At 35.9% G+C, this 250,149-nt stretch overlaps 2 protein-coding genes across 2 annotated transcripts; both read left to right on the forward strand.

The window, feature by feature from the left end:
* The first annotated feature begins 15,035 nt into the window (after positions 1 to 15,035).
* LOC145684089 (succinate dehydrogenase [ubiquinone] flavoprotein subunit, mitochondrial-like) lies at positions 15,036 to 122,764 on the forward strand. Its single transcript, XM_081755974.1, has 14 exons — positions 15,036 to 15,169; positions 19,528 to 19,614; positions 24,452 to 24,669; positions 37,494 to 37,594; positions 40,116 to 40,209; positions 52,611 to 52,806; positions 54,740 to 54,878; positions 56,038 to 56,206; positions 60,942 to 61,137; positions 72,730 to 72,924; positions 107,426 to 107,617; positions 111,765 to 111,908; positions 115,128 to 115,241; positions 122,420 to 122,764. The coding sequence occupies exons 1-14, from the start codon at positions 15,110 to 15,112 to the stop codon at positions 122,504 to 122,506; spliced, it is 1,992 nt and encodes a 663-aa protein (XP_081612100.1). The 5' UTR covers positions 15,036 to 15,109; the 3' UTR covers positions 122,507 to 122,764.
* An 11,530-nt stretch (positions 122,765 to 134,294) lies between these two features.
* On the forward strand, positions 134,295 to 243,491 carry LOC145684090 (succinate dehydrogenase [ubiquinone] flavoprotein subunit, mitochondrial-like). Its single transcript, XM_081755975.1, has 14 exons — positions 134,295 to 134,457; positions 139,320 to 139,406; positions 154,038 to 154,255; positions 169,277 to 169,377; positions 174,207 to 174,300; positions 176,044 to 176,239; positions 180,712 to 180,850; positions 181,769 to 181,937; positions 188,444 to 188,639; positions 190,606 to 190,800; positions 192,192 to 192,383; positions 224,045 to 224,188; positions 232,999 to 233,112; positions 243,050 to 243,491. The coding sequence occupies exons 1-14, from the start codon at positions 134,398 to 134,400 to the stop codon at positions 243,134 to 243,136; spliced, it is 1,992 nt and encodes a 663-aa protein (XP_081612101.1). The 5' UTR covers positions 134,295 to 134,397; the 3' UTR covers positions 243,137 to 243,491.
* The last annotated feature ends 6,658 nt before the right edge of the window (positions 243,492 to 250,149 follow it).

A 250,149-nucleotide genomic window follows, 5' to 3' on the forward strand; every position in this document is an offset into this window, starting at 1 on the left:
TGCAATATCCCGATCATCTGTTTACGACCCATTCTTCTTTAATGGAAACACGGTTAACAGTCAGCAGTATCTCGCTATGTTACAAAACTGGTTGTTTCCAAGATTGCACGAAGACAACTTCATTTTTCAAGGCGGGGCACCCCCTCACTGGAGTCGCCAAGTGCGTGAATATCTGAATGAAACTACCGAACCGTTGGATTGGTCAAGGAGCTGGCGACTTAGCATGTCTCAGCTGGCCTCCACGGTCACCGGATTTGAGAACCCCGTGACTTCTTCCTGTGGGGATTTCGTTAAAGACAACGTTTATGTACCACCACTCCCACAGAACCTGGAAAAGTTGAAGAACCGGACCCGCACTGCCATAACATCAGTGACGCAGGACATGCTTGCCCGAGTATGGGAGGAATTTGAGTATCGATGTGACATTGTTCGTGTCGCTGATGGAGGACGTATGGAACATCTGTAGTTTAAACTTGAGAGGTTCGTAAATATGTGTGTAAAATTTCATATTCGTATGTCTTAAAGTTTAATAAATATATGCATTCGAAATACGTATATTCTTTTTGAAACAGGGTGTACGTATTTACCACAGCAAATGAATATTGTCGGGGTTACCTTCGAATGAGACATTCACTATTAGGCTAGTTTTAGACGGAAGCATTTATCGTAGCAGATGTGCTTCCAAAAATTTCATATAATATTCTATGGTATCAAAAGTATATGGTGCTTTTAAACGGTAGCATTTTGATAAGCATCTGTCGTGAAGCAGGAAACAAATCACTGGAGAAGAGCGCAATTATGGCTCCGAAATTAAGCGTGAGGTTGCTAAAGCTATAGTAATTGTAACTACAGTTCTCGTCGGTCATATTAAAAAACGAAAATCACAAACAAGTATGTGGGCAAACAGCATCCCTACTCCAACTCATTTTTCTTTACCACAATTCAATTTCCCACACAAAACAAAGAGCATGGATATTTGGCACAAAATTTTTCGCTTCTTTTTAACACACGACGGCGCTGCAATCGGACCAGAAATGCTGAGGAAAATGCTACGAAATACAGCAGGTTCTATTGATAAGAAATTCCATAGGATATGCCATGGCATGGGAAATGCTATGTCATTTGCTACTTTACACGGTAGGATAACGATGATACGATTTTTGCTACGATAAATGCTTCCGTCTAAAACTAGCCTTGCTCAGCAGTGAAATATATGTGTAAATTCGTGTAACAGCAATATACCAGTGCCTTGAGACAAAAATAAAGGTAGTATGTTCCAATGGACATGTGTGATTAAAAAGTTTTTAAAAAAATTGCTGTTCTTCTATGAATATAACTTTAAAATCTGAACCGAGATCAAAAATAAGACACGATTCGAGAACAAAATAAGTCCTATGACCTTGTTGCCAGGGTCGAGTGTGTAAATGGATTTTCCGATAAAATTAAAACACATTACATAAACATTCTCAAAGTGACTATTTTAACAAAAAAGAAAAACGTATTTTTCTTTTGGATCAATAACAAGTGTGCTTCAAAATATCTTTTAGACCAGTATAAAAGCTGGCAGTTTTGAATAGACATCACTCATTCAATCATCATCGCACTATCTTCGTTATTCAGTGATTAACCTTCTCTGGACGTCAAGACGCTAAGTTCAGTGGCGTGTTCCAGCCAGCAACCATGGGAGGACTAAATAGACTGTGAGTATGCTTGGTGCATAACTTAAGCTGTGTTAAAGAGAGCATTTAATCAAATGAATGCTCGAGAGAACTCAAGGACTGTCTCCTTGACGACCCGCTCGGGAGAGTAATACTCCCGGAAGTACGTTTTTTCGCGCGCTACTCTAGCCAGCTGTTTTACGCGCTATCCTAGCCAGTTGTTTTAAGTTGGTCACAAAATCTATATCATGGAGTGCAAGGGGAACAAAACGAGCCTTATATCATGGAGTACAAGGGCAACAAAACGAGCCCTGCGGGGCTTCTAACCCGTTCCTACTACTACTACTACTTATCTGCACAAAAGTAAGTAAATCACATTTTTGAGTATTATTTTAATTTAAAAAGTGTTATAAAAATGTAAAAAAAAACTGTAAAAAAATGTTTAAAAAACTGTAAAAAAAATGTAAAAAACTTTCCTCGGGCCGGGTTTGAACTCACGCCAAAAGAGATTTTCGTTACTAGCATAGAGCGCTACCCCACTCGGCCACGAGGACCAGCAACGACAATCGTTTGGATGGATTCTGCTATTTGAATGCGACGTGGCAAGACAGATAACGTCAACCAATCAGAACTGTGTTTTTCGTTCCTACTTCCGGGAGCATTACTCTCCTGAGCTAGTCCTGTCTCCTTGTGATATTAACTCCGTACCACTATATTACGCACATCCTGTTGCAATTCTGCATAATGTTGTTTGTCTTATATCGTTTATGTAAATTTGTAATGGTGTTGTTTAAATATATTCTTTTGGACATATTTTAATAAAATTACTCTCATATATGACATAACTCGTTTCTTATATTATAACACGCATCTTGCAAGTTATACATGAATTTAGCACCTGTAATAAAAATTCAATTTTACAAATATTTCATAAATCTCAAAAATACATGACATTTAAGCAACATCTTAGTAGAAAAAAAAGTCAAAATGTTAAAAAAAGTTAATTAAATGTAACCGCCTTCTCAATCGCTTCAATTTTTTTCTGCCCCGTTGCCGTGTCTTTTAACTGCATGGAATACCTGATGGTGCAACTCTGCTTCTCTGACTGTCACCAGAAACCTTGCCTTTGAATGATGCTTGGAACCTCTACTTCACCATATACGCGCCCGATTACTATAAACAGGATGACAATTTTCGATCTAATTTTGTACATCTATATGTATAATTTTTTTTAAATATTTGAACAGGTTTTCACATATTTGCATCATACTTTAGTTCTTTTTAAAATAGTATTCCTTATATATAGCTTTTCTTTAAGTGATAGTAACTTTGAAATGGTAGGAATACCGTTGCAAAAGTAAGATCTGGGGCCTCATTCCATGTATGCCTTTCCAAACTTTGCGTAGTGTAACCCAAAACTTGCAAAAAGTAATTATAACAGCTATGCCGATTATCGCAAACTAAAGCAATTTTTCTTTACGCTGATGCAAACCGTAACAGAATAAGGCTCCAAATCCAGGTTTCATTTTACTGAGCATCTTGTAGGTACGATATTACTTGCAGAAGAATAATTTGATAGTCACAATGAAGAGTTCCCCGACAATTATCTCAGTGAGATGGTTAATAAGTACCTATTCTTAGAAGAAAAGAAATTCAAAAGCGAACTTTAAGGTTGCTATTCGACACCCGGATTGAAAAGTTTCTGGGGCAGTGTAATTCTTGAATATTCGACTGGGGCTCTTAAAAAAATATTCGAATATTTGTTGTCCTAACTTAGAATTATTCGAACATTTTCTCTTCCTAATCGAATATCCGAATATTCGTTTTCAATATTTAAAGAATTATTAGAATAATTAATCGCGCTATTCGAACAATTGTTCGAATGTCATTATCCAAATAATTTAATTACAGTAACAAGCTATTACAATAAGTCACAATAAAACTTACAATAATAAGATTATTAACCGAAATGACATAATTACACTGCATTCATATAAATTACAATTTAAATATATAATTATAAGGTCAAAGGAAAATATTGTCCAGGGATTAAAATATATAAAACAATTCTTCTCAGAGTATAAACACCTCATCCAGTTCCTTTCCAGGAGGTAAAATGCTAAGGACCGACGAGACGTTACCACTTTGGATAGAAACAGATATGTGCTGTATTAGATAAGATGTGGAGACACAAGAAATGCGTCTTCCTACTCCTAATGAATTCAAGACTTCTTGCACCCCAAGCACCACTGGTTTCAATAGCGATTGGAGTGAAAACAAGACTTTCGAGAAGGTTGTTGTATTTTCTTTGCTTTTCAGCTTCTCTGCGATTAGCAACAGCTCCAGCGTTCATTAGTGACAGACGGAGACTTGAATGAGCGTATGTATCAGTGCATGTGAAGTCCCACAATAAACATTTACCTCTCATCCATGGAACCAGTGTCATCCCATCCGGTCGCTTTCCATCCGAACGACAGCAACCAGAAGGTTCCCATATTGAAGGAATTCCAGCTGTGTTAAGGGCTCGTAGTATTACATTGTTAAGGGAGGAGTGTCGGGCGAATCTACCAGCGCTCTTCATGCATGAAAGGCCATGCAGGCACGTTTGTTAACCTCATCTCCACAAGCTGGACAGCGATGAGGCTCACAAACAGGTAAATCTAAAGGTAAGGCAACAGCAATAGGAATAGTGTGACGTCAGATCCTTCTCGTTGCCATGGTGATCGCCATTTTATTTTCTAAACAACAAGTAGCCTAAATACCTAAAGAACCTATGTGCGAAATGAAAACAATGATGAAATATTTCGGAACTGCAAACATTAGAGTGAAAGAAATACTTATCTTTCTTTTTAAATATTTCTAATGAATGAAACTGAGAAAAAGAATGGAAAGGGTAATTAGAAAAGAAATATGTTGTGGATGACAAGCATTGAAACTGAAATCAGCGAGTTCATATGTTTTATGAAATTTTCCCTTTGATGTATATTTTGAGAATTTGTATGTTTTCAGGTTAAATTAAACCTTAAAGTGTACTCACCCCTGTTCATAATCAGATATTAACTTTAAATAATTCCGTAAAATTTCTGATTCAATAATATGAGTATGATATACTTTATTGCAAATTTGAACAGAATTATTGTTTGACACTTGTTTAAAATATATACTGACCCATTCATGATTTGATGTGTAATTATTGTAACTTTTCTAAATGCTTTAAAAAAGTTGATAGAGAATATAAGAAAAGATGTTACCTATATCCACTGATGGTCTGGATTGAATATTTCTAAAGGCTAGCCTTTTCTTTCTTTTGTAATATCTACTTAGAAATAATATTATGCACTCCCATTATAAACAGTAGACATTAGAAGTGTAAATGCCCCAATAGAATTAATATTATTCTAAAAGACTTTTTTTCTTTTTAAAAAATCATATATTTTTACAGCTTTCTCTGTGCCGACAGTTTCTCAATCTACACGTTAGGGAGTTTATATTGCGTATAATTGCTTCTTATGGTGAATTATATGATAATTGTGCCTGCATTAACTATTCGATTTCTACTTTATTACTTAGAGATGTGGAGCTTTTTGAAATAAGCTCTTTAGCTCCATTAGCTTCACGCGTTTGTATAGAAAAAAACATGGCGATCACCATGGTAACGGGAAGGAAATGACATCACTATTCCAGTCTATTCGAAAGCTTTAATTTGATAAATGAAGGCCTAAAGGCGGAGAAGGTATTGTCATCAACCATGTACCCGCTTCTGGAGATGTGGCAGCAAGGAGCCTGGCTTTATTAGTTAACTATTCAGATATTGAATCTTGTTCGAATATTTGAACAACGAATATTCGATGAGCCCATTATTCGAATATTTGAGTAATTAATATGTTGTTAATTTAACTGTATTAGGAACCTTCTTTTGGTTTCTATACGCATAAGATACTTTCCAAACGTACCTACTTACCAAAAGGTAGCTACCGGTAAACAGCAAAGAGAGAGAGAAATCACATTCATCTCCATTTCATGCACTTTGGGGTAGCTGGAATCATTAATTTTGATAAAATTGTCTTATTTCGTGTAAAAATGTTGGTTGGCAACTTTCAACAATATATCATTTGTCATTCTACACATAGGAAATTGTTAGCCATTGTTACTTCTTGTTGATGTGTTAGTCTATCTTCGAAACTTCTTAACACATTTCAACGAAATAAGGCTAAAATTTGAGAGCAGCGCCCTCTCTATGTTCCTGTCGCATAGAACAGTTTCTCAAAGTGTAGGTCGCGGGCCGTTTCTTTGGTAGGTCGCGAGAAGTTTTTCCTTTTAGTTGTGAAAATTTTATTTTGATGCAGAAACATATGTTGTAAAGTAAATACCACTCAGGAAGTGAAAATTGAAAGCGTTTGTTAATGAGGTGAAGAGTAAGTGGTTATTCAGAGCCCTGCCCTATTGTACAGTCAGTAGAGATGCTGGGTTAGGATGGAAAGAGAATGGGTGAGTGAAAATCTGTCACGGGGTAGGGCATTGTGTTGAGAATAGTGTGAACTCTGTGTTACCTTTATATGAAAAAAATTAGAATTATGATTTACAAAATTGAAATACCACCATTACGTAGAATGGCAATGTGTATTTGAATAAAAGTAGGTGGGCCACAAAGTACTTTTTAATATTTAATGTGGGTCTCGGTAACAACAAGTTTGAGAACCACTGGTATAGAGTGTCCGATTTCTTTGGCGAAAAGTGAGTCTTTACTAGGGGAGGCTTGTCTATAAGAGCTGCAGAACTACCAGCTATTTTAGTGGAATAAATGTATTGTCAATTGAGTTGAATTGTGTTTAATTTAATAAATAAAGATAATAACATGTACTGATGATATTAGTCTGTGTCTTGAAATTGTACTGCTGGATATGCTACATAGCATAGAATTACTGGAAACACCTTCTGAAGCTTAATGATATTGCAAGAGCTGTGCACGGATTGCCCTCTGTTTTAGCGTTGAGACCAAAATCTTCACCACCCGCACTGTATTACGTTTTCCTTGTTTGTTAGATGGGATTTACTAGAGCCACTGATTACCCTGATGACCCATTTCCTATATCTATTATATAAAAGAGAACGCACAAATCCTTTGTTAGCTCATCACGCTAATACGGCTGAACCAATTTCTTTCATTTTTGGGGGGTTATTAGGATTTGGACCCTAGATGGTTTTTATCATATCACTTTAATTTTTAATTACCAGTGTCTTGAGATAATTGACCATTCAAGTGTCCATAACGTACAAATCACTTTGTTAGTTCATCATAGGTATAAAAATAAACGTATTTATATGCAACCCGCATGACCGTGTCACTCGGCGGGTTAACATAAATGACAGGCGCTATAATGTTAACATTTACTGCAATCTTCTATGGTTTTTATCATATCACTTGAAAGCGAAAAAGTAAAAATTATCTAAGTAACAAAGTTTATTGCGTTCCGGGGTGACCGCAGCGAAGCGGGGCGGGTTAACATAAATGACAGGCGCTATAATGTTAACATTTACTGCAATTTGAAAGCGAAAAAGTAAAAATTATCTAAGTAACAAAGTTTATTGCGTTCCGGGGTGACCGCAGCGAAGCGGGGTGAACGCTGCTAGTAACTAATGAAAATTAATTTTTTTTCCCACAATGCAACGAAAGTGATTCTGCGACACTATCGGCTAGAGTTGTAACTAACTGCATCGTCTGTTACTGGCAGTAGCTAAGTGTATGATTGGCTAATTCTATCAGACTCAGGCGCCCTGAATGATTAGATTCGTTCTTGCTTTTAGTAGTTCGTAGTAAACAACTTCCTTGAGTGGTGGCGTCACAGTCTCCACAGTTTCAGCGAGAAGAACAGCTGAAACCTCTTATACTATATAATTACTCTATGAGTAGAGCTGTACTTCCAGCAGCTCAGAACGCAAGAATACTTCCGAAGAAGCCGAAAACACACGACGTGGTATACATGAGGCGCCTTTCTCTGATTTTTTATAAAGGTGTTCAGTGTAGTTGTGCGCTCTAAAAATATTAGTATTCCATGTTCGAGTTTGTACAAATTTTCTGAACAAACACAATTTGTGTGATAATTTTAAGGAAACCATAAAACGTTTGGAAATTCTTCTAACTACCCCAATGACAATAGCTGAAGCAGAACATTACCTCTCTAATTTAAAAATAAAACATTTTTGAGAAGCACAATATGCCAGGAAAGACTCAATGCTTTGGCTGACTTATCAATCGAACGTGATTTCATATCAACCATGCCGAACTTTGTTGACAGAGTAATAGGACATTTTGTACAGCAGAAGACATGTCGGATGGACTTTTTACAAACGATAAAATATCTGTAATTCAGTAGTATTAGTAAACTTTCTGACTGTAGATATTACGTGGATCCGAAATTTTTATGGTATCTGAAAACAGTATGTTTCTTAAGATATGGATAAGGTATTTCTAAAATTTGTTACACGCAACAGTGGCATATTTAGGGGGGAGCTATCGGGCTCAAGCTCCTCCGAAATTCATTAAAACTTGTAGGATTTTTCCTAAAGGAAAAAATAAGTGTTTATTCATATGCTGTGTATAGCTCCTCCCGAAACAAAATTCTAAATACGCCACTGACACGCAATAATCAAAACAATTGTGTTTTGGTTGCATGATACAATAAAGTTGTATATACAGGGTGTTTCAAAACAACACCGACAACGTTTGGGAGGTGATTCCTGACACCAAGATAAAACGAAAAGTATAGACTATCCTGGGTGTACAAATGCTTCCTTTCGGAGTTATAGGCTGCCGAAAACTCAGAAAAATAAACTTTAACCCTTTCCGGATCCTGGCATTTTGGGCTATTTTTTAGACTTTCAGTCAAGCAGCTACTGCATCGTCACTATTTATCCTAGGATCATGGTTCATACCTCATTCTCTTCAGAATAGAGCAGGCTTTCAAATGGTATCACTTCCATGCCCATACCATATACCAGGAGAGGGAAAATTGATGTCAAAGGGGAAATTTTGATGGGAATTTTTTTGTCCAACTTTGGGCCCCCCTGCCCCCCCCCTGTGTGAACGTAGAGACCTCCAAAAAATCTGATGAATAGTACTTGATAAACTAAATGTGTGTACCAAATTTCAAGTTTCTATCTTGAATAGTAAGGGCGGGAGAAATTTTATCAGGAATTCCCATCATGTCCAAAACGACCGCAAAACACCATGATCTCAGGGAAAAAAATTCCTGAGACATCCCTAATTACCCTAAGGTCATGTTTCGCCCATCATTCTCTTCAGAACAGAACTGCCTTTCAGACGGTATGACTCACGTGTCTCTATCATGTATGTAAAGGGGGAAAATTCCCAAAAAGGGATTTTTTGGTCTAAAAATCCCTTTTTTCAACATTTGCCCCTCTGGACCCCCCTGTTTTTACGCAGAAATCGGGGAAAACTTCTGGTAAATACTACTCGGTGGACTGAATGTTTGTGCAAAATTTCAATCTTCTACGTGAAAAAATAGGACCGCCGGAAAAAATTTCCCTACTTTGCCCCACTTTTACCCTATACAGAAGTATATTTGGATAAAAATTCACTGAGACGGCCCTAATTACCCTAGAATAATTATTCGACCATCGTTCTCTTCAGAATGGAACGGCCTTTCAGAGGGTATGACTCACGTGGTCCTATCATGTATGTGAGGCGGGAAAATGACGAAAAACGGGATTTTTGGGGTAAAAATATCCCTTTTTTAATCCTTTGCCCCTCTGGTTCCCTCCTGTTTTAACACTGACATCGGAACAAAAAATCTGGTAAATACTACTCGGTAGACTGAATGTTTGTGCAAAATTTCAATCTTCTACGTTCTAAAATAAGCCCGCCAAAAAATATATATACCGACAATGCCCCATTTTTCCCTATATAGAAGTATATTTTTTAAAAATTCCCTGAGACATCTCTAATTACCCTAGGATAATAATTCGACCGTCGTTCTCTTCAGAATGGAACGTCCTTTCAGACGGTATGATTCACGTGCTCCTGTCATGTATGTAAGGCGGGAAACTGACGAAAAACGGGATTTTTGGGGTAAAAAATCCCTTTTTTACCCCTTTGCCCCTCTGGTTCCCCCCCCCCCTGTTTTAGCACTGACATCGGAACAAAAAATCTGGTAAATACTACTCGGTGGACTGAATGTTTGTGCAAAATTTCAATCTTCTACGTAGAAAAGTAAGCCCGCCAAAAAATATTGAACATAGGCTTAGAAAATGAGAAAAGAAATTTTTGACTTATGACGTCATCACCTCCTACGTCTGGACGCAGGACGGTCTGAAACCTTATGTAATGTCTTCTACAATGTCTCTAGACTTGAAAAACAAAAAACAAACAAACAAAAAAAAAACGGACGAAAAAGCTCAAATAGAGAAATAACGCAATGTACCATGAAAAGTGCATATGGTACAAATTGTACCATAGGATCCCGAAGGGGTTAAAAGTCCATAACTCCAAAATTATGAGATCTACCGTAGTCGGGTAAAGACCACTTAGGAACTAGTATGTGCCCTATCCAAATATCCATGTTTCAGAATCGTGCTGTACTTCCGCAACGATTTTTATAGAGGTACTTCTTGAGTACTTCAAATTATATGCCCGTAGCCGAACTGCCTCTCCAAAAATTGTTGCGTGAGCACCTTAGGATTCTGAAACATGTATTTTTGGATGGTCCACATACTAGTTCCTAAGTGAAGTCTTGACCCGACTACGATAGTTTTGGAGCTATGGACCTTCAAATTTCATTTTTTTTTTTTTAAGTTTTCGGCAGCCTATAACTTCGAAAGAAAGCATTTATGCACTCAGGTTGGTCTATACTTTTTTCTTATGTTGGTGTCAGGAATCACCTCCCAAACGTTGTCGGTGTTGTTTTGAAACACCCTATATATATATATATATATATATATATATATATATATATATATATATATATATATATATATATATATATATATATATATAATATGTGTGTGTGTGTTAATTTCAATTATTATTGTCATTTATAACGATTAGAGTGCTAAAAAATATGTTGGCTAGTGTACATTTTATAATTAATTACTGCAAACGGGAAATTTAATATACAAAAAAAAAAAAAAAGAAAAAACTGTGCAGAACTACCTCAGATTATGGTATCGAGCCGCTACTGGTCTTTACATATCAGAATTAGTACTAATTCATTGTTTTTACGAACTATAACAGATTCGATTCATGATCTTTGACATTCACTTATCATATTGACCATTAATAACGTCAAGGACACAATAATATGGTCAAATTAATCGTCTTGAGTTTAGAAAAGGACATCCACTATCTAAAGCATATCCAAGAAACTGTTACCAAGAAACTGTCGGGAAAAAACGTACCGATTTTAACAGCTAATGGTGGACACACTACTGTATGGCCCACAACTGACACCGGAAGCAGAAATATCTGTAATTTTTAGAAATAGAAACAGAACTCACGTTAATTGATGGAAATGCTTCGGTCTTCTGAAATCCAAGTGATAACTTGTCTTCTACAGAAGTGATTTTCGATTCATCCTGTATATGTTTTTTTTTTTTTTTTTTAAAGACAGAACAAAACATGCTACTTTCATGCTCTACACATCATTATGGATAGAAAATGTACAGATTATCACAAAAAACGTAACATAATGAAATTAGTATCATTAGTTCTACGAGAACAACTTTAACCCTTATGGTACCAATGAGATCAGATGACCTTCAATTTCAACGTAAACTTTTCCTTTCTACCACTTTCTAACTATAAGACGGCCACCCAAAGGTAAAAGGAAATATCTACACTTTGCTTGTTTTGAGAAATACAGCAACAGCAAAATAAAATAAAAAAAAGCTGATTTTTCATAACGTGTGACGCCAAAAAGAAAACAAAGTCCTTAACAGTAACGTTAATTGTCAACAATTACCTTTTTTGCTGTTTTTCTCAAAACAAGCAAAATGTAGATATTTCCTTTTACCTTTGGGAGGCCGGAGACATCACCATTCGTAATGTACTGTACAAGGTAAGGTTAAATTATTGAAGCAAATAAATTCATTTGTCTTATTTTAATTCTTAAAAATGTATTCACTGGTGATCATTGTAATTCTCATTACACCGAACATACTTTGACAAAATTTTGTGGAAAAAATATAAACGGATATATTTTGTGCGTAAATAAACAAACGAGAGTAATGTAATAATACAATAGAATGAAAGGGAGTATTGAAAAATATATGCTAACTTAAAATGGGAAACAATAAAGGTGCTAAACGTAACTTAATTAAGATGGAACACTAGATGTTGTCGGTGCTATGCTAAACACTGCTTAAATAGTGTGGCGTTGCCAGGTAGTGTCGAGTGTTTACTGGTGCCAGATAATAAAGGAAATTATCATGGAATTCTGCTTGGATAATTACCGGAGAAATTAGTTTTCGACCCTTCCCACAATTAACAGTTAAGTTCCGCTTCTCGAACTGCAACGCTAGAATCCAGGAATTAAACGTACAAATTTGGCAACAACGCATTATGGCGTTCTGCGCAAGTTTCTTCTCAAAATCTATTTCCTTAAATGTAAAATATTATTTAAACAAAATGTGAAGCATAACACGAAAAACGGTGAAACAATATATCTATTTCGTAATAAGATTGTTACTTTAAAGTACTTTACACATTCAAATAAACATTTCATAAAATCGAGCACTTTTAGAAAGATCTAACATCAAGTGCCATCTTGTGTGCTCATTATAAAACGAATCCAATATTTTCTTTTATTTTGTTACGTTTTTCGATATAAGAAGACACAGCCATGTGAATCAGTGTCTTGTGTTGTAGCTGAAACATAACTGTATCATATAGTATAATATTTGTAATATGTAACGTTTCATTGCGCAGTACTTAAGAGAATGAGCTAAAATATGTACTGACTTTCGGGTGGTGATTCACCTTAAGAAGAAACCATAAGTTTATTGATATAGATCCAACATTCGTTGTCAAGAAGTAAATACAGATACAAAGAATAGTTTTTATATTATTATTATTATTATTATTATTATTATTATTATTATTATTATTATTATTATTATTATTATTATTATTATTATTATTATTATTATTATTATTATTCGCATAGATAATGTCTAAAAGGAAATGGCAGATTCTAAGCTGTAAGTTTTCTCTCCTCTTTATTTGAACAATAAATGAAAGACTAACACTCCGATTCAGTATTGTACAGCGATAGACAGAAAAGTCCAATTGCATATTTTCGCATCACACAATTCCTACCAGAAAGCTAATACCAAAACATAGTCGCCTTGCTCCAATGAAATTATCTTCTTTCTCAGCACCCTATAGCTATGAGTAAGGTCTTTTAGCGATCTAAAGTATTTACTTCAATGAAGTGTCACTATGTACAGTCTACCCCAAGCTCATCAGTATCTCAAATAAAGAAAATGATAACTCATCGATGCATGGGATCCGGAAAGCGTTTTCACGTTATCTAAAACTATAAAACAAATTACAGTCTCTAATTTCAGATCTGTTTTTGTCTTGTGGTGGAAGGATGAACAATTGTCAGTGTACGGTAAATGAGAAATCCGCGAAATGCTATGAGCTTTCGGCGCACAGAGACTAAATTTGGTTATGTACGGGTATTGAGTTGAGTTGATTTTGAATTTAGCATCCCTTTCAGCTGCGAGGCTATATGAGACAGGACTTACTGATTAACATAGAATCCGAACCACATGAACTCCCGTCGGGAATCGAACCCCTCTCTCCCACATCAAAGGCGCGTACGCTAACCACTTAGCCACGAAGGAGCTTAGGCACAGTTATTGTCTTCGGTCTGTGTGCTTATTACACATTATCAGCGTAAGTCATCAAAGTGGCCATTTTTCAAGTGTAAGATGGGAACATGTGAAACTATTGGTATATTATCTTATTGGACTTAGTGATTGTTATTTATTATGCTGCTTTCATCGGCAGGCGCGTGAGCACCACCTTGAATTGTAAGTGGTATCATGGATGAATCAGTGTATAGTGATCCTAATTGCAAAATTTCTCTCCTGATTTTATTCAAGCCTGTGGAAGTTATTCGAAACTTTACCTGGGCCGCGGTGGTAGAATGTTCACCTCTGATGCATGGAGTCCCTGATTCGATCCCAGCTTGCATCAAGTGAACTTTGTGGTGGAGAAATATCGTGTGCGTGGGTTTTCTCGAGATACTCCCGTTTCCTCCCACTTTCTTCATTCCACCATTTCATTCATTTCTCATAATCACCGTCTCCTTTAGCCTAAGCAGCATAACCGCGGGACGTAAAACTCAAAGATTTCATTTCATTTTTTCGATTTTTTGCCAATTTCTTGTAGTTCTGTTGCACCTATATCTAAAAGAGACAAATTTTATAGTCAACTATTTCACGCACATTTATCTGTACAATTCTAGATCTGTCGTTTTGTGAATCTTAATTATAATCATTATTTTAATTTCTTTTTTTTAAAAAAAGAAAAAGAAAATACCACTGAAAAAACTATCTTAAACAACTTCCCTCCATTAACTGATACTCCTAACAGAATAGCATCATTATCCATAGTGACTAATATTATTATGGCCCGAGAGTAACAAATATCAGAAAGGAATTTGGACATGCAGTTGCCGAGAAAATGCTGTGATTTCCATTCCCCACTAAACCCCATTATTCCCGTCTCTCCTAAAGCTGTTCTCGTCACAAATTCGACGACACTCATAAATTTTTGTTGGAAGTAACCAATACTACAAGACGCTTCGTCCATGTATTATTGAACTGGTGTTATTCTACACCCGAAGAAAAATCGCATAAATACTGTAATTCTTAAGTACTAACACCTATATTCTCAGAAAAAGAGTAATAAAACTAGATTGTTTTTATTAGAAAGAAAGAGTACAGATGATGTGTAAGATCAAAATCTTTAGGCTACATCAATACTTTCTCTGCAAACAAGTATAGGTATAATTAAAGAAAGTATATAAATGTATGTCGAATTATGAAGCTTTTTAGGGGGTCCGAACCTCGCTTGTGTGCGTCCGTGGCTTAGTCCTTAACTGAATTGTGTTTCTGAGATGAGTTTCCCACCAGACTTCAATGCGGACATTTTATTCGCACAAACCCATTAAGTAAAGTTTGCTAAGATAAGTAACATTAAACATAACGAATGAAATAACCATCAGTTGTCAATTTACTTCTAAAGTTGTTTTTAAAAAAAATCTGCTTACATCGTAGTTACAGAAGTGCGTTGGGCGAACAATGATTCTATAAATCGGGCAATAGTCTATCGAAACTTTTGGAAGAAAGTGAGGACGTTTTTGAAAACATACACAGCAATATATAACAAATTTCCTTGTTATTGTAAGAAAATATATCAGAAAATGGGATATCTGTTCATGATATCACGTATTATGGCGAGAAGCATGTACAATATGCGATTGGTAAGTATTATGTGTAGATAGTAGAATTATGTATATTTATGAATGCATAATCGAAACACATTTTTGGGTACAATCGCAACATATTTTCGAAGGACAGTTGGCTTTTGTATAGACCGCTCCCCCAGTTCTTTGTCACCGGAACTGGAAGAGTCACTACTACTACTACTACTACTACTACTACTACTACTGCTACTACTATTACTATTACTACTACTACTACTACTACTGCTACTACTAGTACTACTACTACTACTACTTATATCGAGAACAGAACCCAACCAACCCCTTCGGGGCTTCTAACCCATTCCTACTACTAGTACTACTAGTATTGCTACTAACTACCACCACTACTACTTCTACTACTACTACTACTACTACCACTACTACCGCTACTACTACTACCACCGCTACTACTACTTATACTAAAGCCTGCTTACCACAAGATTTACATCTTAAATCTTTATAACATGTGATTCCGATTCATTATGAACTAATATGAACCGTTAGAATCACTATGATTCGTTAAAAATCACTGGGGGGAGCGGGCTATACTCAATCCGGACAATTTCCTATTGTTTAGATGTTTTCACAATTTTTTCAGGTTCTGGTTAAGAATAGTCCATCATAAAAATCCTTTACTGTGGGCAAGGCGGTGATATCTTACCACTCTTACTCTTATTCAAATTTTGTCACTGGTTCCTTGCTGTTCCTAATTCACATGTACTTTTTATATTTTCTTACTGGAAGTCGTTGCAGTTCGACTCATATAGTATTGCCGAGCGAGTGTGAGCGAGTAAAGGCGGGTTAGAGATTCGCAGGGCACGTTGTTTTCTGTCTTTCGTTCTTGGGAGCTGTAACTGTAACTTCTTGGGAACTGTAACTGTAACTGCTGGAAACGGTTCAGATGAATCGGATCCTGTCACTGCCTTGCCCAAAGTAAAGACTTGCCAAAGGTACTTTTGCGGTTAAAATGAGTAAGTGCACATGAAAGAATATTGTCCAGGATAATAATTTCCACTGTGGGTACATTTCTGTACAAGGTAGGAAACCAGTATTACACGTTTACAAGTGTAGTCTTACTAGTAGCAAACCTTTACAAGGGCTGTATGGCAGGATTGGAGTTAATTGCTGTGTAGATGGCAGCCTTGAAATACAAAATTTACACAGAATTGAACAGAATTATAGGAAAAGTCAGTATGAGAACAACAAAGAAGATAATAAAGTTAATCAATGTTGGATGATTTATTAGGCAGAGAAACGAAGTTAAAGTCTGGATCATATGAGTTCGCGAGTTGATGTGATATTAGATTAAGTGTTTTTTAGACTCTCCTTAATTTAAACAAATTACGCATAAAGGCGATTTAACATATTTTGGAGGAGTAATTTTCGCTTACGGTATGAGAAAGAACATACCTAGAATATACTAGATAAGTTCCCCAGGTACATGTCAGGCATGTGCCTAGAGTCGGACATAGTTTGTCACTATCACTCAGGGAGCGAATTACCGGGAGGATGAGGGGGATTTTCTCCCTGATTCACATTTTGTTCCCCTCAAAGAAATAACAAGTATCCCCATCGGAGACTATCGCTTCCCCCCAAAAAAAACTATGTTTGGTATAACTCCAAATTTAACTGATTTTTGTCATGTCTTGTAGGTTTAAATCTACTAGTTGTGTTTCGAAATAAGGGATATAAACTACTCAGTTTTAGTCATTTCTAATTTCCCCACTATTTCACCGTTGTTTAGTTGAACTATATTATTACGACTACAGTTGTTACTTGCAACCGTATCCTCGTACCGTTCAGTTCTTTGTCGTTCGTGAATTTGAATGTACTAATTGCGCATAACAAAGTCACATTGGATTTATAAATGCTGTTAGCGGTTGGCTAACAAGAAGTAAACAAATAGGGCCTTATGCACAGTTATTTTGATGTTGATTAGCGTCACACTAAAGGCCTGACTACTGCAGGAAACATATGGTAGTCGAACTCTTTAGTATGGGACTAATCACGGTCAAAACGACTCTGCATAAGGCACGTAGCTTCTTCCACCACACTTGACGAAGGTCAGACATGTCATATTAATCCTCTACATTTGTATAGATTATCATATTGTTTTAATTTTTATTATATTTCATTTTCCAGTGTATTATGTGTTAACGCATGGTCCTCACTCCCTAGTGGTTTGGGTAAACGCAATTCAAGAGTTGCATTTAATTTGTGGTAATTGGCAGTAATTATAATGGTTATCAGCAATTTTTACGTTGCGTTTACACAAATTTTAGGGACACCGATATGGAATGTGACAGTATATTTCAATCATACCTCAGGCAATTCAGTGTGATATTTCTTTGCTTTTTTTTTTTTGGTGTGTGTGTGTATGTGTGTTTAAAGAATTCAGTGAATAGCTATTTCTAGAAAAGAGTTCTTCGTCAAGTGAAGAAGGGCTATGATTAACTAGCAGGTAAATAAGGGCTATGATTAATTCTAGGCCTACTACAGCATCACGCTCCACACTGGAAGTGGATGGCACATTTGACGTTGTGGGAGAGGGTAGCCCTGAACTTGACAAGTTGGTGAAAGTGGAATTAACATAAACGTTAAGGAGGAGGGTAGGCCTGGACTTGACAAGTTGGAACTAGAACTACTGGAATTAGAGCGACACTCTTCCCGAAGCATGTTCTGGAATTACATTGGTATTGAAAGGGAATATTGCACAGGCACGGAATCCAGCCGTTCCGTTTCTTACTGTCGCTGCTTTTGACCATGCTTGATTACTTACTTCTCTAAATTGCAAGCGTGTGGGTTTGTGATCAGAGTTTGCTTTGATTCAATGTGAACATGCTGCATAAAAGTGTATTTTGAGAAGTTAAGAAAATGCACGATCCAATGGTTGCAGATAATGGGTTGAGTGTCTTGGGAGACATACACTTATGTCATTGGCTGCAGCATAATCAAACATTTCAGTATTACTGGAATGGCTAGTGTGGTGTCTGTGTGATGAAACGCCCACGGGCCATTCACCCCGACACCAAGTAAGCAGATCACCTCGATGTCAAACACGATAGTTTCAGTTCATTAAACTCCCAACACTGCATGGCATGGCGGCAGACCATTATTGTATCAGAACAGCAGAACCCTACTTTGAGCCTCGCACATGCATTGGATTTCCCAATGCACCAATATAATCATTCTTTCTCCATAAATCAGAAACGTTCAAAAAACATTGCAAGTAAAAATTATCTATTTACCACATTTAAATTAGCCTATACGCCGTCAATTGTTTCACACAATGTAGTTTGGTGTCACCTTGGTCTTCCATAGAATTGGTCCTTCACACAATCGTATCACTGTTGCCACTTCATATCCCCTTCCTTGTTTTTTGGGGGAGTGCGCATTTTCCTGAGCACTTCACCCCCGCTTACTCAACATAAAAAATATTGTATTGCGTTGTCATTAATGAAACAAAAAAAGGCGCATAACATCTGACCTTTAGAGAAGGTGTTCAAAATGTCCACTCCAGGCAAACCCGAACACATCGTTTTACGTTGACGGCAATATCATAATAATGTCAAATCTATCAAATATAATGTTTCGTGGTTATAGTGCGTCCAGTAAGAGAACGTCTCTGACAGCTCACAGTGACATTGCCACTACTCGCGTGTCAAGGTTTTTTTCGGTGCAATTGTAGTGGCAATTTAATTACTGGTATAAGACAGAGTGATCGTGGTTGGTAACACTGGTATCAAAGTAGGGGCTGCAGTGTCCCACCGCATCTGGTATGAAACGTCAGAGACCATCTCTTGTTGGCCGTGCTATAATGTTTGCAATTCCAGGTGTTCTGCTTCAACATTTTCAGAGTTATTGGGTTGTTCCTGTACACAACTCCCTTCAGGTAGCTCCATAGAAAAAAGTCAGATGTAGTTAAGTCCGGATACCTCGGAGTCCATAACCCCTTTGAAAAATCCTACTGTTAATAAAAATCAATTAGGGTCACCTGTCATGTGTTGGATAACATGTTGCCTCATCCTGCCGATAATATCCCTGCGTATATTATATTGTCAAACCTTTCAACAAATTCCATGGAAATCATCACACCACATGAATGCATAAGGTGCACCGATGGATATCTACTGCTTTCTTGAGGCGTTGCCTATATTACCCGGGATGACTTTAAACCAGTAAATATAGTCCTATAAATCTCCAACCCTTGTTGATCATTTGGCACAAAGGGCATAAAAATGTAATGCCAGTTAGAAATTCTATAAAGAAATAAAGTCCCCTTAAAAATGTATAGCCGTATGTGATTGGTAAATATCAGAAAATAAACACTGTTTATTAGTTATTTTATATTTCAGCTCATGTCTCTAAAGAAGCATTTGTGTTTCATACAGAAGGCTCGTTACACATTTGAACACGCCGGAAGAGGATCGACAGTCACTCAGGTAAGTTTATTTATTGTTGTTACTTTTTAAGTTTACCAAAACTCTTTTACATATTTACTCTGACCGTCTGTCCATCCGTTCGGGAGACTAAATATCTCAAGAACTTTTTGGTGAATCATCATCATTTTTTCCCAGGATGTTAGGATTCGAATTCGATGATGGAACTGGTATCAAAACCGGAAGTGGAAGAAACAACCATTTTCGATTTTAACGTTAATCACTATAGAGCAAAATGTAATATACCTACATAGCAAGAAGCTGTTTCCTGCATTTGATTGAGCGCCCCAATCAGACATTTAATCTTAATCCCTAATTCTATACTGGGACCGCAACTGATAGAAATTCACTATAATTTACGGTTTCAATAATATTTGTAAAATTCTCTCAGTTTATGTAAGGTAGAGCAATTATCGTACACGGGAATCACCTTTTATTATGAAAGATCTTCTTAAATACAGAAATATATTACAATAAGTAGTTCATCTAGTAATTTTAGGTAAGAAAGTGGAAGGAACCCAATGACCAAGCGTCATAGGGCTTTGTAGGTGAGGTTTCTCTCTTTGACCGGGCGTTATGAGAGGGGATATTGCATTTTTTGATACCACATCATCAGAGATGTGATTGAAAGAATAATAAAAATTATTATGACTAATTGAAAAAATGTTATGTTAATTAAAATACGCGGTTAGAAAGTTGATGCACCCTGTTTCGTTAACCGAGCATTCGTTTTTTTTTTTTTTTTTTTTTTTGTTACATCCTAACTAGGTTTCCGGTTACAGGCTATGATTGGTAGTGGTAACTACGTGATCGGTTAGCGTACCCCTGTGAGTTATTACACTGTAACCTAGCAATATTAACCTGTAACACAAGGTTGCGATCACCTTCTCTCGTTACCCTTTTTTGCTTGGTTGCTGGAACACACGACTTTGTAGTTCATATATTGACAAACTAACTTAGTTACTGTCCACCTTTTTCCTGTTTACTAGTAACCTTTCTTTTTTTTTTGTGTGTGTGTGTGTATTGACTATAAAGGTAACGTAGAAAGTTCTGTCGCTTTTTAGCCACTACCTTCAAACATCGATATGCCACCTAAGACGTACCTGGAAAACCAAAAATAGTCCCCATCAGCATCGATAACATTCAGCCGACTTTCTGGAAGGTCATGGATTCCATCGCGATAGAACTTGGTGGGCTGTGAAGCGAAGAAGTTATCAAGTGCATTTGCACATCTACTAGGGTTTTCTACTGGCGTCCTCTAAGGTGATTGTCCAAGGAATGGAACAGGTGATAATTGGACAGTGCAATGTTCAGGGAATATGGCGGATGCAATAGTGTTTCCCATCCAAGGCTTATAATGGGTCCCGGGTCATCCTAGCCACGCGGGGCTTAACGTTCTCCTGTGACAGGAGGACCCCTTTGCGATTCCGAAGCGCTGGCTCCAGTTTTGAGTTTTTCTTAAACACGGCTAAACTGCTGACAGTGCACAGTTACATTGATGCTCTGACCAGCTGGTAGCAGTTCCCGATGCACGATGCTGCGAGCAGTCCACCAAACACACAGCAGGAACTTCTTCTGGTGCAATGCTGGTTTCAGCTAGTTTGTAACCGGTTCATGGGATGCTAACCAATGATGATGGCGCCTGCTGCTTCGTAAAGGACCCCTTTCTCATCATATGTCAACACCCTGTTCAGAAATGGTTCCTCCCTCAGATGAGACAGCTAAGAAACACAGGTGTCTGCTTTGCCTTCATGGTTGGGCAGGAGCGACTTTTCTTTGAAACTCGACTCGACTCGAAACAGACATCTTTGAGCTCGACTCGAGAACTCGGTTCGAAAAATTTCCTCCAACTCCTCCTCGACCTCAATTCGAGCCGAGTCGAGCCAAATCGAGCTGTAGTTCCACCTGTGTGTAGTTTCAAGTACTCTTTTTAAGTATCCTACGTAGTCAATATAATTATCAATGATACTACTACTACTACTACTACTACTACTACTACTATTACAACTACTACAAATTATTATTATTACAACACCGTATATAACCATCAAAGATAGGCAATTTTTATCTGAATACTAAAAGCTAGTTAACTGCCGATCTCGGTTGTCTAGAAGTCTTCGGGAGGCAAGGACATCATTTTCGCGAGATTCTGGGTTTAAGTTCCGGACAGTATTCGGTCTCGAGCCAAAATTTGTTAAAAACTATAGGCTGCCGGCCAAACGTGTTCAAAACTGAGCCGATGGACTCGTTTTAACGGAGCCGGCTCGAGCTGTTCGGTCAATTGAACCGAGCCAAGCCGGTTGTTATCACTGCCCGGGTTAAGCTTCTGCTTAGGCTCAAAAATTTGGCCGTGCAGGTCTCAGCCTTGATGGTAAGAACTACAGTATATACTTATATTGGTGCTCACGACATTTGAGGCTGTCATTATAAAAGTTTATTGTCGTCTCATTATCAAGACGATAAAGATGCGAGCAATGTTTCGTCTCGTGAGCAACACTAAAAGTATTCCACATTACAGTTTACATCTCTCATGGTTTTGCTTTCTAGTTTAATCAAGCCGTGATTTCCAAACGAGATAAAACGAGCTGAGCCATTTATCAAACTCGACTTGACTCGAAATTCGACCTCAAAACAGTGACTCGGCTCGGAACTCGACTCGAGAAAATTACCTTTAGCTCGACTCGTGCCCATCTATAGTTGCCTTCTGGCCCGGAGTCAAATCATGTGGAATCCATCAACCCAACTTGTAGAGCTTCCGAACTTGATATAGGTGCTGCCGAATGGTTTCTCCACTTACACTGAATTGTAGTTCCTCACATGTCTGGCCACTGTTCGCCTCAATTACTGCCTGAAGATCATTTTATACATTGTTGGGCTTCCGACACGTGATGCGTCTTCGAGTGTTTCGTCACCGTCCTTAAACTTGCTAAACCACCGCTGCACCATCCGCGTGGTCACGACACCCTCACGAAAGGCCTGGCATATCTTGCGCCCCACTGCAGCGGTGTTTGACCCCAGTTTGAACTCGTACAGCATACACGCCCTTATGACGCTCTGTGAAGGTCCCATGTTCACTCTGTCTTTACGCAAGTTTACAGTGTAACTGAACTGCCACAACCAGGTAGTATGTTGGATATACCGACACCAACAACTGACCTTCGCCTTATCTCCATTCGCATTCAACTTACGGTGTGAGGGCCAATTAAACAGACCTCCATAGAAAGCGATAGAACTTTCTTCGTTACTTTTATGTGTTCTAAAAGTTCTTGTAGGACATCGAAATTCAAATCACTTTCAGTTCTACTTTTATTGGTTCACAGTAACTTCTCTTTCTGACATCATTATATCACGATATATGGAAACATCGGCATGATCGAGATTGTGTTGACAGACGATAGTTAAGATGCTAAAACTAGTATATTATACTTAAACATAACGTTGGGGTGCCGGTAGGGTCGTATTTACGCATTGGCCATGACTCAGAACGGCAAGTTTCGGCTGGCAGCAAATTTTCTTGGGCCAGATCTTTTTAATATTCTAGTTCAGGAAATATCAGGATTTTTAAATGCAAGCACGTATGTATATAACACGGTATTTTAATATTTGTAAATATCGAAGTAACAAAAACGTATAATTAATATTTTGGTTATGAATTTATAATTATTATTTCTTTTTTCTTTTTTTCATTGTTGGCACCGTGACCGTGCGAGTAATTTCAAAACCTTTTCGTTGTTCATTACCTTCCAGAATTGTCCTCAGGTTTCAAAGTTTGTCAAAGGAAAATTACGATTGTTTGATTGTAGTGACTAACTTGTACTATCCTTCAGCTTGGCTGATTTCACCATCACCTTGGTGTCATGATCAGACACTGTCCCAAACTTTATACTCTATTCATTGATTGGGTGGCGATATTTTTATGATGGCCTGGAACGGCAAATTTTTTTTAAAAAAATGAAATGATCTTTCAGTTTTACGTCCCACGGTTATGCCGGTTAGGCTAAAAAAGACGGTGATGATGAGTAATGAATGAAATGGTGGAATGAAGAAAATAGGAGGAAACGGAAGAACGCCGAAGAAACCCACGCACATGGAGTTTGTCCACCACAAAATTCACTTGGCGTGGGCTGGGATCGAACCCGGGACCCCAAGCACCAGAGATGAACGCTCTACCACTGAGCCACCGCTGCTCCAACGGCAAAAATGTTAGTGAAATACTGCCCTGAATGTGGGTTAGATAGGAGGTAGAAACAAAACTTGTATTTTCTTTTTGAATTCTAAGTTATACAGTTAGGTTGGATTAAAAGTTTGTGACATTAATTCCAATTTTTTTTTTTCGACTAGCCTATAAAATCACTTTGAAAGTGTCCAGACTATCATTTCTTTTACTTATTTGAAAAATTGAAGAAACTTTTATACAAGGAAAAATAACGTACCATATAATGTAAAGCAGGCAGAAAAACGTAAAATTTAGCGTGGAAACGTAAGGTTTGAGGACTATGCAATCTAAGGTATTAGCCGTCACTGATAGTCTCTCCTGTTTAGGAATAGCAAAAACCTTTTTTTTTTTTAAAAAAAAAAAAAAACTTCAAACCAGGAAACCGACCGACATTTCCGTTTCGTCAAAAACCGCTTCGGCTTCTCACCAAAAACGTTTTTTTTATATATAGAAAACCGAACAGGTTTTGAAAAACCGGTTTTTGAAAGTTTCCGAAAACCGGTTTCGGTTTTCTTTATTTAAAAAAAAAAAACAATTTTGTGCCCATTACTAACACTGCTATGAACTGTTTTGCTGTAAGTAGGAGTGGGATTGGAATCACGTACACATTGACTATTTTTACAGCCTTTTCGGGGCTATCCACTTGTTGATCATAAGTATGACGCTGTTGTAGTGGGAGCTGGAGGAGCAGGCCTTCGAGCAGCCTTTGGACTCGTAAAAGAAGGATTCAAGACAGCTGTAGTGACAAAACTCTTTCCAACTCGTTCTCATACAATCGCTGCCCAAGGAGGCATAAATGCTGCATTGGCTAACATGGAAGAAGACCACTGGACATACCACATGTAAGTAATTAATAAACTTTGCAGGGAGAATATAAGTATATAAAATTTGTTTTGTCCTGATATATACTGTGTTTTGTGTAATTGTGTACACAAATTCTAAAGGAACAACCTTAAGAGTCTTCATCCCGGCGAAATTAAAATACCGCTAATTTCACAGTAATTATCTGATATCTTCAAATAGATAAAAGATAATTGAAATATGGAACAAGAGCGCCCTAGACAATATTATTTTGCATGAGGTACCGTTACCACAAGTCACCTAGTAGCTTTCCGTTTTCAGCCGTTTAGAAACGCGAAAATACATGACGATTTTCAAAATTGCTCGAAATCGAAAGCAGATAAGTGAGTCGTGATAACGGTTTCTCATGTAAAATAATATTGTCTAGGGCGCTCTTGTTCCACATTTCGATTATCTTTTATCTATTTGAAGATATCACATAATTACTGTAAAATTAGCGGTATTTTAATTTCACTGGGATGAAGACTCTTAAGTTTTACTTTAAACATTAAGGATACATGAATAACATTACTTTCCAACGACGATAGGAGAGAACAAAGTATGACAATCGTGAAAAAAAAAAAATCAAATTTGAGGTTTCAATACACTTATGTGTTTTATAACCTCAGTATACTGAAAAAAAAAATATTTTTCAGTGTCTGTTTACTCATTCGCTTCGATGCATATAATGTATGTCCCAAAATTCATTCAAGAAGGAATTTTGATAGTAAACACAGAATTATATTAAAAATAGTATTTTTTTTCATAAAGTATACAGTATAGGGTTATGTATGGAATAGCATGTCAGGTAAAAGGCCTCCATGGCTTAGCTGGCACATACGCACTCTTTTATTGAAATCTTCGATGGTATATATGGAATAATATATCGGGTAAATGGCCTTCGCATCTTTGCTGGCACATACACATTCTTTTGTTGAAATTTTTTCATGGCCAATATGCATAAATGTGGCTGAATTTCGTTGATTCACTACCCAATTTCCTCCTTCAAGCCGTGGGCTTTCTGGCATAGCCCTTAGACTTCAAAAAAGCCCGAAGGAAAAACTCCAAAGAAAAAAAAAACATAGTTGGCAAACCTTCATTCTTTTTAAAATACTGCTCAACAATTAAAACGCGTTGTTCTTTCGTGTAGCGCTTCAATTAATAAACCTTGATCCGTCAGCTGTTGCGCTTTTTTTTTTTTTCGTTGGCAACACCTTATTGCACAAATGGCGCAAAATTCAAACCTTTGCATTTGCCTGAGTCCATACCATTTAACGTTTGCTGTCCAAGTTCAGTATAAGAATTCTCCATGCCGAAGGTGTCCAAATTCAGATATTTGGCCCTGTCTCAGGAGTTCAAGCAGAATTTCATCGAGACTGATGGGAGTATTATTCGATGCAATGATTTGATTCAGGAATCACATTGGATGAAAAACATCAACGACATCGTATCCTGCAACACATTTCTAGTACAAAGCATCAAAAGAATAAGTCTCTTCAAACTAACAAATTCCGACAGCCGCTATTAAGAAACGCCTTCGAGCAGTGTTCTTCAAAGGTCCAAAATCTAAAGGAATTTAGCATTGATTTGTGTGCAGCTTTAACTCAAGCAGGAATTCCACTCAATAAGATGAACCATCCGGCCTTGAAAGGATTTCTTGAAAAGTAGTTCCCGATGAGAGTACTTTAAGAAAAAACTATCTTGAACCTGTTTATCAAAAAACCATACGAAGAATCAAGGAGAAAGTGTCGGATTTCGATGCTGGATCAAACTACAGATTCAATGGATCGATATATTTTGAGCATTCTGGTTTTTTCCCCTCGCAGGTGAAAAAGTTAAGCCCATGTTGTTCAAGATGTATGAGTTGCAGAAAGCCAATGCCAGTACAGTCATACAGTCATTCATGGACTTTTGTCGAAAGCTCTGGCCCAATGGTACCCAGTTCGAGAAAGTTGTCCTGATCATTACGGACCATACTCCGTATATGCTTTCAGCAGTTAACCAGTTGAAGACGTTGTTTCCCAAGTTAAAGCATGTAACCTGTTTGGTCCATGCCCTTCATAGGATTTGTGAATCTATTAGGAATGAATACGACATAGTGAGTCAGTTCATGCCTGAAGAAAATTCTCCTGAAAGCCCCGAGTCGCACCGTTGTCTACAGAGAAATCACAGACCTACCCCTCCCAAAATTCCCGCTCATTACTCGCTGGGGAACATGGATTGAGTGTGGTGTTTTGGTATGTGAGAATTTTGACAAGATCAAGGAGTTTGTGATTTCTTTGGATCCAACTGACGCAGATGCTATCTCCAAGACACAACAACTTCTGCTACCGGAGAAGATACAAGATTTACAGACAGAACTATTTAGTGTCCATGCTTACAAGTATATTCCAGTAACCATTAAACGTTCGGAAGAAGAAGGTCTCGAGAAGGAAAAACAGTGGAAAATATTTACAAACAGTTAGATGGTTTTGCCAGAGACAAGCTTGAAGCTAGTCTTCACAAGAATCCGGATGTTGTGGAGTTTGCTACATCTACAGAATTACCATTCCGAGTGAACACGAAGTTTGCCCCCCTTGTGTCTGTGGATGTGGAAAGAAGTTTTAGCATCTATAAAGACGTCGTATCTCCCGATAGGAACAAACTTACCCTTAAGAACATAGAGATGCATGATGTACAACAGCTTCATGTTCTTTTCTTCCTCTGATCAGTAATTAACAATGGTGTGGAAAAGCATGTGAATTTATTTCAATTATCTTAAGTAGGAGAAAGAGAACTGTTTGTCGTTCATTTTTAGGGCATCTTGCGTTTATTAATTGTGATGAAGCAATATTATGGATAGAGTTAAAATGTAAAGATATTTTTAATTTACACTATTGCTTTACAAATACGAACATGTTTTTACTTTTTTAAACTTTCAATTCTTAATAAATAATGAGTTATGGACTATAAAGAGAAAGAGTACCTTTTTGTCCCTTTTTAGTCTTATTTTTAGCACCTTTTTCCTCCCTTTTTGCCATGAAAATTGCACCTAAAAATCTTAACCCTGGTGATAAGGTTAACCCTTTCCGGATCCTGGCTTTTTGGGCTATTTTTTAGACTTTCAGTCAAGCAGCTACTGTATCGACACTATTTATCTTAGGATCATGGTTCATACCTCATTCTCTTCAGAATAGAGCTGGCTTTCAAATGGTACCACTTGCATCCTCATACCATATACCAGAAGCGGGAAAAAATGTAAAAGTGAAAGTTTCGGAGGGAATTTTTTTTTCGAACTTTGGCCCTCCCTGGATCCCCCCTTGTGTCAACGTAGCCATCTAAAAAAATCTGAGAAATAGTACTTGGTATACTGAATGTGTGTGCCAAATTGCAAGTTTCTATCTTGAATAGTAAGGAAGGGAGAAATTTTATTAAAATTTCCCACCATCCCCCAAATTACCACAAAACACTATGATCTCAGGGGAAAAAAATCCTGAAACATCCCTAATTACCCTAGGGCCATGTGTCGCCCATATTCTCTTCTGAATAGAACTGCCTTTCAGGCGGTACCATTCACATGTCTCCATCATGTATCTAAGGCGGGAAATTGCAGAAAAAGGGATTTTTGGTCTAAATTTCCCTTTTTTCAACTTTTAGCTCCTCTGGACCCCCCTGTTTTAACGCAGAAATCTGAAAGAAAGTCTGTTAAATACTACTAGGTAGGCTGAATGTTTGTGCACAATTTCAATCTTCTAGGTGCAAAAGTAAGCCCGCCAAAAAAAATATACTCACCATGTCCCATTTTTCCCTATATAGAAGTATATTTTTCAAAAAATCCCTGAGACGTCCCTAATTACCCTAGGACAATGATTCGACCGTCATTCTCTTCAGAATGGAACTGCCTTTCAGACGGTATGACTCACGTGTCCCCATCATGTACGTGAGGCGGGAAAATGACGAGAAACGGGATTTTGGTGGTAAAAATATCCCTTTTTTCACCCCTTTGCCCCTCTGGTTCCCCCCCTGTTTTAGCACTGACATCGGAACGAAAAATCTGGTAAATACTACTCGGTGGACTGAATGTTTGTGCAAAATTTCAATCTTCTACGTGGAAAAATAAGCCCACCCAAAAATATTGAACATAGGCTTAGAAAATGAGAAAATAAATTTTTGACATGTCATCACCTCCTATGTCTGGACGCAGTAAGGTCTGAAACGATACGTAATGTCTTCTACAAGGCCTCTGGACTTGGAAAACAAAAAAAAAAAAAAAAAAAAAAAAAAAAAAAAACGGACGAAAAGGCTCAAATAGAAGAGAAATAACGCAATGTACCATGAAAAACGCGTATGGTACAAAATTGTACCATAGGATCCCCAAAGGGTTAACTGAGCTATAATGAAGGAAGAGCCAACCACATTTGCTTTATTCATTTGCATTTTGCTTTTATTATTTTTAATTTTCCTTCACTTCTTTGACAAAAAAAAGAAAAGAAAAAAGAAAAAAAAGAAAAACGTACAAATGTACCAGCCAACAAAAGGGGCTAATTATGCTACTTTGAACACACACACACACAAGCTATTGCAATTGTATTGGTTTATTTCTAAAGAACAAAGAACAATTTAAGAGTTTATATTAGTCAATCAATCAGAGACAGAATTTCCCTGGATTTTCACGTTTTATCGAAAAATTCCCCTTTCCCTTTTTGCTAAATTTACCTACGAAATTTCCCTAGATTAGGGAAATTTCTCTCAAATTATGATCACTGGCGTTAATAGAAGACAACGTTGAGAGGCAAACAATGTGTAGTCGATGATTTTGCAGATACACTACTCGTGGGTTAATAACTAATCGCACACTGGCAACACTTGTTTTATTCCGTACCACCTACTTTGTTCCCTCCCCTTCTTTGCTCAACCTGTTCTCTCTGCACTGGCTCAGATCGTAAAACATCACTCCTACGTCATGCATTGCTCATCTGAGAATGACTGATGTATGGCTACAATATCATGGAATTCAACTACATCTTGCTTAAAGAGTGTCCCACGCCATTTCTATTCTAGTAAGTTGGCAGCACTGAATGTTACACCATTTTCATCTGTTGTCTTCGTGGTTAATAGTCACGGAACGCCGAATAGCGCATACGAGTTCCACAGAGTTTGCGAATAGTCTCATGTACGTGTTAGCACAACATTTGTAAAACGTTTTCACTACAGGCTGTTACGTTACGAAGCGCTCCATACTTACCTGTACAGAAAACAAATGACAATCATGCACTACTCGGCGCTCCGTGACTACTAACCACAAAGACAACAGATGCAATTCGTGTAACGTTCAGTGCTGCCAACTTACTACAACAGAAATGGCGGGCATTTCAAAATTTGCATTCTTTATGGGACATCGTGTAGAATAGAAAATTAGCGTTTAACAAAAACAAAATTGTCCAAACATGAAACATATGCCAATCAATAGATGTCATTGAACTGAACAAAATTATATCGATGAATGTTAATCCTTATGCGTAATTTTCGAAGAAATCGAGAATTTTTTTTTGGGAAATCTGAAAATCGATGCAGTAGAACAACTGTGCCACTTATTAAAATAAAACTGATATTGAAGTATCTCATCAAGGTCCTCATCACGACGCTAGCGAGAGGACAACGAGTTTGGTATTGTTTATGAGATATAGCCCCAAAAAATTATGATTAATCCTTAAACTTTAATTTTTATTTAAGTACAGTAAAACCTGCCTTCAACGGATCCTTTATTAAACGGAAAACTGTCTTAAAGGTAAATATTTCATGGTTCCATGGATTTTGGAGTAAAAGACATGTAAAAGTCCCTTCGTTAAGCGGAAACTGTGTTATGCGGACAACGGAAAGCAAAATAAACCTTTAACGGAAAATTCTGAGTTTCAGACTACATCGTTTAGAAAATTTTTAAACATCCTGTGAGAGGGTAAACATATACTGTCTGCGGTAAAGACTTCGTTCTTTTGTTAAATCTTTATGGGCAGTGTTGACCTTCGTCAATCACTACTCATATTCAGCTTCCACAATTTTTCACTAGTCCTACGTAGCATGTCAGCTGTCAGTCTTCTTTGTAGGCGTACTTCTGTTCCGCTTGTGTAGCAACTAGCGACAGCCAACAAAAATGAGAAGAAAACTGACAAAACAAAATTCTGGAAAAAAGGGATTGAGGTAAAGCAGAAGTTATATATCTCCATCACGTGTCGTGAAAACAAGGAGGAAAGAGTTCAGAGGACTTTCAAAATTCCAGAGAAAGCTTTTCTGTGTCCTGAAGTATACCGCAGCCAAGTAGTAGCAATGTATGCAAAAAATCCTGCTTGACTATTGGGAAAAATAAATGAAAGTGTGCACAGCATATTTTGTGTTTATTTTAAGTTTTTTTTGGGTATTAATCCGTAGAATGAAAAAGTACTGTAATTGAACAAGTTGCGTACATCAATATATTTTCTCATTATGTCCGTTATAAGCATATATATATATATATTTTTTAACGGAAATGTCTATCTCCATTAGTGTTGCCACGAGACGAGACGAGACGAGACTTCAGGCTGTCTCGTGTCGTCTCGTGCAAAGTATGTCTCGTCTCGTGTCTCGTCTCGTCTCGTTTGTCTCGTTTTGTCTCGTCTTGTCTCGTAAAAAATATAGCAGCATACCATGGGAACGGAAGTAAAATGTAGCAGGCTGCACCATGCTAATCAAGATACAACTAAGATACAAGTATTACCCAGAACACACAAGACAAAAAATGTCACGGTAGCTACACCGTGAAGCCTTCATCTCTGGTGTATGTGGTACTCGGTTCGATCTCGGTTAGTGCCATGTGAGCTTTGTGGTGGACAAACATTGAATGTGTGTGGGGACCGCGGTGGCTCAGTGGTAGAGCGTTCACCTCTGGTGCTTGGGGTCTCGGGTTCGATCAAGTAAACTTTGTGGTGGACAAACACCGTGTGCTTGAGTTTTCTCGGGGTTCTCCCGTTTCCTCCCACTTTCTTCATTCCACCATTTCATTCATTACTCATCATCACTGTCTCCTTTAGCCTAACCGGCATAACCATGGGACGTAAAACTCAAAGATTTCATTTCATTTGATTTCATTTTTCGAATGTGTGTGTTTTCTGGGAGTTGTCTAGTATCCTACCACTTTCTTCATTCCACTAATTTTCCGATCATCATTCATTCGACCAAATTTGCCTAATGTCTTAAAAATAAATTCAAATAAGTTCACAAGGCAAGGACAAATAGTTTATAAGATAATATATATATATATATATATATATATATATATATATATATATATATATATATATATATATATATATATATTTTTTTTACACACATTCTGAAACATTGAAATTTGTTTCACCAGTTTCAATACACGAATATACAGTAAATTGCTCATAGGTACGTCGAAGATGAAGACACTAATGTCAAATAATGTTTACATGACAAGCAAAGTTCGATGTAAAGGTGTCACCATCCCCGACACTATCATATACTATCAGCACACTTGCTTTATAGTGTCTTATAGTGTATATATATACAGGGTGGTCGTGCATGACTGTCGGAAAATTCGGGAGATGAATCTACAGGTAAAAACAAGCAAAAAATGTCATATGAACATTGGGTGAATGCGGCTTCGTTTGGACGCTTGAGGCGTCTGAAATGTCACATTCCGAGGCGCCAATTTGCAATATCTCAAGAACGGAGAGAAATACGAAGGTCGGGTCAAAACATATCACAGGAAACCCCATCCGAAGAATCCAATTATGCATAAGTAATGGCGAAACAGTGGCGGCGCTAGAGAGGGGCACAAAGAAAATGAATGAAACATGGAGAAAAGTGAACAATTTACACTGAAAAATTGTAGGAGGGGATGTTACTTGGAAAATGCAACAACAAATGTTAATGAACAAAATCAACAACGGCTAGTCTGTAGGGACATTATGGGAGGCGGATTGTAGGAATACAGAATCTTTGTAATGGTGAGAAATAGGAATGTCGGGTTAAAAGATATGAAAGGAAATCCCATCCGAAGAATCCAATTATGTATAAGTGATCACGAAACAGTGGCGGCGCCAGGGGGAGCACAAAGAAAGTGAATTAAACGCGGAGAAAAGTTGAAATTGGTGAAAACATAACTATTTGAAAGCAATCAGGAAACAAGAAATACAATTCTAGATGTACTGTATGATACATTTCCGATGACAGAGAGCGCATAGCTACAGTAGGTGGAACAAGGGGGCGTGCAGAGCGTCGCGTAGTAGAGTTAGTTATAGGAGTAGTGAAAGGGTGGGTAACGAGAGCGTTCTCATCGAAGATGCAGAGGACAGCGCACAGTTCATTCGTACTGAATGGGGCAGTGACAGTAACAGCACAAGCGTTTTATTGCTAAACTCCACAGGCAGGGCAGTGATTCATGTGTATGTGAATGTAGTTTACTTTGTGTCGTGTGAAACAGTGTCGATGTTGACAAGCGCGGGACGGACAAGTGCTATGTGTAATGTACCACAATGAATAAGGTAGTATACACTAACGCCAAAATGGCAGATATACATTTGATGTACGGCTTAGCGGAAGGTAATGCAGAAGAAGCACTATGTTATATGCGGAACGCTACCCAGATCGACAAATTCCAGCACCGGGGATGTTTATTCGTATTCATCAGCAATTGCAGGACACTGGGTCATTCTTTCCCAACACAGACATTCCGAGACGGCGACGCTTTCGAACACCTCCACTGCAAGAGAGGATACTCCGACATGTGACCCGGAACTCGAGTATTAGTACTCGACGAATAGCAAGGCAGGAACACGTTTCGCATCAAGTCGTGCTAAGCATCTTGCATAGTAATAATCTCAGACCATACCACGTACAACGAACGGATGCGTTATACAATGGTGACTATGAAACCCGACGACGTTTCTGTCGTTGGTTATACCGCCGCTGCCGTGTATCACCAGCCTTTCTAACACAGGTATTGTTCTCGGATGAGGCATTATTCACACGGGATGGCATCACAAATTTCCACAATGACCATCGATGGGCACTCAACAACCCGCATGCAATTGTAGAGACGAAGCATCAACAGCGTTTCCCATTGCATGTGTGGGCTGGTATTATTGGCGACAACGTTGTGGGACCACACTTCTTACCACAGCGATTCAACGCAATATCGTATCTCCAGTTTCTGACTCAGAACCTACCTATTCTGCTTGAAGATGTGCCACAGAGGACACGACAGTGTATAAGGTTTATGCATCATGACGCCCCTGCCCACTCATGTCTCACCATTCGTGCATATCTGAACAAAACATTTCCACGCAGGTGGATAGGTCGTGGTGGAAGACAAGCATGGCCCCCACGTTCGCCCGACCTGAATCCCCTAGATTTTTCCTGTGGGGTTACGTGAAGAGTGTCGTGTATACACGGCCCCTGCATGATGTTGAAGATCTTCGCCAGCGTGTATGTGCTGCATTTGCCACATTACGGCAAACGCCAGCGATATTGGCACAAGTCAGAGAATCCTTACGCCATCGTGTAACTGTCTGTCTCGAAGAACAAGGAGGACATATTGAACAGCTGCTATAGAATGGCATTATGTTGACCATGGTAAGTACAATACCTCTTGTTTTTACAGTACACTGGGTCTCATCTTCCATACGTGTTTTTTACGATCTGCACGTTTCATCACTGAGAGTGTTTAACAGTTTCTTTGCAGCTCCCATGCGCCGCCACTGTTCCGTAGTACGTGTGCATAATTGGATTCTTCGGATGGGATTTCCTTTGATATCTTTTCACCCGACATTTCTATTTCTCTCCGTTAAAATGAAACTGTATTCCTACAATCCGCCTCCCATAATGTCCCTACAGACTAGCCGTTGTTGCCTTTGTTCATTAACATTCGTTGCTGCATGTTTCATATATCATCCGCTCCTACAGTTTATCAGTGTAAATTGTTCACCGTTCTCCGCATTTCATTCACTCTCTTTATGCTTCCCCTGGCGCCGCCACTGTTTCGCCATCACTTATACATAATTGGATTCTTCGGATGGGATTTCCTTTGATATCTTTTGACCCGACATTCCTATTTCTCACCATTACAAAGATACTGTATTCCTACAATCCGCCTCCCATAACGTCCCTACAGACTAGCCGTTGTTGCCTTTGTTCATTAACATTTGTTGTTGCATGTTCTAAGTAACACCCTCTCCTACAATTTTTCAGTGTAAATTGTTCACTTTTCTCCATGTTTCATTCACTTTCTTTGTGCCCCCCTCTAGCGCCGCCACTGTTTCGCCATTACTTATGCATAATTGGATTCTTCGGATGGGGTTTCCTGTGATATGTTTTGACCCGACATTCGTATTTCTCTCCGTTCTTGAGATATTGCAAATTGCCGCCTCGGAATGTGACATTTCAGACGCCTCTAGCGTCCAAACGAAGCCGCATTCACCCAATGTTCATATGACATTTTTTGCTTGTTTTTACCTGTAGATTCATCTCCCGAATTTTCCGACAGTCATGCACGACCACCCTGTATATATATATATATATATATATATATATATATATATATATATATATATATATATATATATATTTAGAGAGAGAGAGAGAGAGATGGAAAGATATATAGATAAATAGAGAGATAGATATGTGTGTACACTTTGATTTCATATATTCCAGCCTTTAGGTTTCACAGTGTTAACCCATACCAATCCAAAAACTACTTTCCATTTTAGCATGTTTAGATTTGTTTCAATTATTTTTTTTTAAAAAAGCTCGAAACCAAATAATTTTATTGAGTAATGGAAAGTGTTTGATTGAAATTTTATATGTTACTGCACAGTAAGCTCTACTTAAAGTGCCATAGTAATGGGAGCTGAACGACACATCGGACGAAAGAATGCTTGGGGCCAGTCTTCACCTCCATGGTTCAAATCTGTTGCCATAACCGCGAGGTGTGTGCTACTATGTGGTGGTTGCCCCGTTTGTGTAACAAACTCATGACAGTACACCCAGATTAGCTAGTGGTCTAAAAAAAAGTTGATTTTTGGGTGGCCATTTTGGATTAAAGTTTCTTATATTGTCGTGATCTATTCGTAATCATACAACGTACATCTTCATACCAGGCCGAGCGTTCTCGGCGATAGACCATCGGCTTGAAGGCCCCGGGTTGAGTCCCGGAAGGGTCATATGTATGGATTTTAACAGCATTTGTTTTTTCGTATTGTGTCAGGGGGGGGGGGAGTCGTACGGGATAAAAGGATTTCAGTCTGAAAAAATTGGAGAGAATATCCTCCCCCAAGATACTTTCATGGGAGTAAGGAATTAGTAAAAATATAGGATATACATTTTATAGCAGGTTTAAAAATATGGTTTGGGTATCCTATTTCTTTTCTGTTAATTATGTTCTTCAATGTTCGAATTTTGATCATTCTCATGATATTTTCTGCTTGCAACGGAGTTTCATGAATAGTAAATGTTTCTGCAAGAAACCATTTCTGAAGATAATTCAGGTCCTAATGAATATTATTCACTAGGAAAGGGAAGTATTCCTCTCCTCTCAACATGGAAGCAGAGGGCAATTTCGCACTCTGGTCAGATCAAACATTTCCGCGTAACAAAACGAAGGTCCCCCTGTAAAAACTATTCACCTAAACTGTTATTATTAGTAGCATAAATTTGCTGAAAGCAAACAATTTGAAGGGTTCGTCGATAATATCTTTGCTTTCTTTGTCCTTCGCCCGGCTTCCAAACGAAGAGGTGAATTTTACAAATGGCTGCTGTATAATAAGCGAGCGACTGGTAAAATGGTAAAAGTGTGTTTTATTGTGTATGTGTGTGTGTGTGAGAGAGAGAGAGAGAGAGAGAGAAAGAGAGAGAGAAGGCAAAATTTTAGTTGAAAGATGACATACTTCAGTTGCCGTTTTCGGTTCATATAGGAAAAAGAATACCGCCACCAGAGAATAAAGACAAGTGTAGTCTGTTCTGTTCTCTTCCGCCATCTCAGCCAGAACTTTCAACTACAGCCTGTAATGAGTGTAGACCTTACCCAGTTTTCAAATTGAATAGATGGTGGTAGTTCGGTTTCTTGACCTTGTAAAAATCTTCCCTGTCTTTTTGTTTGTCATCATTCCAGCCAGAAATGAAAAATATGAGAATTCCTCAGTTTACAGCAAGGGGAATTGGGGACAAGACATTAAGTATGATATTCCTGGAAGCTCACGTATCACGATTGTTTCATTCAATAGACAGAGGACACTTTTCTATGAAGGCTTTTCAACATGTTTTCTCACAAAGTGGATTTTCCTTTTGCAATCTATATGACCACTGGCAATTTCAATCTTGGTCATTCCCGCCAGCGTTTTGATTTTCGAGACGGGACAAGTAGTCTGTCTCGTCTCGTGTCTCGTCTAAAAGGTTCTGTGTCTCGTCTCGTGGCAACACTAATCTCCATTAAGCGGAAACCTGCCTTTAACGGAAATTTTTGCGAGTCCCGCTCGATTCTGCTGAAGACAGATTTCACTGTATAATATTATCCAAAAATAAGACACATTGAAAAAACGGATGGATTGTCGTTACAATAGAATATATATATATATATATATATATATATATATATATATATATATATATATATATAGGTAAAGCAAAGAGTAGTTTGTCATAGTTTTTACTTTAGAAATAACAAACGTCTGTTTTCTAGAGAGCGTAAAATGCGGGTAAAATATTTGTGTACTCTTAATACCCTTTTCCCCTTTATTGTAGAAATAGCCTTCGTCTTCTTTTAAAACTCTTTTGGTTGTTTTGTATGCAGGTATGATACAGTGAAAGGTTCCGATTGGCTAGGAGACCAAAATGCTATTCATTATATGACAAGGGAAGCTCCAGATGCTGTAATTGAGCTGGAGAATTATGGTAAGACTCAAAGAAAAGATTAAAAACATTTGATTCAATAATTACAGAAAAGGAATAAAGAAACGTGATTCTTTTTTATAACTTTAATATTCTATCTATATGCTTGCCAAAATACTTCTCCCATTATGATTAGAGGAGAATAATAAACTCCACAGCTATTGTGCTGCCAAAATGTCTTGAGCCGTGGCAAAAATGCGAACTAAAGCTCACACCCTTACACACCCACGCGTTGAGCCAATAAGGGTTCAGCTGTTGCTAAGCGAAGACTAAGGATCAAGTCAATGTGGTATATCTTTACCAATTTACTGTGCGATTTGGAATCTCACCTGTTATGATTACCGTAAATCATTATTCGGCCTAAAATACCGGTAGAATAGGCTTATGTATCCACTGAAAAGTTTCATATGTAAACACGCATTAAATTGCAAATGGCGATGATGCTCTTTGATAGCATTCTTGTTAAGATGCATTATTGTATGTAGTACAGGTGTTTCATTCGATATATTAGTATATTTGGGCATTTCATTTACATTTCAGAAGAGTATTTCTTGGTTTTAACCAGATCAACTTTGTCAATGGAGTCAAAACTAGGACAATAAAAGTTTGATCTTCTACACCCCACGTCAACCTATTTAACATGCTTATTCCTAGATGTGTATGTGTATGTATGTTGCTATGCAAATTCAAGTTTGTTGTCAGTTTATTACATTTATATATCAGGTAGTAGGAAAGAAGTTAGACACGCGAAAAACAACATTCTAAGACGAATATATTTGACTTGATTAGGATATATTATTTCAAACAAATGCTCTTTTACGTACACGAAAGGAAAGGTACAAAGCTTGCTTATTATCCATCCATTTATATTTCTTCCTACTGTATATCTGTATCACTACAGAAAAGAAACGACTTTAGCACAAAACATTCATCTACCAGGCACGTAGCCAGGATTTCCTGAAGGGGGGGGGGGGATCCGTGACATGAAATACTGTGGTCACTACATGAGGGGCTCGACCATTCTAAAATATTTTACTGGAACATATATTGGTTGTTTTAGCCAGAATTTCGTAACGGGGGCTGGGGAAGGCGTGACATGAAATTCTGAAGGCCCAGGAGCTCGATCAATCTAAACTACATTACTATCAACATATATAGGTTTGTTAGGACAAGAAAATGAGGATATGTTGATAAGTATTGTAATAACAAACTATGAAGAAATCTCGAGTGAAAGAATAAAAAACAGTACTGAAAAAGATTTTACAATATTGAAGTTGTTCCTCTGTTCATTCAAATATAACAATTTTCCTTTCATTATGACCTCAACTATTACAAAAAGTACATATTCACTATTATAAAAAGTACATACTCAATAATGTCTTGTAAATTATTTTACAATATCTGTGTTTCTTTCTCTGTTGAATCAGATGTTAATAGAACTTTCTTTCCACATAAATTTTTGTTTTTATTATTCCGTAAACTACTGTCTGTTCCAAATGACAGGTTAAATGAGCAGTAGAAAATTGTTTTTGAAACAACATGTTTGACACTGCAAGGATGCGATGACGAAAAATTATGATAAAAAATGTCCACGCTGTTACACAACGGCGCTATGCTTTCGGAAGCTTGAAATCTCCCTGACTAGTAGCAGAAATTCTGAGAATTCCGTAACTTTTCAAGAAATTTCAAATTCCTCGACTCTTCCAGAATATCTAGCTCACCTCGCCACCATGTATTTCAAATAATACAAATCTCCTCATAAGAAAGAGTAACCAAAAGCTTCCTGTTTTTTTTTTATTTTTTAACGCTGATCTTCCTTTTTCTCATTTCATTTTGTTTCATCCTTCCTTATTTTTTTAAATTTCTGGACTCGAAGGGGGGTCCGGCCCCCCGGACCCTCCCCCTTGGCTACGTGCCTGCATCTACCAGTATATTTGTCAGCGAAATACCCTAAAACAACTAAGCTGACAACAGCTTTCAGCATAGAAGAGTCCACACTTGCATCGCTAGGTGTGAAGCAAATGATAGTTTCTTTTACATGCAAGCCCGAATATGTTTTGTACACAAACGTGAACCGACCACCACTCGCGGTATCTGAGAGACTCGCGTGTGCGTAATGCCCAAACTAGATTCGGGCTTCGTTTGTTTGTATTAATTAGTCCTTTCAGCTTAGGGTTGAAAGTGTTACAGTGAATTATTCCTTAGCTTTTGCTCAAATCAACAGTGTGCCTAAAGTCAAACTATATACCCCGTGTTATAACACAGCAAACTGTATCTACATCTTAAAGGCGTTAAATCTTCATTCCAAGCGGTTTGTGAAAAGTGTATATATAAATGTATTTCTTATAAAAACTCTCATGTACGACATTTATTGTTATTAATACTAAATTATATATATATATATATATATATATATATATATATATATATATATATATATATATATATATATATATGTATATATATATATATATATATATATATATATATATATATATATATATATATATATATATATTTAAAGGTTTGCCATTCAGCCGTACTCAAGATGGCAAAATATATCAGCGAGCTTTTGGAGGTCAGTCACTGAAGTTTGGGAAAGGTGGCCAGGCTCACAGGTAACTGACTAGATTGGTCCATTTAACAGGTAACTTTTCTTAGCAGTTTTATTTATTTTTTGTAAAACCAATAGGATTAAGTTGATACATGTTAGGTTAGGTTAATAAGAATAAGAATAATTTAAAATTCATACTTAGGGCCTAACGTTACTATATATTTTATCGATTTCTGTAATTCCATTAAAAAACATACAGAAGGTCAATTCACCTAAGATTGCCAGTTTGTGCGCTCACCTGCTCACAACAATCAATTCCTCCACCAACGATTGTGCTCGATGTGGTGGCCACGAGCCTGGACTATCGCCCTGCAACGCAATTTCCACTGAAGCAGTGCGCGTCAAAGGTGTGTGAGGAGAATTGTAGACAACACCGCTTGACAAGCTTTCCAGAGTCCCGCTATGGTGGTAGGATGCCTTCGCGCGAGGCCTTATTTCAGAAGGCCAAAGGCGCAGAAATCCATCGGCGACGCATCTGGTGACTTTACAAGTATGGACGAGAAGGTTATAACAGACATACCAGTCTCCGTGGCCATACGCCGATAATACGCGACAGAACTCGCTGATCGCAGTATGACTGGATGCTTTGTCCATGTGGATCCACACCTTCTGGATGTCCCTGCCATACAACTGTGGGATGTGCGTTGTATATATAGATTCCGTGATGTTGTTTGAAAGTACGCTGCAATCACCTTAGCCTTTGAATCCACACGATGCATTGGCAACTTTCCACGGATGCAGAAACCTGCCATTACCATGAAGCCTTTCGAATACTTCTCGCGGCATTCACGGACGAACTCGAACGACCCTTCGCATTATGTGGTGAATAAAAAGTGGTCCTGGCCTTACAGATGTCATCAAGATAAATCCAGGCTTCATCACAGTGACAACCCACCTGAGAGGTACCTGAGAGGTACTGTTCGTACAACTTTCTTGCGTTCGCGAATCTTTCTTGAATGTGCCATGGTGATAACTTATGCCCCATCGTCTTATGACGTTTTTTCAGTACCAAATTTTCGTTTATGATACGACACACTGCGCTCTGTGATATCCTATATGAGGTGGCAAGGTTGCTTTGGATGCGTGGGTTCTTCTCCCCAACCGATGCCCTGATGTTCCTCACAAGCGTGATGTCTTGGCTGGACATGCCTGTTTCCAATTCACTCTCACGACTTGATATTTAGGGCCGATGCTTTTACCGTGCTGGCTTACTCTTGCTACTGTACACCTGTTGATATTGTTGCACCTTGTCGCACACATTTTCACAATTACTGATATACTGAATTATGCATCGGAAAGTGCACATATGTACACTCATGTCCAAAATAATTGTCGCATATCTATAACTGTCTTCTTGTAAGAATATAACTTGATAATGATTTTGCAGGGTACTTTTAATGCTGATAGTATGTGTATAATCGAGACATGTATATTTGTGGTAAATTTCATAGGAAAAGAATTATAAATACGAAAATTAGAATGAGTAAAACAAAATGTTGCTAAATGGACAACAAAGTTTTATTTTTGTTTTGTTGTTCTTATCTACTGCTCTTTTGATATGAAATTTGCCACATACATGTCTTTGCCGATTATACACATAATAACATTGTAAGATCTACGGGGCGAATTCGTTATCAAATTATATTCCTACAACAACATATTTATAGACATGCGACAATAATTTTGGACATGGGTGTACCTTTCCCAATAAGGTGCAAATTCAGTAAGTACGCCAGAAATTTTTACTTGGGGGGGTGTTCAAAATAAAAGGGGGGGGGTGCTTTCAGAATAGTGATATACATTTTTAAACAAACTCAAAGAAAACAGTATATTTTGTTACGCAACTATTGCAATACTACTACTACTACTACTACTACTACTTATTATTATTATTATTATTATTATTATTATTATTATTATTATTATTATTATTCGCAGTGGTAGGTTCAATAAAGTAAGTTCACACATTTGAGTACTTATTATTATTATTAAACTAAGTAATAGAGTGAAACCTCTCAAAACCGACATCGGTGGAACCGATTATTTGTCCGTAAATGAGGGATATCCCTAAAACGAAGGGTTCTCTCTCAACACCACACCACACATATTTATGGCATGGAAGAATAAGAAAGTTTGTCCTCTTATGAAGGTGTCCACTGTTGAGGGATGGCCATTAAGAGAAGTTTAATTGTGTTAGGAATTAACCTCCACTATTTTACCCAGTAATTACATTTGAATTGATTACATACGAATTATTGTAATTATTTTGCAAAATTATGCTATTATTCAATTTATTCACCCCCAGCAAGTATTAGTGGGTGAATTTTTAAAAAAAATATTAATTTGGAAAAAAATCCCTCGTCCCATGCTGAAATCACATTCGTTTAGTAATTAATACTGTACATAGTTACAATTTCATTATTTTATTATTCTAACCCTGTTGTTAACGTTAATTGTTGTTGAAGGGTAAGGGGAAAAAACAAGTAGTGTCCATATGTGTCCTTTATCGGGTGCTTTGTCCTATCTGTTGGTGACTCTTGGTACTATTTGACTGTATATGCCATGCATGCTTAGGTGTCGAAATGTCCATGTAAAAAGGAGCAAAAGATTTGACTACCCTATTCTTCTTTACGCGGTTTAAAATATAAAAACGCCATTTTCTCGAAAATGCAGTTTTGTGACATTCCTCCTTTTTTCCCCTTACCCTTCATTTGATCTCTTAATCTCCGTTCCTGCCCCTTCCTGGCTACGTTATTCGCTTTGAATATCTTTCATAAGAAAATTATTCATTAATTTAATTGTTTTTCAGAAATCCAGTTTTGTAAATTTACAAATATTTTGTATCTTTCTGTTTTGTCTTTTTTAATGTACCCTAATTTTAATAATCCCAAGGCTCATAGGGGTCTGTTGTCTTGTAAATAGTTGAAAAGTGACCAAATATGGCCAAAAGTACTCGAAAAAGTGACCAAAATCTCATCATGCCCCTTTTTTCCTTTGTTAATTTCTCCATCACCTCTCTCTTTGTTTGTTGTTTTGTTTCATCTTTTCTTCTTTGCTTCTTCTTTTTGAGCTTCCTTCTTTCTTAGGTTTTCTAAGTATGCTTTGTATTTACGGTAAGCAGACTCAGCAGATGTAAAAAACTTCGGAGTAAGTGGAACAAGTTCTAGCCTATTTCCGAATTTCTTCATCACAGACATTATATTTAACTTAGCATTAAGAGTTCTCAAAAACGTGAAATATTCAAATTCATCACCTACTCTTAAGAAGAACATACAAGAAGCATAACACAAGACGAATATGATGAATCACACAAACACACACACACACACAACGTTGAACGGAGCGTTAGTTATTACGAGAGAAAACTAAAAGATTATTATGATAGAAGAAAGAATAGACACAGAAGGGTTCTCATCCCCACCTTGAGAGCTTAAGCATCCATCAACCGTCCACTGTGCTTTAGAAAGAATAAAAGCTGAAGTGAGAATAAAGCTGACTGTTTCACATGTGGCAGCAAGTACTGAAGCTTTCAGAAGAGTAATGAGTAACAAAATTCTGCCTTTTTCCATTCATTTTTATATTTTTCTTATAAAGCTGTCAATCCAAAACAAATCACACGAAAAAGTCACTTTACCTCTCAAAAAAGTAACTTTTAGTGACAAATTTAAAAAAAAAAGTAACTTTTAGTGACCAACTTGAAAAAAAAAAATTTTAGTTTAAAATCTGACTCGCTATGAGCCCTGTTCCGCTTAATGAATTTACACGAATAAAAATATACTTTACAAAAATTACGCTAGCGCCAAATGCATTCCCGCATAACACTAGACTCAGTCTAAAAAATATAGCCTATAATTCTTACTTCGATCGATCTCTTCATTTCTAAAAACGTTTTGACTACACCCTTCTAACGTCCGTCCCTTGACACACCACTTGCAGAGCAGGTTCGAAACCAACCACAGAGCTTTGGGAGGACATGAATATGTTAGGAGGGACCAAGTCATTAAAAATTCTCTTACAAATATCTAAATTGTGCATTTTGTATTGAGATCTGGAGGGGACATGAAAAGTTTAGAGAGGGCTAGGCCCTCCCTAGCTCCCCTCTGGTTGCTAGCCTGTTGCAGATTAACACTTACCAACTGAATCTGGTATAGACTTATTACTATATTGTCACATTTTTCTTTATTGAGGAGGAGGTAGGTTAATGACCGCTCAAGACGTTGCCAATTTCAGTCATCTGCATCTGTCCATCAATCTCTTTTCTCGGAAACGACCGCGGAGCACAGGAGGGTAGGTATGAGCGGGTCTGTTTTGTCAATTATTTCGATCGAAACACCACCCGAAACAATGGTCATGTGGTTCTCGAAGCCGTACATGAGGACGAAGTTGCTTCGCATTTTGAAGTGATATAAATAAGAATATTGCCTTCTTTCCTCAACGCTAAACCATTTTTTTTTTAACTTGATGTAATAAATAACCTATATGATACCGACTGATACAATTGGATTTGGGGAAGTATTCCTTTTCCATCCAGGGGTGTATGTAAAGAAATTTGGAGGGGTGTTAGGGGGGTGTTGGGGGGGTGTAGATTACTCCTTGGTGCAAATTAACAGATATATTTTTTCACCACAACAACTTCCACATCATTGTAAATGACTCACTACTGGACTCATCGGTTACTGACTTCTGGTTCCTTCTCCTACGCTGTTCTCGCCTTCAGCTCTGTAAAATTGGCCACTTTAGGTGAATTGACCTTCTGTATTCAACAAAATGCATTTTGCATTTTTATAAAAATATATACGTATAAGCTTTCAAAATTGTATGATTGATGAAAATTGGAAGCAGTTAGAAAGATAAGGTCAAATTATGATTCAACTCTAAACATTTGGCTCTTTATTTTAATATACTAAAAATAAGATAACATTTGGAAGCGTTGCATTAACATTTATACAAGTGCTGTGATGAACCAACTATGCAAATCGAACTAGTTTCTTCATTCGCATTCGTATGAGAGTCATTCAAACGTGACTTCAATTTTGAACTAGTTATGAAATTCAAAACTGTCATTCATGGTAGCGATGCGTGATGAAAATGGGAAGATTTCGTTCATTGATTTCCAGTGATATTTAATAGATGGCTTCGAATGTCGTCTTCCTACTTGCTTTCTGATCGCAGGTCTGCTTCTATACTGATCAAGGAGTCGTGAAGCTTGGGCTAGATTTACCAATTTCAGCACCTAATAGAATGAGAGGGTGTGCCTCGGTCGGTCGTCAACTCCCATCCAAATTTTGCTAATGTCGTCTTTTGTGCTGTACGGAGAACATATGAGGGTACAGTGTTGTTGTATTGCTACTAAGTTATTTTTTTTTTATCGTGTTTTATATTTTTGCTATTATTATTGATAATTCAAATAATTGCCAGTTCCATATTAGTTAGTTATAGTTCCTTAATTGCTGTTTTTTGTCACTAATTCGCCATGTCTTCTAAATTTGGCAACATTGTTGATGCACTTCTGCTTTTCACGTTGTTTTTTTTTTTTTTTTTTTTTTTTCAAATAGGATGTTCGGAAGCAAACTCCAGGAATTGTACCGAATTCTTCCGATGCATTACACGTGAGGCAAAGCGGTTTTATGATTGGTGTAGAGTCCAGACTTCACGAATCGTCACAGTGACTATAGATGACTATTAAATATATATATAAAAAATTTTACCTGTGCAATAGTTGATGATGGTTAATCTTTAGTTTCTTCTACGGAGCGCGAGAAATTACAGTAATGGCAACGCTTTGTATTCCAATCTATTTTACTTGGTTTCTGTATCTTCACGCTGTTTCCAGGCCCGTGCTGGATCACTAACGAGGGCGGTGGACAAGTCTACCAAAAGGGCGTCCATACAAACGTGAATATATTTATACTCTGACTCTCTCATTTGAATTCTCTGAAAACAACGCAATGTCCGTACCTCATCATGTCAAATGGGTTCTCAAGGTGACTTGTGACCTTGCTGACCATGACACTTGATTGACGCATTTTTCGTCGGCTTGCAAAATAGAATCATACCATACAGCTTTTTGTTTGTTATCACTTCGATTTACGTTTTTCCAGGCTCTTTCAGAATGTATATACCATTGCAATCCCATAAGGACAAAATCAAAATTTGACCTTTGACCCTATATCTCTTCAATCTTTAGCACAAGTGACATGCTTCTATGGCGAAACAAAACTTATGTCCTTCGTCTAAAGTTACACCAAACTGCATGGCTTTACCTCATACCACTTTTGCACAGTGAACAAATGAAATTGACACACGAATTAATCAACCCTCTCTCTCTCTCTCTCTCTCTCTCTCTCTCTCTCTATATATATATATATATATATATATATATATATATATATATATATTGTGTAACTTAATTAATATAGCCTACTAAACATCGGGAGACGATTCCTGACACCGGAGATACAACGAAAAGTATAGACCAACCTGGGTGTAGAAATGCCTCTGAGCTATGACAACCCGAAAATTTTCGAGAAAATGCAACAGCAGCCATACTCGAGAACAAAGTATCGGATCCAAATCGTGCAAAAGGGAATGTCCATTATTTTTAGTCGTAGATTCCATTAGTGTACAATCGGATGTAATGCAGTGCCGGTGCAAGGATGACTCCCAAAGGAACTGGAGCATTCCTTGGAGTATTTTATCAAAGGTATGTGTACACGAAACAGCTGTGAAGAATAACAGTTCACAGTCTGACATTGTCAACCGTTGACTGCATTGCAAAGATGACATTGCCGAAGCAAATTTTTCCGCGTGCGGTCAAACACACCTGAAATTTCGGAGGTGAATGCCACAGCTATATTAACTCAACAAGTTCTTCGGCTGTCGTTGCTAGTGTTGCATACAAAAGGCGTTTCCTAACGCCCCAAGTAAGAAATCAAGGGGCGTGAGGTAGGGTGAACGAGGTGGTCATAACACAGGTCAATCTCTCCCAATCCAACTATCTGGGAATATTTCATTTAAGGAGGTCTGTATGTACCTGTCAAAATGTGCAGGTGCCCTGTCGTGCTGGAATCACATATGCTGTCTTATGTTCAAGGGCACATGTTCTAACAATTTTGGGAGAACATTACGTAAATATAAATTATACGTACTCCCACACAGGCAAATCGGTAATAAATAAGGTCCTACCACAAAATTATCCACCATACTGCACCGCATGCTGACACTAAATCTCTCTGCTGATCGTTCACTAGAGTTGCATGTAGATTTTTACGCCCTACACATGGCTACTGCTAGTTTCAGGAAGATCTTTGATCATTCTCAGTACGCTGTGTTCAAACTCAACTGTCCACATGGTGCAATTTCCTCCGATTTCATGTAGGAAAAATTGAAGAAACCCTATCTCCCGAAGGCGTATAGGGAGGAGTGGAAAAATACAGGGAAAGTTACTCTCCTATGAGGGCGACGGTTACGATATAAACGCCTTGCCTCTGGGATATATCCCCTTATATTTCCATAAATGAGGTGTATATCTGCCAGCTCGTGGACAGGGTAATCTGCCATTGCGCAGGCACATACAGATTAACAAAATTAATTTTGCTTAAACACCAACGTCTACAGTTTTACACGACGTGAATACCTGGACACTACACTCTACCGTCGTACGCAACACTTCCTATCATGTTATACAGCAAATCCACACGTAACATCAGAGCATCAGACACTGCATATCACTCACAAGTTGCGTCAGTTGCGTCACAGCCACGCTAATTTATGCCATCCACATCAAAACTGCAATACAGCCTTCCGCGAGCCACATGCAAGTGGCATACAAGGGACGATAATTCCGTAAGTGATGCTACGACTAAGCAAAAGTGTCACATTCTCTTTCCTCCGTGTTGGTATTTCATCCACCTTTAAAGTACATAAAGAATGGAAAAAAAAATATTTTCCACCATTTGTTGCATCTGTTTTCTTCTAGAAACAATTTTCTTCTAAAAAAAATGTTCCACCAGTGACAAAATCAAAATATAAGTGGGCTACACAGTACGACACTATTTTGGTATATTCACAATAGTAATGTAGTTTTTCATAGGTCAGGATTAAGGGTGTTTTCCAACTCCGAGAGAGGGGAAAAGCCCCTCGAAAGTATCCCTGGAAGAAGATTTACCTAACGGATAAATTAAGTATATTGTTCCAGCGCATTTCTTTGTATCATTATGCAACGTGTACATCTCGTGTTTCATCCATTTTTGTTGCTTCTGTGCACAGAAGTATCATATTCCACGGAATTACATATTACGAGGAGGCAACCCTTTAATGCAGCTCACTTTGCCCAATATGTATCTGAAAAATCCCTTGTACAGTCGTTGATCACATATGATCTTTGCATTTTTGAATACTACATGTTATGTTTCTTTACATACCGCCTGACTGTTCTATGCACGATCTTTTTAAAGCTAATCTGGATCAAAGTTATTTTTTCCATCTTCACACACTCGTAACTCGGACAGAAAGCCGTTCATTTATCATCCGTTATCAATAGCCTAGAAGATATAACTGTGATACGTTAAAGAATTCTTTTCGTTTATATTATTCTCCCGAGAGTTTATTCTGTGCTGAGAAGAAATAGATCAATCACAGATGTGTATCTTTCTTTCTTTCGAATTCTAAGTGTTCTCATTTGAATGATGTACTGTTACTTTTGATTGCTGAAGTCTTGTACTTGATTGTTGTTCATTTCCCTCATTCAACGTTTGATAAAGTAGTCGAAGGAATACTCCAGTTTCTTTAGAAGGTACCCATGCGTCGCCACTGCACTATATCCGAAGAAGGTACACTAATGGGGTCTACGACTAAAAATAATGGACAATTTCTTTTACCCGACTTCGATCCGATGTTTTATTCTTGAGTTATGGCTGTTCTTCCATATTTCCGACAAATTTTCGTGTGATCAAGGCGCCAAAAGGAGGCATTTTTACACCCAGGTTGGTGTATACTTTTCTTAGGAGTCACCTCCTGAAGTTTATGTTAATTAAGTTACACTCTGTATATATATATATATATACGGGCTCCATTTTATGTATTAAAACCCAAAGTTTGTTTAATAACTTAAATAGCTAAACTGTGAAAACTTCTTTACTAGGGAAACCTTTTTTATAGTTCATGTAAGATTTTTTTTCAAACAAAATGAAGCTAAATATATAGGCTACTAATAAATCAATATACAGTGACTCACATTAATATTCGAACACCTGCATTTTGTTAAAAGTAAAAAGGATTATGAAATAAATGAGAGCCGTGTGAGTGAAAAAATTAGGTACTTAGATATTCATATGCTTACAGAAAGAAAATAAGTACAAATATGGTGTCTTGAACGAAAGAAGCAGAAAGAACTTACAGATACTGATAACACTGTGTATTTGCATCGTCACTTTAATATTCGGACACCTACTGTACTACATAGATGTTTTGTATGTGTTGTTTCTTGCTCACAAACGCTTCAGTAGTACTTAGTGGGAAACCCACGACGTTTCCTGACTTCCTGTAAACGGTTGGACATGCTTGCAACAAGTTTGTTGGTAGAATGGGGCGATATGTCATCCCATGCTGCGCGGAGAGCCCTTTTCAAATCGTCTCGTGACGTTACTTATACCCGTTTGACCTTATGCTGTAGCTCATCACAAATATGCTCTCTAGGGTTAAGGTCGAGACTCTGCAGTGGTGTTTCAAGCACTTTCGGACAATTATACAGCAACCATTCGCGCACTACATGCGCTTTATGCTTCGGGTCATTATCCTGGTAAAATTTAAACATCCCCATAATTCCTAATTTTTCAGCACTTAGGTGGAGATTTTGTCGGAGAATATTCAAATAAACCTCCTTTGTCATAATCCTTTCAACAAACACCAGTTTTCACACTCCCGATGCAAAAATATACCCCCATACCATCACACTTCCTCCTCCATGCTTTACGGTAGGTTGAAGATTTCCAGTATCTAACTCTGTATTTGGCTTCTGCCTCACAATGACCTTGGTATCGGACTTATGGAGATTGAATTTTGATCCTTCCGTGAATAACACGCCATTCCACCAAGTTTCGGGTATCTCAATATGAACTTTAGCGAACTTAACTCTTTTATCTTTGTTAATTTTACTAATAAAAGGCTTTTTTCTAGCTATTTTCCCATTAAACCCTTCACTTCACAACACTCACCGCACAGTTTCAGGATGCGCCATCTTCCTTGTGTCTTTATACAGCTCTACTGTTCATTTCGGCCCACTTATTCTGGAAATTGTCTTCACTTTCTGAATCAATTTGCTTATCTCTCCATCATTCTGTTTCACAGGTCGACCCATTTGAGGCGCTGACTCGATTCAATAATCCCTATTAAATCTTTGTAGAATGTCAAAACGGTGCTTTTGCAAATAGTTAGTAGATCTGCAAATTCCATGTACGATAGACCTTTCGCATGGTGAAAAATTACTAACTGCCGTTGCTTAAACGTTGTATTTTGTCCCTTCTGCCCCATTTTCCTTTTATGCTTTCTCTCGGTCACACTAATCACTCGTAAACTAAGCAGATACACATGTCCTGTCTCGGGACAACTTAAACTGCAATTAGAACTCTTCCGCTGTCTCGCTTACTATTGATAAACAAACGTCAGAACAACTGTCCGAATATTAAAGTTGCGTACAAAGTACGGTATATTGCAATTGCGTGCTCATAAAGTGGACTTAGTTTGCATAATTTAATTAATGATAGCATATTTGCTCGACTAAACCATTGCCTTTTTGCTTGTTTTCCGTTGGTTTCTTATTTGTTTTTTTCATGTACAGTAAGCAAATTATGTGGAATATCTATGGTGTCCGAATATTACTGTGAGTTACTGTAGTTATATTTTATAGCTATATTTACTTTCCTGCAGGACTTCATGGACTCCCTGTATTAAAAGGTTCTCTTCAGTCATAAAAACCGATGGAAATAATTACGTTTTAATTTGTGCAAACCACAATTTATATATCCATTATTATTATTAATAATAATGAAGAAATAACGTGGAATAGTTTTAGCTTTCTTATTTCTAATTCATTTCTACGCGAAAGACTGAAACTCTGCACGAGATAAAAATTCAGAACTACCTTTCGTTTATTTGTTTCTCTAGGTCAAGGATCTCTAACTACGGCCCGCGATCACCACCAATCCAGCCCGCCACAAGTTATTTTGATCAAATTGTAAAATTTACTATGTAAATCATACAAAATTTTAGTCATATGTTTTATATGACCAATTAAAGAAAGATAACAACTGACATACGTAATGGAATTGAACAGTTTAACTGTAATTAAAGATATCAGATTTATCCTAAAAACTTATAATAAGTGATACATAGGTAATGCACATAGTGAAATTAAACGTTATAATTATGATTAATGAGATTTATGTAGTAATTGTTTATTTCTTTCCACTGGTAATTGTTTATTAGTGGAAACTATTAGCAGTGACTTCAAATGCTTATCAGTTAACTTGGATCTTAATTTTTTTTAACAAAAGTTTTTTTTTTTTTTTTTTTAGTTCTTGTATCTCTAGCAAAAATTAAAATTTTGTCGCTCTCAGCTGAGGCAAGAAAGTTTACCTACAGGCCATTTGATACAACTCGTCTTTTCTGACAGTTGCTCTCCTTTGTTTTTTCCTTCCTGCATGTAATCGTAACAATCAGGCAAGAACTTGTTTCTATGGCAACAGCGTTCGGGCAATTATAGTGGCTCATTTCTCTCGCTCTGCAATGGTAAATATTCCACCCTTTCCGCATGTTGCCAATTTGAATATAAACGTATGCACATAGTTTTAGTCGAATGTCAACTTGAGTAGTAGACCTGTTGGTTATTGAGAGCATTCTTTTTAGTTCTCTTTTGTGTCATTTAATTTTATAAAACAGATTTACTTGCAGTGAATAATTTCGTGTTTCAATACCCGACGCTAAAGCTGGCAACACAGCATTGAGGCCACGTGCGCGGAGCAAGCTGTCAGAAAGGACAAGTATAGTATGAATTGCAGTATAGTGGACTAATTATTGTATTATACACAGCTTTCTAAGGCTGTATGAATGTCACTCTAACTTTTGTGGTGCGTTTCCCTGTTTTCCCACTACCAAGTAGGTAAGTTCTGATAAGATTTCCGGCTGTAGTATATTCTCTATTATCATTCATAGAAATTTGCTGAATATTAACGAAACAAATCTTCCAGCTACTGCCACTTAGACTGTACTTATTCCTTATTCTTTTTATGTACTTATTAGTAAAATAAACACATACTTATTAGTGAAATAAATACAAAATAAATGTAATGTATAAGTAAAATAAATTATTTATTCACTGACAACATAATTTTATTTTGTTTCTTGAAGATGCTGTGCTTGTGCTGACCGCACAGGTCACGCCTTATTGCACACTTTGTATGGCCAATCTTTACGCTATGACTGTCATTATTTCGTCGAATTTTTTGCACTTGATTTACTAATGGGGGACGAGTGTGATTGTCGTGGGGTGATTGCATATTGCATGGAGGATGGCACTCTGCACAGATTTAATGCCAAACACACAGTATGTATCATTATTCCTGATTTACTTTTAAGTATATGTTTTAAAGTTTACTGAAACTTGTATAACGGAATCCCATGATATTACGCTTTTTTCCTGTTGTGAACAAGTTTCCACCTAATACAGGTTACATAAAACTTCCATTTAACTTTTCATAACGTTAACTACGTAGAAAACCAATATACTATACTAATAAAATAAGGAGTATTGTTTATATTACTTAACTCTATTATACTACTATTTTATTATTCAACAAATTAACTCTACGCTTTGAAGTATTTGACCATGTTGTAAACTTCTGCTACTTGGAATAAATTTGGATTTAATTTAGAGATAATGGTTGCGGGTTCATAATATGTTTTACACCAAGACTCGGCTTTACTTTTTTTTTTTTTTTTTTTTTTTTTTTTTTTAAGGAAAGTGAAGTAAACAAGAACTTTATTAAAAGGTTTGAAGTTAATAGACTTATGACTTCTATCAAAATTTAATTCTGGCGTTCATATACTGTGAAAGATTTCATTTTACATTGTCTACTACTTTAACTAGAACTTCCCTTTCCAGTTGTAGTAATTTCCCATCCAAATCAATGGGCTGAAAGATAGATGGAGTAGATACTTAACATCATTAATGGAAGAAAACGAGACTTCATTTGATGGAGGGAACGTGAAATTTTCTCAGTTTCATACATTTCTAAGATGCATTTAACGGTAACTTACGAGGCTGACTACGAAAGTTTAGAGATACAGGCAGTCGAGGCATTGCAAGAATAAAATTGTATTTGCATGAGAAGCACTCCTTATTTGTGTGCGAACTCGCCTAGCCTAATGACGATTGTGCCATATAACGTGGTGAGCGATGTTGCAAAGTGGCCGGAGTGGCCACCATTTGCATGGCAGCCATGAAGTTGGAAAGAAGGAATTTGCATACCATGATTCTGCACGACCTTGAACGTGGTTTAAATGAATCCGAATCGCTGTAAAGATTAGCACGAACCTTTGGGGAGAGTACATTATTGCGTGCAACAGTTTTTCCTTGGTTTTTCAGAATTTAAACGGGCCCAGACCTCATTAGAAGACAGTCAACAGCAGTGACAGAGGAACACATTAACGCCGTGAAACAGATGATCAGGATCGATCCGCGAGTGATATATAGTGGCATCGAGTGTGTCCTTGGGATTAGTGTGCCGATTCAGCATAAACACTTGCGTGTAAGAAAGGTTTCATCTCGGTTCACAACTTGACTGAAAATCAAAAGCAGACAAGAGTGGAATGGTACCAAGACATGCTTCAGAAATTTTAAAGTGGGACTCTGGGAGGGTTTCAGACATTCTGACGGGTAATGAAACCTGGATTTAGCAATTTGGCCCGAAGTAAAGCGCCAGTCGTCCGTTTGGGTATTTGGGTATTGGTTTTCCAGCATTGAAAATGCTGTGAATGCCTTCAAAGAATAGTTAAGTGTAGTGCTTGAAGTCGAGTAGAACCAGGATTGGTTTAGGAGGATGAGACGTTGTGTAAAATGTCGGGGAGAATACTTTGAAAAGTTGTAATAGTTGAAATAAAGATATGTGTTCCCAAATCTGCATGTCTCAAAACTTTTCTAGTGACCCTCGAATTTATACTCTAATGAAATAGACACTTTTCTTTTAACACTTTGAACTCGTTGATGGTACTAATACCATGATTCGATGGTTATGGTAGTATTATCATAAATATTAAAATTGCCTGAGTGTCCAGTGACGTAATGAAACTATTTTTTCCTCGATAGAATTCGCCATTTTTATTGTCGAAAATTAGCTTCTGGAAAAATATGAACTATATGAATTTCGTTTCGAAATCGTACTGTTAAACTAAGGGCATTTAAATGGTGCCGTTTGCGAAGTGTTAATGTAGTAACGAAGTATTTATTGAAATCAGTATTATCAGTGGTTGTCCTGCAGGTTCTTGCAGCGGGAGGCATTGGCAGAGTTTATTTCTCCACCACATCTGCTCACTCTTGCACAGGCGATGGAACAGCTATGGCCACGAGAGCTGGAATTCCTCTGCAAGATCTTGAGTTTATTCAATTTCATCCTACAGGTAATACAAATTTGATATCCCTATACCAGTTATCTATCAAAGTGATCCTTTATAAAGATGATTTTGTTTTATAAAATACAACAAGTCCTTCACAAAGATAAGTTGAATTTAGACAAACAATAGGATTTAACAAACAAAAGTCACATTCAAATATGATCAGGTATATCGTCCCGTTAATACTAGATCTTTTGTCTTACTTGCTAAATTTGCACGTAATTTTCCTCTCAAATGGTTCTATAAAGTTCGAAAGAAAAATCCAATATAGCTGGCAATTCTGTATAACGAATAAATTTAGTAGACAAATGTGTTTTGTAGTGCTCCCTTTTTGAGTATTGCCAGCTATTAACCAGGCACGACTTGTCCATATAATCAATAAGCGATGTGCCTTTGTAATTACTAATACGAAAAATAGACAAAAAACGTTGAAAGTGAGCAGAAAGGTGAATACACGATAATTTAAGATCTTTAATTTTAACGAGTGTTTACTGTATTTTTAAGTGGGAAATGGATATTTTGCAGGAGTTATAAACAACGCCTCTGCAACGACTTAATCCCCACACTCAGTAGCAACACGTCACAGCGCTTGATATTTACATAGAATCATCTTTATGGGAGCAATTTGTAACGTAAAGATGCATTCTGTGCGCTCAATATCTAGTCTCAGTAATTTGCCTCATATACAGTGCCGTGCCGGGGGGGATGGTCCCGGGCGCCGAATTAAGGGGGCGCAAAATTCGAGAGGGAAATGCATGTGTAATAAAAAGAAAAAGAAAAAGTAATAAAAAGTGCTCAAAATCAAGGAAAAGCAGGGTGTATTTTTTTAAAAAAATTCACACGTTTCACGTCAATCATGATGGCGCTTCGCGGTTGGTCTGTCGACCTTACTCGGCCATATGTAGGGGCGCCGTCTTAAACTTTCGCCCCGGGCGCTGATTTTCCAGGGCACGGCACTGCTTATATAAAATAATAATAAACGCAAAATCATAACAAGTGAGAACCAAAGATACCAAATGACAATTGATTCTAGAAGAATTTCTGAAACCATTGAATCTACGAATTATTTTAGTCTGTTAAAGCTTCTCTTTTATATTATTTCTGATGTTTATATAGCTTTTATCGCTACTAATGTTTTTCTTTAAAAAGACATATATCACAATAGGAATCTACGGTGTGGGAGTGTTAATTACTGAAGGTAGTCGAGGAGAAGGTGGTTATCTTGTGAACAGCGAAGGAGAACGTTTTATGGAAAGATATGCACCAAATGCAAAGGACTTGGCTTCAAGGGATGTGGTAGCCCGAGCAATGGCTATGGAAATTAGGGAAGGAAGGTAACTTAATATTCTGAATCTAATACGTATATGATATGGAAAGAGCGATACTAGAATATCTGCTATATTCCGGCAACTATGAAGACTCCTTCAGAGAAGTAATACTCCCGGAGGTAGGAACTAAGTACACGGTTCTGATTGGTTGGCGTTATATGTATCTCGCCACGTAGCTTACATATAGCAGAAACCAACGTGGCCGAGCGAGCTAACGAAACGGGCTAGTAAGAGCAATCGCTTTCGACGTGGGTTCAAACCCAATCCAAGAAAAGTCTTTTTTATTTATTTTTTTTTTTAATTTTTCGTGCCACTTTTTAAATTAAAATAAGATGAAAATATTACTCAAAAAGTGATTTACTTACGTTACGCGTGCAGTTTTGCTATACGGATCCGTAGTAGTAGTGATAGTAATAGTAGTAGGAACGGGTTAAAAGCCCCGCATGGATCGTTTTGTTCCACCTCGACCCCCATGATATAAATTTAACCTCAGCTGCTTCCTTGTGACCAACTTAAAACAGCTGGATAGTGTAGCGCGCGAAAAAAATACTTTCGGGAGTATTACTCTCCCGAAAGGGTCGTCAACCATGGTATAAAGGGTGCTATACCAGAGACAGCTGGTGCAATATATAAACACGAGTTTATTTAAGTAAAATTATATATTTCAAAATGGTTTCAATGATAAGAAATCGTTCCACGAGCATTAAAACTCTCAGCTTCAAGTTTTGTTCGGTATAGTTATAGTAGTTCGAAATTCTTCCGCAAGTGGCAGAGCGACAAGTTGCAAGGTGGTTGGTTGCCTGTGGTGCAGATAAAACATGGGTCCTACAATTTCACGTTAGTCGGTTTGTTGTGAATGTTCAGCGTGAGTTTCGTACAAAATTTCCCAAAAGAATTCCATTCACAAGTGATATCAATAATTCAAGAAAACAGCACCTTACTGCGGGAATGCAAACCGTCGAAGGAAACACATTGACACGGGGAATAAGTGAATTGATGTATGCAGGGTAAAGAAGGCAGCTCACATTGAGTATTTGTGAGTTACTGTATTACAATTCTTACCAAGAAAAACTTTGACAGTGGTAAATGTCACAGTGTACTTCCGTGTAAAATTTTACGTAATTTCCAGTTAACAAGCAAACAAACAAACAAACAAAAGAATGATATGGAGTTAAAATCGATAAAATCATTTTGAAATATCCTAAAAGCGCGAACTACATCGATAAATATCTTCCTTGCATACATGGGTACCCGAAAGTGAGGGCAGGGTGGGGCTCGGAACCCCCTGGCTCACGAAAATGTATACGTAATATAACAAACCACGTATATTAAATACCAGTCGTGATATAGCAACCATGGAGATGTCCCCTTCCTAGAAAAATTTCTTCGGGCGCCCCTGCTTGTATAGACAGTTCTCTTGTATGGGTGGTGAGTATTGCATGCCTAGAGTGAAATTTAGGCTTACTCAGGCATGCTCAATAGGGTCACGCACTTTGAATTGATCTAACTGGAGTAGTGAAATGATGAGGTATTACAAGAAGTTAGCAATTCCTCCTGCGATCAAGTGAACGAAAATCATACTGATTGGTACGGCAACTTGAAAGCAACATTGTAGTCATTGTCAATGTGATTCCAACGGCAGGAATACTGTAATGTGAAAAGCAAATCTCGTCCTTGTTGTAAAAAATAAAAATTCTATGATTATCTTCAATTTGGTGAAGTGAGGAAACAATTTAAACGTACAATATACCACATATACTGAGTATTTATAACATTCAAAACTGTGTGAAAACTTCTATACTTTGGTCCTTTCTTTCTGACAAATTTTTTAACAGTCACGGTAAATCAGTCAGGCTTCGAATTTTAAAATCTAAAGCTAATCTGTTCGCGTGCTTATTTCAGAGCATTCAGTATGACTAAAACTACACAGTTACTTGTTCAAATTTTCTTGGTATTATACATTTACTCGCTCATATTTTAATTATTCCTGTGAAAGGGCCTATCCGGTTGCTATGATATGAACAGACTTTGGGGGAGATGGCTGAAATTCAGTTTAAATGTAGAAGAGACTGCGTAGATTCTATATTCCAAAAAAAGTCCTAGAATGGATGGAACATAGTTAAAAAGCATGAAACATTAACATTAATGTAAATGGAAAATCAATGAAAAACAAAAAATTCCTCCGCTTATCTCAAAAACCAAAACAGGAAGATTTAAGCTACTATTCAGCTTAAATACAGAAGAGGCTATGTAGATTCTATAATCGAAAAGCAAATTTTCATAAAATGGTGGAACATAGAAAGCACGAAACATTAACATTAATGTCAATGGAAAATCAATGAAAAACAAATAATTTCTCCACTTATCTCAAAAACCAAAAGAAGGAGATGGCTGAAATTTATTAAATAGAGAAGAGACTTTGTAGATTCTGTATTCCAAAAAAAAGTCCTAGAATGGATGGAACATAGTTAAAAACACGAAAAGTTAACATTAATGTCAATGGAAAATCAATGAAAAACAAATAATTCTTCCACTTATCTCAAAAAACAAAAAAAAACAAAAAAAGGGGGGAGATGTCTGAAATTCAGCTCAAATGCAGAACAGACTATGTAGATTCTATTTTCCAGAAGCAAATTGTCCTAAAATGGACAGAATATAGTAAAAATCACGAAACATGAACATTAATGTCAATGGAAAATCAATGAAAAATGAAGTCGTCTACATATCTCAAAAACTATAAGGAGATGGTTAATTGAAAGCTTATTGCAAAAACGTAATGAAAAGCTTAAAACTTATGTATAGTACAAGGTAAATATGGATAGAACATTGTCAAAAGTCAAGTTGTTTAAGTAATGATAAAGTATAATCGTATCATCAATAATAAGAATGCATCTTCTGCGAATTACCCACGGTGCCCCAAGCGGAGGTTACGTGCTTAAAATATCTCCTGGATTTGGTATCTCCAGACTTGATTTAGTACCCAATGTGACATCTGTCCTGATCACGTGACACAGTCTGTTCCTTATGGTAAACCGGATAGCACCTTTACGAACATCTTCTCAAGGTATCCAAGAACGCGTGGGACATAGTTGTATTGGGTCTACCACACGTTGTGTTACCTTTCGGTGTTTTATTAATGGTTGGAATCAGGCACAACATTCTTTTACCTAGATAATGGTGGTGATCCATAGCTTGTTTAGATAGGGTAAGCTCAATTTTTGACGCTTAACTCTTCTAGATTTTATAGGATTAAAATAATATGCATTTCAGGGAAATTATTTCATTTTTACCATCAACTAAGTACGGCTACTTTCTAATATAACACTCACATTTCACACACCAAGTATATACTCAAGACTATACCCATAAAACACGTGCTGGGGTTGGGGTATTCTTGTAAAACGCACAAGAGTGTTATTAATGCGATTTGGACTGACTTAAAATCCCACTTTTATTCAGAGTGAATTTAAGATATTTACACTGGGTAAAATTCGAAAGATTGTTCCAGTTCCAGATGTTCCGCCAGTCCGACCTAACGAAATACTGAAATTCTTAACGAAATGCAATAGAACTTTTTGAAGACGGTCTTTCAACTTTAGTCTCCTCCAACATAAATTTGACTCCTACACGGTAGCCACCATATACATAAAAGTCCAACTCTCCTTGTACATAAAACAGAGGAGCATCGTTTCATAGTGTAGTAAGATAAACTATGTTGAAATAGTAGAAAACTAAGTTCCTTTTCATTGCTAAGTTAATAATAAGTGGGCTTCCTGTGTGCATGTTGCCGGATTTGATTTCCCTCCATGCGTTTTGTTTAGGATTAAAACCTAAATAATAGTTCTCAGTTTGATCAGCCCTAATGCTGAAAAGGGGTATTAATGTATTATTATTATTATTATTATTATTATTATTATTATTATTATTATTATTATTATTATTATTATTATTATTATTATTAATGTAACATTTTATTTTTATCTTCTTGCGTACAGTGACATCCATGTGGATGTCATGAAAACATATCCTTTACTAATGGTCGTATTAATCATGAAGGTGATGAAATTTGTTAGTGGTTGCAAGGCAAGACTTAGTTCTACTATTTCTCCTTAGGTGGCAGCATCTTACTGACAGAAAAGACAAAAAAAAAGTGTGTTGTCTCAGTAGATGGGAGGCCTAAGGGAGCATGCAATTACAAGATAGATGTGTTTGTTTTGAAGATAAACAGTTAGCACCTTCGAGATCGCAAAAGGAAAATCTTCTTCTTTGATCTTCGTTCAATGTTGCCAACCGGAAGTAGCATAAAATCCCTTCAGAACATCAGAATTTCCCTTTTTCAGCCCACACATTCGACAATGCAAATAATTGTTTTTATCAGTAATGTGAATGCTCCCTTTACGCGCGCACAATAACTATTCGCTGTATAACGGTTTAGACAGTCTTTTAACAGTAAATGAAACTGATATTACAGCACCCACATAGGAAAATGACACCTGGAACGCAAGGGATTAAAGTTCATTTATTTCACAATCTTTGAAATTTTGCTGTATTTTCTGAATTTTAAATATCCATGACTTGTAAAACATATATTTATATTTGTTTACTTTATTGTTATTTTTTAGTTGGGAAAGTTAGTGTAAGAAACCCAGGTCATTAGTCTGTATCGTAACAAGGACAAATGGCCCTGATGCTCATCAATCAAATAAGCTTGAGTTCCTTTTAATATTTTTTTTTCTTGCAGAGGTGTTGGTCCTAGGAAGGACCATGTATACCTTCAGCTTCACCATTTACCACCGGAGACGTTACATATAAGACTTCCAGGAATAACAGAGTCAGCCATGATCTTCGCTAATGTAGACGTGACAAAGAAACCCATTCCTGTTATTCCAACTGTACACTATTCAATGGGTGGAGTGCCTGGTAATTATAAAGGGCAGGTAAGATTATTTAGATAAATTGCTAACACACATGTTTTTGGTACCAGAGAGTTTGGAATTCGAATATCCAGTAGGAGCACAAACTTCTGTTGACTTAGCGTTTTTGTGTTTTTCGATTAATCACTGTATACAAAAGAAGAAATCTTGACTGGCTGACTAAATGATCCACGGTTTGCTCCCCCTCCGCTCGGAAGTTGACTAACCACTTCCCCAGAGCTAAGATACTTCTTATTCTTGTGCAGGATACATCCTTTAGCAAATAGTGCCCAAGTGCAGTCCCCTTACATTTTGATATTGTTCTCCCGAACAAAACTTTCTGTAAGCAATCCTGGTTTCCAGTCTCAACTTCCGAAAACATTATTTAAAATTTCTGTATGTGCTGAATTTCTTCAAACGTGTCTTGACATGTTGTGATCGGCATGTATGTTTCCACTTTTTCTCCAGTGCAGTTGGGTTTTATTAAAGGTAAATCCATTCTATCTTTCAACTAGTATAATTTATGTCAAAAATAAGTGAACATTTAGACAATTCCGAGACGTTTAGTTGTTCAGTTTAATTATAATACAGTGTCTGCTATTACAAGCAATAATACAATTAATCAGCGTTCTTTCAACCTACTTCATTACCACTAAAATTAAAAACATCAAATAAACATCTCTTCAGCTATTGTTTAACGCACAATTGCTTAATTAACTTCTTACGTTTCCAACACCATTCTAAACATTTACACCATCTCTTCTATATATGGTTACTTCTTCGGAACCAGTTTGTTTTTCATCTTGGTGTAATTCTTATTTTCGTTCCCGGAAATGTGACTCCATTCCCCAACCTTCGTTGAGCTTTCTGATAATTCTGCACGTAGCACTAACGACTTCTTTATAATCCGAACTCGATGTTCGTCTGTCACCTTGGATCTGAATTCCTTCTTCAATTTGGTACTTCCTACCGTATTATTCCGTACCAATAATTCTATACAGTGCATAGTTCTTGATTTTGTTTTTCCGGCTATTGTGTGTTATCGTGGATTGCTTCCTGAATTCCTACCGTTGTTAATCTACATCCTTGTTCCTGGCATTTTAGCTTTTAAACGTTTATTCTGATACTGGAACACAAAGTGTCAAACATGACTATTTGGTTCCCTCTTGGTCTCCTGTTTTGGATGAACAGTCTATTCTCAGTCGAAGGTTCAAAAGTGCTGGGAGATTAAGTTCATCTAAAGAAATGGTAGCCTTTTGAATTGCGGTGATCTTTCCATATTACACTAACCAATTGCACCCAATGATAGCATTTTTCAAAGATTCATAAGTGTAGCTTTCCGCGATATGGTTTCCTTTTCGCTGTGACACCATGATCTTACCAAACATAGTTACAGTACTATTACACACTGGCATCGGCGAAATAGGCTCTATCGGGATGATGCTTAAATAGTTTGTACATAAGGTGGACAAAACCTAAGAGGGGACATCGATATTCTTCTCAAAGGTGAGATTGATTCCATTGCAGGTTATTAGTTCAGCTTTTTCCTTCCGGTTGTCAATATATGATGATGGTTCCCTCTCTATTAAACAATAATTAAAATAAAAAATTGCAATTTTCTCAAAAACGGCTACAACGATTTTGTTTATATTTCATAAATCAACTTTTCTATAAGCACCCCATGCTGCGACATAAGTCATTTCTCCGAGAAAAATCGTGAAGGTGAAATTTACATTTGGGGGTAAGTTATTTCAGACAATTTTGTTCATATTTCATGAATAAGCTGACAATACGGCATAACTCATTTGTACTGAAAAATCTATATGACTAGTTTATTTTTGGGGTCGAGTTTTTTTTTCAGTCGATTTTCTTAAGAACGTCCCAGGCGATTTTGTTCATATTTCATAAATAGCATAACTCATTTGCTCTGAAAAATCTGCGAGGGATAGTTTATTCTTGAAGGTGTTTTTTTCGGACGATTTTCTCAAAAACGACTCAGGCGATTTTGTTCATATTTCAGAAATAATTATTTTATTATTATTTCTATGCTGTTGCATAAATAACTTCATGAAAATATCCATAAGGGGTAGTTTGCTCTTGGAGTTAATTTTGTTGTTGATAACTTTGTAAAATACCCCTCATAAGATTTTGTTGTTATTTTAAAAGCAATTATTTTAATAGTAACTCTAACATATAGCATAAGACATTTCTTATTGAAAAATCTACATGGGGTAATTTACTTTTAGGAACAAGTTTACTTTTAGGAACAAGTTTTCTTTGGGTGAAATTTTACGAAAACACCTTATAATTTTGTTCGTATTTCACAAGAAAATGTTTCATCATTAGCTGCAACACAACATGATTTAGTTTAAGAAATTGGAGCGAAAAAGTTTAGAGCGGCAGCCCGTACATCTTATTGTTCTTATATTTATGGTTCTTATATTAAATATGTTCAACCTTTGAACTAGTATGCTTTATGCGTGGAGTCAAAAGTCCGTGAACATATATCGAATTCCGTGACGTTTAGTCATTCTGTTTAATTTTAGTTCAGTATCCACTATTATAATGTGGTCAAACATTTATATTTCTTCAGCTATTATCTTATGCACAATTGCCCAATTAACTTCTTACGTTCCAAAAAAACATTTCAAAGGAGTACAATATTTACAGTCATCTCAAGGTATATGAAAGAACAGGTAGCCTAAGTTCGCATTTGGCGTTCTAATTGGTTTTCTGTCCGTCACGTCATGTGGAGGGACTTGTGCCCATCTAGAAACAGTATAACAACTAGCATAATTCGTATGCAGTGGTTTACTTGTTCTCTTGAACAGTACATCGCGATACCCAAGAATGTTATAAAATAGAGAATCTACCCACATGTATCTTCATGCTATTAACTGAATGAAGCCAGAAAACAACCTAGCATTGACACGTCTGATTGGCTACTTTCGTTTCCGCCATACATGTTGGCTTAAAACATTGCGATCTCCATATGTAGACATGTAGTGTGTCTGTCGTTTATTTTTATTTCAAGTTTTTGCTTCAGATTGATATTATACAATGGTTACATGCCACACGTATGGGTGTACAAATGGGAGTGAGAAGAATTTACTCGGAATAACCTTTCACAGGTAAGAAAATCACCAATCATAGGATACGTATGGCTGTGACGTATGGCTTTACGATTTTGTGGTATGGGTATATCCTCTATTTTATAACATCCTTGGCGATACCTCCACTTGACGTCACCAACCGCAAAGTATCCTGGAAAAAATTAGAGTAGAAAGGCTGAATCGAAAGTTCCTTTCAGTCATCTCTTGGTGCTACAGTGAAGTTTCTTCCCTTCTTCTTCGATGGCTTGTGCTACTAATTAAATCCAGTTTTGATTGGATTCATTCGACTGATCTAAATTATCACTTTAACCTTCCACAGGTCTATTTGGAGTCTAGCACCAACTATGGGTCTACTTATTTCTAGCGGTCCTCTACACTAGAAATGCGTTTCACTGTCCTAGAAAAAATAACTTATTTCCGAACAAAACTACGCTAGAAACATTCTCTAACTCCATGATAGTCATTCCAGACTATTATTTTTCATGATATGCATCAGGGGCGGATCCAGGACCGACTTCTGGGGGGGGGGGCGGTGTTTTGTCATACTGTTGGTACTTTCAAGGGCTTCAAACTTTGGGATGGGTTTTATTTATATATATAAAGTAAGAAAGTTTCCTCTTCTGGGAGGGGCGATCGCCCCGATCGCCCCCCTCTGGATCCGCCCCTGATATGCATACAGAGTGTAACTCCTTTTTCTCCAGTGTCTATTTCAGCTTGATAGTGCTGTATTTGTACCATACGTAGGTATGCATGTATTTATGAGATAAAATTGCTAGATGCTCATGAGTTAATAGAATTCCGAAGACATTCATTTGCAGATACGTTGTCACGTACAGGCGTCCCATTAAAGAAATGGAACAGTAATGATTCTATTTCAAAGAATGAACTTTAAGATACATGAAGAGAAAGTCATATATGTGGAAAACATCAACAACATACTTCTATTGTCATTGTCATAATTCCATAACCTAGACGTCATATGCCCGCATACATATACGGATAGCATATACCATATATTAACTAATATGGGTGCCACTGTTTGAAAATTTACAGACTAAATGAGAGGTTGCATATGAAACAGGACTCTATGAGATATTAATTTTCCCGGGCAGACTATTTCTTCACACTGCAGTACAGCTGTATTTTATATTTACAAGCACAGGAGTTACTAGTGTGAAAACATTACAAGCGCTATAGGAATTCGTATCACTGCGAGAAACACATTAATGTATTTGTAAATACAGCATACAGCACTAATCTAACCTAACCTACTCTACTGAGCTGTAACGTAGCACACATTGGTGCATTGTTTTGCATGATAAGCGTTTTCATCGTACAACAGTCTGCATGTATGTTATCAATCTTTACGCTATTATTTGTGAATGTTCGAAGAATATAACATACAATATCAAGGTGACCAGACGTCCCGTTTTAGCCGGGACAGTCCCTTTTTTCCAACTGTTGTCCCGTTTTTTTCTGATTCTCGAACGGGACGCCTAAATGTCCCGTTTTTAAGTAAAAATGACCTAGGTGTCCCGTAATTATTATTCAATATATAAATCGTCAATGCAAATTCTACTCTCTTTCGTATCAACACTCGTTGCCAAGGTTCAGCCGTGTCTAGAACTTCTGAATTTTCAAATGGAAATTGAGTTTTCGTGATTCAAGTGCGAATTGAGTGGAAATTCTGAGTGTTCAACTAGTTAAAAGAATTGTTAGGTAGAACTTGCAATCGGGAACCATTATTTGTTGTGTGGTACACGTAAAGTTAGAAACGGTGTGTTATCACTCTTACTTGTGTATTTTGTAAATTGAGAACACTGCTGAATCCCAAAATGCAATCTGGAAGTCAGATATCCCCCCCCCCTCGTAGCCGATTCGTATGCGTCCCGTTTTCGCGAGTGAAAATTCTGGTCACCTTGTACAATATATTAACATATTATTTAAAGCAAGAAAGTAACATAAAATAATTTCAGAAATTGACACTACACTCTTAATCTGCACGATTACTATTATTATTAGAAGAATTATAATTTTTGAAGTATCATCTACGACAGTGATCACCAAACCGTCGATCGCGAGCTACTAGTAGCTCGAGGGGATATTTTCGATAGATCGCGTTAACGCTCCGGTTGGCTAACCTTGATTCGTCCACTGAGCTGACGCTAACGACAACAATTGCTTGTTTCTCCTGCGCAATTGCCATTGTCACCCTCATTTCATAGTTGATTGTGCACGTTATGTGATTCGTATGTAGGCCTATGTTAGACATTTGCTGATTTGGATACTTTGATTTCATATTTACTAGATCAGTGGTGTATTTACGATTTTGTTTCGGGAGGGGCTTTGCTAACTTTCGGGGGGGGGGGGCTTTGCCTGGAAATGTGAAAATTCTGCACGATATTTCATTTACTTTACTATACTAAGTAAGATTTCGGGGGGTTTAAGCCCGGAAGCCACCCCCCTAAATACGCCACTGCTAGAAATACAAGTTTATAGGCAATAAACAAATGTAAGATTAAAAAAAAAACAAGTTGGTAGTTCGTTTGGTTGGTAGTTCACGGTAGGATTTAAAAACGGCACGGTAGCTCAGAAGTTTCCTAAATTTGGTGACCACTGATCTATGATGTAAATAGGATCAGTCATCATTGCTATAGTATACCGTGATATGCGTTCTTCAAAGTTACTGCATTTATGTTTTGCTTAACGTTAACGAAGGGGAAAAGAACAATTTTATATGTAGTTGAAAAGAGGAGGGAGAAATTGGTTGTGATATTGGCTAAGAAGAAAATGTATCACGAAGGACATACTAGAGGGTATGTTGACACGAAAGAGAGGAAGGGGACAAAGGAGGTTACAGTTGATGGACGGTATCAACACAGAAAAATCGTACTTGAAGACGAAGAGGTTAGCCGATGACCGTGAAGCATGGAAGCTTCAAAGCTCCGGCAAGTGACCTTCTAATGATGGCAGAATACCTATAAATGATGATGATGAATAGTAATTACGCGTATTAAGTTACACTTTCTGTCGCTCGCAGACATATCAGTATAAGGAGAATTAGCATGTAGGCGTACGTAAAATTTATTAGTCATGGAAAGTAGTCTACAATATTTTCTTTTAATACCATTTTGTACATCAGAACATCACAAACAAATGTCAAAATTTGCAGTAAATAAAAATAAATAGTGGAAACCTATAGTCACGAGCATAATTACAGCATTATTACACAGACAATACGTGCCAGGTTTGTGTTATTTATTTCCGAATTTTCGTTGATAGCAAACTAGGAATTGACAATGTCCCCTACAACTATTTAAGGTAAAAAAAAAAAAAAAAAAAAAATCTTCCATAATAGGATCTGAGGGGAATGATTTAAAAATACAAGTTGCGTTTCCCCGCTGAATTGCTAAACTAAGTATCTGTATTAAAAATTGTTTACTTCGCGGATCTCCTGTTTCGCAACGAGCTGTGAACCAATTTCTTTCGATAGATTCCTTGCCTCTTTGCTGAAAACACCCATTGTTTCAACAGCAAAGGGAATGAAAATATGGTCCTCTTTTAAGCACGTATATTTTAAATGTTTTCGTCTTCACGCTATCTCTGCCGCATTTCCAGCTTCCTTAGATGTTGATACGATATGAGAAGCTGCAAAGGTGTCAACACAAGTGACATCCCATATTAGACATTGCCCTTTTTCCCAGGGGATTAACGTGGTGCCATCTGGTCTTTTCCCATCATTCCTTGATGAACCAGATGGTTCTAAAGTTGAGGGCACTTCTATACTGGCCAAAGCACGCTTTAGGATATCATTTAATTCAACGTGTCGGGACACTGCCTGCGCTTTTAGAACAGCTTAATGGATGCAAACACTTTTCATTGACCTACTCCCGACAAATCCATGTAAAATTTTTACACATGTTCATGCCAAGGCGTAGAGCAATACAAAGACGAAAAGAATTGTTATCCATGGGAATTTCAATATTCCTCGATGGAATTGATTGCAACCATGCACCAGATTCTTTTTCTTATAATGCCTTAAAGTGAGCTATATTAAATACATTATCCAAGACTAACTCTTGTTCAATAATTGATTTTAAGATTATTTTGTCCCAGCTTTTCTGCACTTCCAATGTGGATGGTGTATAATTTCCAAATAAGAACTTCCATACGTCAATTGCCTCTGTCAAGTGATGAATGACCACATCATCAACAGGAATGCTAAGAATGTTGGAGATGAGTGGTCTCACCCCATAGCAAGAGAAAACAAAAGCTGGAAGACTGAGGTCTGAGACTGCGGATGTTCAAACCTCCGACTTGAATTGGAAGAGTAGCTTATGTCCATTGTATTTGATTCATGGATATATTTACAATAGACTCTAATGCTTTTCTCAGGCAGGCATTCATTTGGAGAAGTAGAGATGGCATATACCATGTTGGAGTAGTTCGAAGAAAATATTGTAACTTTGGTATACCCATGCAGTTTTTTAGAAAGAAATATGCCAAGTGAGATCGTAAATTTTTTAAACGTTCAATAACATTTTTAAACTGATTTAGGTGCTCATTAAAAGCTATTTCGTTCTGTTTCATGCAGTGGAGCACCTAAAAGAAATAACTGGTTCGCATTAACTGTTCGAATACCAGGAAGGAGCTGTTGAAATTGTGATACAATAGTGGGATCCACTTGTCCAGATCTAAAAAACAGTTCACATTTAGAAGGATTAACTTCTAAACCAATGCGATTAGACTCCGCTAATAAAGTATTCACATCCTGAAAAATGGATTGTGGGGACCCACCCAAAGTACCATCATCCAGATAAAATAAGTTTAGTTCAGATGATAATTTGCGAACTAGAGGATGGATTGATAAGCTGAAAAGCATTGGGCCAGCGGGATCCCCTTGTTGACAACCGACCTGGGACAGTATTGTTTTCTCTCCAAAAAACAGCATTGTTGGACAAGCATAACTTTGCCAGAAAAAGGGATAGGCGGCAGGGAGCTGTTGCTTTATTTCACTTAGCATAATATCACGTTCCACTGTATTAAAGGCATTTTATAGTCTACTTTGAGAATGACGTGCTGTGAATTTTTATGGTTCTTGATAAAAGTTCGAGTTAAATGGATAATTGCTTCACACCCTCTTTTCGTTGCGAACCCTAATTGGTTGGGCTGGAAATAGGAAGAGCATTGCTGATAAACACTGGAGCATGCGAGCTTAGAAGCCAATCTTCTTAAGGTGCAACCTACAGCTATTGGACGAATTCCACTTTCTTTCTTACGGAGTGCACAGAGTGTGGCTCCAAAGAAATATTTTCGTATATCTTGAGGCACTCTTCCACACAAAATAAGATTAATTAACCTCGTTAGGTTTTCCAATAATATTTCAGCTACTTCCCCTGCCGATTTGGATAACAGATCCTTTAGATGTTGTGGAGATAAGCCATCAATGTCTGGAACTGAACCACTAGGAAAACTGTAGATAGCTCTCGAAACCATCTTAGCATCCACCGTTAAAACAGGGTCACTTACTAAAGGAGGATCTTGAAACGAAGGTTTCCTAGATGGCATGGGATGCTTGTTGGCGAGAAGCTTATAGGTCTCCTCGCACTGGGGCCAATTTGTCATCTGAGCTTAGCAATCGAATTGCACCTTTTGTGTCAAAATACGAAATTTTTCCAGCCACCCTTTTGGAAATCTCTGATTTTTCTTCTTTTTGAAGCGATTTGTTGGCGAAGAAGACAAGTTTAAATTTTCTTTCACGAAGTTTGTGAGAGATTTATTCTTTCTCTCAGTTGGTATATGGAGACAATAATAATAGAAACTTAATAATTTTTTCCAGGCAGAGGTGTCCTCTGCTTCACATATACTATGAATTTCTAGTTCAGCATGTTTACGAGTGTTGTGAATATTTAGTCCTTTTCTTGTTGGAAACGTTTTTAAACATGAAGGACAGGTATGCACACTGTTTCCCGATAACTGTAAATTAGTTTCAGATATATTAATATTTGCCATGACACGGCAAATCAACTTTTATAGTTATGTTTACAATATTCGTGTTCTCGTGGTTTGAATAACGACAAAATTAATTATTCATTTTAGTATACTACATTTTTATACATCTTCTAATTCTCGTAAAACATTTAACCTATTCTAAGCTCTGAGTCAAATAAAAGTAGAAATCACAGTGATAATTATTTAAAAATAAGTTTGGAATTTATTTTCCAAAATAGAACTTTGTCGCAAATTATTACCATACAACCTATTGATATAAATATAAAGAAATTAGCAATTTTAGAGGAAGAGAACTTGCACGGAAACTAAGTTTGTAGCGTCTAACTTCAAATTATACAAAATATAAAAATACACAGAATGATGGAAACATTAAATACATATCTGTTACATTAGTATCATAACTGATGAGAAATCTCACAAATAAGAGAAACAGAAATTACAAGAATCATCTTAGGTAATAGTGCAATTGAATAAAGCCGGAGCAAATAAGTCGGCCAATAAGAAATTACGTTTTCACAAAAGATTAGATAACATTAGTGAATATACATGATAATATAACTAGAAGTAAGAAATATAAAAGTAAAAAAAGACAAGAAACCAGGTACACTCATGTCCAAAATGATTGTCGTATATCTATAACTGTCTTCTTGTAAGAATATAATTTGATAATGATTTTGCAGGGTACTTTTAATACTGATACTATGTTTATAATCGGGAAATGTATATTTGTGGTAAATTTCATAGGAAAAGAATTATAAATACGAGAATTAAAATGGCTAAAAGAAAATGTTGCTAAATGGACAAGAAAGTTTTATTTTTGTTTTATTGTTCTTATTTACTGCTCTTTTGACATGAAATTTGCCACATACATGTCCTTGCCGGTTATACACATACTAACATTATAAGAAATACCGAGCGAATTCATTATCAAATTATATTCCTACAAAAACATATTTATAGACATGCTACAATAATTTTGGATATGAGTGTACATATAAATAAAGACAAGATATGATATGTCACGAAAAGAGATTCGTTACAAGAATTCATAAAAAATCTATATAACTTAGAAGATTATTACTGCTTATTGGTTTCAAAGTGTAATTATCATTACAATTTGTAGCGTGGTGTTTCATCAACAGATCTCGGTATTCGCATAACTGTAAAATGCGACGTATGACGCAGTAGTGAAACAAAATGCCGGTGAATGCTTATTATGCGAGGAACATAAGTCCATTTTAACCCCTTTCTGCATGATTTTTTTTGTTTTAGCGAAAAAAAAATCAGTATTGGAAATCCTCATATGGGAACTTGAAAAATGAATTAAAACTTGAATTTTAGATTTTTCGCTTAATTCCGACGAGAAATAAGCAAGTGACACACTTACAACTCACAAAGAACATGCCAAAATCTCTTATTCATACAAGTCAATATCTTACATAGCAGACAAAACAGTCATTTGATGCCTTTGATAAATCACAAAAAAGCTAAAGTGAAAAAAGGGTATGTGGCACGGCATGCGGTAAGGGGTTAAGGTGGCATTTAAAGTTTGAAAGTGTTGCTGAAGTCCAACGTCAGTAGGAGAGTGAATTTGAAAGAGAACTTCTTTCACGCTTGACAATGAAGAATATAAATATTCTTCTCACGGGCGTCATAGCTAGAACTAGAGGTGTGATTTTATTACCGGTTTTCTGAATGTGGTAAGTTTGAAACGCATGGTACAGTCACGAACATTAATAAATGGAGGTTGGAGCCATAAGAAATAATGGTTTCAGCCTCCATTTATTAATGTTCGTGACTGTACAATACTATTGTATTGTGCGAAAGAGAAGTCCAGAAGACCTCGTACAGCTACAAGTCCTACTTGGCTGTGGTTACAAAACCCATTTTAAGCACCTTCAGTAACTGTATAGCTGCAGGAAACTTGTATTGTGCTTTATTGCAACATAAATTTGTGATATATAATTAACATTAGCACTTTTCCCTCTGTATATCATTATATTACGTCACATTTTCATAGGAAACTCACTTTTGGATCAAAAGATCAAATATATTTCAATCAAAAATTTTCTTTTAGGCCTTAGTATATTATCTGGAGAACTACATATAGTGTAGCCAAATCCAAACTATCACTTAACTCAGTATGATGTCCTTATTCCGTAGAAAATAAGAAAACTCGATTTAGGGGCCGTTCAAAAATTTTATGGCCCCTGATCCAATTTTAGATCAAAAGATCCATTATATTTCAATGAAAATTTTTCTTGTAGGCCTTCTGGAGAACTACATATAGTATAGGCAAACCCAAACTATCACTCAACTCAGTATGATGTCCTTATTGCGTAGAGAATACGAAAACTCTATTTAGGAGCCGTTCGAAAATTTTGTGGCTCCTGATCCAAAACTAATTATTGACCAAGATCGCAATCTTTTGATCCATTTGTTTATCATTCCTAAAATTCTTGTTAATTTGAAAGTAATTATATTTTTCTAGGTAATTAGATACAGTGACTATGATGAAATAGTTCCTGGTTTGTATGTATGTGGAGAAAATGCCTGTCTCTCTGTCCATGGTGCTAACAGATTAGGTGCCAACTCTCTTCTCGACTTAGTGGTATTTGGTCGCGCTGTTGCCCATACTATAGCAGAATGTGACAGGCCAGGATCTACAGTTCCTGATCTTGCACCGGTAAGTGCGTTTATTTTTGGTGCTAAAACTTTAAAAAAAAAATACCATTCCTATCTATAGTTTTGATATGAGAGCTGTAGAATAGTTAGCAAGATCATCTACCAGATCTGAGAACTCGCCTTTGTAGACGTTCAGCCTCAGACTTAATGCAGACTTAATTGTAGAACGTAAACTAAAATGACTACTTAGATATATTCTTCTCATTGGCATTACAGGGGGGCGCGGTGGCTCAGTGGTAGAGCGTTCACCTCTGGTGCTTGGGGTCCCGGGTTCGATCCCAGCCCCCGCCAAGTGAACTTTGTGGTGGACAAACACCGTGCTCGTGGGTTTTCTCGGGGTTCTCCCGTTTCCTCCCACTTTCTTCATTCCACCATTTCACTCATCTCTCACCATCACCGTCTCCTTTAGCCTAACCGGCATAACCGTGGGACGTAAAACTTAAAGATTTCATTTCATTTTCATTTCATTGGCATTACAGGTGTGATTTTACCACAAATCGATTTTGGTGCTATTTGTCAATTTATTTTCATTGCAAATTTATGAAATGGCATTATCCTGAAGGGTGACATATTCGTTGCGCAACAGCTAAGGGTTACCAGGTGGCCCTATTTTTGATCCTCTGTGAATAAGTCGTGAGTCTCGCCTTAGCATGAGGGACGTCCCGTTTCATCTCCAAATGAGAAACATAAAGCATTCCTAATTTCATGGTTGCTTCATAAATGTACATAATTGTTTTCTCTGAATGCAATCCATAATATTACATTCTGCTACATAATGTGCTGTTCGTATATCATGTTATTCGAAGTCGAATATTCATGTTTTACGGACATTATGTTATGCGAAGTCCAATAATCAGGTTTACGGATCTGTAGTTAAGAAATGTATGGAGAGTTAGTTGTTCGGGGTGTCAAGAAGTTATAAAATGCTAATAAATTGTAACAATGTTACACATGTTAACTTTTCACTATTACGTGACTAATATTTGAAGACAACGAAAGATAACAGTTACAAGAATACCCCTTTATGATATGCCTACACATTCAAACACACACAAATTATACGTTATGTCTATTTGGAAACGTATACAAACCATACAAGTAGTTATCTCGAGGCAGGTCTGTAGCTAGAGGATGGTCAGGAAAGACTCAGTTCCCACCGCAACCACCTTAAGCCCCACTGAAACTTTCAGTTGATTGTTGATATTTATGAACAGTGGCGTATATAGGGGGGCTTAAGCCGCCACGAAATTTTATTTACTATATTAAAGTAAGTAAAATATCTTGCAGAATTTTCACAAGATATAAAGTTACCAAAGGAATAAAGGGATAAAGTTAGCAAAGTCCCCCCGAATCAAAATCGTAAATACGCCACTGGAATAAATGTAAGAGTAACTCAAGTTAGCCCCTCCCTAAATGTTTCAGCCGCCCTATTTGAGTGTTCTAGCAACAGGCCTGCCTCGAGAAACTGAACTAGTTACGGCGTTAATTGTAATCTTTAGTGATTAGTGTAGAAATCCCATATCGAGCTTGGTGACGTCTACATTGATTCTGCTTACAACAAATATAAAGGACATGTTAGTTGTAACAGTCGTCTGGTAACCTTTATCTGCTACGTCAATTATGTATCAATCTTTACGACAACAAGATGAGATAAATTAGCAACCATTTATGTGTATATTACTTTGCGGCGCTATCCGTTTTCGAGATACAGCGCCGCAAGGTAATAGAGGTTAACTTCGTGAAGTTAGCTACCCACTCGTCGCGAATAATCATGAAAACTGCACCAATCGGTTCGGAATTGTTAGGAGAATTTAGGAGTGAAATTCCGAAGTTTAAAAGTTAACGGTTTTCGAGATATAGGGCTACAAAAGAATGAGGGCTTAGGTCCTTCGCAGACTACACTTTGTGACGCGAAGACGCGCGACAGGGTGTGTCGTCGCGTCGCTGATACTCGACACACACCCGCAAGGCGACAGACCCTAGATCATACTTCACGTATCGCCGGAATGTGACACTTTTTTAGCCAGAACAAGGGGATAATGCACGTTATATACAGTAGTTTGTATGCAATTTTTAAATGGACGTAATACTAAACAATCTGTTATATTCTTTAACGACAAAGTGCAAGCACATCTATGAGGAGTACTGTATGTATGTAGCCTGGAGTTAGCTGTCCCCCTTGAGCCGCAGACTAAATCCAGGACCTATATTGCTAAATCCACCACTGACTACATAAGGTATTACCTTCATGCCTCGCGGAGTCTCCTCATAAATTTCATTATGGAGTGCCACGAGGCATCAGCGTTATGCATCAAGTACTTATAAAATATTATTTTTCTTATTTTCGTACAACATACATATTAAACACACAGAATATATAAAAAATAACGAAATATTATGAAACTACATATTGGCCTGTGGGATTGCAGTTTGTGAATGTGTAAAATATATTTGGAAATACCTGGTCATTTGTGCTATCTTAGTAAAGTGAAGCGATAAACAATATAGTTTTAAGAGTCAATTTCCACCTAACAGTTCATTGGTTTGGTATCGAATTTTGGAAAATGAAAGAAAGAACAAAATGGCAACATTCAGTGTACTTACCGATACCGATTGTAATGTAAATTCAACTCATCAATGTATATTAAAAACTTTTAAAATCAAAAATAAAAGAAACAAAAAGGCTGAGGTTCCGTAAACGCACTTTCAAGGAAGTGAAATCTAAAAATGAAAGTGAAAATGTCAAAATACAAAAACAAAATAAGGGACTTACAGGGATTTATTTGTAGCCAGGGAAGCCTGGGAATTTCCCCCCTTCTAAGTTTTGGTTTCCCTGTCTCTAGATTTAATTCTATCTTCTCAGCCTGGGAAGATATTTTCCACCTTTCTTAGGCTATACAATCGATTTTAAAGTACAATAATTCAACTCCATATTTTAGTAACAATTCTTTACTTTTTTAGTATGTTTATTGTTACGAGCTATGCTGGTCATGTTTATAGAATTGTTTCCCGAAGAAAAATCTTGCAGCTGATACCACTGATTATCATACTTCATAATAATAATAATAATAATAATAATAATAAGAAGAAGAAGAAGAAGAAGAAGAAGAATAAACATTTTTAGTTATTAGTGAGCAGTCACTACAGTTGAGAATTGGTAGTTTCTTCGTTGACAAGCACCTTAAAAAGAACATAAAGAAATGAAATTAGACTATATTTTAATAAAGGAAAAGCTTCTGACGATTAAAAGGCAAGTAATTCCGGTACACAAAGTAAGAAAGTAAGAGGCTTTTGTGTTAATTGTGAATGAAATCGTGTTGAAAAGACAACTGTGATATTTAGAACTGCCTTATGTTATTGCGCAAAATCGTCTGTCGTTTACCGTGCATTTTATTAAATAGTAAGAAATAAATGGAATGAACCTCGAGCAAGTTCTCTACTCTAATGTTACGTGTTCAAATATTATTGATTTTGTAGCTACAGAAATGAACGAAAAATGACCCAGTATCTTGCGAATTCCGATCAACCCTTCGCGCTAATGATGGACGAATCCTCCACTGTATCTCATAAATCTGTTCTCATGGTGTATATCCGTACTGTAGTTAATCAGGTGCGTAGCAATATATTTTTAGGTTTATTTAAGATATAGTTAACAATAGGTAGAGAGGTTTGTGATTCCATAGTTAAAATATGTGAAAGTATGAATCTTTCCAAAAGGTTTTGCTACAAGCCAATTGGCGAGAATAATTGTCTGCAAGAATGTTAAACGGCGACAAAGAAGTAATGCAAATCTCAAAAATAAAATAAAATAAAAAAATAAAAGAATTAAAATTTTCCTCTGATGATTCAGCCAGTGGCGGCTAATGTTAGTGTTGCAGCGTTGTGCAACGACCAAAGTATATCAAGAAAAAAATATTATTAGCAATAGTAGTAAGAACAGAAAAAATATTTTCTAATACTCCCATATATACTTTAAATTACATATTTTTTTAATTCTCTAACTACCCGTTTCGTTAATCCCTTTTAAAAAGCGAAAAATAATCCGTCACAGAGTCTCTCATTTATATTGTGTTGCAGCGAGCATGCAACGACCAGATTCCTTCAGCGCGGGAATTGGAGCAAATGTTAAGTCTCCTAGTAGAATAGTGTCCTTTTCTCACGAACATTGGAGAAAAGTGCAGATTTCTCACGAGAATTGGTATAATTTCGCCTTATTTCTTACGAAAATTGATACAAATTTCCCTTATTTTCACCAGAATTGGAGAAAAGTGCAAATTTCTCACGAAAACTGGTACAAATTTCATTCATTCTCACAACAATTGGTCAACAGTGCAAAATTCTCACGAAAAATGGTACAAATTTCCTTCATTCTCATAACAATTGGTCAACAGTGCAAATTTCTCACGAAAATGGATGCAAATTTCCTCTTGAGTGTTTTATCATATATTTTAATACAATTTTATATTAATTTATACAATTTATCTTGATTACTTAATGTTTTTTCCCCCAAGTCTTTAAGAAACTTGTTTCTTCCTTGGTTATTCCTCCTTCAAATGCTGAAAATACCTAAAGGAACTTTAGAACATGTCCACACAAGTCTTTTTTGTTAATCTTGAACGCAGTTGGTCTTGGTATTCAAGAAACTAATTCTAAAGAAAGAAGGCATCTATAATAAAAGAATGGGATGTCGTAAGCTGACGTAAGTAAAGGAGAAAAGCAGAAAACAAAAGGATAAAAAAGTAGTTGTTATCGAAGAATGTCCACATACCATTGGGGCAGGGGGTCCATTGTTCATTGGATAGCCGACAAACACCATTGTAATCGTAGCAGATGCTTCTTTTGGAGGTGTCTCGTAATTCCATCATTGTGTCAATTAAGGAAGTAAGAAAATTGTCAATTTAATGTGACATATGGATGTTGCACAATACTTGAACCGTAGGAGGTGAGAAAGACATGTTAAATAAGTTAGTTTCATGTATTTAGAAACATGGGAAACTCTGGATAAAGCATAGCTATATGTTAGGTAAGAATGGTGTAGGAGGGAGGGAGCCCTTTGACGGAATAACGAACGTAACATAGACACCTGCTTGTATGTGTGTGTTCCAGGGTTTTTGGAGGTGGAGGGAGCGAACTGTGTTCTGGACATTGCTTAATGGGAGAGTGTGACTTCTACTGCATGGAAACTGAAAAATATGTGAAAAAAGAAAGAAATAGGAATCATTATTCTAACGACAGAGAATTTAAGAATGAGATAGGTACGTGTCACTTTTTAAAAGTTAATGTATTGCTTCCCCATACGGAGAGACCACACATAAGATGGAGGGGTGAAGTGTGTTTTTTGTTTTGTGAGCAAAGGATCACTTTAAACGGGTGTTTGACTTCTTACGCATTTTGTTAAGACCTTGCCACATACGTAGAGGGGAAAAAAAAGAGTGAGCGTTGCTACCTGAGTTTCAAAGAGGAAAAAAAGAGTGAATGAATGTGTACGCAAGACAACTTTCCCTTTTGTGCTTTTGGAAGAAGTGTTGAAGGAAGATTTCTGTAGGTATTTCCGCATAAATGATTTTATCCTTTTAAAAAACTAGAGTAATGAATTAATTATTTATGAATATTAATGAGATGATAATGAATATTAATGAGATGCTAAAGAAAAGGATTACAAAGAATGGATTTTACTGTTTTTCGTATATTTAGAGGCATTTTGCGGATATATGTAATATACAGCACTGCGTATTGTACATAAATGTATGAGATAATGTGGAAGGAAATGCGCGCAACTCTAAGAAACATATTTTATGTAATGATATTGTATTTTCAGTAGCTGATATGGGATTTTAGCATAGAATATCATCTTTTGGATACTGCATGGGTCTAATGGGGTACGAAGCTTAGACGAATGACAAATTGCATGTATTTGTGATTAGTTTGTAAGTGGGTACATGTATGTGTAGGTGATATGGGATTTTAGCATAGAATATCATCTTTTGGATACTGCATGGGTCTAATGGGGTACGAAGCTTAGACGAATGACAAATTGCATGTATTTGTGATTAGTTTGTAAGTAGGGTACATCTATGTGTAGGTGATATGTGATTTTAGCATAGAATATTATGTTTTGGATACTGTAAGGGTCTAATGGTGTACGAAGCTTAAACAAATGACAAATTGCATGTATATATGATTAGTTTGTAAGTGGGTAGATGTATGTATGTATGTATATTGGTTTGATATCGGACATGAATATATGTATCATATTGTAGACATATTATCTTTCGTTTGCATGTAAGTGTTTTAAGCATGTGTTGTTGGTTGCGTAGCTTTAGGGGCTATAGTAGGATGGATGCAAACACCTAAAGTGTTTCTATTCTATTAATATTGGATTGTAGCCTTATTTTATCGTATTGTAGAGCTGTATATGTTGTTGTGGTGATACGCTATGTGAATGCAAACACATGAACTGATTGTATTATATTAATATTGGATTATATTGTAGGTTTATATTGTGATTGCATATGTATATAGATTACCTTGAATACCATGTTAGAATGTATATATTGTGATTTTTACATATGTAGATGCTTGCCAAAGATGTTCTAGGGGGTATTTGAAGCACAAAGGATATCACTGTGTTATAACCCATTTACATATAGATATCTTTTCACTACAGTATTCTAATGTCTTATATTGATACCTTTACTGACTTCTAAGATGCTTGTTCATCGTATAGTAGACATTATGACAACAATATGGTTTCGAACTTACGATCATTTATTGTAAGAACATAAAATACGTATAAATAACCTTATATGAAGCATACGTATTCTTCCTTTATCTTATATAGAATAAAAATACTTCGTATTATATGAATATTTGTTTGGAAAAATAAAACATATTATTATAAATTGTAACGCTTTATTGTATTTATATACTCTACAATATTCTATTTTGCAATATTGGCATATTGATATACATATATAGATATATTTAAATAAGATATTTACTATACTTAGAATATTCTTAATAACTTATTGACATATTTACATTATATATACGTACAAGTACCAACAGATAGCAAAACTTATGGACATATTTGAAGATATTATGACCATGTTATGACATTATAGTACCTTTAGACAGTGTACTATTTACATATACAGAGAATACCAATCATTTCACGCACTTAATACTTTGATAACCATATGGCAATGTTCTATAGTCAGTAATACTGTTATGATTTAATCGTCGTCTTTTATTTTGAACTTTCTGATGTGTTTTAGTTTCAGACTTGGATACAATGACAAACCCAGGCTTACGAACAATTCTTCCTGGATTGTGTAACTGTTTTTTGTCAGCTTTATCTTGAACTAGTTGATAAAAATGATCAAAGTTAATTTCTTGTCGTGTACGATGATTTAAAGTAATTCCTCTAATTTTAAATACATAATCTACTTTCCCTGTTTGAACTTCTTTCATCCTATAGGCATAATTTTTTGGCCCTAAGCCTATAAAGGCATCAATTTCCCACCCATCAGGAACTTCATTAGTTAACTCACCTAAATAGGAACCCAAAGAAAGTGGAGGCTTTTCATTACGTTGTTGCACAAACATAATACTATCAGTGTCGCAGTACAATACACGCTCAGGATCTATAACTGTTAGTAACTCATAAAGTTTTAGACGTGCCCAAGAGGTGATGAAGGCTGCAAGGACAACATTGGAAAATTTCCATGGCTTGTTTTTGTTTTCAATGTTTTTATATGATACAATGAGATGCCGCTCTCCAATAGGCAATACAGTTTGTACCTCATATTGTGGTGCCCATAGATAACTTAAAAAATTTTCTGGTGTATCTACAATTACAGATTGAGATAAATCTGTTCTTTGTCCCCATTTCCCATACAAGGAATTGAGAAATATTTTGGAAATATATCTTAGACCTGGATTTGATTCAATGTTATTTTCCGTTAACTGAATGCATTCATGTTCATAATAGTCTGCAATATATTTTTCTTGATCTTGTTTAGTTTTGCACCAGCTAGGAAATCCTGAAGACTCCTGCTTCATTTTTAAGAAGGAATTGACATAATCTTTAAACAGATTATTTTCTGATCCGGATAATTTGAATTCCCAAATTTCGATAATTTGTAGAATTTTGTATCCGAGATCTAAAGCCACATGAAGTTCAGGAGTACAGTATGTACCAGTAAGGACACGCTCGGCATCATTATGGATGCAATTGTTGTCACTTTGTTCCATACACGTACGGCATAACCCAAACAAAAGGCGATCATTACATGTATATGGTAAAATTGGAAAATATAAGTCTTTGGGAGGCAAGATACTATATTTCACTAATCCATGAATACGTTGCACTTGTGGAAAGTCCGGCCCCTTGTATATTATAGGTTTTCCTATAGGCAATGGCTTACGTGCCATTACCCAGGGGTAAAGACTGGTAACATCATAATATGACACAAACTCTTCGCTGGTACATTCGTACAAGGCATTAAAACATTCTGTACGCCCACCATGAAAACTATCTTTAGGTACCAGATGATCAACAAGATCATGACACTGTGTTTGAATAAACTGTTGTAATTTCTTATCATTTTTTACCATGTGGTCCCATTCACATTCCCACATTTGAATGACATTAAGATTTAATTTTTTAAGAAATGCTATTTTTGTGGTGGTGTTTTCATACCGATCTTGTAGCGATGTACCTTGTTTAGAGGATGAATCTAGGGACACGTGTCGTAGTGTAGGATAGCAGTTTAAACACCCGTGATAGTAACATCCATGAAATTCGTAAACTGTATTTGTTTTACTTTCAAATCCATCAACCTTATACCTTCCAAATCGTTTTTCTAAACCATTTCCAGAATGAAGAATTTTATTACCAGTAGTACGTTCTAAGTATCGTAGCCAGTACATTGCCTTCAGACTTTGACGATCACGATGGTCAAACCCATAAGGTGGAATAATTGGAATAATTTCTTTGGGTAAATATAAGGTACGATATGTTAGTATTGCCAAACTAGCAATAGTTGACGCGACGATAAAACATTGAATACCATTTGTTTTGTCTTCAATTAAGTTTGAAAATTTAATGACAGCCTCTGCTAAAATTTTAACATCATTCCGACAATATTCAATCATTTCCTTTTGGAGATTATACTCCTCATTACTTGCAACACGTTCTTTGTGCCATATGATAAGTTGTTCTCGATCTTCACTGTTTCTTGAATCAGGATCAAAATATTTTAGATCAGGAATTTTGCCTATATAATTTTGGTTTTCTAATGTATTAAACAAGTACGGGAAATCTCCCTTTCGTAAATTTGCAGAAAGACCTAACGTCTTAGGTAATTTAGATAATTTAACTCCCATATACAGATATGTGTCACGGAAGTAAATCTTTTGTCCTAAACGCATTTCAATAATTTTTTGCCCTGACATTATTACTTCAGGTGTAAAATGATGGTTTATGATCAAAGTTTTAGCACAGAATTGCATATCATAATTACTGCCATTATGGGAAAGCACAATGATTTTTTTAAACATTGGTCGAGTTATTAATACATGATTAACAAATTCTTCAATGTTGTTGAAATCAAACGAACGGAACCCATTTTTATCACCGCATACAAAACATGTATCATCAAGGTTCATGTCCTTACACTTGTAACAAGCATGAATACAATTTACAAAATTTACATGATGTTCTTGTTCTCCCTGTTCATTTTTAGGAAGTAACATTGTTTCTACATCAAAGATAATGTACAAAAAGGTATCTACATGTTGCATCATAGCCGTTTGAACAAAACAAATATGGTCATCGCTTACATATGTGTAACATGTTTTACAATAACGTTCACCACATTCATGTTCAGACTTGCGTGAACGCATGTCAATTATAGTACCACAAAGGACACAAATTTTCTTTGTTTCGCATAAACTTTTTCCGCAAACATTTATCGCTTTATGATTAGCAAAACATTCTTCTGAAGAAAAGTCTATGACAATCAAAGCATTCAACTTTAATATTATTATCATTATTAGAAACATTATGATACTTTTCGCACATTGGACATTTGAAGTTACACTTATGATTTTGTGTATGATGATAACCTTTCAAACAATACTGACAATATTTCCGTTTGTTTAATAGTGTTGTAATGTTGGTAATTAATTCGTAGTGTCCTTCACTGTACAAAATCAAAATTTTCTTTGATGCATGTATTCCAGGATAAATTACATTATAGTTTCGAGTTAATCCGTTCTTTTCGTAAACAACAATTTGATAATGAGGCGCTAGCTTATTTTGAAACTTTTTTACATCATTAATAGTACATCCATCATGGATTTCAATGTCAACTTTAGCACTGACACACAAATCCTTTGCTTGTTTCATCAATCGTTCAGAATGATTTTTCAATTCATATACGTAGTTATAACGATGATCAGCCCTACCCATTCCAAGAATAATACTCTTGGGAAGACAATACACATCCTTTTCTACAGGAATAGTACATTGTTCCAGGTGTGTTACAAGATCAACAAATTTTGATGAACCCCTTGTTCGTCCCCTACCTTTACGTGAATCAACAATATGAATTTTGAAATTTACTTTATCACCTAATAAATAATTTTCATTACTATTTAAAACATTTTCAATTTTACGAAATAGAATGTCAGAGCTTAAATCCGACTTTTGACGCCACGAAATGTATATTGGTTTATTAATGGTAGAAGCAGAACTTTCTATTGTTATACCAACATACATATCATCATCGGCATCATTTAAAACGTGATCCTTTACAAATTTAAATAACAACTGAATATATTTTTCAGGATCATCTATTCCGCTAGTTTGCATACGTTCAATTGTAACTTCCTTTCCTGTAAGTCCAAAATAACTATATTGTTTGATTCTACTATTAACAATACGAAAATATTCATTTGTTTTACCACACCCATACATGGTAGGCTGTGATACAGTATTAGTATTAGAACTTGGAAAGTTTATAAAATTTTCCATGAAAACGCTAAAATCATTTGTAGTTAAACTATTAGCTTTTCCTTCAGACACAAGTTCCATAAACTTTTCACGTGCTAAGTTCTTTATATTATCTTGACGAAAGAAGCCTACATGATATAAATCAATAATATCTTTTGCAGACTTACATTTTTTCAAAACAACATGAGGATCACAACCAAAATGCATAAACAACGCCTGCAATAACTTGGAATAAGCTTCATTGCTTACCCTTGCACCCGTAGCATGACATTGTGTTATCACTTCCCATGTAAATAAAACTTCGTTTGGATTTTCATATCCACGTGCTTGTTGTGCTGACAACATGGTACAGATGGCAGACTGTCCTTCCATTGTATGATTAACACACTAAATATGTAATTGCAATTTGAATTATTTTGTCTTATACAGTAAATATTTTATACAATGATGTACACAGAACTTTGATATTTGTTTTCACAGTTTTAAATGTCAAGGTTCGTAAGTAGCCTTTTATGATATGATTTACAATATGTTGACCAAAGATACACTTTTTTAAGAATTTTTACACTTACCAGTAAATATAATAATAAAACTTTCCCGAACTTGTTTCAGTTCACAACAAATTTAGTTGTAAGTTTACCGACACTACACTTGAAAGCTTGTCGGGAATTGCACTAACACTTGCCGTTAACTACAATCATAAAACTTCCCGTAACTTTTTTCAGTTTAGTATCGATGCACTACCACTTGTCACTCACTAACTATATTTTTAGTTCACCGAAGATATATTTTTAAGTTTATCGGTTAATCCTTTAGCACTTTCCGATAATTGTAATTTACAAAGCGCCGTAATAAAATTGATTTAGACTAATTACAGCACTCAAAGTACAAACAGGAAGTGTGTTTACTTTTTATTGATTGCTTATTATCAACACTAATAAATGGAAATTCCAAGAACTCCACACGAAGATTTCCGAAGATTGCCGAAGGTTCCCGAAGTTTCCCGAAGTTTTCCGAATATTGCCGAACCTAACCGAAGATGAACATAAGAGTTTATCCACAATTTCTGTACATGTTGGTTAATGTACCACACGAATGGTTCCGAAAATTGCCGAACTTAACCGAAGATGTACACGTTTAGTAAATGTAAATTGCAAAAGACTTGTAACTTTAAGATATATTTCAAAGTTTATTATTATTAGATGTAACTTTATAACAAAATTGGTATTTAAAATAAATGATTTAACAACAAAGAGTATACCAATGATTGGCTTTACTTTAACAGTAGTAATTCTATAGTGCGCGGCGCGGCTTGCTGCGCTGGATTTATACTTTCAAAATTTAATCTCGTACCCAAACGCATTTCGTTTTGTAATCTCGTACCCAAAGGCATTTGGTTTGTAATCTCGTACGCAGGTGCTTTAACATATTTTAAATTAATAATACAGATATTACACAATATGATGTAATTTGTAAATGCACTATTAAAGTTTGCAACACTTGAAATAATTATAACTACTTGTTTGTATGCTTTTCCATTGTGTTATCGGTCTAAAAATTCCTTTGTTAGTAATGCTAGGAATTTCTTTTGTTTGCTTTGCTACAGGTGTTTAAACTGGTTTAAACTAGTTTATTGTTTTTTGTTATACAATTATTGAGTTCTGCAGGAACTTTGTTGTTAATTTTTTTTATTTGTTTGCTTCATTAGAAGCTCAGAGGAATTACATTTCGAAAATATTAAAATTATCAAAACATAAACTTGAACATAAGAAAGTTATTTTTAACACATCACAAGACGATTAAACTTAAAATTTATTACATGAAACTTTTTGATTGTTAAATGGACAAGTAAAATTTAAGTCAGTGTTGCAATTGAATACACAAACTAAAAGTAAAAGAACAAGTTACCAAAAGTAAAGTGTAGAAACATAACTTAAAACACAATGTTGCAATCTAAATTGCAAAAGAAAATTAAAAATACAACTTACAAACAAAATGTACAAACCGAAAATAAAAAGTGCAGAAACAAAATTTTAAAAAACAATGTTGCAATCTAACATACAAAACGGAAAATAAAAAAAATATATAAAAGCAAAACTTAAAACACAATGTTGCAATTAAAAATGCAAAGCTAAAAAATACAGAACCAAAACTTAAAACAGTGTTGCAATCAAAAATACAAGAGCAAAAGTTTAAAATACAATGTTGCAATCCAAATTGCAAAGAAAAAAATTAAAAGTACAAGTTTAAAAATTGAAACATTCAAAGCTAAAAATACAGAATCAAAATACAATGTTGCAATCCAAATTGCAAAAGAATATTAAAAGTACAACTTTAAAACACAATGATACATTTTCAAATTCAAAACAAAATAAAAATTACAAGTGAAGAATTAAAAAATGCAAACTGAAAACTAAAAATGCAGAATCAAAATACAATGTTACAATCTAAAATACAAAAGGAAATTAAAAGTACAACATTAAAACACAATGTTACATTACAAATTCAAAACAAAATAAAAATTACAAGTTAAGAAATAAAAATGCAAACTGAAAACTAAAAATGCAAAAGCAAAAAATTTTAAAGAACACAATGTTGCTATCCAAAATACAAAAGGAAATTAAAAGTACAACATTAAAACACAATGTTACATTACATTACAAAATCCAAAACAACATTAAATTTACAAGTTAAGAAATAGAATTAGAAACTAAAATAAAAAAATACCAAAAGAAAATTCAAAACAATGTTGCAATCCAAATTGCAAAGAAAAATAAAAAATACAAACATGAGACATACAAACATTACCTAGTAGTATACGGATCTGTACTTTTACCGTCATTATTTTAATGACATGAGTTTGCAACACATTTTGGGGAAATAAGGTCCGTATACTACTAGGTAATGTTTGTATGTCTCATGTTTGTATTTTTTATTTTTCTTTGCAATTTGGATTGCAACATTGTTTTGAATTTTCTTTTGGTATTTTTTTATTTTAGTTTCTAATTCTATTTCTTAACTTGTAAATTTAATGTTGTTTTGGATTTTGTAATGTAATGTAACATTGTGTTTTAATGTTGTACTTTTAATTTCCTTTTGTATTTTGGATAGCAACATTGTGTTCTTTAAAATTTTTTGCTTTTGCATTTTTAGTTTTCAGTTTGCATTTTTATTTCTTAACTTGTAATTTTTATTTTGTTTTGAATTTGTAATGTAACATTGTGTTTTAATGTTGTACTTTTAATTTCCTTTTGTATTTTAGATTGTAACATTGTATTTTGATTCTGCATTTTTAGTTTTCAGTTTGCATTTTTTAATTCTTCACTTGTAATTTTTATTTTGTTTTGAATTTGAAAATGTATCATTGTGTTTTAAAGTTGTACTTTTAATATTCTTTTGCAATTTGGATTGCAACATTGTATTTTGATTCTGTATTTTTAGCTTTGAATGTTTCAATTTTTAAACTTGTACTTTTAATTTTTTTCTTTGCAATTTGGATTGCAACATTGTATTTTAAACTTTTGCTCTTGTATTTTTGATTGCAACACTGTTTTAAGTTTTGGTTCTGTATTTTTTAGCTTTGCATTTTTAATTGCAACATTGTGTTTTAAGTTTTGCTTTTATATATTTTTTTTATTTTCCGTTTTGTATGTTAGATTGCAACATTGTTTTTTAAAATTTTGTTTCTGCACTTTTTATTTTCGGTTTGTACATTTTGTTTGTAAGTTGTATTTTTAATTTTCTTTTGCAATTTAGATTGCAACATTGTGTTTTAAGTTATGTTTCTACACTTTACTTTTGGTAACTTGTTCTTTTACTTTTAGTTTGTGTATTCAATTGCAACACTGACTTAAATTTTACTTGTCCATTTAACAATCAAAAAATTTCATGTAATAAATTTTAAGTTTAATCGTCTTGTGATGTGTTAAAAATAACTTTCTTATGTTCAAGTTTATGTTTTGATAATTTTAATATTTTCGAAATGTAATTCCTCTGAGCTTCTAATGAAGCAAACAAATAAAAAAAATTAACAACAAAGTTCCTGCAGAACTCAATAATTGTATAACAAAAAACAATAAACTAGTTTAAACCAGTTTAAACACCTGTAGCAAAGCAAACAAAAGAAATTCCTAGCATTACTAACAAAGGAATTTTTAGACCGATAACACAATGGAAAAGCATACAAACAAGTAGTTATAATTATTTCAAGTGTTGCAAACTTTAATAGTGCATTTACAAATTACATCATATTGTGTAATATCTGTATTATTAATTTAAAATATGTTAAAGCACCTGCGTACGAGATTACAAACCAAATGCCTTTGGGTACGAGATTACAAAACGAAATGCGTTTGGGTACGAGATTAAATTTTGAAAGTATAAATCCAGCGCAGCAAGCCGCGCCGCGCACTATAGAATTACTACTGTTAAAGTAAAGCCAATCATTGGTATACTCTTTGTTGTTAAATCATTTATTTTAAATACCAATTTTGTTATAAAGTTACATCTAATAATAATAAACTTTGAAATATATCTTAAAGTTACAAGTCTTTTGCAATTTACATTTACTAAACGTGTACATCTTCGGTTAAGTTCGGCAATTTTCGGAACCATTCGTGTGGTACATTAACCAACATGTACAGAAATTGTGGATAAACTCTTATGTTCATCTTCGGTTAGGTTCGGCAATATTCGGAAAACTTCGGGAAACTTCGGGAACCTTCGGCAATCTTCGGAAATCTTCGTGTGGAGTTCTTGGAATTTCCATTTATTAGTGTTGATAATAAGCAATCAATAAAAAGTAAACACACTTCCTGTTTGTACTTTGAGTGCTGTAATTAGTCTAAATCAATTTTATTACGGCGCTTTGTAAATTACAATTATCGGAAAGTGCTAAAGGATTAACCGATAAACTTAAAAATATATCTTCGGTGAACTAAAAATATAGTTAGTGAGTGACAAGTGGTAGTGCATCGATACTAAACTGAAAAAAGTTACGGGAAGTTTTATGATTGTAGTTAACGGCAAGTGTTAGTGCAATTCCCGACAAGCTTTCAAGTGTAGTGTCGGTAAACTTACAACTAAATTTGTTGTGAACTGAAACAAGTTCGGGAAAGTTTTATTATTATATTTACTGGTAAGTGTAAAAATTCTTAAAAAAGTGTATCTTTGGTCAACATATTGTAAATCATATCATAAAAGGCTACTTACGAACCTTGACATTTAAAACTGTGAAAACAAATATCAAAGTTCTGTGTACATCATTGTATAAAATATTTACTGTATAAGACAAAATAATTCAAATTGCAATTACATATTTAGTGTGTTAATCATACAATGGAAGGACAGTCTGCCATCTGTACCATGTTGTCAGCACAACAAGCACGTGGATATGAAAATCCAAACGAAGTTTTATTTACATGGGAAGTGATAACACAATGTCATGCTACGGGTGCAAGGGTAAGCAATGAAGCTTATTCCAAGTTATTGCAGGCGTTGTTTATGCATTTTGGTTGTGATCCTCATGTTGTTTTGAAAAAATGTAAGTCTGCAAAAGATATTATTGATTTATATCATGTAGGCTTCTTTCGTCAAGATAATATAAAGAATTTAGCACGTGAAAAGTTTATGGAACTTGTGTCTGAAGGAAAAGCTAATAGTTTAACTACAAATGATTTTAGCGTTTTCATGGAAAATTTTATAAACTTTCCAAGTTCTAATACTAATACTGTATCACAGCCTACCATGTATGGGTGTGGTAAAACAAATGAATATTTTCGTATTGTTAATAGTAGAATCAAACAATATAGTTATTTTGGACTTAGGAAAGGAAGTTACAATTGAACGTATGCAAACTAGCGGAATAGATGATCCTGAAAAATATATTCAGTTGTTATTTAAATTTGTAAAGGATCACGTTTTAAATGATGCCGATGATGATATGTATGTTGGTATAACAATAGAAAGTTCTGCTTCTACCATTAATAAACCAATATACATTTCGTGGCGTCAAAAGTCGGATTTAAGCTCTGACATTCTATTTCGTAAAATTGAAAATGTTTTAAATAGTAATGAAAATTATTTATTAGATGATAAAGTAAATTTCAAAATTCATATTGTTGATTCACGTAAAGGTAGGGGACGAACAAGGGGTTCATCAAAATTTGTTGATCTTGTAACACACCTGGAACAATGTACTATTCCTGTAGAAAAGGATGTGTATTGTCTTCCCAAGAGTATTATTCTTGGAATGGGTAGGGCTGATCATCGTTATAACTACGTATATGAATTGAAAAATCATTCTGAACGATTGATGAAACAAGCAAAGGATTTGTGTGTCAGTGCTAAAGTTGACATTGAAATCCATGATGGATGTACTATTAATGATGTAAAAAAGTTTCAAAATAAGCTAGCGCCTCATTATCAAATTGTTGTTTACGAAAAGAACGGATTAACTCGAAACTATAATGTAATTTATCCTGGAATACATGCATCAAAGAAAATTTTGATTTTGTACAGTGAAGGACACTACGAATTAATTACCAACATTACAACACTATTAAACAAACGGAAATATTGTCAGTATTGTTTGAAAGGTTATCATCATACACAAAATCATAAGTGTAACTTCAAATGTCCAATGTGCGAAAAGTATCATAATGTTTCTAATAATGATAATAATATTAAAGTTGAATGCTTTGATTGTCATAGACTTTTCTTCAGAAGAATGTTTTGCTAATCATAAAGCGACAAATGTTTGCGGAAAAAGTTTATGCGAAACAAAGAAAATTTGTGTCCTTTGTGGTACTATAATTGACATGCGTTCACGCAAGTCTGAACATGAATGTGGTGAACGTTATTGTAAAACATGTTACACATATGTAAGCGATGACCATATTTGTTTTGTTCAAACGGCTATGATGCAACATGTAGATACCTTTTTGTACATTATCTTTGATGTAGAAACAATGTTACTTCCTAAAAATGAACAGGGAGAACAAGAACATCATGTAAATTTTGTAAATTGTATTCATGCTTGTTACAAGTGTAAGGACATGAACCTTGATGATACATGTTTTGTATGCGGTGATAAAAATGGGTTCCGTTCGTTTGATTTCAACAACATTGAAGAATTTGTTAATCATGTATTAATAACTCGACCAATGTTTAAAAAAATCATTGTGCTTTCCCATAATGGCAGTAATTATGATATGCAATTCTGTGCTAAAACTTTGATCATAAACCATCATTTTACACCTGAAGTAATAATGTCAGGGCAAAAAATTATTGAAATGCGTTTAGGACAAAAGATTTACTTCCGTGACACATATCTGTATATGGGAGTTAAATTATCTAAATTACCTAAGACGTTAGGTCTTTCTGCAAATTTACGAAAGGGAGATTTCCCGTACTTGTTTAATACATTAGAAAACCAAAATTATATAGGCAAAATTCCTGATCTAAAATATTTTGATCCTGATTCAAGAAACAGTGAAGATCGAGAACAACTTATCATATGGCACAAAGAACGTGTTGCAAGTAATGAGGAGTATAATCTCCAAAAGGAAATGATTGAATATTGTCGGAATGATGTTAAAATTTTAGCAGAGGCTGTCATTAAATTTTCAAACTTAATTGAAGACAAAACAAATGGTATTCAATGTTTTATCGTCGCGTCAACTATTGCTAGTTTGGCAATACTAACATATCGTACCTTATATTTACCCAAAGAAATTATTCCAATTATTCCACCTTATGGGTTTGACCATCGTGATCGTCAAAGTCTGAAGGCAATGTACTGGCTACGATACTTAGAACGTACTACTGGTAATAAAATTCTTCATTCTGGAAATGGTTTAGAAAAACGATTTGGAAGGTATAAGGTTGATGGATTTGAAAGTAAAACAAATACAGTTTACGAATTTCATGGATGTTACTATCACGGGTGTTTAAACTGCTATCCTACACTACGACACGTGTCCCTAGATTCATCCTCTAAACAAGGTACATCGCTACAAGATCGGTATGAAAACACCACCACAAAAATAGCATTTCTTAAAAAATTAAATCTTAATGTCATTCAAATGTGGGAATGTGAATGGGACCACATGGTAAAAAATGATAAGAAATTACAACAGTTTATTCAAACACAGTGTCATGATCTTGTTGATCATCTGGTACCTAAAGATAGTTTTCATGGTGGGCGTACAGAATGTTTTAATGCCTTGTACGAATGTACCAGCGAAGAGTTTGTGTCATATTATGATGTTACCAGTCTTTACCCCTGGGTAATGGCACGTAAGCCATTGCCTATAGGAAAACCTATAATATACAAGGGGCCGGACTTTCCACAAGTGCAACGTATTCATGGATTAGTGAAATGTAGTATCTTGCCTCCCAAAGACTTATATTTTCCAATTTTACCATATACATGTAATGATCGCCTTTTGTTTGGGTTATGCCGTACGTGTATGGAACAAAGTGACAACAATTGCATCCATAATGATGCCGAGCGTGTCCTTACTGGTACATACTGTACTCCTGAACTTCATGTGGCTTTAGATCTCGGATACAAAATTCTACAAATTATCGAAATTTGGGAATTCAAATTATCCGGATCAGAAAATAATCTGTTTAAAGATTATGTCAATTCCTTCTTAAAAATGAAGCAGGAGTCTTCAGGATTTCCTAGCTGGTGCAAAACTAAACAAGATCAAGAAAAATATATTGCAGACTATTATGAACATGAATGCATTCAGTTAACGGAAAATAACATTGAATCAAATCCAGGTCTAAGATATATTTCCAAAATATTTCTCAATTCCTTGTATGGGAAATGGGGACAAAGAACAGATTTATCTCAATCTGTAATTGTAGATACACCAGAAAAATTTTTAAGTTATCTATGGGCACCACAATATGAGGTACAAACTGTATTGCCTATTGGAGAGCGGCATCTCATTGTATCATATAAAAACATTGAAAACAAAAACAAGCCATGGAAATTTTCCAATGTTGTCCTTGCAGCCTTCATCACCTCTTGGGCACGTCTAAAACTTTATGAGTTACTAACAGTTATAGATCCTGAGCGTGTATTGTACTGCGACACTGATAGTATTATGTTTGTGCAACAACGTAATGAAAAGCCTCCACTTTCTTTGGGTTCCTATTTAGGTGAGTTAACTAATGAAGTTCCTGATGGGTGGGAAATTGATGCCTTTATAGGCTTAGGGCCAAAAAATTATGCCTATAGGATGAAAGAAGTTCAAACAGGGAAAGTAGATTATGTATTTAAAATTAGAGGAATTACTTTAAATCATCGTACACGACAAGAAATTAACTTTGATCATTTTTATCAACTAGTTCAAGATAAAGCTGACAAAAAACAGTTACACAATCCAGGAAGAATTGTTCGTAAGCCTGGGTTTGTCATTGTATCCAAGTCTGAAACTAAAACACATCAGAAAGTTCAAAATAAAAGACGACGATTAAATCATAACAGTATTACTGACTATAGAACATTGCCATATGGTTATCAAAGTATTAAGTGCGTGAAATGATTGGTATTCTCTGTATATGTAAATAGTACACTGTCTAAAGGTACTATAATGTCATAACATGGTCATAATATCTTCAAATATGTCCATAAGTTTTGCTATCTGTTGGTACTTGTACGTATATATAATGTAAATATGTCAATAAGTTATTAAGAATATTCTAAGTATAGTAAATATCTTATTTAAATATATCTATATATGTATATCAATATGCCAATATTGCAAAATAGAATATTGTAGAGTATATAAATACAATAAAGCGTTACAATTTATAATAATATGTTTTATTTTTCCAAACAAATATTCATATAATACGAAGTATTTTTATTCTATATAAGATAAAGGAAGAATACGTATGCTTCATATAAGGTTATTTATACGTATTTTATGTTCTTACAATAAATGATCGTAAGTTCGAAACCATATTGTTGTCATAATGTCTACTATACGATGAACAAGCATCTTAGAAGTCAGTAAAGGTATCAATATAAGACATTAGAATACTGTAGTGAAAAGATATCTATATGTAAATGGGTTATAACACAGTGATATCCTTTGTGCTTCAAATACCCCCTAGAACATCTTTGGCAAGCATCTACATATGTAAAAATCACAATATATACATTCTAACATGGTATTCAAGGTAATCTATATACATATGCAATCACAATATAAACCTACAATATAATCCAATATTAATATAATACAATCAGTTCATGTGTTTGCATTCACATAGCGTATCACCACAACAACATATACAGCTCTACAATACGATAAAATAAGGCTACAATCCAATATTAATAGAATAGAAACACTTTAGGTGTTTGCATCCATCCTACTATAGCCCCTAAAGCTACGCAACCAACAACACATGCTTAAAACACTTACATGCAAACGAAAGATAATATGTCTACAATATGATACATATATTCATGTCCGATATCAAACCAATATACATACATACATACATCTACCCACTTACAAACTAATCATATATACATGCAATTTGTCATTTGTTTAAGCTTCGTACACCATTAGACCCTTACAGTATCCAAAACATAATATTCTATGCTAAAATCACATATCACCTACACATAGATGTACCCTACTTACAAACTAATCACAAATACATGCAATTTGTCATTCGTCTAAGCTTCGTACCCCATTAGACCCATGCAGTATCCAAAAGATGATATTCTATGCTAAAATCCCATATCACCTACACATACATGTACCCACTTACAAACTAATCACAAATACATGCAATTTGTCATTCGTCTAAGCTTCGTACCCCATTAGACCCATGCAGTATCCAAAAGATGATATTCTATGCTAAAATCCCATATCAGCTACTGAAAATACAATATCATTACATAAAATATGTTTCTTAGAGTTGCGCGCATTTCCTTCCACATTATCTCATACATTTATGTACAATACGCAGTGCTGTATATTACATATATCCGCAAAATGCCTCTAAATATACGAAAAACAGTAAAATCCATTCTTTGTAATCCTTTTCTTTAGCATCTCATTAATATTCATTATCATCTCATTAATATTCATAAATAATTAATTCATTACTCTAGTTTTTTAAAAGGATAAAATCATTTATGCGGAAATACCTACAGAAATCTTCCTTCAACACTTCTTCCAAAAGCACAAAAGGGAAAGTTGTCTTGCGTACACATTCATTCACTCTTTTTTTCCTCTTTGAAACTCAGGTAGCAACGCTCACTCTTTTTTTCCCCCTCTACGTATGTGGCAAGGTCTTAACAAAATGCGTAAGAAGTCAAACACCCGTTTAAAGTGATCCTTTGCTCACAAAACAAAAAACACACTTCACCCCTCCATCTTATGTGTGGTCTTTCCGTATGGGGAAGCAATACATTAACTTTTAAAAAGTGACACGTACCTATCTCATTCTTAAATTCTCTGTCGTTAGAATAATGATTCCTATTTCTTTCTTTTTTCACATATTTTTCAGTTTCCATGCAGTAGAAGTCACAGTCCCCCCAATTAAGCAATGTCCAGAACACAGTTCGCTCCCTCCACCTCCAAAAACCCTGGAACACACACATACAAGCAGGTGTCTATGTTACGTTCGTTATTCCGTCAAAGGGCTCCCTCCCTCCTACACCATTCTTACCTAACATATAGCTATGCTTTATCCAGAGTTTCCCATGTTTCTAAATACATGAAACTAACTTATTTAACATGTCTTTCTCACCTCCTACGGTTCAAGTATTGTGCAACATCCATATGTCACATTAAATTGACAATTTTCTTACTTCCTTAATTGACACAATGATGGAATTACGAGACACCTCCAAAAGAAGCATCTGCTACGATTACAATGGTGTTTGTCGGCTATCCAATGAACAATGGACCCCCTGCCCCAATGGTATGTGGACATTCTTCGATAACAACTACTTTTTTATCCTTTTGTTTTCTGCTTTTCTCCTTTACTTACGTCAGCTTACGACATCCCATTCTTTTATTATAGGTGCCTTCTTTCTTTAGAATTAGTTTCTTGAATACCAAGACCAACTGCGTTCAAGATTAACAAAAAAGACTTGTGTGGACATGTTCTAAAGTTCCTTTAGGTATTTTCAGCATTTGAAGGAGGAATAACCAAGGAAGAAACAAGTTTCTTAAAGACTTGGGGGAAAAAACATTAAGTAATCAAGATAAATTGTATAAATTAATATAAAATTGTATTAAAATATATGATAAAACACTCAAGAGGAAATTTGCATCCATTTTCGTGAGAAATTTGCACTGTTGACCAATTGTTATGAGAATGAAGGAAATTTGTACCATTTTTCGTGAGAATTTTGCACTGTTGACCAATTGTTGTGAGAATGAATGAAATTTGTACCAGTTTTCGTGAGAAATTTGCACTTTTCTCCAATTCTGGTGAAAATAAGGGAAATTTGTATCAATTTTCGTAAGAAATAAGGCGAAATTATACCAATTCTCGTGAGAAATCTGCACTTTTCTCCAATGTTCGTGAGAAAAGGACACTATTCTATTTCTCCTTTCCCCTATCTCAGAAATTAAAGGGACTGGTCGTTGCAGTGCTTCTGCAACACAACACGGTTTCCAGTGAATGAGAAGGTTCTTCGCGCTAAATAAGCTTTCTGAATTTTATTTCACTAGCAATTAACAAATGGAATTTGTTTTTATGCATTCATATTTTTATATTACGGTACTTATACTGAAGCAAATCAATATAATGACAATTAATAAAAGTGATAGCAGAATTACAAAATAAAAAAGAAAATATATAGTCTATATTAGTAGAGCAGAAATCAAATGAAAGTAGATCCGCATTTACAAGTTAATTCGTAGCTTATATAGATAATGAAAATTTCTTCTACAGTAATTTGTGAACCGAATATTAATAAGTCAATATGCAGAATCCCCCCCCTGTGGATAGTATTTTAGTATATACATATTTCTTTTATAAAATAGCTATAGGCCTATTTTATACTCTTGATAGAACTGTATGGTGGGGAACGCCACATTGAATTTGGGACTAGTTAGCAATGCTCAGAGGCGTAGCCACGAGGGGGGTCCACCGGGTCCGGACCTCCCCAAAATTTCGAAACTCGACTAGCATTTGGAGACTTTCTTAACGAACTATACTTGTTTAACAGAGAAATGATTGATGTAAGCTAAGTATTTTATTTTACGCCTCATCATGAACTCTTTCTTTTCTTATAGAAATAATCGTTCTATCATTTTTTCTAAAAATATAGGTGACAGTAATTAAGAATTACTTATCTTTTCGGGTACAGTAAAAGACAGGTTCGTTATTACGTAGACGTATTGGACCTTCCTCAAATACTTTGGACCCCTCCCAGCTAACATGTTGTTCCTATATCTGGCGGGTTTCAAGGTTGCTTTCCAGAACGTTGATAAACATTGTTTTGCCTCATGTGGAAGTATATTGTGTTCATCGTGCATTGCGTAACAACCAAGACGGATGATTTGGAATGTAGTTATTTTTTTCTTTCACGCACAAGTGTGTGTGTGTGTGTGTGTGTGTGTGTGTTGATATATGAATAGGGTTGCCAACTCTGTAAAATAAAAAAAAACACTTCCTCAAAATTCTCTGTGATTTAGGTCTCAGCGTGAAGTATCTCTGTTCGGACCTATCCATGGAAAGGAAATGTACTATCATGAACGAAAGTGCATCAACACATATATTCTGTATGTCCTTAGAACATTCACTAATAAGCTTAATAGATACATTGTGCTATAAATGCGAAACTGAAATTGATCAATCGGCATTGATCAGTTTATTGTATTTACCAGTAAGTACCATTTCTTTAAAATTATCGAAACAGATGAACAAAAGTATAATAATCTTTACGTGACAAATTTGGATTTGGAAAATGAAATTCACTCTTTAAACATTTAGACTCTACTTCAACTATAGGAAATTGCTTTAAGAAGTCCTTTTCCACTCTTAATAAATGTATAAAATTCCTTGAAAGTAAATTTCAAATTTTCCCTGATACAGCCCCTGTCATCTCTCTAAAATTTTCTAAACAGATGAACAAAATATATTAATCGTTGATACATGGTGAAAGGTAACAGTTTTGAGTTTACAGAATGACAGCTACTTTTCAATATCTATACTTCGAACTAGATACAAATTAAAAAAAAAAAACGGTTATAAAGGGGATGGTGAGAAGTTTGTACCCGTCACCGGCTTTAATCAAAATAACAGCAATTTTTCTGGCCAGGCCAATGAAAAGCCGGCCAGTTTACAGCCCTATGTATGAATATGTGGCATTCGCAATTCATATATTACTAGTATCTCTTTTGTATCAGCTGTTTTGGTTATTCGTTATTAGATTTAATTTTATTGTGTGTGCTTTAATTCTGTACATAACCTACAAATTGTAAATGAATTGCATATCATGACTTCTGTAAATAACTTACAAAAAAAAAAAAAAAATGCCCAGCTTTCAACTGAGGAAAAACTTACAATTAAGGCTTAGACAAAACAAGCAAAGTGCAATTCAGGAGAGTGTTCGAAAAAAAAAAAAAACGGTTTAAGTTTACAGGACACCTTATGGCAGTAATGTTGTGTGCACTAGGTACATTTCCACAATTTATTTGAAATTTTCCTAGATAAATTGTGAATAAAGCGTGTTCAATGTACATTTTTTAATAACATTAATCTCTGCTACGAACTCTCTTCAGTCTACACTGAAGAGGAATTCGGATCACTGTCAGGGACTGAGTTTGCTAGAATGAATTGTTCACAAAAATCTAGAAAAAATATTTAGTGAATCTACAAAGCTTCTGCAATTAATATTAACTGTACCTATGGCGTCAGTAAAAGAAGAAAAGTTATTTTTCACATCAAAAAGAATTGACACTTTCAAGAAATTGAATGTCAAAAGAAAGGTTATCACCATTGGTTATGCTTTCCATCAAAAAAGACGTGACAATAAGAATACTAAAGTTCAACCAGCATGTATTAGGCAAATTTGTTCCAATCAAAGAAAGAAGAATGAACTTACTAATTAAATAAGGTGATTAATCGGATTAAATGTTCTGCATTATTTATTTTTTAAAAACAGATTTTTATTTAATTTAACATGTCACATAGCATTTGCATCTAAATTTATGCTGATTAGTCAATGAGTTCACTTTATATCTTCTGTCTCCGATCGTTCGTACTGCAACATCCGAAACCACAAACCACCGGCCGCCACTGGATTCAGCTAAAATTCTGCAGGAATTTCGAGAGCATAAGATGAAACCTAATATTGGCCCAAATCTACAAAATCTTAACATGGAAATCAGTGTTCTTCCAGTTTCTTCTGCAGAGTGTGAGAGAGGCATTTTCAGCTTAAACTTCCGGCATACTGGTACTAGAAACCATTCATCTGTAAAACTCCTCGAATTTATTCTTTTTATAAACGTTAATGGACCAGATATTACCTCGCTCAATGCAGAAAAGTATGCAATCAGCTGGATAAGAAATGGACATCATTACATCATGCTATGAAATACTACCACAAACTAACTGGTAAAAAGACGGTGTCCGATGTAAAAGAACCTCGTATTGCTACACTATTCTAAAGTGAGGTACGATGTGAAAGTATTGTTAATTTCTAAAGACAGTGTTAGATAACATGCCGTAAATCATGCTTCAGCTTAACCCTGTCTTTGTTCAATTCTGGATTCATTTTAATGCCAGTATTTTTTGTTGGCCAAAAGTTCACTTTTAGCAGAACATTGATAGGTGCACACACCCCTGAATCTAATTTTATTAAGTACAAGGGGCAAAATGGTACGAAAACTCACTTATGATAATAAGGAATGACATTTAGTAGCGTCTTTCCCCTTCTACTTAATAAAATTAGGCGCAAGTATATGTGCACCTATCACTGTTCTGCCAAAAGTAAACTCTTACCTTTTGTTGTATTTATTGTTCGGGCGGGGAATTTGGTCTTTAAGGACCAAATTAGAACAGACTAAAGAATTACTTGTCATAGGAAAACCGTTTTACGTAGGAGTGTGACACTTGTTATGACAAGATGTGCAAATTGCAATGCAACTATAGGGCTTTTACTGGATGCTCTACTTGTGGTGGACAAACACCGTGTGCGTGGGTTTTCTCGGGGTTCTCCCGTTTCCTCCCACTTTCTTCATTCCAGCATTTCATTCATTACTCATTATCACCGTCTCCTTTAGCCTAACCGGCATAACCGTGGGACGTAAAACTCAAAAATTTCATTTCATTTTTATTTTGGATGCTCTACACTTATCCTCAGCAGTAGGACAAAAAGTAGTAAGGTAACTAACGCATGCAATCTAATCTATCTAACCAAATCTTATCTAACGTACCTATCCGTGTTTATCATAAAATTGTTTTTAAAAAAAGTTTAAAAAATGATGAACTTGGGAGTTTCCTATCAAACTAGTACCATAATTTCAAACAGGATAGGTTTAAAAATACTGTAATGTTATCCAACCCCACTTTAAAGTTGTTCTATTATACGGAACACAATCTTGTATAAATATTCCCCCTTCTACAAAATCCACAAATAAATCACTGGGGACTTATACAGGTGGAAAGCCGAAAAAAGAGTATTTAAACTAAACAAATAGTAAACAAAGGGTCGGTTATTTGGTCAGTCATTTTGACAGTCGGTTCGTCAGTCAGAACAACATAGTTAATCGACCACTAGAATTGGAACCTTGGCAGTATGGTCAGCCTATACCAACAAACTTTCCTGTAAGTACTTCATTAATTATGCTAAGAAGCAACACATAAGAAGTTCGTGCATGGAGGTCTTCCTCCATGACAGGCGTAAATTGTTAAAATTTATAATTTCTATATTTATTATTTTGTAACCTTTCTCTATTTAACTTGTTTCGCTAATAATCCAGATGCATCTGAAGTACTATTGTCTGTCTACCGAGGATAAACAATAAGCAATATCTTATAATCATTATTCCAATTAGTAACAAATCTCTTTATTTTAAAGTTACGAAACACGATGGCATATCCATGAATCCACTATGGAATGCACAACACACTTTTATCCTTGCTTTCGTCTTTTCGATTCTGTTGCTATAGGAATTACTGCTGAAGTTTCGTATATTAGGTTGTGCCTGAATTTCTGCAATGAAAGCGCCTGTATCGAAAACTTCCATTGAGCTCACCTTTCAGAATAAGTATCTGGTTGCTAAAAATATAAATTGTGGCGCGCCTTCGACACACGAAGTCGCGTAGTATGCGAAGATATTAGCTTGTGGCAGGTAGCAGGTTCCCACGACAACTCTGCGACAGTGTCACGCTTCTTGCGTAGTGTGCGAAGGTATCACGCCACATCCATTGTAACAAATGGGAATTCATTACTCCGCGACAAGCCTGAGACAGAAAATAATTGTCGCGCGTCTTCGACACACGAAGTCCCGTAGTGTGCGATGACCTTTACTGCGCGCAGCCTGCACTAGCACAAGTAATCAGGAGACCATGCAAATTGTGCTAAGAACAAAAATAGCGCTAAAAATACATTCTAAACAATATCGCCTCTTGAGAATTTTACTTGGCAACATTATATATATATATATATATATATATATATATATATATATATATATATATATATATATATATATATATATATATATATATATATATATATATATATATATATATATATAATATTTACAAGATTAATGAATAAATATCATAAAAGAACTTATCAACTATAAGCATCAAGAGGCGATGCTGTTTAGAATTTGTTCTCAGCACTATTTTAGTCTGCATATCTCATTTTTCGAACTTAGTATTATACACAATAGAATCTGGCACTGTTTAATATATATATATATATTACTTTTTTGGACAAAGAAACTAATAAAGAAATGAGAACTTGGTTATATATTTTATATTAATGTTTTTGGTGGTGTATGTGTACAGAGTGGTGGAAAATTCCGTTTACAACGCTTGGGAGTAGGATCTACACATGAAAACAAACAAAAAAAAGTTCAATTGACATTTTGTTAAATTCGGCGTCATTTCCGCGTTACAAGCTGTCGCAAATGGCAGCAAAACGACGTGTGACACCCCATTGCAGACAAAGGAAAGGTGCAACAGCAAGCGATCCCAAACAGTTTAGAGAAAGTAATGCTTGAATGACAATGGTGTCAAAAACAGAGCGGTACGGACGCAGCGGAAAGAATTTCTCAAAAGAAGAAGGGGTACTGATGTGGACAGACTGGCATGCGGAAAATAGACGCAGAAGACGAGGAACTGTGAACCACGCATGTACGATACGTAACCGGAACCATCGGGGGTGATCAGTGCGCTACCGCAGGGATCAAGGAGCACTTACCCCAACAGGAAACTTGTTGTCCGAAATAAATAAATAGTTTACTGGAGTACATTAGTAATGCGAGCAAGATGTTACCCAACCATAAGGCAGGGAGCTGCAGTAGTTCAGTGGTAGAGCGTTCACCTCTGGCGCATGAGTCCTTGGTTCGATCCCAGCTCGTGCCAAGTGAGCTTTGTGGTGGACAAAAACCGTGTACGTGGGTTTACTCGGAGTTTTCCCGTTTCTTCTCACTTTATTCATTCACATCTCATCATCACCGTCTCCTTTAGTCTAGCCGGCATAATCGTTGGACGTAAAACTTAAAGATTTCATTTCATTTCTTCGAACCATAACGCAGTCTGCCCTCCCGTTCTCCCGACTACAGCTTTCAATGCGTAACCCTAGAATGCATAGTGGGACAGATATGGGTCATAGTGATAAATACTCTGTGCTTTCCTACATAACGGTATGTAGTTGCTAATGCATGTTGAACCAGATTGGGAACGTTCGAAGCTAGTTCTAATTTCACAGTTTCCGCATAGATGACACTATTAAACATACCAGTATTTCCGTTACTCATTTTTGTTTTCCCTTGCAAAACTATCTTTTCACAGAAAATAAAAATGCATTATAGGGTTAAGAATTCGTGTGAATATTGTCGAAATTGCCTCATTTGTCAGTGAGTGCCATGAGAAAATCGGTCCCCAGCGGCAGGATGTAGCAATAGGTCAAGAATTTTATTTTAAGACTAAATGGCATCTATGACCTATGCCGTGGGAAAGGATGGGGAAAGGTAGCTGCCAAGGGCATTTTAGTATAGGTACCATCCCGGCATTCACCTAGCGGGGCTAAGAAAAACCTTGGGGAACCCTAGTCTGGATGGTCGAACCAGGAATAGCAGACCTCCCGAATGCAACCCCATGATCTACCAACAGAGCTACGGACCTGCAACAAAGGTATAAAGACATAAATGCTAGTCGTGTTTCGAAACATGACACTAAACACTCTACTACAGAGACGCACGACTCCCTTGCTTCCAGTTACGAACATTATGGTTCGTACTTAGTGCTTCGCAGCAATTGGTGAAAAGCAATGTTGCGAATTACTGCACAAAACTATTGTGTGTTCTTCGAAACAGTATATCACCCGAACTGCCAAACGTTATTTCGACTACGCTTCGTATTGGTGTCCGCGCTTGAGCCCCGCTAGGGTCACTTGACGTAAGGTCAGTTGTTATGCATGAGAGCTCGTTGATACGAGAGAGCGTAGCCCACTGTTAATTTGACAGTCAGTGTTTTGTGTTCCAGCTTTGAATAATACTCTGGGGTATATGGCTGAATTCCGCCAAGGAACACAATTGCTGTATTGTAGTGTTTCAGTTAGTTGCTCGTACTGAAACAACATTTTGGATTTCCATGTGTGGCATACGGATGTAGTATAGAATAGTGAATCTGCAAGAGGGAGTAAAATTCCCCGTTGTTGTTAGCAACTGTGAAACAAAACAATGGCTGACTACCCCACCCAGGAGCTTGCTGATATGTATCACGTATATGGCGGGGTCCATCAAAATAGCCGTGCAACACGTCGTGTGTATTGCGCACGGTTTCCAAATAGGCGGTTACCATCACATGTCTTCTTTCAAAAACTAGATGTTCGCCTGCGTGAAATAGAATCTCTACTACCCAGTAGTGGGGAACATGGTAGACTCCGAACTGTCCGTACTATGCAATTTAAGAAGGTAGTATTGGATGCAATAAGGGACTGCCGTAGCATCAGCACACGTGCCATTGGTCTCCCACGACACATCCACCATACAAATGTGCTTCGCGTTCTGCAGGAGGAGGGAATACACCCATTCAAATTGCAAAAGGTGAACGACATATTGCCTACAAACTTTCTATTTTGCCAATGGTAGACATTTCAAGATAACAAACAAAGAAGAGGAATACAGAAGGTGCAGAAATCACATCAACAGAGAAGTAAAGAAGGCAAGAGAAAACTGGATAAACAACTTATGCAAAAAAAAAAAAAATGAGGAAAATATAGTCAAAGGCAATACAGAAACGGCATATAGAAAGTTTAGAAAACAGTTTGATGACAAAAAGAAACGCATAGACATTATCATAGACAAGGACGGGACAACGCTAATAGAAGAGGAGCAGATAGTAAGAAAATGGAGAAGGAATACATTGAGTAACTCTACAAAGGAGATAGAGTAAACGAAGAAGAGATAGAGAAGGAAGAAGACGTCGATGAAAATGAATTAGAACAATCAATTTTACAGTGCGAACTTGACAATGCTTTGGAGAAAATACAACATGGTAAATCCCCAGAAATAGATCAAATATCAACGGAAGTGATTAAGAATATCGGAATAGCATTAAGGAAGAAATTATTAATCTTATTAATGAAATGTACATCTCGGGAAAAATAGCAAGAGACTTCGAGAAAAGCATATTGGTACCCACCCCGAAGAATGCGAAGAACACAGAACGTTAAATTTGCTTTCCCATGCATCAAAAATACTGTGCAAAACTATTATACAACGAATAGAAGGGAAAATCGAGGAACGGTTATCGGAGGACCAATTTGGATTTAGAAGGAAAAGGGGAACAAGGGAAGCAACACTGAGTCTACGGTTGATCATGGAACAGCACATCAGAATATATATTGACATGAAACAGCACATCAGAATATATATATAAACAATTGTGATAGCATTTGTAGATATAGAAAAAGCTTTTGACAACGTATATTGGAATATCATGTTTAGTGCGTTGAAGAATCTGAAAGTGGATTACAGACACAGAAGAATAATATACCAACTTTATAGGAATCAGCCAGTTGTTATAGGAAGAGATCAGAAGGACGCAAGAATAAGTAAAGGACTGAGGCTAGGATGTGGACTTTCACCTCTTCTGTTTAACGTATATATAAAAGAAGCTATGGAAGAATTCTTTGATAAAAACGAGAAAGGTGTAAAAGTAAATTGTCAGGTTTTTAGCACAATGAGATTTGCTGATGACATAGCATTGATAGCGGAGAACGAAAAGGACTTGCAGGAAGCATTTTCAAACCTGAACGACCAACTGGAGAAAACATGCAAAATGAAGATAAATAAGAAGAAAGCCAAAGTGATAAAGTGCACAAGAGCAGGACAGGAAGAGGCAAATGTATGGCTAAATGGAGAGAAACTCGAAGACGTTAAGACATTTCCCTATTTATGAAGTCTAATATCCTCGGACGGAAGAAGTGAAAAAAACATGAGTTCCAGAATAGCGCAGACTAAACAAGCATTCAATAGCAAAAGAGGACTACTAACATCAAGAAATGTGTCGCTGGACGTTCGTAAAGGATTTATTATGATTTTGGTATGGAGCGTGGCGCTTTACGGGTCAGAGATGTGGACATTGAGAAAAGCTGAAATGTCCAAGCTGGAAGCGTTTGAAATGTGGTGTTGGCGCAGAATACTGCGCATATCTATGAACCGTAAGGAAAAGGAATGAAGACGTACTAAAGGAAGCTAATGAAATACGACAAATCATGAAGATAATAGGAAAAAGAAGAAACAGCATGCTTGGCCATCTTATTCGGCACTCCGATTGGATCACCGTGCTGATAGAGGTAAAGGCAAAAGGAAAACCTGGAAGACGAAGACCATACATTACGAAGAAGAGACCTTATCAAAGTATAAAACAGCTCTCCCAAGCGAAAGAAAAGTTTTAGAATTTCCATGTCGCCCACCAACCTATGGTTGAGGTGAAGAAGAAGATGTGCAAGAAACATATGCCAACCCGCACTTCCCAACATTAGTTTTGTGGACCGATGAGGCAATTTTCACCAGGGATGGCGTGTTCAATTCGTAGAAAGTCCCACACCGTCGTTGTTCAACATCATAAACATTGGTTCGCCGTAAACATGTTGTGTGGCATAGTAGGTGACAATTTACTAGGACTTTATATGTTGTCCCCCATCATTTGTGCGGTCTGATATATCGTGTATTTCTACGTGATGTTCTACCGGAACTCTTAGAAAACGTACCACTGGAAAGTCGATGTAACATGTGGTTTGAACATGACAGCGACCCCGCACATTTTGACCATGGAGCTAGGACCTTCTTTGCTGATGTGTTTGGCGATCGTTGGATTGACAGAAGTGGACCTGTACCGTAGGCACCTTAATTCTCCGACCTTACATCGCTGGATTTCTTTTTGTGGGAAGAAAGGAAACGATTGATGTATGAGACCCCGGTGTCAATATAGGAGGATCTTTTTGATCGTGTAACTGCAGCAGCAGGAGCAATTGGGGACTCGCTAGATGTGTTTGCTCATACCAGAAACTCTTTACTCCGGCGATGTCATCTCTATTTGGACGCCAATGGCGGACAATTTCAACAATGTCTGTGAGGTGCGTACGTACTTAAGACACAGTAGTAGTGTTTATGTATTTCTGGATTGAACTGTGGAGTGTTTGTTCATGCGGAAATATCTTCTACCATGACACTGTTCTCACGGCTCTCGCTCGCAAACGATTTCAGCAAAACCACGAGCGTTCATTCGCATTGGCAGTGGTGGTCTAGTGGTGGGCTAGACTGCATTATGGTTGGGTAACACCTTGCTTGCATTACCAATGTACTCCAGTACACTCTTTTTTTTTTTCGGAGAACAAGTTTTCTGTTGGGGAAAGTGCCCCTTGGCCCTTGCGGTTCGCGACAGATAGCGACATTATCTGCATCCATTTTCCGCATTTCAGTCTGTCCACATCAGTAACCTCCCCCTTTGAGAAATTCTTTCCGCCGCGTCCCTACCACCCTGCTTCTGACACCATTGTGTTATTCAGGCATTACTTTCTCTAAACTGTTTGAGACCGCTTCCTGTTGCACTTGTCCACAATGAGGTATCACACGTCATTTTGCCGCCATTTGCGACAGATTGTAACGCGGAAATGACGCCGAATTTAATAAAATGTTACATAAACTTATTGTCTGTTTTCATGTGTAGAGTCTTCTCCCAAGCGTTGTAAACGGAATTTTACACCACCCTGTAGATATTTTAAATTATATGGTTTCAGAACGCGGGAGAAGAATCTGTGGCGAACTTAGACAAAGTGCGATACTTGAATGGAACGATACCAACAGCACAACTTCGAGACAAGATGCAGCGATGTATGCAAAATTACGCAGGCGTGTTCCGTACAGGAGAGATTCTCAAGGATGGATGCAAGTGTATGAAAGAAATATACAAATCGCAGAAAGATTTAAGAGTAAGTAACCCTATATTTACAAATATGTAGATTTATATAGAATACACAATGAAAATAATGGAATGGGAATACAAAAGAATTGTTTTGTTTTGCTTGAACAATATACGCTTTACATTACCATTGCTAAAATGCTGACACATTTCCATCTGGCTAACTCGTTATTTAAACATTAACTTTCTTTACAAGAATACTGTTTTTTTTTTCTTTTATCTCAAGTTTACTTGCAAAATATTAATCTTATCGCATATATTTTTTTTATAATACTAGTAGTAATTGTAATACTTAGGCGAACTTATAGCTTCTGGGTCCCTGGCTCAGAGACCATGATCTAAGGGTACATAGAAACACTCCCTCAAAATTTTGCCAATGGGTACATTGGTCCAACTGACTCAATTTTGGGAAGGGGTGCAAAGGACCATTTCTTAAATTTTGGAAACTGCCAAACTAAGAATTTTGTGTGGTATTGTAGGACCATCATATGTACCTCTGTAAGTTTGCGTAGTCCGTATTATTCCCTTCTGTGAGTAAAAGAATGACCAAAAGTTCAAATATCGGAATTTTGACCTGTTTTATTCTCTTTGATGAGGTTTTTGCGTAATATAAGAGGACAATTGCAAAAGTCATGGCAACTATTTTTTTTTTTTCGAAAATGGTAACGAATACAAAAATTCTGAAATATGCAAATGGAAGTTTAGTTCGTATGTAAACATTTTATGTAGGAAGATGGATGAAAATACACATTACCATAAAGATATAGGACGAGAAAAAAGACGAAAAAAATTTTGTCGTTTCAAACGTGTTTTACTGTCAATTGCATCAGTACACAATGATACAGGGCAGGAACACGTACCTGTGACATCTTAAGAGTCCCTGCCATCTAGTGGATTCTTGGGGAGACTCCTGATGCCATGGAATGTACGTAGTTTGTAATGTACTATTGTATACAGTTGCAATTGACAGAAACACTTTTGGAACGAATCTATCTCCCTACATGTAATGTTTACGTATGAACTAACCTTCCATTTGCATATTTCAGAATTTTTTTTATTCGTTACCATTTTCGAGAAAAAATAGTTGCCATGAGTCTTGCAATGGCTCTCGTATTTACGCGAAAATGTAAATAAGTTTATTCTCTGTCATAAGACATAGGTACCATGGGTCACCAGTCTCAAATTTGAGAAGGGTACGTTGACTAACCCCTTAAATTTGGAAATTGGCAAAAAAAAAAAAATAAAAAAAATACTGCTAAATGTTTTCTAGTAGGTCTCAAGCAGGAGCGTCATTTCAGATTTTGCTTGGGGGGGCAAGACCCCTTGATATACGTAACATTTCGCGTTTTTCACTGACTTACTACTATTCTGTGGACAAAATCTATATAAATCTCAAACTCAGGGGGACGGAAATTGCCCCTCCTGCTCCCTTAAATGACGCCCCTGTTCTCAGGCATATATTTCTGTAAATTTGGCTGTTCTACTTGCTCTATTCTATAGGTTAAAAATGCTAAAAAAAATATACGAAAGTAATAAATTTTATCATGTGATAGGTTATTGACCCAATTTCTTCTCTTTGATAAAGTTTTATTGGATTATGTGGTTATATGGATAATTACAGGGGTCCATTCTCTTAAATAGAACACAGATAACATGGTGTATCCTTCTCCAAGTTTAAAAGAGGTGCATAGGACTACTCCTTATTTTGACAGTTGAATCTTATGCTGCAAAGTCCATGAGCAGATGTCCTGGTTTCTTTGAATTTCAATTTTGGATTAAAAAATTTAAATTCAAATTTGGAAAGTTTTTTTTTTAATTTGTCAGTGAGTGTAAAAATTTTCTAACTACATTTTTAGCAAACGCAAAAAAATAAAAATAAAAAATAAAATAAATAAATAAAATAAATAAACAATTTCACGAAGGACTTTCACAAATGAAAAATGTTTACCCTTAACCATAATTTGGACTACACTTGATTATTAAAACGATGATATGCGTGAAGTGAATAGTGATTTTGTTGGTTCGTTTACTAAACAATTAAAGGATCATATCATTGAAACATTAGAGTGGTTCTCTATACAAAAGTGTCCCATCATAGCAAATAAAATCGAGATGAGAGTTTAAATTGTCCGTACTTTGCGTTGTTTAAAATGAGTTATCAGATCACGTTTGTACATCCACTGTTTCTACAAGAAGGTTACAGGGATCCAACGCACAATCCACATGGTTACTTGTTGATGGTTCTTAAGCAAGATACACCTGATGAAATTAAACTTCGTACAAATATTTTTCTCGACGAATTAAATTATTACGTCCACGTACCGATAAAACATGTTTAAATTATTTCCGAGAAAATTGTACATGAATTTGATGTATCACTTGCACCTATTCCCATTTGAAAAACCGAAATTAGACTCCAATATGGCGGATCCAAGATGGCAGCCGGGGTTGGTAGCATGTGTTAGAGAATAAGTACATGATCTAATTTGTTTTGCATATGCCCACATTAATGTCCATTTACATCTAAAGAAGCTAAAAGAAATTTTGTGTCCGAGCGTTATAGCACTGTATGATTGAATTTCGGATATATGAAGACCCATAAATATGCAAATTACAGATATGAGCAGCTAAAAGTAGTACAATATACATTGGGCCGCGGAGACATTTGAATCAATTTTACACGAATTCCGAGGGAACACTTCGCGAATGTACAGTACCTATTTAGTCTATAGGATGTCTGAGTCTATCACTATGTCTTCTAGTGAAACATGCTGATCTATGTGTTCTGCACAAAGCTAAACGGAGATTGCGTAAAACCATAATTGGAAATGCAGATCTTTATTAATCCATAGTATTTGTGAATATTGTTATAATGTCTTGAAAAGCAATTTTCCGTTGAAAAGTTCACAGAAAGCAACGTTAAAACTTACAAGAACACGGTTCGCTACTTTGTGAAAAATACAAAAGTCATTGAATAAGGAAAATAAATATTAGGCCGTACAACAAGGATTATTACCAGCACTACTTGCACCTATTGTAGGAAGCGGCAGACCGGTAGCCAGCCCAAAAATGTAGGAGGGCCCGGCTGAAGTTAGGGAAGGCCCGATCCAACCATTTATAGTTCATCACCATATTACAGTGCATTTGCAAGCCTACCGTGAAAATTTTAGGGGGGGCAGCGAAAATTTACGGGGGGCCGGCCCCCCTAGACCCCCACCCGGATACGGGCCTAGGAAGCGGACTATCCAGTATTTTGTTCAAACAGTAGTCATGGAACATAGCAAGAATTTTTATATGAATGACGGTGTCTGTGAACAAATAACTTCAGATCCAAATTGAAAGTGACTATGTTTGTGACTCTTAATCTCTCGAACCACCCGACCGATCTCGATCAAATTTTTGACGTAGATGCAGTTCTGGCCTGGGAGTGTTTTTTAGCTATTCACTTTGATGGTAGAACTTAGGGAGGAATAGGAAGGAAGGAGAATTATTAAAAAAAAAAAATAAAACTTAATAACTCTTGAACCAAAAGATCAATCTCGATCAAATTTTCAACATAGATTATGTTTGTGCGTGAGATGGATTTTACCATTTCACTTTGATTGAATAACGTAGGGGGTGGGGAAGAGATCTCAATCAAATTTTCAACATAGATGAAGTTCGAACATGGAAGTTTTTTTTTATTATTTCATTTTGATGGTAAAACCTAGGGGAGGGAAGGAGGGTAAATATATGAAAATGAATAAAACTTAATAACTCTTGAACCACCCAACCGATCTCGATCAAACTTTCAACATACGTATTAGATAAGGTTCAGACCTGTGATGTTGTCGTCATTTTACTAGTTTGAAGTTCATTACGCAGCTAGCACGCTCGGGGCCAGTAAAGGCAGCCATCTTTGCTGCAACTGCCGCTAGCGCTTGCGCTGGCTTGTTTCTGAACTCGTGTATACTACGTGAGTCAAAATTTGTATTTTGCTATAAAGTGATACCAAAACCATGTCTGTAAAATAAATGAATCAATCAATATTAGTTTTCAGAGTTGTAAAGTCTTTTTGATACACATTGTACTTTCTGAATCGAACTTGTATGATATACTATCTAAGCTTGGTCCTTAAGAAGGGTACTCACTCAAGTGTCATTTACATTTTATTTTAGGTTTATGATCGTGGCATGATATGGAATACAAATCTTGTTGAAACTTTGGAGCTGCAGAATTTAATCTTGAATGCTATTCAATGTGTTCACTCAGCTGAAGCAAGGAAAGAGTCTAGAGGGGCTCATTATAGAGAAGATTTCAAAGTAAGAACCTACAAATCTGCGTCCAAAGACGAAAGATCTTATATATACGTATAAACTTCCTTTGAGATAATCATGAAGCTGCAAACTGAGCATACCGTAAGTTACAGCTACAGCTTTGTGCTTCTGTCAGTTAATACCAATACCCCATGATGAAGTAAATTATTTCTCTGCTAGGCCTATTAATAAGTCAATATCGGGCATATCTACAGATAAGATCTTTTTGCATTTGGACGGCAGAAATAACGTACTAATAATCTAAATTAAAAATAAGTATTTATAGTTTGAATTCCTTGCAAAGAATCTAAATTTAAAATTTGATGCAGAGATACCTCTCCCCTTTAACGAATACCTCTCATTAGTAGACACCTACATAATACTGACAAACTCTTATGTCCCGGCATAAAAAGAAAACATGTATTATTTAGGGATGGCCAATATATTCCAGAATCCGGATTCCAAAAAATGTATTATCCAGAATCGGAATTTTCACTTTCCGGATTTCGAAAAAATTTTGGAATTAAGGAAAATTCCGAATTTTAGAAAAATTCCGAATTTAGAAAATTTCCTAATTCAGAAAAAAATCAACAATTTTCCGAAATCCAGAATTTTTAAGAAATCGGAATTTTTCCTAATTCCGGAATTTTTACAAAATCCGGAAATTTTCTGAAATTGGAAGTTTTTGTTTTTACTTTCAGGATTCCGGAAAGTAAAACTTCCGGGATTGGCCATCCCTAGTATTATTATAGGAGAGAATCCTCTCAATAGTGGACACCTCCATAAGACGGACGAACATTTTTGTCCCGACAAAATCATGTATTATTATAGGAGAGGACCCTATTAATAGCGGACACCACCATAATACAGACAAACATTTTCTGTCCTGACAAAAATGTAGGTACTATTATGGGACATAACCCTTCCTTTTACAGACACGGACAGTCTTCTTGTACCCCAAATGTATTAGACCTGTCTTCATAGAGGGCAGGGTAGCACAGAAAACACTTTCTTTAATTTGAAAATAAATTTTCAATTGATCCAGTAGTTACAAGCAAATTTCAATCAGAAAGTTTGCGTCCACAAAATTACACGGCAGACAATTATACAATATTTTATTCAAGGAAGTCATAAAACATCATGACTAGTTAGTTATGTGTATATTTTCAGTATTTAGTACTTTTGGTATATTCTTATTGAATTATTTTTACTTTTAATAAGCGAATTAAGCAACTTCTTATATAAGTATGGCTTGTGCCTGAGAAGAAAATTATCGCACAAGTATTATACAGGGTGTCCCACTCGAACACAGACCCAGAAATTTTTGTATACAAAAAAGATAGGTGGAGAGGAAATAAAACAAAATTTCTACATTATAATAATTGTATATATGAGAAATGAAATGCAATCACGAGATGTTAGCAATTCCTCTCCAGAAAAAAATTCTATATATAGCTTAGTGACTGTTTTGAACGTAATCTTACTTTTTTCCTTGAAGAAAACAGTTTGTCATGAATCATATTTTTTTTTTTGTGATTTTTGAAACCACTAGCAGTCTTGCAGATCGATAATACCGTTTAAGGATTAAGTGCTAATAAAGTTGTAAGTGTGATATTTAAGATACAGATTTTTTTTTTTAAAAAAAAGAAAGTAAATTGAAATAACGCAAAGTTATTTAACTGTGCATTCTAGGAAGTACAGAAGTGAAGTGAAATTATATTCTGTGACACAAGGATATATTTTATCATATACTTATGACTAGCAAGAGGACACAGCGACTTAGTGGTAGAGAGCTCAGCTCCTGGTGTGAGTGATCCATAGGTTGATCTCAGACTATGTGAGTTTGTGGTGGACAACACCGTGATCGTGTGGTTTTCTCGTGTTTCTCCCACCTCCTCTCCCATTCTCATTCCACCAATTATTGCATTGCCATTCCCTTTCATCAATTGCTTATCTCCTTTAGCTTAAAACAGTACTTTTCATCTAGTCGATGTATGACGTGGGAGCACCGATTCACAATCAGAGACAAAACATAGAGAACAGGCCGGGCAAAGCAGGGGAGAGAACGAAGTAGGCAAATTGAATAAAGCAAGTATTGGTCATGCACGGTTACTCATTAATCCATGAGTGTATACAAAATCATGATTGTGTCAATTCAATACGACAGCTGTGTCACCCGAGATCGACTAGTTAGTTCCGTCGTCGTTGGTTCGGAGGCGCTACTGTTCCCGAAGTTTCCAGTTTGTCGCGGAGTTTTCGGTCTGTATATCCTTCTGTATATCCGTTCCGTACTACAGTGCTTTGAAAAAAGGGAAAGCTCTAGTTTGGGACTTCATCCGCACAGATAATTATGCTCCATCCAATCTTCCACATTCGTCATCACGAGCAGGGCTCGTAGCAGTTCGTAAGGAGACCTGACAAAAGGAATAAATATATTAATATCCTTGATAAATATTAGTTTGTTTCAATTGCCATCGAGTCAAGTGGTACATAAGGTCAAGAAGAAGCTAATTCTATTAATGATATAGGTCATCGTATATCACTTATATCGGGAGATATACGATCTACATCATTCCATATTCAACGGATCAGTATCGCCGTATAACGGGGAAACGTTTCAGCCATTTTGGGTACGTTACCCACCGGCAAGGGCGCCGATTTCTCTGTAAATTTAGGGGAGGTCGGCATTCAGATGCAGGAGGTATATATATGAAGATTTTAAGACAAATTGCACTCAAATTATGCCAAATATTGTACACTCATAAATACAATAGGGGGCCCACATGAGCTTTTGGGGGCCGGGCCCCCTCGGCCACCTGACCGGCACCCTTGCCCACCGGTAAAGAATTAGAGATCTTTCTCATATAGGGAACCCCATAATTATTCAGAAGAATTTCTATTTTTTAATGATTGTATTATTATTTAATGAAAATGCGTGGAACGTTAAATTTGAACAGACATTAAGAAATAAAATTCACAAATTATAAATTAGTTATCAGATATTTAAATCACTGTATGTCAATAATGTATTAATAACTGTAAATTGTAACAAAATTTTATTGTTAAATAACCCCAAATGGAATGATATTTTACTACATTATGGAGATTGTACTAAAAAGTGCTACGTTACGGAAATATCTTGTAATCCATATCTAGTATGAATAGATTTAAATCTAAAAGTAAAAGAAAAATTTCAACTGTAGTGTATTGTTTTTTTCTCCGTAGAAACGAATAGATGAATACGATTATTCAAAACCTTTGGAAGGTCAAAGAAAACTTTCGTTTGAAGAGCATTGGAGGAAGCACACGTTGTCATATGTCGACCTAGAGACTGGGAACGTAAGTTTCATTGTGACTCTTATTTTTTTTTTTTTCTTTAAATGATTTTAGGTTCACGAACAGAAGGCCTCGATTCAATTTCTCTTTTTCTGGACCTTATGAAGACAGCAGTGTCTTATATAAGAAACATATTAATTGACATGTGCGAGTTAAATACACAACTGTTTGTGAAAATTGTAACATCAAAGATGATCTTGAGTGGAATAGAATTTATACAATTGATTCACTAGATGATTAAGCAAAAAATTAACAAATATCAGAACTGTACAACACCTTGACTGCACTGTGCATCTTGATAAATTTGTAAGACATGAAGCCTCCACGGGTGGCAACCAGAGCCTCTATACGTCGTGGCAACGAATCAAATAGGCGTTATGTGTTCCTGAGGAATCGCCCACCACGCTGTTTGTTGGGAGATCGTCGTCACTGTCTGTTGGAGGACCATGACGATTAGGGTGCCGATGAACTATCATCCCCCACACATGTTCCATGACCGATATGTCAGGCGACCGTAAAGGCAAGGGAAGTATAGGTACTCGTTCTTTGAAGAAAGCTTGCACATTGCAGGATGTGTGTGGCATAGCGTTGTTATGATGATATGGTGAAGGAAGTTTATGATCTTGACCTCTAGAACTTTCTTGATGTAACGGTCATGCGGTCTAAAGGAAGGGTATAATCTCGGTCTTGAGAACCTTCCTGGTATAACGGTCACTGGGTCTGAAGGAAGGGTTCAATCTCGGCCTTTAGAACTTTCCTGATCTAACGGACATCGGATCTGAAGGAAGGGCACGATCTCGGAATCTAGAAATTTCCTGATGTAACGGTCAATGGTGAGGCTGCCCTCAATGCGTAGCAGTCGAGATCGCGTTTGGTACCTAACAGCACTCCACATCATTACATTTGTTATTCGGTCACTAAGACACTCGAGAATGCAAGCTGACAGATTATGGTAAGCACAGTAACGCCTTACGTGTATACGGCCACCCAGGCCAGTGAAAGTGTTCACGTACCCATTGTAATCTGAAGTGCTTTTGGTTCTGGAAGCCGATACAAAGATATTCATACCACTAGTCTATTGTTCAGTAAATGGTATCGAACAACGCACATAGGCTAATATACACCTGTTACAGCGCTCCAGCATAGGGTTAACACTGGAGGATGCGTTACGATTCACCCTGGCCAAGGGTGCAAAATCTATTACATCCGTAATGTGATTTCCGCAGTCAACTGCCTAATCTTCTCTGTGTATAGTTCTCTTGTCTCTATTGCTTCTTCACTGCCGCAGAGGTATGCTCCGTACGCGCCCCAATCAGCCATGCAGACCCGTTCGAACGCAGTCGTTTGAAATCTTCCTCTTCAATATACAGGGTCTTTCATTATACAGCAGGAGGGCTGGAAAGTAGTACTGCGAAAATGCTGGTAACACGCATTGGACACGATAAGAAATTTAAAAATGAAATATTTCAATTTTACGTCCCACGGTTAGGCTAAAGGAGACGGTGATTATGAGAAATGAATGAAATGGTGAAATGAAGAAAGTGAGAGGAAACGGGAGAACCCCGAGAAAACCCACGAGCACGGTGTTTGTCCACCACAAAGTCCACACGGCGCGTGCTGGGATCGAAACAGGAACCCCAAGCACCGGAGGTGAACGCTCTACCACTGAGCCACCGCGCCCCCGACACGATAAGAGATATGGCCCTAGGGGAGAAAAATTTCCCCCTGGCTCACCTCTGAAATCATTATTAGTTGTAACTGTTGGGTAGAGATGGTAGTGTTGACACGGAGACGAGAAAGTTCTCTGTTCGTCTCGGTAACGAGATGAGAAACGTATTTTCAAATTTGAGACGAGACTATAAACATGGCAAACGTGAATTTTTTCGAGTATCACTAGTTTATCCTAGTCCTACATCTCAAACACTGCTTAGTGTTACATTATTCATAGTATAACACTATAAATTGATAAAGTGATTTCATGCACACAAGGAAGAGCATTCAACACGTTTAAAAATATGGAAGCCATTGCACAATATACTCCAATAATAAAAATGTTTTAATTATGGTTATATTACATCCTTTATAGAGCTCTCGTCACGTGGAAGAATCCTGATAATTTCTAAATGACATTAAGAAGAAAATCAAGGCACAAATTTTGTAAATAAAGTAACAAAACAAGATGAAAAAGTGCTTTCCGCGAATCGAGAAGAGACTAGAAAAACTTCTTTGAGAATCAAGACCAGACAAGAATTTGTCAAAATATTACGAAATGAGAAGAGAATACCTTATCTATCGTCTCGTGGACAATACTAAAAGCTGGCTAAAGGTGGTTTATATATAGGGTGTTTCAAAACAACACCGACAACGTTTGGGAGGTGATTCTTGACACCAAGATAAGACAAAAAGTATAGACCAATCTGGGTGCACAAATGCTTCCTTTCGGAGTTATAGGCTGCCGAAAACATGAAAAATGAACTTTAAAGGTCCATAGCTTCAAAACTATGGGACCTACCGTAGTCAGGCCAAGACTTCACTTAAGAACTATTATGTACCCTACCCAAATATCCAAGTTTCAGTATTCTTATGTACTCACACAACAATTTTTATAGAGGGAGTTTGGCTATGGACATATAATCTGAAGTGCTCATCAACTACCTCTATAAAAATTGTTGCGGAAGTACCACAGGATTCTCAAACTTGGATATTTGGATTGGGTTCATAGTAGTTCCTAAGTGAAGTCTTGACCCGACTATGGTAGGGCCCATAGTTTTGGAGCTATGGACCTTTAAAGTTCATTTTTTCATGTTTTTGGCAGCCTATAACTCCGAAAGGAAGCATTTGTGTACCTAGGTTGGTCTATACTTTTTGTCTTATCTTGGTGTCAGGAATCACCTCCCACACGTTGTCGGTGTTGTTTTGAAACACCCTGTATGGCTTCATTTTTGCCATATATATAGTAAGTTTGGGTGATTCCGGACAGTCGCTGAATCCGGACATCCGAAGCTTACGATAATACTATTCTTCTCATGTGTAATGTGGAGACTTGTTGTGATGCAAGTGATGTGGAGGAAGTGCAAAGAGTGTTATACGTAGTTTCGACGGTCGGGGAAAGAAGAAGAAACAGAAAAGTTCATGCACGTCTTTTGACCTGATGTAACTTTTTAGTGGAATATATTAAGGTTTTACACAGAAATGATTGTAGCAAATGGTTAAGTAAGACATATATCGAAGCGGAGACCCTACTTTACTCGTTGCATATTAGAAGAATTCTATTACTTTGCGAGTGCCTGCTCAACGCGTGCTCAAGTGTACAGTGCTCAAAACGGACGAATCCGGACGTTTAGCGAAGGGTGAATTCGGACACGTTTATTACGTTAAGCTGAATCCGGACAATGTGATTAATGAACTAAGAGGATACAAAACACTTTCTCCTTTCTCACTTTTCACGTTTATGAGTGTGAAATAGTACGTGAGGTCTATTGCTTATTCTATCGTCTATTCATTTTTGCCATAAATGGACTCAATAATCACCAGAAAAAGCTATAAAATTATCTCAGGATCTACAAACACAATTAAATTGCAAAATGGTAATCATAAGGTGCTCAAAAATTCTTCACTACTGAATGGCTATATCATCTGGTATATTCCCATTTGATCCGCAACAAGTTCAGTAACATGAATTTCTTTTGTCGAATGAACATGATCCGCCAGCAGCTGCAAACAATTCCTCTTCTGTGTCATCAGATTCATGGCCAGACACGTCTCAATCGCCTTCAGAGTCCTCAGTTAAACAGTTCATATCTTTTCCAGCTGTTGCTTCTTCCAAACTCACATCCCAAAGGCCAGGTGTTGCTAAAAGATTAAGTGTCACGAATTGCAGTTTGTTTCAAACTGTCTCCTCAAACACAATCGAAGGTATGGATGAAAACAACTGTGGATTTTGTGGGAAGAATTATTAAGCACCATCATCAAGCAAATACGATTCCTGGGTGTCCTGTACTGTGTGTAAGACCTGGTTTCATGAAAGATGTGTGGCAGGTGATAAGGAAATGTATTTTATCTGTGGATGATGTGTCTGAATTATGACTAGTGCTTCATGAAACTGGCAGACGTCATTAATGCAATAATAATAATAATAATAATAATAATAATAATAATAATAATAATAATAATAATAATAATAATAATAATAATAATAATAATAATAATAATAATAATAATGCTAGTCTCAGTGCACACATTTACATTTTACTGATAATCCAGTTGTTACTTGCAAAAAAATATTAGTACAATATAGTTCTAATGGAAACAAATGTGATTACTAAGTTTAATGATTAAATGCTATAGTGATAGTTACACTACTGTGCATTTAGCTTACAATTTCAACAGTAAAGAAATTAGTATAGAGATTGCTATATCATGTATTTGTATTTATATTCTGTACTTACCATGTTAGAATGTTAGTGTAGCCAGGTATAAGCTAAAATATACCTATCATGTATATATCTTCCTTCAAAGTTCAGTGTCTGGAATCGCCTACCTACTGTCCGGATTCACCCAAACTTACCATATATATATATATATATATATATATATATATATATATATATATATATATATATATATATATATATATATATATATACAGTGGCGGATCCAGAATATGATCAAGGAAGGGGCTAAACCTTATTTTGTCGTTTTATCCAGTGTAAAGCAGGATTGAAGCCCATTTTACCCAGTGTAAATCTGAGCGTCAAGGGGGGGGCTATAGAGGCTATAGCCCCCTTGGATCCGCCACTATATATATATTTCAGTAATACTGGGCAAATTAGTTGTTAGTTAATAATTTGTTTTGTATAATTACTGATTACCTTGGTAGTTTCGAAAGAGAAACAAATTTGTTATGGAGTGAAATACTTAAAGTTGTATTAGTTGTAGGAATAGGACTTCAGTGAGCAAGATGGTCTGAATGAAATTTAGTGAGAAAACAGCTCTGGATAAGACATATGTTTGAACACAAAAGTTGGTTCATTTGGAATAGATATTAAATAAATGGTTTAATGTTGAAAAAGTAAGTTGCATTGTGACATTGTAATACAGGGTTTTCATAAAGTATGGACGGATTTAATTCGCTTATAATTTACATAAAAATGCTCATATTGAAATCAAATAAAGTGCAAACGGTAGCGGAAGGATTAAATTTTTACCTGTAATCTGCACCAGCTCAGTTCATTCACCGCCACACCTCCAACTGGGCGCCACTAGGAATCGACTTCTGTGGGCTGTTGATGATGCTTTCCCTTACCCTGCTCACTGTTGCAGGCGATGTTGGCGGCCTCCCACTTCGAGGACGGTCCAGGACGCTTCCTGTCTCCAAGAACTTAGCATGCCACTTTCGGATTGCACTCTCAGTCGGTGCCGGCTTTTTGAACTGTTTGGTGAACTTTCGACACACCAGAATTGGTGATATTAGCTCTGCGTACCACAGAACACATTGCGCTTTCTCTTTCACCGACGCCATCTTTGATACGGTAACAGTGTTGCCAACTAAAAATTTAATCCTTCCGCTACCGTTTGCACTTTATTTGATTTCATTATGAGAATTTTTATGAAAATTATAAGCAAATTAAATCCGTCCAGACTTTATGAAAACCCTGTATAGTACATCTATATATAATTATTATTGATTCCTAAGGGAAAGCAGTTTCAGAAAGACAAATAATTGTGGGCAACTTTGACAAACTGGCTAGTTTAACCAGTCCAGTCATTATAACGATTTAGTGCTGTGTGCGCCAATGAAGTTTCAACGACCATTCACTCAAACGCGTTCAACATTAAACTTTCAAGTTTAAACATGGTTCCAGGATTTTTGTTGCACCATTGAAAGTCGAAGTTCAATGCCTCTTGTTTAAGTAAACTTCGGTCAATTTGTTAAATCGACTCTGATTGGTTGTCGTCTTTTGTCTTTAATCTTCATGTAACAAAGTAACAAATGAAGAAAGCATACGCGTGCCGGTCTTTTCGACTTTCGAGACTGTGTTCATAGAGCTGTGAGTAGTCTAATTTCAGTAATCGTAATTGTGATGGGAAAAATAATGAAACCACGAGCAAAAAATGTTTCGGAACACGAGAAATGTATTGTAATTTCATTAGTGGAAAAATGCAAAGACATTATTAAATGTAAACAGACTGACGTGGATCAACGAAGTTTAAACCCCCAAATTCGGCCGTTCAATTTAAACCAAGTTTATCCACCATTTGACCGAGACTTAACCTTGAATGTTGTTGGTGCAGCAGGCATTTTCACTGAGCTTGGTTATGATCCGTGTTCAACAGTTGAACTTTATTGGTGCACACGGCCTAAAAGCAAGCTTAATAAGTCTTGTGAGATTCTTTGTTAATCGATCAACAGTAACCTAAAAACGTGTATTTTTCATAACATGTGCATACTAAAGCTTGAGAAAATCGATATAGTGTAGACTAGGCGAGTAAATGAACGCTGTGACGCAACGTTGCCATGGGGCAAAGTTGTGTGACTAACATAAGTAGGCACACGACAGCGCGAGCAGGTGGCAACTCCGCAGCCCTCTCATTTGCTGACAGCGTTTAAAGCAAGGATGTTATAAATAGAGGATCTGCCCATATGTATCTTCATCCTATTAAATCGATGAAGCCAAAACACAACAGAACATCGACACATCTGATTGGCTACTCTCGTTTCTGCCATCGTCTGATTGGCTACTTTCGTTTCCGCCATGATTGTTGGCTCAAAACATTGCAATCTTATTGGGCGGAGTGGGCAGAGTAGGGGTGGCGAAACTGTGACGTATGGCTTCAAGATTTTGTTGTAAGGGCAGATTCTCTGTTTTATAAGATCTTTGGTTTAAAGGGAATTTTGAGCTCAACCTTTAAAAGCCATAAGGGCTGCCCCTTAACATAGTACTCGTATGAAAGGGCACAGTAAATGGTCAATATATTAGGCGTTTTGCGGTCCACTTTGATTCGTGAAATGATGTAGTGCTGAAAAATTATCATCTCGGAGTCTTTCTGTTGAGGTTTTACAGAGATTCTGTGCTCCGGGGATTACACTTTGAGAAGTACTACTAATATTAATATAACGAAGTAGATAAATCAATAACAAACTAACTAATCTCCTTTCTCATTCAATTTTTAAATTTCAGGTATTCCTGGACTACCGACCTGTGATTGATGATACTTTAGATCCCGAAGAAATAGCCACAATACCACCGGCTGTGCGTTCGTACTAAGAACAAATTTCCGAAATGCCGATGCAACAGAATAACCACTAATTAAAGTGTATTTAACTTATTTCATATCTCCTAGTAATAAGGAGGTCTGAACTCTTAGAATACATCATAATATTTTTTAAATAGTTGTATCAGACGGAGAAACTAATTAGTGAATGCTATTGTAATAATTCTGGTATGTAATTTGATCTTAGATCCTTGTTATTTAAAAAGAAAGTATTGTTTTACAAAATATATTTTACTATAATAAATTCAAAGTTATGTATTTCAATGCATTCGTCTTGCAATCCTTTACTACATTGGTATAGCCATAATATTTGTAGTATTATCTAATCTTATTAATATAGTAAACATTGTTTTAAAGAATACCACATTATTTTAATGTTTGGTCCTCATAAGTATGGAACAGATTAGTACACTGTTTACTAAAGTACGTCTAGATATAATTACAAGTATCACCTACGTATAAAATGAAACATTCACTTAAATTGTAAAAATGGAGTGTTCTTACACAACTTTAAATACAGTGTAATTATTGTAGACATACAAAATTAAGTTGTTAAAAGCTTTTACTCTATTCATTCAACTACATTTGCTGCAATCTTTTTCAACAGAATTAGACTTACCTACATTGAAATTGAATAACATTTTGTGGAAGCATACCACGTACAGTGCAAGCTTCAATTTTCAACATAGGAAATTACGAAATTTACCCTTTTCTTTTGCTTGATTATTCATCAGTAAAAGGAGATAATGAAATGCAAGTTACCACAATCATAGATAATGCTATTCTACAACAGAAAATATGAACCTGAAGAGTGTTCAGTGTTGCAATCCATAGAAATTACAGTGTTGCCAGAAAAACAATTTCCCTAAAATCTAAGTTAAAACAGCGAGTAGAGGAATGAACTCAACTGCATTTGGTTAAGTATCATGTTGTTTTGGTTTCTTGTGAACTACTTTTTAATTAACATTATTATTTAGTTTTAATAACTGTATGTTAAAACCATTTTGTTTATTACAAACTAAATACAACTATTATTTAAAAAGTAGTTCACAGGAAACCAAAACAATATGATACTTAACCAAATGCAGTTGAGTTCATTCCTCTACTCGCTGCCTTAACTTAGATTTTAGGGAAATTGTTTTTCTGGCAACACTGTAATTTCTATGGATGGTAACACTGAATATTCTTCAGATTCATATTTTCTGTTGTAGAATAGCATTATCTATGATTGTGGTAACTTGTATTTCATTATCTCCTTTCACTGATGAATAAACAATCAAAAGAAAAATGGTAAATTTTGTATTATTTTTAGTAAGGCAGGCTCTTAAAGAACATAAATGAACCAGTGTGGTACTAAAGTTGTCGGTTTCATTTTTATAACCCTTGCAGTAGTGATGGATAATTCCAAACGATTCATTCTAAAAGAATGAATCCTTCAATGAAATGAAAGGATCGAATCTCTGAAATGAACCGCATTGACTTTGGTGGAATCAAAATACAGACTCACTTAGGGTAATGAAAATATGGATTTATTTAACGTTTCTGATGATGTGGGTGAATTGTTTCGGTTAATTGAACTAAACAACAGATGAATGGTCCTAATTGATGTGTTGATATTAGTAGAAGCAGATAAAAGCAACATTTTAGAATAGGGAGACTTGTATGGCGAAGAAGAATATAATGAACTTAGTGTGCTTGTCTAGAAACAGCTTGAAATGCCGGGCATTCTCGATCTATACTGTGCATTTCATAAGCTAGGAAGTAATTATTGTTTGCTTTTGGCTCATTGAGATTTGGCTCTGCTCATGTTTGTTTAGTTAACTGTTTAATCTAATCTATTTGAACGTTCAAATATATGGGCAATGAGCCATGTCGTCCTCATCCAATATCAATCTTTAAAAAGATGAAGAAGAAATACCAAATATTATAATTTTACTTTACAAGATAGTTTAATTGTAAAAGTAAGACTTTTTAATTACATGAATCATTTCTCACTATTAATGATATTTGAAGTAAATGACAATATACAAGGGACAAAATTTTGAAAAGATAAAATGTAACTAAACATATAATTTCATTGAAGTTTACTCTGGTGGAAGTCAATGTGAGAATCAACGTCCAGATTAGCTTGGAGAGCTAGTCTTTCCCGAAATTCATATTCCATCGAAAGTCAAACTCATTTAAAATTATGATTGTTACAAAGTAATTATTATCTGAAACATTTTAGCCAAAATTTCTAGTAATTAACGATGGACCAAGATTACGAATGTCTATGTTTCCTGAATGTTAAAACATATTTAGTCTCAATTTGTTAGTCACAACAATCTAGTTACATAATAGTTTAAAGTTACTTTAGTACTGTGTATTTGTTTTATGTTGCTTATACTGCTTGTAGACGATCCAAGAAAGCTTGAACAAGACTCTTGTTCAAGACCATTCAAGACTATTTGATGAAAAAGACGTCAGCACTGACGTCATTTTGTCTTGAATTCAATAGTTTCGTTCAAGAAATTTCGTTTCGGTCCTGTTCTAAACAATTCAATTCAAGAGCATTCAATAGCCAATCAGCGCTCGAGTTGAGTGCAGAAAAATGCAAAACAACTATGATGGCGTCGTGAGACAGAGTTACAGTTGAATAAATACCTTTTCGTTACTATTTTCCATAAATATCTGATATTCCAAGTGTGCATTGTAATAATGAACAAAAGTTAATATTTGCGCAGAGAGATATTGTTAGTATTTTTTGTTGATAACATACACGATTTATATAGTTATAATGTTTGCATGCCCATAACTTTTCTTAAAATTTGAGGCAATGAGAAGTATAAGTATTAATTTGAGAATTTAATATATAAGAATACCGGTTGTAGATTAAGAAAGAAGAGTCCATTAAATAAAAAAATATATAACTGACTTTTCTTGATTTAATAAGACGTTTTGTACTGTTATTAATCTCTGATAATATCAAATAATTGCGTACAGATTGACAATATGCTCGCAAACTGAAATATCCTGGAAATGATTACATGTTATCCTGTTGTAATCTAATTATTTTATCACGAAATCCACACGTAGTATTTCAGAAGTTATTTCTTAAGGTAGAGGTTGCTTTCACGCCTGCAGATTAATTTTACCAGTGCTTTTCCGTAAGGTACAAATGTGCATCCTAACATATGCTATGTACAAGACAGTGCAAAAAAATATAAATAAATAAATAAAACCTAGAATGCTATTTAACAGTGTCGGGGCAGGAGCATTGAAGGGGGTCAAAGGGAGAATACGTCCGTACGGAGCAGGCGCGTCATTGACGGAGGTTATAGTGCAAGAATAAGAATCATGTATAAATGAGAATAGTGCAACAAACCCTTGAGTTCGTATTCACTCATTTGAACTGAACTATAGCCCTTGTCATGATTTGATATTGGTAACAAACTTCTAAACTTAAAATACTGTTTTCCTTCATTATACAGGCATGTTCCGACAGTGAGAATTATTACAGTATCTCAGATAATTCTCCTTCATGCACACTCACACATTTTAACAGTAAAATTACTATTTTTTGACGGGTTATTCTTAACCAGTACCAAATCAGGGATAGATTTGTGAAGAAAGTCTGATGCAGATATGGGCGGTAAGTCCAGTAGCTGAAAAAATATTATCATTGCTTTATTTGGTTTTCTGTGATTTCAGCCTTTTCTTTAAAGTCTTCGATGCCATAGCATGAATAACATCAAATGCCTCATTATACGCACAATTTTAGGAAACAGTTCGATTTTTCTTTTTGAGTGTGGTTCTGTCATCAGCACGCCATTTGAAGAATCAGATTTTTTTTTTTTTAAAAAAAAAGGTTAGTATAGGGAACGATTTTATACCTAAGCAGGACTTTACTTTTTTAACGTTAGCTAATGTTAAAGGGACAAACTACTTAGTGAAAATTCGATTGGATTGCTGCAAAATCAATTGACCTGTTTTCTAAATTATTTAATATAATCTATTAAATTACAAATGCCTGCAGAAAGTTACGAAAAATATGCTAATATTATAACTATTCATGCGCAGGTCTGAACTATTATCAGTACGCAGTTTCGCTTTCATTTGTTTTCATACTTACAGTCATTTGTTTTGGACTGCCATGTATTAACAAGAATATAAAACAGATTCAATACCTCTATGATCGTGTAAAAGTTGTTTCAAGTCCATTCGAGACTCTTGTTCAAGTGTCTTGAACAATAACCCTTTGAACGTGTAAATTTGAGGTATTGAATGGTCTTGTTCAAGCTTTCTTGGATCGTCTACAAACAGATTTAGATGTTAATACTTAATTATTTAACCATGTACCGGTAATGATGTTACACGCTATATTTGATCATGCTGTTTTCGTGAGGAATTCCTTACTTACATAACTATATACACTTGATGACGTTATACTTACCTAATTCGTGGTATGAAATCATTGATTCTTTCATTCCTGCAAAAAGAAGAAATTGATTTAATTTAAATTTAAATAAACATAATGAAGGAAAATGATATATATTTATGTAGCAAAGTAAGTTAAAGTATGAAAGAAACGAATCATGCAAAACAAATTAAATATAAATTCAGAATTTATGAATTGTCTCTAAGTAAATTCTATTAACACGAACTTTACTAACCTTAGGAAAATAACCCTATACTTACCTGGACATCTTTGTAATATTTACCTGTTAGATACCTGAAAGAGAAAATTATAAACATAACCTAAAATAATCTTAACCTACGGAAATTTAGCGGAAGATAATTTACCTGAACTTAAACTAACCTAAAGGTACATGCTATATTGTAAGAAATAGGAACAAATTTATGTGAAAATAATTACCTTCGGAATTCTTCGGATGTTTTAACTTGAATTTCATATGATTGCATAAAGTAAGATCAAATTGGAATCCTTTTGTCATTTTTATGTATAGATCTACTTGCTAATGTTACGTTGAAGAATAATATAGATCGAATCATCATAAATCTAGTTTCCAAGTTAATTTTGTATATTCAATATTAACGGCTTGTTTTCATTAATTTTCCATGTCATGTCCCTTGCTATTTTCTATATGGCGTTATTGAATAATAATTTCATGCCGTTCTTCTCTATTGAAATAAGAGGTTCGTGCACTTGTTATATGTTAGTCATGATACATAACACTAATTTAGTTAGTCCTCATCCCTGTGAAGAGATTTGGAAACGATGAAGGGCTATGTTAATTGACATAGTTGTGAAAGAGAATTTTCCCGAAATGTAAAATTTGTTACATACTACCTTTATCCTCTAACCGCTTCAAATCAAAACTTGAAGCTTTTGGATGGCCAGCCAACTATGTCACGGAAGAAGAAAAGTAACCTTATATTAATATGGTATACTAACGTGAAGGTGTAACCTTAGATGCATCGATTAGGGGCCAGTTTAGGACGTCGTAGTCTTGTAAAACTTTGAACTCAATGTGCGGATAACTTGCCATGCATGACAATTTCAGCCAGACCAGCATCACTAATGATCCAGAAGAACATTATCAAGAAGTAACTTCTCTAGACATACAGGTGAATTATATTTTTCCGGTGAATGATACATTACTGTACCCTTATTGGCAATATGGAAAGGATGTTCCAGTTCAAAATCGTAATTCTAATGTCGTCCACGGAGTTTTCACTACTTGTCAAGCCAGATTGGAACTCTATTAATATTCAGATCAACACCAAGAAATAGTCTATTTTGACACATATTCCATTGTATTTACACAATGACTGTCTGAACCTAGGATACATAAGAGCCATTTTCTTGGCTCTATGTCAAATGGGACGAGTGTGAGAAAAGGCATACATCAAAAAATTCGTGCCTGTAGGGCCTAAAGATTACGCCTTGACAATATTAGCCCCCGACACGGATACAATAAACTACATTTGTAACACTCAAGGATTTACACTAAATTACAACGCAAACCAAAAGTTAAGTTTCAGTAGTCTAGAACGGATTATTGTAAATCAATTCCGTGAAAAGATATCAATCGACACGAATATGGAAATTTTCAGGACTCAAAACCATAATCTTCTTAATAAAGGAGCATAAAAGAAATGAAGCTTCAACCGTTTCCTACGGATAAAAGAAAACGAAAACAGAAAATAATGTTCAATAGTCATATTTTCCTTTATTCTTTCCTTCTATCTCACCATACCATATTTATCATAATCACATAGACACAAGATGAAGAAGAACCAGCCAATCAGCCATCAACTATGACCTGAGTGCAAACAGTGATGTCATCTATATAACATTTTGCACGAATCAGATGCGAGTGTAAAGATATTTCTTTTCTAATTCCGATACCAAATGGAGACTAACCATGTAACGAATTCAGATACGGAAAAATATTTACCTTTAATCATCATATGTATGACTCAACATAAAATACTAGATTTTATTCAATATCTACAATATATATTTTATTTAATGTCTCAAGAACATATCATTTGAACCAACAGTTTCTAACATCAAGGAAACCCAATAATGAGCTTTGAGTTTCTCGCACCAATGAAAACCGAATGAATGTATCATTCATGTAGAGCAACAATGTTTTTCCCTCAACTACATGAAGTAGAAAGAAAACATTAACAATAATTAGGTTGTATCTATTAAATATTTCTAGAATAATTCAAATCGAGTCTTGTATCCACTAATCATTATCACATTCTTTTTTTCTGGAATTTGCTTTCTTTAATCTCTCTCTCTCTCTCACTCGTTCTTCTTGAAATGGCCATGACAATTTATTACGTGTAATTTTTCTCATATACTTACTGACAATTGCCCATATTACTTAAATGTGTAATCTCTGATAATTTATTATGTGTGTGTAAGCAAGTTTGTTCATGTACCCTTCATGAAAATTTGTTAATTTTCCCTTAGAAAATTTGTTTCCGGTACCGCGAGAAGAGGAATTATAGGCACATCTTTACCACACAACATTTACGAAAAAGAGGAATGATCTCAATTTTAAGATTTCAAAATTAATGTCCACTAGTATCAAGAAAAAAAATGTTAAGATATATTTTATTTGAAAAAAATACTTCTATTTTCTTTCGCATCCCAAAATTCGAATTTAGCGTATTTTTCTGATTCATTTTAGCGAATAAAATTTACAGATACCGAAATTCGAATTTAAATTATTTGATCTGTACCTTAGTTTATTGATAAAAATGTACATGTTCAGTAAAATTTTAGAAACAGAATTTTTTAAAATTTAAAATTTTGTTAAAAATTCTCTTTCAGATTTTTTTAAAAATTAAAAAAATGTTTTCAACCGATTTTTTTTAACAAAAATATTTGGGTAGAAAGAGAGTTTGAAACAAAATTCTATTTCTAGATTTTTAAAATTTGCTAATTATTCGTCACGAAAAATCTAACTGCTCCGATCAGGTGAATCGTTTCATTCTCATAAAGAATATTTTAGTGCTGACAACACTGACTTATCACTCAAACGTTGTTGACTACTTCTTAACAGTTAATTGTTGCAGGTTTAAATAGTAATGTCACTGAGGTGTTAAACTACAGCTTAATGTGAAATTCGAATGATATAAGCACGGCTAGATTCGAACCTAGGTCTCTGACAATGACAACAATCAAGCATTTTAGACAAACTACTATCATTTATTAAGATTAAAAATAAATATCTAGTAAACATTTGCGGCGGAATTCAGTGAGAATTCGTTAATCAGTTACGCGATTAGTTAATGTCGTTTTTATAGTTCTATACTAAGGGGGTGTACTTTTTGGTGGGTCTGCTTTGAGTTCAGTTAATAAGTTGATTTGAGTATGATTAACTAATATAATCCCAATACCTCCTGTGAGAAAAATAAATGTGGTTACTACGGAAATCTAGACGTGTCCATGCGTAGTCTGTAAAAATGAAAATATATATGAAATACGAAATTCGAAATGTTTTCTTTGTAGTTTGACATCACAACAAATAAAATAAAAAAAACTAACTAACTCTATGGCCTATGGAACCCGGAGGTTCAATGCCGCTTTCACAAAAGCTCTCCACTGACTTCTATCCTTAGCTAACTGCATCCAGTTTCTACTCTATATTCCTATCTCTGCGAGATCCATCTTAATATTGTCCTCCCATCTGCGCCTAGGTCTTCCTAATGGTCGTTTTCCGATTGGTCTTCCAGTCAAGACTTTGAAAGCGTCTCTACTTTCTTCCATTCTAGCTACATGACCTGCCCACCTAAGCCTCCTAGACTTGACGACCCTATAAATGTTGGGTAAACCGTATAAACTATGTAGTTCCTCGTTATGAAGTTTCCGCCATTCCCCATTCCCGTTCCTCTTGGGTCCGAATATTCGTCTCAGGATTTTGTTCTCAAATACTTTCAGTCTATGTTCTTCCCTCAGACAAATTAATGGTTACGAAATTCAATTATATTTAACGTATTCATTTCTGAGGGATGTACTTACGGGGGGGAATAAGTAGAAGTCAATTAACAATAGCGACAATAGAAGGATTGTGTTGTAATTATAAGGAAAGACAATTTATCAATAAATTGTATGTATTCCTTAGAAAACTGAAAATTTTCTACTATAACTATAATGTCACTTTAAGAAACAGTTCAGCTATTGTAGAGGACTCGGCTTAATAGCTTTTTCATCGTTAACTAACCCGATGAGGGAAAGGTCGATAAAAGAAAGAGATACAGGTAATTAACTGTGTTTGAATTCTCATAATCTAAGTTTTTGTTGCTAAACCATGGCTAAACCAAATTATCTTATGCTCTAAATTAATTAGTCACATGTGATTAACTTAGTCAACCACTACGGGCGAATCAGAGATTCTGAATAATACACTTCTGATAACCATGCGTTAGCCAAACCCCTACTATGGTGCTAACCATATATCAGAGCGACTCTGCATAAGGCCCTTAGGCTCTAAATACAAAAAGCTCAAAAATAAGGAACTGTTTTTGTCATTCTTTATGCATTTTAAATTCTACTGACAAACAAAATGTTTATCATTGCAATGAAAGAATCATGCGATATCAACAAAATACCTAACGAGAAAGACTGGAGATGATTTATTTGAGAAATTCTACAAGGAAAACAGAAATAAATAATAAAATAAGATACCTAAATTCTTTATTATAAGTTATAAAGAATAAAAACAGACCTAGAAACTATAAAATATTGTTTTAATTAAATGATTACCTTAAAATTTTACGTTTCTTTTCAATTTCATGGCTATACGAGACATGAACCTATAGCATAACGTGAGGTATGCCCTCACAGGAAATCGAAGTAGGACTTCTCAAAAACTGTCACCAGGAATCGAACTAAGGGACCTTGCATTGTGTTAATTCCTAAAAACCTTTCACCATGGCAACATGTACGTACATTAAACTGGTGGCCAATCTAAGCTTGCTGTGACGTAAGCACTGACCCACTCACAATTATAAGGAAAGTCTTGTATTCATGCGCGCGTTTAGGAGAGTTTTCTACAGCTGACAGTCAATGTGTGAAGCGATGTGTAGGAATCGAGACAGAGCTTCCGATTGACGATCATATAGCAGTCAATCACGTTCGAGGCGGATAAAAATGTAAACAAAAGCTTATTGAAAATCTATAGCCACCTTGAGTCCAAGATGGCGGCTTAAAATCTATGTCATTCATAACAATACACATCTAAATCTCTATTTTTCTCTATTATGCATTTAGAAACGATAGGAAGACTAAATAACTACTGAATTTCGATTCACTTCAACTATTATTTCATCCCGTAACAACACATATATGTTTTGTTCCTAATGCACGTTCGTCACGGTTCTCTCGATATCATTTACGTGAATATAACGAATATGCGATGAACACAAAACTCTGACTTCCTACTCATACTGCTAAACAAAAGTTGAATACCTTCGGGACTTTTCTAATTTTATCATATGAAGGACCTGCTGCACCAGTCAGCTTGGGGGCTCTATTGTAACGTATTCGTGATGGTTACATTTGTATGTCATTCATTGGTTTGATCGCAATGTTTCAAGCAATACCAAATATATAAAAAAAAGAAAAAAGAAAAGAAAAGAAAAAAAGAAACATTCATTTATGAGATTGGCGAGCAGTACCAAATCACGTGTAAGTCATTTCAGTACATTGAGCTGCGTCAAACTTTGTTGGTTTGGTCACAATATTCCAAGAAATAGCATATTTACTTACAAACTCATTTTTCACGCTGGCAGCCATACTGGATTACAGATACTACTCTTTGATATTTTGTGGATATCTACTATTAACCATAAACGTAAATACCACATTTCACTTTTCCAACACCAGTGGTTTGAGCTGGACATGCGTTAGATACATAGTGCGGCATTTTGAACTCAAAATGTAGCGTTTTTGAACATTTCGCATATCTTCGTCACCTACTAATCAACATTAATGCCAAATTTGGTTTCCCTAGCTTCAGCAGCTTGGTATGAATATCCTTTCGATATAGTTTTTAAGCGGCCATCTTGGATTCAAGGTGGCAATGGATTTTCAATTAAGCTTTTGTTTATAGTTTGACAAGCCCCAATTTTGCACAGCGAAATCATAGAAAGTTGAGACTTGCTCTATCTACTTTCATTTAACAAGAGCTTTCAAACAATGTGCTACTTAACCCCTCTTGAAATTTGGAACTTTTTAGTTGAACCCCACTTGGGACCCTGGGACAAGATGTTTTAACTTATATCGTTGTACTTTGAAAATAATACCACACTTCCTTTAGTGTTTTCATATTTGTGTCACCGTTTCCGATTTATACGGGTGGCCATAGTTTTTGTTTACATTTTGACCCGCCGCCATTTTTCACAGGGTTGTCGTAGAGAGTCGAGACTTGGTCCATTTTTTTCATTTTACAACAGCTTTCAAACGATGTGCTACTTAACCGCCCTTGCCATTTGAAAATTTTGAGTTGACCCCGTTTAGGACACTGCGGGAGACCCTGGGGCAAAGTGTTTTTTACTCCAAAAAGTTTGTCCTTAAAAATGATGGGATACGTTTTGGCCGAGATTTCCATTTACCCAACCGTTTCTGAACAAATGACTCGGTTCAAACTATTCTGCCAGGTATTTTTTTTTTTTTTTTTTTTTTTGTAGCTTTTACATTACAAAATATGTTGTAACTCACGTCATTCCGCCCGGGGACACGAATAACTTTGGGATAGGTCTAGTTATAACATATCAAATGCAAACACAATTGTCTCGTTCGGATCTCAGCGGAGCCACTGCGTGACCCTCCCTTGTGAGTACCATGCTGAATAATTATTAATAGAGAGGGGTTTAAAATTTTTAATTACTTTTCTCCCCTAATTTGTTTATGCAGTCTAAATTTCTGAAGATTATTACACGGCCACTACGAATAAGCTGTGCAGTTTCACTATACGGATCCATAGTATTAGTAGTAGTAGTAGTAGTAGTAGGTGGAGTAGGAGTAAAAGTAGTAATAGTAGTAGAAACGGGTTAGAAGTCCCGCAAGGGTTGGTTCGGTTCTGTTCTCGAAATGAAATGGGCAAATTAAAGAGTTGTCCATATTTTTTCTGTACGTTTTACAATCTAGGGATCCGTATAGTAAAACTGCACTGAATAAGAGCATTTAACGAAACAAAATGAAGTAACCATCAATAGTTAATTTACTTCTAAAGTTTTTAAAACAAATTACTGCCTAGAACTGTAGTTGCAGAAGCGTGTTGGGCGAACAATATTTCTACAAATCGAGCAATAGCCCATTGAAACTTTTGAAAGAAAGTGAGATATCCCTTAAAATACAATACATATAGTAACATATAATAGAGAAAACTTTGTTTGTTATTACAAGTAAATAGATGAGAACATGGCAAATCTGTTCATGATATCACGCATTATGGGGAGAAATATATATAATATGCGGTCGGTAAGTATTATGTGTTGATAGTAGATATTATATATTTATGGATGTAACTTTACGCATAGTCAAAACTCATTTTCAAAGGACAATTGACCAATTGTATCGATTTTTCTCAAGCTTTTCGGAGATAGAAATAATTAAATTTACTCACTTATTATTATCTACACTCAATTTCCCGTAATGATTTACAATAGGAGTCCTTATATTTGTAAAATTTACGGAAAAATATGTAATATTAATTAGATAGAGCACAGCACCAGTAATCCAAATGTGTGGAGATCTTATTTGTGAGATGTGTGTGTTGATAGAAATAGATGAATAAAAGGGGTCATTATAAGTACCAGTTCCTCGATAAGGAAACCATGAAGCACTAAATGGAGAGGGAATAAAGTGAAATATAGAATGTGAAGGGAGTGTGTTTACTGATAATGTGCAACCATACAAGTGTCCGAGATTTACCTGGTGATGGTTGTATTGTGTACTTGCTACAGTAATGAAGGGTTAAGTTCCAAAGTTGGGCGTCTGTTTCCAGCAAAATTTTTAAAATTTACAGGAAAGATATGGATAATCTGATCGTTTGTGTGCTTGATAATATATAAGAGTCTCGAAAAATCTGTTTATGTGTTATATATAAGCGGTTATAAACATGGGACTATACGGCGGAGGGAACTACTTGGCGCAAAGTAACCGAACAGTTGCATTGTGGAAAAGAAACGAGTATTTATGTTATCAACATGGCGAATGTACAAGGGCAATAAATTAACAGTTTTAACATTTGTGAAGCAATACGTTGATAACGAGCAAAATCTTTTAAAAGTTTGTGAAGATTACGGATTAATGAACCTAATAACAAATTGCAGAAAGTGTGCAAAGGAGATAACAGCGAAAAAACGTGGAGAAAGCGGACGCCCAACTTCGGCATTAATGCCGTAATGAGTAGGTCTACTGGAGGCACTTAGGATATCATGCAGAAGTATCAGAACAAAAGTACATTCCACAGAAAATATTAAACTGCAAGGTACATTCTGTTTTACATACTTCCTCTCGTTTATTCTGTTGTGTATTTCGAATGTATAAAATTTTGTACAAGTGTCAATCTAGAAATTACAATGAGCAGTAATTTCGCCGTACTCAGTCGCGCGACTTCTAACCATTGGCTACAGATTCGAATCCCATTGAGTGTACCTAGTACAAGTAAAAAATGATTTTTTAGGCAGTTATGAAGAAATAGTTGCAAAGAAAGTACTTTATTAATATTCATAACAGTTAAGCACTCCTAAAGTGAATCTGTACCAAGAATACAACTCCACCCATAAAGAAGTATTCTTCAAGGACTAAGGAGAGATTTAGTGAAGAAAGAATTATTTGTGCATTGGGTTTATATATGAAACTCTGTTGTAAATCTGCTCTCAATTGGCATTTTATGAATATGTTCGTTTTCTTCTTTTCATTTTCCCATAATATTTTCCTTTGTAATACGGAGAGGTTTTTCTGATGCAAACCACATTCTTGGGTTTTCTTTCAATGAGAATTTTTGTTATTTTTTATTTTCATTTATTTTTCCGCTTCTCGTGTTCTCTCTATTTTAAATAACATAACATTATTTACAAAAACCTTTAAGTTTAACGTCCCATTTTTATGCCGTTTGGGCTAAAGGAGACGGTGATAATGAGAAATGAGTGAAATGGTTTAATGAAGAAAGTGGGAGGAAACGGGAGAACCCCGAGAAAACCCACGAACACGGTGTTTGTCCACCACAATGTCCACACGGCGCGAGCTGGTATCGAACCAGGGACCCCAAGCACCGGAAGTGAACGCTGTACCACTGAGCCACCGACCCCCCTGATTTATCGTTTATAAAGAACCCCCTGTTTATAAAGAACTAAGAAAAAGACTCATAAAACGTTTCATGTGGAGTATTATACTGTATGGGGGGAGGGAACATAGACATAACGCAAAAATGATGAAAAACGACTGGAAGCTTTCGAAGAATGGTGAGAAGGAATCAGGAAGAAAACGAATGAGAGGGTGATGGAGATGGTGGGAAAGAACACTTTTAGATATTATTGAGAAAAGGAAGAGAAACTGGTTAGAATATTGGCTATGAAGGAAGTGTACCATGAGGGAATGGTGACAAGAAAGAGAAGGAGGGGCGAAGAAGGCTCCATTAATGGACGAAATCAAAACAGAAAAATCGTAACGTGAAAAATCGTTGTTCGTTGTGGCCTTTTCGACATGGTATTATATTGCCCAATGTTTGCAGTTTAGGGAGTGTTTACCCGCTTCATACCCCACGTTGGCCGATATGAAAAAACATGCATGTCCTACTTTTGATTCCTTTATTCACTTCAGGAGTTTCAAGCAAATCGGAGTTTGACACTTGAAAAACATTGCTTGTTAGATCCTTTTCGCGTATTTACTCATTCCTTCTGTGTTGGAAACAAACATTTTATTAAAAAAAAAAGCGAAAAAAAATGGATATGCTATTTACTCAATTCCTTACTCAAACAACTATTAAATTTGCCAATAAACAAAGAAAAAGTTTCAACAAATGGTTTTATATTAAACAGGCCTAAACTCTCCAATACTAAAAAAAAAATAAATAAATAAATAAATAAATAAATAAATAAAATAAAATAAAATAAAATAAAAACTCAGACTAAAGCCCATCAAAATAAAATCAAAATATATACAAAAACACACGTCTAATAAACCTACTAAACATATAGTTTAGCATATGTTAACTTTAAAATCACTAATAAAATAAAATTTAAGGGCAAATATAAACTACAATTAAAACACAATAAAAACATTCTATTAAAATTATGAAAATACATAACTATAACCATTACAAATTAAATAAAACCTAACAGAAATTTTAATCACTATGCGTACTACCATATAACACGGTTTAAATGACTAAATCAACTCTCCAAATTATAATAACTACGAAAAAAGGGTGTTCAAAATTTAACCTAAACATACGTTATTACAAATAATATTACTTATATCCTTCTTAGTCACATACGTTGAAAACAACTATTAAATTTAAAAAATCACTTCCCAAAATTTTTTTCTTCAAGTTTAAGGTATATAGCAAAAAAATCTTACCATTTCAGCAATATCATACAATATAAATTCATAAGCTAATTGCAGCTAACTTCAGCTAATTTAATAAGCTAAATTCAGCTTTTCTTATAAATATTCAATTTATTCAAACAAAAATATCACATTCAAAACAAAAATCAAAACTTATACAACTTCAACATAACTTAACATGCACTTATGTCTCAGCGTTTACTTCACTATGTATAAAAAAAATTATAAACCTACCATCACTTTCCATACAACTTCGGCACGCCACAATATTAATTGTTTTACACTTTATTACAAAAAATAACACAAGTAAAAGATAATAACAACTAATTAAATAAATATAAAAAATACTATTATATTCTTCTACTTTTGCAAGAGTTTATACTTTAATCCTATTTAAATTATAACGTTAATTCACAAAAAAAAACAACTTAATAACAGCTAACACTGCACCTTTAAATATAATTCTTACACTCAAGTATTAAAATTTTGTAACAAAGTAGCATATCCATTTTTCCCCCTTTTTAAATAAGTTTTTTGTTTCCAACACACTCCCCCACTAAAGGTGTACACTCATGTCCAAAATTATTGTCGCATGACTATAAATATGTTGTTGTAGGAATATAATTTGTTAACGAATTCGCCCGGTATTTCTTATAATGTTAGTATGTGTATAATCGGCAAAGACGAGTATGTGGTAAATTTCATGTCAAAAGAGCAGTAAATAAGAACAATAAAACGAAAAACAAAATTTCTTGTCCATTTAGTGACATTTTCTTTTAGTCATTTTAATTTTCGTATTTATAATTCTTTTCCTATGAAATTTACCACAAATATACATTTCCTGATTATACACATATTATCAGTATTAAAAATACTCTGCAAAATCATTATCAAATTATATTCTTAGAAGAAAACAGTTATAGATATGCGACAATAATTTTGGACATGAGTGTACATAATTTGAATAACACCTTTTAGTGTGTGTCTGTTTTACTTTTCTTATATAAAATTTTTGTTTCCAACACACTTGTTCAGTATATTTTTTTTCAATTTATTAGATTATTCTTCACCTTCTGGTATTTTCCGTGTGATTTCTAAAATTTTATTGGTTTCCTTAAATTTTCAGTTCCTCTTCTTGATAATTTAGGATAGAGGAAGGAGAAGGATTCGTCCAAGTGTTGATTTGTATGATCCATGATGTTTACGAGAAATGCTGTTTTCTCGTCTTGTGTCGTAAAAGTTTGGACAAGTCCCGTCTCGATTCTCGAAAAAACTTCCTCTTTTCCTCTCGGATCTTTTTGTGAATTTATGTACAAAGTTTATGCTCTGATATTAGCTTAACTTTATCCTATAAGTTTTTAGAATCCTTTTGCCTCACGAGAGGTCCACGAAGAGTATGTGATATAACAACATTTAAGTTATATTTATTATTGGAGTATATTTTGGACTGACTTGCATAGCTTTAATACGTTGATAAATGCTCTTCGTTGTGTTCGTACAATCACTTCATCACTTTGTGGTTTTTATACTATGAATCATGTCACACTAAAGCAGTATTTGAGGTGTAAGACTTGGCAAACTAGTATTGCCTGCGGGACTAAAAATTTCTCATCTTGTTCCGATTCACGTCTCAAAAACGGAATGAGAGTTTCTCGTCTCGATTCTCACCTCGTTTTCGAGACGAGACAAGACGTTTCTCGTCTCGTGGGCAACAGTATGTAGAAGTAATAATATATATACGTTTATTTATTTATTATTTTATACTTCAGCTCACATTTTTCAAGAAACCTTTGTGGTCCATTCAGAAGGCTCGTTACACCATTGGCAATGCCTCAAAAGGATCGACAGCGACACAAGTAAGTTTTTTCGTTTCTTTTATTTATTTAAAAGGTTGCTCATCACACCCGTCAACCACTTTCCTTAATTTTCTTTTGATAACTTCATACAAATCAAAGAATAGTCCCAATAGTATATCTACGTAATCTCGTAGTGTTAAAGAAATCAGTATTTAGTGAAATTGTTTGTGCAGGCAATATCCTTTCCATTCTTAAAGAATGTGTCTTCGAATCATGCGTGCATTCAGGCGAGGACAAAATAAAATGAAATGTCATTTTCTTAGAGAACAAGAATAAAATCCATCTAAAGAAAAAATACTGTCTAATTTACTCATCAGAATTTTATATGTATTTACGAGAAAATTACACAGAGAATTTTTAATGTTCCCTTGGAGGAGAGAGAGTGTGGAAAACGACTTACATTGTGAGGTTTGATCTTGATTGGTTCGTTGAGTTCTAGTTTAGCGTCCCTTTCAGCAGGGAGGCTATATGAGTCATGCTTCGAGTGCTTAACATAGAATAAAAACCACGTGAGCTATCAACAGGAATCACATCCGGATCTCCCGCGGACGCGGACGCTAACCATATAGCTACGAGGGAGTTTGAGGGTTGATCTTGCATGATAGTCCGTGCATCCGCCACTGCACGGGATTCAACACCCGGTCGTGGTTGGAACCCCAGGTTAATAATGGGTCGATCCTATGTGTCCGTCAACCTGGCCGCACCCACACCCGCACTAATTTTAAAGCATATGCTAAAAATTAGTACTAAATTAGTGCTGAGGACCAGTAGTGTTACAAAAAATTCTACTGTTACACAAACGTTAAAAAACAAACAAACAGACAAAAAAAGATTCTGGGTGGGTCTATGTTCACGTTAACCCTACCTATTCAACGGGTTGAGATGAAACTGATACATGAAGTTAGTGTTGAAGTAGTGCTGACGATACCGCATAGAAAGAAAATTAGTGCTCTTATCAGAAAGCCAAAAGACACAAAAATATTTAATAGCGGCATCATCAAAGAAGACAATCGATCCATCATTTTTATGATAAGATGAATAGCACTATTTTTTTGTTTGTTTGTTTGTGGTATCGTCAGCACTAATTCAATACTAACTTCGTGTATGAGTTTCATCTCAATCCATTGAATGGGTGGGACTAGCGTGAACCCAGCCCCACCCAGAATCTTTTTTGTTTTTGACATTTGTGTAACAGCACTAATTTTTTTTTAACACTACGAGTCGTCAGCACTAATTGAGCAATAGTCTTTGGCTCTAATCTTTTAAATTAGTTCTGGTATGGATGGGACCAGGGTCATGGACATCGATCCCATCTTTAATAATTCTGGTGTTTCATAAAGCATGCGATACACAAAACTCATTCTAACTCAACTGAAAGAAAGCAAAAAGCGAGAGGAAAATGCTGACAACCAAAATATCAGTAAACGTCTTAGAAATAAAAATTGTATATTTATTTATTGGGAAGGAAGTATAAAACTAAATAGGAAACGTACTTTAGGATTATATGACCATCCAAACGTGTATGAATTTTTAGTTTGGTCTGAAAATTACAATATCCTTTTATTTGATCTAATATATAGGCTACTTTAATTGGGAAAAGAAAAGGAGTATAGTTTAACGTCCCAGATATTTTAGTTTAACGTGAGTCTAACTAGAACTCAGACGTCCCTATTTTGACTCACACAATAATACTCTTCAAGCACAAACTGTTCATTTGAATATACAAAGTAAAACAGTCTTGCGATTCAGATTTCTCATACAACAAATTTTCGTATAGTTTACTGCTGCTTTTTTAAAAAGAAAAAAATCATACAAAACATGTTAAATTACGTCCAATATCAAAAAGATAATTCGATTGGTTGATATCAACGTCCTCTATTAGCGGCGAGGCTATATAGGGCGAGACCTACAGTTTTAAGTAGGGATGGCCACAAAGTTCCGGTTCTGGCGGAACCGGTTCCGCGAGGAACCGGTTCTCGGAGATCCGGTTTTCAGAACCAGTTCCAGACCTGGATCCGAAAAACCGGTTCCAGAACTGGATCTTAGGAACCGGTTCCAGACTTGGATCCGAAAAAACCGGTTCCAGAACCGGATCTTAGGAACCGGTTCCAGACCTGGATCCGAAAAACCGGTTCCGGAACCGGATTTTCTAGAGCCGGATCCGTTCAAACCCGAAAACCGGTTCAACCAGGAACCGGTTCTGGCCATCCCTAGTTTTAAGTGGAATCTCAACCACTGTAGTACTTTCGATGTTCTTTCACCAGAACAAAACACGACTCCTAGTGCATCCAAGGCACGCGACCTAGATATTACACTAGAGAGAACGGCTTACAGATAATAATTGGAGCGAAGCTCCTCTGTACTCGACTTAGGCGTTCGTTTATCAGGATATTCCTCCGAGATGCCTGAACCGTTCTTAGCCAAATTTGACATGCTGATTCAAGAGAGCATGCTGAGTGTCGTAAGGAGTCGCATGCCTCGATCGGACATACCATTGAGGAATAATCACCAAAAAACTGGATCTCCGAGATGCCTGAACCATTCTTCAAATTTGTGATGGTGATTCGACAGCGCACGCTGAATGACGTAAGGGTGTCACATATCCAGATCGGAAATACCATTGAGGAATAATCACCGAAAAACGGGATGCCTGTAGACTAAAACTTTGGAAAAGCATTTGGAGCACGAATTCTCATTGTAAACAATGTAAAATAGTATGAAGCCCGTTTCGTTTTGTTCTGCGAACACAATTTTTCCACGCCATTATGCTTTCCTGATATGTCAAATTCAACTATTTGCATATTGTTTCTGTTCATGAAAACAATTTATGCACTAAAAAAAAAAAAAACTATGAACAATCAATAAGAGTTAATCGCTTCGCTCCAAATTTTCAATTAATACATACCTAGAACATTAACTGTGCTTCACATATTCTACAATAAATTATTTTGCAGTGTAATTGAAGACTATGGGGCAAAAACCTGTCCAAAAAGTGAAAGTGTAAAGGAGATAGCTTCACAAGGGTTTCTCCTCATCCAATTTTCTTCAAACTTGGCACATGTATAGCAAATCGAAATAAATCGACACGTATTTTCTGTTTCTTGCGGAAAATAGGTTAAGTGCGGCAAAGACCCCCTATTCGAAAAAGGTCCCCTTGATTAAAAGGGTCAATTTAAAGAAACGAAACTCTGCCGATGCAAAGATGACTTCAAAGTAAGAAATACGGGTTTTGCCGTTTTTACGAGAAAAGGGTTGCAGGGGCTATGGCCCCTTCGAAATGACAAAGAACCCCGCACAATCCTTATGGGAATTGGATTTCGGTGGAATTGCTTAAAACCATATTATGTTGTAAATATGGTGTTCCTGAGAAAAAAGTCTCAATGAGCACAACCACAAATCACTGACCGTTTGGCCACTACAGAGCCACTTTTTTGAAAACAGCCGAAGATAACGATATTCTGGATTTCGGTAAAAATGACTAAACCCGTGATCCTGAAAAAAAGTCTTAATCGGGATAACCACCAATCAGTGATCGTTTGGCTACTACAGGGCCACATTTTTGAAAGCAGCAGTAAAGATAGTGTTATTCTGGATTTCGATGAAAATGAATGAAACTGTGATATGTTGTAGATGTTGTGATCCTGAGAAAAGTTTTTAATGGGCACAGGAGGAAGAACGTGTGCCAAATTCACCTGAAGTCTCCAAAATGATTGAAAACTTAAGAGGGTTTATTGATAGGGATGCATTCGAGTCGAGTCGAGTCGAGATTTAAGCCTGTCTCGACTCGTCTCGAGAAAATGTTGTCTCGACTCGTGTCTCGACTCGAAAATATGTTTCTGTCTCGACTCGTGTCTCGACTCGACAGTCTCTGTCTCGACTCGACTCGAATTCGAGTCGAGACGTCTCGAAATTCGAGTCGAGACAAAATATACGAGTTAAAATATACGCACACATCAGCCAGAATATTATGACTACCTACCTTATTGTCAGTGTGTCCAACTTTGGCTCGGATAACAATGGCGACGCGTCTTGGCATGGACGCAATGATCCTTGAAAGGTCACTGGAGAGAGTTGATTAGTACACATAGGCAAGGGCGCCGATTTTTCTGTAAATGTGGGGGGCATTCAGATGCAGAAGGCACATATATGAGGATTTTAAGACAAATTGTATTCAAATTATGCCAAATATTGTATATTCAAAATACAATGCGGGGGCTCACATGAGCTTTGGGGGTGCCCGGGCCCCCTCGGCCCCCCAGGATGGGCGCCCTTGCACACAGGTCATCTAATTCCCGTAAATTCCGGGAAGAGGGGCGATGCGCTCTGAAGTCATGTTCAATCACATCCCATTTGTGTTCGATTAGGTTCAGATCAGGCGAGTTGGGCGGCCAGCACATCACTTGGAACTTGTCCCTGTGTTCCTCGAACCACTCCATCACAATCCTGGCCTTGTGATATGGTGCATTATCTTTTCGAAAAATGCCACTATCGTTGGGAAACATGGTCGTCGTCTGCAAGCAGTGTGTGCCGTCATGGTGCCTTGCTCGAGCTTCACTAGACACATAGATGCTCACGTGAATGTTTTCCGGAGCATAATTAGCCACCGCCAGCTTGTCTCCGTCCCGCAGTACAGGTGTCAAAGAACTGTTCTCTTGAAACACGACGAATTCGCACCCTCCCATCGTCATGATGAAGAAAGTATCGGGATTCATCAGACAATGCAACGCTCTGCCACTGTGCCAAGGTTTAATGACGATGGTCATGTGTTCATTTCAGTCGCAGTTGCCGATGTCGTGGTGTTAACATTCGCACATAGATGGGACATGGGCTTCGGAGGACCATCGTTAGGGGTGTTCGGTGCACTGTGTGTTCAAACGCACTTGTACTTTGCCCAGTAATAAAGTATGATGTTAGTTCTGCCACAGTTCGCTGCCTGTCTTGTTTTACAAGTCTGCCCAGCCTATGACGTCCGACATCTGTAATGAGGTAGGAGCGCCCAACCCCTCGACGTTTGGACGTCGTTTTCCCTTGGTTTCGCGACTTGTTGAAGACACTCACCACAGCACTCCTCGAACATCCGACAAGTCCTGCAGTTTCCGAAATTCTCCTGCCGAGTATGTGGGTCATTACAACCTGCCCTCGGTCAAACTCAGATCGCGCGCCTTCCCCATTCTACACACGGCCAGCACTCTCATTGATACTACATGCACCGTACGCGTGACTGACTAGCAGGCATTCGTCGGCAGGTGACACAGATATCGCCTGGACGGAAATTATATCGATAGTAGGTTGATAGTCATAATGCTCTGACTGATCAGTACATACTAAATAAATTTAAAATGTAGGAAATTTTCAACATTCTGATTAACTTGCAGGAAATTTCACAATGAAAAGAAGCAACTGACTTGGACAAGACAACGGTTAGTTGATGGGGCAATCTTTTTTTCTGGTCTTTGAGGTGTGAGCTTTGACCATGCCTTGTGAAATTTTGATGTTTGGTGCTCATCAGTCGCGCTTCCATTTTTTTCTAATTGTTCCAGTTCATGATAATTAACAATACATTCCGCAGTTCGAATACATGTTCACGTTTTCATTCAATCCAACTCAAGCCGCTTCAGATACTATAGAGTTGTATTTGTTTACGAAGAATTAATTGCGTATTAGAAATACACCCCAACAAAACATTCTGCGTGCTCATCTGCTCAGTATTCAAGGTTTTAATTACAACCTGAATTGTTAAAATGCGAACGTAAGTTGCATTAGATATCTAAGCAGTTCCTAGTCTATGGATAATTCAAGCAATGCTAATTATGGTCTTTCTAGCAAGCACTTCTGCTGTTCATAAACCTTACGCATTGGAGTAGGGAAAAAAAAGAAAAGAAAAGAAAGAAAGAAAGAAAGAAAGAAGTAAAATTGGTAATTTTGCAACCGTGACTCACTCGGGCTCAAGCTCTCTATCCTCAATGGAGCTCGCGTTCGCTAATCTCAATGAGGATCACACTAGTCAAGTTTCTCACTAATTCGAGCTTGAGCTTGATATTTACTGTGAAATTCTCTTCAGCTCGATCTCGTAATGCCACACGTCCTTTCTTGCTTTTACATTTGTCTCACCATTTTCGATTTATACGGGTGGCCGTGGACTTTTCAATTAAGTTTTTGTTTTCATTTTGACCCGCCGCCATTTTGCACAGGGTTGTCGTAGAGAGTCGAGACTTGCTCCATTTTCCTTCATTTTACAATAGATTTCAAACGATGTGCTACTTAACCCCCATTGCCATTTGAAACTTTTTAGTTGGATCCCGTCTGGGGCCCTGCGGGGAACCCTGAGGCAAACTTTTTACCCCAAAAAAGTGTGGCCTTGAAAATGATGGGATACATGTTCACCGAGTTTTCCATTTACCCAATCGTTTCCGAACAAATGACTCGGTTCAAACTATTCTAGCAGGTAATTTCCTAGCTATGGCTTTTTAAATATCTAGAAATTGGCCATGTTTTTGGCCAATATCACGGGAACGGTAAGCCATAGAGATATGATATTGGTGGTAATCAATCCCTAATAGAATGCTAAACATTTTTGTCCTGATATTAATTGGTGGCCACTGGCCAACTGGCCATTGGCCAAACCACTGGTCAGTTGGACAGTGACTACCGGTTACTATTTGGTACCAAAATGTTTACCATCCTTTTAGATATTGATCAACACCAATATGATCTCTCTATGACTTACGGTTCCCGAGATATGGCTGCTTAAATTTCTGTAAATCGGTCATTTTTTGGCCACTATCTTGCGAACGGTTAGATTGACGCGAAAAATTTAATCATTTTGTCTAATAGTTTTTGATGCTCTATCTAATGCAGTGTACAAAATTGAAAAAAATGCAAATAACAGACAGACGGACAGATAGACACACAGACATAGAGAATTCAGTAACGAACTTTTTAAGTTCGTTGAATATGTTGTAACTCACGATATCCCGCCCGGTGACACGTATAACTTCGGGATTCGTCTAGTTATAACATATCAAATGCGAACACAACTGTCTCGTTCGGATCTCACAAGGGAACCTTCCGAAAATGATAGCTGCAGTGAAAGGTGTGGCCTATGCCAATTGAAAGAGCTGTAACAGAGATGAGCATTCCCAAAAAATTAGTTGCCCATAGCAATAGGCTCAGGAAATATAAGGGGTGGAAGTTCGGGAAACAGCAAGGCTGGACAAGGGGGAAAAGTGCAAATTCCACAAAAAAGGGGGGGCACGGCAAAATACAATGCTGACAAGTGATGTATAGAAAGAGACTTGCCACAATAGGGAACAAATGAAGGCCTCCAGTGGGGTTAACAGTGTTGCCAACTGCAATGAAAAGTACATGTTTTGCAAAGAGCACTATATGAAGTGAGTGCAATATTCAGTGTCAACCTGTCATGTAGAACATAAGATATGGCGTATCTAATCAGTGGTACAATCTAACAAAAGAAAATAGAAAAAAACAGAAGTACGAAAAATACGGAAAAAACGGAGTTGGCCATAATGCGCCACATTTGATCAGGGGCTGTACATATTAGAATGAACAAAACAAGAAGCACCGAATATGCAGGAAACCGACGTACCTAGAGTCGAAAAGAAAAACGAGTTCCAAAGTTGGCAAGACTGGCCATGGACATCCAGACAAGTCTAATATAGTTAGGCCACTCGCTTCAGAAAAAGAAAATTCCGGCAACAGGCATCACTCGGAATGCATCAATGTTAGAGTGATTGAGGCAATGTCAAGTCGGGGAACATGAAATGGTTGGGTTGAGCCAACAACCGATAATAGAAGTAGTGAACATTATGTCATGGTTGGGTCGTATGTGGGAATATGCAGGGTGTCCCATCAAACTTTGTGACCTGAAAGATTTGCGAAACGAACAAAAATGTGACGGATCCAGTTGTCCAGGAATGTACCAATGTCAGGGGGTGATAAAAGTCTGTGAGAAGCAAGTGCCCCCAGGATCCCCAACATAGGGCCCCAGGAGCCAACTTCAAATTTTCAAAAGGAAACAGGGACCGAGTGTTACCTCTCTCGATTGATCATAGAATGTGCAACAACATATATAGGAAACATTTGCTATATGAAGCATGTTTTTCTAAATGGACGCCACAAATATGTGCTGTCTTAACATGGCATCGAACAATGTGATCTCAAATTGCTGCGAAGCGAAAAGAGATGTTGCAAATTCAATTGCACAGTAATGTACTCATGTCGAGGGCCAAGAGAACTTTGTAAGAAGCAAGTCCCCCAGGGCTCCCATCATAAGGCTCAAGGGGGTCAACCGCAACATTTCAAATGGGAACAGGGGTGGATGATATTTCTCTGGATAGATACAACACCGTCTATTAAAAAAACATTTGCTATATAAATATGAAACAGATGTCAGGCAAGGACAACTAGCGGTGTTTCCCATATGATCAGACGATGACTTATTTATGGCACGAGCCATAGTAGAAGGTGGCTTAGTTAAAGAAACTACACCCTCTCAGTAACCTAAATTGCACGAAAATTTCCAAAGCAGGTTCATTGACCTGACTACCGCATGTTGCCCACTTTGTCCAAGAGCGGGATGGTTTGTTTCTAACTTTTCTACCGAAAAGCATTTGTCTGGAATGGTGTTTCGGAGACAATAAAATAAAGAAAATATACTAGGCAGAGAGAGAGCAGGGAGGAGGGAGTGTACCAATTATTCTTTCCTCTAAACCAGCGTTTCCCAACCTTTTTCAACTTGCAGCACACTATGGGTGTAACATGGATTCTCGCGGCACACTTATAGATATTATTATTTGTAAATATAAAACACACTGGTATTTTTTTTCTTTGATTACTGATCTCCTTCGCACAGAGAAGAAAGCTCGATCGCTGGGTTTTCCTCGTGGTAAATCACTATGCTAATTTTTCATTCTAATTTAAAAGGAGAAAACAACTGCAATGAAATGTTGGACTCAGGTTATTAAAAATACGCTTAGGACGTTTGCACACGGCAACGATAATATCGGTGGAAGCCCCGATAATATCGGTGTCGGTGTCGGCGTACTTTGCACACGTCGCCGACAATATCGGTGGAAGCCCCGACAATATCGGTGTCGGCGATAGTTTGCACACGTGGCCGATAATGTCGGCGCTGAGACTAGTATTGGACAGGACGTGAAAGAGAGAAGATGAGTCCAGCTATCAACAAGAGATATCTTCTTGCCTTGTTGTACTTACGACGTAGAAACAGGAAATGTAGATCGCGAAAGCTTTGGGTTCATCCATTATTAACTGTGCGTTATGTAGAAGGTGCTTTTTATACACTATATGAGAAATTACGCGAAGACGATGCAAAATTTTTTAATTACTATCGCATGTCTACACAAACTTTTGATTTTTTAATAGAAAGAATTGGAAACCATATTCAACGCCAGCATACAGAAATGAGACCCTGTATTCCATCCATAGAAATGTTGGCAGTTGCAATAAGGTAAGTCTATTATTATTATTATTATTATTATTATTATTATTATTATTATTATTATTATTATTATTATTATTATTAAAAAGATTTTAAAATATTCAAGAGTGGGTATACGTTACGGCAATAATTTCTAGAATATCACTTTCAATGGAAAAGAACGTTTTTTCCCGTCGACGGGCTTTAACTCTGACGAACAATTATACAAACAAGCGTTTTATCCAGTCAGGGATTCCGCCAGACCCCCCGATAGGGGGTGTCACCCCTAAACTTCGAGTAACACCCTCCAAACTTCTGCCTTGATCCGAGCCTGAATAGGCGATTTTTCACAATTATTTCATGTTTTGTGCGAAGAAGTCCTATTTGAATATAGAACTTTCAAACGATTGAAAGAATAAGTTTCTTCAAGGGATTTCTAATGAAACTTTCCTGTGAAGAATATAAATCCATTATATTTCCTAATTTGTCAGCTCTGGCAACAAAACGTGTGCTTGTTCCAATCGGTACCGCTTCAGTCGAGAGATCATCTTCAACAATGAATAGAATTTTAACTTCAGAACGGTGCCGGCTCCCCCAGAACACGTTAATAATTTGAAGGTGTCCTTGGAAGAACCTTGTTTACTGATGTTTGAAGTGAAAATAAAAGTGTTGAGGCTGATTTTGAAAATTTTATAGGTTGTGGACAGGCCTATCCGCCCGTATCCAAGGGGGTCTAGGGGGGCGGCCCCCCTAAATTTTTGCTGCCCCCTCCTAAAATTTTCACGGTAGGGTTGCAAATGACCTATAATATGGTGATGAACTATAATATGGTTGGATCGGGCCATCCCTAACTTCTGCCTCTTCCCCCCTACATTTTTGGGCTGGCTACCGGCCTGGTTGTGCATACGGGAAATGGTTCAGAAGTCCTATACGAGTGACATCGGTTCAGTTGGACCATGAGTGAATCAAAATAAATGAACTTGCGTTTCAAAGAACATTAAAGAACTTGGAACAGTGATTTTCAATCTTTGTAAGACTGCGCCGCGGTTCACAAATATGCTTGTAAATATATTTCCAATACTTTTTTTTTTCATTAGGATCACAAAGAGCATTTAACTTGCTTATTAAACAAACCCGCATAAGGCATGTATAAGTTATAAAGGTGTTACAATGTTTGAAAATGTGAAGAAGCGTAATAATGACGGTTCAGAGGAGAGTTTGTCAAACTATGCATACGGTAGTCATCAAGACTATTAATACATTCGTGAATATATGAGTCACATTGGTAAAAAATTACAAAATTACATGGGGGTAGCGTTGGAAGTTAGAGAAAAGATGTGCGACAAGTGAAGCGTGGAGTCACATCCCTGTTTTTGAGATCACAATCAAGAGAATGCCAAATGAGTCACTTGTCCTCGGGAGCTTTGAAAAGAACGTTTGATTATCCTAAGTTCGTTTCAAAATAATAATAATAATAATTCTACTTGTCAATAAATATTCTATTCAATCATTGCTTATCGAGTGAGACCGGGAAAATTGTGTGCACACAATTCTGATGTAAATAAAAGAAAGTAATAATAATCAGGATTTTTCCATATGCTTATGTTCACAGAGTATCAAACTGAAAATTACGCTTGAATTAATTTCCAGAATATAATAAAACTTAAATGCATTAGTAGTTTAAAAAGATACAATCAAAGAGAGAGAGAGAGAGAAAGAAAAAAAAAGGGAGTAGAAAATAATCAACGGAAATTGGTTATGTAAATTTCCTATATTCTATTTGATAACTATTTAGAGGGAAATCAGTACTCTTCAGACTTCCCACATTTTACGTATATATTTATTTAATAAAGGGAATTAGCTACTCCAAAACAGAGACTGTAAAAAAATAATAATCTGTTCCAAAGTTGTTTATAGGACAAGATAATAATAATATTATACAATTGTAATAGAAAAAATGGAAAAACAACAAAATTCCAAAGGAAAAAAAAAACAATAATACACAGCGCCTTGTCACTCTCTTCATCTAACCCGCTGGCCGGCCGACATTATCGGTGGCGTGTGCATCCAATCATAAGAAAACATTGCCCCCGACAAAATCGGTGTCGGCGGTACCGCCGACAGTATCGGGGGCTTGGCCGACAGCATCTGCGTGTCGGAGGAACGGCCGATAATATCGGTGGCGTGTGCAAGCTACGATTTGAATACATTGAAGTCGATTTCACCGCCGACATTATCGGTGGGACCACCGATATTATCGTTGTCGTGTGCAAACGCACTTACTCTTTCGAAAACTGTATCCAACCTTTTACTAAGAATGAAGATCATTAAATAACGAACGAACAAATAAATCTATTTTACTTTTAAAACACAAATGTAAATAATTTATCGAAAGGATTGAATGATATTTTAAATTTTCAAGTTACGAAATAGTCTGTAACGATAAAGAAGCAATAATGGTCATAACAATAACAAATACTTTTTTCAACATTAGAAATGTACAGAAACGTAACACGTCATGAAACTTAAAATTATAGATTCATAGTAGAGGTTCATAGTAATGTGCAATACAAATATACATTTTCCCCTACGTTTTGCAATTTGATTGCTATAGAATTAATAATTTTGTTTTGATATCCTCGCGGTACATCGGTGGCCCATTCACGACACACCAATGTCGCGGTATTTTCACTGCTAGCTTCTCATTTTAGACAGGTATATTTACAACAAAGCGTGCACCTTTGCACGCCCTTAAATCTGGCCCTGTCCAGAAGTTATGGAGCCCTATATCGTTCATGGAAATAAAAACACAATAGTTATAACTATGCTAAATTACTATAGACTGCCAATTGCTCATTCAGACAATTTATGATGTTCACTTTATTGCAATGTTCTTATACAGACTAGATATAGGGTACGGATAATAGTTTTATACAAACTAGATAATCAATTATTATTATTATTATTATTATTATTATTATTATTATTATTATTATTATTATTATTATTATTATTATTATTATTATATTTGAAGTACAATCAAATATCACGACATTAATTACTAGTTTTAATTAACTGAATTGAGCTGAAAATTAAATCTTGATCTCGGAAGATTAACTATTAAATTTATACGTTCTGTACCTTTCTAAAGTAATAAATGCTGGAATTGGTTTCAAGGCTGTTCCTGAGTGAATAATTTCTTCATAATAATATTAAAAGCTTTAGAAAAATTTTCGAGACATTCGAGTCGAGTCGAGATTTTTATGAGCTGTCTCGACTCGACTCGTGTCTCGACTCGAAAATTCGAGTCGAGAAACACGTTTGTCTCGACTCGTCTCGCATTTTACAAAGTGTGTCTCGACTCGAATTCGAGTCGAGTCGAGTCGAACCAAATGCTATTAATGACATATTTCACGCAATAAATGAAATTAATAAGTTTGTTGTCCATGTAAAAACTCATCAAATCAAATCAAAAGCAAACTAAGATCATGAAGGTCATTAGGTGATAAATAATTAATTTATTTACTCGTATATGTGGTTTTGTGTGTTAATTCGGGTGTGTTTGTGTTGTACTGTATTTAAATGAGTTTTCCAAAATACATGATTCCCGGTGAGGACACTTGGTCGAAAAAGTGTAAAAGCTTTCTCAGATCAGCCATCCTGAGTCAGATTTTCCTGGGTTTTCCTCATTCACACCAAAGAAATACCGAGATGGTACCTAACATATAGGTCTCAGGCTCCTTCCTTCCCCAACCCTTTCCTCCTTCCGCTTCCACGGATAGTGTGATCGCCAAAGGACGTCATCTCTCATACATGACGGGCTAACATGACCATAGATGCCGAAAGCCCAGAAATCTAATTCATAATCCTAGTGACGGGCTAACACGGCCATAGATGCCGAAAGCCCAGAAATCTAATCCTAATCCTAGTGACGGGCTAACATGGCCATAGATGCCGAAAGCCCAGAAATCTAATCCTAATCGTAGTGACGGGCTAACATGGCCATAGATGCCGAAAGCCCAGAAATCTAATTCATAATCCTAGTGACGGGCTAACATGGTCATAGATGCCGGAAGCCCAGAAATCTAATTAATAATCCTAGTGACGGGCTAACATGATTATAGATGCCGAAAGCCCAGAAATCTAATTCATAATCCTAGTGACGGGCTAACATGGCCATAGATGCCGAAAGCCCAGAAATCTAATTCATAATCCTAGTGACGGGCTAACATGGCCATAGATGCCGGAAGCCCAGAAATCTAATTAATAATCCTAGTGACGGGCTAACATGATTATAGATGCCGAAAGCCCAGAAATCTAATTCATAATCCTAGTGACGGGCTAACATGGCCATAGATGCCGAAAGCCCAGAAATCTAATTCATAATCCTAGTGACGGGCTAACATGGCCATAGATGCCGAAAGCCCAGAAATCTAATCCTAATCCTAGTGACGGGCTAACATGGCCATAGATGCCGAAAGCCCAGAAATCTAATTCATAATCCTAGTGACGGGCTAACATGGCCATAGATGCCGAAAGCCCAGAAATCTAATTCATAATCCTAGTGACGGGCTAACATGGTCATAGATGCCGAAAGCCCAGAAATCTAATCCTAACCCTAGTGACGGGCTAACATTGCCATAGATGCCGAAAGCCCAGAAATCTAATTCATAATCCTAGTGACAGACTAATATTGCCATAGATGCCGAATGTCCAGAAATCTAAATCCTAATCCTAATCAATTGTACTTTGTTAATTTACGTTGAAGTAAATGTGGTTTATTTATTTGTGGTATTGTATTACAAAAATAAATACTCTGGTTTAAAGATAAAGTGTACTGCATATTAATTGTTGTTATTCTCATGCAGTAAGTTTGTTCCCTTGATTTTAAATATTTTAAAATGTATGTTTTAGGATATTTCGAAGTTCGCATAATTTTAATTTTTCGTGCCTATCCGCACTTTGAATATTAAAAAGAGTTCGTTTTAATATATAATTATAGTGCTTATTTATCCATTGAATATTGCTTAAGGGTATCAAAACCCTGAACCCCTTCCGTACGCCACGTTAACCATCGAACTTAAGCAACAGATACCACTAGTAGAGTGTATCATGTTACGTTGTAAGAGGGAGTGAGATTGGAATCATGTATGCATTGACTATTTTTACAGCCTTTTCCGGGCTATCCACTTGTTGATCATAAGTACGACGCTGTTGTAGTGGGGGCTGGAGGAGCAGGCCTTCGAGCAGCCTTTGGACTCGTAAAAGAAGGATTCAAGACAGCTGTAGTGACAAAACTCTTTCCAACTCGTTCTCATACAATCGCTGCCCAAGGAGGCATAAATGCTGCATTGGCTAACATGGAAGAAGACCACTGGACATACCACATGTAAGTAAATGGTAAACCTATCAACAGAGGAGGATATTCATATATCTAGTTGATTTTTGTTTAATTTATATAGGTTAACTTTCAAAAATCCGGTCATCAACAATCCGGTATCATTGATTTCAAAGCACATTTTCAACTTTAGGGCGTTTGCGCACCACTGTTTCCTGGAGGCGACATTTGTGTTCCGACGGCGCTGTTGTTCAATATCAATTGTCAAGTCTTGCTTGCACCTGATAACAGGCATTCCTGCCCATTTCTTCTCATTTTATTATTCATTTGCTAAATTTTCTTTCTTTAAAGGACTGTAGTACAAGTTATTTTCTATTAAACATATACAGCACATATAACCATCCACGATTCGACACTCGGAAATCCGGAACTCATCAGATTCAGAGTTGCTGGATTTTTGAATGTCAATCTGTGTTGTTTTCCGTGTGTTATTGTTCTCTGTTAATGATGATATTGTTAAGTTTAAGTTTTACTTTAAGAATTAAGGACACGCAATATTTTTTGGAAAATGTAGTGGCTCAGAAAAGATATAGTTTTGTATAATTCCAATAGCATATTTCTGTATTTGAGAAAATTCAGCATTTTTTAAAGAAACAATATGATAATGGTCCCATGCCGTAAGCGTCAGTGTACCACCGATGGGCTACTAGCGACATCTGGTCAAAAATTTGCAGCGCTGCTGCGACGATCCGCGGTAGCCCCACTTCCGTTTTGAAAATTATACCACCAGCAGCAGAAACGCCAGTGAACCACAAAATTATTCCCCCAAAATATGTTAAATCGCCTATATGCGTGATTTCTTTACAATAAGGTGAGCCTAAAAATCACTAAAGAACGTACGCAGGGGTGGGCGAGAACCATCAGCCTTATGATTACTAGCTTTGTGTTCTTCCGACTTCGCTACGGAGGCGAAGAAGGAAACCTCGCTTGTACAGAGGTAAATCGTTGACTTTTTTTTAAAATTTAGCCAATCAGAGTCCTTCTTTATCCATTTGGAATAATATAAAATGTGTTCGCCATATATTTTTATAACAAAATGACAAGTGTCTATTTATTTTATTTCATAGTTCTCCCATATTCACTTTTTAATGATCGGCGACAAATTCATCTAAATCTAAATCTAAATCATCATCAACTTAGGGAAAGGAAGATATTTAAAAATGATCAAAAAATGACCGATACTAGTGTGGAATCCATATCTTTCTGTGTCGCTGAGATGAACAGTGATACTTCCGATGCAGTTCAAACCAAATTCAGCCCCGTAACTTGGGGAGGATATATATATAGTAGCGGATCCAAGGGGGGATATAGGAGCTATAGCCCCCTCCTTGACGCTCAGGTATACACTGGATAAAATGGACTTCAATCCTGCTTTACACTGGATAAAACGGCAAAATATGGTTTAGCCCCTCCCTTGATCATATCCTGGATCCGCCCCTGTATATATATATATATATATATATATATATATATATATATATATATATATATATATATATGATCGAAAATGACCGATATTAATGTCGAATCCATAGTTCGGGGTCGTTGAGATCAGAGCCCTGCAAACCCAGGCCCGACCCGAATGGATCTGAATTCTGTGCCCGGCTTGACCCGGCCCGAATCTCGAGCCGGGCTCTAACCGGGCCGGGTACATTTCGGGCCGAGCCGGGCCGGGCACAAATCGGGCCGAGCCGGGCCGGCCCGACTCGGCTCGAACACTGTGAAAGACGGATCGGAAACTAATGTTGGCAGCCTGTGTTAATCGTAATGTGTTTGGCATGGGCGGCGATTAGGGGGGGCAAAGGGGGCAGTTGCCCCCGCACTTTTTTTAAGTAACCAATTAATGTATATAGTTTCATTTGGAAATGTAACGATTTTGTATGTGTTACTGATTAATAGGAAAAAATGCTGCCATATAATATTTGCTGTTGCGTGAATACGTATTGGTTGTCTTCCCGTGGAGTAAAGAAAGCTACAGTAATTGCGTTTTAATCGCCACAGAAAATAACCCCAAAAAATAACCTATTGGAGCACAATTTCAGCATACTTTCATTTCTTCTTACAAGGGCTCGATATGTTAGTGAGCCGCTTTGAAGCTAATCGAAAGAACATTATGCAAAAAAGTAGGGTCTATTTCACAAGTTATTCTTTAATTGCACAAAAATTGACAGTTCCTAAAATGTCTTTTCTTCTTTCTAAAGTAAGGAATATCGATTAAAAAGAGCGTGATAAGAAACAACTTCTACCTTTTCCATTGTTTTGTAGTGTAATATACGAGTGAAGTGTTGTGTTTAAGGATGTACGAGTGTATATACAATAAAATTTAGTAAATTGAACATAATTCTAGGTTTTAAGTTTATTTTGTATAACTGAAGTGTGGATTGTAAGTATTGTTGTGTTTTGATGTGTTCCAAGAAAGTGAAATCAGCACCTAATGGCAACGAACATATTTCAAGAAGTTGCAAAAGCAAATATTTCTTTAAATGTCGTAGCATATGCTTGTAGTATTTACTGTCTTTCATTTTCTAAGAGTAATAACATACATTTAATAGCATGTGTGGAATTAAATATTAAGTTTTTCATTACTCCTCAGTTTCAATATAACTTTTGCAAAACGAGCATCATTATTCATTACTATGATTAATGTTATCCTTTCTATTTATTTGTTTTGCAAATTTATTAAATAATCTGATCACACAATTTTCCAGACAGAATTTAAAGATGTTCATGAGCAAGGAATCAAATCTCTTCTTACACTTTCGCTGTTTAAGAGTACAAAGGGCTAGTATCTACTTGCGTTGTTGTTCTCAATTTTCTTAATAAACTATTATATACGATATACGGTATTTTAACTGAAAATATAGTATCCTATTAGTTATACAACCTTTCGTCAAACAAAATGTTAGAAACAACCAGGAAAACTAACATTTATATACAAATATTCAGATCACGTCTTGCCCCCTCACTTTTAACATCCAACCGCCGCCACTGGTGTTTGGGAAATTAACTCTTTATTCAAGACTGTAAAGTACTGTACTTCTAGTACTCTTATTACTACTACTACTGCTACTGCTATTATTATTATTATTATTATTATTATTATTATTATTATTATTATTATTATTATTATTATTATTATTATTATTATTATTACTACTTCTACTACTACAACTGCTACGAACGTCAGAGTTGACATGTCTGGTGGTACATACTTTACAATCTAAGTACAGAAAAAATCGAAGAAATACTAGTTATTATGGCCAGTCTGCGTAGTCTGGCCAGTAGAATGCATTCACATCTGGTGCTAGAGGTCGTCGGATCGATCCCTCCTCGTGTTATGTGAGCTTTGTTGTGGACAAAAATCGTGAGCGTGGGAGTTTTTGGATTAGACCGTTTTCGCCCACTGTCTTCATTCCACCAATTCACCCATCATCATTCATACGTCTTGAGCCGTAATTGCCTAAAGAACATATGAGAAAGTCAAGTCCTTGACCTACTAATTAGAATTTGTTCCGCTACATTAGACCACGGAGGCCGAAACCATGAACTGGCGTGTTCATAAGATTAGCGCAATTTGTAGTAATGTTCAATTAGCACGGCAGATTCCAAATCATATTACATGTTCCTGTATTCTTTATAATTCGATGCTACAATAATAATAACAAAAAACAATGATCAAATAAATCACCCAGACCCCAGGATCGATGAAGTGTTCCTGGAACGGTGCGTAACAAGTAAATAACAGAGCTATATGACGGAATGCGAGGCAGTAAATCAAAACAAAATCCACACATATCATTGTTGATCAAAAAATACCTCAAAAGTCCCCTGAATGAAAAATGTATAGATATCAGCTATCAAAAATGCCTCTTAACATCACATATAATAGAAGGGATAGTTGATATTAAGAAAATGAAAATATAAGGTTTCCTAAGAAACCAATAGTGCAAAATGAACATCGCTTTACTGTATGTCCTTGTACGCATCGAATAGCACGGAAACAGATTCAACAGTTTCAGGCTTTAGAGCATTTCTCCGTTCATGAGTACTAAAATCTCTTTCAGTAGACGCACTAGAAGCAGGCCCGTAGCCAGCCTCCAAATTTAGGGGGGGCTAAATGTAAATTAGGGTGGGCACACACAGAGAGAGACACAGACATTATACAATATATATATATATATAATGTCTGTCTCTGTATGTGATGATGAATAAATTCTTATGCTCTTAAAACTAAAACTACAGCGTGAAGGAATTATTATTAAAATTCTCCCCTATAGCGTTAGTACAACTGTACCTGAAAGCTAGAATACTATGTGTCTCCTTTTTATTTTATTTGTTATGGCAACAAAATATTTCTTCCGTTTTCTCATCTTCAAGGAAATAAAAAAAATATTTGTTAAAAAAATAGTTGGCCGAACGAACCAATCATTAAAATTTCCAAAGAATTAGTACAGGAAATACGTTTATTAATGTTTGATGACTGAAAAAATATTTATGAAACTTGAAAACATCTAGAGAGTAATGAGATTTAATACTATCTTCAAAGAGATTCTACAGAGAAGGGTCTCAGAATCTAAAATCAATATTTTGAAATACATGTGGCCTAAACAAATATATGCATATTGGAAAAGTAAAAATTAACATTTTACCTGTATTATTATTTACATCTCCTTAGATATGAAACTTTATACTTCTTTAAATATCACGCGCTTTATTTTACACTTGTACTTCTAAACATTTTTTGATCTTTTTTATGGTGATGTTCGAAAGAAATAATGATATGTTTATGGGTTTTTGCTATCTACAAATTTATAAATTTCATAAGATTAGGAAACACAAACACAACACACATATATACACTCCTCATGTTGGCACACTATAATAGAAACAAATTGTACATTTGAACAATCACTAACAACACTATCACAGTATAAGTCTCCTTGTTTTGAATGCTGCCAATCTTAAAACAATTGTGTCCAGATCGAGGTTTCTGGTGATGTCCTTGTAGCTCAGCAAAACAAGATCGGCACGGTGCAGTTAATGTACAACTCCTTTTGAAAAAATGCCCTAACAAAGAAGGAATTCCTCTCACCTGAAGTAGTTCTATATAAAGGTTGACCGGCTTCAGGGCAGAAATTTAGTAAAGAAAATATTCAAATTTATAAACGTATAATTCCTAATTGCTTTCTTTTTAGTAACTGAAAAAATACTTTTTGCATAACAGCTGTGAGTTCCATTTTATCACAACACATCGTGAGTTCCATTTTATATAACGCCGTGGACTCCGTAGCCAGGTCACGCGGACCCCTGGGGTCCGTGGACTCCAGTTTGAGAACCACTGTTCTAGACTCTTTGGAACATACTATCAACAATCATTTAGGATGATTGCTACTAAAGTCATGTTTAAGTAAAAATAATCTGTTATGATCTGGTACTCGAGCATTCAAATAAGAAATAACTCCAAAAAAGTTCCCTGTTCTAGCGAAGTTACCTTCTTTCTCGAAACGAAATTGATAAGAGAAGTAACAGTTCATTAAATTTTCTTTGTATAGTACAATTCATATCAAAGTATACATGAAATTCTTCTTTACATTGTACAAATAAGAATTTGAGATCAGTTGTTCTCGTAGGACTAAAATGTTTAAGTTAAGGACTAATTATTTAAAGAGCTATTTACTTATTTCTATTGAAGATATCTCTTCTTCAAAATGAAACTACATTAACAAATTGTTACTTTTGTGGGCTACCCCGTAGCCTCATGGGTACAGCGCTCGCCTTCGGGACCGTACTGGGAGTCCTCGGATTCAAACCGATAGTGATTTGGATGTTACTTTAAGCTATAGGTCCCGTTTCTTTATAGCCTCCCTGCTGAAGAGAGACGCTAAACTCCCCAACGCACCCTGTTTTAAGTCAAAGGTGAAATTTCAAATTTATAAAGCATTATACATATTATCATCTAATAAGGTTCAATTTTTAATTGAACATTCTGTTTTTGCTATAAGTGCAACTACTACCTCCGTTTAGTCCGCTGCATTTTTTATTTACATACCAGAAGATTGCAAGATATTTATTTACAAAATAGTAACTTTGCATGATTAGGCTTACGTCTAATGATCTGCTTGAACATTTGATTCTGGCACCAAAAATTGGCAACAATTATTAAATTATTTTAATAGAAGTATCTAATTATTTACCCCAGATAAAGATTAAGTGAATCGAACTTATGTTTAATTTAAAGATATATTATTCTAAGTTATTTAACAAATAGTCAAGTTGCTGCTACTCTACAATTCTCATTCTTCAAGTGAACTTCTGTGCATCTTCAGAAATCAGCATCGACCAACTTTCAATTACAACCATGTTCAACTCACAACACAACAAGAGTAAATACAATTCAGAAAAGGAAACTTTTCTTACTCCGTTATCACGTGACATAAAACGTAGTCAAAATCCCCCACTCCTCTCTCTCTCCATGTCCAATATACACAAAACAAACCCATACACCTGTGTGATTATTAGAGCGAAGCAGTTGCGACCCCCTGTTGAGGGATGCTGTCTTTTCAATCTCTCACATATTAACCGAAAGCCAATGACTCACAGCAAAAGGATGTTTCTCCTGCAGCGAAGGTTGTTTGCACATGGAGCATTATATATATATATATATATATATATATATATATATATATATATATATATATATATATATATATATATATATATATATATATAACAGACTCACCCTCAAATAAATATTAGCAATTCAAAGAAGCGTAGGGCATAAATAGGCCAATACTTTAAATGAGGATAATAAAAGTAAATTTGAATACATTTGGAAATACAATTTCTTCCAACATTTCAGTCAGTGTTCGAATTAAACTTTCGAACGAGAGGGGGATGCTTATGTATTGTTGCTGTAAATGTAGAAGGCGAAAATTTATGTTACTTCTGTGATACGAGCCGGACATAAATTTTTACCGAAGGGGAATTTCCCCGGCATCCCTCGTTAATTCGAGCTATGATTTTAGTTAGGGGGGCTGCAAAAAATTTAGGGGGGGTGAGCCCGCCCTAGCCCCCCGTAACTACGGGCCTGACTAGAAGCAGGGATGACGAGATACTGACGCGTTAATTTACACAATTTTGGTAATGTTTGTTCTTGTTGCTTCCACCACTGCAGTATATCTAGTTCTCTTACACATGATGACATGTTGAGGTAGATGTCTACTTCATCATCAAATTCACCAGAGACTGAATGTCTATCTTCCCAATCCATTAGTTTATTCTTCTTGGTAGGTAGTTTCAAGTTATGCCAACTAGCCTAAAGGAGACGATGGTGAGAAATAAATGAAATAGTGAAGTAAATAAAGTGGAAAGAAACATGAGAACGCCGCGAACCCCCCACACGGTGTTTGTCCACCACAAAGTTCACTTGGCGAGAGCTCGGATCAAACCAGGGACCCCATACACCAGAGGTGAACGCTCAACCGCTGAGCCACCGTTCCAGGAACACCTAATCGACCCTGGCGATTTGGTGATTTATTTGATCATTATATGTTGTTATATTTGTAGCATCATACTATAAACAATACATGAACATGTAACACCATTCGATATTTGCCTTGCTAATTGAACATTACTACAAATTGCACTGATCTTATGAGCACGCCAGTTTATGGTTTTGCCCTCCGTGGTCCAATGGTAGCGTACCAAATTCTACTTACTAGGTCAAGTACTTGACTTTACCATACGTTCTTTAGGTAACTACGGCTCAGGATGAATGGATGATGATGGGATGAATTGGTGGAAAGAAAACAGTGGGAGGAAGCGGGACCACCCCAGAAACTCCCATGCACACGATGTTTGTCCACAACAAAGCTCACATAGCATGAGCAGGGATTGATCCGACGACCTCTAGCACCAGATGTGAGTGTTTTTCCTATTGAGCCACTATTCTCCCTCGTAGATCAAGCATCGGTTCACATTCTACGCAGACCGGCCATAATAACTAGCATTTCTCAATTTTATTCTGTACTTAGAAGGTAAATTCGGTACCATCAGACATGTCAACTCTGACGCGAAGTCGTAGCACTTGTAGTAGTATTAGCAGTGGTCGTAGTAGTAATAGTAGAAGTAGTAATAGTAGTAGTAGAAGTAGTAATAGTAATAGTATTACCAGTACATCACAGTCTTGAATAAAGAGTCAGTTTCCCAAACACATTACGATTAACATAGGCTGACAGTAAGACCGCACAAACACGGCAAAAATAGAGGTAGTGGAGGACATTAAAAAAACAAATAGGCTGACAACATTAGTTTCCGAACCGTCTTTCAGACTATCGGGCCGGTTCGGCCCGATTCGGCCCGAAATGTGCCCGGCCCGGTTAGGGCCCGGTCCAGTTTGATATTACTTGAAACGGGTCGGGCCGGGTCGGGCCGGGCCGGGCCGGGCACCGGGCCGAATCGGGCGCGCACGGCCCGTGCAGGGCTCTGCAAGTTGAGATGAACAGTGGCACTTCCAATGCCGTTTAAATCCAAGTTCAATTCCACAACTTGGGGGAAGGAAGGTGAAAATATATAAAAGTGGTCGAAAATGACCGATATTAGTGTGGAATCCATAGTTTTTGGTGTCTCTGAGGTGGACAGTGACACTTCCGATGCCGTTTAAATCCCAATTCAGCCTACAATAGTAATATTTAATTTTTATTTTTCATTTTTAATTATATTTTCTTTGTTTCTATCGATTTGAGAGCGCTTCGGTAATAGTAAAAAGTGACTGACTAACGGAACATATTACTAATTTTTCTTATTTTAACCTCGCGAAGCGGGTAATAGACGCTAGTATAAAATAAAACAAAAAGATACACATACGTATATACATGTTGGTGTAGCGATGAAAATGAAACTGTAAATCATATGAGATTTCAATATTTCAATGTTCACCATTCACACAAAAGCGAAAAGTAGGGGAGACCGGGGACAATTGTAATGCAGGCCAATTGTAACATTGGCCATTACTTGTACAAATGAGTTGAGTTGAGTTGATTTTAGTTTAGCGTCCCGTTCAGCAGCGAGGCTATATGAGACGTGGACCTACTGATTAACGTGGAATCCGAACCACATGATACTTGTACAAATGAGTTTCGAAACATCGTTTGAACTTGTCAGTGAGAAGAAAAAAAAAGTGTCGTTAGTAAAGTGTGAAAGACTGGAGCAGGAGAAACGTGATTTTTACAGATGTAAGTAAATTTTTAACTGGCTTGTATTTATTTTCTGTTGATAGACATGCGTTTACTGTAAACAAATACCCTGTGCATGTGTAATTTATGTTCTTTCCTTGACAATGTGGATATTGTGTTTGATGCTTTGACTCAATGTAATTATGAGAAATCAATTTTATCACTGACCGTTGAACGGGTACAAATGTAACATGATGACCGGGGAAGATTGTAACACGTTACAATCGTCCCAGACAAAGTTGAACGGAATCATTAAAATAAACTAGATATGACCGAAAATAATAAAATTGATGTAATTAATACAACAATGTATGTATTAAGTATGCTTTTCTGGGGCCACAAGTACATAGGTGGCCTCAACCCCCAAAAAATCCTTGGCGGCCTTAGTGTATGGTTACTATAGGGAAAGAAAAGACTTTCATCCCATATTTCATTATGGAGCCTACCCAAACTACTTTATGCTCCCTCACAAACGTTTGTGGCTGGTTGGGGATCACTGCTTTTCGATGTTGTATCAGAATAGGCTAATGTTTCAGTATGTTCCTTCCTTGTCATGTCTTTACATAGCATATAAGTTTTTAAAAATTCATTTGTCAAATGGGTTCCCTTTCTGATTCATCAGAAATAATCAACAATGTAACTTTTCACTTGTTTTATTTAATCTCTCTCGCACAGTAGCGCATTCTCTGTTCGCGTCGTTGTGTGAGGGATGTGTATAGGGGTTACAAATGCAATGTGGGTGTCTATTAGTAGAATATCATTAGGACTTGAAACAGTGATATAACAATAGGGTAGGCAGGGTAGGCATTGCCTAGGGGCGCAGTGCGCTTGGGTACATTAGGAGGTATGAGGGAGCCACTACGGATTTTGCGTAGGGACACCAAACGCCATTGCTACGTCACTGACTTTTTATATTACGTCATATTTTAATCTTGGCTTGCTTGTCCATATTTAAGTTAGTCCAAAGAAAAGTTATTTGGAGCTAATGTGGCATGGTACCGCTAACAAGTAACTCATCATTGATGCATTTTATTGACGCGTGGAAATTGTATATTTTTAAATAGGTCTAATTTTAAATTTGAGGATGTAGTCTATACTCTTAGTTTGTTGTCCCCATCCCTTGTTAAACCTATCAGTATTATTATTATTAGTATCAGTATTATTTAACCATATATATATATATATATATATCTTGTTTTGCCATGCCATATATATTGTACTTTCCATCAAAAACATCATGTTACAATTGTCCCAAAGGCCTGTTACAATTGACCAGGGCACGGGGTCGTTTGTAACAAGACAGATGCTGTCGTAAAATGCTTCGTAACTTTCTATATTAGAAATTGTCATGTATGAAAAAAAAATTGAAAGGAACAACAAAGCTTCACTTAAGATATTGTATAATGTGCAGACTTATTAGGGCATAAACATTGTGAGGAAAAAAATAAAATGTAAAATTTGTTATAATTGACCCTGGTGTCCCCTACTCATTTCTTATAAAAGAGAATGAGTTCCTATATTCAACTGTACACTATAACCGTATAACATGATAAACTCTAATCAAAAGTGATAATTTAGGTAAAAAAAAAATTGATTTTTTTGCCAATTTAATATCAATAAAGGGGAACAAGATGGATTATCTAAATTTACAGGAGGATATATTTGGGTTCTGGAGAATATTTAAAGAATTTTGCTTTTTGACAATTCCCAAATTTAAGAGGAGGTCCTATGTACCCTTCCCAAAATTATGAGGTTGGTATCAATATACTCATGTCTTATGAAAGGGATTGGACTCCTTAACTCACCCATATAACCAGATATAGTAATAAACCCTTACCAAACAGAATAAAATAGGTAAACAACCTCCAAAGTCTACAATTTTTGTAATTTTTTAATCATGAAGGGGAACAAGATGGACCGCCCAAACTTCCAGAAGTACATAGGGCCTACACTGGTTCTTTACTACCGAATCAAATTTTTAAACTTGGGATTTCTTTAAAAAATTAGGATGTAGTTCTATGTACCTCTCAAAATTTAGTAGGTGGACCACTGTACCTCAGCCAAAATCAAGAGGGCATTGATCTCTATGACGTCATACTACACGATTAGGTCTTGTGGCGTCTCTCAGCCAACTAGAGACGGACATACAGCTAGAAAAAAAATAATAATTGCAATTGAAGAATTGCGTATTTTTCATGACTTTTATTATGCGTTTAAAAGTATTTCTTTTGTATTTAGCTTTTATACATACCGACTACAAAGATGCTTTCATTATATGACAAGGGAAGTTCCGAATATTGTATGTGAGCTGAAGAATTATGGTAAAATCTAGGATGTACTAAGTATTTAATTTATTAATTAGGATAATCATTAAGTCAATGTTGCTAGTGTATATAGTGTGGTACAATAACGCACTGGCAAACTTTAGGAAGTGATAGTAGACATGAAATTAAGCAAAAAAAAAAAAAAAAAAAGTGAACATGAGTGGCAATCGGCACGTTTTCTCATGAGAAACGTTGAAAAAACGACGAAGGCGCTGATACAATGCCGAATATCTCATGAGAGCGGCAGGACAAAAGATTACTCAGAAAGTTGCACCCGACAAATGCAATGACATACAGATGGAATGAAGTTATCGACGCGTGATGGGGATGCCCACAGATGGAGAATACGTGTGTGAATTATCTATTTGAGATTCCCCTGTCGAGGCAACTGCTCCGCTCTCATCATCCGAGATGGAGTGGGTCGGTGGGTCAAGTTTTCTGGGTGGGTCAATGGGTCGTGGGCCAGCAGCATGTGACCCACCGTGACCCACTGCGAACCACCACCCACCGTGACCCACTGCGAACCACCGACTCAGTCTGACCTACCGACTCACTCTGCTTACTGCATTGTAGACAGTGTCTTCTGAAGACTGGTAAATTTGTCTGCGTTTTACTTTCAAGACCTTCATTTCCCTTCCTTTTTTATTTGTTTCTCTCTAAGTGAAAAAACAACTTCAGGCACTTTTGGATTTGATATTTGTAATTGTAACAATAGCAATAGGACTTATACTACTACTTGGCTTTCGAGGTCTGTCAGTTTTTAGAGGAGCTAACTACTGGGAAAATACATATTTGAATCACTGTAATGTATAAATTATTATATAAAAAATTGAATGTAACTATGTGTGCCTGATCATCACGGCCAAATTGCAAAGTCAAGTGAAATTACTTTTGGTATATAGTTAGGCCTTAATCCGAACTGGGATGTTGTATTGCTCTCATTATAATACATATTCTAAAGAGGTAGTGAGGATCCGAATTTTTGTGGGGAAAAAATGAGTATATCGCAAGCCGTTAAACTTACGGAGCAAAATTCAGTGTATTAATTCTTTATTGAAAATAACCAGAATGAGCCTTAGCATTTTTGAAAAATTCTCCTTTATGGGGGGGGGGGCACTTTCTATGTATGGAAAATTAGAAGAGAGATGGTTTGTAAAAATGATCAAAAACGATCGATATTAGTTAAGAAGAAAAAATTCAGAAACAAAAAATACAGTGTTTCGCTTCATATATCTATTCCTTTCTACTATAATAATTGCTGAAGCTTATGTTTATTATATGGAGCGCTTACAGCACAGGGCAATCAATCCATAAAGTTGTGAGAAAAATAGACATAAAATTTGTACTGTAAGCTTAAGTACACGGAAATTTTAAGCTTGGATGGTATGCATAATTATATGGAAAATTTTACACTTTTTTCCTTTACGTTGGTCTACTTACCTTGATTTGGGACTTTCAAATGTCATCCCTTTTTCTACAGAAAAGTATCGATAATTCAACAAGGAAATGATTATACCTCTGAACACTTCTCTGGAACCTCGTTCCCTTTTGCCATCTAGGAGGGAGGGAACTTGGTAATGGCATAAAACCCTCATGTTAATTACAAAAATTAAATTTATAAACAAATAAGAAATCATCAGTTTATCAGGCTTTAATTGATAATTTATTCACAAGATTCCCTATCGAAGGCGTGTAGATGAAGTTTCTGTTCTCTATGAGTTCACATTGCCAACTGACAGTCGATATGGAAAAGATGTATGGTGATAGAGAGGTTATACTTCTTGCTGAGTATTTCAAAACTGACCGACAAAAATCGTTATCAGACTCAAGTCTAACAAGCAGATTGTCGATGAGGAGTTGCAGAATTGGGTAGGAGTATTATCAATTTCCACGACAGAGTGCGAACGGGGATTTCCCCTTATGAATTTACAGATGACTGATATTAGAAATAGACTAAGTGCTCAAACATTGTCTCACTTGTTCATCAATGTTAATGGTCCACCGCTAGACAAGCTCAAAGTAGACGAGCTAGTTATTCCTTTGCTGAAGGATGGACATCATTCCGCTGCTGATGATTTACCATGAAAAAGTTCTGGAGGCCAACAGGAAATAAACCCGATTTCAGATTTGTTTTAAGGTGGAAAATTACGAGTTATGGAAAATGTGTACTTGTGTTACTAATGGTTTATCTGTGTTATTCAACTTTGTACCTAATTTTTATTAAGTCTCTTCTTTCCTTTTTATAAACTAGAAGGTAAACTACTTTGAATAAATATTCATAATAATTGCAGTTAAGCATATTTGTAACTTAAATTTAACGTGGTGTTTTAGTGATTACACAAATTACAATTATGAACATACTTTATGGAGATGCTCTTACAGACGGTACCCGAGCACCTTTATACGCTATGAAAAACGGATTTTTCAAGTCTTTTGGAGAAAAATACTGTGAACTGAGAAATCATAACCTTTTCCAGATTGTACAGAATTATTTTCCTGCGAATAGAAGTTTCTTTTGGAATGCGTTGAGAAATTAACACTCGCAAGAATACTCTCTTAGTACAAGTATATTTTAGGCACACACTAATTTTCCCCCACCTCGAAGTGCTTCAATTTCCATACTGACAAACACTTTACCATTTTATATCGTAAAGTTCAGTTCCACCGTTATTGTAACAGAGTGGTGCTTGAGCGATTAACCGTAGAAATTCAAACTCCGATTAGTGACAATTGAACAGTCTTGTTTCATTAGAAGTGTAAACTCTTTAGTCAGTAGAAGAGGCCGTGGATCATATGTTAGAGTTGATGACGAGATTTTGGTGAGTCAGAGTAGGTCACAGTGGATGAGAGTGGTTTATGGTGGGTGATGGGTAAGAGTGGGTCATGGTGTGTGGTGGGTCAGAGTGGATCACGGTGGGTCGCGGGTCATGGTGGGTCATGGTGGCTGGTGGGTTAGTGGGTCGTGGGTCACGATGGGCGGTGGGTCGTGGGTCAAGTTTTCATTGACCCACGCCAACTCTACTCATCATCATTGCAATTGTCTGATTAAACTTTCTATGTAATCTTCAGACCCATCTGCGATAACTTTCTGTGTTCATGAGATATTCGTTATTATATGTCAACACCTTCGCCAGTTTTCAACGCCGGTCTGTGAAAACGATGCAGGTTGGAACCCATGCTCATTGGACATTTTTAAAAATTTAATTTTATGTTTATTATCATTTGTATACTACACACACACACACACACACACACACACACACACACACACACACACACACACACTATGTATATATAACTTGTTTCTAGCTAATCTGAATAATTTCCAAATAACATTTTTAGCGCAAACTTTTTTTGATACCAATTAAAAGCATTATGCAAGGTATTCCTATTTATAGTTGAATTAGTTGCCTGTCCTCGCCTTGTTTCAAAACTCTTAACCGTTTTGTGCGCAGGTATGATACAGTGAAAGGCTCCGACTGGCTTGGAGATCAAGATGCTATTCATTATATGACAAGGGAGGGTCCTAATGTTGTATGTGAGCTGGAGAATTATGGTAAGAATCTAGGAAATATTACACATTTAATTAATCAATAATGGGTAAACAGCATATCAATGATATTAGAATCACGCACGTGGGACTTATAATATTATAATATTAATACTTTCATTAGTCCACACATGGTAACTCTTGAATAGAAGTGAATTCTTAAATTCTTTTCGAAAAATTAGTTAGAACTATTATGTAGGTGTAGCATCATTTGCGACTGTAGAGAAAATTTCTTTTCAAGTGCGTCAATTGCAATTTGAAGATTATCTGTAAACATACCTAAGATAGACGCGTCATTTGCGACCATGTGGAACTATTAAGTTCAGTTCGATTCCATTTGATTCATTATGAATCCATCTTAGTTCGATGCATTTTTTTCTGCAATGAGAATTAAAAGTTAACTTTACATGGAGTTAAAATATTGAACACGAAAAATTGTTTTCCTCTTGATCCACTATAATATACAACGCATAGTAGTTTATTGCTCAAGGAAAACACCCATTGTAGCATTAGTTCTGCAGTAAAAACTACTTTAATGAATTGTATACTATTGTGCAGTACCTGTAAAGTACTTTGAATGTAAGAACAAAAATTTAGATTTTATTTTGTTTCAAACGCTAGGCCTACTATACTTGTACGTCAACTCATAGGCAGTAAGTTTTCTGTGTTTTATTTGTCATTTTACTATCATTACCATTAACTAGAAAGTATAAAAATCTTTCCCTCTTGTGTGTTACTAACCAAAAAAAAAAGTAAATTTAATTCAAATGCAAAATTAATGTATATCTCATCTGTTAGGGAAAAGCTATTTAGAAAATCATACTACATTTATAGATACATTCTGATTAAATAATGTAGGAAGATATTCGACCAGCTACAAGCACATATTCATTGGCATTACTTAACAAATCAGAATTAAATATTTGTTGCTTAGAATTGCTATTTTGTAACATTTCTATTATGTATTATGTATGTAGTATGTATGTATTAAACGAAAAAATACATAATTCTTGATTTTAGGTCTAGTATCTGCATGTGTAATTTCCTAGAAATTGTACCGTTTTCTCATACTATTTGGAGATATTTGAATGGGGCCGTTGCTCTCCCTGCAACCGTTTTCTCACACAAAAGAAACAAACCGTATTCCTTAATTTTATATCTAGTATGCGTATATGCCGTTTCCTGCAAATCGTTCGTACCCTTTTTGAGATTTCGAGCTTTTTTGGAAATAGTTCGTGAGGGGCTTAGGCCTCTTCAAACCGTTTTTCCGCAGAAACCAAAAAATACAGGTAATTTTGTTTATGTATAGTATCTACCTTCAAAATTTCGTTCAAATCTGCGTGCATTTGCGCATGTTACATGTTAGTATAATTCCAGTTAACCACTGTTAGGCGACATAGTAAACATTCCTTGTTCACTGATAAAACACTTAAGGACATTTTTGAACATGTTAAACAATATTAATGTAATAAAGGTAGTAATTATTACAGACTGCAGCAGTAGATCGAGCTATTTAAAAAAAAGTGAGTAAGGGGAAATGTTTAAAATTATGGTGTAACCAGGGGCGGATCCAGGGGGGTGATCGGGGCAATCGCCTCCCCCCCCTTGAAGAGGAAACTTTCTTATTTTATATATATAAATAAAACCCATCTCAAAGTTTGGAGCCCTTAAAAGTAGCAGTATCACAACCCACCGCCCCCCCCCCAGAAGTCGGACCTGGATCCGCCCCTGGGTGTAACAAGCTGGACCATAATAACTTTCATAAAATAGACATGTAAGCATTTACTTATAAGTGTATTTAAGTTACAAAACAGAAAACACTGTCGCATAAAATAAATAAAAAAATAGTGTTACAGCAAAAGGTATAGGGGTCTAATGTTTTAGGTTATATATTAGCTCTGAGTTCGTTATATTAAAACTATGGAAATATTCTAAAAATAATTCATATGTACCAACTGTTCAAATGATAACACAAGAAATCAAATTTATTTGAATTACTTATTTTTCGTGGGTTTTCTGCATTCAACTTATTATTTTTATAGTTAATCTTCTTTATAAATGAACTTACATACATCCACTATGGCTTCTTCTAATAAGTTACTATATATAGAACTAACTAGAAGGAACAAGTTTCTACATGTTTGGCCACACACACACACACACACACACACACACAAATGATACCATACGATCAGTGTTACCAGACACGGCAAGCAAAATTACACACACCTTCCGTCAAAATTGCACAATTTTACACACAAGCTGGAAGACAGTGCACACAACATTACACAATACATAACTACCTATCTATATGTATATTATTTCTAATGACGTACATACCTATAAGTACAGTCATGTCCAAAATGATTGTCGCATATCTATAACAGGCTTGTTGTGCGAATATATTTGGATAATGATATCGCAAGGTACATTTAACACTCTTACTATGTGTATAATCGGCAGAGACATGTATGTGGTAAATTTCATGTTAAAAGACCTGTAAATAAGAACAATATAACGAAAAAAACTTTTCTTGTCCATTTAGCAACATTTTAATGTACTCATTCTAATTTTCGTATTTATAATTTTTTTATGAAATTTAGCACAAATATACATTTCCCGATTATACACATAGTAACAGTACTAGAAGTACCTTGCGAGTTTATTATCCAATTATATTCGCACAACATGACCGTTATAGATATGCGACAATCATTTTGGACATGAGTGTACATTGACCAGCCATTGTTCAGGGATTCAGCGCTTGATTTATTATTATTATTATTATTATTATTATTATTATTATTATTATTATTATTATTATTATTATTATTGTAAAACCGTCACCTTCCCGCTCATTGTCACTTTCATTTTACTTTCAACCTTGCGCGCCGACTACGTGCGTGCTCCAGGGCTCCGGCACCCACGGCGCACCCATAAGATTTTTAGCTTGAACCCGGGTTTGAACCAGATTCTCTTGCGTTTAAATCAGTCGTGTTACCGACTGAGCTAGGGCAGCCCCAATTTATCCTTATAGTACCGATATATTTACTTTCTCACAGCACAGGCCTTTATGACAATGTTCATAAAATATTTTAACTAAAAGTAAATCAATCAAACATCGAGACTTCCTTGAAAACATATACGCTAATATGACCCGCCACTGATATGCACCCACATAAATCTTGGAAAGTCTGCGCCATTGCTTTCAACCTGCTTAATGTTTTTAATTGGACATCGGCCACTCTGTCGTTCATCTGTTTGCAAAATGGCATTTTCTTCACAAGTGGTGAGAAGACAAGACTTCTTACCACCTCCGCCTCATGTTTTGGCGAACATTGAGGGTCAACATTCATTCACATTGCTTGCTTGAACAAAGCGTTTTTGCTTGGGGATGTCATGACACCCGCCTCTGAAAAACAAGAAGTGAGGTACCCAGGAAGCAAGATAGGTTTTATCATACTGTAGAGAAAATAACAAGAGATTAACAATAATAACAAACAACTTGTTGTTTTCTGTGTGGTTTTTATTGCGCTGGCCTGGAGTCAGGCGTTGGAGCTCGTAGTTTTTAGAAAGCAATTTTCAGAAAAAAAAATGGTGGAAATAATGAATATTTGAATGAAAGGTACTTCGTAAAAGTCATCAATGATCAAAATTTTTAATTGTGGCAAATTACACACAAAATGCACACAGATTGGCATTACACACAAAATGCACAAACAAGCCAAAATTGCACACATTTTGTGCAATTACACACATATTGGCAACGCTGCATACGATACAGACCATAGAAAATGATATCATAAAGATACAGACCGTTATCCTTAATAACATATACATATTTCTACAACTTATCGTTATAAAAGTTACTGTCCAAAAATGACATTTTGCAGATACTGCTATTCCGCTGTACACACTCAGTAAGTCTCTTGCTAAGATTACCCATTACTTTTTGTAGCATATCTGGGGGGAATTTTTGCAGAAAGAGAAAAGTGGCATAAAGAAGAAGAAAATTCTATCTTTGTAAAACATTGTGATAATTTTCTTTTTTTATACACTGAGAAAAAAATTGTATGTGGCGTGCGTAAAATCGTATATTACATTTATAAATCCTGTAGTTATTGGACTAAACGTACAGCAAACGTTTAACTGAAAACGCATGTTTTATAATACTTCCTGTATAAGTGTTCCATCTGTATATACTTTCCGTATGAAACAATATAGGCGGTCTGGATCTCACATACAAAAGGACGTATATAACATATAGCTGACGAAGGTAACATACATATATTTATGTAATATAAGGAAGACTGTTAAATATCAGACATCCTGGAACGGCATGATGTAACATCTAAGAGCAGGGCGCTCCCGCCAAGTGAACTTTGTGGTGGACAAACACCGTGTGCGTGGGTTTTCTCGGGGTTCTCCCGTTTCCTCCCACTTTCTTCATTCCACCATTTCATTCATTACTCATTATCACCGTCTCCTTTAGCCTAACCGGCATAACCGTGGGACGTAAAACTCAAAATTTCATTTTTCTAAGAGCAGGGCCTATGTAGCATACTGATAACGTATGCCCCGTATTGATATGTGTAGTAAGCATGGTGATTCCGTATATTTGTACAATATACCGCTGTCCGGAGAACGGATTTTTCTGTGTGTAACATTGTCTTACTTTGTGCAACACTATTTCTTGTTGTACTGTTGACTTAAATTCACAAATAAGTAAATGCTTTAATGTCTAATTTGTATTCTTACACCCAGAGAAATTTCATCAATTCTTCTAATGACGTTTCTAAAAAGATCCGATTAAAAAAAAAACTATTGTCTTAAAGGTCTGCCATTCAGCCGAACCCAAGATGGTAAAATATATCAGCGAGCTTTCGGAGGCCAGTCACTGAAGTTTGGTAAAGGTGGCCAGGCACACAGGTAACCAACTGGATTGGCTGATAACTTTTCTTAGCAGTTTTATTTATTTATTTATTTATTGGTAAAAAGTTCAAGTTAAACTTTCTAAACGTTAAGGCTCATTTACGATCATAAGAGTAGATATTAAGTCATACTTAAATGCTATCTTTATATTATAACCATGCCTGTAGTTTCATTATTGAGCATATATCAGCAAAGTGTAAAGAATCTATCTGAAAATTCTTGGATAATACATATTTCTTATCTTTAAAATTACATATGATATTTCAAAACTACATGCTCAGCAAAAATTGGAAATTAAAAAGGAAAGTTCAATTTGTGATTCAACTCAACATCTAACTGTTTAATTACAGTATGCTTGTCAATTAGTGAAAACCAAATTGACATACAACCAAACGTTCTCGATATAATCGCGAATATAAAGGATGACTCTGACTCTTAATTACATATATGATGTTTCAAAGACTGCGGTAAAGAAGCTAGCAACGTAACTTAAACATAAACACATTATTCTTATACCCTTACTTAGAAGAATTTTAATCTCTGTTCTCCATATCATGACTCACCAATGCACAATACAAATCGGTACATGCCTAGAGTCGAAGAGCAATGTTGTCACAAGCAGCTGAACAGACCCATACTGATATCCTGTGGAAATCTTCTGTGCTAGCTTCCCGTAGTTCGGCCAAATTGCGTATGTGATGTTGATACACTTTCTCCTTTAAAACACCCCATAAAAAGTCAGGTGGTATCAAATCGGGAGATCGAATTGGCAACTCTATAGATCCACGTCGACCGATTCAGCGGTTCGGTCATATTTCGTTCAGCCACTCTTCACTGGAATGGCATAGTGTGGCAGTGCTCTTATCTTGCGTCATCCCCACTCCCAGACTACACAGTGTTACCATATCGAAACTTTTTTGTCCAGAATTACAAATACTACAGTCAGTTACACATCATATACATAATTATGAGCCACCCTGTAGATACATGCATACATACATACTGGTTAAACTGAGTCAATGGTTTATATTTTACTGAAACAACATTGTAAAGTACCCAAAATCCTTACATGTATTTTGTAAATTTATTTTGTTTATTGTAAAACAAGGAAGTGATATTCAAACTGTTTAGGAAAATAAAAACAGATAACGTAGGCATCACACTACAATTATAGGAAGTTTTCCTATACGGAAATAACAAAGTAAGGCATTTCATAAGGAAACCTGAGCTAAGCTCTACGCTACAACCAGGAAGCACCTGAATCCCAGAAAGGGGTTGTGCTGGTTGAGGACGGAGAGTAGACTGGGGAGTTGGAATTAAGATCGCATAGTGAAAAGACATCGATTGGAGATTATCAAAGCTGAACTACCTGTGAGTATTACATCTATTTATGATGTTGGATAGTCATAATTGTCAAGTTTCTGTGCCATTACGATTTAGTAGATTTTTATAGTTAAAACCATTTCGAGTCTTGATAGCTTGCGGTGTGATGTCAAAAATATCCAAAAGAAATACACCGTGTTACAAATTTCAGATGAGCTACGCTCTGCCCCCAAGTATAAAAAGTTTCTAAGATACTAAATTATTCCAGTTAGAAATTTGTAGCACACGTTAATATTTTACCTGCGCACAACTATGCTTGAAATGTATTGTTTTTTATTTACTATCAACTATATAGCAATAAGTAAAATAAATTTAAAATATTTCTCTGATAATATAATTTTATTTTGTTTCTTGAAGATGCTGTGCTTGTGCTGACCGCACAGGTCACGCCTTATTACACACTTTGTATGGACAATCTTTACGCTATGACTGTCATTATTTCATCGAATTTTTTGCACTTGATTTACTAATGGGAGACGACTGCGATTGTCGGGGAGTGATTGCATACTGCTTGGAGGATGGTACTCTGCACAGATTTAATGCGAAACATACAGTATGTATCATTAATCATTGTTTAACTGTAGATGTATAAATGTATTTTTTAACAGTGAAACTCGCGTTTAACGGAATCTCATAGTATCGCATTTTTTCCAGTTGTGGATAGGTTTTCTCCTAATACTGGATTCATAGAATTTCTTCAATCTTCTCGTAATATTAGGTACTAACTAATAGATTCAACAAACTAAAGTAATTACACCATAAATAGTAGTGTTTATATTACTTCGACTTTACTATGCTAGCTCATTTTTTAACTATTATTTTATTATTAAACATATTGAACAGCTGAGAGTATGTTTTCAAAAGCTTGACAGTATAAATATAATAAAATGACATTAACACGAAATATTGCAGTTGAATAATAGTGATTAAACTTCATTTTCTTTTTGGTTTAGTTTGGTTTTATCTATTAGAAAAATAGGGAATTCGTTTTATTATTCAGGTCAATTTTTTTTTTTTTTTTTTTTTTTTGTCGTCGCGAATTCTTTCGAGGAATTTGAAGCTTAAAATATATAATCATGCCTGTTGTTCTGTACGGTTGCGAAACATGGTCGCTTAATCAGAGGGAAGAACGTAGACTAAAAATATTTGAGAACAAGATCCTGAGACGAATATTGGGACTCAAGAGGAGCGAGAATGGAAAATGGTGAAAATTTCATAACGAGTAACTACATAATTTATACCGTTTACAAAACATTGTTAGGGTCATCAAGTCCAGGAGGCTCAGGTGGACAGATCATGTAGCCAGAATGGGAAAAAAAAAAAGCAGGAACGCTTTCAAAGTTTAAAGTGGAAGTGCAATCCGAAAACGACCATTAGGGAGATCTAGGCGCAGATGGGAGGACAATATTTAAGATGGATTTCCTAGAAATAGGAATACAACGTAGAAACTGGATCCAGTTGGCTAAGGATAGAAATCAGTGGAGAGCTTTTGTGAACGAGGCATTGAACCTCCGGGTTCCAATGTACTCCTCCCAAATTTTAAAGAAGTGCACCAATGTAGCTATGTGTTATGAAAGGGAATGGACTCCTATACATGAGCATATAACCATATAAGGTAATAGGACCTTATGAAAGGGGATAAATTACGTCAAAAACCGAACACGTGGTACAACGTATTGCTTACGTTTATATTTTGGTAATTTTTTACCCCTAAAAGGGAACGAGGTGGACCACCCAAATTTATAGTGGTACATGTTGAGGTCCTGTACTATTATACCAAATTTGGCAATTTCCAAAATTTAAGGGGTGGGCCAATGTACCCCTCCCAATTTTTAAAGGGTGCATCAATGTACCCATCTTATGAAAGGAAATGGGCCCCTGTACATGCAAATATAACTATATAAGGTAATAAGACCTCATCAAAGGAGATAAATCAAAAACCCCCGAAATTTGACTTTTTGGCAATTTTTTACCCATAAAAGTGAATGAGATACACTCTCAATACTGATAGAGGTACATACCATGGTCCTAGGCTATTATATAAAATTTTTAGATTTGGCAATTTCCAAAATTTAAGGGGGTGGTCCTATGTACCCCTGCCAAAATTTAGGGGGTGGGCCAAGGTACACCTACCAAAATCTAGAGGGGTGGTCCTAGGTACACGAAGGTCATTGACCCCGGGCCAAGGTCATTGACCTTTGACCTATGACGTCACAAAAATTTTTGCTGACCCGGCGCAATATAACCGGGGGCCTACTATTAAGTCCTGTATCAAGGTTTCCACACAATTTGCCAAAGAAAAAAGTCCCTGACTTTTCATGACGAAAGATCCAGGTTTCCCTGGCCAATGAATAATTTTAAAATATAGGATAAAGAAAGACTCCAGTCTCTACTCTTCCCATAGTTGGCCTTATTCTCTCTCCACTTCTGTTTCTTTTTTCAATTTTCATTAATCCAAAAGAATGTAATTTTACAAATATATTATTTGTCGACATTGATTAAATATTACACAAAATGTAAAGTTACAAACGAAAGTGTGCAGTATACAGTATTGAATCCTTGCGTATGAAAGTTGGGGGTCAGATCGGAGCTACATGTCTTTTTGTTTATGGGTAAGGGGATAAATTACAGTTGAACAGGTAACTCTGTTTGATAGTTTTTTTTTTTTGTTCATTATTACATATGCAAGCTAGCTTAGTGTGAGAAAAGTGGATGAATTCCTCTTGAATTTACTGCTAATAAATATATTCTTTGTGCAATAGCAAACGAAAAAATAGGCGCAGATCTCAATAGTAATAACAGTATAGTGATATACACCTTTCTAAAAAAATTCAGCAAATGACGGAGACTTCACAACAGGGGCGGATCCAGGACGGACTTCTGGGGGGGGTTGTAATACTGTTACTTAGAGCTACTTTTAAGAGCTCCAAACACTGGGATGGGTTTTATTTATATATAAAACAAGAAAGTTTCATCTTCTGGGGGGACAATCGCACCGATCGCACCCCCTGGATCCGTCCCTGCTTCACAACACTGATATCTTATCAAAATAAATTAGAATAAATAATGAATCCATTGTTAAACTTTTAACATGTCATTCAAAAAGCAACATGTCGGTACTACAAAAACAGCAAATACTTGTTACTGTATATTCAGCGCCCCTAGCGGTGTTAATTAGCAACATCTAACAACAAAACCTACAGCGTAGATGTCTACTATATTGTTTGTGATAGAAGCAGGAGCGTCATTTCAGATTTTGCTTGGGGGATGAAGGCCCCTTGATATAAGTAAAATTTCGCGTATTTCACTGATTTACTACTATTTTATTGATAAAATCTATAGAAATCTCAAACTCAGGGGCCATTTGTCCCTTCCTGCCCTCCCTAAATGACACCCCTGGATAGAAGCACTACAGTTCATTATCACTGGAGGCTGCACTTCACAAAACAAGTACTCTAACGACAACTCGAGAAATTAGAAATTGTGGCTCCGATAGGACCTACGAAGACATTTTTTTAGACCACTCTAGTGGGTTCGATTAGACCTATACGGCAGCTAACATGTTAAATTTATATATTGTTTTCCCTGAAAGAAAAATAGTAACAGGAAAATACGCCCTACTACAGTTTTCCAGATTGCTCTACTCCAAGAATAAGCCCTCCCAAACCACTCAACAAAATTTATATTGCGCATTTTTCTCAACCATCAGACCACGCTAGTAACAGTTACGCTCAGAGCTGACATTCACAGTATCTCCTGAAAATGAACCCTAATTCGCCTTTTGGCTAATAATAATAATAATAATAATAATAATAATAATAATAATAATAATAATAATAATAATAATAATAATAATAATCATAATCATAATCATAATCTTAATAATAGTAATATACAGTAAACTCAGTCTAGCAGAATCGAATGGGATTTGCAAAAATTTCCGCCAAAAAAGTACACGCATATAATTTACGTTCTGAGATAAAATAAGATGCTGTACGTACCTTGATCAATTTATAGTATTTATTTCTACTACAAATTAATACACGCAAAACTTACAATGAACAGAAAAAATACTTTACACATTTAAGTTAATTGTTCCAATAGTCAAGGAGGGTTTTCTGTACAATTGTCTGGTCAACTTTCCACAGAGACTTGAACCACACTAAGCATAACAGTGTCATTTCGAAGTAAGGCAAATGTTACAGTTGCTTTAAACTTTTCACAGAATCTTGAAATGTCTTTAGCCTATATTCTTCTTCGAACTCAATGCCTTATTTCTCTTTTTCATCCATCTCCTCTTCTTCTTTCAGACCTTCCGTATAATTTTCTACTAAGGCATATAGGGTATATCCGTCGTGTCTACTTCGATTTGCATATCACTCTGTTTTGCTAATATATATATATACAACTTCTCATAGGATGCCTGAACACTTTCTAAATGCTGCACTCCGAAACTTGAAATTTTCTATTAAGAGGCATTAATTTGATATCCGTTGTCCGCGTAATACAGTTTCCGTTTAATTAAGGGTATTTAACACGATTTTCACCCGTCAATTCATGAGACCGTGAAATATTTCCGTTTAAAACAAGTTTCCGTTTAATAAAGGGTCTGTTGAAGACAGATTTTACTGTCCGGTCTTATTTTCGGAGATACACAGTTACAGAAATGCAACTTCAGTTTGAAAAAGCAAAGGGCTTGAGTAAGAAATCAGGCAAATCACATCATTAAAATTCTAGGTCATTGCAAAAAAGACGGAAAAAATAATCCTTCATATACAGTAAATCAATGGGGTAAAAAATGACGTATTTATACCAAACAGTTAATGAAAGATAAAGTGTCTTATCTTCATTGAAACAAGGTGTATTACCCTCCATTTAATGGGTTTCTAAAATAAGATAATAATTAAAGAGAATGTGTATTTTAGAAGTGTTAAACTTTCTAATCAAATAAACACTTTTATTCTAGTACAATAAGAAAGCAATTGTTATATTTGAAATCAACCTTATCAATGGGTTTTCCTGTAGATCCTTGCAACAGGAGGTTTTGGGAGAGCCTATTTCTCCACCACATCTGCTCACGCTTGCACAGGTGACGGAACAGCTATGGCCACGAGAGCAGGAATTCCTTTGCAGGATATTGAATTTGTTCAGTTTCATCCTACAGGTAATTCAGATTTCGTAACGTACACAGTTGGTGTAAAAGATCATTTATCTATCAAAGTGCTCCCTTAAAAATGATTTTACCCATCTTTAATTTAATCGGTGCAAGTAATTTTTTAATTAAATATAGTTAAGAGAAAAGTAGACAAAAAAATTAGATTTCTTGATAACCAATTTTATTAACAAATAATTCACACACATATCCAGGTTCAACTTTGATCAGGTACATCTTCTTATCAACACTAAATCTTCTGTCTGAATAGCTTAGTACATTTGCATGAAAATTTCCTCTCAATTAGTTCTGTAAAAACTTAATTTAAAATTCAATATACTTGTTAAAGCTGTATGATGAGCAAATTCAGTTGAGTTAATATGTTGGTAGAGTTTCCTTATTTGAGTAATGCCAGCTTATAATCAGGCGCGGCTCTACAATATAATCACGAAGTCATATGTCTTCCCAATCACTGACATGAAAAGAAAACAAGGAACATTGAACTATGGTGTCATGAAAAAATAAATATATACAAAATAGTTCGTGATCTTTCATTTTAATGGATATTTGCTGTATTGTATGCAGTAAACTGGATTGATTTGAAAGTGTTGTAAACAGGGACGAAATCATAAGTGATTAGAATTGAATCATCTCTATAGGAGCAATTTGAAACGTATTAAGTATTTTCTACGCTCAATTTCTAATTTCAGTAATTTACCTTGTATAAAACTATTATTACATTAATAATAAATGTAAAACTATAACATGTAATAATCAAGAATACAACATCACAATTAATTCTTGAATAAGTTCTGGGAAGATTAAATAACCAATCAATGAGTTCATACTTTATATCTAAGCATCTATCCTTTATTGTTTCTAATGTGTAAGTAGTTTTTATTCCGGCTAATGCTTTAAAAACATCGATAGGAGTCTATGGTGTGGGAGTATTAATTACTGAAGGTAGTCGAGGAGAAGGTGGATTTCTTGTGAACAGCAAAGGAGAACGTTTTATGGAACGATATGCACCGACAGCAAAGGATTTGGCCTCAAGAGATGTTGTGTCCCGAGCGATGACCATGGAAGTTAGAGAAGGAAGGTAACTCTAAATTCTAAATCTAATATCTGTATCATACGGAACAAAAAATTCTGGATTTGACATGAACATCGATCATTTTAATTATTTTTGCATGGCATAATTTCACTCTTTCCCCAAGTGCTAATAAGGGCTGAATTTGAACTTAAATGACATCTGCAATATCACTCTTTATCTAACAAGGAGACTTACGGAAGTAACACTCACCGATTTGAATGAAACTTTGCATACTTGTGGAACATCGAAAAATAATCGACACGTATTTTTTATTTATTTCCGTAATGTTGCTGGTTGAAGGGTAGAAACCACCCTTTGAACGTTAGGGGTGGTCTCCAAGCATAGAGAGAAAATAGTAGAAAAAATATACTGCCAGGGGGGTAGGAGAGCTAATTCAGAATCTAACGTCAAAATTACAAAATTCAAAATAGCGAATCCAATATGATGATTACAATTACTAAAAGTCCTTTGGTTTGAAATGCTCTGCAGTTAGCCAAGAACAATTATAGTTGGCAGGGGTTACTGAGAGGAGGTTGCAGACCGATTTGAAATTCCTTTCTGTACTTATTTTAACGGGATGCTTGATTAAAGTGAGTTTCTGTATCTCTCACTATTTAGGGTACATCTCGCCTCTCACTATTTAGGGTGCTTCCCCTCGCTCCTCACTATTCGATATGCTTATTTATAGTGATTTATAGCATTGTCGCGTCCCGTGTTAAATCTTGAAGAACACAATAGGCGCTAAATTGGGACAGTAGGTTTTATTTTGATTATACAATTTATTCGTACTTTAACTCTGATGCCCGAAATTATCGTCTTCACTTTCTCTATTGCTAAAATGGATTGTTGAATATAGGACTAATAGTGAGGCTGAAAGTAGGCTGGGTTGATTTTGAGTTTAACGTGTCTTTCAGGAGTGAGATTATATAAAACGGGACCTATTGATTAACGTGGAAGACGAATCACATGAGATTCCGCCGGGAAGGGCTGAAAGAAGGATCACAATTTCGACTCGATTATATAACGATCGATCAAGTCTAACCATGATTGGTTGAGTATTGTAATAAAAGGTTGTAATTTTGTAATAAATAGATTGTGATATTGTAATAAAAGATTGTAATAATATTGTAATTTTCGTCGCTTCATGGCCAACACTAGTTCGTCCAGTGAGTTGAGTTTTGCGATGGGTAGAATGTTGCGGCCTGAAAACGAAAGACATATAACCCAATGCCACCTGGGATATATGGCGTTGTATATCTCTACCTAGGTGATGATGTATAACCTCGCGTGATGTATGCGAACGAGCGCCTAACCTTATCCCTACTAACGTTCATCGAAGCTGGTAGTGATAACCGTGAGAGCTGTATTCGGCAGTATTCAGGTACTGACATATACAAGTTTTCTAACATATTCGCTGTGACATTTAATTTCGGTAGATATTTTTCCCGTAAAATAGCACGTTTGTTCCTCGTTATATCAAATATCACATTACATTTTTCGTTTTTCTTTCTTGTTTATACAATATGTTTAAAAAAGCGTTAAAATAAATACAGTAAGGGGTTTCAAATCGGTCCGCAACCTCCTCGCAGTAACCCCTGCCAACTATGATCGTTCTTGGCTAACTGTAGAGTATTTCAAACCAGAAAACTTTTAGTAATTGTGATATTGTATCCGCCATTTTGAATTTTGTAATTTTGACGTCAAATTCTGGATTAGCTCTCCTAACCCGCCCCCTTACAGTATGTTTTCTTCTACATTAAATGATTGTTTTCTGTCTATGCTTGGAGACCACCTCTAACGTTCAAAGTGTGATTTCTATCCTTAAACCCACACCATTACCGAAATAAATAAAAAAATACATGTCGATTATTTTTCGATGCTCTGCAAGTATGCAAAGTTTCATTCAAATCGGTGAGTGACACTTCCGTAAGTCTTCTTGTAAGTGACCCCGAAAATTATGGATTCGACACTAATATCGCCCATTTTCTTTATCATTTTATGTCTGCCCGTTCCACTCTCCCTAGGAATGCTAAGGAAGTCTTACTTACCCTCACTCGGGGCTGAGGTTGGAATAAAATGGCATCAGGACTACTACCAATCGTCATATTAGAACCAAAGGAACGTAACCTTATTTTTGTAGGTTTACAGGAAAGAGTTGAGTTGAGTTGATTTTGAGTTTAACGTCCCGTTCAGCAGCGAGGCTATATGAGACGTGGACCTACTGATTAACGTGGAATCCGAACCACATGAGCTCCCGCCGGGAATCGAACCCGGGTCTCCCACGCCAAAGGCGCCTACGCTAACCGCTTAGCCACGGAGGAGCTCGTTTACAGGAAAGAGAAAAAGTTATTTTTTAGAAAAACAAATGTTGTTTACATAAGATGGTAAACACATTATTGCATAGCAGACAATTCATGACAAAGTCGGGTTTAATATCACTCAAATGATACCAAGTGGGGCTTTCAGAATTATGTTCATAATCCAAGCAAACAAAAATTCTATCCTTCGAGTTAAGTTCATTTGGTTCTCATACGGTTCAATTAATTTAGCGACGCTGAAAAGTACGATTTGACACTAATATTCGTTTTTGATATTTTTATATGACACAATGTAACTCCCCGGATGCTAATGAAGTCTTCTATCGGACTTAAACGGCATTGGGAAAGTCACTATTTTTCTAAGTTATCCCGAATACTAAGGATTTGAAACTAATATTGGTCATTTTCGATCATTTTTATGTTTCCCTTCCCCTCCTTCTCGGAGCACTAGGAGTTTTTACCCAAACTGGGAGCTGACCTTGAACTTAAAGGGCACCAATCAACTTAAGGGATCCTGATAAGTATGGATTCGACACTAATATTGGTAATTTTGAATTATTTTTACATGTCACCATTCCCCTCAGGAGAACTAATTTGGGCTGAATTTGGATCTAATCGGCATCGAAAGTGTCTGTTCATTTCAGCAACTCCAAAAACTACGGAATCGACACTCTGTTTTCGATCATTTTTATGTCTCCCCTCCCACTTTCCCCTAAATGTGCTAACGGTGTCTTACCCCAGACAGTGGTAAGAGATCGTTAGCACATTTAGGAGTGTCTTACCCAGACCTCTTTTCCACACAGTGTACCAAGTTTTGTTAAAATTACTCCAGGCGTTCCAGAGTTATGCTAGAATTTACACACACACAAACACACACACACACACACACACACACACATATATATATATATATATATATATATATATATATATATATATATATATATATATATATATATATATATATATATACTAGCTGAAATGTCCGTTCTTCACACGGGAGGAATATTTGAATCACTTATTCCCTTAAGGTACTAAGTCCAACAGACTAACAATAAAAAAAAAACAGCTTGAGGTAGGTACTAACTATATACCAAAATTCATTTCAAACTGTTCAGTCGTTTTCCCGTTTTCCTGTTATGGGATAAACAACATTCAACATCGCTTTCAATGTTGTGCATACAGTATGTAGTTTATAAAAGCTGATTCTTATAAAGACTATGTGGTGTTGCTCGGGTATTTATTTATTCCAGTCTTCTATTAGACAGGAAAAATGAATTCTATGCGTATCTGTAGTGTATGATGGAAGTAATGAAATTAAAGAGCTCGTTTCATTTCTATAAATTTGCAGAAGGTTATGCCGACAACGAGTTCTATTCGTTTCCACAATCTTCTAAAATGTTCTACAGAGTCTATTCGACTAAACTTGGGCTTAAATATCGCCGGAACTGTAACCAACCAATTTAGCGACCTCAGAAACAGTGAACTTGGCACTAATCTCGGTCACTTTGGACATTTTGTTTTTGTCTTCCAACCTCCACGAGGGGTAAACTTGAATTTATTTAGAGTGTCACTGTTCATCTCAGCGATCCCGAGAACAGTAGCTTCAACAGTAATATCAGTCGATGTAATTATTTTTATAAAAAAGTCACCTCTTTACCGTTTCACCCATACCGTTGCTAAAAGTGCTTTACCCCACAGTATTTCTTTTAAGATTTTAAGTCATATGTGTGCCAAGTTTGGTAGAAATTGTTCCACGCATTCCAGAGTTATGCTTGAACATACACACAGAAACGAATATCCATCCATCTATATAAATATAAAATTGAATCTAATGATGTTTGGTGGTCTGTTCCTTCAAAAGGGTTGCATCGATTTTGATGAGTTTTAATACATGAATAGACATTGGCATAACTTAATATTTTGCTACATTAGCTTTTTAAAGTACTGAAGAGGTTTAAGAAACGTCTTTGGGTCTCATCCTAAACGAAAGGGAGTCTGTAGGTTAGGGACAGATTGATTCCCGGGATAAGGAGTCAACCTCTACCAGATGCCCACAAATTCCTTACAAGGAAAATGAGCGGGCAGAAGTCAGGACACCTTCTTGTACTTAGAATGGGAAACCGTTCTAAAAGCCAGATGAACCACGGCATGGAGATGTAGAAAGGAAATGGGAATACTGCCATATTATTTTTCTTTTCAAGAGGGACGAAGGAAGAGAATAAATACAATTATGGTTCACCCTTAGGTAAAACATTCCGGAGATAAAATAGTATTCTGTTCGGATCTCCGAGTGAGGGACTAGTCCTGGAAGAATCATCAAAGTAGATGTTATAATGATATATTTTTCACTTCAGCATAGGTATCTGGAACGTACGGACTTTACGACGAACTTGAAAATTTAAAAGTGAAAATGGATAAATGTAAAGTGAACATGATGGGTTTCGAATGAAATGCGATGGTCAGAAAAGGGTGACATAGTACCGGGAAATTACACAATATTCTATTTAGGTGGCGTGGTGTTGCTATGCAATGAGGAACAAAATATCAAAAGCGTAACCAAAGTGGAATGTTGTAGTGACCACTTGATGCTAGTAAAGCTAAATGCAAAATCATTGGATATTGTGATAATACAAATCTATACGCCAACAACCGACCAAGATAACAATAAAGTAGAAATAAGTTCTCTATTATTCCCAACTGGCTTATAAACGTGCTTTCTGTGTGTCTGACGCCAGGTTTAATTACCGGTTCTGTTGTCTTCTTTGAATTCAAACTCCAGTAATTCGGATCTCACTTTTAAACCAGTGATGGGCAAAACTACAGATGCGACCCTGAAACGTCATATCTGATCCGTGACAGGATTCCTAATCAGACGATTGAAAAAGAAAACGGTCACTTCGGAAGTCTTATGTTAGAAACAGACTTACAGATGAGCATTTAACTTAACTTACGAAGACCGCCAATAATTTTTCTAGTGTGTTCCTAAAGTGTTTTTCTTTTTTTCTTTGATCCTCTTCTCAAAAAGGTTGCCCATCACTGCTTTAAACAAGGGTTCCCATCTCATACAACCTTGCCGCTGAAGAAGGATATTAAGGTTCTATTATTAGTATTATGCTGTCTTCTATCTTTTCTTTTTAAAACGTGTATTTACGCTCTCAGGGTCACGGTAGCTCAGTATTGCCGGGGACAATAAACGAGTGGTCTTGGGCTTCAGCTTCGGATTATGAGATCCAATCCATTTGGAGCTCGAATTCTTCTGAAGAGCTTGGTCGGAATTTTAACTATCCTTGATATGTTTGTGTTTATGTCCCTATCGACTTTGATAAGGCTAAACCCTGTGGGAGGTAACTCAAGTGCTTCGGAAACTAAGGAAAGTTCGGTTGATTTTTTAAAACTAGAGAAGTGGTACAATGTTTACCCTAGTGTGTAGGGTTCCAAGTATCATTCCAGCTCGCGCAAAGTGGGTTTTGTAGTGGACAAACACCATGCACGAGTTTTTTCTAGGGGTTCTCCCGTTCACTCCCACTTTTTACATTGCACCTTTTCATTAATTCCCATCATAACCGCTTCCTTTAGCCTACACAGTATAACTGTAGGACGTGAAACTTAATTTCATTTATACTCTTAATTTTGTTGTTAGTTTTTAGCCTGGCAAGTTTGAGTAAGTACCTAGGTGACGGGGAGAAATACCCTCGATGCTGATCAATTAAATGAGCCTGTTTTCCTGTTAATAACATGTACCCCAGAAGCCAGCTGGTACTGTTCTAGCAGTTTGTAGATTTTGATTTGACTAACATAGTAGCTACTTGACTAGACTATCTTCCTAATGTTGTTGATACTATCAGTGATGGGAGTCTCGTATGGGATGAAGTTGTTATTTATGTAAACCCTGATGTTGTTGTTAGTAGAATTTAGTTAATGTTAGCTAAGAAATGAATAGAAAATTATCTATAACAGTTTGTTTTCGAACCGCAAATATGGCGCAAACATGACCATAATTACAGTGATTTTATTAAACTGTTTGCGGATCGTATTCGATACCGCACCGCCATCTTGTCAAGTCATTCGGAAACTGAATAAAGATTTGAACAGATCGGGTCGGTAGAGGAAGTTCCTCGTACTAAATCAGTGAGTACAGAAGAGAGCGTGTTTTCGCTGACTTACGTATAACCTTTTTTTTTTTTTTTACAGAGGCGTTGGTCCTAAGAAGGATCATGTATATCTTCAGCTTCATCATTTACCAGTGGAGAAGCTACATACTAGACTTCCAGGAATAACGGAGACAGCCATGATCTTCGCAGGTGTGGATGTCACCAAGGAACCCATTCCTGTTCTTCCCACTGTACACTACACAATGGGTGGAGTGGCTGGTAATTATAAAGGACAGGTAAGACAGTTTAGCCGTGTACTTGGAACCTGGGTAGTAGGAATTCGATGGTGTCCTGGTGGTAAGCACTTTATACCCGGTAAAAGCACAAATGGTACACGGATGGTAAGGATTCGCCTTTCGGTAGTAGCATAGATGGAACCCGAGAAGTAGGGATTTCATTTCCGGTAGTAGCACAGATGGTACCCTTGTCATAGGTATTCGATTCCCCGTAGTAGCGCAGATGGTATCCGTGTCGTAGAGATTCGATTTCCCATAGTGGCATAAATAGTGCCCTACTGGTAGGAATTCGGTTTCCAGTAGTAGCACAGATGGTACACGGGTGATAAGGATTCGTTTCTCGGTAGTAGCACAGATGGTACCCGAGTGGTAGGAATTCGGTTTCCAGCAGTAGCACAGATGGTACACAGGTGGTAAGGATTCGTTTTTCGATAGTAGCATAGATGCTACCCGAGTGGTAAGGATTTTATTACTCGTAGCAGCACAGATAGCACGGCACCTGAGTGATAGGGATTCGATTCCGATAGGAGCAGAGACGGTATTCGGGAGGTAGGTATTCGACTTTCGGTAAGAGCACATTTTCTTTTAATGGTGTTGAATATCTGAGCTCTCTATTTTCTAACCGATTTATTTATTTGAGGAATTGTTTTTCTATTTTCTTTGAAATGAACTGGAAGATGAGATTTTACTGACCTCTTTCTCAAGTCTAGTTAAATGGTCCTTGCTTGTACAGAATGAATTTGCATTACACAAGGATTAATCATGAGTCGTGCAACATTCTGGTACACAACATACTTGTACGGAATGAAAGCAGGTTAGCATAGAAAATGTAGTCCCCCGAGTTGGATCAACTGCAGATACTTTCTGCTAGTTCCTCGATTTCACGTCGATACAACGTCTTGTTCTTACAGGCGAAGAAATCAGTCAATGCTGTTTTCACCTCCCGTTGGATCGTAAATTATCGTGATTTCAGAAAGTTCGAGTATGGTTTTAAGTTATCCTGTTGCACCAAACTGTTTTCGGTTCCCCAATTCAGGATATTTTTTGCGTAGTGCAGCATATTGTTCGAAATAATGTTCAAGATTGATGGTATGACCGTTAGAAACGAATTTGAAGTGGATTACTCCTTTGTAGTTCAACCACACACAGAGGTCGAAATGGCCCAGTTTGACGATCGATTCTGGAATCTCGTCCTTTCTCAACATTGTCTTTGTACATTTGGATTTCAAAAATGCACCCAGTTTTAGTATATGGATGCTTGATCGATTCATTTACTTTCATGCACCTGAAACTAAAACAGTTTCGTTGGTATTATGTATAAATATAATGAAGAAAAGACATTTAAAATTAATGAAAAATCTAAGTGTCTGGTTGTAAGTTAAAGTATCAGGCTATACTGTAGTACATGATGATCTAATAACAATATCTGTCTTATCTGTTTTATTATGTTTGTCTTGTCTATTTGTATATTGAATTAGCCTTTGGTTCCGCGTGGTGTGTGCTCTCCGTTTCCCTCAAAACAATTCCCTCGTGTTCCTTTGTCTGAATTTTACTGCTAGACTGCTATGAAATATAGGGGAAGACATTATAAGCATGACTTGAGAACAGTGTTGCTAGCAATAGTAATTATCGTTTTCTCCCAAGTGTACAAATATTATTCAGATACGTCAGTTGATGCTGGAAGATCATTTCCGGCTTACAAACTTACGTTAACGGATATTAGACGAAAGGTGACATCTTGTTCCTAGTTCCTAGTAGTGTATTGTGGAAATCCATTCTGCATAAAGTAAACAATGTGTAAATAAGTTAATCTGAAATGAATAAGTTGATTCACAAATGCTTATTTTATTTATACTGCATATTTTCAGCTTTGTTAGTACGTATAAATCCGAGCCATATTCATGATATTATACCACTAGTTTTCATTTCATTTGCAAGTAATTATATTTACATTTTTATTTTCTAGGTCATCAGGTACCATGAACAAGATGAAATAATTCCAGGTTTATACGCATGTGGAGAAAATGCGTGTAACTCTGTCCACGGTGCTAACAGATTAGGTGCCAACTCTCTTCTTGACATAGTGGTGTTTGGTCGCGCTATCGCTTTTACTATAGCGGAATTGGACAAGCCAGGGTCTAAAATTCCCGATATTGCACCGGTAAGTGCAATTTATTTATATGATGCTAAAACCTTTTTTTAAAAAAAGACTTAGCTATCTATAGTTTGCCTATAATACTGATGGAACAGGTCACAAAACTCGTGACAGTGACTGGGATGACACAGAGGCAGACACATGGCTCACTAGACTTGATGTGACGCGGACAGACCCACGACTTTCAGTGACCCAATCTGTCCTCGACACGACAAAGAATCATCTCATACGTGGGGTGTATGTATGAGGGTACTAATGTGCTTCTAACAAACTCGATTTCTCTCTCTCTCTGCTTCCTCACTAAATCGATAATTTACTTTCCCCCTTGTTGTTTGCCTCTGTGTGGGTCAAAACATTGCACTGAAAGATAACTACAAGGTTTATTAGGGTGTAAATGTGTGAGAATCGCAGAAAAGATAAGCTATGTTTGTTTTCTTATAAGCTAACGAGGAAGTTTAATAGAGTGGACTCGTAACACTTGGGTTTTAGAATATATACGAGGAAAGATCGGAAACTAAGGTTACAAGGCAGATATTTCTGGAGTTTCGTCTCTCATAGAGAAATGAGGAGTATACGGTAATTTTAATCCATGGAATTGGCAACTGTGCAGAGTTTCAGCCATCCGCCACCTACGGCGCTAGTTGTAGGTAAACACAAATGGCGACTCGTTTGGAAAATTTAGTCTCACGAAGAAGTCCGCTCAGCTATTCGATTCTGTGGGCGAAACATATAACCGCGGCTGAAATTCACCGGCAGCTGCTAGAGGTTTACGGAGTTACTGTAACGTCTCATCAGCATGTCGCAGAATGGCGTCGAAAGTTTGCAGCTGATAGAATAAACGTCACCGACGAGCCCGCATACAAGCCAGAAGACCACAAGCAGTTTTGCTGGGACATCATTGACCACCTTCCCGACAGCTCGGCATTCGCTCCAAGCGACTTTCACCTGTTCCAGCACTTGAAGGAGCACTTAGGAGGCCGTCGGTTCGCTTCAGACGAAAGGATGAAACACTTCCTGACAACGTGGATGAACATGCAAGGACAGGATTTTTACAAGGAGGGGATCTTCAAACTCATTCCACGATACGACAAGTGACTCAACTGATATGGAGACTGTCGAAAAGTAACATAATGTACCTACTATCTGTTGGCTATATTGGTTGTATGGAATAATATATACACGTTTCACTGAAGGCCTTGTAACCTTACTTTCCGATCACTCCTCATATAAAATGCTGCTGAGCCTAAACAATGTTTTGTTGAATCTTTGTCTATGTTCAATAACCAGTTTAAGTTTGTTGTTAATCACTAATTCACTACAAGTTGGCGAATAATATTTAAGTTGACACTTTTAGACGCTAACTTCATCTGTAGATATTTTCTGTGATATAATTTCAGAATGCTGGAGAGGAATCTGTGACAAACTTAAACAAACTGCGACACTCGAATGGAAAAGTATCAACAGCACAACTTCGAGCTAAGACCCAACAGTGTATGCAAGAAAATGCAGCTGTGTTTCGTACAGGAGATGTCCTCAAGCAAGGGTGCAAGGGTATGGACGAAATATATAAAATGCAGAAAGATTTAAAAGTAAGTAACCAACGACGACAGCAGAAAGGGTGGGGGGGGGCACAACCGCCTCACAAGTAGTAACGGCTGCCTCGTTGAATCCTCTTCTTACAGGTATATTCGCGAAGTGTTCCCTCGGGATTCGTGAAAAAAATATTCAAATGCAAAGTTCTCCGTGGCTCAGTGGGTAGTGTACTAACTTTAGCAGCTCATACCGGTAATTTGCATATTTGTGGGCCTTTATATCCGGTATTCAATCACACATTACTATAACGCTCGAACACAAGATTGCTTTTAGTTTCTTTAGATGTAACTGAACATGAATGTGGGTATATGCAAAACAAATTGGATCAAGTACTGATTCTCTGACACATGTTACTTATCTCGGCCCCATCTTGGAGCCACCATATTGAATTCAAGTTTTGGTTTTTCAGATGGGAATAAGTGCAAGTGATACATCAAATTCATATACAATTTTCTCGGAAATACACTGGTGTAGTGAATTTTATCATAACTTGCACCGATGCACCGTTTGGAAGGTATTGCGTGTTAAATCCCTCCAGGCACTTACGGAATAGACATTGCAGAGTAATATAAGCTACACTTACGTTTTTCATGTTGATAAATCAAAAGAATTTCTAACTGGAAAAATTCTGTAAGTATATAAAAAAAAAACTCTTTACAACATTGGCGTCATAATCTTATTAGATTTCTGTGAGTGACTGTTATTACTTCCATGTTATACTATAACAATTGTATTTCGGTCAAAATGCCTAATGTAAATTCAGGTACGACCAGATTTGAATGAAGACCTACCATTTCCGTATTGACGTCTGTGTGTCTGTATATGTACGTTCAGAGAAATTTCGTCAATGATAAATCACGTAAAAGATTACATGTACACATGAGGCCCTGCACAACTTTCTATTTGGTACAATATTTATTTATTAATTTATTGTCCTTCAACGGAGAATAGAAACTCCAATTATTGAAGGTACACAATATAGATAGTTCATATAATATTTATATTATTATACATAGTAGTAAATATAATGATACTGACAAAAATCCTGTAGATATCTAACAACGACAATAATAACTATTGTAAGAATATAAAACCATTAAACGTGAAGAGTATTACAAGTAAAGAAAGCATTAAAAGTCAAATAATTGCTTTACACATGTGTATGCAAACACATGTATTCACATTCTAATACAATATATTTTTTAACTTCCTTGTACACAGAGACAGAGGTAATGCTAAATCTAGATCTTTGTTTAATACTGATATGCTATTAAACCTACTGCACATTCTATATAATGGCGAGCCTCTATACATTTCAGTTCTTGGAACATCTACAGTCAACAGATGTCGCTTACGTAGATAGCCTGATCTAGCATTGAGTCCAATTTTTTGTAAGAAATTACTATTGTCAACATAAGAATTCATAATTTTACAGAGAAATAATTGTTGAAAAAACTCACGTCTGTTACTCAAACATAGTTAAATTTATCTAGAAGGGTTTTATACGGTGTTTTGTTTCTAATAATGGAAGCTCCCATTGTTTTAAAATAGAGATACCTTAGGAATTTCTTTTGAATAGTTTATATTTTTTCCTGAAGAGATTTATAATATGGGACCCAAACAACGCATTTATATATATTTTATTTTGGTCCGAACCAAGCTATTATACACCATAGAAATAGCTACAATATCATTTAAATTTCTGGTGTTCCGTATAATGAAACCAAGCTGTCTATAGGCGTTAAGAACCACTTCAGTGATATGGTTATCAAATGATAAATTACGTGTAACTTTTACCCCTAAATCTTCACATGCGGTAATTTCTTCCATCTTTTCACCATTAAGAGTATATGAATAACTATTAATACGCTCCTTCGCTCTTGACTTTATCATAAATGCACTTTTTTAATATTGAGGTTAAGCTTACTTTCTGCACTCCATTTATTTATTAAATCAAGATCTTCTTGCAGTTCTATTGTATCTGTAATACACCTTACTTCTTTATATAATTTTACATCGTATGCATACTAGGGTGGGCCGAAAACGGCCGAAAAAATTTTTTTTAGAAAATTAATATTGAGTACCGTGCAAAAGTTGTATAATGTTATATTATGTTTCCTCACCAAAACAGAGCCGGATTAAAATATATTTAACCGGGCCCCGGGGGCCCCAAAGAACGTTAATTTTGAAAAAAAAAAGTAGCCAGCAATGAAAACATTATTAAAATATATTTTTTGGAAAGTTAAGTTTGAGTACCATGCAAAAGTTGTATAATATTACGTTATGTTTCTTCACCAAATTAGAGCCGGATAAAAAGATATTTAACCGGGCCCCGGGGGCCCGAAAGAACGCTAATTTTGAAAAAAAAAGTAGCCAGCAATGGAAATATTATTAAAATATATTTTTAGAAAATTAAGTTTCAGTACCGTGCAAAAGTTGTATAATGTTATATTATGTTTCCTCACCAAAACAGAGCCGGATTAAAAGATATTTAACCGGGCCCCGGGGGCCTCAAAGAACGTTAATTTTGAAAAAAAAAAGTAGCCAGCAATGGAAATATTATTAAAATATATTTTTAGAAAATTAAGTTTCAGTACCGTGCAAAAGTTGTATAATGTTATATTATGTTTCCTCACCAAAACAGAGCCGGATTAAAAGATATTTAACCGGGCCCCGGGGGCCTCAAAGAACGTTAATTTTGAAAAAAAAAATAGTTGCGAGTAGTGAAAATATTGAAATATTTTTTTAGAAAGTTAAGTTTGAGTACCATGCAAAAGTTGTATAATATTATGTTTCTTCACTAAAATAGAGCCGAATAAAAAGATATTTAACCGGGCCCCGGGGGCCCGAACGAACGGTAATTTTGAAAAAAAAAAGTAGCCAGCAATGAAAATATTATTAAAATATATTTTTAGAAAGTTAAGTTTCAGTACCGTGCAAAAGTTGTATAATGTTATATTATGTTTCCTCACCAAAACAGCCGGATTAAAAGATATTTAACCGGGCCCCGGGGGCCCTAAAGAACGTTAATTTTTTTAAAAAAAAGTTGTGAATAGTGAAAATATTATTGAAATATATTTTTTTAGAAAATTAAGTTTGAGTACCGTGCAAAATTTATAATGTCATGTTTCCTCACCAAAACAGAGCCGGATAAAAAGATATTTAACCGGGCCCCGGGAGCCCAAAAGAACGTTAATACTGAAAAAATATGGTTGTGAGTAGTGAAAATATTGAAATATTTGTTTTCAGGAAATTAAGTTTGAGCACCGTGCAAAAGTTGTATAATGCTATGTTTCTTCCCCAAAACAGAGGCAGAAAAAATATTTCAGCAGGCCCTGCGGGTCCGAAAAGTGTTATTATTATTATTTTAAATATAAACACCATTATTTTAAGTATGTATAGAAAATTGGTTAAGATTCCTAATACTTTAACTTGACCCCAGGATTTTAAATGTTCTGATCTGATGTGCAGCTCTTCGCCTGATTGGTGTTTAGTAGATATAATAGTACGGACAAAATACATAAGGTAAGGTTGAAAAATTGACCAACAAACACCAAACCAGCGCAGAACTCAACACGTGGAGGTGGCTACACAGCGAGTTCCTCCCACCCACCCTCCTCTTACTTAAAGCTCCTTAGTTGAATCTTCGAACAAAATATTGAGATTTATGTTCGAAGCTTGGTAGATACAGTTTTGCTCGAATATAACCGTCTCGTGCAACACTCCCGCATACTTCTGAAGAAGATTCTGTTACTACCTTTACACACCTCTCCAAAGCCTGTGTGTGGAAGGGGAACGTAACAAACTGAAACCTCCTCTTTTCCACAATCATTTCGGTTGGTTCTTCTATTGATACGATAGCCGAAATTGGAGGTTTCGTTACTATTACTTCTGACCAATCGGTCAAATCGATATAATCCGCATATTCTTCAGTGCTTTGCCTATTGCAATTGTCAATTAGAACTATAGTTTGGTATTTTCGGCCATCAAAATAGAGACCCTTAAAATTAGTAGCTTTAAACTGTAGACGGTTTCTTTTTTCTTTTTCTTTTTTGCTAGTTTCGTACGAATTTTGTTTTTATCTACTACCTTGTCTTAGTTTTGTTCAGTAAATTCATATCTTCTAAAACAGCGGATACAATTTTAGCAGCCGACCTATTCGATATACCTGTTAAATCTTTTGCGGTACTCATTTGTTTAGGGCTCACTATTGTTTATTTAGGTTTACTTTAGATTTTATTCTCTAAACGATAGCTCGTCATCGTCTGAATTCGGGGTGGAAGCGCTTAATGTATGTTCCAAGTACGGGATTGAGGCTAACGATTGTAACCCTCTTGTAATTGGTACCGTAGCATCATAATCGATCTGTGTGTCATGCTTTCTTTTGAGCCTATGGGTTTCTGCTTTATCTACATTGCAACTTATCATTTGTCTCTGATTTCTGTGATCTAATATGAACTCCCACGGCGGTATTTAACTTGATTTATCACACTTACAGCTTAATCTATCGCAGCATTTGCAAGAGAAAATATCAAATAACTTGTGAACACCGTTCTTAAATTTCTTTAATTTTTCTTTTAATGGAGGTATCTTGTTTCTTAAAGGGGTTAATGATCGTTTTGCATTTTGAGTTGTAATTCAAAATCATATCCTTAATTCGAAGGCAAGAAAATACAGGAAGAGAGGCTCGCAGCCATATCGTTTCTAGTTTATTTGAATTCAGCAATGTAAGCGCCGCCTTCGGAAAGCCAGTGTTGTGCATTCTGCATCCAGATGCGACAAAGTTATATTCTCTTAAAGTTTGGGAGTTCTGAGCTGGGCTCAACACGAAGGTTTTTCGTGTGTTAATATGGTAGTTATGAAAGTTAGTTAAGCTCTTAATAGTTATTTGCGTATATTGAAACCATGTATTTCATGTTTTATGTATTAATAGTATTGTCTGGTAAAATGTTATTATTACCTAAAACCATTTTATTTGATCAAAAAATTGGGAACTTTAGGGCCACGGGGGCCCGGTTAAATATTGTTTTAAAATCAACATATTTGACATGGCTTCATTTCGTACCAATGCACAACTTTTGATAACTACTCAATCCTGAATATCTGAAAAAAATTTTTTCGGCCCACCCTAATGCATACATAAGGTACTTGTAATGTTTTATTGAGAACTGTAAGTCATTAATATACAATAGAAAAAATAATGGACTCAGATTTGATCCTTGAGGTACTTCTAATGATTTCAATTGTTTGTATTGAACGTAATATTTCCTTCTGGATAAGTATGATTTAATTAAATTCAAAAAACGTTGAATTAATCCATATGATGTTAATGTATTTAAAACTATGCTATGATTTATTTTGTCTAAGGCTTTACTAAAATCCAAGTAAATCGTGTGAACTAGTTTTATTTGAAAATTAACTGTTTATGTCTTGGACGAAATTAATTAAATTTGTAGTTGTAGATCGACCAGGGTAAAATCCATGTTGATTGACATCTATAAAGAATTTTACATGATTAAAAATTCTACTATATAGGATATGTTCCAAAACCTTAGCCGGAGCGCAAATTACAGCAACTGGCCTGTAATTTTCAATATTGCACCTATCACCCGACTTAAATATTGGGCAAATTCGTGTTATTTTCCAGTCTTCAGGAAATACTTGAGCCCTTATTATAAGATTAAAGATTGTATATACATAGCGGTCGCATTAAGACATTTGAACATGCTTTTAGTAAGTATGGAGGTATTCTACCTGGACTACATGACGTTTTGGTTTCAGTTTTCTTATAGCATTTTTGTACTCAACATCAGTAATTAAGCCTAATGATAACGAGTTCGGTGACGATGATAGAATATTTTCGTGATGTGTATGTTGTATAGAGCTATCTGTGTATGAAGATTGAAAATATCTAGCAAATCCTTCCTATATCACTTGTAGTTTCAAGGGGAACATCTTAAAACTTCATTGAATGGTTCCTTAAATTACCATTTACTTTTTTATTATTTAAGAAGTTCCAGAAAGATTTTGGATCAGATTTTATATTATTTTCTATTACTCGTAAATAATTTGAGTATGCTTTACTAATCATAGTTTTTACTTTTTTCCTTGCTTGCCTAAATAATTCCTTATATTCTTCCGCTATCGCAATATGTTTCCGATAGTAATCTTTTAATTTTAGTATCTTAATGATATCTTTCATGGATATCTTCTACTTGTTCTTTTTCGTATTTTCGGAACCGTACTAGAAAAAACCTCATTAATTTTATTATAAAATATGCTAATAGCTAGACAATCTACACAATCTGCATTATACAAGGCAGACCAATTCGTATCACGCAACATTCTACACTATTGAAGAAAGTCTGCTCTTCGAAAATTGTTATAATAAATAGTTCCATCCTTGACCCTACTAATATTACTTTTTGTACTTATTAATATTCTTAGAGCAGGATGTTGCTTGTCTTCAGATACCATCGACATTAATTCTCTAGTTACTACAGTATTTAAAATATTAGTTAAAACTAAATCAAGCGTTTTTAAATGAAATGAAATCTGAGTTTTACGTCCCACGGTTATGCCGGCTAGGCTAAAGGAGACGGCGATGATGAGTAATGAATGAAATGGTGTAATGAAGAAAGTGGGAGGAAACGGGAGAACCCCAAAGAAACCCTCGCACGCGGTGTTTGTCCATCACAAAGTTCAGTTGGCGGGGGCTGGGATCAAAGTCAGGACTCCAAGCACCAGAGGTGAACGCTCTACCACTGAGCCACCGCGGCCCCCTAAATCAAGCGTTTTGTTATTGCTATTCTTAATGTCATTCAAAGTGAATAGATTATATAGGTTCATAAAATTTAGCAAATTTTTGTAGGCGCTACCTCCGGTTTGTAAGTCATATTTCGAATCACTAAATAGAGGTAAATTAAAATCACCAATAACTAGTATATTATGATACTGAAAATCCAGATGCGACTCAAACATGTTATAAAAAGACATATACTTATCAATAGAAGACACAGGTGTAAAGTATACAGTCACAATATAGTATGATACACTATGTACAACTACTTTTACAACTAGATTCTGTTTCACTCTTTAAGTCAACCAGTTTGGAATCGTACTTATCCCTTATTGTAATCAACACTCCACCACCACGTTTATTTTCATTTCTATCGCATCGATATACCTTTAATTATCATCAAATAATTCATTATTACAAAAGTTACTATGTAAAAGTTACAAAGTTTCGGTAATAACAATTACATCAAAATTGTTTCTTAATGTAGTATTTAAATAAAATTCCTGACACTTTGTATTTAAACCCCTAACATTTTGATAGTAAATGGTTAAATTACCAATCCTTACAGTATTCATTAGGTTGTAACTAGGTTGTTAACATCCTCGAGTGTTCTTAAAGCATACACGAACGTATCTTCCATTTTCTTTCTCAGTTTTATATTCCCTGAATACCCATAAGTAAGCATAGTTATTTTCGCGTTGCTTCTTTCTAGCTTGACTAAAGATACGTCTTCCGCATGACGTGAGAGAGTGATTAACATAAATCATCTGAATGTAGGTATGACCCAAATGTACTGTGTTTAAATTTCTTTTTACTTTTCTTTGTTTAATGAACATTTCTTTATCTGTACGCCTTACAAATTTTACAATAATACCGCCACCAGTGCCAGAGGATGAATCAGGTAATCTGTGGCAAGCATCGATCATTTCATCTATAACAGTCATATCTAATGCTCACCCCACAGACTTTACAATATCTAATACATTTTCATTAATTTGTTTGTTAATACCATAAATTTCTCATGTATATCATATTCAATGTTCGTGATTTTTTTCTTTAGTGTCACATTTTCCTGTTTTAATTGTTCTATAGTGGCTAAACAAGTTTGTATTGTTTCCGCCTGTTTCCTGATTAAATCGGCGTTTTCATCTAACTTTTTATGTGCCAGTTCTAATGAGTTTCCAAGTTCCCGTCCAAGTTTCAATGTTCGATCCCTTTAGATCTGACATTTCCTGTTTTAGCTCTTGTAACAACTTAAACACATTAGAAAGAGTTGGTAATTCTGTCTCTGGTAAAGAAGTGGATTCTAAATGCAAGCTACGTCTTCTTGTCTTATCACAAGACTTGCTGCGCCAGGATTGTTTGAATTCTAAATCCGTCTCTTCTAATTTAGCACATTTAAGATGACATAAGTTCAAACTGTCCGAGCACTGTAACTTAGAAGCTGTTTCTTGTCTCACAATATTCTTATTACATTCGATGCAGGAACTCATTGTGATTCGATGTATCGAAACCAACAAAACGCAATAGTCTGTGCAGATTAATGAAGTGCCTCATTAATGAAATATTCGTGAAGTGCCTGACATGTAACATGCAATACCTTCCAAACGGTACAAGTTACGGTAAAACTCAGCTGTCTGTTAAGATGGCGGACAGTGTGTCTGGTAGTTTGGATGCTCTCCATATTTCTGGTAAAAATACAGATAGCACAAAGTGTGGTAAATGTAAAAGAATATTGAAGAACGGTATAAAGTGCGAAAGATGTCAGGAATACTTTCATTTTGGCAAGTGTAGCTTGATTGACAAAAATACTAGTGTTTTAACTTGGGTGTGCATCCCGTGTAGTAGTCGAGAGAAAACAAAAGACAATCAACAAGATGAAATGTTAGTTTCAGTTGAAGTTATTAGTAAACTATATGAAGAACTATCGTCGTTAAGAAAAGTTGTTGAACTCTTAGGACAGGACGTTCATAAACTTCAACACCAAAGACAGTTACAGAGTATCGTTACTGACTATGATGATGATAGTGCAAGGCTAAATAGTAAAGCCTGGAGTGACGTTGTAAGGAAAAATGCTAAAGTTTCAGAATCAACCAAATACACTGTATCGCCTCAGAGTACTTCTGTAGTCCAAAATCAGTATGTTCACGAAGACAAAGCTGTCATAAGAAGTGAAAATTCTATTGCTTCGTGTGATGTAGTAAAATTCTCTAGGCCTGTTGTAAAACAAAATTCAAATATGTCCAGCGGCGTTAATAGTAATAAATGGACTACAATACCGGTGAACAAGAGAAAGTCGAATAAATGTAATGATAGTATGCAGTTGTCAACCATCCCACTAAAAAATCGATTTCTAGCCCTTGACGTTGAAATATTAAATGACAAAAACAAACCAGTGGATAATTTTAGTCCCCCTTGTACAAAGAAGAATCGTGTTCAAGATAAGCAAGTAAAGGGCCCATCAACAACGGGTATGATTCGCATATATGCTGACAGTCAAGGAAGAAGTGTAGCCTCTAGACTTTACCACCAAGGATATCAACAAGTCAAAGGAACTATAAAACCAGGTGCAACCTTCAAGGATGTTAGTACTGAAACTACTCACGAATGTGCTGATATGGGTGTAAGGGACCTCGTAGTCTTTCTAGCAGGTACGAATGATATTGCCAAGAATGAAGCCAGCGTATTCCTACAGACACTAAGAAGACGATTACAAGTTTTGTTATTTACTAATGTTCTTATTTTTACTGTACCTTATCGCTATGATTTACCAACATGGTCATGTGTTAACGAAGAAGTGAAACGTGTGAATGAAGAAATCTACAAGCTTTCCAAACATTTCAGAAATGTCAGTGTAGTTGATCTAAGTAAGATTGGCAAAAGGTTTCATACTACGCATGGATTTCATCTTAACGCATTAGGTAAGATGTATGTAAGTAATGAAATAGTAAATGTTGCATGTAGAGTGCAATCAAATATGTGCAAGAGTAGAATAGTAATGGAGTGGCATGAACAGGGAAACTTGTAAATGAACCTGTCTCCATTGTCATGCCAGAGTCAGTCTCACTATGGAGCCAGGTTAAACATTCTACCCTTGTACAACCTCTTGAATGTAATTTGCATGACTTTACAAATAATGTAAAAAGCACCTGTACAGAACACAATAATTCAAAGCTTTTGCTGTTTCATATTAATATTCAATCCATAAGAAATAAGTTATCAGAACTAGATATATTTTTAAATGATTTTCCGTGTCATATACTCTGTATAAATGAACACTGGCTAGTAAATGAAGAAACTAGTATGTATGTACCTACTAATTATAAATTAGCTGCCATCTATTGTAGAAAGACAATGATTCGTGGGGGAGTTGCGATTTATTTAAGACTAGGTACAGTAGTGGAATATAAAATACTCGACACAAGTATGTTTTGTATAGAAGGGGTAATTGAACTGACTGGTATCATATTCAGCAATATTAAGTTAATAATTATCTCAATTTACCGCATCCCTGACTCTGATCTAAATGTGTTTCTGATGCAGTGGGAAAAACTTACGAGTTCGATCGAAAGGTATAAGGGTTATAAAGTTGTGTATATGGGTGACATAAACGTTAATGTCAAAATTGACAATTTAAGTACAAGGTCATTATGTGATACTCTTAGATCCTTAGGGTATTACCACGCAAACGACCAACCTACAAGAAAAGAAGCATGTCTTGATAATGTCATAACGAATGTAAATAAAATTAACATATCCTGTGGCACTATAGAACCATCTTTGTCAGATCACAGTGGTCTCTGGCTCATAATGTCTAAAATTGATAGGGGTGAATCGATTACGAATGAAATAAGTTATAGATCTTTAGGTAATAAAAACATTTCGATGTTAAGGTCTGCTTTAAGTGAAATTAACTTAGGCGAAAAGATACTAGGATGTAATGACGTATCAGCTGCCTGGAATAGTTTTGTAATTATAATTAATAAGTGGGTTAACCATTGCTGTCCAAGAATATTTAGAAAAGTTAATTATGGTAAAAAACAAAATAAGAATCCACTAAATTGGTACACTCCAAACCTAGCTAAACTAAGGGAAACCATTATTAATCTACATTATAGGGCTAAGAATGGTGATGTGAGAGATAAAGAGAGATACCTTAGGGAAAAGAGAATCTACAGGAAAGAATTACGCCAAGCAAAAATTAAGGCTAATGATGCTTTCATATCAAATGCTAGCAATAAATGCAAAGCTGCTTGGTCTGTAATAAAAAACGAAATAAGTAGTGGAACTGTAAATGAACCAGTGGGTATTACGCCTGACGAATTCAACAATTTCTTTGTAAATAACGCAAAACATGTAAGTAATAATGTCAGTGGTGATAAAGACCCAGCTATGCTAAATATGAGACAATCGGTGTCAGTGGTATTTAACTGGACGCAAGTTAGTATGGACGAAATATTAAAAATGGTGTTGAATATGAAAAACTCCCACTCCGAAGATTTCTATGGTATATCTACTGTAATACTGAAGCATATAATTGACATTATTCTCCATCCTTTAACGTACCTTGTAAACTGGACTTTTTGTGAAGGAATATTTCCTGATTGTCTCAAAATTAATATTACTGTGCCTGTATATAAAAAAGGTGAAAAAACAGACCCTAATAATTATAGACCGATCTCGCTAGTGCCAATTTTTTCTAAAATTATTGAACATTGCATTAAAGCCCAACTGTCTTTATATTTTGAACAAAATTTCTTAATTAACAATGCACAATTTGGATTTAGATCTGGACTTTCCACTATCAAAGCTGTAGAGTCTGTCGTCTCAGAAATAATTAATGGATTTGAATCTTGCTCCTATACTTGTGCCGCTCTTCTTGACTTAAGTAAAGCCTTCGATTCGGTACCACATGATATTTTAGTTACTAAATTACAGTCTTATGGAATAATAGGAATCGAACTTGGACTGCTAAAATCATACCTCAACAATCGTCGTCAAATCGTTAAAATTAAAAATACTAGATCTAATGAACTTAAAATTCTAACTGGTGTACCTCAAGGTTCGGTTTTGGGGCCTTTTCTCTTTATTATTTATATGAATGACTTGCCAAACTACTTACCGTGTAAATCCGTCCTTTATGCTGACGACACCACTCTAATAACAAATGATAAAAGTTTAAAGGTCCTGCAGCGTAAAAATATGGAAGCTGTAAAGATGTCTTCTCTTTGGTTTCAATCCAATGATCTAGTTTTAAATAATTCCAAAACAGAAATATTCTATTTCTATCTGAACAATCTTACCTACAACTTAAATAGCTCCGAATCAGTTAAGCTATTAGGAATACGTTTGGACGCCAAACTAAATTGGATAGCGCACACACAAGAACTATGTAAAAAGCTTACTAGGGTTCTGTATCTGTTGAGGAAGCTTAGAAGAAGTGTGGGACATGAACTAATGATAACATCATACTACGCTTTCTTTCATACCCACTTGCTATATGGGAATCTATTGTGGGGTAACTCTACTGGAGCTCATTCTATTTTCAAATGGCAAAAGAGAGCGGTTAGATGTATTGAAGGTTTACCAGACACAGTATCCTGTAGGGAACTGTTTAAAAAATATCGAATCATGACTGTACCATCTATATACGTTTACAACTGTTTAATGTTCGTAAAAGAGAACCCTGATTTGTTTACTGTACGTGGAAATATACATGAATATAAAACTAGGTCTAAGTTTAGCATTGACACTCCACATGTTAGATTATGTAAGACACAACAAAGTTACAAATATAATGGTATAAAATTATTTAATTTGCTCCCTCAAACTACGCATGTAATGAATTTGACAGATTTCAGAAGATATATTAAAAATATGCTTATAGACTACTGCCTATATAGTTTGAAAGAGTTTGAGGAGTGCATGGTGATTAACTCCTAGCATAAGTTAGTGTAATAGTAATATGTATATTGTATTACTGAATATTGTAATATTCATTGTTATTATCACTATTATTATTATTTTTATATTTATTTCTTGTATATTATCTTCTATTATTATATGTATTAATTTTATTCCTGACGAAATCTATTACAACATGTAGTTGTTCAATGATTAATAAAGTATTCTATTCTATTCTATTCTATTCTATTCACTTCACCAATGAATTTCCGAGAAAATTGTACATGAATTTTATGTATCGCTTACACTTCTTCCCATTTAAAAAAAAAAACTGAAGGTTGAATCAAATATGGTGGATCCAAGATGGCAGCCGGGGTGGGTAACATATGTCAGAGAATCAGTACTTGATCCAATTTGTTTTGCGTATGCCCACATTCATGTCCATTTACATCTAAAGAAACTAAAAGCAATTTTGTGTCCGAGTGTAAGAGTAGTGTATAATTGAATTCCGGATATATGAAGACCCATAAAGATGCAAATTACCGGTGTGAATTAGTATAATACACATTGGGCCACGGAGAACTTTGCACTTGAATCAATTTTTCACGAATCCCGATGGAACACTTCGCGAATATATCTTGATAGATATCTTTTATTGTATTGTAGGTCAAATAGGCGTAATATAAAACTATCCTTTTCGGTATAAAGAAAAATATTTATGCCCCAAAATTTGACTGCTCCTCCGTTTTCCCCCAAAATAAATTAAAGTCGTCGCCTATAGATGCATCCACATCTACAGATGCATATATGTATTTAATAGGTAGAATATACTCGTTAAATGAAGACGCTGAAATAGAAATATTAAGAAATCAACTCTTTTAAAACAATATAATGGTTTACCTTAACATTGCAATTTTCTCGACATAACTGTAACAATTCATAATGCTTGTAAGTATTGTAAGATGTGACGGACCGTTTTGTTATTACACTCAGTGTATAACTTACAAGTGAAATGGAAACGATGCACTTTTCTACAATTGCACTTTTCTACAATCTTACAATTGCAATAATATCAGAGTGTTGAGAAAGGTTAATTTATACGTATGATATTGCTTGACTTCCAAATCCTAATAAGACGTGATGGCTTAGAACAGTGATAACCAATTTTTAATGCACTTTGGGACAGAACATAATAACTATACTTGGAGGTTATTTTCAATTATTTTTATCCCGTCACTGAGGCGACTGTTCGCTGAATATGAGCAGGTTTATAGTTGAAGGAATATGGCGGTATAATGCGTATTGGCCTACCTTCTTAGTAGAGTATACTTTTTGCTTCAAGGTGTATAGTATTTCGTACAGGTTCCGTTTACATTTGTTAATTATTTATTTATTCGAGTCATGCATGACTCCAGTGATAGAGTGACTATATCATTTTGTTTTCTGTCCTATTCTTAGCCGCTGTTGAAGTGTATCGATCATGTGAAAAAATTAATATTTTTCTCACTACTATGTGATTACAAAAGAAATTGAAATCTTTAAGTTTTACATCCCACGTTCATGCTGACTAGGCTAAAGGAGACGGTGGTGATGAGAAATGAATGAGATGCTGGAATGAATAAAGTGGGAGGAACCGGAGAACCGGAAAACCCACGCACACAGTGTTTGACCACCACAAGTGAACGCTCTACCACTGAGCCACCGCGACCCTTTTGTAATCATAAAACAGATTAGCTAGATAGGATTAGAATTTAGCGTCTCTTTCAGCATTCATTCTACATGAGAGATGTTACAGCTTCACATAGAATCCGAACCACGTAAACTTGCCACAGGGAATCGAACCTGAGTCTTCTACATAGAAGACGCATATGCTCATTATATACCTAGAAGAGAGGATCACAGGAGAAAGGGAGGGAGAGAAGGAAAAATGGAAAGATTGTGAGAGCTCTGTCTCTGTCTAAGTTTGTATTGTTTTGATCAGTGAATATCAATATGAAAGCTTTGTTTACCTGCAATATTCATATTTCCATCCTAATCTCCACCAGTCACCACAGTTTCCTAAATTTCTTCTGATATGTCAGGTACGATTTACTCTGTCCTTTCTCGCAGTAGGTTAGTTCCTCCTCCGCACCTACACTCATTTATTATTAATGGAATGATTTATCCAAGGAGTATCATTTAAAAAAAAATACCATAAAATGCTTGTAGACTGTAAAACAGTATCGCGGCATTTATATTTTAATCTATATAAATAAAAGTGACTATATTTGTGACTTAATAACTCTCCAACCACCACACCGATCTTGATCAAATTTTTCATAGGCCTATAGATGAGATTTCTACCTGCGATGAGTTTTATCATTTTACTTTGACGGTTCAACTTAGGGGAGGGGGAGGAGAAGATACATATATGAAAATGATCAATAATGACCAATATTAGTGCCGAATCCATAGTTTTCGGGGTCACTGAGATGAACAGTGACACCTCTGATGCCGTTTAAATCCACATTCAGCATCCTATCTTGGGTGAAGGGAAGGATATATATATATATATATATATACAGCGTTTTATTTCTAAAAATAAAGGTGCCGGTACGCTAAACCTCAGATCATAATGGTTAAAAAGATGCATACATTTCAAGGTGCTGTTATTAACAATAATAATTGTAATGTCCACTAGCATATCTCTGCAGTCTTGTAACCAAAACCTCTTACGTAAAGATGCTTTAAAAATGTCTGATTCTTACATCTTGATCTTATAATAAACGTAATGATAATCAATATTTCTTAGTGATATGTTTCTTGCTTTTGTCTTGTTCTGTAACGGACGAAAGTAAGTTGCTATTGTTTGTTTTCAAAAGGCATTAAAAAGAGTTCCACATATACTGAATTTCAATAACAAAACACACCTACAGTACATAATGTTCACATAACGTTCTTTCGGATATTTATCATGCTACCAAAATGTTCTACAAACATCTATTAAATTAATGGATACACTTTGCGAAAAAAAAAAATCTAGGGGATGTTTTCACTTAATCCTGCTCCTAATAATAAATAAAAAATAATTAATTGAATACATTACAATAGGAACTGTGCAAAGGTTTTTCTACGGAGAAATTACAGAGGAGGAGTTCCAACAGAATTTTTATTCTGGCTTTCAGTTTAGTCGAACTTCAGCGACAGAGAAATTTGTTGGAATTATTTCGTTATGGGAGATCAGTCTTTTCAGAAAAAAAATAATCTGGTCGGCTCAGAGCCTTTATGGTTTTATTACTGTGCGAAAAAGAAAAGAAAAAAGGGAGGCGCGAGGATATATATAAATGATCGAAAATGACCAATATCAGAGAGCGCTTCAGTAATTCAGTAATAGTAAAAAGTGTTTGACTAACGGAACATATTATTATTTTTTTTATATTTCTACCCAGCAAAGCGGAGTGGAATCATAAATGAATGGTTATTTTTAAAAAATGCCTTCAGTGTCTTAAGCAAATCATAGATATTCTCACACAAAACAGCGCATACCTTGTGAAAGTTTCATTACGACCGATACTATAGCGTTTAATGTGAGTAATACATTTTCTGAATCTTTATTCTAATTATTATCCATATCCTGCTTCTTGTTTCATATGCCTAGGCCAACTGGGGGTCAGCTCTCGAATATTTGAAAGTAACTCTACGAAAACTGCGTTTTTTCTAAAAGTCGGCCATTTTCTAACGCTCTTATCTTGAAGAATGAACTCAGTAGTCAAAGGATTACAGAAACTATTTTCACACTTAACCTTTAGGACACGAAGTAACTATATTTAGTTACCTAAAAATAAGGCTTGGGATACGAAGTAACTATTTATAGATATCTTGCAGTTTGCCCACTAAACCTAATTGTTTTTTTAACTTTCTGGGTATCACATATATGCACTTGCATGTGTTTTATTCAGGAGACATACTAGGCAACTGCAGAAATTGGCGCCGTATCCCAGGCTTTATTTTTTAAAAAGGCTCCGTAATTAAAAGGTTAAAAGTGAAGGCTCGATTCACGTGTATTATGATGGCCAGCTGCACTTTCTGTTACCGTGAAGTTAAGAAAGAGTCATACACTTTTGTGTGATTTAACATACTCGTGAGTGTCCATTTGGACTTCACTGAACTAAAGAGTATACTTATCCAGGGAAGGCGAGAAAACACAGATTTATTATTATTATTATTATTATTATTATTATTATTATTATTATTATTATTATTATTATTATTATTATTATCATTATTATCAGTAGGTTCCAATAAAATGACAATCAATTCCCTTAGTCGACTACATAAGTCCAGTTATAGAAGGTGTACAGTTTACGTTTACATACATACATTCATACTGTACATAGGATATATATATATATTTGGTCTAGGAATTAATTCGTGCTGGTGGACAAGAGATGGAGCAACGAACGGAGCGTCCCACAGTTCCGTGTATCCACACATGTGTTGCAAACCCCTGTCATCGCGTATCGTTCGTAGTATAGGGCAGTGGATTAAAGCGTCAACAACACCAGTTTGTAGTTAAGTGAACATGGCGCAATTTGTGCCTGATAAAGTGTTTTTGCGGGGTGTCCTGCTGCATTACTTTAACATGCAGAAAAGTGCGACTGAAAGTCATCGTATTTTGGTGGAAGTGTATGGTAACCATGCTCTAGCTGAGCGAACGTGTCAGAAGTGGTTTGCACGGTTTAGAAGTGGTGATTTCGGCTTGGCAGACCAAGAGCGAGCTGGACAGCCAAAAAAATTTCAAGACGAAGAATTGACAGCATTGCTCGAGCAGGATTCGTGTCAAACGCAGGAACAACTTGCAGCAGCATTAGGCGTTGATCAAACAACAGTCTCCAAACGCTTGAAAGCCATGGGAATGATTCAAAAGATGTCACATTGGGTTCCACATGAATTGAAAGACAGAGACGTTGAAAGACGAAAAACCATTTGCGAATTGCTGCTTCAACGACAGAGCAGAAAGGGGTTTCTGCATCGAATTATTACGGGTGATGAGAAGTGGATCCATTACGAGAACCCTAAACGAAAAAAGGCCTGGGTGAAACCAGGTGAACCAGGTCCATCACAACCAAAACGAGATATTCACTGTGCAAAGGTTATACTGTGCATATGGTGGGATATGAAAGGTGTGGTGTACTATGAGCTGCTGCAACCGGGTGAAAGTATGAATGGAGAACGTTATCGACGACAATTAATGCGTTTGAAGCAAGCTCTGGCCAGAACACGACCAGAATGGGAGAACAGACATGATAAACTTATTGTTCAACATGATAACGCTCGCCCACATGTCGCAAAACCGGTCAAAACCTATTTAGAAAATGTCGGATGGGAAGTTTTACCCCACCCGCCGTATTTACCAGACGTTGCTCCTTCGGACTACTACATGTTCGATTGCATGAACAACGATTTGATTGGACAGCGGTTTACTTCTTCAGAAGATATCGAAACATGGGTCTCTGACTGGATCGCTTCCAAGGATGAGGACTTCTTTCGCCACGGAATCCGTACATTGCCTGACAGATGAACGAAAGTGGTGGCTAGCGATGGACAATATTTTTCTTAAGGTATTTATGTATTTTGTGTTTGTACTACAGCTTCAATGTGTGCGTACCAACCGCACGAATTAATTCCTAGACCAAATATATATATATATATATATATATATATATATATATACTATGTACAGTATGAATTGCACACAAATATCACACACACACACACACACACACACATATATATATATATATATATATATATATATATATATATATATATATATATATATATATATATATATATATGTGTGTGTGTGTGTGTGTGTGTGATATTTCTGTGCAATAGGATAATATAATAAGTGTAATTAAAATAAATACATTAGTACACTTTATATGTATGTAATCGAACACAAGGATCTATTTACATTAGCTAATACGATTCATTCATACAATACTAGGCGGAATTGTAATATGTATATTATTCAGCAGAACTATGCAAATTTTAGCAAAACTGTATATATGAATTGTATAAAATTATATAACAAATTACCAACAAAGTATAAAGACATTAACGAAAAACGGATATTCAAAAATACTCTGTTACAATTATTGTTAGAAAAAAGCTATTACTCTGTGGAAACATATCTTACTGATAACATATAGAGATTGTAAACCATATCTGACAACTGTAATGCTTAATTGAGGATTGTCCTCATATTGTAAGCTATGAACAGGCAAATAAATATGAATATGAATATGAATATGATTATATGTGTTAATATAGAATTAACGTTATAGAATAGAACTAAAAGATTAGTGGAAAACAGATTAAATAATAAACAAATATTAGATTCACAATATTATCAAAAAAGAAAAGTACAATAATTTAAGAAATGTAAATTTGTGATAAAGATCTAATAGATCATGTCGAGATAATACATGAATGTATAGTACAAAAACAAAAAAAGGAAAGAAGAAGGAAAATGTAATAAAGCAAAGAATTGATTTTCAGATGCATAATATCAATATAAGACAAATTAAATAAAGTGGAAAATTAAAAATAAGCGCTATAATTCAATAAATGTATAATACCGAAATCTAGTATCACTGGGCTCATATTCTTTTTCGATATATTTCACAAACATGTCAGAACTACTGTCAGAACCGGTGTGACGTTTTCCTATCATTTCAGAACCGGTTCAAGAAACGCTACTATCTTAACTCTCAGAGCTGGGCCGAGAAAAACTTCGTATGAAAACTGTTCGAGAACCGATTCTTGAACAAAAGCCCAAACTCAGAATCGCTCTCAGAACAGGTTCGATTTTTTTTCCTAACATCGCAGAACAGGTTCTTCATTTTCTTGATGTCTCAGAACTGGTTCAAGAACCGTTCCTCTCCGCCCTTAACATCTCATAACCGTTTCGAAAACCACTTCCTGAATAAACAGAATGGTTCCTGAACTGGTTTCTGAACAACAGCCACAACCCAGAACGGTTCATTTCCCATCCCTGCTTTTATCCCGGCGGAAAGTTTATGGTCTATCGACTATCGAGTTGATGTGTGCTCACATCGAGCACTTGTAGCAAAAACTGTTTGAGTTGCTCTTTTATTTGGTGTATTATTTATAACTGTGCGTTAAATATAATGAATAAGCCTTAAAACCTCGATATTCATTTTGAAACATCCTCTATTTATCGGATTTTAAGACGATCAAGAGATAATTTCTGCTCTAAATACCCAGTCATAACTCATGTTGATACTCTAAATCCTTCACAGTAAATACTACACATGTCTGGATGTAACAGTTTACATTAATGAATGTATAAAGTTTCAACAGTTGCCAATTTTTTAAAAAAAAAAATCTTTTGATTCTGTTCTCTTACGTTAGACAAAGGTAAAAATATGAGCGTGATATGAGGCATCTTCGTTTTATCATATCAGTATCTACCTGTAAGTGATCACATACCCAATTAATAGTTTTTTTTTCTACTGCTTATGTATACTTATATATTTATATTCTTAATTACCACTATGAACAATATTTCTTGTTTCTCTGTTATATTTTATTGTATTTTTCTACGTAGAAATGTTTTTTCCTATTGTTTTTTTAAAATTTCATTTTCTGTTTAGTAGTATTTGTCTATTTTCGTTATTTAAGTAACATATTCCTTTCTATGGGTATTAAATTCCTTTTATTTTTTGTGTATAAATGTATTTTAACCCTTTCACAGAGGAAGTCGACTTTTGTCGACAGAAATAAAATTTCCTTAACATGCGAATGTCGACTATAGACGACGTGTTAAAATTTGTTTGTCCGTATCTTGGCTTTGTCGAGAGTAGTCGCCAAAGTTGTACCGTTCAATTTTTTGTGTTCTATTGTTATCGATAAACAATAGAAATCACACAGAAAACCTTTGGCGACTACAATCGACAAAACCAAGATACAGACAAATTTTAACACGTCAGTAGTAGAAAATGGATCGATCTGGCTCAGACCTGGCTCATACTAGGACAACTCACAAGCCCCTGGGAAAATGACCACCATGCACCGTGAGACCACGGTCTTTTACGACCTCCATTTTAGGGGTGTATTCATTCCCTTTTACGAGCACTTTTAAGGGGGTGTATTCGTTCTCTTTTACGACCGCCATTTTAGAGGGTGTACTCGTTCCCTTTTATGAGCACTTTTTCAACCCTTATTTTAACATAGGAGATAACACATAAGATTACGAACACATAGAAGAAAAGATAACACATAACACTACGTAACATACAGCAGAACAGATAACACATAAGAGTACGTAACATAACAAGGGTGTATTCATTCTCTTTTATGAACATATTTTTCAACCCCTATTTTAACATAGGAGATAACACATAAGATTACGAACACATAGAAGAACAGATAACACATAAGACTACGTAACACACAGCAGAGCAGATAACACATAAGACTCGTTCTCTTTTACGACCTCCATTTTAAGGGGTGAATTCGTTCCCTTTTATGAGCACTTTTTCAACCCTTATTTTAACATAGGAGATAACACATAAGATTACGAACACATAGAAGAGAAGATAACACATAAAACTACGCAACACACAGCAGAGCAGATAACACATAAGAATATGAAACATAGCAAGGGTGTACTCGTTCCCTTTTATGAGCATATTTTCCAACCCCTATTCTGAACATAGTAGATAACACATAGAAGAGCAGATAACACATAGCACTATGTTAACATAGTAGGTAACATAAGATTACGAACATATATAAGAGCAGAAGACTACATAACATATCAGGCCTCCATTTTAGGGGTGAACTCGTTCTCTTTTATGAGCATATTTTTCAACCCCTATTTTAACATAACAGAAATAACATAAGAATACTTATTTTAACATAACGAGCAAAGATTACAATCGAACACCCACGGTCTACAGATAATCATTTTAGATGGTGTATTCATTCATTCTCTTTGATGACCATTTTTCCACCCCTAATGAAATTACATAGGAGAGCAGATAATACATAAGATTCGTTCTCTTTTACGACCTCCATTTTTAGGGTGAACTCGTTCCCTTTTATGAGCACTTTTTCAACCCCTATTTTGAACATTTTAACATAGTAGAAATGACATAAGCATGTCCTCAAACTACTGGCCATCGTGAACAAAAGGTCAAACTCGAAAACGAAACAACATATTGAGGTGCTGTTTCCAAATCTAGTAACTGGTCATCAACTACTACAAGTTCCAAAATAGTGGCCATCGAGGTCAAAGGTCAAAATACTTAAAACCCAATAACACGAAAACTGAGCCACATATTGAGGTGGTATTTCCACATTTAGTAGTCGACCACCAACTACTACAAGTTCCAAAATAGTGGCCATCGAGGTCAAAGGTCAAAATACTTAAAACCTAATAACTCGACAACTGAGCCATATATTTAAGTGCTGTTTCCAAATCTAGTAATTGGTCACCAACTACTACAAGTTCCAAAATAATGTCCACCAAGGTCAAAGGTCAACATACTTAAAACCTAATAACTCGAAAACTGAGCAAAATATTGAGGTGCTGTTTCCAAATCTAGTAACTGGTCACCAATTACTACAAGTTCCAAAATAATGATCGTCTGGGTCAAAGGTCAACATACTTAAAACCCAATAACTCGAAAACGGAGCCAAATATTGAGATGCTGTTTTCACATTTAGTAATAGTTCATCAACTACTAGAAATATCAAAAATAGTGGCCATCGAGGTCAAAGGTCAACATACTTAAAACCTAAAAACTTGAAAACGGAGCCAAATATCGAAGTGGTGTTTCCACATTTAGTAATTGGTCATCAACTACTACAAGTTCCAAAATACTAATCATCGAGGTCAAACGTCAAACTCGAAAACGGAGCCAAATATTGAGGTGGTGTTTCCACATTTAGTAATAGTTCATCAATCACTGCAAGTTCCAAAATAATGACCATCGAGAGCTTGTAAACGGAGCAACGGATTGAGGTGTTGTTTCCAAATCTAGTAATAGGTCATCAATTAGTAAATGTTAAAAAGTACTGATCATCGAGGTCAAAGGTCAACATACTTAAAACCTAATAACTCGAAAACGAAGCAACGTATTGAGGTGCTGTTTCCAAATCTAGTAATACGTCATCAACTATAACATGTTCCAAAAGTACTCACTATCGAGGTCAATGGTCAAATATTTAAGCCTTAATAACTTTAAACAAAACCTGTGTGACCTATTCAGTTTTGTACCAAGCAGAGAGAAGTGAAGAATGAATAAATATGACTAGCTTACTTCGAGAAAGAAAGCAAAGATATTTCATTTTTAACTAGCTGAAAATTTTAAATCATCTTGTATTATTTAAACAAACGAAAGGATAAATTTTATACCAATGAGAAATGCCATTTTATACCATTTTGTATTACTCCAATAAACGAAGGAATACCAGAAAAAAATAAGTGAAGAATGAATAAAATTTAGGTGGATTATTTTCTTTTGTACCAACTGGAAAAGAGAAGAAGAGCTACATTAACAAGTTCATAATTTCGATGTTCTACTTTTTATACCAACGAGAAAAAAATGAACTAGCTGAATATACGAAAGAATAAATTTAAGTGACCTATTCAATTTTGTACCAATGAGAAATGGCTCAGCAAAAGGCGAAGAAGGACTATCTTAAACAATGGAGTATTTAGTTTTGCACCATTTTGGAGTATTCAAATAAACAAATGACTTATAATTTGTGTCAACTCTAAAATCAATTAAACGAAGTAATGCATTTGAAAAACCGAAGTTGAGTATTTTATACCATTTTGTATTATTTCAACAACCAAAGGAATAAGCAAAAAAAGGATTATTTTATATCATTTTAAACTAGTCTAATAAACGAAGGCATAAATATGAGTGAGCTATTTAATTTTGTAGCTGAGTATTTTAACGAAAGAACAAAATTGTACTAACTAGAAAAAACCGAAGAAGGCCCATTTTAACTAACTGAGAATTTCTGTACCTTTTTGTACTATTTAAACAAACGATGGAATAAATTTAAGTGACCTATTCAATTTTGTACCAATGAGAAAAGGCATTTAACTGGCTCAAAATTTGAGTTGTCTATTTAGTTTTGTACCAACCTAAGAAGAAGGGCGAAGAAGGACTATTTTATAATTTTACTACTCAAATAAGCAATGGAGTATTTAGTTTTGTACCACCGAGAAAAACAAAGAAATTGCACCATTTTGGAGTATTCAAATTAACAAAGGACTTATAATTTGTGTCAACTCTAAAATCAATTAAACGAAGTAATGCATTTGAAAAACCGAAGTTGAGTATTTTATACCATTTTGTATTATTTCAACAAACAAAGGAATAAGCAAAAAAAGGATCATTTTATATCATTTTAAACTAGTCTAATAAACGAAGGCATAAACATGAGTGAGACCAGAGAAAAACCGAAGAAGGTCCATTTTAACTAACTGAGAATTTCTGTACCTTTTTGTACTATTTAAACAAACGATGGGATAAATTTGAGTGACCTGTTTTTTGTACTAACCAGAAAAAATCGAAGAAGGTACCTTTATACTAGCTCAATGAACGAAAGAACAAATTTGAGTGTTCTACTTTTTATACCAAACAAAGAAGAACCATTTTGTACTACTCAAATAAACGAAAGAAAAATGTGAAAAAAAGACCAATTTATCTAGCTCAGAATTTATATATGTTTTGTTTAGGTGTCCTACTTTATGTACCAGCGTGAAATGCCTTTTTAACCAGCTCAGTAGTATTCAAATAAACAAAAAACCGAAGAAGGATCATTTTAACTAGCTCAGAATTTCTGTACTTTTGTGCCATTCAAACAAATGAAAAAACTAAATTTGGATGGAGTATTATTTTTTGTGCCAAGCAGAAAAAGGAAAGAATTTGTACTGACCAGAAAAGGCAAAGAAGGATCATTTTATACCTTTATGTGCTATTTAAATAAACGAAGGAATAAATTTTTGTGACCTATTCAGTTTTGAAAACAAGCAGGAAAAGGAAAGAATTAACATTTTGTACTAATCAAATAAACGAAAGAATAAATTTTGAGTGGCTTAAGCAAAGAAGGTCAATTTGTACCTTTTGTGCTATTAAAACTGAGTGACCTATTCAATTTTGTTTGCAATTAAAAAAAACGGAGAAGGTCTATTTTATGTACATTTTGTACTACTCAAATAAACAAAGAAATACCATATTCTGCTACTCAAACAAACGACGGAATAAGCTCAGACTTTCTATACCTTTGTGTGTTATTCAAATAAACGAAGGAATAAATTTGTGTGACCTATTCACTTTTGTAACAATCAGAAAAAGGAAAGGACTAACATTTTGTACTAATCAAATAAGCGAAGGAATAAATTTGAGTGACCTATTGAAGAATGAATAAATTTTGTTTGCAATTAAAAAAGCGGAGAAGGTCTACTTTCTGTACAAATCAGAGAAAAAACAAATTTGTGTGACCTGTTCACTTTTATAGCAAGCAGAAAAAGCACGAAAAAATAGGAAAGAAAGTTCATTATAACAAGCTCGGTATTTTTATACCATTTTGTATTACGGGTGGTCTATTTCATATTTGTACCAATCAGAAGAAAAGCTCAGAATCTTATACCTTTGTGATGCTACATTTTGTATTATTTTTGTATCATCCAGAGAACAATTTAAATTGCCTCTCAGTGACAATTCAGTTGCCAGAGTCCAATGTTTGTAATATTACAGTACTACAAATTGATCCATTTAACAGTTCAAGTTCTTCTATTTTTACACAATCAAATGCATATGCTACAGTGGGCTCAGTGTTCATTTACAGAATTAAATAATTGTTTATCTTTCTCTAAAAACATCTCTACTATTTTGTTGGTATAATAATCACACTCTGTAATGTATTCATATACCAGATTAAATTTTTTCTCCACAGTATAAGTGTTCTTATTATTACAACCTTTAAAATGCTTCTTTAAATAAAATTTATAGATTGTCTCTCTCATTTCACGTTTAATTAAGATCGTCCACACCTTTTGCAATAATTCGTAATCATACTGCAGCAAACAGTTGTGATCTTTTTCATTCTCATTATGGTTAGAACATGCTTCACATAATAATACTGAATTTGGTGTATACTCATTAAATAATTGTATAACACATGTATCACTAATAGTTTCACTAGTACAGTCGCACTCATTAGCTTCCAGTTCAAAACAGGTAATATTTGAAACACTGTCATCATCACTTTCCGGGAGTATTTCATCATTATATCTATTATACCGTCTAAAATAATACACATCTTCTATTTCTTGTGTTGGATATATGATTCTCACTTTATCACGTAATTCGTCTGGCAAATCGGGGTCAGATGGCCGGATTAACAGTATAGGTTTCTCCTTTTCACGCTTAATTTCTTTTTCTCTAGGTGAAACATAAACATTCTCCTTGCTAGTCATTTTTCTACTCTTCAGCAAAAACAAATCAAATAAATAATTTTATATATCTACAATAAAAACATTCTATGCATTCTCCGTGTTTAATAATATGTTTCAAAACAATACAACATCATGATGTATGTTCTATTATTTCCAAATATACTCCATAAACTTATATTCCATTATAATAAAATACATAAATGCAAAAATATATATTTGTCTTTTTGGACTTAGACGAGGAAGGAGACTAGCAATACAAATGTTAGGTAACGCATTCGTAACCTTGTTTAAATATCTGCTTTTCTTACTTTGATATAATCTCTTCTTCTGCTGTGATCAAAAATGGCCATGCATGATATTACGCAAATTACTATGGAGTCTGTTCTACACAATTATTACGCAACTCTGGTTTGTCAAATCTCACGTTCAAATATTTTATGAGCCTTTCTTAGTGACGGGAGAGGCAATTTAAATTGTTCTCTGGATGATACAAAAATAATACAAAATGTAGCATCACAAAGGTATAAGATTCTGAGCTTTTCTTCTGATTGGTACAAATATGAAATAGACCACCCGTAATACAAAATGGTATAAAAATACCGAGCTTGTTATAATGAACTTTCTTTCCTTTTTTTTCGTGCTTTTTCTGCTTGCTATAAAAGTGAACAGGTCACACAAATTTGTTTTTTCTCTGATTTGTACAGAAAGTAGACCTTCTCCGCTTTTTTAATTGCAAACAAAATTTATTCATTCTTCAATAGGTCACTCAAATTTATTCCTTCGCTTATTTGATTAGTACAAAATGTTAGTCCTTTCCTTTTTCTGATTGTTACAAAAGTGAATAGGTCACACAAATTTATTCCTTCGTTTATTTGAATAACACACAAAGGTATAGAAAGTCTGAGCTTATTCCGTCGTTTGTTTGAGTAGCAGAATATGGTATTTCTTTGTTTATTTGAGTAGTACAAAATGTACATAAAATAGACCTTCTCCGTTTTTTTTAATTGCAAACAAAATTGAATAGGTCACTCAGTTTTAATAGCACAAAAGGTACAAATTGACCTTCTTTGCTTAAGCCACTCAAAATTTATTCTTTCGTTTATTTGATTAGTACAAAATGTTAATTCTTTCCTTTTCCTGCTTGTTTTCAAAACTGAATAGGTCACAAAAATTTATTCCTTCGTTTATTTAAATAGCACATAAAGGTATAAAATGATCCTTCTTTGCCTTTTCTGGTCAGTACAAATTCTTTCCTTTTTCTGCTTGGCACAAAAAATAATACTCCATCCAAATTTAGTTTTTTCATTTGTTTGAATGGCACAAAAGTACAGAAATTCTGAGCTAGTTAAAATGATCCTTCTTCGGTTTTTTGTTTATTTGAATACTACTGAGCTGGTTAAAAAGGCATTTCACGCTGGTACATAAAGTAGGACACCTAAACAAAACATATATAAATTCTGAGCTAGATAAATTGGTCTTTTTTTCACATTTTTCTTTCGTTTATTTGAGTAGTACAAAATGGTTCTTCTTTGTTTGGTATAAAAAGTAGAACACTCAAATTTGTTCTTTCGTTCATTGAGCTAGTATAAAGGTACCTTCTTCGATTTTTTCTGGTTAGTACAAAAAACAGGTCACTCAAATTTATCCCATCGTTTGTTTAAATAGTACAAAAAGGTACAGAAATTCTCAGTTAGTTAAAATGGACCTTCTTCGGTTTTTCTCTGGTCTCACTCATGTTTATGCCTTCGTTTATTAGACTAGTTTAAAATGATATAAAATGATCCTTTTTTTGCTTATTCCTTTGTTTGTTGAAATAATACAAAATGGTATAAAATACTCAACTTCGGTTTTTCAAATGCATTACTTCGTTTAATTGATTTTAGAGTTGACACAAATTATAAGTCCTTTGTTAATTTGAATACTCCAAAATGGTGCAATTTCTTTGTTTTTCTCGGTGGTACAAAACTAAATACTCCATTGCTTATTTGAGTAGTAAAATTATAAAATAGTCCTTCTTCGCCCTTCTTCTTAGGTTGGTACAAAACTAAATAGACAACTCAAATTTTGAGCCAGTTAAATGCCTTTTCTCATTGGTACAAAATTGAATAGGTCACTTAAATTTATTCCATCGTTTGTTTAAATAGTACAAAAAGGTACAGAAATTCTCAGTTAGTTAAAATGGGCCTTCTTCGGTTTTTTCTAGTTAGTACAATTTTGTTCTTTCGTTAAAATACTCAGCTACAAAATTAAATAGCTCACTCATATTTATGCCTTCGTTTATTAGACTAGTTTAAAATGATATAAAATAATCCTTTTTTTGCTTATTCCTTTGGTTGTTGAAATAATACAAAATGGTATAAAATACTCAACTTCGGTTTTTCAAATGCATTACTTCGTTTAATTGATTTTAGAGTTGACACAAATTATAAGTCCTTTGTTTATTTGAATACTCCAAAATGGTGCAAAACTAAATACTCCATTGTTTAAGATAGTCCTTCTTCGCCTTTTGCTGAGCCATTTCTCATTGGTACAAAATTGAATAGGTCACTTAAATTTATTCTTTCGTATATTCAGCTAGTTCATTTTTTTCTCGTTGGTATAAAAAGTAGAACATCGAAATTATGAACTTGTTAATGTAGCTCTTCTTCTCTTTTCCAGTTGGTACAAAAGAAAATAATCCACCTAAATTTTATTCATTCTTCACTTATTTTTTTCTGGTATTCCTTCGTTTATTGGAGTAATACAAAATGGTATAAAATGGCATTTCTCATTGGTATAAAATTTATCCTTTCGTTTGTTTAAATAATACAAGATGATTTAAAATTTTCAGCTAGTTAAAAATGAAATATCTTTGCTTTCTTTCTCGAAGTAAGCTAGTCATATTTATTCATTCTTCACTTCTCTCTGCTTGGTACAAAACTGAATAGGTCACACAGGTTTTGTTTAAAGTTATTAAGGCTTAAATATTTGACCATTGACCTCGATAGTGAGTACTTTTGGAACATGTTATAGTTGATGACGTATTACTAGATTTGGAAACAGCACCTCAATACGTTGCTTCGTTTTCGAGTTATTAGGTTTTAAGTATGTTGACCTTTGACCTCGATGATCAGTACTTTTTAACATTTACTAATTGATGACCTATTACTAGATTTGGAAACAACACCTCAATCCGTTGCTCCGTTTACAAGCTCTCGATGGTCATTATTTTGGAACTTGCAGTGATTGATGAACTATTACTAAATGTGGAAACACCACCTCAATATTTGGCTCCGTTTTCGAGTTTGACGTTTGACCTCGATGATTAGTATTTTGGAACTTGTAGTAGTTGATGACCAATTACTAAATGTGGAAACACCACTTCGATATTTGGCTCCGTTTTCAAGTTTTTAGGTTTTAAGTATGTTGACCTTTGACCTCGATGGCCACTATTTTTGATATTTCTAGTAGTTGATGAACTATTACTAAATGTGAAAACAGCATCTCAATATTTGGCTCCGTTTTCGAGTTATTGGGTTTTAAGTATGTTGACCTTTGACCCAGACGATCATTATTTTGGAACTTGTAGTAATTGGTGACCAGTTACTAGATTTGGAAACAGCACCTCAATATTTTGCTCAGTTTTCGAGTTATTAGGTTTTAAGTATGTTGACCTTTGACCTTGGTGGACATTATTTTGGAACTTGTAGTAGTTGGTGACCAATTACTAGATTTGGAAACAGCACTTAAATATATGGCTCAGTTGTCGAGTTATTAGGTTTTAAGTATTTTGACCTTTGACCTCGATGGCCACTATTTTGGAACTTGTAGTAGTTGGTGGTCGACTACTAAATGTGGAAATACCACCTCAATATGTGGCTCAGTTTTCGTGTTATTGGGTTTTAAGTATTTTGACCTTTGACCTCGATGGCCACTATTTTGGAACTTGTAGTAGTTGATGACCAGTTACTAGATTTGGAAACAGCACCTCAATATGTTGTTTCGTTTTCGAGTTTGACCTTTTGTTCACGATGGCCAGTAGTTTGAGGACATGCTTATGTCATTTCTACTATGTTAAAATGTTCAAAATAGGGGTTGAAAAAGTGCTCATAAAAGGGAACGAGTTCACCCTAAAAATGGAGGTCGTAAAAGAGAACGAATCTTATGTATTATCTGCTCTCCTATGTAATTTCATTAGGGGTGGAAAAATGATCATCAAAGAGAATGAATGAATACACCATCTAAAATGATTATCTGTAGACCGTGGGTGTTCGATTGTAATCTTTGCTCGTTATGTTAAAATAAGTATTCTTATGTTATTTCTGTTATGTTAAAATAGGGGTTGAAAAATATGCTCATAAAAGAGAACGAGTTCACCCCTAAAATGGAGGCCTGATATGTTATGTAGTCTTCTGCTCTTATATGTTATAATCTTATGTTACCTACTATGTTAACATAGTGCTATGTGTTATCTGCTCTTCTATGTGTTATCTACTATGTTCAGAATAGGGGTTGGAAAATATGCTCATAAAAGGGAACGAGTACACCCTTGCTATGTTTCATATTCTTATGTGTTATCTGCTCTGCTGTGTGTTGCGTAGTTTTATGTGTTATCTTCTCTTCTATGTGTTCGTAATCTTATGTGTTATCTCCTATGTTAAAATAAGGGTTGAAAAAGTGCTCATAAAAGGGAACGAATTCACCCCTTAAAATGGAGGTCGTAAAAGAGAACGAGTCTTATGTGTTATCTGCTCTGCTGTGTGTTACGTAGTCTTATGTGTTATCTGTTCTTCTATGTGTTCGTAATCTTATGTGTTATCTCCTATGTTAAAATAGGGGTTGAAAAATATGTTCATAAAAGAGAATGAATACACCCTTGTTATGTTACGTACTCTTATGTGTTATCTGTTCTGCTGTATGTTACGTAGTGTTATGTGTTATCTTTTCTTCTATGTGTTCGTAATCTTATGTGTTATCTCCTATGTTAAAATAAGGGTTGAAAAAGTGCTCATAAAAGGGAACGAGTACACCCTCTAAAATGGCGGTCGTAAAAGAGAACGAATACACCCCCTTAAAAGTGCTCGTAAAAGGGAATGAATACACCCCTAAAATGGAGGTCGTAAAAGACCGTGGTCTCACGGTGCATGGTGGTCATTTTCCCAGGGGCTTGTGAGTTGATCAAAAGTGGCTCAGGTCTGTTCCAGATCGATCCATTTTCTACTACTCACGTCGACTATAATCGACATTTGCAGGTTAGGGAAATTTTCTTTCCGTCGCCTTCCATAGTGAAAGGGTTAAAACAATGTATGCACATGATTAAATGCTTGGAAAAGGACGCAAAGCCTCAACTTCATAACATAAAATAAATCATCCATAAATAAATGAATCCTTGTCATAAGTAAATTAAATATACTGCATAATATGCTATCAAAGTTTGGTTTCATAAGAATGGTATTTACGTCAGTGTAATTTACCGTTTACTTTAGGTTTCTGATCGTAGCATGATATGGAATACAGATCTTATGGAGACTTTGGAGCTGCAGAATTTAATCCTGAATGCTGTTCAATGTGTTCACGCAGCTGAAGCGAGGAAAGAGTCTAGAGGAGCCCATTTTAGAGAAGATTTCAAAGTAAGAATTTACAAATCTATCGTCCAAAGGCAAAAGGCCGTATAAAAATAAGAAAAAAACTAGCTTTGAGAAAATAAGTCTTTTTGTTTAACGAGAAGACGCACACTTAGCTTAAGGTAAGGGTTATACCTATGATAACGTGGCCATTATTACACGACGAGTGATCAGAAAGTAAAATTACAAAGCCTACAGTGAAACGTGTAGATATTATTTCATACAACTAATACAGATAGTATATACATTACATTATTTTTTTTGACATAGTCTAAATTAGGGATGGCCATTTCCGGAAAAAGAGTTTTCCGGTTTCCGGAAATCACATTTTCCGTTTTCCGTTTTTCCGGAAAATTTTCCGTCTTCCGATTTTCCGGAAAATTTTCCGTTTTCCGATTTTCCGGAAAATTTTCCGTTTTCCAATTTTCCGGAAAATTTTCCGTTTCCGTTTTTCCGGAAAATTTTCCGTTTTCCGATTTTCCGGAAAATTTTCCGTTTCCGTTTTTCCGGAAAATTTTTCGTTTCCGTTTTTCCGGAAAATTTTCCGTTTTCCGATTTTTCCGGAAAATTTTCCGTTTCCGTTTTTCCGGAAGATTTTCCGTTTTCCGATTTTCCGGAAAATTTTCCGTTTCCGTTTTTCCGGAAAATTTTCCGTCTTCCGATTTTCCGGAAAATTTTCCGTCTTCCGATTTTCCGGAAAATTTTCCGTTTCCGATTTTCCGAAAAATTTTCCGTCTTCCGATTTTCCGGAAAATTTTCCGTTTCCGTTTTTCCGGAAAATTTTCCGTCTTCCGATTTTCCGGAAAATTTTCCGTTTCAGTTTTTCCGGAAAATTTTCCGTCTTTCTAATTTTCCAGTTTCCGGAAGAATTATATTCAGTTTTCCCTGAAAATGTAGTCATCCCTAGTCTGTAGGAAGTTTAACCTTTTAAAGAGTTCTGGTATATTTATATACCATGGCGTACTGTCGTCTTTGACCGCTTATTTAGGTTCTATAACAGGTATTTAAGCCGGGATTTTTTTTTATTTTTCAAGTCAAGGATGGACCAAAGAACACCGCAGATGCGTTTTGGAACCGGATAGTCAACTTGGCGGCGCCAAGTGTTGCGAAGGGACGTGACTTTTTTCTTAAGGCAAATTTCAAAACTTTTTCACGCCTTTAGTTTTCAAGATATCAGATTGAAACTTGCATAAGGATTATGTGTAGACCTACCTTTGGGTATTTATCAATTTTTTTAGATCCCTACGTGAAACCGGGGACGGGCCCGAGGGGCGCAAGTGTTACGAAGGGGTGATTTTTTCAGAAAAATTCCGTTTTTTTTTTTCGATTTTCCGGTTAAGGTTTATGATACCGACACGTGGTACCGTTGGTAAGTATGCTCTATCGTGAGAAAAACGAGGTATGAACCATGATCCTACGATAAATAGTAAGGAAGTAGTAGCTGTTTGAGTGAAAGTCTAAAATTTTGGACATCCTTAAAGGGTTAAATTTCTTGCAATCTGACGTCTTTGTTACATTTCTTGTTAAGAGCTCTTCTTTGTTCTATCAATCTCTCAAGCATTTCATGTATGCTGTTCCACCGAGTTTTAACTTGCTGTATAAGGAAATGTACTTCCAATCCTAATAACCTTTACTGTTTTTCCAGTACTGACGTTGCCAACGTACTATATTTAAAGTGGGAAACAATCCGACTAACAACACTTAACATTTTCTCGATTTTCTCTATTGCAAGTCCCTTAATTATAGAGAGTTTAGGGTCTGAGCAAAACAACATATGCTTGCATACGGAAGTTCTCGTACCACACTTGTGATATTACTAGCATTGTCATAGACAATTGCATGTATTTTATCTAAAATATTCCACTACTCTGCAACATGGGCTAAGTGCTGAGTTAGGTTTACCCTTGTGTGCCTCACTTCTATTTCAATTATTTGAAGGACTGAACTTATTGAACTCAGATGGAAGCATATAGTGGGTTGTGATTGTAATATAACTTTCCGTAGCCTGCGAAGCCCAGCTATCTGTTGTCAAATCAATCGATTCCGCAGCCACACTTCTCCTTAGAAAACAAGGCCTCAATACGGCGAGTTATGTATTGGATGGTGAGTGGTAACTTGGTTCTACTTCATTCATAAATTCAAGAAACCGAATTGCTTCAACGAAAGACAAAGGAAGAAGAATCCTTTGGTACCGTATTACTTATTTTACTATCAAGTACCTCTGGTCTTGCGGAAGAACAAGGTTTAGGGTCTCTGAGATCAGACAGAATTCTTTTCTGTTTCTTACGTACTACTATGTTCCCTTATTTGTAAAACATTTTTTCTGGGATCTTTATGTTACTTTAGATGCATTTGAGCGTGCGCCAGGTGAAGCGATAATCTGAGATATAGAAGTAGCAGCACCTAGATTATCATCTACGTTTATGAAATAATAATAATAATAATAAAACACTTTGATTGCATTAGGAGTTCACAATTTAGTAACAAAACATGAATGTAGAATAATAAGTAGAGCAACCCACATTATGCTTTATTTTTTTCCAAATTATGCTTTATTATTAATTTCAATCATTGTTTTACATCAATCGTGTATAACGTATAATATTTACTATACATTAAATATTCTAAATATCTTGATCTATTTATTAATATTTTATGCAACCAGTTTCTTTCATATTTAATGAACTTTCTACCTAATGCACTGTAAAGAGAGGCTTTACTCGAGTCAGTTTTTTTTTTTTTTTTTTAAATCACTTGTGTGCGCCTTAGAGGTGCATATATACAGAAAGGGAAAGTAAAAGATGCCACCAATAAGTACAGAAAGTGCTCAACTTCAAGAGGTACACATGACATTATAGTGTGGAGTTCTTGTGTACTATTCATTGTTGGAAGTTTTCTTCTTTTTGTCCTTTATTCTTTTCTCCACGTCAAAAGATTAGACCAAAAAGTTTACAAAAATAAAAATAAGCTTTTCATTGTTGCATTGTTATGTTCTCAATGATTTTGCACTGTAAATATTGTTTCTTAAAAATATTAATACAATATGTTAAACTTGAAGTTAAAGAGATTTTTTAAAGAATTGTGCTAAAGAGATTTTTTAAAGAATTGTGCTATATCTTTTAAATTATGTTTTATGCTTTATTTTCTAAAATTATGCTTTTAAAATTAGTTTCTTCTGGACCCTTAGACAGCCACAACCATGTTCAAGGTACCAACCATATGTGTAAATGGCTATTATGCTTTTTATGCTTTTGTATGCTTTTGGGTTGCTCTAATAATAAGTAAAACTTTCAAATGCATACAGAATCATAGATAATAAGTCAGCATTGAGAATTGAATTGATGTATCGATAACTAGGTGGAATCGTCCTTCAGTTTAAGAGAAAGTAGCGGAAAAAGTTACGAAGAGAATTATGTGGAATAGATCATTATATGAATAGCTGGCGCTAGTTTCAAGTAGTGCTACATACTATGGTATTTATCTCAATAGTACCGGTATTTGGAATTTGTGACGCTTATAGTTGCAAGATGGTAACACTAGGGTAAAGTGTAAAATTGAATTACATCAGTAGAATTGAATTTATCTTAGGGTTAAAAAGTCTATGGCACAGGTCGGATGTAACTGAGTAATAAACTTACAGAAAAAAAAAACATCGGGACGATAGGGTGCTCGAATCGAACATCGGCCTTCTGAATGTTAATCCGATGTTCTAACGCCTGAGCTCAGTTGGAATACGTAGTGTACTCCCGCCAATACTACTGCGTGTGGATTCTATAGAATCAATCTAGGGCGCCAATTTCTCTGTAACTTTGGGGATCCATTCAGATGCAGAAGGTATATATGAGGGTTTTAAGATAAAACTGAATTCAAATTGTGCAAAATATTGTATATTTATAAATAGAATGCGGGGTCCACATGAACTTTGAGGGGGCTGCCCCCGGTCCCCCAGGATCTGTGACCTTGACAGATCACCGTGATCACGATACGCAATGAAGAAATGGTTGGAATATAAACATACCAGTTGTATTAATAACACACTGCCAGCTCTACTGCCAGAGTACTGCTCTCAGGTACACGCATAATCGGGGATTCCCCGAAACACACGCATGATGGGAATTTCCCGGTGCAAACGAATGATCTGCAAGCCCTCACGCAAACAAAAAAAGTACATGGCTAAGCAAGTGTACAAATAGATGTAGGAGGAAGGAATGTTTCGTCGCTGATTTACTCGATCTTTTCTCTCCTGTCCAATGTTAAGTTTGAGTTGCGTTTCTTTAGCACTAGATGGTGAAGAGCATTGCCTCATTTACAGGTTGTTTTCGCGTAGCATTTTTCGTTATATTTCTTAATGTAAGACGACCAATGTCACTATTCCAAATGAACATTTTCATTTTCCGGAAAATTTCCGTTTTCCGAAAAAAATTCTATTTCCGTTTTTCCGGAAAATTTTCCGTTTCTGATTTTCCGGAAAATTTTCCGTTTCCGTTTTTCCGGAAAATTTTCCGTTTCCGTTTTTCCGGAAAATTTTCCGCCTTCCGATTTTCCGGAAAATTTTCCGTTTCCGATTTTCCGGAAAATTTTCCGTTTCCGTTTTTCCGGAAAATTTTCCGCCTTCCGATTTTCCGGAAAATTTTCCGTTTCCGATTTTCCGGAAAATTTTCCGTTTCCGATTTTCCGGAAAATTTTCCGCTTTCCGATTTTCCGGAAAATTTTCCGTTTTCCGTTTTTCCGGAAAATTTTCCGTTTTCCGTTTTCAATTTTCCGGTTTCCGGAAAAAATATTTTCCGTTTTCCGTTTTTCCGGAAAATGTGGCCATCCCTAGTCTAAATATCGGTTGACGCACTTGTCCCATCGTGGGATGAGTTTGAAGATTCTCTCCTGGTAAAAATTCTGTCCTTGCGTGTTCAGTCCTTCTGGTACTGCAGAATATCGTGCACATGTGGTGAACGCTTCCGAATTACATTCCCAATTTTGCTATCAGATGCTGTAACATGATCTGTCCTGAATCTGCCCCTCCACGCGAGCCGTGTTCAAATCTGTTGATGACGTACTGGGTCGGTTACTGCGCTCCACCTCAGTGACGTTTTCTCTACCAGCCACAAACTTTCCACAGCATTCTGCGACATGCTGACGAGACATTACAGTCTCTCCGTAAGCTTCTACAAGCTGCCGATGAATTTCAGCTGCGGTCACATGTTTCGTCCACAGAAATTAAATAACTGAGCGGACTTCTTCGCGAGACCAATTTTTTAAACGAGTCGCCATTCGTGTTTACCTACAACTAGCGCCGTAGGTGGCGGATGGCTGAAACTCTGCACAGTTGCCAACTCCATGTATTAAAATTACCTCACACTCCTCATTCCTCTATAACAGACGAAACTCTAGAAATTATCGGCCTTGTGACCTTAGTTTCTTATACCTCGTAGATACGACTTCTATCAATTAACGTTCCACGCTCGAATAAATTATTTGCCTTTTTAATAGCTCAATATAGGAAAAATCTGCGGGTACAGTCTCTTATCTTTGGACTACATAAATACCTTAATACTTTAAGAGTGTGTGGAGGGGCATATACAGGCTTATAGGGTGGACCATTTATTTTGATATGCGCTTATAACCTTTAAAGTAATGAACAATAAAACACTGAAATTTTATACCAGGCAAATATCAGCAGAAGGATATTGGTGTTACCACAAGGTTAACAGTGTTGCCAATCCAACATAAACCTGTATCTTTTTCAAATTGTACTACATCAGATTATTACATATTTCAAATCTAGATACGAAATGAGAACCTACAATGTCACATTTGTTATTCAGTGTTGCAAACTAAGAACGGTACAGCATGGTTCACTCATAGAATTAAGAAGCGACCTTTTTCTAAAATTGTTCAAAATTAATTCCTAGGAAAAATAATATTCTCGAGTGATGTTATAAATTCTTAGCTCTTACGAAATTATGTAGTATGTATTTGCAATTTCAATACCAGAATAATAATAATTGCTAATAAAACAAAAGTTAACGTTTTATGTGAATAAAACGTTTTTAGACACGTGCTTTAAGTTTGTTTGTTTTAACATAGCTCTACGCTAGAAAAATCTCAGTTGTGCTCTCCGCAGTGGTCTAGTGCCCGGCGGTTACCCTTTCGGTCCACAGAGTTCTGGGCTTGATTCCTGACAGGAGATCATTGAGTCCATTGCGATGGTTTGGATATCTCCTTAAACCGTAAAACCACACTTCATATATCTTTGGTGCTGGAAAGGATGCGACGGTGAGCTTTAACAACCAATAAGAACTCAATTTTATTAATCAAAGGCTTGAAACGTCGCTTTGCATCATTAAATACAGGGCAAGGATTTCAGAAATTTATTCTGTAAAATCTAATTTTAAAAAATGAAATGAAATCTTTAAGTTTTACTTCCCACGGTTATGCCGGTTAGGCTAAAGGAGACGGTGATGATGAGAGATGAGTGAAATGGTGGAATGAAGAAAGTGGAGGAAACGGGAGAACCCCGAGAAAACCCACGAGCACGGTGTTTTAAAATCTAATTAATATATGTTATTGTGAGACATGTGTTTCGAAAGGTTCTTTTAAAAGTTTGGTTTCCATGCAGTTTTTCTACTTTCTACCGACAAGAGTCAGGAACGAGCATAAAATGAATTATTGATATTGACCGCAACATACAAAAGGTTTGGCAGAACATAGATTTTCGGCTTGATGTGTGTCGTGTTATAGTAGCCTCCGTCTAAAGACAGCCACTTGCGCGCAAAGGGATACCGCCCCCGTGTGAGGTTTCTTTTCATACTGTCCTGTTTGTTTTTTCTCTCCCTTGAAGAGTAACTGACAGGTAATAAACTGAACACAAACTGTTGCCAAATCTTTGCCAATGATCTTATTTCTGTGACACAACCTCCCTCTCCACACACTGTTAGAGACATGGATGGAAAAGAAAGAGAGGGAGAGAGGAAAAGGGGAGAGAGAGAAAAGGAGGCACTATATATGGCAACGTTTAGTTTGTTCTTCTTCCGAGGGGACCACAAACTTTATGACTTCTTCTTTGTGCTAAATTCAAAGTCTCCCGATGGGCTATCGTCTGGGCGCGCCTTCTATACATGAGTTGCCCACATAGAATACTTGTGATATGTTTGAATCAAACTTATACAGTTTCCTTTCTTAGCACGTGTCTCACAATATTATTAGATTTAACAGAATAAATTTCTGAAATCAGGTCCATCATTTTGACTTGACGTGTATATTTTACGTATCAGAAAAATATAGTGATAAATTTAGTGATAAATATAGTGATAAATATAGTGACAATTTTACAACACCAAATAGGATATTTACCTCAACGCAATTATATTAGAGATGGAATATTGAGAAAAATACATTCCTACCAGTTAGACCTAATATTATGACTTAACCTAATATGAAGAGTCATGCTGTTTTTTAGAGACATCAACTTCCGTATGTTTGGACAAAAAAATGGATAATTTTAGACGAAGGTCTGAATACACATTAAGTATGTTCCTGTATTTGTTTTTTCATATGTACGAGATAAGAAAATGTTATCTCGCACATACATATGATGGCAAATGTCTTAAAGCCCTTTTGGAAGGAACATTAGTACTACTAACTTCAACTAGTCTGGACAGTAGTTACACATTTGCCCTAAGTTCGTCAAAATGGGATTGTTGAACTGCTGACGTAATTTACTCCATGAATGTTCAGTGATAACTCACAGAATAAAATAGATTTAAATTTATGCATTTTCGAATACTTTTCAACATTTCTTATATTTTCACAAGTTTCGTCTTTTTAAATTGAGTCTACATCCATTTATAATGGCGTTCTTTACGTATTATATCTTAACAAGATTGAAAAATCTGTCTGGCCACAACTTATCAACGTAAATGTACAAGTCTGACCATAAAAGAAAATGATATTTTTGGTACCAGACCATTGTCCATAACAACATTTACATATACAGATTATCGTTACAGGAAATTTCAGGATAAACAACCTTAGACTGGAACCAAGACTCCAATAACGGTAAAGAAGGATATATTATTTCGAATGTCAAATCACAAGACATCTTGCTAAGTTAGTTTTGACAGAAGAAAGTCCATATAACGAGTCTAGAAAGGCAGTTTTCATCCAGCATTTTTCCTTTCTTCAAAACAAATCGGAAACTAATATGTAGTTGAGACATCAATGACTTCAAACATTCAATCATACTTTCAGCATCATCACCAGAAACGGTTGGCCATACTTTCAGCAATATCATTGAAATCAATTAATATTGAAATATTATTAGAAATATTATAAAATAAAAATAGACTGTTAGAAATATTATAAAATAAAGTTTAATGGAAATAAAATGTCCCGGGGATCCACGGATCACAGGTTGGGAAACACCTGTGTATATAGGATAGAGTAGGTGGTCGTTGAAGATATGAAACATGATCCCTTAAATCTCCACACATCTCTCCTCCACGATAAAGTATCAGTAACGTAATTCTAGAATTTTTGGTAGGTGTATGCTCTATCGTTTTCAAAAATATACGTATACCTAGCCTCATACGTTCATGCTTTCGGTAATTTGGGCTGAGTATACGCTGGACTATAAAAATATGAGGTGGTATACGCCGTATATGACCCATTTCATACCTGTACAGTATGTAGCATAAACTTAGGAGCAATTATAAGTTGTAATATTTAACTTTTATTGGATATATTTTTTTTTTAGAAATGCTAATCTAATTTAAATATAAAATTTAAAAACGTTAATTGCAATGTCTTTTTTCTGTCTGTAGAAACGAATAGACGAATACGATTATTCGAAGCCTATAGAAGGGCAAACAAAACTTCCGATGGAACAGCACTGGAGGAAGCACACGTTATCATATGTCGAACTAGACACGGGGAACGTAAGTATTATTGTGGTTGTAAGGGCCGGATTAAGGGGGGGGTGCACGGGCACCTCCCTTCGTTGTAAATATACACTATCTAACCGAGAAGCTAGCAGTGAAAATAGCAGGACTTTCAGAACCTTTCTGCTATCATGTTTCCGGTTGGGACTTGAAGGAAAGAGGAGTTTTGCAAAAGCAATAGTTTAAGTTGATTTTCGGAAGATTTGAAGGAAAAGGATTCACCAAGCACAACAATGTAACACTTGTCAAATAAGGGAAAAAAAGAAGCCAGGAGGAGAGAATATTTTTTTCCTGCAACCCTCTTTAAAATACTTTTCTCCGTTCTTTGCATCAGCGTTGTCAAGGGTAAAGAATATTGTCAAATGTCACTTTGAAGAGTTTCAGTGTGATTGGTTATTTTGGTAGTTATTGGTGCACCCCCCTCAGACAATCCTGGATCCTGCCCTGGTGGTTGTCATTACTGTATTTTCTTTAGATGACTTTTAGGTTAAGTAAGAAAGGGTCTGGGTTTAATTTTGCTTTTTTTTTTTTTTTTTTTTTTTTTGATAGAGTGGGTTATATCGGAGAAGTGTTAATTGATGTGTGGAAGTAAATATTCTGCTGGTTACATGTTTACAGTAGTTTGACACACAAAAAAGTTATTTTACGGTTAAAATGAGTGAATGCATAAGAAAGAGAACTGTATGAGATTAATTTTCGCCGGCGGATACAAATGCTGTATTTTATGTTTATAAGTGTAGCGTTATTTATGTTAAACCATTACAAGTGCTATAGGAACACCTGTCACTGCGATACTCACATTAAGGTACTTGTAAATGCAAAATACAAGCTCTAACCTAGTCCAATATACCTTACCCTACTAATTTAACCGAATCTATCCTAGCCTACTCTACCCCAACACACGTTGGTGCGTGTCTTTTGCATGATCCTTTCGTGGCATATCAGTTTGCACGCATTCCATCAATCTCAGCGCAATTGTTTGGATATATGCCAGGAAAATAACAGCCCAGAATGTCATAGAGAATTATTTAAACCAGAAAAATGAAGCAAAATGTACAGTGGCTCAATAAAGAAGTCGGACATATACATACTTACACATTGCAAGAGAGAATAAACATTCCAAGAGTATTCTTCAGAGAACAAAAAATATATTTTAATTACTCTATATTATTTCCTTCTGAAAAATAGAAACATCAATGGCAAAACTCAATTTGATGACTATAAAAAAATACCAAAAGTGAAAACATGGCGTAAATCCATGTCAAAAAAGAACTCGGACACTTTATTACTAACAAAATTTTAGAATGTTATTAGATATTTTTAATATTTTGTTGTCAATTTTTTATTTTTCACTATCGCTTTCAATCTTCCGGGCATCAATTTTACAAGTTTTGTGCAGAAGGAAGGATAATTTTTTGCCCATTCAGTCTGAAATGCTGAATCCAAGTCTTCCTTTGCTCTAATAGTATGATATTTTAACTAGTTTTCCAAATGAGCTCAAAAAGTGCTCAATAACAGGAGATTGCGGAGGTGTTTCCAGCACATGCGGATAATTATACAGGAGCTACAAGCGCACATTGAGTGCGTTGTGCTTGGGATCATTATCCTGGTAGTACTGGAAGTTCCCTATTATTCCCAATGTTTCAGCATTTTGTACCAAATTTTGCTTCAGAATGTTTAAATACTTCGGTTGGTCCATAATTCCATCGATTACACACAGTTTGCCTGGACGAGCACCGGACATACAGCTTCAAACCATTACTCAGCCATCTCCATTATCACAGTGGATCGTAGATTACGCTGTCGGAGTTCTTCATTAGGATTTCGCCAGATATAACATTGATCATCTGAGCGGAACAAATTAAATTTGCTTTCGTCCGCGAATAACACAGTACTCCTAAATGAAAAACCTTAATTTTTATAAGTTTTTGCAAAACTAAGTCTCTTTTGTCTATTGCACTTGCTCACGAATGGTTTTCTACAGGCTACTCTTCCATGTATATTGCTTCTTCTTGAAACCAATCTTATCGTTTCGGGATGCACATTTTTATTAAGATGTTCTGATACTTCTTTGGCCAGTTTAGGACACTTATCTTGAAGTTTTTATTAACCTATAGTACAATCCATCGCTCATCTGACTTTGAAAACACTCTGGGTCTACCACTTTTTGGTTTATTTTCCAGTGATTTTGTTGATTTAAAACACCTAATAATGTCATGAACTTTGGAGTATTACCTATTTACTATTTCCACAGTATCACGAACTGATTTTCTCTCTTTATAATATTTTAAAGTAAGTTATCTTATTGCTAAAGAAGTTTGCCCAAGTTGACTTACCATTTTAAATTTTAAACACACAGTTTTACCTACGTATAAACAGTGCGGCTTCAACTCGTTTCACTTGGACATCTGAAACTGTCAAGTAAACAAACTCTTGGAAATTCCGCTATTAAGCCCAAAAAGAAAGAGAGTGGTGCTACCTGTCCGAGTTCTTTTTTGGCATGGATTTTAGCTGTATTTTCACTTTTTTGTATTTTTTATAGTCATGGAATTGAGTTTGGTTAATGATACTTCTATTTTCCATAAGTAAATAATATGGAGTAATTGAAATATATATTTTGTTCTCTGAAGCATACTCTTGGAATGTCTATTCTCTCTTGGAATGTGTGAATATGTATATGTCCGACTTCTTTTTTGAGCCACTGTATCTGTTTTTGACAGACACTTGTAAACCAGCACGCACTGTTGCCTGTGAAAATTGTAACATCAAGCAAGACATTGAGAAGAACGAAATTTATATCACTGACTGATGATGTATGAAGGGGTGATATGTTTATGTACTTCATTTACAAATCACACATATCACATCCAAAGCTAATGAACTGTATGATTAAACCCATATTACTGATTCACCCAGATATCATGAAGGAACGAGAAATAAGACTTGACGAATATTTTAAATGTTACTTGCTTCAATTCTTATTTAAAGGTACATGTGTTAATATAATAAACATGACATGCTTTGTTCGTATGTTAACATAATGATTGATATAATACTTAAAGGTTAGTACAATGAATTACTTATCTTAACTTGTTTCTGCAGTAATTGTTGCTTGCTTGCTGCTAAACCACATGTTGCTTGCTAACCATCATACTTTGTCTTCGATCACACATAAACTGAGTAGCACTCTAAAACACTGTTAAGAACATGTGAATCTTGTATATTAATGAACATGAGTATTTCTCTAAAACCTATGAATAAATATGCTCTTCTGAAACTATTAATGAATATGCTTGTCTAGTTGAACTTCGAAGCACATTGTCGAATGCACAGACACACTTGAATAGCACACTGAAGGCACTGTTGCCAGCCAATGCAAACACAACTCACTAAAGCTCACCAGAAAAATCACTAAAAGAATCACAAAGAATTCACTAAACCACTAAACTATATACAAAAAAAATGAAACTGATATAAATAAAAATAATACACATATGCAAGCTTATCCATCCTCCCCCTCCTTGATTGGACACAATCAATTAATATTCTAGGGGTAAAGGAATTAATTTAGCAACACTGCGCCGAAAAATGCCACTTTTACACTTCACAGTTGCCACTCGCACTAAATTATCACTGCCCGGATGAACTTCTTTAATCACACCTAACTTCCACACTTGAGGAGGAACATTGTCTTCTTTTAACAATACGACCATGCCCGGTTGTAGATTAGGCTGAGCTGACTTCCATTTTCTTCTTTGTTGTAACTGGTTGAGGTAATCCCTTGACCAACGTTTCCAAATATGCTGCTTCATTTGTTGAATCCGTTGCCATCTTCCTAGTCTGTTGATAGGCACGTCTAGTAGATCTGGTTCCGGAAGGCTGAGAAGTGTAGCTCCCATTAAAAAATGTCCTGGACTGAGATACATTGGATCTGTAGGATCGTTGGAAATGGCTGTCAATGGTCTTGAATTTAGAATGGCTTCAATTTGAATAAGTAACGTGTTCAACTCTTCGTATGTCAGACTTGCTGTTCCTGCTACACGCCGTAGGTGGTACTTCATGGATTTTATTGAACTTTCCCATGACCCCATGTGAGGAGATCTGGCAGGAATGAATTTCCATTCTAAACCTTCTTGAGCTGAGTGTTCCAGGATGTCCTTTCTGTTAGTCTTGGATTCAAAAAATTGTTGCAATTCTCGATTGGCGCCAACAAAGTTTGAACCATTGTCGCTACAGATAGATAAGCATTTTCCTCGCCTAGCAATAAATCTTTTCAATGCTGCGATGAAGGCTTGAGAACTTAAGTCTGAAACTATTTCTATGTGAACTGCTCTAGTGGCTAAACAGATGAACAACGCTGCGTAGACCTTCATTTGAATTTTGCTGCGAATTGTGGGCTTGACATAAAAGAATCCTGCGTAGTCCACTCCCACGTGTACAAATGGTCTTGCTTCATTTACTCTTTCCTTGGGTAAGTGTCCCATTAACTGTGATGAACTTGTTGATCTCCACTTGAAACAAACCAAACAATTGTGTACTATTGCCTTGACCATCTTCTTAGCTCTTGGAATCCAATATCTGGTACGCAAAGATGCAATAAGAAGCTGTGGTCCTGCATGAAGCAACCTTTTATGTTCTTCTTTGACTATCAGATGGGTGAAATGATGACCTGCAGGTAGGATGAATTGGTGCTTGTTGTCGTACTCCAAGTTTGAATGTTCCAATCTTCCTCCTACTCTTAGCATTCCTTCCGTGTCCAGAAATGGAAAAAGATCCTTGATTGGGCTCTTTGTTGAAACTTCCATTTGTTGCTGCAAGTTCAATATTTCTTGATGATAGGTAGTATGTTGTACTATCTTGATACATCTGTGTAACGCTAAACGAAGTTCCGAAGCGTCAAGACTATCGGTTCTTCTTTCTGATTTCTTGGAAAGACAATTATGTTTGAATCGCAAACAATATGCTACTACTCTCAACATTTTGTTTAACGATGAATATCTTTTCATAAAGCTTGTTTCATGAACTGCCACCAAACTTATCATGACTTTCTTCTCTTCTGGAATATTAGCTGGCTCATTTTGTTCTTGACATGGCCATTCTGCTGTGTGAAGAAACTCTGGACCATGCCACCATTCTCGAGACTGGATAAGAGTATTGGGATCCGCTCCTCGACTAACTATGTCTGCCGCATTTTCTTTACTAGGCACGTGGTGCCATTGATTGATTGATGTGATTCTCTGAATTTGAGCCACCCTGTTGGATACAAATGTCTTCCAACGATTGGGAGGTGATTTGATCCATGACAAAACTATCGTCGAGTCTGTCCACAGGTGTATACCACTGACCTCTATATTCAATATGGATAGCGTTTTGTCTATTAGCTTCGAAAGTAACAGTGCTCCACATAATTCCAATCTAGGCAAAGTTTGCTTCTTCAGTGGTGCAGCCTTCGACTTTGAACAAAGTAAATTGACTTCAATGTTTCCTTGTTCGTCTGTAGCCCTGATGTACACTACTGCTCCAAAATTTTCTTCACTTGCATCGCAAAACCCATGTAATTGAATTTCCTTAACGTTCTCTGAAGACATTACGTTTCTTGTAATTTGTATCTTCGCCATCGCAGGTAACCAAGACATTAATTGATTCCACTCAACTTGTAGGACTGTGTCTAATGGGTCATTCCAATCCATTCCTGTCTTCCACAACTTCTGTAAGAAATTCTTGTATTTGATGACAATTGGAGCGATTAGACCTAATGGATCGAAGATAGATGACACTATGCTGACGACTTGTCTTTTTGTCATTGCAACATTGCTTTCTACTGCAGTTCCATTTTTACAAATTTTGTTCGAAATTATAAGCTTGTCTGTTAATGGAATCCATGCTATTCCTAAAGTTTTAACACCATCTTGCTGACCAAGTATGATTGGCTGTTGTTTTTCCCTGAAGTCTTCAGGAACTCCTTGAAGTACTTCTTCTTTGTTAGAACTCCATTTACAAAGCTTGAAACCTGCTCTGCTTAAAATATTAATAAGATCCTTTTGTAGTTCTAAGGCCTTTGACACGTTTGGTACTGATTTTAACACATCATCAATGTAGAAATTGTGTTTTATTACTTCTGCCGCTTCTGGAAATTCCTTGGAATTTTCCTCCGCTATTTGCTTCAGACATCTTGTTGCCAAGAAGGATGCTGACGAAGTCCCGTACGTCACTGTTTGTAACTCATACGACTGGATCGGTTCTTCTACTGAGTTTCTCCAAAGGATGCGTTGTAAACACTTGTCCTCATCATGAATTAATATTTGGCGGTACATTTTCTCTAAGTCTGCTGTAAATGCAACTGGATACAACCGAAACCTTAAAATAATGGAGTACAAGTCATCTTGAACAATTGGCCCAACTTGAAGAATGTCATTCAATGATTTGCCATTAGACGTTTTTGCACTTGCATCAAAAACTACTCTTAATTTAGTTGTTGTACTGTCCATCTTGAATACAGGATGATGTGGAAGATAACAACTGCTGCTGCTGTTCACGTCTTCTTCTGTAACTTTTCGCATGTGACCCAAACTTAAATACTCATCCATGAAGGCGGCATATTGTTTATGAAACTCAGGATTTTGTAGCAATCTTCTTTCAAGCTGCTTAAATCTTTGTAGTGCCATGTTGTAAGACTCTCCTAAAGCTGCATTCTCTTCCTTCTTTGGTAATTTGACAATAAATCTTCCATCTCCATTTCTGGTTGTATTTTTTAAAAAATGCTTCTCACAATTTTCTTCTTCCGGCGTGTAAATCTTAGTCTGAAGATCTTCGAGTTCCCAGAATTTTCTCAATTGTGTATCCAAGTCTGTCTCCATCTGAGCAAAACATGAAATTACCGACTGGTTGGCTTCTTCGGGTATTGAAGGCATATTTCCGACGACAACGTATCCTAGCTTCGTTTCCTGCAAAACTGGATAATTTCCTTTTCTAGTCTTCTGGCCTGGCTCGAGGAGACTGTAGAATAACCCCGCACCTATAAGCATGTCTACTGACGACGAGCGATGAAAATTTGGATCGGCTAAGCAGATATCCTTTGGCAAGTTCCAATTACTGTAATCAATATCCTTAGAAGGTATGCAACCTGTAATGTTTGGCAATACTAAACAATCGACCACTGCACTAAAATCACATGTTCTTGAATAAATATGAACTTTAACACTGTGCTGAGCTTCGGAGGTTACAGAATTGATACCTCTAATGGGAACACGATTTTTCGTTTTCTTGAGACCTAATCTATGAACTAAAGCTTCGCTTACAAAATTCGATTGAGACGCTGCATCTAATAACACTCTACATTGTTGAAAACGACCTTTAGTGTCTGTTACGTTAACTAACGCTGTTGCTAATAAGACTTGCTGACCATAATTAATCTTAAATGAGCAATAAGAGTCCTGTGGTTGAACTTTAATCTGATTCTGTTCCTTAACTTTAGGTACGTTAGTATTATTGTTATTTGTTTTGCTTGAACTGTCTTTGTTAGTAGCCTCCTGAGTAGTGTCTTCATGCAACAGTGTATTATGCTTAAAATTACATTTCTTACAAGTACTTGATTTGCATGCCTTTACTTGATGTTTATTACCTAAGCAATTAAAACACAGTTTATTTTGCTTCACGAGCTCCTTTCTTTGATTAATGTTAGCACTCAGAAATTCTGGGCAACGAAAAACAGCATGCGTTTCTTTGCTACGGCAAATATTACATGCATTTTGAAGCACAGTAACAAACGAACTCACTTGACTGTTATTCTTTCTTTTTGCTTTGGACTCTACACTTTTGTTGTCATAAGTACTTTCAGATTGAGTAGGACGAATGTTTTCTAACATTTGACAACGACCTTCTAAAAATGAAAATAATTCCGATAACGATGGAAAGGAGCCACTACTTTGCTCAGCTTCCCATTCCCTTTTGCTTGCCGAATCAAGTTTTTCTACTAAATGTTGTGTTAGGAGTACGTCATGCAAAGGTTTGTCCAAATTCAATGCTTCAAGGGCTTGAAAATTACTACGTGCAGTATTTACAAATTGTCTAATGTCTTTAGCGTTTTCTTTCGTTACTGGCTTGATATTGAGCAACCCTCGTACATATGTCGAAGCTATCAACCGTTTGTTTTCGTAGCGTTCAACAAGAAGCTTCCATGCAATTTCGTAATTTACTTCTACCGTTGGCAGATTTGCTATTAATGTAAACGCTTCTCCCTTGAGCGATGTGCGCAAATATTGAAACTTACAAACTGTACTTAATGATTCGTTATTGTGAATAAGGGAAATGAAAATGTCCTTAAAGGGCGACCACTCCTCGTATTTACCACAAAATGTGGGCAAGGAAATTTTAGGCAATTGTACTGAACTACTACTAGAATTTCCAGCTATGTTATTTGCTGTCCCTGAATCCGTTTTTTGTTCAAAACTATCAATAAATTCTTGTAACTTAACCTTTGAATCATAATACAGTTCCTCGAATATAATTCTGTGCGTTTCTTGTTCACCCGTCTCATCTAAGAGCTCTATTTCTGACTGTATCTCATCAAACTTAATAAAAACCCCTTCAAGTGCAACTAGCCTTGTTCTTGCTTCTTGTATGCTAGGTTTATTTTCATTCTGTAGTTTTTGAAGAAATGTCTGTATTCTTGTTGCCTGACCTTTGACCGAAGCACGTTTCTTAATTAATTGACCCAACTGCACTTCTGCCATTGTTTCAGTCTTTTTTTTTTAACTACTCAAACCGCTGACAATATATTTTTCTTTTCACTTCTGAGTGACCTACAAACGTGTAACCTTGAATTCAGCTGGGTTGAATGCACACACACCACTATACTGATATGAACAGCTCTGTCCTGTTTATGACAGCCAGCACCCACACAAACACAACGAGAAGAAACAATGCAGTCACGTTTCTCGTTCTGACATCCGGCCCGGAGGACCAAAAAAAATGATGATGTATGAAGGGGTGATATGTTTATGTACTTCATTTACAAATCACACATATCACATCCAAAGCTAATGAACTGTATGATTAAACCCATATTACTGATTCACCCAGATATCATGAAGGAACGAGAAATAAGACTTGACGAATATTTTAAATGTTACTTGCTTCAATTCTTATTTAAAGGTACATGTGTTAATATAATAAACATGACATGCTTTGTTCGTATGTTAACATAATGATTGATATAATACTTAAAGGTTAGTACAACGAATTACTTATCTTAACTTGTTTCTGCAGTAATTGTTGCTTGCTTGCTGCTAAACCACATGTTGCTTGCTAACCATCATACTTTGTCTTCGATCACACATAAACTGAGTAGCACTCTAAAACACTGTTAAGAACATGTGAATCTTGTATATTAATGAACATGAGTATTTCTCTAAAACCTATGAATAAATATGCTTTTCTGAAACTATTAATGAATATGCTTGTCTAGTTGAACTTCGAAGCACATTGTCGAATGCACAGACACACTTGAATAGCACACTGAAGGCACTGTTGCCAGCCAATGCAAACACAACTCACTAAAGCTCACCAGAAAAATCACTAAAAGAATCACAAAGAATTCACTAAACCACTAAACTATATACAAAAAAAATGAAACTGATATAAATAAAAATAATACACATATGCAAGCTTATCCACTGACTCATGAATGATTATACAGAAATCAATAAGTTTCAGAAGAGTACAGAACCCCTAACCATAGAATGGTCAATTCGTGAGGTATTTAAGGGTTTATTTTGGTTTGTGAAATAACGTAGTAATATAAATTTAGTATCGTAACCTTTGTTGAGATTTCACGGAGTTTCAGGAATTACACTTTGAGAAGTGCAGTTTATATTTATATAATCAAATTAATAAAGTAATTAATCTCCTTACTCATTCAACTTTGAAATTCCAGGTACTTCTAGACTACCGGCCTGTGATTGATAATACTTTAGATCCCAAAGAAATAGAATCAATTCCACCGGCTGTGCGTTCGTACTAAGAACAAATTTCTGAATAGCCGAGGCAACAGAAAAATCACTGAATACGATGCCTTCAACTTATTTCTTTTCTCCTAGTAATCAGGAGGTCTGAACTCTTAAGAATACAACAAAATATTTTCTTTTAGAAAAAATAGTTATATTATGTGGTGAAACAAATTAGTGAATTTTAGTTTAATAATTTTGTTATGGAATTTGGTTCTAGATTCTTGTTCTTCATTTTCCAAAAAAAAAAAAAAAAAAAAATGGTTCATAAAATATTCTAATATAATAGTGACAAATTCGAAGTTATATTTCAATACCTTGTAATTCTCTAGTACATTTGTACAGTAGTAATAACTATGTTATATTTACTTTTATAAATATAATGAACTTCATAAACTATACAATGTTATTTTATTTTTGGGTACTCATAAGCAAAGAACAGATGCTTACTTAAATGCGTTTAGAAATAAGTGTCACTAATAATTAAGGGAAATAGGCTATTAATTTAAATTGTGAAAAGTTAACTATATAGTTAACTAAAAGTGGATTTACAAAATTTCGTCGCCAACAGTTTTCACTCTACTATTTGCATTACTCCTGTTGCTGTCTTTTTTTTTTTTTTTTTTAACAGGATCAAGTCACTCATATAAATCAAATAACATTTTAAGAAAACATCTAGCACTTTTGTAGTGCAAGGGTTGTAGAATTGAAACTGGCAATGTTAGTAAACTGGTTCATTTTTTAAAAATTAACCTTCAGATGCATATCATGGGTCTGAGATGTCCGTTGTGTTACAAAAAATGCATTAATTATTTTGTATTTCGCATTTGCATCTTGGGAGTTTTTGACATCTTCCAAAATATGTTCAGAACTACCCTTACGTTACAATAAATAAGACATTTATTGACAATTTTTCAGTTTGTATCCCGTTATTACATAACATGGGTCTCTAAGGCCCGGTAAGTTTTTTTTTCCTATTTTGCCTAATAATTCTACGAAAATGTGAATTTTCCTTTTTTAGAAATTCTAGTTATACGTCATTTTGCTTCGGAAGTGTAAGGCGACTCAGAGGAAGTCAAGGTTTCTGTAATTGTACTGAATTTCAAAAATATTGAATTTTGAATGCTTTGATCTGCTTAATACTATAATTAAACCATTCACAAAAATGTCCACGGGATAAAACTCATATTCAAAAATAATAATTCCCTTAATGTACATATAGATCTAACCAAGAATCAACTTCTAGAGCATGTTTTTCATGACTATACAACATAATTATCGATTATTACCCTGGCATCATTAATCTGGCAGCCTGGTGTCAGTTTGCAAAGTAAGTTGTGTTGTGCAGTCAAATGGTGTCGAAAGTGAATCAATTCTAGGAATACTACATTGTGTACTTCTGAATGTACATTTCAGTTGTTCCAGCAATGTTAAACAGTGCCGCAAATATGGATTTTACTGTTGGACGCTCTATTGTAAATAACGCTCTATTATAAATATCAACATGTGACGATACACAGGGTTATCGTCACCGGACTGTGTGTCACAGAGTAAGCTACATATGCCTGTCTCGCTGACATCACTAGTGTTATTCACAAATACAGCACGCTATGGCCACCCAGTTCCATGTGTTCCAACCAACCATCCATCATGCTATCCACAAAAAAACTTACACCTCAAGGTGGTCCATGAGACCAGGACCGGATTAAGAAAGGGCTTATGGAGGCTGTAGCCCCGGGCCTCCACTCTGACCAAACTTGCAACTGGCTGTCTAAAAATGATCATACAAGATACAATTATCACCGTAAGATAAAAGAAGACCAAAAATATGAAACATATCCACATAACTTTCCTGCTGAACTTTCACAGAATGTTTTAGGTGAAGTAAACAGGGGCCACATTTTTTCTAGCCCCGGATCTCCAGACGGATTAATCCGGTCCTGCATGAGACGATAAAGTTAGTATTCACCGTAGACGAGATGTGGATGTATCTGATTGATTATGGAAAGATTCAAGCAATTATGTACAAAAATGTCGATGCAAAAGGAAGCAATTTCGCTCGACAATGCACCGAAACGTATCCACAAGCTATGACTGGTGGCTGAATTTTGTTATAGGAGAAAATTCGCGTTGCCAAGAATATGAAAATCAGTCTGCGTATTATTAGGGACATGTTTTGACGGATCCTCACACTATATGGACCGATCACCAACAGAGTGAATCCATCAGTACAAGGCGTCTACCTATATACCCAAATCCTGAGATCTGACAACGCTAAACCACTCTTATTTGCTAACAGCAACATTTAAGTGCTTTCGTTAAGATTACATTTGCATTATTTAGTTTTAATGAATAAATTAAAGACAATGAAGTTCGTTTAAAAAGCTGAGCCAGATAATGCCTGAAAAATGTTATGGTGCTGGTTTACCTTTGGCAGATCACATTTTGAAAGATTTACAGGTAAAATTCAATACTTGGGTTAAAAAGACATAAAGAATAAATTGCTTCAGGTGATAGAAGTAAATACAAAGTAACATACCTGAATTTTAGGTTTACAAGTATAAGGTTACAAGTGTAAAATCATTACAAATGCTTTGATGGATAAAAAAGTGAGTGCATATAAAAGATGACTTATTAAATATTATTTTCCACCAGCGGTGTATTTCTGCACAGTGTACAGAAGCTGTATTTTATGTTTACAAGTGGAGCGCTAGTAGTACGAAACCATGACAAGTGCTATTGAAACTCTTATCATTGCCAAAACCAACTTGTTTTCACTACCCTCGCTACATGTATACCCACCGTCGCTGACGCGCCTGCGCCCTTTGGACGCACCACCTTGCTAACGCACCGACCGGTCCGACTTCGCCTTGCCCTCACTCGGTTAGACAGAATTCGTGCTTTTCGTGACACCTAGCACAGGTATGTTTGTGATTTTTGCACTCGCCTTGGCCGGTTCCAAACCCATGCTGAGAAAGGGGAAGGAAACCCCTCTGGCCGCGTGCCGGTTGCATGCATTGTGGCAACCGTGTGCCAGTGGGGGAGATGGGTTCGAGTGGAGTTTGGAAACAAGTTTCTATTTCGAATGTCCAGCACTCCAGGCAGAGATCTTCCCCCTAAACTCTACTATTAAGCTGAACAACAACCTACCGGCGGAGGTGAGGCTTTGGCTATTTTCCGAAATGGGCAACTAAGTAGGGATGGCCAGAACCGGTTTCTGGCTGAACCGGTTTTTCGCTCGGAATGGATCAAGTTCTAGAAGATCCGGAACCGGTTTTGCGCATCCAGGCATGGAACCGGTTCCCAAAATCCGGTTCTGGAAATAGGTTTTCGGATCCAGGTATGGAACCAGTTCCTAAGATCCGGTTCTGAAACCGGGTTTTCGGATCCAGGTCTGGAACCTGTTCCTAAGATCCGGTTCTGGAACCGGATTTTCGGATTCAGGTCTGGGACCAGTTCTGAAAACCGGATCTCCAAGAACCGGTTCCTCGCGAAACCGAAACTTTGTGGCCATCCCTACAACTAAGTCATGCCCTTGGGTCCGGGTGTTAAGGCTACATCGTACCCCAACACGTATGAAAGAGTAGGTAGTGTGTGCCAGGAGGGCGGATCCAACGACCTACCGGGAGGATGATGTAGGTACTGCCCTCAAAGAGCGTTTCATGCGTGCTCTTGTGTCCGGGATGGGATACCTAGTATCCTAACGCATACTCTTAACTCAGGAGCGCTGAAGAAATATGACTCTTCATTCCAGGCTCTGTTGACCTTACTGGGTGCAGGACCCACGACCCTACAAAGGGAGCCGCAGCTCCCAAATGGCCATTGTCTTTAAAGGGAGATAGTCTACATCAGCCATTGGGACTGGTAATGTACGGTGTACCTCTATCGTAATTATATGAAGTTCCGTATTGCTTGAACGGCCCTACCGAGGGAGGGTGTGGTGATCCCTCCCAATGATGGCCTACACGTACCATTGGATTCTGAATGTAGCTTGGCTACGAGGTATACGTGGTACCTAGACACGTAAACTATAGGTAGCCCCGTATTGTCTGGGCAAGCCTTTCAGGGGAGACACAGTTCCAAAATGACAATGTCTGCTACTGCAGACGGTCTACATCAGCCATTGGCTCTGGTAATGTACAGTGTACTTCTATCGTAATTAGATGAAGTACCGTATTGCTTGGACATTCCTACCGGGAGAGGAGTTGTCAGATTCCTGCCTGGAGGGGGACTGAACGCCGACTAGGAAATAGTTCCTATCCCTGATATCTGGATAACGGTTTCTGATCCCAGTGAAATGGAACTTTGTAGTATATGGGCTGGCACCAAACTCAAAAGGTGACTTAACACATACCATTTGATCCGGGATGAGATATGGGAGTATTTCGACGTGTGCATGGTACCTCTACAAGCGAAGGGAGATTGCCAGTTCCACATTAGATGTAGGCAGGCCCGTGAAACAAAAAGCTCATCGGGCATTGTCTGGGGCTTCCCGGGTTGGACTCTTCCTGACTGTGGTCATACCATGGGATTCGGTAGCTCATGAGTGCCGATCCCAGGAATCTGAGATACGGTGAGTATTTGCGGGAGATGAGCTTGCTCTGAAATGCACGGGTACCTTGTCTGCAAAGCATGAAAGGACTGGCTCCCTAGCATTTCTCTTTTACCAGTAGGCAGAACTTCAGCCGGACACAAGACGTGTCCCAATCCCTTAAACTATTGGAGATAAATGCCAAGTTGCCAAGGTCGGTGGATAGATCTTCACAGTGCACTATGTGCACGAGGACTAAGAGTCAGAACAAGGAATGTCGGGCAGGATGCCTTATTTGGCGAAGCCTGTCCATCATATATGCCCAACAGCCGCGGGCTCGCCCTTCGCGTGTGCACGTAAATGTCGTTACTGTAGAAAACTCGATCGGAATGTTTCAGAAACGTAAGTGCCGAAAAGGAGGACTCCACTGCACATCAATCTGTGAAGAATGTGCGTCAAAATCATGCACAAATAAACTATTATTCAATTCATTACAAGACTACGGTTATATTTGTGAAGTTCTTGAAGAAACTTCAAAGCCATCTTCTAAACGATTCAGAAACATTAATGAATAAAACAGTTAAAAGTCAATTGTAGAGAGCTACGGTATGTAATTTGTAATGCAGTAAATGGTTTCTAAATTTGATTTAATATATATGTTAGGTTGTTAAACGAAATTCTAATTATGTGTTATTTTATAACAGAAAAATGTTTAATACTTACAATTTTAAATAAAAATTTTGTTTGATAATATCATAATGTTAAAGGCAGACTGTTTTCCATTACAAAGTCAAGTAAATTAGCGATACTAATGGTATCACTTGGCACCATAACGACGTCCATATCTCAGTTTTGTGATGATATATTTCGTATAAACATAAATTAATGTATTCGCATAGCCACCATATTGATGACGTCATTTAAGGTGGTTGCTTAAGTGCTATTTTTTACGATTTTCTTAAACTCTCCTTGGTTTAAAAAAAGTATTAAGAGATAGTTTTCCAAACGTTTTTCCGCCTTTAATTATAAAAATATTCTCACAAGTTAAGCGTAATCTAAGTGCTGAAAACCCAACATCTTGCTCCACAGGAAGTGGAGTATTTCGCTTAATTGTTAAAATACAGAAATAATGTTGGTATCTTTAGAAAGGTAAGGCTGTACTCTATAACGTTTACTGTGATTTTCCGTACATCTGGTAGTTTCATAGTAACCTACTTTAAAACAAATAAAATGATAAAAAGAAAATTAATTTTTAAGATAATAACCGCCATATTTAAAAATGGCGATAATATGTAAGAACTATATTAGCTGAAATCATTTATACAATGCATTATCTTTAATTTGGGACCAGAACGAAGCTTGTATCTCAGTTCTGTGATGAGATATGACTGCATAAGTATAAGTAGTCATAGTTGCATGGCCGCCATATTGGTGACGTAATTTCAGGCGGTTGCTCAAATGGGATTTTTTGGGATATTTCTGTGGAGTATCAGAGGTGTCCGTAGAATGTGTTAAAATGGAAATTTGCGTTCTAATATTTTTCTCTGTCTCGAACCGTAATTTGCCTATATTTTGTTTGTCCGTACATGAAGAAACCTAAAACGCATTTTTGGAGTTACGTTCCTCTGGATCTCATGCCACGGTTTAACCTGTTGGTCCTTCCGATGGGAAGACAAGAGGTCTGAGGAACTACTTGACGAAATAAAATTAATTTTGGTCAATATGTAGGGAGTAAGACATTGGGAGCCATTTTCGTTGTTAGAAATCCTATTCAAACCTCAAATCAACTCCTTCCGTTTTAATTTGATAGCTGAGGAGTAATAACGCTAAACGATGGAATGAATTATTTCCAACAACCAATAAAGCGCCCAAGAATTTATTCCATTCTTCACCGAAATTTCTCTAATGAAATCGCAAGTAGTAGAAATTTATTACTACTTTGGCTTCGATATTAATTGAAAAAGTATCACGCCAGAAAGGCCAAACTTCTTTATATAGTATATGTGTGATACTGAAACGAAGAATGAATGACGTTTTAAAGGAAGTTCAGTTCGCTTTAAAATTAGGTGGGTTTTATAAGCTACTAATGAGACACTATCAGCAGTTTGGATAGTACTATTAGATAACAGGGATTTGCTGAGTCTATGTAGTTGTTGAAGAGAGAGAGAGAGAGAAAGAGAGAGGTGAAATGATGGCACTGTCTAGTTTGGATTGAGCACCGATGATTCGTATAACCAGACATGCACTGCATAATTATGAGATCACTTACAGGGTGTTCTTGCAGAGTGGGCAATAATACTTCTAGTACAACTGAGTTTTTTTTTAATTTTACATTGAAACTTTTATAGATTTCCAAGCGACTAAAATTCAATACTGAAATCGGAAATAGTAAATCTAACACTTCCAGATGCAATAGAGGATCAAGTTCATACCAAGAATCGGTTCTTCAGATGCTAGAGGAGAAAAAATATACTTCTGAGAAATTTTAAAGTTCTTAGT

The sequence above is a fragment of the Thermobia domestica genome, chromosome 4, assembly GCF_964235325.1.
Source record: "Thermobia domestica chromosome 4, izTheDome1.hap1.1, whole genome shotgun sequence".
In the NCBI taxonomy this organism is placed as follows: Eukaryota; Metazoa; Arthropoda; class Insecta; order Zygentoma; family Lepismatidae; genus Thermobia; species Thermobia domestica.

Bases quoted from the DNA above. Each gene is read 5' to 3' on its own strand.
- LOC145684089 (XM_081755974.1), top strand. From the start codon at position 15,110: ATGGGATATCTGTTCATGATATCACGTATTATGGCGAGAAGCATGTAC. The intron at 15,170-19,527 runs GTAAGTATTATG...TTTATATTTCAG, and splicing joins GCATGTACAATATGCGATTG to CTCATGTCTCTAAAGAAGCA. The intron at 115,242-122,419 runs GTAAGTTTCATT...TTTAAATTTCAG, and splicing joins TCGACCTAGAGACTGGGAAC to GTATTCCTGGACTACCGACC.
- LOC145684090 (XM_081755975.1), top strand. From the start codon at position 134,398: ATGGCAAATCTGTTCATGATATCACGCATTATGGGGAGAAATATATAT. The intron at 139,407-154,037 runs GTAAGTTTTTTC...CTATTTTTACAG, and splicing joins AAGGATCGACAGCGACACAA to CCTTTTCCGGGCTATCCACT. The intron at 169,378-174,206 runs GTAAGAATCTAG...ATTGTCTTAAAG, and splicing joins ATGTGAGCTGGAGAATTATG to GTCTGCCATTCAGCCGAACC.